The sequence below is a fragment of the Zalophus californianus genome, chromosome 2 (assembly GCF_009762305.2).
Source record: "Zalophus californianus isolate mZalCal1 chromosome 2, mZalCal1.pri.v2, whole genome shotgun sequence".
NCBI lineage: Eukaryota > Metazoa > Chordata > Mammalia > Carnivora > Otariidae > Zalophus > Zalophus californianus.
In genome coordinates, this window is record NC_045596.1 from 123,080,711 (window position 1) to 123,324,503 (window position 243,793).

Genomic DNA, 243,793 nt, shown 5'->3' on the forward strand with positions numbered 1-243,793 from the left:
ATATAGGGACCTACCAGAAGTGGAATCCCGTCTGCCTCACTGCCACACCCATCACCCCCAGATGTCAGCCACTAGGAAGTGAAGCAGGAAAGAGCCGAGCCCTTTGATTTGGAAGGGGAGCCCTTGGAAAGCTGTAGACCATAGCTAATTAAAAGAGCCAAACAGATGATGGACTCTGAAAAACAAACTGAGGGTTCTAGAGGGGAGGAGAGTGGGGGGATGGGTTAGCCTGGTGATGGGTATTCAAGGGGGCACGTTCTGCATGGAGCACTGGGTGTTATGAACAAACAATGAATCATGGAACACTACATCAAAAACAAATGATGTAATATATGGTGATTAACATAACAATAAAAAATTTAAAAAGAAGATTTCAGAGGGGAGGGAGGGTGGGGGGATGGGTTAGTCTGGTGATGGGTATTAAGGAGGGCACGTACTGCATGGAGCACTGGGTGTTATATGCAAACAACGAATCATGGAACACCACAACAAAAACTAATGAGGTAATGTATGGTGATTAACATAACATAATAAAATAAAATTAAGTTAAAAAATAAAAAAAATTTAAAAAAAAGGAGCCAAACAGAAAAACCACCACATCCTTTCTGATAAAGAGGAAGAAATTAAAGACTTAGTTACAGGGTTGCTGTATAGAGTGTGTGTGCAGGTGTGTGTATTTTAATGCAAAGTCAAATCAAGTTCTAAATTACTGTCAGACAGGTAGACCCTAAAAGCAAATTTTGGACTTTGAAAAAAATGAAAATGAATTGTATTTTATCCAAAGCAACAAATCCATTATGGTGTTATTATTATTATATCTTGCCTATTTGAAAGAGAGACAAAGAAGGAATTTGATGTAGCTTTTTGTTAAAGTTGGGCATAAATACGGTTGGAATAGAAATTAAAACCAGAAAAGAAGAAAGAAACAAATGCTTAACCACAAAGGATAATACAGTTACTGTGACTGAGCTCCATGCTTGGCCCCAAGCTTCTTGGCAGTCAAGACCAAAAGGAAAACACAGTGAGTTATATAATGCCCATGAAAGAAAACATACAGATGCTTCAAGGGAGAAAACCTTTGTTTCTGGTAATAAATTTTCCAAAAAGCATTCATCACTAGATTAAACAATAATTGGTAACAGTTGAGCTCTCATGGAAGGAGGTTGCCTTTGTATTTCTCAAAGGTTGCTATTTTTTATCTTGTCAAATACCTATCCTTCAATTTTTACCTATGAGAGGTTAATATGCATACTGGTGATGCTACATTTGTACTCTTGTAGAAAAATGTATAAGAACATGGACAATATGCTAAAGTCTTAACCTTCTGTCATTCGTAAGTGAACTTTACCATTTTAATCAAAGCCAGAGGCAAGTCCATGGTGGCATCCAGTAGAATTGGTTTTCATCCTCAAATTTACTAAGGGATATAGAGAACTACACCTTCATAAATAAGTGAGCATTTTCCAAAGAATGGGGGAATGGAAGAATAGTGCCCATGGGGGGCACCTGGGGGGCTCAGCCGGTTGAGTGTCCAACTCTTGGTTTTAGCTCAGGTTATGATCTCATGGGTCGTGAGTTTGAGCTCCGTGTGGGACTCTGCGCTCAACAGGGAGTCTGCTTGAAGATTCTCTCCTTCTGCCCCTCTCCCCGCTCTCCTTCTCTCTAAAATGAATAAATAAAAAATCTTTAAAAAAAATGCCAGTGGGATTTTAAGATAGCTTGGATATTTTCCTGTAGTCAAAGATTTTTGGAGTGCAGTGGGTCTATTTCTATTTTAATGTCAAAAGTAGGGGAATGGATTTATTCCTCTTCCTTGGAATGATGGAGAGAAGAGTCTCTCTAAAAGCATTACACAGGCACATGAAAAAGGGCTATAGAAAAGATTAAGAAGTGAAAGATACAGGATTATACGAAGACAGAAAATAAGGGAATGCAGATATCAAGGGAAAGGGTGCCAAAAGGCATTCACGAAGGTCAAGAGAAAGAGATCCAGGTGGATTTTCTAGGAAAAGGTGAATTTTATAAAGAAATTATTGAAAATTGCTGAAAATCCTGCTTTAAAAGCAGAACGCAAGAACAAATAGGAAAAACAAGTTTTAGAGACAATAGAAATTCTGGAGATCCAAGGAGTTACTTAAGAGTTTAAGGTGTATGATTCTGGAATATTTAACTTATCAAGTTTATGTTATAAAAGAACAGGAATTACATTCGCATAAGGATTTCAAGCCTTGTGACTATTGCTGCCATAACCAAACAAAGTGGAAAGAAAAGAAATAGATACTATAGGTGATACTATAGGTACAGAAATAAGAAAGACAAGAAAGAGACAAGATGAGAAGCACAGACAGATAGAGCTTGGATTTGGAGATGGGCTCACGTAGATGTGAATCCCTTTTCACTACTCACCGATTCTGTGATATGACAAGTTACAAAACTTCTCCAAGCCTCAGTTTCCTCGTTTGTAAAATAAGAGTAAAAACAGAATTATGAGGAAGAGTAAATGGAATAGTATGAAAAACACTTAGCACAGTGCCTTCCACAAAAATTATCGATGTACTTATAGGGATTGGGTGGGTGGTTGGGAGAGGAACAGAGAGTGAGTGAGAGAAGGAAAGAAGGAAGGAAGGAAGGAAGGAGGAAGGGAAGGGGGAAAGAAGGAAAAAAGAAATCCCTACTTAGAGACACTTCAAAGAAATATAAACAGGCAAATAAATTAGGGGACGAAGTCCATGCTGTTACATACTATTGGATGTATTAGAGTAGAAATGCCCCTTAGAGATTATGGAATTCAGCTCCAATTTATAGGTAACTAAATTGAGGTCCAAAGTTATATTAACTCAAGGGCACACTGCAAGTATGCAACAGATCTCTTCTCTGGAAAAAATGTAAAGAGAAGATCTCTTCTCTGGGAAAAAAAAATGTAAAAAATAATGGTTATTTTAGAAAAGAAAATTACCGTCAGACAAGGTTGGCTGATTTATTTATGGCCATAAGTAAGGGATAAGCATTAGCCTTGGCTGGCTTAAATTTCCAAAATATACAACCTGAATGTTTTACTTGCTTTTGGCCTCATCACTTTGAACACTTTTTCTCCTAAATTTAATGAACACTGTTTCATATTCTACTTAAATATAAACCTAAAGAATCTATTGAACATTTTATTCATTATAAGACTGCCAAGACTGAGCATGTAGTTCTTTGGAGTAAATAATTATTACCTCTTTGTTACTTTAACCACTGTCTCTGAAGACAATTTAGCCCAGACATGTCAATTAATTCCAGAATCATTAGTTCTTGGCTGCCAGTGCTTCTTGATACTGTTTCTCTTGTTCTAGCCAAATTCTAGAAGCTATAATCACAAAGGTCCTTTTCAGTGCCCTATAACCTTGTTGTTATTTTAAAACTGTAGCCAGAAAGAGTATTTCCCAAAGGAAAAAAAAGTTTTGTTTCTGAGGAGAAAAATTATGTGTTCCAGCCAAAGAAGCCTATTGTTGAATATTTATAGAGAGTATAAGAATATGTTTTAGTTTTTTTCACTGTTTAAAATCCAAATAACTAAAAGATACTTGGAATGGGATTTTGGTTTATGTTTATTTTGACATCAGTATATGGCACAACATCTACTGAAGTGACTTCATCTTAGGAAAATGGCGGAGGTCCTTGATTCTATTGTTTAACTAGATTTCTTGACTTTTCACTTGGTTACTACTGTCACTCTAATTTCAATCTGCAAACACTAGCTATAAGATGTGTTCCGACTCTTTAAAATCCTTACAGAGAGAAATGTCAGACAGATTTACCTATTCTGAGGAAGTTTAGCACTTAAAAGAGGAGATGACACTTAAACGGTTTAAAAAGATAATTATCAACACAAGAAAAGACATCATTCCGCCAGTTACAAAATGAGTAACTTAGTGAGTAAACGCTGAGTCCAGAGGAGGGATGTAAGATGGTCAGGGAAGACCTACATCTACATCATCATCATTATCATCATCGCCAGCACCACCACTACCACCATTATATGTAACATATGTGAAGTGCTTATCACGTGCCACAGGATAGTTTAAGTATGTATATCCATTAGCTCATTTAATTTTTACAACAACCTGTGAATAGGTAATAGTATCCTCATTTACAGACGAGGACACTGAAACTCAAAAAGGTTAAATGATTTATCCACATCACACAATTAGTAAGTAGCAGAGCTGAGATTTGAATCCATACATTCTGGCTTCAGAGAATGAACCCAAAGGATAACCAAAGAAGTGAGATTTAATCTGGGTCTTGAAGGATAATATTTCACTAAATGCAGAGGAGATTAATGGGAAAAAGTAAGAGCAAAAGCAAAAAGGTGAAAAAAGTCAGTTTGCCTGGAGTAGAGAAATACAAGATTGGAAAGATTGGCTATTGGTAACAATGACAACAAAACCACTGAGATTTTTAAGCAAGAAATAGACATAGCAAAATGACATTTTAGGAAAATGAATATGACAATAATGTGCATGATGGATTCAAATGGTTAGAGGACTAGTTATAGACCTTCATGACAAGTGAGACGTGCAGATACAAAGACTCTAACAAGTAGTAAGAGAGATGGAAGAGATGACTGAGAAGCATTACAAAAAGGAGTGTCATCTCAGTCACTGAATTTGCCGGAGGGGTCAGAAAAAATGAAGAATCAAAGATGGCTCTGAACCTGGACAAACAGCAGTATGATATCACTATTAACAGAAATTGGAGAGTTGATTTTATAGAAAACAGTGAATTAAATTGATCGTTTTTCCCAAGTCATTGGTTTTCCTATACAAATGATTCTTCACTGCATTACTTCTTTCTCTGACAATCCATTTTTGTATTTCCCAAGGCTTAGTCCTTGATGCTATTTTCTTCTTCCCCATCCTTTCCCCTATGGGCACTGCATCCAATCTTATAGTTTCAATATTAATTTGTATGTTCACAATCCTTAATTCCATATCAATATCTAGCCTATCTCCTGAGTTCAATATCTACTCTAATGTACTAAGGCTTCCACTTGGAGATACTTCCAGCATCTCATATTAATATGTTCTCAAATAAGTGGGGTAATGGCAGAGCGGATAACAAAGCTAAAAAGGCAACCTTTACTACCAACACATATGGTCAATATATCTTGATCCTTGCTATACAGTAGAATCAATTATGGAGCATTTAAAATCTATACATGGCCACTTCATACCTCAGAACCTCTAGCGGAGGGTCATGAACACGTATGTCTGAAAAATCCACAGGTCTTCTTATTGTGAAATAAGGTTTGGAAATTACTAACCGATAATATGATTGATCAGTAGAAGTACAGCTCAATGTCTGGAAAAAAAGGAAATGGAGCAATTAGAAGTTAGAATCAAGTTATAGAAGAGAGCTCAGTTTCTTGCATGAAACAACCCCAGCAAACTTGTAGAGGTGTTAGGATAGCAAAGATCAGAATTGGGTCTTAAGTCAAAACCAGGGGCATCAGACAACCAAAGTCCTGAGAAATAGAGGAGGCATTACGGTATCCGCCAGCAGTTCTGTGGAGCGTGATTCCCCAGACCAACCACTTCAGCATCACCTGGAAACTCAAAAATGCAAAATCCCTCAAGCACACTTGACCTACTGAATCTAGAACCCTAGTAGTGGGATCCAGCAACATGTGTTCTAACAGTCCTCCAGGCAGTGGTGATACGCTGTAACGTTTGAGAACCACTGGTCAAGAATCTTAGAGAATGGACAGAAGGAGAGGACATAAGTAGAGAGGATGTCTGGAGGCCTTAAAATGTTTCCAGCCATCCTATGGAAATCTCATTAATTAACCATGCCCTATGCTACAAGGGAAGTTTCATGTACTACCAAAGGATTAATATTATACAGATAGCATTCTCTGACAGCAATGCAACAAAAGTAGATTAACAAAAGTCTGTAAAAAAATATAGTTAGAAACTAAACGCCATACTTCTAAATAATTCACTGAAGAAATAAATATATACTGGTACTTATAAAATCCTCAGACGTGAATGAGGATTGAGAAGTGAATGAGAACAAAAATACTGCGTATAAAACTCGCATGATGCCAATATAGTGAGACTGAAGGGGGCAATTATCGTCTTAAATATGTACATTAGAAAAGATCAGGGTCAAAAATTAATGAATTAAGGTTCTAAGGTTCATATTTCATAGATGAAATATGCTATCTTTTAAATTTATCAAAATTAACTTAAGAAGAAATACTGAACATGAATAGACTTGCCATCATAATATCAAAGGTTCTCAAATTGAGAACCCCGGACCAGAAATAACATCATGTGGGTACTTGTTAGAAATGTAAATTCCCAAGCCCCCCTCATACCAACTGAACCAGAAATTCTGGGGCTGGGGCGTAGCAATGTGTATTTTCGCAAATTCTCTCTGTGATTCTGGTGCAACTAAAACAATAAAGCCTACTCTACAAAGGAAGCTACTGAAATCATTTCGGTGATTTTTATCTCTGATTAACACCAGAGAATTTGCTTATAATCATTGTGAAGATTTGAATGGGCTTTCATAGGTGAAATCAGTGAGAGTCACAGCAATGTGGATTGCCTAAAACATTTTGCTCTCGTTTTGCTTGAAGATGGTATAAAAGCCTGCTATGTCCTGCAGCCGGTACACTCCCAGATGGCATCCTAGCCAAGGTCTCTAGTCAGTACCATGTCCAGCTTTAAATGCAAGCCATTCCATTTGCGTGAATGATGCCTCTAGGATATTGTAATGTTTGATATGACCTTTCCAAACAAGCTGGGATCAGAACACCTAAAAAGACGAAGATTTGAGACTTTTACATACTTTTTGTTCCTACCTTCTAATGCATGTTATACACAGATGAGAGTTTGCTCTGGGACTAGCTTTCATGATAAACTGGTAGTGAGATGATAGAAGAATAGCAAACCCCTGCTTGTCTGTCGTGGTGCACACTGGTAGGTACTGAAAAGAATCTCATGGGCATACAGAGTCAATTAGTATGGGCTAGTTCACGTTAAGTGGACTTAAATGAGAATGGTAAAGAGAAGTTGGAGACAATGAGTATAGACAATTCCTTCAAGTAATTTTATAAACGGGAACAGAAATGCTGGGGCATGACTGGTGTGGGGGGAGTGAAGTCAAAAAAGATTATTGCTTTTGCTCTGAACAGTCAGTAAAGTAGTTATCCTATCTTTTTTCCTTTTTTAAAAAAGTACTCCCCCAATACATTGAAAGTATCACAAAGAAGAAAACTGAGAGCTGGTGATGCTCAAAAAAACCTTAAAGTGTTTTAAGTTAATTCACACTTTTAATCTGTTACAGTCTACGTTTGAATGTGCACATATGTAATCTATTTATTATCCCAAAGAGTTTGGCAAATTAGGAAACATATTTAGACCAACAGAATCAGTTTTTAAGTTTTTAATGTTTTAGCCACCAAAACACAGAACAGTCGTGAACCTTCCATTCAGCACCTCTTATTCTGTTCCTCTCCTGTGGCCTGCCATTCCCCCACCACCATCACAAACAAACTTTCAATAGTATTTGTTCTTTGGAGTATTCTGTTTCCATAACTTCAGTTCACAGGAGGTTGGATAAGAGAGAAGGACTTTTTGTTAATGAAACCTTCTCTTTTTCCAAAGGCTTAATCCTGCTCATTAGAATGCTTGATTTTCTTCTGCAGTAAATATACCCCAGGTTATTTTCCCTGGTGAAGTATCTGGACACAAATGAATTCTGAGCTTTCGTGGCCTGACTTCAAAATTTTTTCTTTTACAATTCCCTGCCTGGCAGAATTCTTAAGCTGAACACTGACTCACACAGACTGCTGGATTGGGCATTCTACACAAAAGAATGAGTCTCTTCAGCTTACAGTACTTACTGTAGGAACTAACCAAGGAAAGGTGAGTCCTAAGTATCTAGTCTAGAGAAAAGGCTTAGCCAGCCAAAGTGAATTAAATACTTAGACTAGGACATTCTAAACATTTCTAACCCACTATCCAGATGTTTCTATGAAAACATCTCCAAATTAGTTCCTTTTGGGAAGCATAATTTTGAAACATTGATGAAAACAAACCTCTGTTTTTCATCAGATCTAATGAATTGTTCTACATTACTAAACAAAGAACTTATTATTCTGCACCTGTCTTTTCCTCATACAAAAGTACTCATTTTAATAATAAAAACTAATAAACATTTGAATTCAAGTTGTCATCTCTCTAAAGAAGTCAAGAATTCTATTCATTCTTTAAATTTAATCTTTGGGGATGCCTGGGTGGCTCAGTTAATTGTGTCTGCCTTTGGCTCAGGTCATGATCTCTGGGTCCTGGGATGGAGCCCCGCTTCTCCCTCTGCCCCTCCCCCCGCTCATATGCACTCTCATGCTCTCTCTCTCTCTCCAATAAGTAAGTAAAACTTTTTAAAAAAATAAATAATTAATTAAATCTGATCTTTGAAGATAGTCATTGGGAAAGTATGCGAATATTTAGTGCTAACTTATACTTACCTAAGTTTGGTTTCTTAAAGGACCTTCACATTTATTCTCTCAACATCTGTGAGACAGGGATCGGAAGGTGTTATCACTGCCATTTGGCACATGAGATTCAGAAATTTAAGGGACTTCCTCAAGGTCCAACAGCTAGTAAGTGCTAAAGGCAAAACAAACTCCAAACCCAACGGCCCTCTCATGACATGACTTAGGTCCCATTTGAGTATCTAAGCAGAAGACAATGGATCTGCCAGTACTGTCCATTTCCAAGAGGTTATATATCAATCCTTTCTCAGCTGACTTAGTGATTGAATTCTAAACTGGCCTTACTGAATCGACTATCAAAAGCACCACAGAATTTTTACTTAAAAAAAAAAACTTTCAATGTTCAAATAAACTCACGGTTCAAACATAATAAGGAATCTAAATATTTAGAAATGTTGGGGCCCCTGGGTGGCTCAGTCAGTTAAGTGTCTGTCTTTGGCTCAGGTCATGATCCCAGGGTCCTGGGATTGAGTCGCGCATCGGGCTCCTGGCTCAGTGGAGAGTCTGCTTCTCCTTCTCTCTCTCTCTCTTTCTCACTGTCTTGCTCTCTCTCTCCCTCAAATAAATAAAATCTTTAAAAAAGGATTTAGAAATGTTTAAAAAATATTTCTCACCAATACTGCATTAATCCTCTAATGTTATTTAAAAAAAAAGAAAACCTCTATCTAATATTAACTCATCAACAGAGAGAGGAAAAGTATGTTTGTTAGAAAAGAGACTGAACAAGACTCTAACAAAGTATTAACCATTGCTATACAGAACCCATAAAGTTTTCAGCTCAAGGTCAGACTAAACATATATGTTTACTTTTCATTCCTTCCCAAACCCCATTTGAAATAAATAAATATATCTTTATATGTAAATAAATATATATATTTAAGGAATAAATCCCTAACAGCACTGGAAACAAGAAAAAGTATAATCAGTAGACCAGAAATTTTGAGGAAATAAAAAGCAGATGAAATCAGATGGATGGAAGGTGTAAACCAGAGAAAACCGGAACACACGATAGGTGTGGGAGAGACAGCTGTGAGAGACATCCATCTCTAAGGACTCCATCAGAGAGAAACTGTAAGCTCTGAGTCTACAAATGTGGAAGGCAGAGTGGAAGATAATAAATTAAGGAAATATTCATAAAACAGCTGAGCCAACTGTGTCCCTTCTTTCTGTCTATGGAAATCTTTTGGCTGGGGTATTCGCTTCCAGAGGATCTGACTAGGCAGGGTAAATGGAAGCACAGCAGAGTCTGAGGTAACTCCAGACATCCACAATGGACACACACACACACACACACACACACACACACACACACACACACGGAATCAACTTTCACACCCAAACATTCCTTGTACTGGCAATCCTGGGGGTCTCTCAGCTTGCACAATTGCTCCTAGCTAACATACTCTAAAAGAAAGCATGTCTTCTTACACAGAAAATTTTAAATTCTAGACAAAATGTTATGTCCCTAGAAAACGTAAATATTCACAGTTCCAGAAAAAGCTGGAAACCAAAACTGGGTAATAAACATAGGATAAATTAAATGCATGGGGGAGGGGGAATAAATGTATGCCCCAAAAGGCAAAGGACCCAGACTGTTTCATGTTTAAATTTGTCTCAATAAAACCAATAATCTCTATTTATTTACATTGTCCCTAGATACTTAAAAAAGACAAAAAAATCTCCCTGCTCCTTCTGTGAGGCTAGCACAAACACATACACACATACCAAATGCTACTAGCTGGGTTCCATGGGCCACATCTACCTTGCCAATGATTATATGTACATAGCATTTTTTTAATGTTGAATATAAGTATTATGAGACCCAACATCCATTCTCTATCATAACAGTCTCTCTTCTTTATGAGCCTCATCTACTCTACTTGATTTTTTTAACAAATTTGGCTCCTCTAGGCATGTGAATTTATAGCTCTTACTGTAGACAAGTTTCACTTGCAAATGTGAATTTTAAAATTCTTACCAAAATATTAGCAAATCAAATCTAGCATAGAGTAAAAGAACAAAGCATTATAACGAAATAGAGCTTATGCAGGGACTGGTTTATCATTAGAAAATTAATTCACAGAATTCACTATATTAATATATTAAAGAACCATTTGATAGATGGACACACACACACAAAATTTTATATCCATTTCTGATTCTTTTGTAACTCTTAGTAAGCTAAGAATAGAATACTTCCTTAATTTGACAAAGAGAATGTATCTAAAACATAGAGTAAATGACATTTTTTTTTAGGATTTTATTTATTTGACAGAGAGCACAAGCGAGCACAAACGGGGAGTGGCAGGCAGAGGGAGAGGGAGAAGCAGGCTCCCTGTGGAGCAGGGAGACCCGATGTGGGGCTTGATCCCAGGACCCTGGGATCACAACCTGAGCTGAAGGCAGATGCTTAACTGGCTGAGCCACCCAGGTGCCCCAGCAAATGACATTCTTAAGGGTAAAAGATAAGAAAGAATTAAGAAAAAGACAAATCACTACTATTAAAATTATTTTTAGTTCCTAAATAATGTAATAAGACAAGAAACCAAAGGAAGCATAAATATTAGAATGATAATAGACAATGTTTCGAATAGTTATAGCTCAAGATAATTCATGGAAAATTTTTAGAACTAATGAGTTTTCTGGAACATCAAGATACAAGGTAAGTATACCAAAATAATGACATTACTAAAATAAACAACAATAACCCATTAAATGCAATAAAAAACCATATTTATAATAATTTAAAATTTATATATACATATATTTTAAAATAATCAAACCAGAAAAGTGTAAGAAAATTATTAATAGAAAAACCTTTATAAAAACCTGAGTATCAAAATATGTTCTTCTTTTTTATATAGGAAGATTCCATTGGTAAAGGTATCAGTTTTTGCCAAGTTGAATATGATTCTGACAAAAACCCAAACTATTTTCAATGGAATTTGAAAAGTTGATTCTAAAGTTTACTGGTAATAATAAATGTGCCCAGAAAAGGGGCTTAAAATTGAAAAATAATGATTTTTCCCCTGGCAAATATCAAAACAAACTATAAAGCCATGTTAATTAAAACGGAATTCACGTTAAAAATATAAATTCACAGACATACACATACACATAGATACATATAGACACACACACACACACACACACACACACACACACACACACACACCTCCAGGGTACATCCAGAATCAACAAGAGTGAAGGAAATATATGAAAGAAGGAAATAAATGAGTCTTCCTGAGTTTTGTATCCTTAGTGTACCACCATCAGTCAGAGTAACCATTAAAAGCTAAACGTCAAGGGCGCCTGGGTGGCTCAGTTGGTTAAGCAACTGCCTTCGGCTCAGGTCATGATCCTGAAGTCCCGGGATCGAGTCCCACATTGGGCTCCCTTCTCGGCAGGGAGTCTGCTTCTCTCTCTGACCCTCCCCCCTCTCGTGTGCTCTCTCTCTCAAATAAATAAATAAAATCTTTAAAAAAAAAAAAGCTAAACGTCAATGAATTTATGCAGTTCACAAACACTTTAAGTGCACTGTAGAGTATTTATAAAGACCAAATGCCTGTAACCTGTAAGTAATTTTCCATATAAACTTAATAGTAATAATCTGGTTAAGGGTGAGGATTTTATTTTTAATCCTGGGTCACAGTTGGCTTTATTCTACAGAAACACAAGAATTATGACCCAGTATCAAGGGTCAAAGAAAATGCTTACACTATGAACCTGGGGGCCAGAATTTCTCATCTGAATTTTTGGAATTTGGGGGTCTCTAATCCTCAATTGTGGAGCATTTCCCCATGCATTGTAAGATGTTTAGCAGTGTCCCTGACTTCTAGCTAGGCCAGAATGACATTTTTATAAAGAAATTGGATTGTCTCTTTCCCTTATTCAAAATTTTCTGATGACTTCCCACCAACTTACAATGAAATCCAAATTCTCTTCTGTTCTGTGACTGCCAGAATGCACCACACAGACCTCCAACCTTAGATGCCAGTAGAACTCTTCCCGCATACATACCTTCTCAACTGTGATGACCAAAAATGTCCCCAGACACTGCCAAATGTCCCCTTGGGGGCAAAACTGCCTGGGGCTGAGACCCACTACTATGAACAACTCCAATCAAACCTCTGCTTCCTCTGGGCCTGAAGAGCACTCAATAGTGTGCAACCCCATTTTGATATTGCTAACCCAAAGCTCTGGTGGGCCTTCTGTGTTACCTGGCATTCCTGCATTATACCCTAGGCCATCACTCCCCTAGAGTCTAGGAGAAGAGACCATAATTTCATCCCCCCCGCCGCCGTTTTTCTCAAACCACAAATTCATCCTCAATCCTCACTTTTGTCAACTACCAAAAGACAAAACTGCAAGCTCCAAAATAAAATATGTGCCTTTATTTAGGGTCTTAGAGATTGCAATCGGGAGACACAGACCCCACCAAAATTGAAAGCATGTTCCAGAGAGACAAAGGCGATTAGAGCTTTTAAAGAGGAAAGAGGGAATTTACATAAATTGTTTCAAACAAAATGTGATTGGTGCTGGTATAGTTACACTAATCTATACATGATTGGTTGCTAGGGCTGTTAGGCAGAAAGTTCATTTGTGTCCATCTTAACATATAACAGATGACTTGGCTTTCAGCTGAGTTCAGCAAAAATTCTGAGAAGTTGAGACAAAGATGTGCATAACCTCCACATCTTCAATGTCCGCGCAGCTCCATTTTAAATAACCCTGTTAGCAAAGCTTACTCCATTTTTTTCTCCCTGTTGTCACTTTTAACTAATGGCTTTTCTTCCTATTTCACTGAGAAAATAGAAGCAAACTGAAAATAGCTTTCTCACCTTTTTACCACAAATTTCACCAGCATTCATGTGGCTGCACATTAGTCCCCCCCTTATCCGCACAGATGCGTTGCAAGTCCCCCAGCAACTACCTGAAACCATGGATAGTACCAAACCCTGTATATACCGTTTTTTCCTATACATACAAACCTATGATAAAGTTTAACTTATCAATGAGGCACTGTAAGAGAGTAACAATAACTAAGAATAAAATAGAACAATTATAACAATATCCTGTAATAAAAGGTATATGAATGTGGTTTCTGTGTCTTTCTCAAAATATCTTACTGTACCACACTCACCCTTCTTCCTGTGATGATGGGAGATGACAAAATGCCTAAGTGATGAGATGCCCTGGGGTGAAAGGCGCAGGCATTGTGACTTAGCGTTCGGCTACCAATGACCTTCCTGATGACTCATCAGGAGAATCAGCTGCTTCTGGTTGACCACAGTAACTGGAAATGCTGGGAAAGCAAAACCATAGGAAAGGGGGGACGACTCTATCTCTATACTCAACCTTTTTTCCTGTTACAATGAGTGATCCCTCCTTGCTCATAGCTATATTCATGTAATCATAATTAATACACACATTAATTTTATAGCCTTTAGTAATTCATCGTTGCCACCATCCAAAGGATATGTACTTAAATTAAGACCCTATCTTATTCCAGTTGTAGCACTACTGTGATAATGCTCCATTTTTAAAATTCTGAGCTTATAGCCCAGTAACAATATTTATAGATATCAATGAAGTGTGAGGAACCCTGATATCTAATATCTGTCAACAAAATGTTTGGAAGTCCAACATCTTTGAAGGATGGAAGCTTTCAAATACCTGGTATCAAGCAACCACATTCATAACTTTGGGCAAATTGAGGATGTTGAAGAGAGTAAAGGTGAAACTTGGGTTTTATTTTTTTAAGAACATTGCCAATGAGAACAAAATGTGAAAGCATTTTGTCAAGTGTTTTACTGAACAGCTACTACACTTTTTAAAATAGCTCAAGATAAGTGGGAGTCTTTAATAAGGTGTGAAACTTCCAAATTTAAATTTTTCCTTTGGGGAAAATAGGATCTCCTTACAACGATTTACCTTATGATGCAATTTCCAGAGAAACTGATAAGAAAATGAGATTTGCCTGTACCTGCCCTACTTTTCTCATGGGAATACTCTGAAGCTTTTAAAAATATTTTGGCTATAAACGCAATTTGAAAAAGTTGAGTGAATTAAACGCAAACTATTATCCAAAAAAAAAAAAAGTCCAGTTCTTATCATGGAAATATTCTATCCTAGGGTGGGCAGCATGATTACTATGCATGGTCATCCTTTTAGCTTTTAAAATTTGTGGGACCAGGGACTACATCTATTATATTCTCTTCCGTTGTAAAGCCTAAATAAGGACAATTTTTAAAATGAATAAAATTAAACAAGCATTTAAGTAATTTAAAAGAGAAAATGGATGCATTCTAACCCCGGAGTGATAAGCATAAGTGGACTCAGCTGGCCAAGTCTGGAAAGCGCTCACCAGCTAGGTGCATCAATGGCTAGCACTCGCTTGAGAGTGGTCAAATGTATTTGTCTGACTAACCCCCAAGAGCACCTAGACTCAAAAGTAGGGCCTTGCCTTAACAGATGATAAATACCGACTAGTAGGATTCCATTTGCAATGCCAATGGAGAGACAAGACACGCAGGAGTTTCAGTTTCCTGTAGTTTGGGGTAGAAGACAGTGAAGATCCTCACAGGGTCCAGGGATGGGAGTGTAGATGCAAGCAAACACAGTGGTTCTCAGCATTCTAGAACTGGCTCTGAATAAAGATAGAAGGAGCAGATGAGGTGAAGTCTTGTATATGAACTCAAGTTAGTTCCTAGCAGCCATTAAGTAAAAGGAAAACAAATGTTCTAGAGAAATATTGCCACAGACCAGAAATGAAAAAAAGAACATTAAAGAACATTTCCAAGGAATAAACTAGGTAAGGGCTCGAAGTAAAAGAGCTTAAAATGTTATCAAAAACAATCTCTAAGACTTAATATACTCAAGGCATGATTTTTTTCTAAGTCTCACATAGATAGAAATTACAAAACAATAGCATGAATAAACTTTACCTGTAGTGACTAATATCTACATAGTATTACTAAAATGAGGAAAAATCACACATAACCACATCCTTGAGAAACCTACATCAGCATTTCCTAATGTTATGTAACCACAGGATGCTTTATGAATTATAAAATGTTGATGGAACACCAACATTTTTTTAAATTTTTATTTAGTTTTTAAAGATTTTTATTTATTTATTTATTTGTTTGTTTGTTTATTTGTCAGAGAGAGAACACAAGCAGGGGGACAGGAGGCAGAGGGAGAAGTATGCTCCCCACCAAGCAAGGAGCTTGATGCAGGATCCATCCCAGGACCCTGAGATCATGACCTGAACTGAAGGCAGACGCTTAACCGACTGAGCTGCCCAGGCATCCCACCAACATTTTTTTAAAAGATTTTATTTATTTATTTATTTATTTATTTATGTATTTATTTATTTATTATTTGAGAGAGAGAGAAAGAGAGCCAGAAAGAGAGCACAAGTGGAGGGGAGGGGCAGAGGCAGAAGCAGCCTCCCCGCTGAGCAAGGAGACCGATGTGGGACTCGATCCCAGGACCCTGGGATCATGACCTGAGCCAAAGAGGGATGCTTAACCCACTGAGCCACCCACATGGCCCAGAACACCAACATTTTGACAGAAGATATTATGCACACTTGATTAAAAGAGGACAGCAAAAAATAAGTGCCTTGGAAAAACATCAAAATTGAATTCATATGCTTGAGAAGAAATAAATACTTAATGAAATCACAAATAAATTCAATAAAAAATAAACATTTAATAAAATCATAAATAAATTCAATAGGAAAATGTTCTTCTATTTTAGAAGTGAATGCTATGACGTCCATAGCCTACTTTAAAACATTCCCACAGAAATATGTACATTTAAAAGCACATAAAGCAACCTGAACACTTTCTTTAAGTCATGCAAACCCAAAGGTCAGTACATGAAGTGGCAAGTTGGAGCGAGCTCTGGAGCCTGGAGTATAGTGGGGTGTGCTAAATATGTCCACAAAGTTGAGACATTTCAAGCCATGGGTGCAAATATTAAATGTTGTGGGCTGCATTATGTTCCCCCCTAAAATTCATATGCTGAAGTTCTAACTGCCAGTACCTCAGAATCTAACTGTATTTGGAAATATGGCCTTTAAAAAAATAATTAAGGCAAAACAAGATCATATGGTGGGCCCTAATCCAATATGACCTTATAAGAAGATTAGGACACACACGTACTCAACACACTCATGCAGAGGAGAGACCATGTGAAGACACTGGCAAGAAGGCTGCCATCTGGAAGGCAAGGAGAGAGTCCTCAGAAGAAACCAGCTCTGATGACACCTTGATCTCAGACTTCTGGCTTCCAAAACTGTGAAAAATAAGTTTCTATCATTTGAGCCACCCAGTTGGTGGGATTTTGTTATGATAGTCCTAGCAAAAAAATACAGATGTCCTCCCAGATATATTCAAATCAGAAAGCTGTAAACAAAGGTCCTTGAGATGCAGCCCAATCTGTCCATCATCCTTCAGGCAAAGCCACCTCTATGTCTCCCAGGTGAGGGATAAGAGTACCTGATATCCACCAGAGATGACTACTGTTGGCTGTGCACGCTGAGAATGGAATTGTGAAATCTCCGTTCTAAATTCTTCACAGCACAAAACCCATCAACCAGTTTTGGATATCGATCTCTGAATAGCAGCCTTAAAACTCTGGTTGACTAAGATGAAAAAATTTGAAACACTTTGCTACAGAACACACTGCATTAAACACTACCTAAATTTAATCAATAAGAATACATGAAAAGCTGGAAGTCTCAGTCATTTTTTTCCTTAACTCAGGATTCAGGTGAGGTCATGAAAAACATCTCAGCAGCATTTCAAAAATATAAATTAAAGAAATTAGGAAGAGGCTTTGCTTCAAACTTTACCTTAGATGCAAGCTTCTTTGTCTCTTGTTCGCCTTGGCTTGAAAAATATAAGTAGAATTGTTTTCCCCAATAAAATTCCTTTTCCAAACTTACCAAGAAGTCTTGAAAAAAAGCCCAATGTAGTACATGCTAATTGTAGATGGCGTTGACTTTTCTTCCCCATATTACAAAAATAAATTTAGCAGAAAGATTTATACTCATTCCTTAGCAATGTCCCTGCATGTCTTTTTGCACTGTTTCTAATTACTAAGTTATTTTGAATGTGTGTAAAGCAGAGGAGTTTGCCTAAAGGCCCAGCGTGACATCCTTAGAACAATATCGCCCTTATTGCCCATCTCCCCACCCCATTCTCACTCTTCATTCTCTTTGACCTCTCTTGACCACCCACTTGCTCCTGTAACTCTCTTCTTTCTTCCCAGCACAGACATGGCCCTTCCCTGGCTCTTTCTCTGATGTTTCTCTCTCTTTGAACAAGCTTCTGGTTGTTGCTTACCCTAACTGAATGCTTTCTACAAGGCTCATCCTGGCTTCTTGGCCCTTTTCTTTTTCACATTTAGTCTCCAAATGAAATGCTTCCAACTCAAGGCTTCAGTTACTGTTCACTACCCTCATTCAAGCCTGAAGGCCTCACCTAGACCCAGGCCTACAGTTCCATATGCCCTTAGATATCAATCACATCCACTTGAATGTTTTCAAACTGTTTAAAAACTGAATTCATCTGCTTCCCACTTACATAAACCTCTCTTGCCCCTCAAACCTGGCTTCCCTTTCCTGGTACCCTGATAGATTCACTGTCAATCTTCCTCACCTGGCCTTTTTGCTCACATTCTGTGTATGGTTCCTTTTTTCAATAAAAGCGAAGTCCAGTAACTTTGACAGAGACTGTAGGGTCCACAAAGCCAAAGTATTTACTAGATAGCCCTTTACAGAAAATGTTCCCCGAGCCCCTGTATAGCAGATAGCTCTATCCTAACACTTGGTGGGCTGTTTTTAAGCTGTTTATATATCTTTTCCCCCATTAGACTCTAGACTTCTTTTTTTTTTAAGATTTTATTTATTTATTTGACAGAGACAGGGAGAGCACAAGCAGGGGGAGCAGAGAGGGAGAGGGAGAAGCAGACTCCCCGCTGAGCAGGGATCCCGACGTGGAGCTCAATCCCAGGACCTTGGGATCATGACCCGAGCCAAAGGCAGCCGCTTAACCAACTGAGCCACCCAGGCACCCCTAGACTCTAGACTTCTTTAGAATACAGTTATGTCTTATTCATTACTGGTTTTTTTTTAAATCTCTATTCCTAGCACAGAACCTGGCATACACAGTATTTACTCAATAAATATTGGCATAGAGTCATTTTTTTATTCCTCCTGCTTCACCCTCTAGATCTACGCTGCACCCTTTCCCCCAAAACAATTCTTGGTTTCATGAGATTGTTTGCAAAAATGACTGCAATAGTTCTCTCACTATTTCCATGCCCTTGGTTAGTCTCCGCTGATACTGGCTCTGGCCTTGACCATGTTACTTGCTTTGGTCAATGGGATGAAAGCAAACATGGTGCAAGATGACACCTGAAGACTCTTTGGTTACTGGGTCTTGCCCTTGCTTACTGCACTTGGAACCCTGATACCACGAGATGAATGAGCCAGGCTAGCCTGCTTGATGATGGAAGACATATGGCCCTGCCAATCCCTTGCTCCAGCCAAGAGCCAGATATGTGAGTGAGGCCATCAAATGCTAGCTGACTGCACATACATGAGAAAACTCTACAACATGAATGAGCCTAGCCAAGACCAGCCAAAGAACCACCCAGATGAATCTAACCAAAACTGCTGACCTACAATATCATGAGCTAATATGCTATTGTTGTTTTAATCCAATATGTTCCTTTGCAGGTGGGAGTTGTTTTTGTTTTTTGCTTTTTTAAGATTTTATTTATTCATTTGCAAGAGAGACAGAGAAAGAACAAGCAGGGGGAGAGGCAGAGGGAGAGGGAGAAGCAGACTCCCCGCTGAGCAAGGAGCCCGATGTGTGTGGGACTCGATCCCAGGACCCTGGGATCATGACCTGAGGCGAAGGCAGACGCTTAACCATCTGAGCCACCCAGGCGCCCTGGGGGTGGGGGTTGTTACATAGCATAAGCTGGCTGCTATTTTGTTTTTCTTCATTTAAAATATCTCTAGGATTTCTGCCTTAAACTTGACCACCAAACCACCAAAGCTCTGTCCACCACCACTTTATTCTCTACCCTTATGCTTTATACTAAGATAACACACGGTAGGAGAGGAAGGAAAAAACTTTCCATCTACCTTTCTTCTAAGTTCTCTGACTGATTTAATAATCTAACAAATAGGGGTGCCTGCGTGGCTCAGTCATTAAGCGTCTGCCTTCGGCTCAGGTCATGATCCCAGGGTCCTGGGGTCAAGCTCTGCATCAGGCTCCCTGCTCAGTGGGGAACCTGCTTCTCCTTCTCCCTCTGCCATTTCCCCTGCTTGTGCTCTCTCTGTCAAATAAATAAATAAAATCTTAAAAAAAAAAGATATGTAAATTGTGAGCTCCACAAGAAATAAATCATAGACTCCTAAAGCATAAAAAGCCTATAGATGATGTGATCTTACAACTTCCTCTTATTATGAGCAAACTGTCTACTTTCTGCATGTCCCACCATTATATTTTGGAAGCACGGTTTTTACAGGTTCACAGCTGGGAAGGAATTTTGCCTTAGGGAAAAATCATGTCTCTAGTCTCACCCATACCTGATTTAGATGATATTTAGATGAGACTTTGGACCTAAGACTTAGAGTTATTGTTGGAATGAATTAAGACTTTGGGGGGCTGTTAGGCTAGAATGAATGTATTTTGCATGCAAGAAGGACATAAATTTAAGGAGTCTAGGGGCAAAGTGTTATAAACTGAATGTTTGTTTCCCCCTTGAATTCACATATTGAAGCCTTGTGATATTGTGGATTTATAAGAAATATTTATTTGGTCATTCAGATGACCAAAGTATATGTCTCACATGTATTTCGTCTTCATCAACAATTCCTGGCTCACAGCTCCCAACACCTTGGAATTTCCTGAGCAATAAGAGAAGCTTTTGTTATGGTATTTGGTCTCTTGACCTCAATGCCAAAAAAACACTTCAGATCCATAAAGGTGAAATGAGTGTCATGTGATTCATGACAAGCCCCTTTCCAACACAACTAGGCTATGTAAATGAGGTGACTTTTGGAAAGAAACTAAGGATGGGGGCTAATTGTCAGGGGAACCAACCATGAATAGAGGATTGGAACTTTTAGTTCATGCCCTGATTTCTTGAGACTGAATCAACGATCAATGGCCAATGATTTAACCAATGATGCCTACATAATGAAGTCTCCATAAAAAACAAAAAACAGAGGGTTTAGAGAGCCTCCAGGTTGCAGAATCAGATGGCTCCCACATAACACCATGCTGGGCCCCAAACTCCATAAAGACAAAAGCTAATTTGTTTAGGACCTCACCCTATGTATCTTTTTTATTGGGCTATTGATTAGTATCCTTTGCTATCCTTTGTCATAAATCAGTAACAACTTTCCTGGGTTCTGTGAGCCACTCTAGCAAATTAATCAAACCGAGGGAGGAGGGTGTGTGAACCTCTGATTTACAGCCGGTCAGTCAGAAGCACAGACAACAACCTGGGTTTGTGATTGGCATCTTAAGTGGAGTGCCATTTCTTGGGACTGAGCCCTTCACTTGGAGAGTCTGATGCTATTTCTGGGAAGATAGTGTCAGCATTGAGTTGAATTGTCAAACATCTAGCTGATATTGGAGAACTGCTTGGTGGTGTGGAAAACTGCCCCTTCAAATATACCCCTCCACACATTAAAAGTGTTGATCAGAGCCCATGAAGCCTTAACCACCAATGTGATGGTATTTGGAGACAGGACCTTGGGAGGTAATTAGGATTAAATGAGGTCATGAAGGTGGTGCCTTCATGATGGGAATAGTACCCTTATAAAAAGAGATACCGGAGTACATACCCTTTCTCTCTCTCTTTCTCTCCCTCTCTTTCCCTTTGCCATTTGAGGACCCGGCAAGAAGCCAGAACCTGAGCATGCTGGCGCCCAGATCTTGGACTTCCAGCCTCCAAAACTGTGAGAAAATAAATTTCTGTTGTTTAAACTGCCCAGTCTGTAGTATTTACTAGGGCAGCATGAGCTGACTAGGACAACTGGTCAACATCCAAAAGGCAAGAATCGCTTGCATCTCTACCAATCAAAATTAATTGTAATTTCAATGTTCAAGAATCTCTTGTATGGCTATCAGTTTTCTACAATTTACAGAGTTGTAAAAGAGCTCAAAGGTGATGGAAGGCACAGATAACACAGAAAAATGCACTAGACAGGACACCTAGTGATCTTTTCTGCCAATTTCAAAATCTACCGTAAGTTGCCCTGACATATCTAAAGAACAAACTGTAAGCTAATTGTCCTTAACTCTCCTGCTCTGAGGTTATTATTCCACAGGACACCTGCTATCACCTTTTTTGATTAAGTCTCTTTATTCAAGCTTACACATAACCTGTTTGTTGTCTTTTATTACAAGTGCAGCCCACAGTTCCCAAGCCCATACCAACCTAAAGGAGCATTCAAGAGTCAGAGTCACAATGATGTCCTCATAGTACCCATCTTGATCTCTAGTCCTCACTAGCAAAATCTTGAACCCTCAGGACAATGCAGCTGGTTGCCATGCTCCTTTAAGTCTCTTTTAATCTAGAAAAATACCCCTTTTTCATTGACTGACTTGTTGAGGAGATGGGGCTAGCTGTCCTGTAAAATGTCACACTTTCTGGATTTGTCTATTTGTTTCCTCACGGCATTTGTCTAACTTGTAGGTCTATCTCCCATCTTTCCTGGAAACTAGATTAGCTAAAGTCTTTTTTTCTTTTTTCTTTTTTTTTTTTAAAGATTTTATTTATTTATTTGAGAGAGAGAATGAGAGAGAGAGAGCACATGAGAGGAGGGAGGGTCAGAGGGAGAAGCAGACTCCCCACTGAGCAAGGAGCCCAATGCGGGACTTGATCCTGGAACTCCAGGATCATGACCTGAGCCGAAGGCAGTCGCTTAACCAACTGAGCCACCCAGGCGCCCAGATTGGCTAAAGTCTTAAGTTAAACATTTGTGGCCAGGCAGAATATGTCATTAGAGGACAACTAATATCTGCTTGCCTAATCATTAGTAACGCTAAGATAGAATGATTTTTTCAGCCCTCCAATGAGGCCACCAGTGGTTTACAAAACATCTGGCTGCCTTAGGCCTTAGGTATCTTTGGATGAGGTCACCTGCAGTCTTGGCCACCATGTGCAACATTATTGCAGTGAGAAAACACTTTAGAATCCTCAGCGACCTATCACAAGCTAACATTTGGGAATACTTCCTTTTAAAAAAACAAACTGTAACATAACATGATAAAATAAAATAAAAAATAAATAAATAAACAAACTGCCTGCAGTGAATTTCAATTAAAAATGGAACTTACACTCACCGGGCTTGCTTTTTCTTCTCCAGGTACATTGGCAACAGTGAGCCTTGACCCTGACACTGCCCAGTGTGAAGGCTACGGTGATGGGTCTGGGTCTCTGACGTGCATGTCCCCAGCTTCTCCCCTTCTCCTCTCACAACCAGCTTTCCAGCCTTTCTTTATCTTTGTGGTTCTTCCCTAACCCCTTCATGTTTTCTTCCCCCAGGGGGCCCTGAAAGCGAACACAACATTTTTAGCAAATACTGTGAAACGCAAATCTTTTATTGCACTTCAAGTTTGAAGATCTTAAGAATTAGCAATTGTGAAATGGATTTGCAAGTTTGAATCAAGAAACTTAAATTGATAAGAACTTTTATCCCAAGGGCACATGAGAACTTGGCTTTTAAGTGCTATCTTGAGTACTTCTTAATCTTCAGCAATTATTATTCAGGAAATCAATAATGATAATATGATGCTGAGAAAAGTCAGTGTAACTACCATTACAGTAATGCTCCACTTATGAGCTGCTTGAACCAGAAGTCAAGTGTGATTAAGAAAGTCTCCTGGAACTTCCAAAGACCTGCAAATCTGCATTCAACCTACCCTTCCAGGGGAAAGAAATAATCCTTGGAAGTCAAGTTGAGAAACTTAGTCAAATATATTAATTATATGTTCATTAAAAGAACAAAGCAGGGGTGCACCCGGGTGGCTCAGTCGGTTGAGCGTCTGACTCTTGGTTTCCACTCAGATCGTGATCTCAGGGTCATGAAATTGTCCAGCTTCAGGATCTGTGCTCAGCAGGGAGTCCGCTTGAGATTCTCTTTCCCCATTCATCTGCCCTTCCCCGCTGCGTGTGCGTGCTCTCACACACTCTCTCTCTCAAATAAATAAATAATTTTTTTAAAAAAATACAAAGCAGGGAATATAAAAGTGGGGTGAGTATAGAAAGTCCTGTACATGGGGAGAGGGGTTAGTGGAAGTAGTTAACTTAAATGAAAACAGATTTAAATCTACGGAAGTCATTTTCCCCAAGGTAAAGCAGAAAAGACAAGAATATAAACCTCCAAAAACTAAGGAAAGTTTGTGTTGTTCTCACCTAGAATGAGGCAATCCCAATCCCTTACAAAGGCAGATCTATGCTGGCGATCCACACAAAAACGTATTTATTTACGTTTGAAGATCTTTCTTAGAAGAAGCAGTAAATTTATTTTAGGAGGGTTTACGGCAGATCAACAGGTAAGATAGAGAGGTAGATTTCATTTTAATGTCAGGGAGAATTTTTTTGTGTGGCAAAATATACGTAATATAAATTTATCATCTTAACCATTTTTAAGTGTACCGTTGTGGCATTAAGTACATTCACATTGTGCAATCATCACCACCATCCATCTCCAGAACATACTCTGAAGCACATTAAATAGCACATCCTCATTCTTCCCCCATTCCCGGCCCCTGGCAACCACCATACCACTTTCTGTCTCTGATTTTGACTACTACTCTAAGCACTTCACATAAGGGGAATCATACAAAAGCCGTCCTTTTGCATCTGGCGTATTTCACTTAGCGTAATGTCTTCAAGTTTCAACTACATTGGAGTATGTATCAGAATTTTACTCCTTTTTAAGGCTACATAATATTTCAGAGTCTGTGTGTGTGTGTGTGCTACATTTTATTTATCCATTCATCCATAGATGGACATTCTGGTTATTCCTATATTTTGGCTATTGTGAATAATGCTGCTATGAACATGGGTGTACATATATCTGTTTGCGTCCCTGGTTTCAGTTATGTTGGGTATATACCCAGAAATAGAATTATTAGATCATACAGTAATTTTATGTTTAATTGTTTGAGGAACTGCCACACTGTTTTCCACAGCTACTGGACCATTTTACATTCCTACCTGTAATGCACAAGGGTTCCAATTTCTAGACATTCTTGTCAACACTTGTTGTTCTCTGCTTCTTTGATAATGGACATCCTAATGCATGCGGAGGAGGAATTTTTTTAAGATTTTATTTATTTATTTGAGAGAGAGAGTGCATGCACATCAACGGAGGGCGGGGGTGGGGGGCAGAGGGAGAGGGAGAAGCAGGCTCCCTCCCGAGCAGGGAGCCCAACGCAGGGCTCGATCCCAGGACCCTGAGATCATGACCTGAGCTGAAGGCAGACCTTAACCGACTGAGCCACCCAGGCACATCTGGAAGAGGAATTTTTAATAACTAGATTTGTGCCACAGTGGGATGAGATGTTCCCAGATTATAGGGCCGATGGATGTGCTCTACCAAAGACTGGATAGACTAATATGCTCAGTTATGCAAGTTGTGCACTGTCCAAGTGTGTTTGGTCACAGCGTGAGTAGGGCCTAAAACCCAGCACATGTTTCACATTCTGAGGTGTGAACCCTGGTGTAGAACTACCTCTTCTGGAGGAAACAATAACTTTTTCTTCTCTGGAAATATTCCCAGCTTGCCAAACCATGTGCTTGAAGGGGTACCTTTTTTTTTTTTTCAATGCAAAGTAAGGTACTTATTTATGAAAGCTATTTGTTATCCCGGCTGACTGACAGAGATGTCATGGGAAAGCTATAGATAGATTAATACACAGGATAATACCTAGTCCAGTCAGACTAGATGACTATTAAGGCCCCACTCAATGGGGATATTCTGTGCATCTCTTTGATTCTTTTACAAGATGCCCCCTAAAAATTCTTCGCACTCTTTGCATTGACAGGTGGAGGCAATATCCCCTCACCTTGAATCTGGGATCAGCGACTGCTTTGTAATAGAATTCTGCAGAAGTGACACTGTACCAGTTTCTAGGCCCAGACCTTAAAAAACTGGCAGCTTCCACTTTCCGACTCTTTGGACACTCCTTCTTGGAACGAAGCCACCATGCTGTGAGGAAGCCTACAAATCACTTTGTAGAGAGACACACAGGGAGAAAACCAACACTCATCACCAAGTGAGTGAACCGTCTTGGAAGCAGAGCCTCCAGCCCTAGCAAAGATGAGCTGTCGCAGGCCAAGCCCTGCTCAGATGGCAGAATCATGAGTAAAGTAAATGACTGCTGTTGTCTCAAGCCACTACCGTTTTAGGGTGAATTTCTTTAGCTGCAGTAGATAGCCAGACCAGCCTGTAATATAATGTTACCAGTGCTCCAAACTCACCTTTCCACAATAGGTCTCACACCAGTAGTGCCTTAAAGGACTCCAAGGGAGAACTTCCTCTAAAGAGCCCTCAATTTTTTCTTGTATGTCAGAAGCAGTGGCCTTTGTCCCTCACCTCCTCTCCCACCCCCCAATTTAGGATAAAACTCTATCATAGAAAGATGCTGAGACCCACCTTCTGCAGTGTCTGCACCCTCAGTGTTTGAATTTCTTGAGGAATCGCGAGTTTCTCTGAGCCACACACTGGACCCTTCCACAGACACCCCTGCCTTACCCTGGAGCGGTATGGAGCCTTGGGGTGCAGGCTTCTAGAGACGAGATAGAAGCAAAATTTGATCCAGTCAACTGCTGTCTAAGGTGGCTCTTGAACATGCGATAAGCTTAAGAGGGGGCATATAAGCCAAGCCAAGAGGCAGGGAATGCAGAGGAGACCGCCCTACCCTGGGACCCTGGTTCTAGCTGTAGTCCTTCCCTCGCGGATCAAATCTGCCTACACTTACTGTGAAGGGGATGGGTTTTTCAGCAAGGCCCTCCTCAGTTCCGAGTCTTGTCGGTAAAACGCTCCTCCTTCGATTGCCAAACCCCCCCCTTTATTTCGGGAAGGAAAGAGTTAAAAGACTCTTGCCCTTCAGGGCCTGGGAGGGGGCGGCCGCTTTGCGCTTTATAGTGGCAGCCTTGGGAGGGTTGGAAGGTTAGGACGGTCTTGCTGTCCCAGAGTGGAGTAGACGGTCTGGGAGTGTTTCGAGGAGAAGGGGAGGACAGACGGGAGGCGTGTTCCCCTGGAGTTTTCTTTTTCTGCGAGCTTTCGCGCGCGCGCGTACAGTCATCCCTTTGGTCTGGCGATTGCGTGCAGGAGGTGGAGAGGCTCCGTCCCACCCGGTGGCCAGAGGCTGGAGGCTCGGGAAGACCTCCCGGGAGAAGCCGTGCCCAGGAAGCTTTCTGAAGCGGAGGCAGCTGCGCCTCCCGGGCCGCCGCGGCGCGGGAGCCGGGGGACGTCCACCACCCACCCTCGCCGGCTCCGCTTCCTCCCGCCCGGGTGCGCGCAGCTGTCTGAGCCCGCCAAGCTCCACGGTCGGTGCAACTCTTTCCTCTCAGGGAGCCGGGAAGGGGGTGGGGGTGGGGGATGCGCCGCCTGGGCACCTCGGCTGGGAGGAGAGGCGAGCCCGGCGCCTTTACGCCCGGCGCCCTGCCGCTTGGCGACCCTCCGCACAGGGACTGGCACCCACCTGCCCAAGGGCGCGTGGCGGGGCGGGCACTTCCCCGGGAAGGGCGCGCTCCGGAAATGTTTGGGGACTGAGGGGACTGATCGAAAGCCCCCCCAGCCTCCCCGGGCGGGATTCGGATTTTTAGTCAGAGGAAAACCAGCGGTTCTCCCTGGGTCTCCCTTTTTCCCCAAGCATGCGAGAACTTTGTGGAACATCACGCCCTTGTCGGTGGCTCCAAAGCCTACTTGTGAAGTTTGCCTCGCAGCCTTTTCGGACTCGCCTGCTTCTCCTCCCCGCACACCCGGGGTACGCCAAGGGTAGCCAAGGGCACTCGGTGTGAGGGACTGCTGTGTTTTGGAAAACCCCCAGGGCGGCTAGTTTGGAAACCTGCCTGCAGAGGTCTGGGCGTTTTGTTCTGTGCTCTCCTTTAAAGGGCACTTGTTGCGTTTCACGTGCAGAAAACAAGGGCTGTTTCTAGATAATCAGCCTCTGTTTACACCGTCCTAATAGAGTTCCCGGATAGAGTTGGCGGCGGAGGGGGTGGGGTGAGAGGCATATTATAGTCAGGCGTCGTCAGTAAGAGCAGTTGCTATTTATTACCCAGAGAGCAGAACCCACGGAAAACTAGTAAAAAGTTTCTGGTTTATTTGTTTGGGTTTTTTTTTTTTTTCCTCTCCTCCTGTAGATGTTCCCCCCCCCTCTCCGACCTAGTACCCCCTCTGTGCTAAGTGTTAATTAATTGAGAAATACCTTGGCAGTCATTTCAGTAAATTACCTGCTTTAAATTTATGCCATTTCAGTAAGGTTGGAATTTCCAAATTACTAATTATGTAGGCCAACTTTAATCCTGAGAATCCAAGATGTTAAATGCTTACAGTGTAAGCCTAAGGATTCAGTCCTCTTCCTTAATAATAGCTTTTGAACTCCACCAAATTCCAAGAATGCTGAATCTATAAACCTTGGGCTGAATCTGAGATGCTTCAGTAGAGAACTAGGTCTGATTATGACTGAGGGTTCCAAGCACAGCTTGGCTTAGATCCATGGAAAACGGCTACAGATTCATCCTTGGAGGAACATGCTTTTGAGAGGCTTTTTTTGTTGTTGTTTGGTTTTGTATTTTTCACCCAATGATAATATGATACCCACATACCTTTGCCAAGTATCCCTTAGCTCTGCAGCTTAATACATGCAGAGAGCTGATGGAGATGTCATCAGAAAAGATGTGGTGGTGTCATTGTTGGAGGAGGAAGGAAAGTGGTTTTGGTGGTAGCTACCTCACACCTTGGTAAGAACCCACAGCCTTGGCCCCTTTACCTCCTGCATAATCAGCTGATGAAGCAAACCATCATGCTCATGTTCAGACACTATAGTAGTACCTTTCCTGAGGGTCATAATCACCCATGATAGCGAGGTCAGTTCACTAAATATTCTCCTAGTGGACTCTACTGGGCAAAGAGCCACTCCATTTCCAGGAAAGGCCTTCTCTCTCTTATTTTTAAGGAAACATTACTGAAGGGTCCATTCCAACTGGGGAAGTGGGAGGCTTTAGCCATCAAATAGCACAAGGTATTGAAGGATTTCTTTTCTCCCATAACTATGATCTAAAGAGGAGAATGATAATGTGCTTTGTTCTTTGAGTCCTGGTCTCCACTGTGCAATGCAAGTAGTGGCATTTTTGTGGGTCTATCAACATTCGGTCAAATATTCACTCCAAACTGCAAAAAGCAGGAAACAATGGCAAACTACTTATAATTAAGCAAAGCAGAGTGAGGCAATATACCTGTCCTGCCCCTTCTTGGCCATGAAGCCTTAACTTCTTTAAGACTCAATTTCCCAATTAAAATGGGAATATTGCCCCTGCCTACCTAGAGTTGTAAAGCTCAAGTCAGATGCATATATAATAAATTATTAATATACATACAATGTCATTATTGTTTCAGGTTCCTGGGAAAAATCTCAGGCAAAGGCAAAAGTATATGGTATTTGCACCTTGTACCTACTTCAGACCTTCTATACAAACTGAATAAATCTTATTTCATCTATATGTTGTCTAAACATAAGCTCTATTGATTTCCCAAGACAACTGTCAAAATTCCTAAAAGTGGTTAATACCAACCATAAATAGACCAAGAAAAAGGACACAATTTTTAAAAAAATTAAATTATGACTTGGACATATACACCATAGACACACGCCACTGCATTAATGAGCTTATGGGTCTTCATTTAAAGAATCATTAAAAACTCATGGGGAAGAAAATGTACAAAATATTTAAATGGGAGGAGCCATTTTTTATTTACCTTTGATTACTGTGTTAACCACCAACCCCCTCATTTTCCGCAACATCTTTCCTTTAAGGATTAAAGTAGAAACCTAGACTTTCTGAGCAAGAAAGACCACTTGCTCTCTGCAAGTCAATTAAGCAGAAACCACAAATGATCTTTCGAAAATATGTAATCGCCCTCCCGAGCCTATTGCTTCATCAAAACTCTGGAGACTCCGTTGAAACATTTTAGCGCTAAGAATGCAAGAGAATGAGAGATAGTGTGGTCTAGTGGCTAAGAGCGCAGGCTCAGAGTCACACTAACCTGCCTTACAATCAACATTTCCACTACCCCCTGTGGACCTGACAAGCTGCTTGCCCTTACTGAGCCTCTGGTTCGCTGTGTTTATAACGGAACTGTGTATCGGCTTCACAGGAGCATGGTATGCATTAGATAGCACGAGGCATGTCAAGTGCTCGGTGCAGTGGGCCTTATAAATGTAGCTACATAGGATGTTTAAAAGAGAGCATGGGACAGATGTCCCTTGGAGAGCCAAATACTGTGGCTGGCCTGAGAAAGCCACTACTCCCAGTTTCACTCATTGGCAAATATTGTAATAATAATTTCTGAGGAATGGAAAAGAAAAAAAGTTCCTGTCAGAAGGGTGGATTGTACCCATTATTCATCAAGATTTTCAATAAAATAAATATTTTGCCTTTATCAATTATATAATTTTTAATTGAAACCAAGATTGTTAAATGTATCGATGGTGTTCACCAGAGTTCTGATTTCAAAAGAGCATTTTATAACACTTTAAATGGCTGCCTGTGCCGTATTTTATTCCCACATCCATATTTACCATGTGCAAAACAGAACCCATTTTGGAATATTGAATTACAGAATTGGGTGATTTTTAGAATTAATACCATGTGAGTTCTACTTGGCAAATAATGCCTTTTCTCTTCCATTAACAAATAAAATTTTGTATCTCAACTCTTGAAGATTTTTGTAATTCCGGTTCTTATCAGTCTAGGTGTAACGGAGAGAAAAAACTAACTTTTTATCTACTAAAGGAAAAAGCGGCATATCCTCATCCGTATTATAATCTAGATATAAGGATAGCTATGGATGGAGATGAGAGAGGGAAAGGGGAGGCAGAGACGCAGAGAGAGACAGAGACAGAGACAGAGACAGAGATAGAGAATTTGCCATAATGGAGCTTTGGTCTTCTCTTTGTTTTTCCCGCCGTGGGATAGCCTGACACAGATGATCTTACCCAATTACCAAATATACACTACTTTTTACTTGAAGTAATAAAGAATCATTGACTACAATTTAATTGGCAGCTGGATTTTGTAACCAAAATTATTTTTCCTCCTTTCTTTTCCAGGTGAAAAAAAAAAGTGAGGGTATAAAGGCAACACAATAAGAGACACTTCCTCAAATCTGCATCGGGATGGAAACCTTTTGCCTCAAGGTGGCCTTTTGGGTAGTGCTGGTTGGATGTGTAATCAGTGATCATCCTGAGAGCTACAGCACAAACGTAAGCACTCCAGTGGATGACTTCACCATTTTTCATGGGACAGAACTCAACTTCCTGGTTACCACTCATCGACCCACTAATTTGGCCCTACCTAGCAATGGTTCAATGCACAAGTATTGCCCGCAGCAGACTAAGATTACTTCAGCTTTCAAATACATTAACACTGTGATATCTTGTACTATTTTCATCGTGGGAATGGTGGGGAATGCAACTCTGCTCAGGATCATTTACCAGAACAAGTGTATGAGGAATGGCCCCAACGCGCTGATAGCCAGCCTTGCCCTTGGAGACCTTATCTATGTGGTCATTGATCTCCCTATCAATGTGTTTAAGGTAGGAAGTAACCACAAATATATTTGCAGGTTTGAACATATGCTCTGATTGCACAGTAAGAGAGTTGCTGCCGACCTTTGGAATTTTAGTCCGCGTTTTTACTGAGAGTGATTTCTGCAGCCTTAGAACTCGGTGGCATTTAAAAATTTTATTATTTGTTAAATGTTGCACATATTTGCTAACTTAATTGTTAACAAAATCGTATTTCTGGGATGACTGTTCAAAGTCATGGTCTTTAGCGAAGCAGATTCTCATGCCAGCCCTGAGCTTGCTGAGTGGATGGGCAATGGTGGGAAGCAACTGGATTTTTCTGAGATTCAGTTTGCAGGGTGAGATCTATTGAGCCCAAAGAGTACTTAAAATAAGTATCTCTTCAGTTTCTATTACCTTTTTAAGGTGCTGCCATTCAGCAGCCAGATATCCACAGTACGTCTTGAAATGAAAAGTACCCATTTTATTCTGACTGTCTGGATTGATGATGGAAGGGCATGCTGGCTTCCCTCACTGATCTGGGTGGCGTACAGTCAGTGGGGTCCATGGGATGGCGGGCCAGTGCTAACCTTGTTGAACAGTGTCACTAAAGCTATTTAAATTAGGCATCAGTTTACTGTCACCTCCTTCGTTTCTTTGGTTTATGGAGTTTTCGGACGCACTGTGTCCCCACCCCTGAGCAAGGCAATCAGGATCCCAGGACAAATAAGACAAAGTCGGTGCCTCAGCCCCGAGGAAGATAATTAACCCACTGTCACTGTGATCACCTCGCTTCAGGGACCAGTTAGTACCGAAACAAACTAAAGCCAAAAAGAATTAGATATGTCGTACTTGGTCTAGCAGTTGTGGAGGGGAAATTGCTGCAAGAATCCAAATGACCTAAAACTCAAGTGAAATCACGTGGTCTATGCCAGATGTTATGGAATGTCTTTATTCTAACTAAGCCCAGGAGAAGTGCTTTCCCCAGCCTTTATTTTTTTCTTCTATGAATTATCCATAAAAAACAAAGCTATTCTGAGCAATAATATTCTGCAATGTGACTTTAAATGGCAAATTTTTGTTTGAAGACATGATAAATTTTAAATGAGGCTCTCGGTTTCCAATAGATACACTTAAACGGTGGCAAAATTATACTCGCCTCCCAGGAAAAGCGGCAGTACAATGAAGTGCTAACAATAATGCTGAAAACATTGATCACAATCTTGAATGTTACAAATAAGAACCATTTCAGAATTACTCCAATATACTCTTTGCAACATTGGGGAAATTAGACAACAAATGATTTTTTAAAAATATACCATCTCTTTTCACAGAATAGCATGAAAACATATGTTTTCTATTTGAACTTAAAATGGGATTTCAGAACTGAACTATGATGCAAAACTTAAAATGTGCAATTAACTTAAAATGTTTAGCACATGCTACAGAACTTTAATTTTTTTAAAAGGTTATTAATTTTCTCTTTATGAAATATTATGTGTAAACACTTGACTTTCTCATGACATCTTTCTTTAATAATAGATGTAAAATGTTTATATGACTCTTATTCAAAATTTTACTCCAGTAGTCACGTCGTAGAGTATTAAACATTGATTATTCATACTTACACACTAGCTAACCAACCCATCAGGGCTCAGGAGAATAATTATCTCCAAATTAATTATTCCCATTTGACCATTTGCAAAAAAGCTTTTTGGAAAATCAATATCTGAAACTTGCTTATGTCTTTGAGGTGCTACCTGCCAGTCACCAGACTAAACGTCATTTCCATTCCATAGCAACATTTGAAGTCAGATCATCTGGAATATCTCCAGTTGGTGAAAATTCAAATAAAACTTTGTTTTACATTCATATAACAATGGGTAATAATTTACACGTCCTCATTTGACCATACGATTCTTCCCTCTTGGGAATCCAAGACTTTATATACCTTTTTATAGTTCTAAATAATGTGGACAGTTTAACATGTTTTCACATCACAGGAGTACATTTGTGTAATTTCTGTTTTTTCTAAAACTCGTGTAGTCATTTAACCAACATTCATTTTAGAAAGTAAACCTTTTGGGTTACATAATATATATACAGTTTAGTTATTTTGATCTTCTCCCAGAGGAAAAGAAGAAAACATTTGAGTAAGCTAAAAAGCCTCACAATACTTAGGGGTTATTTCTTCTTCATTCTGTCAGCCCTGTCCTCTAGGTTAGGAGACCATAAGATGTTGCAGTTTCCCCAATTTCGGCCCAGGAGAGTCAAGAGAAATCCCTCCAAATGATGTGAGCTCGTAGCCCTCCTGCCTTTTGTCCACAGCTGCCTCCTGCCTGTAAGAGTCTGATGCTTTGGAGTCTCATCTATCAGACCTGTGGACTCCTCTGACCATGGCAAGCTGCCCTGCGTTATGGGGCAAAGTAGCAGTTGTCCAACTCGCTTTACCATTTTGTTTAGTACTGAGTGGCTCCTGATGGTCTGTGAGCATTCTGATTTCCAGAAGTTTCCTAATTGATCTCTCTATCTTCAGAGGTTCTTTCCTCCAGCCTCTACTGGTCTTCACTTCTACTTACTGAGCATTGCTTTAATAAAATATACCCAGGAGCTCCCACGTTTAGTAGTCAAGATCCTCCTTCCTCTGACCACAGTTCGCCTACTTCTTACCAGCTCCCAGCATGCGTACACAGCTCTGGTCAAAATGCCATCACTACCCCTAAATCAATGACATTCTCAGAGAGGCTAGACCTCGTCACTGAATGGCTGCTTCTGAAGGATTTACAGATCCTACATTGAAAAAAATGAGTCCGGAGTTACATATGCCTCAGAGAAGAAATACGCCAAAAAAGTGGAGCGAGACTCCTCTGGCCTGGCTTATACTCGCACACACAGACAAGCTACCTGGTGATAAAATCAGACGGTCTGAGACAATAAAAGACCAGACCTTTGGTGTGGAACCAAAGAAAGCAAATAAATGCCAATTTCCTTCTTGGTTTTTGAGCATACAAGGGCTTTGCAAATGGCAATGTCGAAGAAAAGTTATTACTAAGCTTAACAAAGGATTACTCTAAATTATGCAAAAAGCAGAATATCAATAATTACAAGAGAAGACTGACAAAAACAGGAGAGAGGAAAGGAAGGGAGTTACAGACCCTTTCAAATATCCACCCTTGTAACCTAAACTGATGATGGATTTGAATTGTCAAGAAATTACAGTATCTGGGGCACCCGGGTGGCTCAGTTGGTTAAGCGACTGCCTTCAGCTCAGGTCACGATCCCAGGCTCCTGGGATCGAGCCCCGCATCGGGCTCCAGCCCCGCATCGGGCTCTCTGCTCCTCGGGGAGCCTGCTTCTCTCTCTCCCTGTCACACCCCCTGCTTGTGCTCTCTCTCTCTCTCTCTGTGTCAAATAAATAAGTAAAATCTTTTTAAAAAATTACATTATTTGATACATGAATTTTCAAGAAATGCACAAATTTAGCCAGTAAATTAATCTGTATATAAATTGTTTACATTCATTACAATGGCAAAACAAGTAAAACATTGTATCTGTGTTTAGGGTCACGAATAACCTCCCAACTACTAAATGCCAATATAGGTTGGAAGTACAGAATCTAATGATTGTACTCTTTACTGATCCCATGAGATTATGTTAACACCCTGGAGTGTTGTCTATAGGGAGGTGGGTTTTAATTTTGAGTAGAGTGGAAACCCTACAAGTGATGTGTGTGCACGGGTAAGCCAAAGTTGGGCATCACGTGCTTTCAGGATAGCAGCTCACCCATACATGCGCATAGATGTGCCCGTAAACCACTGTACATCAGCCCATTCAGTAGAAACAGGAATGTGGGGTAATACGTGTATGACAGGAGTAGATCTGAGGGGATTAGAATGGTGGCCAAGGGAAGAGGAAAGAAGTTGAGTCCAACAGCGTAGCGTAGAAAGCGCTAGCATGCATCGCACGGAGTAGAAACCAATGCTATCGTAGATCATACTGTAGGTGAATAATGTCCCCATTCAGCATGGGAGGTAAAAGTGGATTTGTGAGAACAAGCTAACCAGCCAGTGACAGAATCCCATAAGTGATTGTCAGTTACTAATTTGGTCCACTCTAAACACCTACCTCTTACTGAGGACAACAACGAAAAATAAACAAATACAATTTCTGTTTGAAATTATCAGGAATATTTTGCAATGGAAAATCGAGACTCAATATGTTGCTCTGGCAGAGGATCTGAGCAATGTGGAAACCAGAGACAGTCGCTTGGAGCCAGTTATCTCCGTATTCACACAGCCTTTGACATCTTGTGCAACTGGAATCCATCCTGTTGTTGGGGCAGCCATACAAAACTTGTTTTCTAACACATCAAATCATCAAGGCAACTTCTGCCTCAAAGTTAAATTGCCACAACTTATAGATTGTGTGTCTCAAACGTGATAGTTGTTCCGTAAGTGCTTTTCGGTATGATTTGATTTGATTAGGGTCTTTACTGTTAAAATTCACTTCTAAACAGATTTCTCCAAGATCTTCATGGTAAAATATTGATGGTGATGATGATGACGATGATAATTTGTCAGAGGGACTCTCCATTTATGTACATAGGATATTACCTGTGGCCTCTACATCCTAGTCCCAAGTTGATCGAATTGCCCACCAAATTATTGCAGATGTGATAATGGTGGTGTTTCCCTTTTACTCATCTTCAAGCAAATAAAAACAGATCTTTCTCATGTACTCCAGTAATAGTGCTATATAATCATAAAATTAGGAATAAAAACTGTATTCCTTGAATTTTTCGAAAGAAAAGTGTGTCCCTTGACCAGGATCTCTGCGCCCTGTTGGTGCATTGCATCCCGGCTAAATGTTTCCTGTGGGGTAGCTCGGACCCTGCCTTCCCTCCTGGCGACTCCTGGGCACACGTTCTTCTACCTCCATTTACTCCAGCTAACCTGGCCTGTCTGGGAATACCCGGATGGTCTTTCTACCTGGCATATTTTTCCCTCATGCCTCCTCCGACTTATTCCACTTGATTCTTCAGATCTCAGCTTAAACATTTATCTCTTTGTCTGCCAAGTATCCATGACCCAAACTGGGTTATTGCCTTTTTCATGGGCTCCCATGACACCCTCTATTAGCTCTGAAAGAGCGTTTAACATATACTCAATTATTGTATTTACCAGTTGACCTGCCAGTCTGCCCCACTAGACTGCAAGTTCCTTGAGGCAAGCTGCCATCATTCTCCATTTATACAGTGTATCTCCTGCATCCAGCATGGTCCCCAACTTAAAAAATATTTGATGAATGAGTAAAATAAGAAAATGTACTGTATTTGCTTCTGTAAGAATGTTTTTCCTCCCACATAATTCCAGATCTAAAAGCTGACGTGTTTTTTGAATTTGTTGAATTTCTACTTTTTTCCTGCAAACCAGGAATGTCTCAGGGTCCATAAATCTGCGAGATATGTGTGCCAAGCAGAGTAGGACATAACAACAGGATCATTTTCCCCCTTTGCCTTTGTCTGGGCATTGTGTCATGTACCTTCCTCTGCGACCTACAGACAATTGAAGAGTCTTTTTTCAAGTTTCTGTGCAATATGCATTCTTGGAGCACACCTGATGGGACTGGGATTGAAATATTAAACCTACAAGTGATGTGGGCTATCAAAAGGAACATTCATGTTATTAAAGATTGTATTTGCTCTTTAGAGAACAGGAAATAGGTTGAGTTTCTGGCATTGCTAAGACACATGTGCATTGCAAAATTCATTATGCTAACTAGCTGATTTCAGAATATCTGTACACATAAAATGACAGAGTGATAAATTTATTACCCAATTTGCTGTTCGTTACAAGGAAGTTGCTGTCTGGAAAGGCTTCAGAAACCTCTCCAACTCTACCTCCTGTTCTGACTTTTCGTTTCCTGTGTCTGGGAACCTCATTGCTTTCTCTCATGGTCATGTTAAGTAATTATTCTCATGTGAGGTTACTCTGCTAACCCTTGGCATTTGGCTCAGAGCAGTTATTCCTACTTCAGGGGGATGGGGGATGGAAACCGTCCATAACTGCAAGATTGTTCCCATGGCTGAGGAGGGAGGGATGGTTTCAGTCCTGTTCTCATTAGGAAGGTGTTGAGATGTAAAAGGCATCATGGCTGATGATATTCCTCCATCGAACACTTAAGCAACTAGAAGAGGCTGCTGTGCTCTAAATTTAACGTAAAATAGGAACGCATAAAAGCTTTACTTTTGAGAAAACAATTTTCACAAGATACACTGTGTGTGTGTGTGTTTGTGTGTGTGTGTAAATGTGGTGCTGCTTCGAGTACTTGGATCAATAAAAGCAGATGTTCGGGCTATTTCATTCCGAAATATTTCTATGGTGTCTTCATCTCATGAGTTGCTAGGATATGAGTGTTATTTCTTTATTATCATACAGGTCTAGGCAGTCGGTGGAAAGAGCATGCGCACTAAAATGAAAGCGGGTAGGGAATCAACTTTACTGTCTCTGAAGTTGATTCTAAGACTGGAGTGATTAAATAAGGACTGTTCTAAGAAATTCTGTCAAAATAAATTTGGTATACTGCCAGCAGTTCTACAGCTGCTTTCCGGAGCTACCGCACCCTCCTGGGCACTAGAATAACTGCTTTCTATAGCGACAACCTTATTTTTAATTAGGTCTAGTTTGTCTTGGAAAAACTTCCCTACATTACAAAAGTTAATGGTTGAAAGTGAATTCGATAAGAGGACTAAATGTAAGTATCATTCAGTATTAACTTTTGGTACCCTTATTTTTAAGCTTGAACATCAAAAATTTTACAAAACCACGTGCTCTGAAATGTTTACTAAGATTTGGAGTCCCCAGTGTTCCTGGACTCAGGACACAAAGATCAAGTGTGCCCTCAGGAAGATTTAATACTCAATAGAGGTTACTTTTAGAGTTTAAGCATCTCTGAGAGTTTCATTGACAGTTTGCCATCTCAACTTTTAAAACAAGTGACTTAGAAAAGAGCATCAGTACTGGAAACTGGTCAAATCATGCTTCTCGTAACACTAATCCTAAACATAGGATCCCTATTCTTTTAGATCAAGTTTTATACTAAAAGATAATGGGAATGGCAATGGATTGGCCATTTGGTTACTCAGTGACATCAGATCTTTCTTCTCTAAATGTTCTTCCTTTATTCATTCAATAGATATTTATTGAGCTCCAACTATATACCAGTCATTGGGGAAATAGCAATGAAGAAAAACACTCATCCTTGCTCTCAGGGAGCTTACATTCTAGTAAAAGAACAAGACAATAAGCATGTGAAATAAGTAAATATATAGCATATGAGATAACTGCTAAAGAGAAAAGTAAAATGGGAAGGAGGAATAGAAAGAAGGGAGAAGATATTAATTTTAGAGTGGGTGGCTAAAGAATGCCTCAATACAAGGTGACAGTTGAATAAAAACCTAAAATATAAAAGAAGCAAACCATGCCACTGTCTAAGGTAAAAGCATTCCAGCCAGAGGAAAGAGCGAATGCAAACTCCCGGAGGCAGGAATGTGCCTGGAGGAGTAAAGGACCAGCGAGGAGGCCATAGTGGTGAGTGGAAGGGAGAGTGTAGTAACATGAGGTCTCAGGGATAGACACAGAAGGTATGTGATGGGGGAAGCAGATAACATAGGGCCTAATAATAGAGTAACCGTATATTTTAGCATCCAAACCAGGATAGTTTGAGAGTGAAAGCAGATACTGTCAATAATTGCATCTGGGCAATAGGCATAAATTCAGATTGTCCTAAAAATACCAGGAAACATGGTCACCCTACCCGTACATCTTTATAAAGCCCTTAGCCTTTTCCTCTGAGTGAGATGGAAAGCTTTTTCTTTTAAAGATTTTATTTATTCATTTGAGAGAGAGAGAGCACAAGTAGGCAGAGTGACAGGCAGAGGGAGAGGGAGAAGCAGGCTCCCCGCTGAGCAGGGAGCCCGATGCGGGGTTTGATCCCAGGACCCTGGGATCATGACCTGAGCCGAAGGCAGACACTTCACCGACTGAGCCACCCAGGTGCCCCGAGATGGAAAGCTTTAGAAGCCTAAGAGCAGATGGTGACATGATTTCGTTTATATCTTAAGAGGATTCTCGCTCCTAGGTTGAGAAGCACTTCCTGAATCAATGAAGGAAAAATATACGATCTTAAAATACGTTTTGTATACCAATGCATAACATGAGAGTAGCATTACCTGCAGCTTAACTAGTGTGTGCTTTGTGCCAGGCTAACTCATTTGATCCTCACAACAAGCCTGTGATTCACTACTGTGGCCTGAAAATGAAGAAACCGAGATGCAGCGTTTAACGAATTTTCTCAGGGTTACACAGCTAGCAGGTGGTAGAGCCAGGATTAGGATCCAGTCTCATCCCAGGGACCATGCTGTCTCTGAGCAGCCATCCTGCTTCTTTCCCACATACCTCATAAGGCAAACTTTATAGTTATCCAAATGCCATCCCTTGTACAGAAATAAAATTGCAAAGACTGTCTTCAAAAATAAAGTCAGACCCTTTTCTCTCCTCCATTGAACCCAACAGCTTCTTTAGTTGCTTATTTAAGACAGAAGTGACATATAAAGGAAAATGTGTGCAATTCAGAGATTGCTCTCCAGAATAGCATCTATGTTGTAAATCTTGCAGATTGCATTGGCACATCTGGTAAACAGATTTTTGTATTCCATACTCACTGTCATGTTGGCAAGGTCAACCGACAGAAAGGAACCGGAAAGTAAAATAATAAACTGAAAAGAAAGGTTGAGTTCTTGATGAACTGCTTGTCTAGAAACATGCATCTGCTTATCTGCTCAGAGAGACACATTTTGCCAAATAGGTGTCTCACCCAGTTCTTGCTGGGAAGGCTGGGCAATTTTTCTGTGAACATGAGACAGAAAATGAGTGTCTATGGCTAGTCCATAGTTTTATTTGGGGTGGAAACATCAGATTTTATTGATGAAACTAAATGCTGCATTCCTAGACTTTCCTTTCTAGGTTTCGCAGATGCACAGGAATTAAAAGGGGAGTGTGAAACACAATGAATGACATTTGGGAATAAGTCTCAACTGATATTTAAAAAAAAGTCAGAAATCTTCAATTTAAAAAAATTTTTTCATAAGAACTCTATGTTTTGTGCAGTGATTCTATTGACTAAAACTATTTAGGGGCACCTGGATGGCTCAGTCAGTTAAGCATCCAACTCTTGATTTCAGCTCAGGTCATGATCTCAGGGTCGTGAGATGGAGCCCCGCATTGGGCTCCGCGCTGGACATGGAACCTGCTTCAGATTCTTTCTCTCCCTCTCCCTCTGTCCCTTGCCACTGCTCTCTCACTCTCTCTCTTTCTAAGAAGGAGAGGAAAGGAAAGGAAAGGAAAGGAAAGGAAAGGAAAGGAAAGGAAAAAAAGAAAGAAAGAAAGAAAGAAAGAAAGAAAGAAAGAAAGAAAGAAAGAAAGAGAAAGAAAGAAAGAGAAAGAAAGAAAGAGAAAGAAAAGGAAGGAAGGAATGAAGGAAGGAAAAAGGAAGGAAGGAAAGAAAAAAAGAAAGAAAGAAAGAAGAAAGAGAAAAGAAAAAGAAAGAGAAAAAGAAAGAAGAAAGAGGAAAGAAAGAAAGAAAGAAAGAAAGAAAGAAAGAAAGAAAGAAAGAGAAAGAAAAGGAAGGAAGGAATGAAGGAAGGAAAAAGGAAGAAAGAAAGGAGGGAGGGAGGGAGGGAGGGAGGGAGGAAGGAAGGAAGGAAGGAAGGAAGGAAGAAAGAAAGAAGAAAGAAAGAAAAACTAAGCATGGAACTTGAATAGCCCTAATTATAAAAGCAACAAGTAAAGCAAATAATTATTGAACATGTTAAAAGTGTCCACAGCCATAGCCTGTCAAAGTGTGAAAGGTAATGAGCACACATCTCTGCCAAATACTGAACACTGTACTATGCCCCGTCCCACATGAGTTTTCTATCTGATGAAGAAATTATGCAGAATGTCTGTACCAAGAGAGAAAGAAAAAAAAATCTCTGCTGTGAACTTTTAACTTAGTTCCATAAAATAAAAATGTCTAGGACACTCCAAAATTTCTCCTTTAAAATAATGTCATTTATGTCATAAACACCATTTCTTGGCATATTCCCACCGTTTCCTCGAATTTGATTTTCTTATAGAAGCTAAAACCTATGAAAATTAGGGAAATGTTACATAATCTAAGAGCCATAATACTGTGTAAACTTTTTAAAATTTTTATTGAATATAATATACATCCAGAAAAATGTACATGTCAGCTCCATGAATTTTCACAAAATGAACACTCTGTGTAACCAGGATCAAGAAACAGAACATTACCTGCACCCAGAAGTCCCTCAGTCATTAACCACCCTAACTCCCAAGGCAACCACTTTCCTGACTTCTAATGTCATGAATTTGCCTGTTTTTGTATTTTATGTAAATGGAATCATATGATATATATTCTTCTTTGTATGGCTTCTTTTGCTCAACATTATATTTGTGAGAGTAACCCACATTGTTGTGTTGTAACTTATTCGTTCTCATTACTCCATAGTACTTCCTTGTCTGGATATGCCACAATTTATTTATCCACTCCACTATATGGAGGCATTTAAGTAGTTCTTAATTTTGAGCTAATAAGAATAGTGCATTTATGCATATTCTCAAAAGCATCTTTGTATGCATACATATGCTGAAATATATATACATATGTATAACCTACATATGTATATATAAAAATATATATGTAATCCTTACATATGAACATACGCCTCTATATTAAATATATATTCTAATTTAAATCTTGATTATAAATCTTTAATATAAATTTTGATCAGTAATTTTGGAGAACTTACCAGGACATGGTACAGTATTAGGAATTGGGCAGTATTTCCTAAACAGGAATTTTTTTCTAATTCTAGATGCTCTAAAGACCTGTGTGGTGGTATATGTGTGAATTTTGTTCATTGTAATTCTTCTTTGCCTTTCAAGCAAATCTGTTACCTGCCTCCATAATGGATAATCCCCAAATCAACTCACACATTAGCTAAGTACCTATAGAAAACACAAATCTAGGATAGCCATGACTTTAGTGGCATACATTCTGTTTGAAAATACAAACACATACAATCAAGTTAACCCAAATGCCACTGCAATTTTATACTTTGGTGTTTTGTTGAAAGTTTTTGAGACCACCAAACACACACACATGAAAAACATTTTGAATGTGAAACACCAATTAACATTTTATTTAAAAACAGAAACACTGTCATTTCTCATTCTCCCAAAGTAATATATGCATCTAAAACAAAACTAATCAAATTAATTTCTAGAGTTACAGAAATAAAATTAGGTTTCAGCATTTTCCATTATGGCTATAATAAATGGTTATTTATTTTATAATGTTAAAACACACCATGAAACGCAGATTCAAAAAACGCTTTTTTAAACCATGATTGCAGACAGTAAATGTTGTGGGAGTTTAAGTTGAACTGATGAAATTTTCCACACAATCTTTCTGAGGTTAATTTTGTTAAGTGACGTATCTTGGATGTGCCACTTGCTAGGTAATACTTGGAGGTTTAGTTATAATCTGGTTACTACACTGGTAAGGGAGGGTTGCTATAGAAATTTACCAGTAGTAAAATATAGTTTATGAAGACAAAATAAAATCCCCCTTAATGTCATCTGCAAAATTTGCATTGCAGCATCCCGATAAAGAAATTGTATTCATCAAAACCACCGACTCATGGAACATTACATCAAAAACTAATGATGTAATATATGGTGATTAACATACATAATAAAATTTAAAAAAATTAAAAACAAAAAACCTCCGACTTGATTTCAAATGGAACTTAACAATGGTCTTACAATGCAGGTTATACATACTCCCAGAAGGTATTCAGAAGTGTGTGAAATCTTATGAAAATGCATTTGAACTCAGGTGATGTGTTGAAACTTTTCCTGCTTTTGTTCCAAAGAAATAATTAGCTTCACAGTAATATTTTCATTGGTGTTAATGGACGGACCTTAAAGTTGCCTCCAGTCCTGGGCCACGAAGTGAATCTGGAAGGTAGTAGACACTAAAAGGGAGACTCCAGTACCTCATCTGCAAGCGCTGAGTACTTACCACTTCTGCTTTTTCCTGATTCTCTGACCCAGGGGTGGACAAACTACAACCAGTGGGCCAAACCCCACCCATCGCCTATTTTTGTAAATGAATTTTTATTGGAACACAGCCATACCCAATTATTCACATAAATAGTTTTGACAGATATCATATGGTCTGCAAAGGCTAAAATATTTGCTATCTGGCCATTTACAAAAAAAAAAGCGTGGCATCTCACCAACTACCCTGCTCCTGTTTTTCATCCTTGCCTCTCATTCTTCATTTTGATCCCTAGCATGTCAAAGCTCAAGACCTGAACTTCAAAAATATTACTACATCTTACTAACCTTTGATTTTTTTTAAGTGGCTTGGCCTTCAATGCCCCCAAAAGTAAATGGGCATAATCCCAAGAAATCAAAATATGTTTTTTTAAATGGTTTGTGACTGATCTTAAATAAATCACTAGATCTCTCAAGTCGTTATTTTTATATGGAAAGAATAATGAAGAGCCCCCCATCTCATGGAGTCACGTTAGGCATAATGACGCATAGTAGGCTTGTTCCTGAGGTGACTACTAACATCAAATAGAAGATCATCTCTTGGTCTTCCCCATTTAGTTATTGCACATCAGAACTTTGGCCTCATTGAGTGTCTCAGTGACCAGGTATCCATGAAGCCTATTGGACAAATCATGGATCTGTGGTCAAAACTGAAGAAGTTCTAAATTCTTTGTCATGAACTTAGAGATAATGATTATATTGTCTTTCAAACAATTAAGAGCAGCACTAAACCAGGTGACCAGATTTTGGACAGGCACTCATGTTTCAGTTAAGAAAAAGAAGTAAAGAAGACTTTTCCATCTATTTTAGGGAATTTTCATACCAAAAAAAATGTACTCTCTAAAGATCTTAAAGACAAAACCTTTACATATTTGAAATTATTTTATCAGAAAATCACTACACTTTACATTTCTTTGATAGGCCAATTAAATTACATGGCCAAAATTTAAAATAAATGACTTTTTTTTTATCTCTGTGCTATAAAATTCAAGGAATTTTTCTTTGATAATGGACCAAAGGGCCATGTCACAAAGGGGAAAATAGGGAAAGGATCAGAAATGCTCTGTGTTCCTTTTTTATACACTGTGTGTGTGTGTGTGTGTGTGTGTGTGTACATGTAATTTTGTGGCATCAGATATTCTCTGTATATATCAGCCCTTTCTCAGTTGTTGGGTGAAAGAAGGAGGAGCTACAGGGGTTGGAGGGAAAAGACAAAAGTTGGGTGATAGATCCATCCCTGGGACTCAACTCTTCCACGGGGTGTAATTCATCAGGTACACAGAAGGCAGTTCGTATATACTTAGGAAAAGAAGAACAGGTGGAAGGAGGGAGGGAGAGAGGCAGGGAACATAGATTCTCAGAATGTGAGGAGTCAACATTTTTAGTTCCAATTGTATGAACCAGAACACTGAGCTGTTTATAATCTTTTTTTTAAGATTTTATTTATTGATTCATGAGAGACAGAGAGAGAGAGAGGCAGAGGGAGAAGCAGGCCCCCAAGGAGCAGGGAGCCCGATGTGGGACTCGATCCCAGGACCCTGGGATCATGACCTGAGCCGAAGGCAGACGCTTAACCATCTCAGCCACCTAGGCGCCCTGAGCTGTTTATAATCTTACAGAGATCCTAATTCAAATTGGTTCTGCTTTCAGGTTGATGTAATAAAAGCAGTCTCTCAGCTGATAGACCAGAGTCCACCTCTACTATGTTTTTTTTTGCAAACAAGTTCTTTACTTGTTTGCAATAACTCTTAATTAACTCTCATGAAATGATAAACATTTCATAGTTTGTGGAAATGGTCCAGAAGACAAAGCTGGTACAGAATTGATTACATCTAATAAAATGTTACTGCCTAGCCAGAAATTTTGGATAAATGAATGAAAGGAGAAAAGTAAGTGCCTTAGGGCTTAATATTTATCATTCAATCCCTTTTTAGGTTCCTTGATCCTCAGTGCATCCCCTCATTCTGTTCAAACTACCTCTTCTCTGCTAAAGATATCCCTGACCCATGACAAATGGCTACTTGGTAATTTTCATGTTATGTATATTTTGCCACAATTAAGAATAATTTTTTAAACTATGGACTTAAATGAAAATGTAAAAGTATAAAACTTTAGAGACAAAAAGGAAGAAAATCTTTGGGATCTAGGACTAGGTAAAGAGTTCTTAGACTTGATAATCTATAAAAGGATTGAAGGATAATCTATAAAAGAAAAAAATGATAAATGATAAATAGAACTTTATCAAAACTTAAAACTTCTACTCTGCAAAGAACCCTCTCAAGAAGATGAAAGAAGGCTACAGACTAGGAGGAAATATTTGCAATCGACAAATCCAATAAAGGCTAATACCTAGAATATATAGGAAACTCTCAAAACTCAACAACAACAACAACAACAAATCCAAATAGAAAATGGGGAAAAATAGAAACAGAAATTTTACTGAAAAGGATATACAGATGACCCAACAAACACATGAAAAGATGCTCAACATCATCAGCCATTAGGGAAATATTAAATGGAAACCACAGTGAGATACCACTACACACCTATCAGAATGGATAAAATAAACATACATGGCTGGTGAGAATGAAAAATTATAGAACCACTCTTGCAAGGAGTTCGGATGTTTAGTATAAAACTACAATGCTTCAATCTATGGGAGTCCCACAGATTTTGACATCCTTAATCCTTTTGGGTAGAAAAAAAAGGGCCAAGAGGACTAAAAGAGTCACAGATGGGAAAGATAAAAGAGAAATTGGGAAAAAAAATCGTCCAAAATCAAGGGAAGGATTGAGGTAAGGATTAGGGATAAATGGAGTTGATCATAGTTTCAGAGAAACCAGTTACAGACTGGAGTTCTGATGCGAAAAAGAAATCACACAATTTATGAGCTGGCAAAGAATTTAGAGATAAAAAATGTTGGGCCAGAACTAGATTATTTGGCAGAGGAGGGAAGCAAGGCCCGTAGATTTCCGACAGAACTGGAGCTGGAAGTCAGGATTTCCAGCTTCCCCCTCAAGATGTTCCACTCTTCTCTCTTCCCATTTAATATAACTTTTGTGGTTTTAATACTCTCTATACCACACATCGCACTTCCCCAGAAGATAGCCAGGCTTCCGAAACTTTAATGGTGAATTGTTAAAATGCATGTCATTCTTCTGTGAAGTTTCATTACATGACTGGTAATTCGGACATCTTGGGTATTTTTTTTTTCACTTTATGTCTCAGCTATTGGAAATCTTGAAGTTTTATTGTCGAATGACTTTCTGTTATTACATATTCAAAATCACCTCAACCTTAGCTACTATAACACATCAGCTTCAGCATCAATTGTGTTCTCCCTACCCTCCCCCAAGACACATACGATACCCTTTCTTCATGCTTCATACCATTTCTTGGTTAGATCATTGTTTCTAACTACACATAGGATAATTAATTTCCTATGACCACGTGACATACTTTACAATGAAGGACTAACTCCAGTTCTTAAGATTTTACACATTAAATCATTAAATAGGCCGCGTGCCTTCAACTAGGCCATTGACTTTCCCTTTTTCCTACTTAACCCCAATTCTTGATAAGTCTTTTGTAGCTACTCTGTAAATCTATATGTGGGGATCTCTTTTGTTCTGTTTTGCTTTGTTCTGTATTGGTTTTGCCTGCAGGTTTCTTTTAAATAAGTACCAGCATGTACTACTATAGAGACTGCTGAATAAAAGAAACAATAAAATTTTTCATAGGTTTTGGGCCTTACTCTGTGTCTAGGTCAGAGCACTTATTTTCTATAATTAACTATGCTTGCACTTTGTTACAAGAAAAGGTAAGCCTCCAGTCATGACACATATGTAAAATCTTTTCTCCATTCAGGAAAAAACAGGCTCATTTTTTCCAACATAAATCTTCTCTCTGTTATGAATGAAATCTTAAAGTATTGACACATATCTTTGACACTGACCTGTGTAATTTTGACATTGAGTCCTTCTGATGTTACTGCTTTAAAGAAGTTTAATTCTTTTCCACCTAATGATCCTTTGGTTTTCTGCATGCAAAATAAGCACACGTCCAGGTCCCCTGCTTCTAGATTGGCATCCTTACAGGAAATAGTTATTTGAAAGAAATATTTCTTTTCATTCCCAGCCTTCAGGTAACTGAGACTGTTGAGGATAATAAGCCCATTATCTTGGGTAAACCGTCTTTCTTCTAAGGAAGAAACCTTCATGGCTTTGGAACTCTGGTTTCAAAAAGTATTTTTCTCTTTTTCTTTCCTCTCCTCCACTTGGTTGTTTTTTTTCTTTCAAGATTTTATTAATTTTCAGAGAGAAAAAGCACAAGTGGGGGGAGCAGCAGGCAGAGGGAGAAGCAGGCTCCCTGCGGAACAAGGAGCCCCATATGGGACTTGATCCCAGGACCCTAGGATCATAACCTGAGCTAGAGGCAGAACTTCACCGAATGAGCCACCCAGGCGTCCCCACCTGGTTGTTCTCAACAGCTATGTATTTCAGATTCTAAAAAGTTAAGACCTCAGCAAACAGAAACACTGACAATTCAGTAGTGTAAGATGCAGACAGCAGGGAGTAGCAACTCCATGTTTTCCAGGGGAGTGCAGAGTAGCGGGAGCAGGGCCTCACGGGAACTAACACTAAGGATCTGTGATGGGCTAGGCCATGTTCTGAGTGCTTTGCATGGATTAATTCATTTCATACCCACATCCACCGGAGGGCATAGATTCTTTTTTATCTCCAGTTTTCTCTGAGGCACAGTTACCTTGTCCAAGTGATGCCAGGGGACATCACAGACTCCAGATCCTATTCCCTCTGCCATTGTGCCAGACCACCTTCTCCTTCTGTTGAGCTGCCACGGGATGTTGCTTACAGCTTCTTTAGGAACTGTTCCATCTGTTCATCTTCCAGGTAGTGATTTCCTTGAGAATGAGGTCTCTTATGCTTCGGTCATCTTCTACCACCCTGCCTCCCTGGTAACCTGGATGATCCTCCTTCACGTTCTCATGGAAGAACAGGACAAAAAGTAGAGACTGATAACAATCATCTGTACACATAGCTCACTCTTCCAGATGCTTACTTCTGCTGATCCCTCTGTTTGGATTGTCTTCACCTGTTGCCTACAGTAATCCTCCGAGGTAGTTGCCACCCCGTCTTCATCTTGTAGAGGAACTGAAAAGCAGTGAGGTTAATCAACAAGCCAAGGGCACACGGGAACATAGCAGAGCCTTAAGTCCAGTCCGAGGAGAGCTTCAGGGCTCACGCTCTTAACTGCTATGCCAAGTCATTTGCTTTAATGAAAAAGAAGTGCTTTCCCATCCCCCTAGGTCACTGACGGCACCGAGCACCAGAACTGAGAATGTTCACGGAGTGCTGCTCTGCTCAGCATTTGTCATACACTCCAAATGTGGGGCTGGTCAGGAGGCAAAAGGGGCCTGTGGGAGGAAAATATGTGTGGATAGAGTAGAAGCCACGGTTTTTACTTTGTTTATCTCTATGAAAACTCTGCCTTGGGGCACCTGGGTGGCTCAATCTGTTAATTATCTGCCTTCAGCTCAGGTCATGATCCCGGGGTCCTGGGATCAGGCCCTGCATCGGGCTGCTCAGCGGGGAGCCTGCTTCTCCCTCTCCCACTCCCCCTGCTCATGCTTTTCTCTCTCTCTCTCAAATAAATGAATAAAATCTTAAAAAAAAAAAATCTCTGCCTCAATCCTGAAGCAATTAAAACATAAAGGAAAAGCAAAATCCTTTCTCAGTCATGCACAGTGATTTATTTTATTGTATCTGATTTGAGATTTGCAACAGCCAGAGAGCATGTTCACATTAAAGGCCTGTCCTGGGCAGCAACAGGCCTTATAATTAACTCAGTCTGTGTTATTGGAAGATGTTCTTGTTTACTACTGATTTGACTATTCAACTTCTACATCCCAGCCCCTCCCCCAGCAAGGAAGAAAACCTTAGAATCCCACTTTTTGAACCTTGGTACCTGGCCCATCATCTTCAATTCCAAGTGACACTACCATAATTCATGGTGAGGAGAAGAGAACATTTAATTTGAGATTTTCAGCTACTATCAACTGTGTTCATAAATCCCTCATTCCTGTCTAGGATGGGTGGAGTGGATGAAGGGAGGAAGAGAATCCCTCAGCCACACCGGATGGGATGGAAGGAAAATGAGCACACACAAAAAATGTGCCACTGGTTTTATTTATCCCATTATTAAGATGCCATGACAATAACAAAAGTAATACCCAAATAATAGCATTAAATGGCAGGAGATGACATCTGGAATAGATAAAGAGGGGCAAATTCATTTCTATTATCCTTGTTTTCATTAAGTTGTGCATAAATGGTACATTTCCATTTATTATTACAAATTATAGCAATTCAAAATAACTAATGTGTGGTACAGATTCAGTTTGCAGAATTCTTTCATATGCATTGTTCTTTTTTTAATTTAATTTATTTTTATTATATTATGTTAGTCACCATACAATACATCATTACTTTTTGATATGGTGATCCACGATTCATTGTTTTCGTATAACACCCAGTGCTCCATGCACTACGTGCCCTCCTTAATGCATTGTTCTGATTGAGCCCCAGGTGGTCATCATTCCATTGTTGGAGGCATGAGAACCACCCCTCTTAACAAATACAGAAATGAGAATTACAGGGGTTTACCCAAGGTCACACAGTAACAGGTAGATCTTGATTTTTTTATTATTATATGTTCAGTTAGTCACCATACAGTACATCATTAGTTTTTGATGTAGCGTTCAATGATTCATTAGTTGCGTTGTAACAGGTAGATCTTGGACTTGAACCTAAGTCTTACGAGTTCACAACCTAAGCTGAATTGAGGGGAAAAACAGCCTTATTCTGTAGTGCCAGTCTGATGAGGCCTGAAGCATTAGGCTATATAATATTAGGGACTTGCATAACAGTGAAGTCACCCGGTATTGAACTGTACTTTTATGTACTGATGCCTTTTGGGACTGCTGGGGTGAGGAGGTACTGGGATGCAGGCCCTAAACTATTGTGAGTTTGATTTCATATGTCTGTATTTTATACCATTTCTGCTCCTGCACTATCTGGCTGTCAGCTATCATTTTTTGTTGACCATGGTGCTTCTAGAGTGTGGGTGATGGACCAACACTATCAGCATCACCTGGGAACTCTTTAGAAATGCAAATGCTGCATATCAACTATACTACAATAAATAAATAAAATTAAAAAATGCAAATCCTCAGGCCCCACCTCAGATCTACTAAATCAGAAACTCTGGGAATGGAGCCCAGCAATCTGGTTTAATGAGCCTTCCACGTGATTCTGATGCTGTGAAAGCTTGAGACCCACTACAGTGGAGCAATGATTCTCAACCTTGGCTGTACACTGGAATCACCTGGGAGCTTTAAGAAACTACTGAGGCTTGTATCCCAGCCCCGAGGATTCTGGCTTATTGGTCTACAGTAGGGTTTTCAACCTTAGCACTATAGACATTTTAGGCTGGATAATTATTCACTGGGGAGGCCTATTCTCTACCAGCTGGATGTTAGTAGCTTCTGTTCCCCAACCCAATTGTGATAACCAAAAATGTCTCTAGACATTGCCAAATGTCCTTCAGGGGGCAAATTGCCCCAAGATGAGAAGTACTAGTCTAGGGGCATGGCCCAGGTACTGGGATTCTTAAAACCTCCCTAAATCATTCTCATGTACAGGCAAGACTGAGAACTATTACTCTGAAGCATTCCTAGTAATGAGCAGCTTTAGATGTGCACTGGACTAAAGAACAATGAAAGCTCAAATTTAAAGCACTGGGGGTAAAGTAGAAATCATCCTGCGGTGAAGACTCAGGCAGTTTGCCCATAAGGAAAGTACATGAGTTTTAGGGCATAAATTTCACATCAACCAACTGGCTCATTACATTTTTGCTTTCTTTCCGGTTGTTATGTTCCAGAAAACTGACATAAACAGGTACATTGCACATATCTGAGAGGTTCCAACCAAGTAGACATTGCTTTGTACTAAACATAGTGGTGGACAGAGATCCTGCTTTTGGATCTAGTCATTCTAAAAACAGGTTGCTTATGAGTGTACCATGCAGTATAAGTCCTTAGGTAAATCTATTTTTGACAGGTTAAAAAAATGCAGCCTGTCAATTTTATAATGGTTTAGACATAATCCAAATCAGCCACACATAGACATAGTTTCAACATTAATTTCTGCCATTTAGAAGTACTTTAGTTTTCAAGTGATGATCAGGGATTTCAACTGTAGAAAAATCCCCTAGGCTAGAACCAAGGAAAGTATCCTTCAATAAAATCCATACTCAGCAGACTGCCCTCTACTGTCCCAGAGATTGGTCTGTGGTGTTCCTCTGTATCCACTTGAGAATGCAATTAGACCACAGGATGTGCATCATGTCCAAGTGTCTGCTCTGTGGTTCTTATCAGGCTGGACAGTCTCATCACAGCCCAGACTGCAAGGTCTCCAAAGAGTTTGTGGCAGCTCCTCTTTAACCTGCAGTCTTAAATAGAACAGTATTCTCCCACTTCCTCAAACAACTCATTAGCTGGTGCATGGTTTCTTTCAACGTAAGGAATGGAAATACTACTCTGGAATACTGATAAACAACTTCTAAAAATAAAAAGTAAATTACAAGATGAATGTGTTTTCGGGGCAAAATTGGTACTATCTAATTTCAAAATATGAAAATATTTTCCTGAATTAATGAGTTGGGATTATTAATTCATTCAACACCTACTATGTGCTAGGGACTATGTGATGTCCTTGGAAGTTATAAATATGAGGGTTCATAATAGTATAGGCCCTTGTATGGCAAAAATAAGCTGTGGCTACCTGGTGCTTGATTAACCCTTTGAACCAATCCAACTTGTCAGTTTGTCAGAGTAGTTTGGTTTTTCTTTCATTGAATTGATAGTAGCTTGTTAACATTAATGAAATCAACCAATTCCTTTGCTGTGGTCTAGATTTATCCTATACAGTTACTTATTTTTTCCTATCCTAGTCTGAATTCTTTCACTGATGTGCTTTTAAAAATCAAAACCTTTTAATTAAGCAATAGAACTGCTTACCAGAAAAGTACTCTAGGCAAAAAAGATCATAAAAGACTGTTAAAAGATATTATTTCCATATGTTCCTACTTTTTTAAGAGCATATGCTCTTATGTACAAAGGAAGTTTTCTGGGAGAAAACATTAAACAATTAACAATGGTTGCCTTTGGGCAGAGAGTTTAGGGGCTTTGACTGGAAGGAAGGTTTGCTTTTCATTATGTTTCTATACAGCTTAATTTTTACCATTTTAAATATTGTTTTCAATTTCAAATGCTAGTAAATAACAGAAAGGATGCATTCCCAGTAAGTGGTCTTTCAGAAGTTCTAAAATACCTCTTCTAAATAAGAGAAAAATAGGTCATCTACACTCTATGCCTCTTTGATTCCCTCTTTCTTTTGTATATGCTTTATTGCTAAACCAGAGTAATCTGAGACTTGGAATGTAAAATTACTCCCACACTGGTTCCATGAGGAAAAGATTAATAAGCAGAACCTACTGAGATTGGGTAGCAAATGGGGGCCTCTTTGAGGAAGTCACCTTTAACGAGAAAAGGAAGAAGTTACCCCCGGCAGTGGCCTAACTTCCCCCCAGCTGCTTTAGGACTGTTACCGTCCATCCATCCTTTCAGAATGAAGTGGATATAGGTTAGAAAATTCTGCACTGTGATTGTCTGGAAATTTCCTCCAATGATTTCTTTTTTTTTTTTTAAGATTTATTTATTTATTTGAGAGAGAGAGAGTGCAAGTGGTGGGAGGGGTTCAGAGAGAGAGAGAGTCTCAAGCAGCCTGCCTGCCGAGTACAGAGCCCGACTCGACTCAGGGCTCAATCTCACGACCCTGAGATCATGACCTGAGCCGAAATCAAGAGTCAGACACTTAACTGACTGGGCCACCCCGGCGCCCCTCTCCAATGATATCTTTCATTTCCCCTTGTCTTTAATTCCCAAGAAGAATCAATGCTCACTCCTGGGGAAAGGAAAAATAACAACAAAAATAACAAAACTCTACTTATGTCAAAGAAAGACAATTCTGTGATCTTTTTGGTGCCCACCAATTCTGTGATATCTTTCCCTTCAGTCCTTCCTCTACATCTCACCCTAATTGAAAGCTTTGGCAAGCATGAAAAAGGAAAAAATTCAATTGAGATTGGAAGGGTCTGAAACAATACATGCTCAGGTGTGTTTTTTTCTGGATCATTTTTCTTAGCCCTTGTCATTTAGACCCTCACAGGACTTCAGAGTCTCCCTTGTTAAGCAAGAAACATCCTTTTCTCTCATTATTGGATGTGTGAATTGGGAAATCCATCCACATGGATTTTGGGATACTCTGTTTCTGATATGAACCAACCGTAACAACTCAATTGTTCCAAAGCATATCCTGTAAAAATCCCTACACATTTTAATTACATCCTGTAGTCTTCAGTGGAGAATTACACTTGTGGGACAAAATATTAAACTTTCATTCTATAAAAAGTAGTTTTCATGTTTTCTTCTCTTTATGGGGGGAGATTCATCTCAGAAACAGTGTTTTATATCTTTACTTGCATGAAGCCTTAACAACCAGCAATCAGCAATGGTATAATTATTCATTAGTTTCATTAAACTGTCATGAGTTTAGGGCATTGTTCCTGTGAAGAGCCCACCAATTGTCCTTGGACAAATGTTTATGCAGAAATTCTGGGAAGATACTAACCAAGACTCATCAGAGTGCAAGGAAAAAAAAAAGAGATGAGAGACGGAATTGGATTCTTCAATTCAGAGGTCCTTTCAGAAAACTGTTCAAAAGAAAGGGAAATATACAGGAAACAAACTGAAAGTTGCTGATGGGGAGGTCAGGTGGGGGAATGGGTAATTGCCTGATGGGCATTAAAGATGGCACTTGATGGAATGAGTGCTGGGTGTTGTTGTCTGCAGCTGATGAATCACTAAATTCTACCCCTGAAACTAATAATACAGTATATGTTAATTAAATTGAATTTAAATTTAAAAATTTTTTAAATGAAAGGGAAATATGTTTGAAGACTAAAAAGAGGATTTCTGAAATAAGTCACACAAGGTTTTAGCCATAAAAATAGAATTTTAGAGAGCCCTACATTACTAAATTTTCAAAATGAGTATTATATTAATGACCACATTGACCATGAAATTAAACCTCACATAATCTTTTAGATATGGGCGCCTGGGTGGCTCAGTTGGTTAAGTGACTGCCTTCGGCTCGGGTCATGATCCTGGAGTCCCGGGATCGAGTCCCGCATTGGGCTCCCTGCTCAGCGAGGAGCCTGCTTCTCCCTCTAACCCTCCCCCCTCTCCTGTACTCTCTCTCTCTCATTCTCACTCTCTCAAAATAAATAAATAAATCTTAAAAAATATATATATGTCAAAACAGAAATTCAAAGCTCAACTCAGAGCCACTAAGGCAAAAGGTACTTTGCAAAAAAAGAAGAAAAAGACAGGTTTGTCAAGTTAGTAGGATAGTGTTTCCTATTGAGTGGAGTCAGTTTCAATTCTGAGTCACTAAGCAAAAATTAGAAAGGAAATCAATACCATTTTTACTCTTGAAAAGGCATCATGTATTCAGCAAGGACTTCCCTTTTAGGTAGCTGAGCTAGTATTCAAGCCCATGCTCCTGCTCTAATACCTAATTAGATAAGTATCAGCAACTCACAGGGGACTTTATGTTCTTGCTACTTACCATAGCCACTAGAGGGTATCCATCCTTTCCTTCCAACAAAGGTTTTAAATTGTCAACATGGAAGAATAGACTTTCCGCAAATGCTACAAACAGATCAGAGTAACCACATTTGTCTGTATGATAAAGGGAGGTTTAAGCCTAAATAAAGAAAGGCCACTTACGACACACCTGGTGAAGCAGAGTCAGCCCCATCAGCACAGAGAAAAAGCTAAGTCCAAAATGGCGTTAAGGGTGTTAAGCCGATGACAAGTCGGTAATCCTAAACCACTTCCTTTTTCCAGGATTCTCTATCACCTTGAATTCAGAGACCGTGCTGCTTGTCAAGAGATAATATAATCCTCCAGCACTGCTACTTGAAAACTAGCTTTACTCATGGTTTAGTAAAACTAGTTAAGAGATGACTGCCTGCTTCTCAGTCAAGCTGTCACCCAAACCCTAACCTTTTGCTGCTCTTTGAAAAGTAGGTGGTCATTTGCCTCGACAGGGATGGAATTGGAGGGGATTATGCTAAGTGAAATAAGTCAAGCAGAGAAAGACGATTATCATAGGGTTTCACTCATATGTGAAACATAAGGAATAGTGTGGAGGACCACAGGGGAAGGGAGGGAAAACTGAATGGGAAGAAATCAGAGAGGGAGACAAACCACAAGAGACTCTGGACTCCGGGAAACAAACTGAAGGTTTCAGAAGGAAGGCCGGTGGGGGGATGGGGAAACCGGGTGATGGGTATTAAGGAGGGCACGTGTGGTGTTGAGCACTGGGTGTTATACGCAACTAATGAATCGTTGAACACTACATCAAAAACTAATGATGTACTCTATACAGTGACTAACTGAACATAATAAAAAAAAATTTAAAGAAGGAAAAAAAATGAAAAGTAGGTGGTATGACTACTTCGCGTAAGATCAAAGGTTCATCTCTTCTGTTATTATATTTATCATTCTCTACATTTTTCCAAATTAAAAAAAAATGACTAAGGCTTTAAAATATTTTTTAAATGATAAAAATGCTGTATTGCTGCCCTGCTAACTGGAAAGCATAATGAACAATACAATTTAGAAGTTCAGAGAATAATTAGAAATGTAAGTGTCCACGGATTCCATGCCAGCTCTGTTGTTTCTTACCACGGTGTCTCCTTCTTTCAGCTTCTGGCCGGGCGCTGGCCTTTTGATCACAATGACTTTGGCGTATTTCTTTGCAAGCTGTTCCCCTTTTTGCAAAAGTCCTCGGTGGGGATCACCGTCCTCAATCTCTGCGCTCTCAGTGTTGACAGGTAATGTGGTTCTCTCCCACCACTCTTGTTAAGGTTTCGAAAAGCATTTTTCTCAAAAAGAATAGAAGTCAAGGAGCCTTGAGAGTTGGTGCCCAGGACAGTTGTTAGTTTCAAGTGAATTAAAATATCAACAATCTAACCCTACTGTTTAGAATCGCTTTACACATTTGTTGATCATTAGCCATCTTTAGCTCAGGCAATTTGTATCTAGAGCAGCCATTTGGCACCCTGTGGCAACAAAGGAGAAATGCACATATTGGATGGAAAGAACCTTGGAAAAGGAGATTTTAGGACATGCAAATGCTATATTTTCAGTGGTAGAGTTCTCATTAGAAAAAAGAAGATACCATTCAATTATATGTATAATACTTGATCACTTGAGCTGGGTGGTGAATATATAATATTGTTATTTTTTTTTCTATGTGTCTTTCAATACCTGAAATGTTTCACAGTGTTTGAAAAGAGGGCAACAACAGAAGCACTCCTTGATCTGATTCTGAAAAACCCATCAAGTATCTCTAAGTCTTTCTGGAATTCTCCTCAAACAGAGGACTCTTGATGTCAAACTCATGATGTCAAACAGAGATGTCAAAACTTCTCTCAAGAAGTCCTTCTAGATGGTATTTTCTGCACCTCCTAACTTTCATAGCAGTAACTATAAAGAATGAAGTTAGGAACTTTATAACACAGTCTATAATGTTCCTTTATATTGAATATTCTCCTATGCAAATGCTCTTTAATGTCCTATTTAATTGATCTACCACAATTTAGAAGAGGTTTCCATTTTTTTCTCTCTCACACTCTGGCAATCATTCTGTCAGAGCAACTGAGTCCCATCATCATAGAAATAAAAGACTCCCTTTCTTAAAGAACATTTAAGCCTTTACAGACATTCTGTTATCTATCATCTGCAATTACTTTGGGGGACCAAATCGTTATTGTTAAAACATAAAAATACTCATTCCATCAGTAGATGAAAATTATCGTGGCATCCTTGTTATAAAGGTATGCCTGTAATAACTGTCAAACACAAAACAAAATGTTTAGCAGTGTTATTAAAAATAAATGTATTGCAAAAAAATGTATTGCTGAAATTACAACACACAAAAAATTCCTTTAAGTAGTTTAGTCACCAGCTGCTGATGAAAATGTTGCCGATGCAGTGGTAAACACAAGCTCAGAGAGCATTTCTCCCTTATTAGTCGGATTCTCCATAGTTCGCAGGAAAACCTGAGGTCTGGGTGCTTTTCTTCTCCGTCACAGCAGACATCAAGGGCTGCTGTATGAACACATTTCAGAGGCTAGTTGGCCACTGTGTCCCTTACACTTGAAGAAATAACAGACTATGTTACCTTTGGCCATGTCCTAAGAAATTGAGTAAGCATTTATAATCTGGATTTTACTCACTAATGAATTCTCACTCTGCTGTTCCTACTCCTAGCATCATCCCAATAACACAATTTCGTCTTGTATTCAAAGTGTTGTAGTATCTAAAAATTAAAGCATTTAAATTATATCTGTGACATTACTAATACGTGTAAAATGTTTCTGGTATTTATCAAGTCGTATATTTAGAGATGTAGCTATGTATTCTTATTACAATATCCAATTAAATTTTCAATTACAATATAACTCTAAAATCCCTGTGGGGAAAAGAAATAAGAAAATAATCATGATAGTTTAAAAAAGAATTATGTTTCCTGCATGCATACTCTTCCTATATAATAGTGTTAAATATTGTAAAGCTACAGTATTTAAAACGGTCTGGCACATGGGTGCCTGGGTGGCTCAGTCAGTTAAGCATCTGACTCTTGATTTTGGCTCAGGTCATGATCTCAGGGTCGCTGGACGGAGCCCTGCGCTGGGTTCCACATTGGGTGTGGAGCCTGCTTGGGATTCTCTCCATCCCTCTCCCTCCGCCCCTCCCTCTGTTCCCTCCTCCCCAAACTAAAAACAACAACAACAAAAAACAGTGTGGCACATACATATAAATATACTGAGAAATAAATGGGAAAGCCAGAAACAGGTGTTATACTGTATGAGAATGTAATATAGACAAATCACTTTGAGTATAATGGGAAAAGGAAAAATAGTGCTATTTAGCCATCTGGGGAAAAAAAGCATGTTAAAGTCTTATCTTTTACTATATATCAATAATAATATTGATAATAATTACCACTTATTGAGTATTAGTATGTGCTAAGCCCTGTTAAAAATACTTTACAGAAGTTCTTGTCCTTGGTCCTTACGACACCACCTTGTGATGGTCCTATAATCACCCTCACTTTACAGATGAGGGGACTAAGGTTGGAAGAGGTTAACCAAGGCCATTTGGTGACCAAATGTCGGAGCCAGTAATCAACTCTAAGTAGTCTGCCTTGTTAACCACTATGCTCCAGCATGTAAAAACTCAAGCCATGTAGAAGAAAGTAGGCTAACATCTTTTTGATCACTAGAAAAGGAGGACTTTTTGAACTTAAAAAGGATGGCAGAAATTCTGAATATAATTATCAAAGGATTTCAGGACATAAAACTTTAAAACATGAAGATCAAGCATTCATAAATTTCAAAAACAAAGAAGCTGGGGGAAATATTTGCCAGCAAATACCTGTTACAAAACTACAACATATTAATATACTTGGTAATTAAGGAGGCCATACAGATAGTAATGAAAATCATAAGACTTCCATATAAAAAGAGCATGAATATAAAAATACCAAAGAAGAAACTTAAGTGACTAATTAACATATGAATAATGTTCATGTAATCAAAGAAATTCCAATTAAGAAAACATGTTTCTCAATATCTGGTGGGAGTAGAGATTTAAACAGCCCTTCAGGAAGGTAAAATCCTACAAATGCTTTCACCTTCTGACCCAGTAATTATAATTTTTAGGATGGATTCTAAGAAAACAGTCCAAAAAATTTGAACAGAGAATTCATGCACAAAAATGTTCTTTATAAAATTATTTACAGGAAAATATAGCAATCTCATTGCCCCATGTTAGGCCAATGGATAAGGAGGTTAAATATAACTGACATGTATAGGTATATGAATATAAAATTCCTTGAAGGAGACATGACAAATATTAGTAGTAGTTATATCTAGGGATGGGGTGATGGGTGTTTGTAACGTTCTAGGAGTAGAACCTTATTTACCGAAAGTGTATTTACCTTTATTGCCTGTTACCCATTTTCCTTATTTACTCTATGCCACTTTATACATTTTATTTATCTCATTTATGTAACTCATTCCTGTGACCTCTGTTCTATATCAAGGCTAATTTTCTATGGGCAGGCAGCTCTAAAGCACAAGCACATAGGCAATAAACATGAACACAGAAGCTTCTGTACATGGAGAAATACATGTACATACCCAGCCCAGAGCTGCTCCTATCCCTATTGTTGCCTTTACAAAAACACCATCATATTTGGGAAAATATCATTTTATTTAAAAAATTAAACTTTGTCCCAAAGGCTTTAAAAACCAGGATGATAACAAGCGCTGGGAAAGAGAAACCCAGCATCCCAAAAGAAAACTGCACCTCTGAGGAAACATCCAACCAAAAGCCAAAGCCAGATAGGATCAGCATATGACAAAAAAGAATGAGAAACAGAATGAAGACAAGGATAATTCTTGTTTCCTATAAATAATAACATCTTTTTTAAGACACGTAAGTAAAATCCCCTGAGAGGCATGGATAAAAAGAGAAGCCAAAAGAGAGGAAGAACTCATGATCAGGGAAATGCAAATCAAAACCATGATGAAATATCACCTCCCACCTGTCAGAATGGCTGATATCAAAAAGACAAGAAACAACAGGTATTGGCGACAATGCAGAGAAAAAGGAACCCTGTGCCCTGTTGGTGGGAATGTAAATTGGTGCGGCTGCTGTGGAAAACAGTATGGAGGTTCCTCAAAAAATTAAAAATAGAATTACCATATGACCTAGCAATTCCATTTCTGGGTATTTATCCAAAGAAAATGAAAACACTAATTTTGAAAAGATATATGCAGCCCTATGTTTACTGCCACATTATTCATAATAACCAAGATGTGGAAACAACTCGTGTCTATCCATGGATGAATGGATAAAGAAGATGTGGTAGATATAAACAATGGAATATTATTCAGCCATAAAAAAGAATGGATCTTGCCATTTGTGACAACATGGATGGTCTTTGAGGGCATTATGTTAAGTGAAATAAGTGAGACAGAGAAAGACAAATACTTATGATCTCACTTATATGTAGAATCTAAAAAACAAAACAAGCAACATTAAGCAAAAAACAAGCTCATAGATACAGAGCACAGATTAGTGGTTGCCAAAGGGCAGGGTGGTGGGGGTGAAATGGCTACAGGGGGTCAAAAGGTACAAACTTCCAGTTATAAAATAAATAAATCATGTAATGTAATGTACAGCATGATGGCTATAGTTAATACTGTATTGCATATTTCAAAATTCCTAAGGGAGTAAATCTCAAAAGTCCTTACCACACACACACAAAATTCTATAACTATGTGTGGTGAGGGATGTAATTAGACTTATTGTGGTGCTCATTTCATAATGTATACAAATACTGAATCATTATGTTGTACACCTGAAACTAATATAATGTCTTACGTCAATTATACCTCAATACCAGTAAATAAATAAATATTTTTAAAAGAGAGCAGAAAGAATTTGCTTGGTTTGGTAAGCAATGTAGGCAAATTGTCATCCTTGTGATATATTTTCTTGTGAGAAAATGTAGAGTATATTTTGTGAATTGTGTTATGTGGCATAGTTATAGTGGTCCCTTTTATATTTTATGTAAGTGTAGGTACTCAATTTTTTGTTGCAAAAATATTTTAAGGCACTTATTCCTTAGTGACGTATTGTATAAGAAATTATCCCTAGATTGAGAAGCATAATTCATAATTTAGTTCCACGGGGGCTCAGGCAGAAAGGGGATGATGCACAGACATGAAGAATAAAGCCCAGCCACTGGCCCTTAGAAGTCTTCACACTTGTGAAGACAGCAACCTGAGGACAAGGGAAAAGGAAATACATGAAGGTATTTAGGCTACAGGATGCCTAAATCACCTAAATCATCAAAACCCTGCATTGTTCTTCCCTCTCTTTCTTCCTTGGGGGAATCTCAAGCAACCATTTTGCACAGTTTCATTCTCCCCAGTAGAAACTCTACTGTCATGGGGTGAAGGGTGTGGGGCATGGAGGGCATGGAGGGAATCAATCTTAGGTTCTCACGTCAGGTGTAGGCTCACCTCACCTTACCACATCCTCCCCGCTCCCATCCCATGCATGGAGAAAAATGAACTAAATGTTCCATCACAAATTATCAGTTGTGTATCCAATGACATGTTCTTGGCTAAAAGAAGGAAAGAGGAAATGGCATCAAGTGTCTATTTCATTAAGACTTGGGCTCAGTTTTAGATCAAGACGATAAACCATTTTAAAATTCCACTGCCACAAAAATCTGCCTTACTCTAGGAGGTTTTCCTTGGTAATAAACTCAACATTCTTTGTCCCCTGGTTCCTTTTTTATTGCTTTTACATTTCATTTGGTACTGATTCTAAGCTTTGGGACCTGAATGTAGGGAATCTATTTTGACATTTCTATTTCAAAAGCTTGGTGTGCCGGGGCCTCGGCTCACGCAGTGCGGGCCTGCGGGAGACGAGGCGCATCCCCGTTGGGTGGCAGCCATGAGCACCCCAGCCGTGCCCCAGGACCTGCAGCTGCCCCCGAGCCAGAGGGCTCAGCCCGCATTCAGAGAACAAAGAAGACAAAAACTCAAGGAACATATGTTAAAAAGAAAAACTTTTTTTGCATACAAACAGGAAAATCACATACCCAGTAGAGACCAGAAAGTGATGAACTCTGAGGGCCAAGTCCACGAAGAGACAAAAGTTCTGAAATTTAAAACAAAAATGGCTGGTAAAGAAAATGTCAGTAGACCTCCTGGGAACAAAAATCATATAACAATCGGAAAAAATTGTATTCCTTTAAGACCTTCTAATGAGTTAACCAGTTCAACAATAGCAGTTGACACATAATTTTGAGGATAATCAAATGGGACAGTCTGTACCAATTAAAGATGACCCTCAAAGTCAACACATGATATTAAGCCAAGTGTTTCATCTTAAAAACAACAATAAAGAGAAACAAATATCCATAGAAAAACCAAACCACGATGCTAACATGTCCAAGAAGCTTGTGCTTGGGTCTTACCATGGCCAAATTGTTCAGTCTAAGATTAATTCATTTAGAAAGCCCCTACTAGTCAGAGATGAGAGTTCTGCAACAACGAAGAAGCCTTCAGCTGCTGTCCTTAAAGACCCAGAGCCTCCACCCACAGACACTCGAAGTGCAACAGTGAGAAGTGATAGAGCCCCAAACATGGTGACCACCACTAAACTTGGGAGCACTGCATCTCAGAACAGACAGCTGGTGCAGCCTCCTATCAGAAGTCACTGCGACAGTGCTCAGGACACTGTGAAACGGGGCATCAGGCGAGCCACTGCCAATGTTACAATCCGGAAAGGGCCTCGGGAGAAAGAATTACTGCAATCAAACACGGTTTCATCTAGTGCCAAAACCAGTTCTCAGGATGTAGACAGAAAGAAGACACTGTCAAGAAGCCTGACTTCTGAAACTGTAGCCAGGCCTGCTTCGTCTTCTAACACCAAACTGATACAGAAATCAAAAAGCATTGACCCTCGCAGATACACTATAGCAAAAGCAACTCTTGATAGATCGGCTCAGCCCAAAGAAACAGCAGAAGACAGAAAAGCTCGTCTGAGTGAGTGGAAAGCTGGTAAGAGAAAAGTGCTGAAAAGGCCTCCTAGCTCAGTGGTTACCCAGCCTGAGCCTGAAGGGCAAAACGAAAACTCAGTTGGGTCCTTTTGGACAACCATGGTGGAAGAAGATGAACAAAGATTATTTACTGAAAAAGTAAACAAGACATTTTCGGAATGCCTAAACCTGATTAATGAGGGGTGCCCAAAAGAAGAAATATTGGTCATACTGAATGACCTGATTAAAAATATTCCAGATGCCAAAAAACTTGTTAAATATTGGATATGCCTTGCACATATTGAACCGCTCACAAGTCCTATTGAAAATATTGTCACAATCTATGAGAAAGCTATTTTGGCAGGGGCTCAGCCTATTGAAGAGATGCAACATGCAATTGCAGATATTCTAACAATGAAGAGTCAAGAAAAAGTGAAATATGGAGAAAATATTGAGGCTTGTGCAACTAAGGAATACATCCAAGAAGTCGACAGTGAAGATATAGGTGTTAATCTAGAGTCAGGAAGACCAGAAATGGAAAAGAAACCTAGAAATGTGGTATTTCAAGATGGTGAAAAAGAGGAAGATGACAAAACAAAAGATCCAACCAATGATGTTAAAAACCCCCAGTACAGAAACCAGGGGCAGTTGCTTAATTAAATATAATGTGTCTACTACACCATACCTACAAAGTGTAAAAAAGAAGATCCAGTTTGACAACACAGATACTACATTTAAAGAGCTAAAGTTTCTAACACCAGTTAGACATTCTTGACATATTCAAGAGAAGACTTCTAAATTGCTAGATATGTTAAAAGACCATTATCCATGCGTGTCATCACTGGAGCAGTTAACAGAGTTAGGAGGTGAAACTGATGCTTTTGTATGCCGTCTGAATGCAGCACTATGCCCCATGTACTCAGAGGCTGGAACAGCACAGGACAAATAAAGTGATGATAAGGAATGGGGCTTTTGTTGTTCCTGGGGGCTTTTGTTTGCTTGTTGTAGCTTGGTATGTCTCTTAGGAGTTGGCCAAGTACTTAAGTATTCATGGCAGTGAGCTCTTCTACTGATGTTCACGTTATAGCAGGAATGCCTTCTGTGCAGCAGAATGCTAATCCTACCTTGTCAATCTCAGCAGAGGGAGTTCCTAAGAAAGGTGAATTTTGTCAAGTAGTTTACTATGTTCCTTGAGTATAAACAGGTTTGATCATCATGTTGGCTTGTTCACTTTTAATAGTCTTAAATTGTTAGTCATTAAATATAAGTAATGCGGCAGACAGAATACTGACTTTTTTTGCCTTTTCTTAATTTTGGATCAGTAGGAAAGTCAATAATTGTAATGTGACTTTTTTGAAAGGTGAAGACATGGAAGATTTAGCTCGCTTTTCCACCCAATTCTTGTTACCCGGGCTGCTGTGGTCTCTTGTGCTTTGGCTCTTCACTATCATTTTCCATCAATGCTAGTGAGTCTGTGGTCTCTGTTGGCTTCTTTTTTATTGTAGCTGAGGTCACCACAAACAATAATTAACTAAATGCCCCATTTCTAAGAGGAAATACTTTGTAGTAAAAAAGAAAAGGTGCCAAATGCAGTGGGTATTTGAAACTTTAAATCTGAGTTTCTTTCTTTAGTTCCTTTCGTAACTTGGCTATCTAAAATGTTAAAACTTTAACTTTCCTCATTTCATTTGATATAGTTGTAGACTATTAGAATGGAATTAGAGAAGGAATATATAATGTCATTCTAATTTAGGTAGTATTTCTAGAATAACTAATATAAAATATAACAAATATAAAATATAATAAAAACTTTACTGTTAAGTCATGTCCCTTGAAACATGATAGTTATATACAGTAAACAGTTTCTTCTCCCCACACATTAAATATCACCCCTAAAATTGTTTTATAAGTCTCTGAACTAATACCTAAATACATCCTCTATCAATTCTACAGTTTCAAAGATTCGATAGTTTTAAAATTGTGTGTAATATAAGTGTGCTTGAAAATCACAGTCTTATGTTCACTCATTCCATTTGTATAATAGCACCTACCTTTGTTCTGTTGTCTTATGCTCTAGAGAGGAGTTTTATTCTTTTATAAACTGTGTTCCTAATATTTATAAATAATCTGTATAATGACAAAAAAAAAAAAAAGCTTTCACACTAGAGAATGAATCATAGACACTTAATTCCAGAAGATAAGATACCATTTGCTTTGGGTCTTGATTTGGTTGCATTATATTCTACTAAAAATAAGAAAATCCCTCTTTACTTTTTTTTTTTTAGAAAATCCCTCTTTAAAAAAATAAAAACAAAACAAGAAGTAAAAAGAGAGAAACTGGAACATATTACAAAACAATTTGCAGTCTGGGAATCCCTGCCTTCCTCTTAAGAGCTGAATGAATCAAATTACAGCTCAGGAAGAGTTCCTATGATTTTTTTAAATATATTTTAAATATATCTCTCATTTCAGAGTTGTTGTTTTTGAGAGAAAATAATGAGAGAAACTATATATCCAAGTTCTATACAATTTCTTTATTACTTTATTGATTATTCAATGAATATGGAATACAGAAAGATGAAAGAAAAAATCTAGCTGTCTCACTATCAGCTTTGAATCTGAATAAGGTAAACAAGAGAGTAAGAGGAAACCCATGAATTGCCCCAGAAAAGATGAGCTTTCATTGTTAATATCGACTATGGACCTGCCTCAGCTCTACCTGTTCACCAATTCCTCCTCAAATCTAACTTTTATTGATTTTTACTTTGCATCCTTAGTCACTTAAGAAAAAGATAAAACAGGAATTTCAGGAAAGACTGAGGAAATTTAGAAACAATTTTGACCTCTACTCAGCTTTATCAGTGACTTTTTTTTTTAATGCTACGGCAATATACTTCTAACATGAATGAATTTTTCCCCAAAAAAATAGGACTAATCAGCCATTACCAACAATTAAAATAGGTATTTTTGCATGCCATAAGTGACAAATTTCAGATGTTACTTTGAGTTTGTTTGGGGGGAAAAAAAGACGAGGCAGAATGGAAGGGGAATTCAATGCTGTTCTTTGTAAAGTTAACTGTCATGTTTAAAGTGGAAAATGATGGGGTCAGACCAGTAAAAAGGTCTGGGTACAGCTCTAACTTGTAGTTAAAAATTGCCTGGGAAGGAGGCTGTAAAAAGATAAAACTCTCTTAACAACTGCTCCAGGAAGAATGTATAATTAGGTACCTGGAAAAGTTGCAGAGACCTATGAATAAGGCAGTTTTGTTTGGTAAGCCTCAAATTCAAAAGCCAATATAGGCTCTTCATACCAGCATTTCAAGTAATTGCTAAGTGGTCTCTATGATGTTCTCAAAGGTTTATCCTAAGTCAAGAAACGTGAAAGTGGTTTTCTGGAAAACTGCATTTTTAGAGTCAGACTTGATTTGTCCTTATTCTCCTGGCGGTATGATTTCCCTTTGCTGCATGACGGTAGGGGAAACATGAAAGGGGAGTCAAAGCCAGAAGAGAGAACCCAGGGCTGGGACAGAGACAAAGCCAACGCTGACTGTAGGGCAACTTGGGATCTCATTTTGGGGTCTGTGCCCTGTTGCACATAGTTATGTATTCTTTTATCTTAATTCTATTGACAAGATCGAGCGACTGGTTAATTTTGCTATCTTTTTTTTCTTTGATAACAATCTACCCCAAAACTTAGCAGCTTTAGACAACCACCATTTTATTATTATCTCACCATGTGATGGGGTAGGAATTTGGGCAATTCTTCCACAACTTGTCACTTCGCCTGGGTCTTTTGGTGGATTTAAGCTGGTGGCTAAGCCTGTCTCTTGGGTCCAAGACACATGACTAGCCCATTGGCAAGAACAGCTGGAAGTCTGAGCTCGTCAGAGCCTCACTCCCTCTCCTGTAGTCTAGCACCTCTCAGCACGTCCTCTGAGACAGGCCTAAGGCTCTGGGAGGCAGTTGCAGCTCTGCTCAGAGGCCAGGCTTGCCACCCACAAAGCATCCTTCCAGCTCTACTTAGCCGGTCCAAGCAGTCACAGGCCAGCCCAATTGAAAGACTCAGTGGAAGGGGCGCCTGGGTGGCTCAGTCGTTAAGCGTCTGCCTTCGGCTCAGGTCATGATCCCAGGGTCCTGGGACGGAGCCCTGCATTGGGCTCCCCGCTCCACGGGAAGCCTGCTTCTCCCTCTCCCACTCCCCCTGCTTCTGTTCCCTCTCTTGCTGTCTCTCTTTCTGTCAAAAAATAAATAAAATCTTAAAAAAAAAAAAAAGGAAGGAAGGAAGAAAGAAAGACTCAGTTGTAGAAGTGTGAAAGTACTCACCGCTATCTTTTAATCCACCATGCCTGGTTTCTCTTTCAAATTCTTCCTGCTGGTATTTTGCCTCCAAACCTCTGTATGGCAGTTGGTTTGTCTATCACATAAGAGGTATAAATCATGAACAAACATTACAAATGATTGTATTTGCTGTTAGTTAAAAATGTGCATAGGTAAGGATAGAAGCAAAGACTTAATGGAAGTGACAGAACTGAAGGAAAAATAATAAATTCTAATGTAGGCAGGTATTGATAGGCAACTGATAGAAACTTTTTTAAAGTACTTCAGCTACCGTGTCCTTCTCTGATTCGATAATCCCACTCAAGATAATTAATGCAAGAAAATCATTCAAAAAGAGAAAAAAAACTATATGTACAAACATATTCATAGATGGGTTATTCACAATCTTGAGACACTAAAATCGATGTGAACTTAGGAGAAATATTTAAGTAAACTGTATCAATATCCAGTTACACTGTGTAGCTATTAAATTAATAAATGCCATGCTTCTGTAGAAGCATAAGGGCATTTTTTTAAAGATTATTTATTTGAGAGAAGACAGGGAGCAAGCTGGGGTGGGGGGGAGGGGCAGAGGGACAGGGAGAGAATCCCAAGCAGACTCCCCACTGAGAACTCAGGGATCCATCCCAGGACCCTGAGACCATGACCATGAGCTGAAATCAAGAGTCGGATGCTCAACTGACTGAGCCACCCAGGCACACCAGGGACATTTTTTATAATGAAAAGTGGATAAAACTAAAAATAAAATTGTAATTGATATGACTGTAATATATACTTAGATTATGCTTATGCAAATAGAAATAGACAAAGAATAAGAGGAAATAAAAATAGATTTTGTTGAAGCAGTATCTTTTGAATTTGTTTTATTTTATATTGTTTTAAAGCACATTCAATAATAAATATTTTAAAATTTAGTGACCATCCCAGATGGTACCTCAAAAATTCAAAAACATGCATTAAATGCCTTTGGCCTTGAAAACATGTAAAAATATATTTATAGACATATACAGTAACAAACATCTTTACATAAGTAAAACATGTAATTTATACTTTTATCTCGGTACATCACATAACAGGGCACAAGGTGATGTCATGGGAAAAGACTCCCCTGGGAGTTGGCAGACCAGAGCCCTGGTCCAGGCTCCCCACATTCACAGGAGACCAGGCAGAGGATGTAGTAACACTCTAATCCTCAGGTTCCCAACTAGTAGAACATGAAGGGGAGAAAGAGCAGCCCAAGGGTCCCTCGTGGTTTTTTTTTTAAATTATTTGATTCTAGGATTCTAAAAGTAATAGCTTTTTATCTGTTGCCTAGTCAGGGACAGCTTGAAAAATAAGAAAATGCTCAGAATGTAGTGTGTTTTATTGGCTTTAGCCAATAAAGATAAATGCACGGCCAGGAAACAAACAAAGACACTTAATTCAACAGATATTGATTTGGTACCTATTATTCTAGGTATTATGACCAACATATAAAATGTCTGCCCTCATGGAGCTTGTATTTTAAAGACAAGGGTGGACATAAGCAATAAACAAAATACATAAAATACTTGATTGGTTACATGGTAATAAATGCTATGGAGAAACAAAAATCGGAGTGAGCAGGTCAGGGTAAGTCTGGAGGGGATTCTGGCAATTTCAAATAGCATATTCAGGGAAGAACCCTGTGAAAAGATGAGCAAAGAAGGAGATGAGGAAGCAGCTCTGAGGACACCAGTAGGCATTCCCACTGGGGTGGGAAACCACTGGGGGATTTCACAGAGGGATGACATGATGGACTTCCGAGCTAACAGGCTCACTCTGGGCAGAGTGCAGGAGGACAAAGTGGATGCAGGGAGAATGGTTCGGAAGCTACAGGATAGGTAGTGAGAAGTGGTTGCATTTGGATGTATCGTGAAGGAAGAGGTTGCAGGGTTTGCTAAAGAACTGGATGTGTGGTAATGAAGAGAAAAAGAGGAGTGAAAGCTAACTTCAAATTTTGGGCCTGAGATGGTAAAGACTGGAGAGAGGTCAGGGTGGCTGTCATGGAAGAGGACCAGGAGTCTGGCTTGGGTGAGTTCCAATGCCTACTAGATATCGAGTGACCATCTCAGTCAAGCAGTTGGATAGACAAGTCTGGAGCTAGAGGCGAGATTCTAAGCTAGAGTTATAAATGTGGGAATTATTTATCAGTATTTAGAAAATTTAAATGATACTAAAAGCCATGAGACTGGCTGGATCACTAAAAGAAAGTGTGTCAACAGAGTAGAAAAGAGGTCCAAGGACTAAGGAGGAATCCAATGCTACGAGTGTGAGAAGTGAGCAGGTTCCAGCCAAGGAGATGAGATGGATCAGTTGGAGAAAAAACAGAAGAATGTAGTAGAAGCCAAGTGCAGAATGCATTTCCAAAAGGAGACATCATTTCTGGACAATCAGTTGTTAGTGGTTGAATCTACACTTGCAGATTTTCTATGGCAAGTGAGGATGTCATATGTATACACCAACTCCACTGAAGGATGTTTATGATCACACCTAGTGAGGAGAACATATTTGCGTATATGTGTGTTGTATCATTATGTTCCAAATAGACATCACTTTTGAAACATCGAGTATTTCTGATTTTCCACACCTTTCCCTGCCTGCATCATCACAAATGATTGTTTCTAATTGTTCTTACGATTGTTTTCTCATCTCATGGAAATGTTATCAAAATCAACATGATTACAAATGAAAATAATCTAATTCTCAGTCATGTGGGTTTGCTACACTACACACTAAACATTACTTCTATTTATTTAAAATGTTGAATTTACATTAAATTATAAATATGTAATATTCTGGGAGCTTATGGCACATTATAAAATGAAGCTGCACTCTGAATGTATTCATCATAAGAGCATGTTGACCATATTTTCTTACTCAAACCACCTTCTATCGCCAATCCTGCCTAAGAAATCTGGCTTTCTTACTCCCTTAGGAGATAAAGCATTTTATTTAAATCACCTTTCCTGATAGTTGCTCTAAGGGAAAGGAGAAGAGAAATAGATATAACTCACTGACAGCTTCAGGATATAGACATCCTGTCTCCATTCCTTTTAGCTTTTACTGGACATCAGGCTGCCAGTCTAATAAGGCAACAAAGAAAAGTAAACAGAAATAAAAAGCAAAATAAATAGCAGTCTTTATCCCACTGGAAATAACCATAAATTTAAAAATGCAACCTTGGCTATATCGTGAAAGGATTTTCTTGGTCTGTTTGCATAGCTGTATTTTATTCTCTTCTGAACTAATCCAGACTTCTTTAAAGATTTGTATTGGACACCAATCTTATTTGCCCTAAAAATCTTTTGCAAAAGACATTTCTCCAGTAAATCGTGCTATATCTATGCCATGTGGCATCATCATGCATACCCAAAGTATAGGTTCTAATCTACAGTGAAGAACTAGGTAGCATAATTCCTATGACTTGTGTTTTCATAGATGTACTGAGACAGAACACTAAATATAAGGGATATGGGTAGCTTGCCTTGGCTTCACTGACAAATCTTTGACGTTAAGTCACGTATCCTACAAACCCATGTGCACCTGTCCCCAATGCCTTGGTCTGTTTTACAGTCTTCTTCTGGCATTATCTAATGAAAGCTATAAAAAGAGAATGTTTCCTTTCCATTACAACAGCAAAAAACATTTCAAGAATGAAGCCACAAAAATACCATACCACGTCACAGGTCCCATCTTAATAGTAGGTCTAAAAGTCGTTAGCATCAGACCATCACATCAGGTCAAAGCAGAGTTTCTGAGACCAAACTTTCTCTAGACTTAACATCGAAATGTGATTATTATTACAAAAATATTGAAGTAAAAAATAAGGTAAACTATTTCTTAATGCCAGTTTTTTGATTGACATCATTGTTCTGTTACATTTATGTTCTATATTTTGGTATGAACCATTCTTTTCTATTAGACTATAAAGTCTAAAGATTAGGGACAAAGGTATCTTTAACTCTATTTTATCTATTCTAGCATGGGACCATAATGGGAGAGATACAGTCATTCTTTGACATTTACCAAAAATGTTTACTTTTTAATGCTGTCACATGGCACAAGGCCACAGTACCAGATGTACAGTGAGAGTAGAGGAAAGGAGAAGATGATGGACTATTTATGCCTACTATCCACTTAAGGGTATCTAGATCTACCTCATAGATAATGTTTCAGGTTTCTTTTTTTTTTTTAATTTAAATTCTAGTTAGTTAACCTAGTGTAATGTTGGTTTCTGGAGTAGAATTCAGGGGTTCATCACTTACATACAACACCCAGTGCTCATCATAACAAGTGCTATTCTTAATACCCATCACCCAGCTAGCCCATCCCCCACCCACCTCCCTCAAGTTTCTTTTCTAATATATAAAGAGAAATAAGATATGACCTGAATGAGTACCAGCAGCTTTCACTACTCCTTCCATCATCCAATTCTTCCCCCCCACGTAAAAAAACACAGGCAAATCTATCTGATGCTGCCACATTATAATCTGTCACAAGCTTTTACCGAACCCCAAATGAAGATCTCAGACTTAGGCCTGCTGGCAACTGATTCCCAGAGGGGTGGAACTCATCATGGTTCCACTTATTTTTCACATCAGGGCTCACGGAAAGTTCCTAAAAAGCCAATGATTCATCATTGGCCAAGGGGAAGATCTTTCCAGCATTTCTAATTTCTTTAATTGAAATACATTTTAAATTTCCTAACGACTGCATTCCTTCACCACCACCACCCCCCTTTTTTTTTTTTTTTCAGGTACAGAGCAGTTGCCTCCTGGAGTCGAGTCCAGGGAATTGGGATTCCCTTGATCACTGCCATTGAGATAGTCTCCATCTGGATCCTTTCTTTTATCCTGGCCATCCCTGAAGCTATCGGCTTCGTCATGGTGCCCTTTGAATACAAGGGTGAACAGCACAAAACCTGTATGCTCAATGCCACGTCAAAATTCATGGAGGTATGGCGAGTATAAAGGAAATTAATTGGGGGGCGGGGGAGGTCTTCATTTATACTTTACCATCGCCAAGACTTCATGGTAGTCTCTCTACAATGCCCAGCATGGTTTACTCCTTCAGTTCACTCATGTACTTTTCAGCTGCGTGAAAAGTACATGTTATAGGAGGGTTTCACTTCTTGAACAGAATAACTATTTTGTTTTCACTCTTATAGCACAATTGTAGACACGACTGTTGTTCTGCACCAAACAACTCAGAATCTGAAACAAACTTACTCAGTGTTCAATTCAGTAACACATATACTGAAGCAAACTAAGAAAGACAGATGTGCTATTTGTTTTTATAATAAGTAATACAGCACAACAATTTCCATCTGACAGGCATGCTGATAGGTATTTTAGGTTACTTGGGCAAATGCACATTGCTCACATTTTTTAAAAGATAGAGTTATTAACTTAAAGTAGGAAGCCATACTTGCATGTACTTATATTCGTACAAATTCTGCATGTAATATACAAATAATATAAATTTGCAGAACTTCTTAAAAAGTGTTTTAGTTTGGGGCACCTGGGTGGCTCCCGTTGGTTAAGCGACTGCCTTTGACTCAGGTCGGCTCAGGTCATGATCCTGGAGTCCCGGGATCGAGTCCCATATTGGGCTCCCTGCTCAGCAGGGAGTCAGCTTCTCCCTCTGACCCTCCCCCCTCTCATGTGCTCTCTCTCTCTCTCTCTCTCTCATTCTCTCTCTCTCTCAAATAAATAAAAGCTTTAAAAAAAAAGTTTTAGTTTAACAAATTTCCTTGTCGTTTAATACACCTGACCACATTAATGTCTCTCTGAAAAGTTTAATTATGTAACTGAATGTATTGGAAAACATGTTTAAAATGCACATTTCCTTTGCCAAACTAGTCAAATGTAGACTGAGGAGAAAAACCAAAAGGATAACTATTTCTCTTAAATCAGCATAATTTAGTGCTTTGATGTAGGTTTCATGCAGCTCAGATTCCACATTTAATCATTTACAGACATCTCCAGGTATGTTTTCCTAACATGGAAAATTCACAAAATTAGTGGTTTTACAGTTGACAAGTTCTCCTCTTTGGAAATTCGTATTTTAAATTTAAAAGTGTTCTTGAACTAGAGGGTAGTATGCTAAGCGAAATAAGTCATTCAGAGAAAGACATGTATCATATGATCTCACTGATACGAGGAATACTTAATCTTAGGAAACAAACTGAGGGTTGCTGGAGTGGTGGGGGGTGGGAGGGATGGGGTGGCTGGGTGATAGACATTGGGGAGGGTATGTGCTATGGTGAGCGCTGTGAATTGTGTAAGACTGATGAATCACAGACCTGTACCTCTGAAACAAATAATACATTATATGTTAAAAAAAAAATAGAAGAAGAAGATAGTAGGAAGGGAAAAATGAAGGGGGGGAAATTGGAGGGGGAGACGAACCATGAATGACTATGGACTCTGAGAAACAAACAAACATCCCCCCCTGGGGTGGGGGGATGGGTTAGCCTGGTGATGGGTATTAAAGAGGGCATGTATTGAATGGAGCACTGGGTGTTATGCGCAAACAATGAATCATGGAACACTACATCAAAAACCAATGATGTAATGTATGGTGATTAACATAACATAATAAAATAAAAATTTTTTTTAAAAAGTGCTCTTGAAAACTGCCAAACTGGCAATGGTAAAATGAAGGTATTCTGTTTATCTACTGACCATTTTATTAAGTCAGTCTCCATAGTGAAAGAACAAAGTAGATGGCAGGAGGTTATCAGAATTTGGGCACTGGGAATAAGCAATCTAGATATTCCCGACTAAAGTGTTAGAAAGAAGAGGCTCATTATAAGAAGGGGCTTACTAGCCTTCAGGAGTTCAATGTCAAGAAGGGGCTTACTAATCATGTGAACTAGACAAAATGAAATGGGCTGTTTTGCAAAGACTGAGTCTCCATATAGAGTGGGCAAGCAAAGGCTAGCCACCTTAGGGGGTTTCAGTAACGGGTAGGAGTTTAAACTGATCATTTTTTAGATTCCGTTCCAAGCCTGAAGTTTTCAGATTCTTTTTCTCCTCCTGTTCTTTTTTTCTCATTTGATTCCCCAGTTTGTGTTCTATTCTTTCCTCCTCAACTTTGCTCTAACCTAGGCTGGAGGGAGGTCTCCCCACACCCTGGCTGATGACATCAGTTCAAAAGAAATGTGTGACCCCTTTCTCTACAGGCCTCTGCCTTGGAGGCGGCAGGGGACTCCGCCCAGACCCCTCAGGGGTCAGCATCTAGACGCTCTGCAGCTACTTCTGCAGCATTCACACCCGGTCATCAATGCGTCTGGAAAACCCGGTTACAAGTGAAGGGGTTGCTCAAAGGAGTGTTTGTGTGCACTTAAAGAGTTCTGTTTTTTTTTTTGTTTTTTTTTTTTGGTTTTTCGACTTCAGTACTGAAATCTTTCTACCATGTGATGTGGAGAGGGAGATATTTATATGAACACACCTGAATAAACCTACGCCTTTGGTAGTTTGCACTAACCTTAGGATAGAATTCAGGGGTCTGTGAACTTAAATGGAAAAGAAATTACATATTTATTTTCACTAACTTCTAACTGAAATTTATCATTTCCTTCTATTATGAATGTAGACAACAAACCATGATCATATTTAACAGAACCATTATATTTCCACTAATGGAAATAACATTTTCATGTCACAATAACAGTTGGATAATCTTGAAATATCATTTATGCTCATCATTGTTTCAACTTCTGATAGTTATTAGGACCACCATTAGATTTTTCCCTCAATTTGTTAAGAAACACCTTTATTACTATATCAGAATTTTCTTTTCAATAGTTCAATAGCTGTGTTTAAATGTAATTGGTTACCACTGTAATCTTATTTTATTTTATGCATATAGAAGTGTTATTCTCAGAAAGGATTATAGCCTTCACCAGACATCCAAAGGAGTCCATGGCATAAGAACAGTTAAGAACCTCTGCCCAGAACTTTTTTTTCCTCAGGAACCATTTATAGATTATTTTAATAGACATGTTACAAATGTAGCCTACTGGGCCTCTTTCTATATTCAGCAACTGTCCAGTTTTTCACAGAGCAGCATGATTATTTTTTACTGTGGGAACTGAGATGATACAGGAGGCCGCATTATCCTTCGTAAATAAACAATCTGGAGAAAGAGCATAGGGGAAAGCATTTCTAAGTTGGTGATTAATTTAGTGGGAGGAAGAATGTAGCTATAATTTTCTAATTTCCATTTTTATTGGGTACTAAATTTTCTCCTTTAAAAAGACATAAAACTGAATAATCCTCGCATTTACAAATCCTGCCCACAAGGAGATAATGCTAACTATGCCTTTAGATAAGATACTCAGCCTCAATAGTTTCCAGGTGATAAGTATTACAAGAGTGAGAAAGGGCATGGTTTTTGATGACTCAAACTGGCCGGCTGCGAGGTCACATAGCAAGCATACCAGGCAAAGGGTTAACTCCCAGGAACCAAAGCTACACAGACAAGCCATTCATAACCTTCGCTGTTACCAAACAAGATTCACATTAAGTACACTTTAACCACAAGGGGCAAAAGGAAACCAGGCAGTAGCAAAATTTTGAGGCTTATCAATAAGTAAAGATAAATACATATTCTGTATATCTCAAAATCATGCTTTATGAGCTTTGGAAGAGAATTCTTTTTCTTGATTAGGGCTCTCCCATTGTGTAATTAAAACCAACTTCAGTTCATAAAACGTATCTTCGTCAGGATAATTTATTTTGAAGTGCCATTCCTTCATGTGCTTTTATAAATCCAGGATGATTTTTGGAGTTTCCAATTTAATTGAGTTCTGAACTTCAGCCCCAAGCCCTTTGCCACAACCAGAGGGCGTGCACATAGAAACATTCCTGCAGGCGTGAAGATTTTGAAGCTACCAGAGGCACTGCCCAATAAATTTAGATTATAATGCCCCTCCTTTTCTCTCCCTTTTCTTCACCTTACAGTTTTACCAAGATGTAAAGGACTGGTGGCTCTTCGGGTTCTATTTCTGCATGCCCTTGGTGTGCACTGCGATCTTCTACACCCTTATGACCTGTGAGATGTTAAACAGAAGGAACGGCAGCTTGAGAATTGCCCTCAGTGAGCACCTTAAACAGGTAAACCTCATAAGCTCATGAAAATTTGGCCAAGACTGATTTGTCCCGGACAACAGAGAGCCTACATACTGTATTTAGCCGATGTAGCCTGGTTTCCTAAAAATATAGTCTCTTATAACTGTTTTCTTTATAGTTATAATATTAGGAATATCTCTTCTTTTTTTCTTTTTAGTTTTTGTATTTATTTATTTATTTATTTATTTATTTATTTATTTATTTATTTGACAGAGAGAGACACAGCAAGAGAGGGAACAGAAGCAGGGGGAGTGGGAGAGGGAGAAGCAGGCTTCTCACTGAGCAGGGAGCCCGATGCGGGGCTCGATCCCAGGACCCTGGGATCATGACCTGAGCCGAAGGCAGACGCTTAATGACTGAGCCACCCAGGCACCCCAGGAATTTCTTTTGTGAATATGGAGAGCCTGCCGATAAAACAGGTGACCCTGGGGGCAGAGCCAAATAGAGAGGAACTATTATTTAGTTTGCCAAGAGTATATTCAACATGTGTGTTTGTGTGTCTGTGAATTGAACTGGGCTTGGCACTGTGCCAGGACACAAAGACGCAGGCTTTGCAGTCTTGGTGCAGAAATAAAATACAAACAATTGGAAAACAGAATCACAAGGTATGTATGGTAGAAGTAGACTGTTTTGTGGGAAGCCAAGGAGGATGTAAGACCAAGTCACAGAGACACTTGTCATGAATGAGGGAGATTGAACTGTTCATAAAGGATTAATGGGTTTGATGGGGAAGGAGAAGACAGAGGGCATTTCAGGTGCGAGGACAAGAGCCCAGTGAGAACATGGTGTGGGCAACATGCATTTGGGGTGTGGGAAAAAGAGATGAACCTCATTAGAGAAATATCTAAGGTAAGACTCATGATAGGATATGGGATTGGGTACAGAAAAAGAGGTCAAATTTTTGAGAGCCCCAAAATTGTACATATCAACAGGAGAATGCTGTTGGACCTCCAACCCCCATCCCCAGGCAGCAAATAGAACAGATAGGGCCATGTGTTTAGAGGGCAAACCTTTACACTTACACTAGCTGGCTCTGTGATGTTGGGCAAATTGCTTACTCTCTCGGAACCTCTAGTTCTTCATAAAATACGTATAATAATACCTGCATCTTTCTGTACAAATATCAATTCAGTTTTAAGTCTTAAAAAAATTAAAGAAAATGTATATAATAATACATCAAGGGGATTACCTAATGCATATACAGTGTCTAACAGAGCTCAACTCATAGTAAGTACCCAGAAAATGTTTGATATATAGTAATTGAAAGAGTAAAAGCAGGACTACAGGTAAGTTCTCAGTCTTAGCAGAGAAGTATGTAAGAACACCCAACCACACAAAAAGCTAATGAGTTGTTGATGAAGCCAGTAAATCTGCCCTCTACAATTGCCATACACAAACACCATTCTTCATCAGCGACTCCTTTCCACTACTGTACTGATTTTTTCTGAGCTTCAGCTTCTTATCTGTAAATTGGGCATAATAGTATATGAATTGATATCACTACAGAAATCAAAGGAATTAAGTGCATACATGTACTTTGTAAAATCTAACATGCATACAAATGGTAGCTATTATCTTTTAGTAAAATTTAACAGAAAAAGTATATTGAGTATGACTTTGTTCAGGCATGAATGTTTCAAGGGCTCCAGATGGGAAATATATCAAACAATTCTTGCCTCTCACTCCTGCAGTGGAGGTAATTAATTAGAATAGATTTGTAAAAAGCAAAAAACAAAAACACAGTGTTTTTCAGTATTGAGTTTTTCATTAGTACCATGATTGAGCCTGTTTAAGCTATGAATGGTAGCTGCTCTGAAAATAATTGAATAGGGATTGGTCACGAGGATAATAGGATGCTGCTTCACATTTCCATAGCATTCTTGAAGTTTACAAAGAGCAAGTTATTTGCTTATTTGATTTCTCCAAGCACCCTGTGATATAGGGAGGACAGATGTCCTTATACACTTGTTTTATGAGATTGGCTCATCCAAATGGAGATTAAAACTGAAGTCTTGGCCCTATGAGGCATTGCGTAGTGTCACACCCAAAGCTGTAGCAGGTTCTAACAGCAAGAGAGCAGGCCTGGCTGGAAGGCCTTCCACTGGGACTGTGGGGAGCTAAGCTCACAGTGAAAAGCCCTGCCACCCTTTGACCAGTATCCAGTATATGGCTCTTGGTCATGCTTCCTGCGTGGTTTTCTCGAATTTCTCTTCATTATTCTGACTGCAACTTTTATCAGTTAGGGATTGTGTTTGGATGCTGGTAGCAGAAAACCCAAAATAACATTGAGTAAAACAAGTGAAGGTTTCTTCTTTCTCCCACAGCAAAAAAATCAGATGTCACTGGTTCAGTGCTCAAGGGACTCAGAAGCCAGGGCTCAGCTCTTTTGCTGACTTTTCCTTTAGAAGACAGGAGATACAGCTCTACCCTTATATCAGATTTCCAGGCAGCAAAAAGGGAAAGAATATAGGTCACCTTCGTGTGTGCGCATCAGAGGACTAGCCTCCACTTTTTAGTAGCTTTTCCAGAAACCTCACACAACAATTTCTACTTGATCTCCATGGTCAGACTGTGTCAGGTGGCTTGCGGATGATTAGCCTGAGCTCTCTTGCTGCAGCAACAAAATCAAGGATCTGACTGATAGTAAGGAAAACCGGAGAATAGATACTGGTTAAGCAAATACCAGACTGCCATGGCAACATATTAATATTAGGTTTTGAAGGATTGTCCTCCTTGAGGATGTGCTCAAGGGAGATAACCTCTCCCCCAGTACCCTCCTTTTCTCTTTTTCCAGTCACACTGTCTTTCTGTGTACACAAAAGGACCCTTTAAAATGAGCCCCTATTCCTACAGATTGGAACTCTATTTTCTCAGTTGTTGCTCAGCTTGTATGTTCTCTGAAGCCATAGCCCAGCCTCCCACCCAATAACTCTGAAAGATTAAAGAACTCCAGTCCTTTGGGCTAGAGCAGCAATTGGTGACAACTGCCTTGAAATCTTTCTAAATGGCTCTATTAATCATGTGGGTTTATTGTAGGCTTCCCATACTTAATGCTATATGCTTTGGGTTGAACCAGCATTACCCTGCCAAATTCTGTTTTCAATCAATTTTATTTTGACATTAACTGATCCCAGTTACAGACAAGTTGCATTTTATGTTCCTAGTTAGGCTTTCAAATGCATGCTTTGTAATACTCAAGCATGATGCACACAAATGTCTGGTTGCAGATAATTCCTAACCTATGATTTTTTTGAACTCTACTGCTACCAGCATCCAAACACAATCTCTTGAACTCTAAAGTATGTAAACCTTCAAACTGAAGTCGCCCGGGGTCATCATGTCCCAGTCATTCTAATCATCATTGCTGATAATCCTTTACCCTCATCCCTCTGTTTGCAAACAAGAGGTCTTTGGAAGCTACATGTCATTAATAAAAGAATTTTAAAAGCAAAAAACTCCCAATGCTAGCTTTCTTCAACATCAAGAAATGGAGAAAACACATAGCTATTGGCTTTTTCTCTTCTATTCCCTACTTCTGTTTTCCAAATATCTTCATAGATTTGTTCGTTTTTTATCATGCTAGCTTCTGTCACCTTGACTGCCATGCTGCCATTAATGCTAGTTAGGCTTTTAGTTAACCCTCCCCCCCATATAGTCACTCACATACGCGCGCGCGCGCACACACACACGCACTCAGCTCCAGCCAGTTCCCAGTTCCCTGACATGAACTTCTGTCCTGACCCTAATAACCAGCTTGAGGCCACCATCCTCCCTGGCAGCTGCCCAAAAGAATCATTAGCAACTCCTTGATTAGAAAGTTGGACTTCAGCACACTCCAGAGCGCCCCCAACAAAGCGGTTCTCGGGGAGGTTGGGGCTGTTATCCGCGGCGGGGGCGCCCGCTATTGCACAGGCGCCGCAGAAAGATCTCTGCCTCGCGCGTGTCCTTTCGGGTCTGCCTCGCCCTCAGGGCCCACGAGAGCGGGGTTCCGCCAGTGCTGAGTTCTGCGCGCCGGCGGCAGCGGGAACCCTGATTGCTCTCCTTCAACACATTCATTATGAAGTTATTAGTAATACTTTTATTTTCTGGACTTATAACTGGTTGTAGAGGTAACTCTTCCCATAACCTGCCACCCAAGTTACTACTGGTATCCTTTGATGGTTTCAGAGCTGACTATCTACAGAACTATGAATTTCCTCATCTCCAGAATTTTATCAAAGAAGGAGTCCTGGTAGAGCATGTTGAAAATGTCTTTATCACAAAAACATTTCCAAACCACTACAGTATTGTGACAGGCTTGTATGAAGAAAGCCATGGCATCGTGGCTAATTCCATGTATGATGTAATCACAAAGAAACATTTTTCTGACTTTGATGACAAGGATCCTTTTTGGTGGAATGAGGCAGTACCTATTTGGGTGACCAATCAGCTTCAGGAAAACAGATCAAGTGCCGCTGCTATGTGGCCTGGAACAGACGTACCCATTCACAATACCACACCTTCCTATTTTATGAATTATAGCTCTTCAGTGTCATTTGAGGAGAGACTAAATAATATTACCATGTGGCTGATGAATTCGAACCCACCAGTTACCTTTGCAACACTTTGTTGGGAAGAACCAGATGCAAGTGGCCATAAATATGGACCCAAAGATAAAGAAAACATGTACAGAGTGTTGAAAGAAGTAGATGACTTTATTGGTGAGCTAGTCCACAAACTCAAGGTGCTAGGATTGTGGGAAGATCTCAATGTGATCATTACAAGTGATCATGGGATGACCCAGTGCTCTAAGGACAAACTGATAAACTTGGATCTCTGCATTGATGATTCAAGCTACACTCTTGAAGACTGGACTCCAGTTGCTGCTATACTTCCCAAAATAAATACAACAGAGGTTTATAACAAACTGAAAATCTGTAACCCTCACATGAATGTTTATCTCAAAGAAGACATTCCTGCCAGATTTCATTACCAACATAATGATCGAATTCAGCCTGTTATTTTGGTTGCTGATGAAGGCTGGACAATTGTGTTAAATAAGTCATTACCAAAATTAGGTGACCATGGTTATGATAATTCTTTGTCTAGTATGCATCCATTTCTAGCTGCCCACAGTCCAGCATTCCACAAAGGCTACAAACACAGCACAATTAACAGTGTGGATATTTATCCAATGATGTGCCACATCCTGGGATTAAAACCACATCCCAATAATGGAACCTTTGGTCATAGTAAGTGTTTGTTAGTTGACCAGTGGTGCATTAATCTCCCAGAAGCCATTGGAATTGTTATCAGTGCCCTCTTGGTCTTAACCACGCTAACGTGCCTCATTATAATCATGCAGAATAGACTGTCCGTACCCCATCCATTTTCCCAACTTCAGATGCAAGAAGACGACGATGATCCTTTAATTGAGTAACATGTGCTGGAGTTTATAAAGTATCTTTGATTAGTCACAATACCAAGGATATACTCAAGAAATGGTGTTCTAACGATGAAAAATATACCTTGAAAGACAAAGAACTTAGACCAAGTATGCTAGAATTATTTTGTTTTTCCTTGTGCTTTGTTTTTGTGCATCAGCTAATACAAAAAACCCTGACCATAGTAAAAATTGCTAGTAAATCATTAGTTAACACCAACTATTTCTCTAACTGGAAACTTTTTTTTATGAAAAATATTGCCTCTGTCTTTTTTTTTTTGCAATGAAGATTTGACACATTTTTAAATAAAAATATATCAAAATTTAAAAAAAAAAAGAAAGTTGGACTTCAAATCTTGACGAGATGGAGGCACTGGGAGGAGCGCTGTTCTGGCCCTTTTTAAAGTAATTCTTTCTCTGCTGTCTACTACTTCCTTTGTGTGGTTCTTTCCTCTAGCAGAAAAACACTAAACTTATTGTACTTTTTCCCCCCTCACTTCCCTTTAGCGTCGAGAAGTGGCAAAAACAGTTTTCTGCTTGGTTGTCATTTTTGCTCTTTGCTGGTTCCCTCTTCACTTGAGCCGCATTTTGAAGAAAACCGTGTACGATGAGATGGACAAGAACCGATGTGAATTACTTAGGTACGGGCCCATGTACTCGTTAGGAAATCGAGAGTTTCTCCGATTGTCGTGCTTATAATACTTTTACAAAACCATCTAGTCCACAATCTTGTTAGCCCTGAAAATTAAAACCACAAAGTTGATTATTTTTCTTTCGTTGACATAGCCTGTGACTGATCCCAGAGTTTGTGCGAGCCATATCTGTAATTTTGAGGCACCCCTCCTGGGGCTGTGTGTCATGGTTTGAGCTAACCAAGTGGCAGGTATATCCGTAAATGTTCTGCAGAACTGAAACTGCCACTTAAACAAGGACTTTAAAAAAATTCTGACTGCCACCTATAAGGAATGGCTCCTGGGCAAGAAAAATGCTTATTCTAGGGATAAATGCTAGTTAGCAGATTGAAAAACATTATCGTCTAATTATTCCATTTTCTTCTGTTCTAGTTTCTTGCTACTCATGGATTACATTGGCATTAACTTGGCAACCATGAATTCTTGTATAAACCCCATAGCTCTATACTTTGTGAGCAAGAAATTTAAGAATTGTTTCCAGGTAAGACTGTTTTACACATATCTTTTTAAGGACAACCAAAGGAGTACATTAAGTAGCCAACAATCATGGCTAATTTCCAGTAGAGAAGTGAAAATCCTATTTTGCCCAGACAGAGGGTCAGATTGTCAGCATAAAGCAATATTGTCAGAAAAATTATCCGAAAAGCAATACCAATTCAGACAACAAAATATTCAGGGGTTCAAATAAAAAGAACTAACTTAATAACATGTTAATTTTGTATGCTGCTTTATAAAGAAATGCTCAACTGTGAGCTCTAGGCTCCAGAAAATACACACAACCTAGTCATGCCTCACATTATCTAAGATGTTAACCACACCCTCAACAAAACATGAAATCTGCTGCTAAAAAAGCTCTTGCTAAATAATAGGATATTTAATAATAGCCTCTTCAAGAAAAGGAAATGCTTATTGCCCTAGCAATCTGAACTAATGTAATTTCATTTGAAATCAGTTTCCTTCTGTTCTTCAAAATTCCTTGCAGGTAAGCCAATCCATGTCTTCCCGAAGCTCCATGTACTTCTTCCTGAAGTATCTCTCCAGTTCCTGGGACAATTAGCACGGCATTAATCCTAACTGGATTTTGTTATCTTTGGCCAGGATGTGTCACTTCAGTTTATGGCACATATTAGGAAGAGTAGTGTAGAGGTCGAGGGTGCAGGATCTAGAAGCAAGCAATCTTGATTTACATCACAGCTCTGTACTTACTGTCTAATCCGGGTCCAGGTGGTACCCCTCCTGCCTCCTCAGTTTGATCATCTGTAAAATCAGATGATCACTGTATCTATCTCATAGGTAGGATTCAGTGGGTTAATATATGTTAAGCACTTGGGACAATAATAAGCTCTCAGTAGGAGTTTTTTATTATTAGGGATAGAGAAGAGAGGAAAAACCCCATGACTTCCCTCATGGAATGGACCATCTAGAAGGAGATAGACATACCAAAGAATCTTACAAACAGGTGAATCTTGGTATAGAAGTTCTAGCTGCTACCTTTTTGAAGTCTACTTGATAATGTTTACAAGTCATGCAGTGCTCTAAGAAAGATTCTGCCCAAGGAAGGATTGACTAAAATGCTGGTCATAATTAATCCATCATATAATCTGGAATTAATATCATTTTAATTAATTTACATATTAATTAGACAGGAAAGAAAATCAAGGTACAAACTCAGAAATTAAACCTACCTGTTGACTGATCTTCATACAGAGGTAGCATATGCAGGAGAAAGAGCTTAATCTAGAGAGTCCTGGGTTCTAATTCCAGTTCTGCCTATTTCCCCTCTAAGCCTCCGTGTCCTCATTAATAAAATGGGGAAAATAGCACCTACCACCTAAGGCTGTGAGGAGCATCACATGAGGTGCCCAAAGCAGAGAGCCATGCAGGTGATGCACTCTGTAGAAATGCCAGGCACCTCCGGACCCTTCTCCAACCGTGCCCACCCCAAGTCATAGGACATGCTCCCTTGGGCTAACACTGCCTTCCCTTCCACTTTGATTTGGTGAATCACTAAAACAAGAAACAAGGGATCTATTTTCTCTTCACTAGAATGGACAATTGAACTTCTACCTAGAGATTACAGGCTCCATGCTCTAGATTACTGTTCAGGCTCACATTCTGTCCTCACATTTTTTGGTAGGAGCCCAAGGCTTCTGTGTTCTGCTGGGAATGGGTTGGTAGGCTCGTTTATTAAGAATCTCTTCCTTCCCCCAGTCTTGCCTCTGCTGTTGCTGTTACCAGTCCAAAAGTCTGATGACTTCAGTCCCCATGAATGGAACAAGCATACAATGGAAGAACCATGAACAAAACAACCACAACACAGAGAGGAGCAGCCATAAGGACAGTATTAACTAAACATCTTAAGAGATATTAATCAATAATCCTTCAAATTCTATTGGAGAAAAAAAAAAAAAACACACAGCAACTGTGTTTCCAGAAATCTTTTCTCCAATCCTTCTCCCGTGACTCAGCCCCAAACCCAGAAAAATGCTTTCCAAAACATCGGAGGGTAGACTGGTTATGGTCACAAATTCAATGAATCTTACTTCTTTAATTTATCTAATTTACATATTCTACATGTTATATTCCGCACTAAAAAAATGGTGGGAGTTGGCAGGGGGAAAGGAGACTGTTCGACTAAATCAGAGGGATATTTACTACTTTTGCATGAAAATAGAGTCTTCCAGTACATAACAGCTTCCCTGGCAGTTCTGTGGAATGTCCAGTGAGAACTGGTTACAGTGAAAATTTAGCGATTACGACAAGATTTTCTATTTTTTTGAATTGGCCAGACACAGTAAGGTGAGCAATCAGGTTAATGCTTTTCATGTCACTTTTTTATTTTTAAAACATTAGTTCTCAAGCTGCAGCAGATATAGGCACTTAAAAAGCCCAGACTGATATCCACATGTGGCAGTGTAATAGCTGCTATTCAAAGAATTTTTAAGAACCTGTATTTTCTTTTGTAATGGTGTTTCATTACAGGAGATCTGGAGCATATTTTTATGTTAAATTTTAAAATAATGCTTGAATCAAATAGTTCTATTTTTCACAAGCCCAATCTTTTTTACTGTAGATATTTTATGTAAAATCAGTATCAGGTACCAAAATTTAAATGTGTGTATCATTCAACCATACCTAAGACTTTCAGTGGAATGTATTGATGTCTAAAGCACAACTAGTAGAAAAAGACTGAATGTTTTTAGAAGACTTGGAAATTTTCATTGAGGGGATTTTTTTTTGTAATAGTAACATGTATATGTGTGTATTTGGTAATAGCAACATGTATGTGTACATGTATACATATATGTACACATACATATATGTTTTACATATCACCTCATAGTCTCTTGATTTCTCTAAAAATGTTAACTGTCGGTAAGACTTTTTTGGTCATTCCCTTTTCCATATAAGAAACCATTTCAAAGTGGCCAGCTGAGTTTATCATGTCAGTGAAATATAATTACCCCCAAATGCCACCATGAACTTACAGTTCTTCACTTCTCTGGGTTTCTAGTACGAATCTAAACACCTCCCCCACCCCCACTTCTCACATGGTCACCATTTCAAAGGGCCCACAGTGACTTTTGCTGGGCATGTTCCAAGATGTTTACAGACTGTGAGTACAGCAGAAAATCTTTTACTGTGTGTATATAAATATATATAAACAATTGTACATTTCCTTCAGCCAATTTTTCTGTGATTGTCTTTATGGAATGTACTTGTGTGTGTGTGATATATGCATGTGTGTGATGGTATGTATGAATTTAATGTAATCTAATAATACTGCCCTGTAGTCGTACCACAGGACACACTCTGAGTGGAATCTAAGTGGTTGCTCATCATGACCACTGGCCTTAGTCAGTTTTAATCTATCTGTGTTCATAATTCTTGTGAACATGTCACCATTACAAATGGAATATGGGAGGCAACATGAGTGGGGATGAATCATGGGTTAACAATAGTGTTTGTTTAGCTGGTTGGTGGGTTGGTTTGATAAAACAGCATTTGAGATTGTACTTTTTCCTGTGCTAGAGCAAAAGTCATTAAATATTGAAGTATTATATTGTCCTGGTTCTTCAACTCAGTATGCTGATGAAACTGACAAGAGGTCTGATGTTTCCCATCAGACTTCACCAGACAGACTGCTGATGATAAATTAACTAAGCTGACTTGTTGGGCTATATTTTAGCATAGTCATGTATAAAATGATATCAGGTTCCAGTTGATCTAATCACAGGGCTCCTTTATGTGTTAGCAGTCAAATTCCATAACTTACTGGTACATCACATGCAGTGATATATACCTATAATATAAGCCATAGTTCACAGCATTTTGTTTAGACAATTGCCTTCCTTTTTAAGATGTTTTCTCTCTTGCATATGAAAAAATACATTTCATAAGTTCAGAAAGTCATAGATTTCTGAATAACACACAGGCTTCAGTGTGCATTTTGTTTATGGACCAGTAAGTAGCCATGGTTTACTAGAAGGAATATTTCCAATTTCTACCTTTATCACACCTTTCCAAGTAAATCTGTAGAAATGAGCCAAGGTCCCTGCATTGGCAGTGGCCCATAAGTATAAAATAAAAGTTTACAGAAGCCTTGCAAGCGTCTCTTCATTTCTATATAGTTCTACACAGAAAATGTTGATTACATGATATCTATTGCTAACATCTCCCTAGTAATAGCCCAGCAAGCAATTTTACTTTCAAACAGATATTTCCTAACTATATCCTATTTGCAACCTACTTTGTCATACAGAACACTTAACTCTTTCATCCAGTCCTTCATTCACCTTTCCAGTATATTTTACTAAGGATCTACTTTACCCCGGTCATTCTTCTAGGTATTGGGGACATAGTGGTGAACAAAACAGGCAGAGTTCCTGCTCTCATGGAGCTGGCATTCTAGAGGAGGGAGTTGGACAATAAACAGTGCATCAGGTGGATACCTGGATGAGGAGATCACATATATCCAAGTACTTATTTGACATTTTCACTTGAATGGCTAACAGACATACTATATGTAAAACTAAGCTACTCATAGCTCTCTAATCTGTGCTGCCCTAATATTCCTCTGCTCATGTATTAGTCAGGGTTCTCCAGAGAAACAGAAGCAATAGGACATATAGATAGATAGATAGATAGATAGATAGATAGATAGATAGATAGATAGATAGATAGATAGATAGATAAATAGATAGATAGATAGATAGATAGATAGAAGAGGAAATTCATTATGGGAATTGGCTCACATAATTTTACGGAGGCTGAAATATGCCATGATCTGCCATCTACAAGCTGGAGAACCAAGAAAGCCAGTGATATAATTCAGTCCAAGTCCAAAGGCCTGAAGAAGACAGGGGAGCCGATGGTATAACTCCCAGTCTGAGGCCTAGTCCTGGGAACCATGGAGCAGCCTGCTGGTAGAGGTCCCAGAGTCCAAAGGCCCAGAAACCAGGAGCACCGAAGTCCAAGGGCAGGAGAAGATGGATGTTCCATGTCAAGAAAAGACAGAGAATTCACCCTTCCTCTGCCCTTTTTGTTCTTTGCAGGCCCTCTACAGATGGATGATGCCTGCCCACACTGGTGAGAGCAGATTTGCTTTACTCAGCCTCCTGATTCAAATGTTAATCTCTTCTGGAAATACCCTCACAGGCATACCCAGAAGTAATTATCTTACTAGCTTTCTGGGTGTCTCTTGGCCCAGTCAAGTTGACATATAACGTTAACCGTCACAGCTTTGTTAAAGACAGCTCCATCCTTTGAGCTGTCAGGATAAAAACCTTGAAGTCATTGCCCATTCTTTCTCTGATATCTTACACTCAATGCCTCAATACATGCTGACAGCCCTATCTTCAAAATATATTTTTGGGGCACCTGGGTGGCTCAGTCGGTTAAGTGGCTGCCTTCAGCTCAGGTCATGATCTCGGGGGCCTGCTCAACGGGGAGTCTGCTTCTCCCTCTCCCTCTGCCTCTCCCCCCCGCCAGCCCAGCTTGTGCTTTCTCTCACTCTCTCTCTCAAATAAATAAATAAAACCTTAAATATATATATATAATATACATATATATTCATTCCTAATTTGACCACTTCTCTCTCTCTGCCTCTACCTCCCTTTTCTGAGCCACCAACGCCTCTTGCCAGAAAAACTACAATAGGCTCCTATCATGCCTACTTGTTTCCAGCCTTGTAAACATTATATCCTAATTGGAGCCTGTCTCTTGACCCCCATAAATGGTCTAAAGGTATTCACATTTCCAAGCTAACTTGACCAGCATCCCCTGGGGAATTTTCCAGTAACAACTAAAGTAGGAAAGAGCCCTTTCCCACTGTGGCACACCTAGTAGGTCATGAGCCTGGGAGCTGCTGGCCACCATGCCTTGGGCATTATGAGGAAAGTCAGCCTAGAGTGTTACAAAGATGGAAGAGGGCATAGAAGTTCCTGGTGCCAGTTTTCCCTGATGCATTCCCATGGCTTGAGTAAGCAAACCAACATATTTACCTTTGTGACTATGCTAATTACATTTGGGTTTTTGTTGCTTACGACACATACATTCTAAGAACATCTCATCTAAATTATCTTGATTTGGGGCGCCTGGGTGGCTCAGTTGGTTGGGCGACTGCCTTCGGCTCAGGTCATGATCCTGGAGTCCCGGGATCAAGTCCCACATCGGGCTCCCTGCTCAGCGGGGAGTCTGCTTCTCCCTCTGACCCTCTTCCCTCTCGTGCTCTCTATCTCTCATTCTCTCTCTCTCAAATAAATAAAAGCTTTAAAAAAATATGTAAATTATCTTGATTTGTTTTTTCTTATTGCTTAAATTCAGAGGCTTTATGTTTTTTAGAGTTTTAGAGCGGATTGGAAAGTACAGAAAATTCCCACTTGCCCTCTTTTCCCCTTTCCCTCCAGAGAGTTTTCCAAGGGCTCCCGGGTGGGTCAGTCGGTTAAGCATCTGCCTTCAGCTCAGGTCATTATCTCAGGGTCCTGGGATCGAGCCCTGCATCACATCGGGTTCCCTGCTTAGCGAGAGCCTGCTGCTCCCCCAGCTTGTGCTCGCTCACGCGTGGTATCTCTCTCTTTCTCTCTCAAATAAATAAAATCTTAAAAAACAAAGCGTTCTCCCTATTATTTCATTTTGTGTTAGCGTGGTATACTTGATGAGCCAATATTGATACAATATTATTAAATAGTTTACAATGGGGTCCACTATATTGTACATTGCATGGATTTTGATAAATGTGTAGTGACAGTTATCCACCATGATAGGATCATTCAGAATAGTTTCACTGCCCTAAAAATCCCCTATGCTCTAACTTTTCTTCCCTCCTTCATTCTCCCCCTTGATTTATCTTTTCACCCAATACAAATGTAGTGAACACCCTCCATTATTACGCTGTGCGAGTTGCCGGGAATATGAAACCAGATGTATAAATAAATAAATGCACTAAAGTCCTTAGTGATAACTCAGTAGATGTCAGCATCAGGGCCAGTAAAGGCACGAAGACAAAGTAGTCAAAATTCTTTAAACTTCAGCTGGTGACAGTGAACAAACAAATTAGTGAACAAAAGTGTGAGGGTTCTTGCTTCTATGATTCTTATTTTAATGTAAAAATGTATCACTGCCAGGAGAATGGCATAATAAAAAGCAATAGACTATTGTCTGTACATTATGAGCTTTTTTAAGCCTGTAAATACATGTTATTCTCCATTCAAAAATAAACCTAATATCGGTGCATTTAAAATTATTAAGGTAATAAAACAAACTGGAGATTAAGTCCAGGAAGGAGCCAAGACAAATATGAATCTTTTGCTAGTCTATTATCTCTATCATTATTTTTAATAGTATTACTAGTCCATAATATAGTGTTAAACAATATATAGGTGTGGAATGAAGAAAATGCACTACCATTATTCCCAAACCTCTCCAGGCCTGAAATTCTGAGACTACGATTCCTTCATTTATAACAGAATCTAGTAGAGCACTCTATTGATTGATTTTTCTCCATACCTCAAATAAGCAAAGTTAAATCAAAACACAAGTCCACCATATGCAGTTGTCTCTGAAATTCCAGTGGGGTCTTCATATTGAAAACCGCCCCATGTTTCTGTTTGTTTTTTTAATAAATCTTACATTTGGAGAAGCTTCTGTCACACTTTCCTCTAAGTACTTTTTCCTTATTGCTTAAATTCAGAGGCTTTATGTCTTTTAGAGACTGGTTTGTCTCTTTATGTCTATATGTTTGTCTCTTTATATTTTTTAGAGACTGGCTTTACAGACACTGGTTTGTCTATATTTGGTCAGCACCGACACTCTGACTTTTTTGTTTCTAAAACTGAAAGGAGAAGACACAGTTCTTAGAACTAGGGAATAATCAAGAACCAAGAATAACATTATAACTGCAAAGCTAGGCTTTCCCCCTGAAGCAAACTAGCATGGATCACTTTTGATTTGATGAAGCCAGAAGTCCTAATATCTCACGGTTTCCCAAGCTTTTGGCATCAGTATTATTCAGTAGATTTCCTTGTTTCTTCCTGGGAGGTAATAAATTAGGAACGGCATTGCCAAACCTAGCTATAATAAGAAGAGTCATGGAATCTCCTGAGGGAATAGAGTAATCCACAAATTTTTCCTTTCTGGCCTTAAACCACAGTCCTCTTTCCTAATTTATCTACATGGAACTGACCATCTTTTATTTGAACTGGATTCTTTGATGATAGGTACAACTGTTTATTTGGTGTTATCCCAGATGGGAGACAGTAATGCGCACTGCCCAGACTGCAAAGTATCATATGACCAGCCAAATCAAAGGCCCCGGCACCTACAGGACACAGCCCTGACTCACTCCACTTACGCAAGTTTTTACAAAATAAAGCCATTTCTCTTAGCTCTTTTTTTCTCTCAAAGTGTGACCATTGAGAGTCACTGCAGTTAAATGCTTAGGTTTTTTAAATATCTTGAAATGAGAAAATCTACTAAATGTGATCAGGTGAAGGGAACACATGGGCCCTTTTAGGCTTTTCACGTGTACATTTGTGCCTAATGCAAAACTGATCTCTTTGATCCGGTCTTTTCTCTATTTTATGAAGCCTAATGGGGTTAGGCCTGGATCACTGCTCTTCACTTGCCATGAAGACCTTGTTGGGAGGGATGGATTTCTGCTGATCAGTTTAGGCCAAACAGGGCCAACTGGGGGTGGGATGGGGGAAGGGTGACTTCCTGAAGAAAACCCCACATGGCTTTAGAAAGGGGAAGGGAGAACAGCGGTACCATTTCCTTTCTTCATCTTTGAGGATATCGTCCATATATCCTGCTGCTCCTGATTTCTGCTGCCTTTTCACATTTTTAGCTTAGCTAATTCTTCAATTTTTAATACTTTCTTTCAAAAGAATTTTTGCTCTTCAAATTCTAAAAATCGTATACAAAATAGATCTGTAATGTATTTAAAGCCCTTCTAGAATAAAACAATAATTAATGAATGATCCATGTAGTCAAGGGGGGGGAATCTTTATACATGAGACTTTAAATAGAATGTATGATATATTTAAATATATTATATTTACATATATATCTTACATTTATTGTATCTAGTCCTTTGCTACCACAAACAAGGCTCCACTGTACATCTCCATACAAGTCTTCATGGAGACTTGTGTCATTTCCCCCGGACAATTATAGAGGAGTAGGATTGCTGCTGGGTCACAGGGGTTTTGCACAGTTACTGTCCTTATGTACTGCCAGACTGTCCCCACCAGGTCTGGGTGGAGCCATTATTATTTCAGGGCTCTGGGTGCCTTGCAGCTATACCACTGTACACTGGCGCTGTCACATTGGGGGTGTGTACACCTTTAGGCATACGTACAGATGCTGTTGGAGACCTGTCCAGATCCTTCTGGATCCCTTGTACCGACTCTGTTCACCCATCCCTAGCTTCATGGTTTTTGCTACTGTTTGCACCTGCCCTTGGACATGGGAGCCCCCTAGCTTATAAGGAGAAGACTAAGTGACTGGAAATTTTATGTCCACCTACGACCCCCACAATGACCTGCGGACAATGACTTACTGGTGTGAGAGGACAAAAGTCCAGCTCTCATGCCTCAGGTGGGGCTAACATCCAGCACCCCAGGAGATGGGGCTGAGTCTGCAACTTCACCTGAAAGCTCACCTCTCTTAGGTTCTTCCGTCTCCCCAGTCTGCTTCTTCTACTCCCTTACTGGTTTCTTCTTCTGGGGCTGGGCATTAACAAACCACTTATGCCCAAATCCTTAGCTCAAGGACTGCTTCTGGAGGAACCTGACCAAAGAGAGCATATTTTTATTTCACTGCGAATGTGACTGGCAAATTCCGACAATGAACATATTAGACTCTTCAGCATACTGAACTGGGGCTCATATGTGAAACTACTCTTTTGATTTCTCTATCTGGGGCATCTTAGATGTATGAGATCTCTTTACTAATTGGAAATCCAAACTTCCTCACCCTCAACGTTGTTCCCATCTGTTATAAAGGAGCATGTTTTCTGTTGGATGCTCACACAGACCACTCTAGGAGCTCCACTGCAAGCTCTAAGGTTTTCTGTGCATGCAACATTACTTCTAATGGAATGTGACAATACTTACCCTTAGGAGAACATGCCTCTCCCAAGGGTCTGCCAAATGAAAGGGTCAGTCATTTATGAAGCTCAATGAGAGAGGTAACGCAATTAGTCAGCCAGGGGTTGGAAAGTGCAGGTAGCAAGCACAGACCACTCTTTCAAAGGGTTGGGCAATGAGAGCCCCAGAGAACTAGGATGGCAGCTTGACAAAACAGCAGGGTCAAAGGAAAGCCTTTTGTTTCTTTAAGAGAAAAACCACCTCAGCATTTTTAAGATGGAAGAATTGAGGCCAGGGGAAGGAAGAGATCGTGGGTGGGTGAAAAAAAGAAGGTAATTGATGGATCAAACTCCCAGAGAAGATGAGAGGAATCAGATATGGCAGCCTTTAATAGAAGGAAAGATTTGAAACTAAAACACTTTGTATGTCAACTATATGCAAATCAAAGACAAAGGAAGGAAGAGGGAAGGAAGGGAGGGAGGAAAGAAGAAATGCAAGGAAGGGATGGAGGGAGGAAGATTCTTCCTTACTGATCAATCAATAGCATCTATTTCTTCAGGCATGTGATTTCCTATTATCTTACATTTATTCAGTCCTTTGCTACTGCAAACAAGGCTACACTATATATCTTCCAACCTATGACTGTCATTTGTCTATGTTTTAGGCTTATGGACAAGAGCAGAGCCTGTTTGTACTATAGGTAGAAGAGTGTCATTTTTAAATCATACCTTACAAGAACAACCTGGAAAGATACCAAGTGCACCTGTATGACGAACTCCTCACTTTGGTCAGCTCCTAGCTAGAGGAACTCAGAGAAGACTTTGTTCATTCAAATACTAGTCTCCTCAGAGACATTCTCATCCACACACCCAGAAAAAATGTTTTATCAGCTGAGCATCTCTTAGCCCAGAAAAGTGAAAATAAAATCGACACATAAAATTAATCATCACAGTTATACAATAAATACACAAGAAAAACCAAAATCATTTCATTACATGTTCACGTTTTCTTATGGAACCTATCAGGGAAAATAAATTTCCAATAAGCTGGACATGCATACTATCTACATAACTATGCTTTAAAGCCTTTATTTTATAAACATCTCCCAATCTCATAGCTGTTCCACATTAAAGAGTCTTTCACACTGTTCCAAATCTATCAGTCAGGGTAGCTGGTGGAGAGTAAGCCCTGAAGCCGTCCAACATGCTTCCCTTCCTCTGTGTGTCCATAGAGAATCTATAAAATGGTAGACTGTTTTCCAACTCTTCCCCTTCCACTGAGTGCTCCATTCCCAAATATACCTAGGCCTAAAGTTCATTGGGCAGAAGGGAGCCTGAGTTCCTTACTTCTTCCATGTTGACCCTCTGTTTCTCAGATGCTACATCATCTGCAGATACTCAGCAATTGCGTTAAAAATTGCACAACTCCTTGGGCTTGGTTAATCGGTACAGTCATCCACTTTTGTCATCAGCCCAGCATCCAGAATCTCCTTCAATCAAAAAGTAGAAGGGTCATGGGAACTTAATGTACTACTGAACTGTGAATTGATTCAGGAAAAATAACGGTAGAATTTCTGACCATGCTTGGGATCACACAGCATTCCACCAGGTTGCCCCAGTACTCCAGGGAATGTTGTGTGGTTACGCTCGAGTACTCTCATCTAGGAATTATGCTGCATGACGTACAATCTTACAAGCTCTTGCCTCTGTTGATTACACAGTATGCAACAAATAAAAGGTTGTTATTCTGATTTCAGCTTAAATGTCACCTCCTCGGAGAGGACTTTCCTGATCATACAATGTAAATTAGTCACCCAGTCATTCTACCATATCATTCTGTTTTAATTCTCCGCACAGCACACGTCACTAAGTGATATTTTTTTACTCACTTAAGTTTATTTGTCTACTGTCTGCCCCCCTCCTACTAGATAGGACCTGGTCTATCTCATTTTTTGTAATATCTCCAGTGCCTGGGATAATTCTGGATGGCATATAGTTAGCCCTAAATATGTATATGTTAAATTAATTACATCAGGTGATATGAAAGAAAAAATGGCTAGGAAGTTACCTTGAGGCTACTTTTAATACAGGATGGTCAAAGAAAGTTTTTTCTGGGAGATGAGTTTTGAGCCAAAACCTATATGACAATTAGATAAGCATATGAGGCTTTGATTATTATACTGGCCTGCACATTTTTATTGTTGATATGAGACTGTTCTTGTGAAGAAACGGCTTTATAACTATTGAAGAGTGACCCAAAAAAGTATGAGATTGGCCCAAAATTTCAACAGAACCAGTAGAGCACTGGACCTATAGAGTGGTTTTAAAAGAAGTAATGAGAAAAATCATTTTCAAAGAGGTAATGAGAGAAATCACTGCTTCCCAGAACATTTTCCTTTTCAGTAATCCAGAATTATTTTTCCTTAAAGTTCCTTCCACCACTAAGGCTTAATCACCCAAGGGAAGGGAATGGCAGATACCACCTAAAACAAAAGTCCCCAGTGAAAAAATGATGAGAGAAGATTCCACCAGATTAGGAAAAATACATGTTCTTCTACTGAGCAGTGGGAAAGCTTAAGAAGGAACAATATGCATATCCCACCTAGGTTCCCTTGGGTTTCAGAGCTCACACCCCATACCCTTAAGATTTAGCCAGTTAAAGGGTTGATTGTGGAAACAGAAATCAGGTAAGCCTCAGACTGGTAAATTATGCCCTGTGTAGAAAAAGGCTTGTATGTTGCAGTTTCTGATTGGAACACATTAGCAGACCATCTCACAGAGCGTCTGCTGACCTAAATCAACATGCGGGTCTGCAGCTACTGAGAAATAAGCATGAGTTGTTAGACAGGGAGAATTGTATTAGCTATCCTCACGCCTCCCATACTTTCCCATGCAATGTGGAAAAGATATAGGTGTTCCTATACTTGCTCCGGGAGCCAAGAGTCAAGAGCCAGAGAGCTTGCCTTTGAGTTACTATAGAGAAAAGTGAGATGACACCAAAGGCCATAGGCTAGACAGGGTAGGACAGAGAGCCAATGGAGGACAAGACTGGACATTTCAGCAGTGGATGCAGTAAGGACAAAAGTCACTCACTGTAGAGGTGAGTATGTATCCCAACTGGTGATCAACAGAAAAGCAGAGAATGATATTACTTGGTCAAGGAACCCTTTTCCAAAACTATGAGGATAAATAAGCTCCTCCTTGCACCTAGATGCCATCTTGGGCATAAGGAAAAAGAAGGAAGACTCTTCAGAAGAGAAACAACTCTGGTGGGGCTTATCTTATGAATTTCAAATTGCTTAAACACAGACAACCATAAAAATGAAACTATAAACTAGAATAGATGACATTACCTTCTAATAATAAGCTTTAAATAATGATTTTCTGCAATCACCAGGATTTTAAGTAGCTCCAAAGGAACATGTTACAGAAATACACACTTCAGATTATTTCAATTTTGACCCTACTGTTGTGTATAGCTTAAGTGTCCACTTCTCTTGTTCTAGTTTCAGATGCTCAAGCATGCTCAGTTCAACTCACAAACTTCCGCACTAGGTATCCGAGGATTCCTTCGGTCTTATAGTTGTCCTGGAGGCAAAGGTAGGGTACAAGTAAGAGAGTAGCTTTCTCTATTTGCTGTAGAGCCAAGGAAAGGAAACTTAGGTGGGTATTGCTTCCATACCCACAGTGACTATATGATTTATTAGCAGGACACTTGAAGACAGTAATACAAAATTCCCCGTAAATACCCGGACCATCAGTGGTGTGACTTTGAACTTCTCTGGAAGTGACCCTTCTCTCCTTGCCCTTGTGTTCATCTCTGCATTCCCATACACACTACTGCTCCCATCCTCAACCTCTCCCAATTAAACCTATGTCCCTCTTCTCCTGTTGCCACTACCAAAAAAAGTTATCTTTTCTCTTTTTCTAATACTGTGGCTGTTAAGAGCTAATAGGTGGAGCCAAGATTATCCATTAAACCAGGGTCCCATAGCATTGGTTCCTTTTCCTCAAAAGCAGGAAGACCTTTCTCCAGAAATAGATTACCAGATCGCCCACCCATAGAAGGGAAGAGAGAGCTTTGTTTTCCATGCTTGAGAACGTTGCCCAAACATTCACTGCTACTTTTCTCCTATTCCCAAATAAGACAAATGACTTCTACAAATGCCAAAAAGAAAAGACAAACCCAAGATGAGTTTTGGGGACAAAAGAGATTGACTCAAGTAAAATAAGGTAGTTAACCAAAAAAGAAAAAAAGGTAGGATCCAGTAAAACAGAAGGCTCTAACACAGGAGAGAGGCAAAGAAATTTCCCAGAATAATAAAGAACAGCAGCAGGCCTAGAGCAACCAGTGCAAATAGAAATAGGAGGACAGAAAGCTTGAGAAAGAAGAGCTTATCTGCAGGGGAATAATGAGAATTAGTGAATTATCTAAAACTGTTCAAATTGTGACATTGCTCTAGTGCGGTAATCAGAGAAGGGAAAGTGTGTGTGTGTGTGTGTGTGTGTGTGTGTGTGAGAGAGAGAGAGAGAGAGAGAGAGAGAGAGAAGGAGAGAGAGAGATTGGGGTAAGACTTCATTTACCCTGAAAAGAAGCCAAAAAATAACGTGTAAAATGGTTAAATCCAGGGAAATGACAGTGTAAGCACATTGTTCAAAGAGATGGAGTTAAATACCAGTAAAAACAAGCTAAAAGTTGAAAGTGGTAGCCTCTGGGGAACAGGTATCAGGTGAGGTAAAGGCAAGGGGCTTCCTCTTTTCATTATTAGCTATGGTGGATCAAAGATGGCCACAAATTCTTCGACACTCTTCCCACAGAAGGGTCTATTTCTCCTCCCCATGAATGAATTTGGGTTGACCTATAACTGCTTACCAATAATGTCCCAGTGGGCAGGACACTCTGCCATTTCCAGTCCTAGCTTTTTAGAGGATTAGAAGCTTCCACTGTGGTCTCATGAATCCCTGAACCAACATGTAAGAAGACCAACCACCTCCCTTGAGAGACCACATGGAGAGGCCTTTAGGAGAGAGATAACCAGCTGAGCCCAACCTTATAGCCATCTCTCCAAGATAGCAGACGTATGAACGAAGCTGTCTTTGAGTCACCAGACCAGATCAGACACCAGTTGAATACATCCAGTTAATGGTACATGGAACAGAAAAATCACCCAGCCAAGCCCTGCTTGAATTCCTGATCTACAAAATCTTGAGACTTAATAAAATTATTGTTGGTTTAACCAATCACATATTGGAGTCGTTTGTTATATAGCAGTAGATAATTGGAGCCTAAGTCTTCTAGTCCTCAAAAGTAATAAGTCTTTAGTACTAAATTTTTAACATGTATATGTATAGTTTTCATAAAAATAAAAATTAATTTAAAATAGTCTGATCTGGGGTGCCTGGGTGGCTCAGTTGGTTAAGTGTCTGCCTTTGGCTCAGGTCATGATCCCAGGGTCCTGAGATCAAGCCCCACTTTGGGCTCCCTGCTCAGTGGGGAGCCTGCATCTCCCTTTCCCTCTACCTGCCACTCCCCTGCTTGTGCTCGCTCGCTCTCTCTGTCAAATAAATAAATAAAGTCTTTAAAAAAAATAGTTTGATCTGAATAAGGTCAATGAATTATATTGAGGTCAAGTTCATGGTTGCAATATTGTACTATAATTATACAAAATGTTACCCTTGGGAAAAACTGGGTGAAGGGGCATATGGGGGTCTCTCTCTCTCTCTCTCTCTCTCTTATTTCTTACAACTGCATGAGACTCCATAGTTACTTAAAAATGAAAAGAAAAAAATAATTCAGGGGTGCCTAGTGGCTCAGTTGGTTAAGCATCTGCCATCGGCTCAGGTCATGATCCTGGAATCGAGCCCCACATGGGAGTCCCTGCTCAACAGGGAGCCTGCTTCTTCCTCTCCCTCTGGCTCTACCCCTACCCCAGCCCCCATCACCACCACCCCTGCTTATGCTCTCTTTCTTTCACTCTGCATTCTCTCTCTCAAATAAATAAACAAAATCCTTTAAGAAAATAATTCAAACAGTTGAATGTTTCTAGCTTGTCATTCTTACTTATTTTTAACAAAAAATAGTGGCATACCTTACAAATTATCCTATATTTATTCATTTAATATATTTTGTACCTATTTCCATGTCAGCACTTATAGGTCTAGCTTATTAATTTTAATGGCTACATTCTAGTCCTCTGTATGGATTTTCTGTAATTTATTAGCTAGCACCTTACTGACAGATATTTAGGTTGTTTCCCTTTCTAGAGGCTGTGTACTCTATCAAATCAGAAGAATTCTAAATTCCCTTTGAGTAATAAAATTAAAAACTGGGCAATCTGGCAATATTCCTCTACTATAAACTGATAGAACTTATTTCTATCATTCTTATAATTCCCTTCCTGTCTTCACATCTTCCATAAGCAATTCTAGAATCAGTAAGCCTGCTTCTGAATCCAGGCAGTGTCCACATATCTATACATAGCTAACTCAATTTCTTGGTAGCAGATTGCAACACCAACTGCCAGATGTCAAGAGAAAAAATAAATAAATAACTAAAACTCAAAACTCCAGCCCTGAGTTACCCTGTCTGAAGGGGTTTCAGAAAAAAATGAAACCAGTAAAGAACACAGATATATGAGAAAGAATTGATCTTCAGAACTAAGTCTCAAATGACAATGCTTCCAAAACCCATCATCTCAAAATAATTATTTAATCTAACTACCATGTTTTACATTAATGATATCATTAAGACCAAAAGAAAAAGTAAAAAAGATGTTCCAGGCAGATACACTGAATTTCTGGCTAAGAATAAGTCATTCTACCATCTGAAGACTCTGGGTTTTTAAGAAGGTGGATCAGAAGTGTATTATTCGCTCATTTCACTCATTCAGTCCCCAAATATCTAAGTGCCTGATAGTGTGTCAGAAGCAGACAAAGGCAGCTCTCACTCCCTGGAAGAACTCATACTCTAGTGAAGAGATCAAGAACTAAATAGGTAAATATAAACAATATGGTAGATGACAATAAAAATAAGCACATGATAGCACAGGGTTGCACAGGAGGGCATGCAAGACTTCATGAAGGAAAATTTTAAAATCTTAAAGTGGGGATCTTTAAAATCTTAAAGCTCTCTCTGTGGGAGAGAGAGCTTATTCCGGCTGGAGGGCAGCATGGACGAAGTCCTAGAAGCCAGCACAGGGTTGAGTGTAGCTTGCAGGAGTGGGTGGCTCTAAATGCAGTTCCATGCTGCCCCAGTGTACAATGGAGCATGGGGTTCTGTGAGAGGCAGCTTGGGTCCAACTCATATAGGGCTGGGTGCCTTTCTGAAGAATTTGACATGCATCCCTCAAGCAAGGGGGATCTAATGAAGAAGAGCTTTGCTGGGGGTGAACATATTTCCCAGTTTGACCAAGACTGTTCCAGTTTATGCTTGTGGTCCCGGTGTAATTATTAATAGTGCTCACTTTCACATTCAAATGTGTCCTGGTTAAGATGATAACCTTAATTATCACTGTAGTTATGACAGATCTACTTCCAGTGGTACTCAAGATCATTGAAAACCTGCTTATGTGAGAAATAACTGACAATATAAAGGAGGAAGAAAACAATCTATTTCCCACCCTGCAGAGACTCTGATCAAGGCTAAACCAAGTAGTAGTGAAAGAGTAAATGCAAAATTTTCATCAAATACATGCAGCAGCAATTTTTATAGTCTTTTGCATTGTGAAACCCAAAAATATGCACCTTACAACCCTTACTTTTCTTTCTTATACTTCATTTTTAGGATTTTCTTTCCTCTGGATATGATACTTGTTGATTTATAAAAGGAATACATGAATATCATAATAATTATAAAAGTGTAAAAGGAAAAATTAAGGTCTATCTTCCCTCCTCAACTCAGGCCCACTACCCAAATGACACCATATGAATTCATCAATGTATTAAATAGGATAAATCTAACTGGGCAAAATAAGAGAATAGGTTTTTTTTATTCTTCTATTGCCTTCAAACATGTTTGGACTGCCCTTCTTAGGGTTAGCTAATTCCTGAAATAGCCGACAACTGGCCTGCAAACACACCTTTCATAAGCAAACCAACCAATCCATAGCACATACCCCAACCATCTCCTTTATCCAACTGTCACACTTAAAGCCACTGTCCCCCTGCCCTAATCACCCCAGGCAAACAACTAGGCACAGCTCCCATGCCCCAGAGATCCCCCAAATTATTCAAACTAGGAGTGATACCAGCAAAATGACCAAATAAGACATCCCCACTAGTACCTCCCCACCTCACAATTTGGCATCCATACAGTGTCTTTGGCTCCCAAAATTGCCTTTGTGGATGCTGTGGGACTCAGCACCATATGCCAAGGGATCCAGAAATACTCTTGCCACATCCCACACCCACCCCTATGCTATGAGTAACAGGTATACAGACCTTGGTTCCAACTGTGGACCCTGAAGTGGACCATGAAACTGCTCCAGTCTCTGCCTCTCTTGGATGTGGCCTGGGAGCAGCTGGAGAACACACTCTTAAACAATCACCCACAAATGAGAGATCTTTGTGGAAGTCCAAGTTTCTAGCAGACATGTTCTAGATTGGGCACTAGAGAAAAAAAATCCAAGTTTGGATACATTGGAGAGCATAAGAGGAATAGTTTGACTTTATCAGCACTATCCCTCCCCCAAGGCAAGACAGCTTAGGGCCAAGAGAGTGATTTTTTTGCAAGGGGTTGGGTAGTGAGGTGAACATGTGTGAGTAAACATCCGGCTTCCTCAGATAATGCAGGATGCTGCCAACGAGGCCCATTTCTCTCTCACACCAACTGAGTTGAATTATGAACTGCATGACTGGGGGGCAGAGAGTGACTGGGAAAGAGGTAGATAGGATTCTTGACAGCATTAAAGAGAAGCAGATCCTAATAACCATGTCACAGACTCTATCAAGAAGCCCACCTACAAGCTCCTGGAAACCCTGGCCCTCAGATCTTTCCAACCGGCACCCCCAGCACTCCATGTACCTCACACACACATGTGCATGTGCACACACACACGCACACACACACATGTGCGTGCACACACACACACACACACCCTACCTGTGGTCAGCTCCCTGTGTATGCTCACAACAGTAATGAGAGTAAGCTTTGGCAGTCTCAGATAAAATTAGAAATGGAAGAGGAAACATTACAACTGATACCACAGAGATATGGGGGATCATCATAGACTACTATAAACAATTACATACCAACACATTGGATAATCAACCAAAAATGGATAACTTCTTAGAAACCTACAACCTACCAAGACTGAATCATGAAGAGATGGAAAATCTGAACAGAACAATACCAAGTAAGGATGTTGTACAAATAATCAAAAATCTCCCAACAAAGAAAAACTCAAGACCAGATGATTTCACTGGTGAAATTCTACCAAACATTTAAAGAATTTACACCAGTCCTTCTCAAACTCGACCCCCAAAATCAAAGAGCAGTAAACATTCCCAAACTCATTTATGAGACCAGGAATACCCTGATACCAAAGCCAGATAAGGACAGTACAAGAAAAGAAAACTATAGGCCAATATGCCTGATGAATATAAGTGCAAAAATTCTCAACAAAATATTAGCAAACCAAATTCAACAGCATATTAAAAAGATCATACAGCATGATCAAGTGGGATTTATCCCTGGAATGCAAGAATGGTCCAAATATCAAATCAATAAATGTGATACATGACATTAATAGAATGAGAGAGAAAACTCATGATCATCTCAATAGATGCAGAAAAGGCATTTGCCAAAATTCAACAATGATTTATGATAAAAACTCTCAACAAATTGGGTATAGGGAAAAAGTACCTCAACATAATAAAGGCCATATATGACAAGCCCGCAACTACTGTTTTACCCAACAGTGAAAGGTTGAAAGCTTTTCCTGTAAGATCAGGAACAAGACAAGTGTGCCCACTCTCACCACTCCTAATCAACATAGTACTGGAAGTCCTAGCCAGAGCAATTAGGCAAGAAAAAGAAATAATAAGCATCCAAACCAGGAAGGAAGAAGCAAAATTGTCTCTCTATATGATATGATCTTATATATAGAATATCCTAAAGTCTCCGCCAAAAAAAAAAAAAAATTACAGCTAATAAACAAATTCAGTAAGGTTTCAAGATACAAAATCAACATATAGAAATCAGTTGTGTTTCTATATACTTACAATGAAATATCTGAAAAAGAAATAAAGAAAACAGTCCCATTCACAATAGCACCAAAAAACAAAACAAAACAAAACAAAAAAACTTGGGAATAAATTTAACCAAGGAAATGAAAGATCTGTACACTGAAAACTGTAAGACTTTGATGAGAGAAATTAATGAAGACACAAATAAATGGAAAAATATCTTATGTTAATGGATTAGCAGAATTAATACTGTTAAAATGTCCACACTCCCCAAAGCCATCTCTAGATTCAATATGATCTCTATCAAAATTTCAATGGTATTTTTCACAGAAATAGAACAAAAATTTTTAAATTTATATGGAACCACAAAAGACCCCAAATAGCCAAAACAATCCTAAAAAGAGAAACAAAGCTGGAGGCAGCACACTTTCTCATTTCAAAGTATATCACAAAGCTATAGTAATTAAAACAGATGGTACTGGTATAAAAATGAACATATACACCAATTGAACAGAAGAGAGAACCCAGAAATAAATCCTCACATATATGGTCAACTATTATTTGACAAGAGAGCCAAGTGTACTCAATGGCAAAACGATACTCCCTTCAACAAAGGGTGTTGGGAAAACTGGTTACTCACATGCAAAAAAGTGAAATTGAATCCCAGTCTTGCATCACTCACAAAAATTAACTTGAAATGTATTAAAGACTTAAACATAACACCTGAAACCATAAAACTCCTAGAAGAAAAAATTGGGAAAAATGTCCTTGACACTGGTCTTGGCAATAACTTTTTGTATATGACTCCAAAAGCACAAGCAACAAAAAGCAAAAACAAACAAGTGGGACTAGACCAAACTACAAAGCTTCTTACAACAAAAGAAATGATCAACAAAATGAAAAGGCTACCTATGGAATTGGAAAACTTATTTCCAAGCCATATATCTGTTAAGGGATTAATATCCAAAATATATAAGGAATTCCTACAACTCAATAGCCAAAAACTAAATAGTCCTATTAAAAATGGGGAGGACCTGAATAGACATTTTTCCAAAGACGGCATACAAATGGCCAACAGGTACATGAAAAGATGCTTAACATCACTAATCATCAGTGAAACAAGATATCCACAATGAGATACTACTTCATGGCTGTTAGAATGGCTATTATAAGAAAGGCAAGAGATTAAGCATGTGGAAAAAAGAGAACCCTTGTGCACTGTTGGTGGGAATGTAAATTGGTACAGTCACTATGAAAACTAGTATGCAGCTTCCTCAAAATAGTAAAAATAGAAATACCACATGATCCAGCAATCCCACTTCTGGGAATATACCCAAAAGAAATGAAATCAGGATCTTGCGGAGATATCTACACTCCCATATTCACAATAGCCAAAAAATGGAAACAACCTGTCTATCAAGAGATGAATGGATTAAGAAGATGCAGTGTATATACACAATGGCTTATTATTCAGCCCTGAGGAAGAAGAAAATCCTGCCATTTGTGACAATGATGAACCTTGAAGACATTTTGCGAACTGAAATATCTCAGACAGAGGAAGATAAGTACTATACGATCTAACTCACATGCACAATCTAAAAACATCAAACTTAAAGAAACAGAGAGCAGAATGATGGTTACCAAGGGCTGAAGGTTGGGGGGAAATGGAGTGATGTCAAAGGGTACAAACTTACAGTTATAAGATGAATAAGTTCTGGGGATCTAGTGTACAGCATGGTGACTACAGTTAACAATACTGTATTATATACTTGAAATTTGCTGAGAGAGTAGATCTTAAAGGCTCTTCCCACAAAAAAGAAATGTAATTACATAAGGTTTGGGAAGTATAATTTAACCCTATTGTGGTAATCATTTCAAAATATGTAAGTGTATCAAATCATCACATTTTACACCTTAAACTTACACAATGTTATATGTCAATTATATCTCGATAAAACTGAAAAAAATTAAAACTAGCCAAAACTAGCCAATTCTAAACCTACTTATCATTCTTCCCCCTTTCGTTCCCACAGACATCACAATAAAGGTTCTGCCCACATTTTCCCCCCTCCCTCTGCCTCACCAAACTGCTCCAATCCCATGGAGCTGATCTCATAGTTGAGAGCATCAGTCAAAGAGGTTCTAGTCTTGATTATGGGAGAAGAAATTCCCATGGGTCATCACAGACATCTGTACTCTCCCACGGAAGCCTTCTCTTATGTAGGCTGCTGGGGTAATGATTACGGTACCCAACTCGCTACCTCTAGGCAAATCCTCAGCAAATGACAATATCTCTAATACCCCTCTTTAGAATGTGGAGATTCTTAGCCATTTTTCCCTGCTTTGAGAATTTAAGCAAAATTCTGAGCCAATAAGAAAATTCTCATTCTACATCCTGTTATGACAGAAATGAGTTACCCACTTTGGAAGCCATTGTAAAAATTGTAATCCTCAAGGAGTGAAAACTGAAGCTGCCTTCCAGTCATAAAGATCCAGATGTGTGCTTGCGGTGAGTGTTTTTACTCCCAGAAACTAGATGAGATTGGGATGGGGAGGGGGGGGGGGAAAAAGGAAAGGGGCCAATCAGAAAGGTGAGGAAGAACAGGACAATACTCAAAAAGAGGGTCGGGGAGGCCCTTTCACCTCAATAAAAGAACAGAGCCGAATGTGATTCAACCCAAGCTATCACTCACGTTTTCATCCAAGAATTGCATTCACCACTAATCATCATGAGTATCCAGTTTGCAGTAATGCTCATCGATCTCTGGAGACTTTAATACTTTGTGGGATGACAGTAACACAATGGGAAAAATGTCCAACCCAGATGGGACCAAGAAGAACTATCTAGACGTGCCCTCTAAGCCAGAAGAAGAGAGGAACTTGCTTGTCTCTATCTGGATCGTGCATAAAGCTTCTTACCTTCTAATTGTCTTCCTTTTACTATTTTGACCACTGAAGAGAAATATGTTTTCATAATATTAAGATGTCCTGTGTTTTTAATCAAACAAGTTATGGATAGAAATAATTTTGTTGTTGTTGTTGTTAAAGATTTTTTTATTTATTTGCCAGAGAGAGAGAGAGAGGGAGAGCACAAGCAGGGGGGAGCGGCAGGCAGAGGGAGAAGCAGGCTCCCCACTGAGCAGGGAGCCAGATGAGGGACTCGATCCCAGGACCCTGGGATCATGACCTGAGCCAAAGGCAGATGCTTAACCATCTGAGCCACCCAGGTACCCCAGAAATAATTTTCTTTTAAAGATATTCTTTACAGAGCCTCTGTCTTCCTCTCCATTGGGAACTATTCTTTCTAAGCCTACATGCAACTGTCATCCTGTAATTGCTTTACATTGAACTCCTGACTTTCACTGTTTCTGTGTGTTCCTCTTGAGTTTTCTTTTTTTTTTTTCCCTAGTGAGTATCCTTGGGTAATTTTTTCAGATGGCAAAAGATGTCTTTCTTTTGCAAGCACTGGAAATATCTGTTTTTCCTTCATACCATAATGATAATTCTGCTTGTAATGAATGCTAGGTACAAATTCTTTTCCCTCAAAATGTGGCTGGTATTGCTTGTGTCATCAGTACCCATAGTTGTTGAAAAGATACCTAATAACATTCAAATATTTATTCATTTGAAGTAACCTGTTCTTTTATTCTCTCTGGTCATATTTGAGATTTTTCTCCTTTTCCTTAGAATCTTGAGGCTGCTGAGATATTTTCATCTGTTTATTCATTTAACAAATTTTTCCCAAACAAGTAATACAAAAGTGCAAGTGATACAGTTGTGAACAAAACAGATTAGAATGTTGTTTTCTCATTTGTTTTTGTTTTGTTTCTTTTCTTGTTTGGTATTCTTTTTTTTTAAGATTTTATATATTTATTTGACAGAGAGACACAGCGAGAGAGGGAACACAACCAAGGGGAGTGGGAGGAGAAGCAGACTTCCTGGAGCAGGGAGCCCCATGCGGGGCTCGATCCCAGGACCCTGGGATCATGACCCGAGCCGATGGCAGACACTTAACGACTGAGCCACCCAGGCGCCCCTCTTGCTTGGAATTCTGTGAGTCTTAAAATTAATAGAAATGGGTTAATTATTACTTTTTAAATTTTATTTAAGGAAGCAAGACACCATCTCTCTTTCTCTTTTTCTTTTCAGCTCTCAATTCTGATGAACACATTTTATCTTTTAGATTATCAACTCAATCTTTTTCCCCAATTTTCTAATTCATCTAGTCCATACACCTTTTTAAATTTTGCCATTCTGTTTTTAATTTCTGTGTATCCTTTCTAGAACTCTGCTTTCTCGTTTATGGCAGGCTGGTTTTGTCTGATGGATGCAATATTTTCTTAAATATCTCTGGGGATAGTATTTAGAATTTTTAAAATTCTCTTCTGTTCCTTGAATTATGTTTTCTCCAGAATCAATTATCATTTCAACTTTGATCTTCCATTTCACATGTTTTGCTTTCCTCCTGTGTCTGATGAGCTGTTATCTATTCATATCCATCAATGGTGGATGATATAAGTTAACAGAAGGAGCTGAGACAGGTTTTCTCTCTAACTGTGTAGGCCCCATTTCCCCAGTGGTCTCTCCCTTGAAAACTGTCAATAGATAAGTGGACAGAGGTGTGTTTCCAGGCAGCCAATATGGGTGATTAACCAAGAACTCTTCCAAATATCAAATTATGAAGGACTTTTTAGTGTATTTTACCCCTGAAAAACCTTCAGCTTCATCTTTCCTCCCTTTCCCTTCCTCTTCTTCTTCTTCATTTTGTTTTGTTTTAGAAGTCTAGAGTTACTTTAAATTCTGTGCTTTTTTCTCAGGCATGAGTAATCTCTCTAGGAGCCTCCTGCAAGCCTATTGTTGACTAAAAGCAGTTATTAACTTGGGCCTAAGGGTAAAGCAACTGCTCCCAAAGCCCCAATTTAGGGCGTGGAAAAATAGTACTAGCAATTAGGATCCAGCATATAATTTGCAGGCCTTGGTGCAAAATGAAGATGCAGGGTCCCTTGTTTAAAAATTATTAAGAATTTCAAGACAATGATAGCATTAAATCAAGTTGAGGCCACTTCTTTTTTTTTTTTTTTTTTTCTAGCTCTATGGGGATTAAAAGCCCCTTTATTTGCCTTGAACCTAAATTGAGGCCACTTCTAAGCAAGGGGCTCTATGCCACTGTACGGGTCCCATGCCTATGAAGACAGCTCTGACTCGCCATGGGGAATTTCTCCAGGTTCTACCAATAAATACCCTTAACCTCCTTGTTATTGCCTTTGTTCTGTGTTTCTACTGTTCTGCTTTTACCATCAATTCAACACCTTTTGCTTTCTACCAATCAGGAGTTCCCCAGATCTTCTGGTCTGCTCATGGTATTTACCTCACTTTCCAGTGACTTTTTTGGTTATATTCTCTTATAAAATATATTTTTCTATTATTTTGGAACTTTGAGAAGAAGAGGAAGCAGATGTCCACTTGAAACAAAACCTGATATCTTTTAATGATAAATAATCAGAAATATATGGGTGACAAACTGATTTTAAAACCATCTAGTCCCCTATAATTTATTAACCTTAGTAGCACCAGAACTTACATATTAACCAGTAAAACCAGAGCTATGTTTAGAAACACTAAAATACTACATTTCTGGGTGCACTTGTGCACTTCTCTTTTTAAAAATTTCACATTTCCTATATGAATTCATTCTAAAAATAACCACTCATATCAATTAAGTTGTCAGCCTGCAAAGTTGATGGGAGTTTCCCATCATACAAAGGAACATCACTTTACCAGAAAAGCCAACTATTTTTAAAGTCCAGTTTTTTTCAGCCAAAGATGTGATTTATATACAGAAAGATGAATGAACACTATAAATCTGAGGGAGGGGGGGAAGGAACTTTCTGATTTTAGCTTATTTTTTATTTTCTATATGTATATCTTCACAAGCTCCACTCCCATCAAAAAAGAGAAGATTTAATATATGTCATTACCTGGTAAAGCCCTTTAGTGAGAAGAGAATTTCATTTGCCTCTCTAGAACCTATTGCAATTTTATTGAAATGACTTATCAGAAAGTGTTCAGAGTCCTAAGACTTCCTTGTACATTAACAAAGTTTTTTCTGTAAATTTTCTTTTGTGTGTCTAGCATTTGGCTATTTCTAGCTATACTCTGTCAGTTGGGGAGAAGTGGACTTTACTAATGAAACATCATTTGAGAACCATTGTTTCAAGTCACTCATGACTACTACTTCATGACTTGAGACAAATTTTCTCGCTTTCACAAAAGTTTTCTTGCAACTTACAGAAATGAAAATAGGCAGGAAAATGAGACATAACAATGTCATATTTTTTCTAGAAATAATACAAGTAGATACACTGTTTTCAATGGACAAACAAGAGCCTTAAACACAACCCACACCTTTTGATCCAACAAATCCAATTCTGGAAATCTACCCAAAAAATAATCTAAAAGGCAAGTTGTATGCTAAGCATGTGAATTTCCAGGGGTTTTTTTTCATAACAGTAAAAAGTAGTACGTCCTAAGAAGTGTCTGAGTATGGCTTCACTCTAAAACAGAGCCTGGGACACAGACTCGGGTAGATAGCTTGTTTGAAAGATGACTCTAAAAAACAGAAAAGGAAATGGAAGATTAAGAGAGAGAAGAAAGAAAAAGCAACAGATGGTCTATTTTGAGCTGGTTACATCTGTAGGTAACATGGGTCTGGTCCTGCTGGGGACCCTCTGAAGAACCTGGCTTTGGGCATCTCAGAGTTGGGTGACAGAGCCCCAAGCCCACAGGATGTTGTCTCCACCTCTCATTGTATCTGAGCCTTTAATAGGCCATTCCAACATCTTACCAAGCTGTTGTTTCCAAGTGATATGGTATATTATAGTACTCATGGATCTTGTGGTCATGAGCCCATGGTCACACATCCTTTGCCCCCAAAATGGGTCCCTTGGTCCAAGGCAATGTTACGCAGAGGATCCATGTCAGGAAGTCAAGTATAGTAGGCAATAAGACACTCATAATAGCAGAGGCACTGTGGGCAGGGAATTTAAACCCATATTCTGCTGTACAAAAGCTTGGGCTAGACAAATGAATGATGAGCCTGAGTCTGAACTAAAATAGAGGCCACACAGAGAAGCAGTGAAGCACTGAAGCACTGAGGTGCCAAATATTTGAGTATAGGTTTCTTGGACCTACAAAACCGGACCAGCCCCTAGCTGAGTGCAGCTAAACAAGTGGCTAACCCCATGTAGAACAGAAGATCCCATCCCAGCCTGCCCCAAATTCCTGACCCAGAGAAGGATAAGAATAATAAATCATTTTTGTTTTGAATCACTAAGTTTTGGGATGACTTACTAGCAGCAAGAAGCCAGTAGCTTCTGTTTTCATACTCTTGGAATGCTACCTCTTAGAAACCAGCTACCATGTAAAGTGTCTGAATACTCTGAGACTGTCATGCTATAAGGAAACCCAAGCTAATAAGTAGAGGGCTTTATGGAGGAGCTCCAAGTCTCCCTAGCCAATAGCTCTACTCAATCATAATCAAGTAATGAAAAAAAAAAATCAAGTAATGCAGAACTACCTATGCAATCCACAGAACAATGAGAAATTTAAAAACAAAACAAAAGAATCATTGTTGTTTTAAGCCCTTAAGTTTTGGTATGGTTTGTTACATTGCAATAGATCATTGAAACATATGGCTACTCCATTCTTGGGCCCATTGCATAAGCACTGACCGAGGCTGGCTAACATCCACCAGATACGTTTGTCCATTCTATTGCCAAGTAACTCCTCTGCCGTGGATACTTCCTAGCAGATACTGTTATGAGCATAAAGATTTTTGTGCCCACACTCATGGTTCCCTCTGCCTCACTCCTTCCCCAGATCTTTACTGCCTAATTGCCTACCAGTTAAAAAATGTACACTTCAATCCTCCAATCTTGCTCTATTCAGGCCCCTGACCAACAAGCCAAGAGAGTTGCCAATGCTTAGACCATTTCTGTCATACAAAAATAACAGAAGTGTACTGCTGAAAGCTTTACCCACCGGGAGGATTTCATCTCATCACTGCCTTATAGGGTATACTCCAAGGAGGGACAATAGTGTGGCAGCAGTCCATTTTCAGATATCACCAGCATATTGAGCCAACCCATCCATGAACCAGGCTGATGGTTTTCTCCTATTTTGGTTGGTCACAGGGAACTCCTCAAGAAGCTATGGGGTGAGATGAAGGAAAGGTATGGGTACAAGAGAAGTAGGTAACATGGAGGGCAGGGCTACCTATCCCTATAAATTTATGCCCTCTGATTAGCTCCCAGATGTACTATATTATCATACAATATTGCAACTTTCTTTCCAACATTATGATTTGGGGGCTCCAACTCATGACAAAGTTCATGATAGGCAGTTTTAATAACATAGTTATTTGATACTCCCATTGTCAGCCATTCAATTTCTACTACAGTAACATTCTAGAAGCCTGTCCTTTCCTGTCAGTCATGAGACTCCTCTACGGGGCAATCTTTATCCTGGGCTTCACATTGGCCTAGCAAAGATTTTCTCAGAGACTCTTAATTATTGTAATGTTACTATCACCAGTGAAAAGGTTTCATTGTTATCTGGTTGTTAAGTGATTTAGTGCTAATAAATAATCACAGCCTGATTGTCTAGGTTCTAGAAACACCTTTGTACTCCCTGTCTTAGATACAAACTTGAGTGCAAGTTTCTTTGGGAAATGATCTCAGGAAGCAGAGTAAAGGAATGGGAGAGAGAAAGGAAATGGGTAAAAGTCAAGTAAGGGTAAATTTTTAACTGGTGGTCAATTAGGGCTCAATCTCATTATGGATTCTGAGAGGAATCATGTTAATAGGCTTAGAACTCTTCTCCCAAAGAAAGGAAGCCGGAATATCTGCCATCTCCCACTCCTTCATGACTTGAGGGTTGTTCCCAAGGGTGTTAGTTCTTCTTGCTCTTAATACTTCTATGGGACATAAATGTCTTAAAAGCACAAGATTTTTCAAACTCAATCCCCTGGCTCCTTATTCAGGGCTTTTCACTACCAGAACCAGCCTAATAAAGGAGTAGAGGTAGGCGTCCACTTCTGGCAGGCACGTTCAGAAAGGTACCAGAAAGCCTTCATGACTAAACAATGGACCTGTCCAACAGCTTGGGGATGCTGGAAATGACCTTCACTCAATGGAAATGAGACCTCAAATGCAAGACCCCTTGGAGAGGAAACTGGCAGAGTCAGCCCAAAGTTTGAACAACCTAGAAGAGATCCCTGTGGAGGGCAGGGGAGGGACTGCATGGAGGGAGTGGAGGGTATCATGGAGAGGACCAAGGGACTAGGAAGAAATTGTTAAAGGCTTTGTATTTGTTTCCTATGGCTGCTATAACAATACCACAAACTGGGTGGCTTAAAACTACAAACAATTATCTAGATGCTACAAGTCCATAATCAAGATGTTGGTAAGGTTGTTTCCTTCTGGAGCCTCTGAAGGAGGAACCATCCCATGCCTCTCTCCTAGCTTCTGCTGGTTGCAGACAGTACTTGGCATTCGTTTGGTTGTAGATACATCACTCCATTCTCTGCCTCTGTCTTCACATGGTGTCTTCCCTTTGTATGTCTATGTATCTATGTCCAAATTTCCCTCTGCTTGTAAGAACAACAGCTATTGGATTACAGCCTAATCTAATCCAGTATGGTTTCCTCTTATCTTGATTACGTCTACAAAAAGATTATTTCCAAATATGGTAACACTCTGAGATTCCTGGTGGACATGGATTTTTGGGGGGGACACTATTCAACCTAGTATAGTCTCCAAAGACAAATAACTAACCACCTAGCTCTGTCCTTTTGGACCCTTGGATTTGTGGCTTCAGGGGCCCACAGAAGTAGCTATTATTACACACTTCTCATGGCTTGAATCACTGGATAACTGGACAAAGTCTTCTCCTTGCATGTGCCAGAGCCAAAGTACAGTGGTAAACCATGCCAAGAACATTCTCTAGTTTAGTGCCTTCTAAACTCCTTTACCCATAAAACCCTTTGTTCAAATGAAATTTTACTAGGAGTGTTCAGAGAAATATAATAGATAACAGCTGCTCTGATGGAAGTGGAGCTGGCAGGACCAGGGTCTCCCCCTCCTGGATCAGATTATGAGAAAAGGAGCTTCACAGAACAGGACTGGAAATCCACTTATCCACTTCTCTGTTTACTTCAGAGAGCAATTGATAAGTGCCACTAACAGCAAAATAAGTACATAAGGGCTGAGAGAAGAGGTAAAGAGAAGAACAAGGTAAATTTAGAAAGGGCTAGAGAAGGGATAGTTATGGCCACCTTATGTATTTGGTTGGAAAAGCGAGAGGAAAAGTCACAAAATACCAGTCTGTGGCCCCCTGGTAATACCAGGGGAGAGGGTAAAAGGATGGGGGAGGGGGGCGCCTGGGTGGCTCAATCGGTTGAGCAGTTGAGCATCTGCCTTCAGCTCAGATCATGATCCCAGGGTCCTGGGATCAAGCCCCACATCAGGCTCTCTGATCAGCGGGGAGCCTGCTTCTCCCTCTCCCTCTGCTGCTCCCCCTGTTTGTTCTCTCTCTCTCTCTCAAATAAATAAATAAAATCTTAAAAAAAAAAAAGGATGAAGGGAAAGGAAGAAAGGACCTCCTTATACAAGGATTTAGGGTGGTAGCTAGTATTTTATGGCCCATGATGGACTCATGGAGGAAGCTCTAGAGTTTCTGGGTCAAGTTTGAGGCAATTAGCTACAAAGTGCAAGCAAGTTTACACTGAATGACTTTGACATCTTCTGTTTCCCAAATAAGTAGATAAACAGAAGACTTTAGGCTCCAGACTCATTAATCTAATACCTTCTGTGAGCACTCAGCATGCATACAAGGCCAAATAAAAGCATTCAATATAAATAAATCAATAATAATTTATATCTTTTGATCTCTCCAGAGAGAACTGTTTATATGTGCAGAAAAAATAAACAAAATGACATTTAAAGAAAGAGCCATCCCTACCCACAAACACACAGAACATTAAAAAAAGTGAGATTGGATGGGTGGGGTAACTGGGTGATGGGCATTAAGGAGGGCACGTGATGTGATAGGCACTGGGAGTTCTATGCAACTGATAAATTATTGAACACTACATCTGAAACTAATGATGTACTATCTGTTGACTAATTGAGTTTAAATTTAAAAAAAAAGTGAGACACTAAGCCATTTGATGCATCTTTAAAGTCTTTACCAAAGGGGGGAATTATCTGTCAGCAAGCCAAGGCGTGTGAGTCAATGAGTCAGTTAAGTTTTTCTAGAGTCATGCTCCCAAGAAAGCACTTTAATTTTTGTCTTAAATACTTTAGTAATTTAACCTATTAATTCTTTTTTTCAATTAAAGATTTTGTTTTTTTATTTGTCGAAGAGAGAGCACAAGCAGGAGGAGTGGCAGGCAGAGAGAGAAGCAGACTCCCCACTGAGCAGGGAGCCTGACACTGGACTTACCGATTACATTAAAATATAGTTATCACCCCACTCCTCCCCCCAAAAAATAGTTATCAGAATATTTTTTAAAAGCAAATTTGTAATAGGGCAATATATGTCTTTTGTATTAACACATTAAATAATAAGATCTAGTGGCAGGTCAAACAACTATCACAATTTCAAAGGAGGGATAAGTGTAGATGATATTTTGAGAGATCTTTCAATAATCATAATATGTGAAAATATCAATGATTTCTATTGGTGATAAGGTCAGAGGTACAGCTAACACCACTGTGATGTGTTTGCCCATATTCATAATTGAAGAAAAGGCCAACTATTAGTTCGAAGTGCATGAACATAAAAATGCAATTTTTTCCCATCCATATACTCAGCTCCCCAGATTCAAAACTCCTCTCTGATTTCAAAAGTTCTCCTTTTCTCAGTGCTCACAAGGGCCTGAATGAAAAAACACACCTGCAGAAACCCCTCCTCTTCTAGTTCCTGCTCCTGGCTCTCTGAATAAAGATTATTCCTTATCCCACCCCCAACACCTTGGCTAAGGCTCTGTGCCTCAGAGGCTGCCATTCCTGGGGCATGGCTGTAGTTATCATTTCCCAAACGATGTCCTGCACCCAGGATGCAGGTTGTAAAAAGACGGAGAGAAGAGAATGAGCATTTACGGAGAACCTACTATTTGCCTGGCACTCCACTGTAGGCACTTTATAGTCATTATCTCAAGACGCCCTAAGGAAAGAGAAAGAAAATGGGTTGGAGTGGATAAATGGGCTGTTGCCAGTTAGCACATGACTATCCTTGGTTTTGAATCCAAGTCTGTCTAATTCTAAAGTGCACAATCTTTTTTTAGTACATTTTGCATTGCTGACACTGGGCTGGCTTCTTGACCATTCAGAATCAGTTTCCTTATCTGGATATAAGATATTGTGGATCATTTGAGAATCTGTATACAAGTGTTCTGTAAACTATAAAACACTTAGCACACGTTACTGTTGTTATAATCATGTCACTGCTGTTATTATTAACATCAGAAATTTGGCATAACTTCTGCAATCATCGGAAATCCTGGGCACCTAGACAATTCTGTAATAAATGAGCCAAAGTAAGGAAGATTATGTCACAGTAATGCAGAGAATAATATTCTGATTTTTCCTGGTAATTACCTTATTATTTAAGGAAATTGGGTCTTTTCTAGTGAGGAAAATAATTTGCAAACTAAGTCCCACTTAATATAATATTCATTTTCTAAGAACTTATGTAAAGCAAAAAAAGTAATAAAATAATCTAAATATGATAAGAAAATATCTTATTCAACACTGAGGTAAGATAAGCTCTATCGAGGGGTCAAAATTTCTCATAATTCTTGGGCAGCGGCTCCACGAAAATGGATGTGCAATATCTTCTCAAATGCAACTTGTTCTTGATTTTTTTCCCCAAATGTTTCATTGTGATATGCGTTCAGTTAAAATAAAATGGTTTGTTTTGTAAATTTTTAATAGTTTTTTTTCCTGTTTACAAAAACAACATCTGCTTATTTTGGGGAAAAGAGAAACACAGATAAAAATTAAAATACCAAAAATAACCAATGTCAATTGGCTGTGCAAACTTTTCAGCCAATTTTTGAACTTTTCAATAAATTCAATACTTTGTTTTTGAACTCTGACTCCTTTAGTAAGTCAGCTCCCTTTTAGTGGATTTAGCAACAGTGACTTTCTATATAGGGAGCAAAAAAATCTCTTCCCTGATAAAACGAATACGTTCCAATGATCCAACTATGGAGCAACAGTTTAAAACTATAGAAGATTCACAGATCTTTAAAAAAGACACTTATTCTTTAAAAAAAAAAACACACACACACATGTAAGAAAAGTTGCCACTGAAAATCAAATAAAGGAATAGGATTGTGTCAAAACCTGTCTGAGGACCTTGGGGAGAGGCAGAGGAGGAAAAAGTTGGTTAAAAGAGGCAGGGAGGGCCACCTGGGTGGCTCAGTCGTTAAGCATCTGCCTTCAGCTCAGGTCATGATCCCAGGGTCCTGGGATCGAGTCCCGCATCAGGCTCCCTGCTCAGTGGGGAGTCTGCTTCTCCCTCTCCCACTGCCCCTCCCCCTGCTCACTCTCTCTCATTCAAATAAATAAATAAATAGATAGATAGATAGATAGATAGATAGATAGATAGATAAGGCAGAGAGAGGTCCTCATGCCCCAGTCCTGTGTCCCATTTCCTTTTCCTGGGGCCCCCTGGTGGTCTCTGGCACTCCCACACTAGCAGTCTGGCATGAGCGGGCTCCTCACCCCCATCTTCACTGTGGGGCGGGGAAAGTAGAGGGAAAGCGGTGCCCTAGTCCTTCTGACATTCTTCTTTCTCACCTTGCAAAGCAAAATTGGTATTCAAGTCTAATGACCCACTGAGTTAAATAAAATGTAATTTCTGGGGACTGCAGAGCCCCACATTTTCTCAGCAGTTTGCTAATGCTGGCATTTCTTTTAACCAGGGCTAAATCTTTCACTTCCGAAATAGAAATAACAAGATTCAGTTCCCAAAGTCTTGCTGGGGTAATATTGAGCATAAATAAGTTCTCATCAAAGTGTAATCAAGTGAGATGGGAAGTCATTTTGGAATACGTGTGGGGGCAGGGTACCCTGGGCAAGAAGAGACTTGGAATGAGGAAATTCACAAAGATCTGATGTTTCCTAGAATTAACTTTGCTGACTTTCAGCTGATGGAGAACAAATAAAGGCCAGGCCAAATTATTTTTGTCATTTCGTTGCAATCATAGATGACACTGCCTACAGAACTCCAAAGATGTATCCCTGTGTGTAACACTGCCAGCCAGCACACAGTGTTTCCCTTGTGGTTTATTCATCAAGAACCCAAGATCCTGGAGCTGGACATGGTTTTTTAAAAATCATCTAGTCCAGACGCCTGGGTGGCTCAGTTGGTTAAGCGACTGCCTTCAGCTCAGGTCATGATCCTGGAGTCCCGGGATCGAGTCCCACATCGGGCTCCCTGCTCAGTGGGGGTTCTGCTTCTCCCTCTGACCCTCTTCCCTCTCGTGCTCTCTGTCTCTCATTCTCTCTCTCAAATAAATAAATAAAAATCTTAAAAAAAAATCATCTAGTCCAACCCCCTCATTTTCAGAAGAGGAAAGCAAATCCCCAAAAGTTAAATAAATTATGAAAGGTGGGCTCTCTAGTTAATAGCTAGAATGCAGTTTCCCAGGAACTTTTTGCAATCTTACTTTTATTTTGTTCATGGTGTAATTTCAACATAAAAAGCCTCACACATACACTGAATGAGGTTTACCTAGACAAGGTTGCTGACCTACATCTGTTTTGTTTTTTTTTAAAGATTTTATTTATTTATTTGAGAGAGAGAGAGAGCACATGAGAGGGAAGAGGGTCAGAGGGAGAAGCAGACTCCCCGCCGAGCAGGGAGCCCGATGCGGGACTCGATCCCGGGACTCCAGGATCATGACCTGAGCCGAAAGCAGTCGCTTAACCAACTGAGCCACCCAGGCGCCCCCTACATCTGTTTTTACTCAAGCTGTTTCTTTATAACAGCTATACCATGACACTAAAGAATTAACAATGGACACAAAAGATAGAGTGACTACAGTTAAATTTATATGTCAACTTGACTGGGCCACAGGGTGCCTAGCTATTTGGTTAGACATTATTCTGGGTGTTTTAGTGAGAGTGTTTTCGGGGAGATTAACATTTAAATCAGACTGTAATGAAACAGATTGCCCTCCCTAGTAGTGGGCGGGCCTCATCTAATCAGTTGAAGGCCTGAATGGAACAAAAATGCTGACCCTTGCCCAAGTAAGAGAATTCCTGCCTGACAGTCTTCAAGCTGGGGTATCAATTTTTTTTTCCTACCATTGGACCCAAACTGAAATATCAGCTTTCCCATGTCTCCAACCTGCTAGCCTTCAGATTAGAACCACACCAGTGAATCTCCTGGTTCTCTGGCCTACAGACTCAAACTTTTCTGGGTCTCCAGCTTGTCAATTTACCCTACAGATCTTGGACTTGTCAGTCTCTATAATCACGTGAGTTAATTCCCTATAATAAATAAACTACTCAATGAATAAGTGAATATCCTATTAGTTCTGTTTTTCTGGAGAATCCTAATACAGTGACCTTTCCTAATGTTCTTATGTTGTGTCTCTCATATACCTCAAAACACACTTTCAAGGAAATTTTATGAGCTTTTGCCCAGCTGTCAATATAAACCATTTGGTACCACCACCATAGTTCATACACATTGAAGAACAAAGGAGTAGAATGAACATGAACTCCCAAAAGTCATTGCTAAAATGAATACTGTAATATTCTGGTTGTCTTATGTTGATCATCTGAGAAATATGGAGATTAAGTTCCCGGACTGGTAAAATTTTATTACTAGATCAGAAGTTCTCTGGGAAAGTAAGTCAGGCTGGTGGCGATTGGCCAGAAAATGGGAAGAGAAAGAAGAGTCTAATAAAAATAGCAATAACCAGCATTTATTTGGTGCCTACTATATTCCAGACAGTTTGCAATTATTTATTCATCCAACAGATATTAGCAAGCACTTCTAATGTGCCAGACATTGTTCAGGGTGCTAGGGATATACTCTGTAAAAACATACTTGATTTCCTGCTCTCACGGATCTTGCAGTTTAGAGAAGGGAGATAGGCAAGTAACAAAACTGGTGGAGAAAAATAAAGCAGGGAGGAGGGAGAGATAGTACGAGGTGGAAAGGGTTATCACTGTTGGTAGCGTTGTCAGAGAAGACATTACCAAAGCCAAGGTAACAGTTGAGAATAGAGCTGAATGAAGGAAGCGAGGGAACAAATGATATGGGGGACATTTTTCAGGTATGGGACTCAGTAAGTGCAAATGGCCTAAGGCAGATGGATGTCTGTATCCTTGAAGAAAAACAAGAAAACCAGTGGGGCTGGGGCTGAGTTTTTAGCCAGAAAAGAGTAGTGGAAGGTAAGGTCATAAAAATAACGATGAGCCAGATCCTACTCCAGAGTCTTGAGTGAGACAGACAGTAATGGTGGTATAAATGAGATAACTGGGGCTCAGAGTGGTTTGTAATTTTCCCACAATTTAGCTAGTAAATGATGGAGCCTAGCATAGACCTATGTATATCTATCTGGGTCTAAAACCTTTACTCTATCCTCTTCGTTATGGTCTTTCTCCAGGAAAAGCTTCAAGCCTCTCCAGTTGTTTTGCGTATCCCTAGTATAGTATTTTCAGTAAATATTTGTCTTTTTTTTTTACTACCCAACATATCAACATATCCTTCCTCCTCGGAGGGAAATCCCCAATGTGTGAGTCTTGGCTTGCCACATTCAAACCAAATGACCACACAGTCCTTCTCCCTAGCCCATAACAGTTGGAGTGAGAGCATGGGACCGGGGTCAACTCAATGACTCTGCCCTAGACTTTGAACCTTGAGGGTGTAGCCCAAGAGGACAGGGTCAGGTGGCTGTCTGAGGTGTCCAGCAATGCTGGTGGCAGGGCTCCAGCAGAGGTAGCTACAGGAGGAGCACTCTGACCAAAGGTGCCTACAGCAGGACCTTGATTGTATTCCCTGATTCCTCCCATTTTCTCAGCCTGATTTCAGCACTGCTAACAATGTTGCAAGACAAAAAAGGGGAGGGATCATCTCCTTCAGCTCCAATGAGGTACTCCATTTGGGAAAAATTGTGCGAGACTTTGGAAAGGAAAAAAAGACGACTGACTGTCCTCTTTAACATACTTTCCAGGCTATTTCTGCCTTTTGTCGTTTTTGAGCTATTTTACAACTCTGTACTTTGTAGTAAGCTGAAAACAATACAAATGTTCTTATCCATACAAATGCAAATGAGTTGTGTCAGATAGAATGCATTCCCACTTTCCTATATAATTGTGTGGTACTTTAAATTCACTTTTCAACCAGTTATAAGTTCTCATCACACTCCCCCAGTAATTAATGGGTTAAAATTGACACCATGTTATATTTACTTGTCAAATCATTTCCTCATTCTTTAGCTGTCTATATGTATAAATGTATGGTACGTTGGAGTTTTTCAACCAGTAACTTCTTACTGGTTTCCTTAACAATTAGTAAATTAAATAAAATCCATGGTGTACGTTCATTTTATATTTGTATCAGAGGCATGATTTTGCCACTTGGAAATATTATTCTTTAACAATAGTGAATAGGAAAATCACATCACTTTCCTGTCTTTAGCTCAGAGCTCTCTCCTCCTGACCTCCACCCACCATGCACAGCCATGTACTTCAAGAGAGAGGAGGCTCAAATGCTGGCCTTAGCTCTCACTTTTACCAACTTCTTAATTCACATGGCCTCCCTGGACTTCAGTTCCCTCATCTTTGAAATAACGAGGATGAATTCAGTATTCTTTAAGATCCAACTCAGCTCTGGGACGCCTGGGTAGCTCAGTCAGTTGGGCGTCTGCCTTCAGCTCAGGTCGTGATCCCTGGGGTCGAATCCCATGACAGGCTCCTTCCTTGGCAGGAAATCTGTTTCTCCCTCTGCCTGCCACTCCCCCTGCTTGTGGTGCTCTCTTTCTCTCTCTCTCTCCCCCTCTCTCTGACAAATAAAATCTTTAAAAAAAAAAAAAAGATCCAACTCAGCTCTGACTTCTCATGACTGTGTTTTCTCCCCACTATCTTTTGTGAGTTTCTCGTCCCTTTTCCCAGACACTGCTGTATTTACTTCCCCTTATTTCACTTTCTGCCACAGCATGCCCTATTTTCCTTCTCTTACTTTCTCAAGGTTCAGTTCCTCGATATTCAGCTTCCTGTCTCCCCACATCTCAATAAACACACACACACACACACACACACACACACACACACACACACACACGAATACAAACCTCTTGTGGGAACCAAAAGACAACAAATGTGTAGTTATTATAGGATTACATGGAAGAAACAAGTAATTTCCACTCTGCTTTGCCCTTAATCCCTCCAAAGGAACTACCTCAAAATAAAACAAACAAGTGCTTCACTAAAAACCAAACTAATTGAACAAACAAACCACTTTGATCTCAATATTCAGAGGTAGATAATAAGAGCACAAGTGATGGGCTTTCTTTTTTCTTCTCCATTCCCCTTGCTAGAACCACACTCAGGCTTCCCCAGCTGGGTCGGGAGAATGCACGTTCTGAGGATCACTCTGTAGCTTCCATAGAAAACTGCTCAGGCCTGCGTGCCAGAACTCAGGAGTTCCGGATTCTTTCCCAGCGTCCTTGAGGTCAGCCATCCTCAGGGAATCTGCTCTTACAAAACGCTTTCATGTGCGTTTTTCTACCAAGTTCCATTAAGAATTCAAATGGACCTAAAGAAAAGATCCAGGAAGAAAGCCAAATTAGATTCTCCAAAAAGTTGTTTCTAGCAGTGATTCCTGGCCAGTGTGATGTGCTTTCTGAGCTTTCTTATAGCTCGTAAAAATGTCATGGGGTGTTTGGAGGTTGGAGGGAGTGTAGCAAACTGAAAGGCAAGAAGAAATTCCAGGCCAAGGATACCCATGGGCAAAGTACAGACTCTTCAAAGGACCCCTGTAGTGCAATGTGGCTGCAGCAAGGAGGCTGTGTAGGAGCAGGGAGGGGCGGTGAGAGGATGAAGAGGAGGCAAGCCGGGGACGATAAGGCTGAAGCTGGACTCCAAGGGCCACACCGCTGCTTGTTCTGCCAGGTAGCTCCCAAAAGGAAACTTCTGTCAGATTTGCCACCTTGATAGTTTATAATTCAACAACACGTGGCGATGTGACTCCTGAAATGTCCCCTTCAAGGTACTCATTCAAACCAATAGCACTTCCCCAGAGACAAATACCAAGTAGTCATTTGACCCTAAATGTTTGCTGAAAATAGATGTGTAGTTGGGAGTTTTTGTTTTTCTCCAGGTAAACATATGTGAGTGATCATCCTCTCTCCACACCTCACCTTCCAGCAGTTGGAACACATGGAGCAATCAGCAGTAAAGTAAACAAGCACAGTTGCAATAACTCCAAATACTTTATGGTGCATTAACAACCCAGGAATTTGGATGGAAGAACATGATCATCTTCTGTCAAAGAATTTCAAACACATATTCACTTAATTGATTTTGGTCTCCTGGAGATAATATGAACAGGTGATGCTTCAGCCGCCTTGTTTAATGACTAGCACCGGGGAGGGCATGGCTCCCATGTCTGGCGAACTAATGATGAGGAGAGGCTTGGAAAGAGGGACTGCCACTTTGATAAACTCACACAGTTGCTTGAATCTAAAAATCTCCTGTTCCAAGGCAAAACCAGCCCTGAACAGACTCAAGAGAGCAGGTTTGCCATCAATGTTCTCCCACCTCATGCACACCTTCATTCTTGTTCTGTCCCTTTCCTACTGAGACACACCAGGCATCTTAGTCAGCTCAAGCTGCTATAACAAAATGTCATAGAGTGGGTGGTTTAGCAGGAATTTATTTGTCACAGTCTGGAGCCTGGGAAGCCAAAATCAAGTTGCTAGCAGGGTCAGTGAGTGATGAGAACTCTCTCTCCTTGAGTAGCAGACAGCCACCCATGGGGCTGCATCTTCATGTGGCCTTTCCTCTGTGCTCAGAGGGAGCAAGAGCTCTCCTTTCTCTAAGGGCACTAATCCCATCATAAGATCCCCATCCCCATGACTTCATCTAATCTACATACTTCCCACTGGCCACAACTCCAAATACCGTCACACTGGAGGTGAAGGCTTCAACATATGAATTGAGGGGGAGGGGGATACAAATATTTAGTCCATAACATTCCACCTCTGGCCCCTCAAAAGTCATGTCCTTTTTGCACGCAAAACACATTCATTCCATCCCAACGGCCCCATGAGTCTTAACTCATTCTAGCATCAATTTCTAAAGTTAAGGTCCAAAGTCTCATTTAAATATCATCTAAATCAGGGGCACCTGGGTGGCTCAGTCGTTAAGCGCCTGCCTTCAGCTCAGGTCATGATCCCAGGGTCCTGGGATCAAGCCCTGCATAGGGCTCCCTGCTCAGAGGGAAGCCTGCTTCTCCCTCTCCCACTCCCCCTGCTTGTGTTCCCTATCTCGCTGTGTCTCTCTCTGTCAAATAAATAAATAAAATATTTAAAAATAAATAAATATCATCTAAATCAGATATGGGTAAAACTTGAGAGATGATTCATCCTGAGGCAAAATTCCTTTCCAGCTCTGAACCTACGAAACCAGACAAGTGATGTGCGTCCAAAGCACAATGGTGGGACAGGCACAGGACTGATAGTCCCATTCCAAGAGGGAGAAATAGGAAAGAGTGAAACAGTGTGGTCCTAAGCAACTCTAAAGCCTAGCAAGGCAAATTCCATCAGATCTTAAGACTTGAGAAATCCTCTTTGGTTTGATGCCCTACCTTCAGAACTCACTGGGACAGCCGTCCCACTTCCAAGGCTTTATGAGAGAGGAGTTGCACCCCAACATTTAGGGTTGGGGGGGCTCCTAAGGTCCCAGAGGGCAGCTCTACTCCTGAGGCATGGATGGGATCTTCCTGGCACAAAGAAACAAGAGAGACAGCCCTACCCTTTGAAACTGAGGAAGAGACAACCTTGCCTCTGGACCTCTTCTGGGTGTGATAGTCCTCATGATCTCTGGATCTCCTTCCGGGTCATTCTTCCTTTTCCTTGAAGAATAGTACACATCCACAGCCAAATAGGTCTATGGTCTTGTCTTATAGAATCCAAGAAGGCTGGCAGGCTTTCTTCATTTTGTCTCATCTGTAACCCTTCAGTTCAAACTGGCAGTGTTTCTTCTATAATCCCATAATTTTTATCGAGTGATAGTACATTCATGCCCTCGGTGTTCTTTTCAGAACATGCTTTGTCATTTTTTTGCAATATGGACAGGTTAAGAATTTTCCAAATATTCAAATTCTGGTTCCTTTTTACATAATAATTCCTTTTGCAATTTATCCATCTCTTCTCTCATTTTACCCTTCTCTCACCTCTGTTCTCTCATTCCTCAGTCAGGGGAGTCAAGCCACTCCTTCAACACTTTGCTTAGAAATCTCCTCACCTAAATATCTAATTTCATCACTCACAAGTTCTACCTTCTGTAAAACACTAGAACACAAATTCTTTGCCACTTCATAACAAAGATCACCTTCCCTCCATTTTCTAATAAGATGTTCCTCATTTCCATCTGAGACTTCCCAGAATCTCCCTTTATGTCCATATTTCTAGCATGCACCTCAAAACTTTTCCAACCTCCCATTTCCCAGTTCCAAAGCATCTTCCACATTTTTAGGTATTTGTTACAATAGCACCCCCACTTCATATATTCATATATATATGAATGATATGGAGAGATTGATTGATTATAAGGAATTGGCTTACACAATTATGGAGACAGAGAAGTCTCAAGATCTGCAGTTGGCAAGTTGGGAGACCTAAGAGAACCAAACATATAAGTTTCATTCTGAGTCCAAGTCCAAAGGCTGGAGAAGACTGGTATATCAGCTAAAAGACAGGCAGAGAGATCGAATTCTTTCTTTCTCAGGCTTTTTATTCTACTCAGGCCTTTGACAGAGGGGATGAGGCCCACTCATACTGCGGGAGGACAGTCTGCTTTACTCAGTCTACTGATTCAAATGTTAGCCTCATTTGGAAACACCTTCACAGACATGCCTGGATAGAATGTTTAACCAAATATCTGGGCACCTCGGAGCCAGGTCAAGCTGACATATAAAATTAAGCATCATACCAAGTCAATCTACCTTGACCTGATTTCTCATCTTTTCCTCACATGTTTTACCCTGGCTTCACCTGTTTATCACAATTTTCTGATTTTGTCCAATAATCGGAGCCTTTCTAAGAGACTGCCTGATTGCCCTAAAAATTACTACAAAGATATTGATGAGTGCAAATGACTTAACAGTTGTTCTGCCTATTGCATTTAACTTGTACTTAAGAAAAAAAGGTCTGTTGTATTGTGGTAAAATACATATAGCATAAAATTTACCATTTTAACCATCTTAAAATGTACAACTTAGTGAGATTAAGTACCTTAACAATATTACACAGCCATCACCACTATCTATTTCCAGAACTTTTGCAACACCTCAAGAGGAAACCCCATACCCATTCCCTGCTCCCCAGCCCCCAGCCCCTGGCAACCACTAATCTGCTTTCTGTCTCTCTGTATTTGTCTATTCTGGGTATTTCATATAAATGGAATCATACGCTATTGACCTTCTGGGTCTGGCTTCCTTCACTTAGCTAAAGAGGAATGTTAGAAGATGAAAATGGAAAGTAGAATATATTTTGTGCTACAAAGATTTTGAGGAATCTTTAAAATTACACCAACTTTCAAGGCACCTGGGTGGCTCAGTCGTTAGCGTCTGCCTTCAGCTCAGGTCATGATCCCAGGGTCCTGGGATCGAACACAACATTGAGCTCCCTGCTCAGCCGTGACCCTACTTCTCTCTCTCCCTCTGTGATCTCTCTTGTTCTCACTCTCTCTTTCAAATAACTAAAAATCTTAAAAAAAAAAATTACACCAACTTTCTACTTAACTATTTTATTTTACCAAGATTTAGGGAACTCATCTGTGATCCATCTCCCCCAGACATTCCACTTTATGTTATTCTTTCTTTCCATAGAGGTTTGAGGCAGCCAAACACAAGCTAGCATCAGGCCAGGATGGAGAATGTGAAGACACTTTCAGAGGGCCCATTTCCCCCATCAGAGAGGCCTTCCGTCCCTGCAAGTGACCTGGCAAAACCATGGGAGTCATAAGGTCATACAGCCCTGAGGGACACAAGGATGTTTGTCCCCTGACACTTTAGGTCTTGATGAAAATAAAAGCAAGCACATCTCTGGCAGCAGAGTAAATTATTCATGGGCTTTATTTAAAAAGACAGTATTTATAGGAAAAAGAAATGGACACCATTTCAATTCCAAAAATCATTTCCAGAAAAAGAACATTCCTAATCAAGTGTGAGTCAACGATACTACCTTCACGGTTCACCCAGCACAGCGACCGAATTATCAAAGGATCCCAGGTTTGCTTGGATACTGGTTTCTACAATGTGGGTAATTTGAAAGGATACATAGCTTTACTGGGAATGTGTTGCACAGATGGCCAGCCCAGACTGCAAGTCTGCTAAGTTTTATGGGAAACGAGCAGTTTGGCAGCCCCCCAGTCTAAAAGGTCTGAGAATGGCATGCCGGCAGGGCTCAGGCTGCAGGAGTCGGTCTAAAACACTGAAGCCTGGAGGCCCCACTTGAGGGTTTCAGCCTGTGTGGCAGATTTTATGTGCTACAAGCTCCCACAGCTTTATTTGGTCTAACGAACAAACGAACGTACCTAAGCAGAAAGCTTTACTTTCTTAGCTCTTCCGTTTTACTCAGCTCCTATTGTTATTAATAACCAAATGCAAAGAGGGTGCAAATATTTGTAGTCTTTATTTCTATCCTGTTACTATTTATATTTTTGCCAAGATCAAAGTTTAGATTCATCCTCAAATGAGTTCATGTTGTTTCTGTTGCTTCTGTTTCAAAATATGGACTGTGTAGTCTTTATAATTTTATTCCATGATGACTAGCTTCGATTTAATCATATACACAAGCTTTGGTAACTCCATAAACAAATCCATATGGGATAAAAGGAAGACCATAGGTCCAGTCTGAGTACAAGAGCCTTTATATTTTTCTCCTTCTTTTCAAAAGTTTCTGAGGTCTGTAACTGAACACAGTGGACTCTAGTTAAAAATTCACGATTCTTTTTTAAATAACACCATTTCTCTTTTTATGGGGTCCATCAGTCCATAAGGATCCCTATTTAACAGCATAGATATTTACATTCAGAAGACATGACTACAAGGCAAGGTCACTGGATTTTAACAAATACACCTGAATTTATCCATACAAATAAATGATGTCTCCCTTAAATAGGTAGCAACATTCCAAGAATATTGCTATTGTTTAAAATGATTTTGGAACTCCAGTTAGGAACTGCCTTCCTTCACACACTGAGGGAATTGCTTCAAATATCCCCAACTTTACAAAAAAAAAATATATATATATATGTATATATATGTTTCTCATCGGTATAAGCATCATTTTCAGAAACAACCAAATCACTCAGTAAAGCAGATGGTAATTAACTGGATAGAACTGCTTTAGCTTAAATAAGAAGTGACTAAAATATAAGAAGACTAGCTTTTTCTTTAATATGATTCCCTAATTATTTTCAATGCTAATTCCAAAAAAATTTCCTAAAACATTTAGAACAATAGCAGTATGGTTGAAAGAAGTGTCTAGACCTCCAAAGCAACTCCTCTGAAAAGGAGGACTTTCGTGTGAATATATGGAGGGTTTGGGGTTTTTCTTTTTAAGTTTTTATTTATTTATTTGAGAGAGAGAGAGACAGAAAGAACACGAGTGGGGGAGGGACAGAGGAAGAGGGAGAGGGAGAAGCAGACTCCCTGCCGAGTGTGGAGCCAGTCCTGCAGGGTTGGATCCCAGGACCCCAAGATCATGACCTGAGCTGAAGTCAGACACTTAACTTTCTGAGCTACCCAGGCACCTCATGGAGGGTTTTGTTTTGTTTTGTTTTTTTAAGAAAAATAGGCTACCTTCTTTGATTTTCCAGAAACCCCATGTTATCGGTGACTAGATACAGGAGTTCGCTGTTTTTCAGCTTACGCCGGGATATAATTTAATTTAACAGTCCGATCTTTGGCGTGAACAGAAGGGCGAATTTCAGTGAACTGAAATAACTTCATAGAACTCTGCTTTCGTGATGTCTTCCAAAACAAAATGTTCATATGGCTATACAATCTGGAAGTCAATGTATATACTATGCACAACAGATAAAAGTATATTCAATGTACATATGAATATTAACAAAATATTTAAAAATTAACTCTGCTCTTTAGAATTTATTTTTGGTTTCAAAGTCTTGTTTCCAAAGCTAATTTCTTCACTTTTTTTAAAGATTTTATTTATTGGGGCACCTGGGTGGCTCAGTCGTTAAGCTTCTGCCTTTGGTTCAGGTCATGATCCCAGGGTCCTGGAATCCAGTCCCGATCGGGTTCCCTGCTCAGTGGGAAGCCTGCTTCTCCCTCTCCCACTCCCCCTGCTTCTGTTCCCTCTCTAGCTGTGTCTCTCTGTGTCAAATAAATAAATAAAATCTTTAAAAAAGATTTTATTTATTTACTTGTCAGAGAGAGAGAGCGCACAAGCAGGGGGAGGGGCAGGCAGAGGGAGAAACAGGCTCCCCACTGAGCAAGGGGCCCAATGTGGGACTGGATCCCAGGACCCTGAGATCATGACCTGAGCTGAAGGTAGATGCTTACCCAACTAGCCACCCAGGCATCCCGCCAAAGCTAATTTCATTAAGCATGTTTATGACTGGGTTGCAAGAATAGCATGTACTGGAATATTAGGCACTGTACAAATTAATTTAAACAAGTTTTGTATTTCACCCACATAGAGATAAATAATATAGGTAAACCTGTGTTTTATTTTTGTACTCCTGTTGATGAAAGGGAGAAAGAAGGAAATTCTTGCATGCTGGGCACCTATTTGTACACAAGGACTAAACACGTTACTAATTTAATCCTCTCCACATTTCTGAAGTAAATATTTTTAGCCCCATTTCTAGATGAAGAAACTGAGGCTTGGGGAATTTAAACAGCAGAATGCTGGCATACCACTGGCAAGTGGGAGAAAAGCACTCAGAATTAGCTGAGCAGGGGCAGAAAAAAAGTCAAAGGTCACACTCATGTGGTTTTTCTTCTCCCTCAAAAAACTGATGTTATCGTTCCCCCTAATTTTTTCCACTAATCTCAATAATTCCTTTGTCATACTTTTCTGCAAAATGAAATAGTGCAATTACCTCCTGATCTGGGAAAATAAAATATTCAATTAATTTTTATCATATTATTTATACAAGGAGCCTTTGGAAACTAGTTAAGTGCTTGAACCAGTTAAGTGTTTGGGTAGGACATATAAAAATAAAGCAAGTTAAATAAAGAATTGTTTAAGTGAATAAAGCAAAGGAAAAAAAATCATGATACTGAGTTAAAAAAAGAAAACACCCTCAGCTTTAATCATCTATGGAGGTAATAGGTTAAAGATTTAACTTAGGAAAAGGATAAAGAGAAGATCCTTCAAATAAATAAGAGGAAACAGAATCAACATCAGGGCATTTCATTTGACTTTACAGACATATTTAACTGTTGACTTTTTTGTTTTTAAGTGTGTTTCTGATTTGTTGTTGCTGTTGTTAATGGCCTCAATTTTCCAGTTACCTCCCAGTTTATTCTGCCTAGCGAAGCTTGTTCATTTTTACCTTTTATTTTCTTGTTCAGCCCCTACTGACTGACAATTTGAAAGGAAACAAAGTAAAATAAAGCACCTGGTTTGAGTAATGAATTTTTTTCATTATCCTGATGGATAACAATCCATTTTCAAAATAAATATAGGTTCCATAATTTACTAATATTTTGTGAGGTTCTTACATTATTTCTGCAGGGTTTCATTGTCATTGTCTTCTGTCTTTCCATTCATGACCCAAACTAACACCACCCAAATCCTAAAAGGGGTTAAACCTGAAGTGACTGATGTTTTGACAGTGATGTGGCCAAAAAATTATCTTATCCAGAAATTTAGATTTGTGAATATGTTATCTGAGGAGTTCTCAAAATCTCAAAATAAATTGCATAATTCTGGCTTTTTGGTTTGTTTTCTATAAGTTTGTGTCTGTTTCTACATTAAAAGGATATACAGAAACTTGTATGCATTGCTCATCTTAAATTGACGTCTTATGAAGCTGCGCTGAGTACAGAATTTTCTTTCACTTCAGAGAGCTGACCACAGGGTACAGAGAAAGAAGGGATTGGGTGCTTCCAGCCAAACACTGCCCTCTGGCACTCATACTCAACTCCCCTGGGATAGAAGAGGGCAAACTCTGGCCCCTTTTAGCCCTAGGTAACATTTCCCACAACCCCTGACTCATAAATATTGACATTTGGGAAAAACAAGAGCAGGAAAGAAAAAAAGAGCTTACCCCAGGAAAAAAAGTTGTTTTCAAATTGAAATGTTCATATATTTTCTAAAGCCTAATTTATATCAAAGGTACTGATATAATTTTAAATAAAATATACTTCATCTTAATACCTCAAAATATAGTCTTATCCATCAACAACTAGAGAATATAGGAAACAAAATTTTTGACAGAGTCTTAAAATGTATTTTTCCATGCAGAAAATAGTTTTAACTAACAGGACTGGGTTGATGCAATTTTTTCTAAAAGTAACTATAACAATGTTCTCAGAGAAACCCTTTTTTGCTGAATATCAATTTCTAAATCATAGCGAATTTAAAATTCTTTATTTTCAGCAGTCTTTTTTTTCCTTTTAAATATTTGTCTCCCCCCACCCCACAACCACCACCCCAGGCTTCAAAAAATAGAAATAATATGGCTAGCTAAGATCTAGGAGAATTCCTCACAGACCCTAGCCTGTTTTTTTCCATTGTGGAACTACAGCGCAACCTGGTGGTGATTACTGTTTCTACAATGGCTTATGCATGTGAATGGCCAAAATTACAAACCAAAATAAAATAATGCCCAGTGTTTAAGCTTTTAGAAAATAATCAGGAAAAAGAACTGTAGAGTGGCTCTCTTAAATCATAATTATGAATAGATCTCCTTATAGTTTCTAAAATAATATACCTTAAGAATGGTTTAGTAAGGTTACTGATGAGTCATTGACACACACTGACACAATTTTAACATTCATATATTTTCATAATCCCCCTTTTTATGTTTCAAAAGCAAAAGCATTTAAGGGGCAAAAATATCTTTAATAGGTGATAAAGTAAACTAAATATTTTATCAGCCCTGGGAGAATTCTTTTCTGCTTTGTGCCACAGGTACAATAAGCACCATCAAAAGACCAAAAAGAAAAGATGCACTTGTCATAGGATTTTTCCCTAGCTGTCAAATTTTAGCCAACAAGAACCTAGTCAGTCAGACTCATTTCCATTCTTTTTTTTTTTTTTAAGATTTTATTTATGTACTTGAGAGACAGAGAGAGCACAAGCAGGGGGAGTGGTAGGTAGAGGGAGAGGGAGAAGCAGGTTCCCCGCTGAGCAGGGAGCCCTACATGGGGCTCAATCCCAGGACCCTGGGATCACGACCTGAGCCAAAGGCAGACACTTAACCGACTGAGCCACCCAGGCCCCCCAGGCTCATTTCCATTCTTAAAAGGGAAATGTATTTTTTTGTAATTGTTTCCCCTAAAAGCAAAGACAGTTTTATATGCTTTTCTTTCACAGCTAACAATACCATTGATGCAAGATCTTGTGGACAAAATGGTGATTCATAGTAACTATAATCATTTATTACGTGTTTTTAGGACTTTACACCCATTCTCTTATCTAATCCTTTCAACAACCCTAACATCGGTATCTCCCTCTTACAGCGTATGACACTAAGGCTTAGAGATATGGAATAACTTGTTCAAGGTCACTCAGCTGATGAGTGACAGAAGGGACCAAACCCTTCTCCAAGCCCATGCTCAGGCTCTGGCACATAGTAGGCCCTCAAATGTTGGCTGACTCAGTGAACAAAGGCACCTGTAGCTGGATAGTAAAGGTAAGCCTGTATTAGACCCAGTCCTTTGACTCTCCATCTGGTAATTTTTCAAGTAAGGTTTACACATACTTTGACTTTTCTCTTGCATCTGCATGCAATTATACTCTTCTGAGCCTGCGAAATGCCTTCTATTTTCCAGAAAAGAACAAAGCAACAGTACCAGGCCAGAGACACCTGAGTCTCACACCAGAGCTATTTTATCCACGAGGTACTAACAGGATCTCTATAATTTTTATGCTATAGATCCCTTTGGAAGTCTAGTGAAGTTTCTGGAACCCTTCCCAAAATAATCTTATTAAATATATTACAAAGGAAACCAACTATTTAAAATATTTTCAAATACTTCTTAAAAACTAACTGGTAATATATGCACTAATTTATTAATCCATTAAATAATGAGATTAGCATTAGCAGCAGATTTAATAACCACTATATTGATATAAACGGTATCTTGAGATATCTATGACTACTATAATTAATGTATCTGTGACTTCACTGGTAAGAGATATTGTTATACTAATATAATATATGTGACATAGATTCATAATTAAAGAAAAAGCCAAAATTCAGTTTGAAGTTAATGAAAATAAAATTTTTTTTTCATTCAAGTTCATGTACCCCTCACTCCTCAAATCAAGAAATCAGGCTAATCATAAAAGAGCTATCTGTAGACAAATCTTTTCAAAAACTAAATTATAAAAAAATTCTTAAATTCAAAAAGTGCTTTCAGCAAATATACTTATTTACATTTATATATATTTCCTTCAGTTACTAGGTGAGATATTCACTTTTTTTTTTAAGATTTTATTTATTTATTTGACAGAGAGAGACACAGTGAGAAAGGGAACACAAGCAGGGGAAGTGGGAGAGGGAGAAGCAGGCTTCCTGCTGAGCAGGGAGCCCGATGTGAGGCTCAATCCTAGGACCCTGGGATCACGACCTGAGCTGAAGGCAGACGCTTAACGACTGAGCCACCCAGCCGCCCCGAGATATTCACTTTAATATGAATGGTCTGATGTGAAGTGAGTCTCCAAAAATAAGCCTGGCTAGATTCCGGGAAGGTATAAATAGCCTTACCTGAGTCTTATGATGTTAATCAGCAAATAAACATTTATTGATTGCCTATAATAATAACTCCATTTGATTTAGCAAATATGTGTTGAGCAGCTACTATGTACCAGACACTCTTCTGGGAGTGTTAGGAACTAAGTAAAAAATGAAAATTTTCTATTATTTGTTTATGTAGCACTTTATAATATTCAAAGCAGTTCTCTATACATCCTTCATTCAAGCCTAATTGTAACACTGAGAGGTAAGCAAAGTCTGGGGACTTATTCATTAATTCTATATTTCCACAATAAATGCCACTTCAAACACATGGTAGATATTCAATAAATGCAGCCACTGTGCTCTGTTCTTATCCCTTAAACAAGCCCCTTAATTAGGGTTGCCAGATAAAATGTAGAACACTCAACTAAATTTGAATTTCAAATAAACAACTATTATTTAGTGTAAGTATGTCCCATGCAATACTGTAACACACACTGTATTCATTCATTTAGTGGGGCTGCCATAACTAAGTACTACAGACTGGGGGACTTAAACAACAGAGATTTATTTTCTCACAGTTCCGAAGGCTCTAGAAGTCCAAGATCAAAGTGTCAGGGAAGTTGGTCTCTTCTGAATCCTCCCTTCTTGGCTTGTAGATGTCCACTTCTCACTGTGTCCTCACACGGTCTTCCCCGTACACCTGTCTGTGTCCTAATCTCCTCTTCTTACAAGACTCCAATCATATTAGATTAGGGGCCACCCTAATGACCTCATTCTCTCTTACTTGTCTATTTAAAATTAGGCTCTATCTCCAAACACTGTCACAATCTGAGGTACTGAGGGTGAGGGCTTCAACATATAAATTTGGTAGGGTACATAAGTCAGCCCATAATACCCACTAAAACATTCTTAGTTGTTTATCTGAAATTCAAATTTAACTGGGCATCCTGTATTTTTATTTGCTAAATCTGGTAACCCTACCCTGGAGTTCTCTGGATTTCTCTGCTTCAGAGCTCTCTCCACTGCAGGAACTCAACCACAGGTAGAAATAGGCCAGAAGTGTATGGAGATGAAGTGTGCTGCCAGCAGCCAGCAATTAGTGCTGGATGTAGTTTAAGGGATAAAGACACCAGCTTCCTCTCTCCATCTCTCTCTGGGAGATAATTCTGAGCATGTGCTACAAAGTCTCCCAGAGGTTCTCCGTGGGTTGGAGCCCCAGCTGCCCATTAATACCACTTACCTCAAACTGGCTTCCTTCCCTTCCCTACCTCTCCTTCCCATGCCCCTTCTGCACATCCTGGAGTCATCTCCCAAATAAACTTTCATATTTACATCTTTGTCTCAGCATCTGCTTCTGAGGGAACTCAACCTACAACAACATGCTTATTGAACTACATCGTCATTTTCAGATGAGAGCTTTGGGGAGCATAGCAGATGCAGAAGAGCATGGGGAATGAGAGTGTTGGGACTTCTTTCCTTTATTCAGCATGGCCTCAAGTACCAATCCTTACACTCCTATCCTGTACCAGGCCCTGGGAGAGTCCCTTTACAGTATCTTGGTTAATCCTTTCAACTACTCTGCATGGTAGCTATCTATTGTCAAATTGCAAGAGGGGAAATTGATGCTCAGAGAGATTTTCTTTCGACACATAGCTATGGCAAATGTCTTTTCCTTTGCTTAAAAGTGAGTTGAGAACACATAACATCTATATATGAAAAGATAACTACAAACACAAGACAGTAGGTGGAAGTGTATAACAGGTAGCTCAAAGTCCTACAGGAGTCCAAAGAGAAATAAGAGTGAACAACGGGGAGATCTTCACACGGGAGGTTATGAGTCTTACCAGACATGTTAGATTCCACTGTGAGAGGAAGGGCAGGGAGAGCGTTCTGGGGTGGGTGAGCACAATGCAGAAGCAGAGCTGGGCAGGTGTGCTGTGACTGTAGACAGACAGATGGCCTGAGGAGATATGGGTAGAGGGGACAAGGCCTTATTGCAGACCCTCCCTGAAGGGTCAGGGAGAAAAAAGGATAAAGAAAATTCCTTTACTGCTCCAGGGTAATGCGGGAAATGGCACCATGAACAAGATACTGGGAAGCTGGGTATAAGAAGATGAGCAAAATGACTCCCTCAGGGTATTATCATTTCTCTAAAAATTATACTCTTAAGATTTTTCTGAATGATCTGGAATTGTGACTATGTCCCCAGCTAGACAAAAGTACTCCAACCTGTGGGTGAGGCATTTATTTCTTCTTTACCCTCCGTATCACACACATGACCTTGACTCACACTTAAGACTACAATCAGTCAGCTACTAACCGTAGACGACATTGTTGCTTCTGCTTGCCCAGTATCGGCCAGCCTCCCCAATTCACCTGGTAACGGTATTTGTCTTTCCCGTAGAGGTCTCATTCTATGCAGTCCAGGAGGGCCTGAGCCGCCCCCCATCCCACTCCACCCCTCCCACCAACTCCCCCACCCCTAGCCAGCTACAAAAATAAACACATAGCCCAGACCTAGCCAATTAAACCACCCTGTACTCCCTTCACAGCACAGATTCAGGAATAGGCATGTGGCCAGAGCCAAGCCAATCATTAATTGTAACTGTTATTAAGAAGTAACAAGAAATACTTCTTTCTGCTACAATTAAGGTCCATAGTAGGAGTTAGGGGTTATAAATTCAGGGTTAAAGATCAAAGGATGAGAGGAGGGCTGGAAAAGAGCTAGTAGAGTTGAGAGAAGAAGAGTCTCAGCAAAATCATTTGAACCCCTGGATCCAGCCATATCTGATGTTAGCTGAACTTCTGAACTTTCCAACTACATCAACAAATTCTCTCTCTCTTTTTTCAAGATTTTATTTATTTATTTGACAGAGAGAAAGAGAGAGAGAGCACAAGCAGGAGGAGTGGCAGGCAGAGGGAGATACAGGCTCCCCACTGGGCAGGGAGCCCGATGCGGGACTTGATCCCAGGACCCTGGGATCTGAGCCCAAGGCAGATGCTTAACCAACTGAGCCATCCAGGTGCCCCAGCAAATTCTCTTTTTGTTTTGAGAAAAACAAATTAGACTTCAATTACTTGCTATCAAAAAAAAGTTTTTATATAGTTAATTTTACTAGCTTGTTATTAAAAAGTGTCCTGCCTATGCCAACAGCCCACATCATCTTAGAGATCATTTTATTGAAATTCCTTCATTGGCCCCCAGGTGTGTTACTCCTCCTCTCAACTCTCTGCCTCCCACACCTAATATTTGCATTTACTTTGAAGAACTTCTAAAAGTTCTAGCAGCGCACCCTCCCACATGTGGCCACTAACAAAGGAGGATCTCCAGAAAAGCTTCCAAAAAGAGAACAGCAAAAGTCCCAGGGCAGATAACAACTGCAGCGCTAACGGATACCTTGATTTCAGCCCAGTGAATACCTGGGCAGAGAATCCAGCCATCTGACCTATCAAAAGTGTGAGATAATCCATGTGGATTAGTGTAAGCCACTTTCTGGTAATTCGTTATGCCACAATAGAAAACCGACAGGGGCCACATGAACAACTTGTTTTTCACCTTGGACAGGATATCTTAACACACTGTAAAGGACTAGGACCTTAGAAAACTGAAATGGAGACATAGGGGCAGTTTCCAATGAAGCTGGATAGTTGAAACACCTATATTCTGTGGAGCCTTCTCTGCCAGAAGAAGCAGCTCCTCCAACTGTGCTTGAAGAGGTTAGTCTCCCTCTGCCTGAAGAACCTTCCTGGTATACTGTAGAAGAAGTATCTAAAGGCTTAACGAGATAGGAACTTTGAGCTCCCACCTCGGACACAAAGACAACAGCCTTACAAAAACTATTTAACCAGCTCCTACAATTGCGTAAGTCCAAATCTTTGTAACAAATGTGGTGTGTGTGTGTGTGTGTGTGTGTGTCCTAGTGTTTCTGCTTTTCTGGTTGAATCCATAGTGATGAAGGAGAAGTCATTGTCACTAATTCCATGTTCAGCGTATATTCTCTTTGCCCCAGGCCCTGGTATTAAGAGTTCGTTGGACAGTCAGGGCCAGGGTCCCCAACAAGAAGATATGGAGTCAGCACAGCTAAAATAAAACAGCACTAACATCCTGTTTTGCAGCCTTTGAAGAAATGACTTCTGCAAAACATCCTAAAATAAGACAATTAACCACAAGGCATTTGCCCCTAACACAAGCAAGAGGCAGTTAAGACCTAAGCCTCCAGATGTCAGCAAAAAAGATCATCCACACGTTGACATTAACCCAATAGGTATACAGATACGTGACCAAAGCCCTGATTGGCACACCTCAGCACACCCTGATTGCTTAAGATAGTTCTGCAAAAGAGCTCATAAAAACCCTGAAACTTAGAAACTCCAGGGGCAACCCTTTCGGGCCCCCCTCCTTCTCTGGGAGCTTGTACTATCGCTCAATAAACTTTCCCTTGCTGCCCACCACTCTGTCTGGTCTACCTCTTCATTCTTCAAAACGGAGTGACCGAGAACCATGGGCACTAAAGGCAGAAAATTCCTGCAACACTGGTGTCTTCCTAATGTACGTTCCTCAAAGTGTTATTACCTACACCTCTGGAAGAGGCAAAAGTCACACCGATTTTCCTCAGTTTCACTCAAGAGGTTCAGGACATATGAGGCAATTTTAATGAAATCACCATGAGTTATTAACAACCCATTGTTTATGTATAAAAAAGAATAATGTGAGAAAATTTATGAATGTTTTGCTCCAAAAACTCTATTTTTTTTTCAAAAGTGTTACCTTGATATTTCTCTTTATTCTGTGAGGTTATTTTTGTTTAAGGAATGTGAAAAATCTAAAAAAAATAAATATCCTTCTGGTTTGTATGCAAGTGAAAGAAAAACAAACTGGTTGTAGCAATCAGGCCTCAATCAGAGAAGCAGAGTCACTAGAGTATTATGGGAATAAGAGATTTATTATAGGAAATAGACCACACACAAACATGGGAGTAGCTGAGGAAGTGAAGGTCAAATGATTTGAGAAAGAGTCACTAACCAGTTCTCAAAAAGCACTGGCATGAGTGGGTAAGTTGGAGGTTGCAGGGAAATCTGAGAGGCAACTATACGCAGCTGCTTCAGTGGGATTGTGAAGGGGGAAGATGTTCCCTCTGTGGAGCTATGACCTCTGTGGGCCTGCAGCCAAGTTTCTGCATAAGGGCATAGGAAAGAACTATGCCTGCTTTGGATGAGCAGGGCCATCAGTTGGAAACTAGACAGTGCAGAGGAGAGCCAGAATAAGGTGGGACCCAGGGTGCCTCTGTGTCTGTCTATCTGACCAGGATGCTCTTCTGAGAATAATGGTCTTTGCTTCTCTTCAACCTTCCAAATCTCTTGGAACTTCCTCTTTGGTCAACTCTAACTCAGAACTGTGCACAGAAGAGGATTCTGGGAAGTGTAATTCCCAGCTTAACAAGAAGTCATAGCATCATCCAGCACACTAGCTTAGAAAAAGAGGAATTTATTGATCCTAGGATTCCTCAAGGAACTGAGGACAGGAATGAGATTAGGTGTCAGGAATACTCAAAAACAGGAACTCCAACACTGTCACCTCTCTGTTTCTTGCCTCTCTTGTTGGTCTCCACTTACCTGCTTCTTTATCTGCCTCTCCGCATACTGACTTGTTCCCCTGCAGGACACCTGTGCTAACTGCTGACAACTCTTGAGTTTTCTTTCTTTCTTTCTTTCTTTCTTTCTTTCTTTCTTTCTTTCTTTCTTTCTTTCTTTCTTTCTTCCTTCCTTCCTTCCTTCCTTCCTTCCTTCCTTTCTTCCTTCTTCAAAGATTTTATTGGAGAGAGAGAGAGAGAGCACAAGCAGGGCAGGGAGAGGTAGAGGGAGAGGGTGAGAGACAAGCAGATTCCCCACTGAGCAGGGAGCCCAACACGGGGCTTGATCCCAGGACCCTGAGATAATGACCTGAGCCAAAGGCAGATACTTAACTGACTGAGCCACCCAGGCACCCCTCCTGAGTTTTATTTCTTACAGCTTCTTCAAATGTGTTAACTGGACAGACTCTCCCAACTCTTATCTCTTGGTGCCTAGTCCAAGACATGCTGAGAAAGGACTCACTGGCCAGCAGACTGGGTCATGCTATCATATTGCTGCTCCCGCTGTACCATGTGGATGGGGAAGGAAGGAGCAGTTGTCAGAGGAAAGTAAAGTATTTTGAACAAAGCAGCTCAGAGGTGTCCACTGCATGGGGAAGTACTTAAAATATAACAGGCTCTATGCTAAGAGCTTTGCATGTATTATCTCATTTAATGCTTACGTCAACCCTCTGAGGTTGTTTTCCTTCTTGTTTCCATTTTACAGTTAAGGAGACTGAGGCTCAGAGAGATGATATCTTACTGAAGGTCCCAGCGTGCAGAAGTGGTAAGACTGGTCTGGCTCCAAAGAGTACTCTTTATACTACACCAGTGGCTTCTAGTGTTTCAAGGAGCCCCAGTAGCTTCATCTGAATGTCATTATGTGATGGGCTTTCCCAAGATTGCATTTCAACAAAACTTGCCATTCTTTTTAAGTTCTTAAAAACCACTATGCCATATTGTACTATCTCCTTTATCATTTCACAAGTAGCAGAGACACAACATGATGACCTAAAATACACATCTGCAGAAAAGCTCTGACTCCTGGTACAGAGCTCTTTTTTCTATTCCATACAGCCCCTGAACTCTTGATCATCCACTACAGTAAATATGATAAAAGCGACTTTTAATTTCTTAGTTGTAACAAGAGGAAAGCTGTGTTCACTCTCAAGTTCATTTAGTTTAGCATAATCAAAATAAAACCCACACTTGATATAATCACATAAATTGCTACTGATACTACTTCAGACTCAAAAACCTTCTACCACAAAGAAAGGTCAAAGCAAAATGGAACAATAGCTTGGAAGTTCATTGTTTCTTTTCCTTCTAGAATTTCATTATCAACAGCAACTAATATATATTGAGCATGCTATTTTAAAGCACTTACCAGGCAAAGTAGAAAAAAGTGAGCATGTAAAATACAGTCTTGGACTTTTCTTTAAATTCCAGTTAGTTAACATACAGTGTAATATTAATTTCAGGTGTACAATATAGTGATTCAACACTTCCATACATCACCCTGTGCTGATCACTCCTGAATCCCCATCACCTATTTCACCCATCCCTCTACCCACCTCCCCTCTGGTAACCATCAGTTTGTTCTCTACAGTTAACTCTATTTCTTGGTTTGCCTCTCTCTTTTTTTCTCCTATGACCATTTGTTTCTTAAATTCCACAGATGAGTGAAATCGTATGGTATTTGTCTTCCTTTGATTGACTTATTTCACTTAGCATAATACTCTTTAGCTCCACCATGTTGTTGTAAATGGCAAGATTTCATTCTTTTTTATGGCTCAGTAATATTCTATTGTATGTATATCACCACATCTTCTTATCCATTCATCTGTCACTGGACACTTGGGCTATTTCCATAATTTGGCTACTATAGATAATGTTACTATAAACATCAGGGTGTATGCATCCCTTTGAATTAGTATTTTTGTATTCTTTGGGTAAATACCTAGTAGTGTGATTCCTGGGTTGTAGGTTAGCTCTAACTTTTTGAGGAACCTCCATACTGTTTTCCAGAGTGGCTGCACCAGCTTGCATTCCCACCAACAGTTCAAGAGGGTTCCCCTTTCTCCGCCACCTGGCCAGCACCTGTTGTTTCTTGTGTTGTTGATTTTAGCCATTCTGATGGGTATGAGGTGATATCTCATTGTAGTTTTGATTTGTATTTCCCTGATGGTGAGTGATTTTGAACATCTTTTCATGTGTCTGTTGGCCATCTGTATTTCTTCTTTGGAAAAATATGTATTCATGTCTTCTGCCCATTTTTAATTGGATTATTCATTTTTGGGGTGTTGAGTTTTATAAGTTCTTTATATATTTTGGATACTAACCCTTTATCAGATAATGTCATTTGCAAATATCTTCTTCCAGCCTTTGTTGATTGTTTCCTTTGCTGTGCAGAAGCTTTTTATTTTGAAGTCCCAACAGTTTATTTTTGCTTTTGTTTCCCTTGCCTCAGGAGACATATCTAGAAAGAAGTTGCTATAGCCAATGTCAAAGAGGTTACTGCCTGTGTTCTCCTCAAGGATTTTTATGGTTTCAATCCCCATCAAAATACCAACAGCATTTTTCACAGAGCTAGAGCAAACAATCCTAAAATTTGTATGGAACCACCAAAGACCCAAAATAGCCAAAACAACCTTGAAAAAGAAAAGCAGAGCTGGAGGCATCACAATTCCAGACTTCAAATTATATTACAAAACTATAGTGCTCAAAATAGTATGGTACTGGCACAAAAACAGACACATAGTTCAATAGAACAGAAGAGACAACCCAGAAATAAACCCACAACTATATGGTCAATTAATCTTCAACAAAGCAGGAAAGAATATCAAATGGGAAAAAGACAGTTTCTTCAGTAAATGATGTTGAGAAAATTGGATAGTAACATGCAAGAGAATGAAACTGAACCACTTTATTACACCATACACAAAAGCAAATTCAAAATGGATTAAAAACCTAAAAGTCTCAGCCTTTTAAATTTGGTTGAGTGGATAGAATACAAACATGGAATATAACCAACCATTTATGGTAGCCTATTTTAGCCACTAATGAATGATACCGAATAGGGAATAACACTGAGGCCTGGAACAGTCAGAAAAGGTATCATGGAAAGGGGCACATGTGGCTCAGTCGGTTTAGCAGCCTACTCTTGATCTCATTTCAGGTCTTGATCTCAAGGTTGTGAGTTCAAGCCCCACCTTGAGCTCCACACTGGGCATGGAGCCTACAAAAGAAAAGAAAAGAAAAGAAAAGAAAGGAAGAGAGAGAGAAAGAAAGAAAGAGAGAGAGAGAGAAAGGAAGGAAGGAAGGAAGGAGGGAAGGAAGGAAGGAAGGAAGAAAAGGTATCAGGTATCAGGGGGGATATAGGAGTGGAAAGCCTGGACTTTAATACTTATTCCTATAATTCATTCATTCATTCACTCATTCATTCACTCATTCATTCAATACTTACTGAGTTGAGCATCATACTTAATGTATGTAAGAGTAATGAGCAATGGCATACAGGCTGGATAAGAGGTATGAGAGAATCATAAGAGGTATTATTCCACTATCAAAATAGTACAATTGAAATGTGTACTCTCCATTCTCCCACTCACCAGGCACTTGTTGAGTGAGTGTGTCTTGCCTGCGAGAGCTGCGCTAGATCCTTTTATATTTTATTTTTTTTAAGATTGCTTTATTTTAGAGAGAGGGAGAGAGCAAGCATGAGTGGGAGAGAGAGAGAATCTCAAGCAGACGCTGTGCTAAGCACGGAGCCAATGGGGCTCCATCTCACAAACCTGAGATCATGACCTGAGCCGAAACCAAGAGTCGGACGTTTAACGGACTGTGCCACCCAGGCACCCCTAGATCCCTTTTTAAATGAAGTAAAAGATAGCCTAGCCTGGTCACTGTCTACGAAGACACAGAAAACATTTGAACAATAAGATAAGTCTTTGTAAGAATAAATGCCGAAATAGCCCCTGTTGAGGACAACCAGGACTGTATCACATGGATGGATTAGGCTCAAAGAAACGGGCACAAGGAAAACAGGATGCATGCAGTACCCTCAAGTTCTTACCATCCAACTGCTTAGCCAGCCATAGCATGGTTATGCTCCAGGAAAAAGACATAGATCCTCTGCCGCCTTGCATATTTACGGGAGCAATGAAGGAGGCAGGAATTACTCAACTGATCTGGGAATTTCAGCCTAGCCGGTATAAGAAACACCCTTTGCTGGGATGTTAATGTACATATCAGCACTAGTTTTAGAGAGAGGTCTTGAAATTTATATCCCCCCTCTACTCAGCCAACTAATTGCTAGGCGCCTGAGGAAGGGTCGCTATCCTTATCCAGTAGAGAAATATTCCTCTTCTCAGAACTATAGGAAATCAGAGTGACGTGGGATAGGGAGATACGTCCGCAGACAGGACTTGAATAGGTGGGAACAAAGGGGGTTGGACATTCTAAACAAGGGGCCTGCACAGGTGAAGGTACAGAGACAGAGATCAGGATGCCACATTCCCCGTAGTAACTCAAGTGCTTATCAATGCCAAATAATAATACACAAATATTTGTTGGCTGACTGAAAGATATTTAGGAAAACTGCATGCCCAGAATCTCAAACTTGGTCCATAAAATAAGTGGCAATGTCTTGGGGTATATTCAAAACCACAAGAAATAAATGGCAACAATTTTACGAGATTTACTGATACATTAATTTAAATTAAATATATGCAGATATATTAGTTTTAATTTTCTACATTATATATGTGTGTATATATAACTAGATTGCAAAGTTTCATTAAATTCTTCAAATAAAATATGAAATGAGATTAAAAAATGAAATCTAGCCTTTGCAATGAGCTAGAGAGTATTATTCTAAACAAAGTAAGTCAATCAGAGAAAGACAAATACCATATGATGTCACTCATGTGGAATTTAAGAAAAAAATAAACAAGTAACGGGAGAAAAAAAAGAGAGAGGCAAACCAAGGAACAGACCCTTAACTATAGAGAACAAACTGATAGTTACCAGAGGAGATGTGGGTGGGGGATGGGTGAAATAGATGATGAGGATCAAGGAGGGCACTTGCCGTGATGAGCATCAGGGGTTGTATGGAGGTGTGGAACCACTGTATTGTACAGCTGAAACTAACATTACACTGCCTGTTAACTGGAATTTAAATAAAAACTTCTAAAAAACATAAAATGAGAGAAATTTCTTCTTTGCAGTACCTTCAGGTACTATTTCAGGCTCCTGGGAAGGACATGTTCACTCTTCTCCACTAGTACTGTGATGGAAAATCTTCAAAAGCATGAGTAATGGGTTCCTGTTAAGCAAAAGTAAAAGAAAAAAGTGATGAAAATAGCAGCAAAGAGAGTTGTAAGGTTCCTAACCTTTTCTTGAAGAAAGAGTTGTTAGTTAAGACTAAGGAAATCTTTTTCTTTAAATCAGCAGTAAACTGGATTATGTGGCCTCTGCAATAAGTATTTTTATAATATGTATGTATATACTATATATCATATAATATATATTATATAAATTTACATATAATACAACTAATTTAAATATAAAATATATTATATTATTATATTAATATTATATTACATATACAATATGTATAATATTTATAATAAATGTTATAAATGCAAATAGAAATATTAGTTCATATCAATATCTTCCACAATAAGAAAGGGTCCAGCTTTATAAACCATCTTTGGGGAAAAATAAAAATAAAACCCTGCTAGATCTAAGAATTTGTAACTGTATACACACACACACACACACATACACACACAATGTTCCAAATTTAAAATAATCTGATTAAGGTGGGCAGAGCAAAATGGCGGAGGAGTAGGAGACCTGGATTTCCTCTGGTCTCAGGAATTCAGCTGAATACGGATCAAAGCATTCTGAACACCTACGAACTCAACAGGAGATCGAAGAAAAGAATAGCAACAACTCTCTGAACAGAAAAGCGACCACTTACTGGAAGGTAGGACGTGCGGAGAAATGAATCCGAGGTGATATTCAGGAGGATAGATGGCGGGGGCGGAGGCCTCCGTTGGCAGCTTCTGACAAGTGATAGAGCCGCAGAGCACAAAACTGGAACTTTTAGAAGTCGGCTCGGCTGAGGGACGTCGCTCCAGTGGCTAAGCGGGGGGTGGAACCCTCGCGGGACAGTGTGGTCTCAGGACCCTCAGGGTCACAGAAAGACCGGGGGTGCCTGAGTGCAGCAGAGCTCCCAGGTATCAGAGCGGGGAAGCCGGCTGCAGAGACGGAGCCCAGGAGCGGGCTCTCAGCTCGGGGTGGCCATAAACTGTGATCCGCGGCCCAGTCGGGACACTGCTCCTCCAGCAGGGACCCAACAAGCGGCAGAGCCAGGGAGACTCCCCTTCCTTCCCCGGGAGGAGCGGCGCGGGAGCGCACCACAGGGATCTGCTGGGTTTGGAGACTCCACACGGGGTTGGGTGCCAGAGATAGAAACACTCATCACAGGCCAGGTGAGCACGAAGTGCGGCCGGAGACCGGGGACACAGGAGTGACTGCTTTTCTCTGGGGGCGCACTGAGGAGCGGGGACCCGAGTTCTCAGCTCCTCCGGGCAGAGATTGGGAGGCCACTATTTTCACTCTGGTCCTCCAAAGCTGTGCTGGGAGCTTGCAGGGAACAAATGCTCCTGAGAGCAAACCCAAGCAGATTGCTTAGCCCGGACCGGCAAGGGCGGGGCAATTCCACCTCCAGCAAAGACATTTGGGAACCACAGCAATAGGCCCCTCCCCCAGAAGATCAGCACGAACAGCCAGCAAGCCAAGACCAAGTTTACCGATCAAGGAGAACGGGAGAACTCCAGCGCTAGGGGAATACTGCACATAGAATTCATGGCTTTTTTACCATGATTCATTAGTTTTTCAAAGTTAATTTTTTAACTATTTTTTTTAATTTTTCCTTTTCCCTTTTTCAACCAACATCTTATCAATCCCTTTTCTAAAAAAACATTTTTTATTTTTCATTTTTAGAGTCATATTTTATCCCTTCATAGTAGTTACCCTTATTTTTGGCATATATACATAAGTTGTTCTCTCTTTAAAATTTTGAGATACGGTTTCTTCTAACAGATCAAAATATACCCTAAATCACTAGTGTATGGGCTTTGTTCTAGTGTCCTGCCTGATCACATTCTCTACCTTTTTTTTTCTTTTTTTTTAAACTCCTTCTTTCTTTTTTCAAATAACTTCTTATGTTATCAATTCCTTTTATAAAATCTTTTATAATTTTCATCATTAAAGTCATCTTCCATCCCTTCATTGTATCAACCCTTATTTTATACATATATAAGTCTTTCTTCCTTTAAAATTTTAGCAGGCACTTTCTTCTAACAGACCAAAATACACCCAAAATCTAGTGTGTGGCACTGATCTATGAACTAGCCTGATCATATTTGATCATACTCTGGTTTTTTTTGTTTGTTTGTTCTGTTTTTGTTTGTTTTTATCTTTTTCTTTTTCTTTTTTTTCTTTTTTTTTCTCTTTCTTTTCTCTTTCTTTCCCTTTTGTTTCCCCTGGTTTCAGGTCTTTTCTGATTTGTATAGAGTATATTTGCTGGGGACGTGGTTAACCTGTTAGCATTTTGTTCTCTCATTCATCTATTCTCCTCTGGACAAAATGACAAGATGAAAAAAATCACCTCAGCAAAAAGAACAAGAGGTAGTACCATCTGTCAGGGACCCTCTCAATAGGGACATTAGTACAATGTCAGACCTAGAGTTCAGAATCATGACTTTAAAGATACTGGCTGGGCTTGTAAAAAGCATGGCAGTTATTAGAGAAACATGAAAGAACTAAAATCTAACCAAGTCAAAATCAAAAAGGCTATTAATGAGGTGCAATCAAAAGTGGGGGCACTAACTGCTAGGATAAATGAGGCAGAAGAGAGAATCAGCGATATAGAAGACCAAATGATGGAAAATAAAGAGGCTGAGAAAAAGAGAAATAAACAACTACAGGATCACAAGAGCAGAATTCAAGAGATAAGCGATACGATAAGACGAAACAACATTAGAATAATTGGAATCCCAGAAGAAGAAGAAAGAGAGAGAGGGGCAGAAGGTATATTGGAGCAAATTATAGCAGAGAACTTCCCTAATGTGGGGAAGGAAACAGGCATCAAAATCCAGGAGGCACAGAGAACCCCTCTCAAAATCAATAAAAATAGGTCAACACCCCGACATCTAATAGTAAAACTTACGAGTCTCAGAGACAAAGAGAAAATCCTGAAGGCAGCTCGGGAGAACAGATATGTAACCTACAATGGTAAAAACATTAGATTGGCAGCCGACCTATCCACAGAGACCTGGCAGGACAGAAAGGACTGGCATGATATCTTCAGAGCACTAAATGAGAAAAATATGCAGCCAAGAATACTATAACCAGCTAGGCTATCACTGAAAATAGAAGGAGAGATAAAAAGCTTCCAGGACAAACAAAAACTAAAGGAATTTGCAAATACGAAACCAGCCTTACAAGAAATATTGAAAGGGGTCCTCTAAGCAAAGACAGAGCCTAAACGGAACATAGATAAGAAAGGAACACAGACAATGTACAGTCACAGTCACCTTACAGGCAATACAATGGCACTAAATTCATATCTTTCAACAGTTACCCTGAATGTAAATGGGCTAAATGCCCCAATCAAAAGACACAGGCTATCAGATTGGATTAAAAAACAAGACCCATCGATACGCTGTCTGCAAGAGACTCATTTTAGACCCAAAGACACCCCCAGATTGAAAGTGAGGGGGTGGAAAACCATTTACCATGCTAATGGACACCAAAAGAAAGCTGGGGTGGCAATCCTTATATCAGACAAATTAGATTTTAAAACAAAGACTGTAATAAGAGATGAAGAAGGACACTATATCCTACTTAAAGGGTCTATCCACCAAGAAGATCTAACAATTGTAAATATCTATGCCCCTAACATGGGAGCAGCCAATTATATAAGGCAATTAATAACAAAAGCAAAGAAACACATAGACAACAATACAGTAATAGTGGGGGATTTTAACACCCCCCCTGACTGAAATGGACAGATCATCTAAAAGATCAACAAGGAAATAAAGACTTTAAATGAAACACTGGACCAAATGGACTTCACAGACATATTCAGAACATTCCATCCCAAAGCAACGGAATACACATTCTTCTCTAGTGCCCATGGGGCATTCTCCAGAATTGATCACATCCTAGGTCACAAATCAGGTCTCAACCAGTACCAAAAGACTGGCATTATTCCCTGCATATTTTCAGACCACAGTGCTTTGAAACTAGAACTCAATCACAAGAGGAAAGTCGGAAAGAACTCAAATACATGGAGGCTAAAGAGCATCCTACTAAAGAATGAATGAGTCAACCAGGAAATTAAAGAAGAATTAAAAAAACTCATGGAAACCAATGAAAATGAAAACACAACTGTTCAAAATCTTTGGGATACAGCAAAGGCAGTATTTTCTCAAGAAACAAGAAAGGTCTCAAATACACAACGTAACCCGACACCTAAAGGAGCTAGAGAAAAAACAGCAAATAAAGCCTAAACCCAGCAGGAGAAGAGAAATAATAAAGATCAGAGCAGAAATCAATGAACTAGAAACCAAAAGAACAGTAGAACAGATCAATGAAACTAGGAGCTGGTTCTTTGAAAGAATCAACAAGATTGATAAACCCCTGGCCAGACTTATCAAAAAGAAAAGAGAAATGACCCAAATCAACAAAATCATGAATGAAAGAGGAGAGATCACAACCAACACCAAAGAAATACAAACAATTCTAAGAACATATTCTGAGCAACTCTATGCCAGCAAATTAGATAACCTGGAAGAAATGGATGCATTCCTAGAGATGTATCAACTACCAAAACTGAACCAGGAAGGAATAGAAAACCTGAACAGACCTATAACCACTAAGGAAATTGAAGCAGTCATCAAAAATCTCCCAACAAACAAAAGCCCAGAGCCAGATGGCTTCCCAGGGGAATTCTACCAAACATTTCAAGAAGAATTAATACCTAGTCTCCTGAAACTGTTCCAAAAAATAGAAATGGAAGGAAAACTTCCAAACTCATTTTATGAGGCCACCATTACCTTGATCCCAAAACCAGACAAAGACCCCCTCAAAAAGGAGAATTACAGACCAATATCCTTGATGAACATGGATGCAAAAATTCTCACCAAAATACTAGCCAATAGGATCCAACAGTACATTAAAAGGATTATTCACCACGACCAAGTGGGATTTAACCCCGGGCTGCAAGGTTGGTTCAACATCCGCAAATCAATCAACGTGATACAATACATTAACAAAAGAAAGAACAAGAATCATATGATCCTCTCAATAGATGCAGAAAAAGCATTTGACAAAGTACAGCATCCTTTCTTGATCAAAATTCTTCAGAATATAGGGATAGAGGGTACATACCTCAATATCATAAAAGCCATCTATGAAAAACCTACAGCGAATATCATGCCGCGGTCAGGAACGCGGCAGGGATGTCCACTCTCACCACTGCTATTCAACATAGTATTAGAAGTCCTAGCCACAGCAATCAGACAACAAAAAGAAATCAAAGGCATCCAAATCGCCAAAGAGGAAGTCAAACTCTCACTCTTTGCAGATGATATGATACCCTATGTGGAAAACCCAAAAGACTCCACCCCAAAACTGCTAGAACTCATATAGGAATTCAGTAAAGTAGCAGGATATAAAATCAATGCACAGAAATCAGTGCATTCCTATACACCAACAACAAGACAGAAGAGAGACAAATCAAGGAGTTGATCCCATTTACAATTGCACCCAAAACCATAAGATACCTAGGAATAAATTTAACCAAAAAGGCAAAAGATCTGTACTCAGAAAACTATAAAATACTCATGAAAGAAATTGAAGAAGACACAAAGAAATGGAAAAACGTTCCATGCTCATGGATTGGAAGAACAAACATTGTGAAGATGTCAATGCTACATAGAGCAATCTACACATTCAAAGCAATCCCCATCAAACTACCATCCACTTTTTTCAAAGAAATGGAACAAATAATCCTAAAATTTGTATGGAACCAGAAGAGACCCCAAATAGCCAGAGGAATATTGAAAAAGAAAAGCAAAGCTGGCGGCATCGCAATTCCGGACTTCCAGCTCTATTACAAAGCTGTCATCATCAAGACAGTATGGTACTGGCACAAAAACAGACACATAGATCAATGGAACAGAATAGAGGGCCCAGAAATGGACCCTCAACTCTAGGGTCAACTAATCTTTGACAAAGCAGGAAAGAATGTCTAATGGAAAAAAGACAGTCTCTTCAACAAATGGTGTTGGGAAAATTGGACAGCCACATGCAGAAGAATGAAACTGGACCATTTCCTTACACCACACACCAAAATAGACTCCAAATGGTTGAAAGACCTAAACGTGAGACAGGAATCCATCAAAATCCTAAAGGAGAACACAGGCAGCAACCTCTTCAACCTCAGCCACAGCAACTTCTTCCTAGAAACATCGCCAAAGGCAAGGGAAGCAAGGGCCAAAATGAACTGTTGGGATTTCATCAAGATAAAAAGCTTTTGCACAGCAAAAGAAACAGTCCACAAAACCAAAAGACAACCGACAGAATGGGAGAAAATATTTGCAAATGACATATCAGATAAAGAGCTAGTATCCAAAATCTATAAAGAACTTATCAAACTCAACACCCAAAGAACAAATAATCCAATCAAGAAATGGGCAGAAGAGGGGTGCCTGGGTGGCTCAGTCGGTTAGGCGGCTGCCTTCGGCTCGGGTCGTGATCCCGGGGTCCTGGGATCGATCCCCACATCGGGCTCCCCGCTTGGCGGGAAGCCTGCTTCTCCCTCTCCCACTCCCCCTGCTGTGTTCCCTCTCTCGCTGTGTCTCTGTCAAATAAATAAAATATTAAAAAAAAAAAAAAAGAAATGGGCAGAAGACATGAACAGACATTTTTCCAAAGAAGACATCCAAATGGCCAACAGACACATGAAAAAGTGCTTAACATCGCTCGGCATCAGGGAAATCCAAATCAAAACCTCAATGAGGTACCACCTCACACCAATCAGAATGGCTAAAATTAACAAGTCAGGAAACGACAGATGTTGGTGGAGATGCGGAGAAAGGGGAACCCTCCTACACTGTTGGTGGGAATGCAAGCTGGTGCAACCACTCTGGAAAACAGTATGGAAGTTACTCACACAGTTGAAAATAGAGCTACCCTACGATCCAGCAATTGCACTACTGGGTATTTACCACAAAGATACAAATGTAGAGATCTGAAGGGGGTATGTGCACCCCGATGTTTATAGCAGCAATGTCCACAATAGCCAAACTGTGGAAAGAGCCAGCATGTCCATCGACAGATGAATGGATAAAGAAAAGGTGGTATATATACACAATGGAATATTATGCAGCCATCAAAAGGAATGAGATCTTGCCATTTGCAACGACGTGGATGGAACTGGAGGGCGTTATGCTGAGTGAAATAAGTCAATCAGAGAAAGACATGTATCATATGACCTCACTGATATGAGGATTTCTTAATCTCAGGAAACAAACTGAGCGTTGCTGGAGTGGTGGGGGGTGGGAGGGATGGGGTGGCTGGGTGATAGACATTGGGGAGGGTATGTGCTATGGTGAGCACCGTGAATTGTGCAAGACTGTTGAATCACAGATCTGTACCTCTGAAACAAATAATGCAATATATGTTAAGAAAAAAAAAGAAGAAGAAGATAGCAGGAGGGGAAGAATGAAGGGGAGTAAGTCGGAGGGGGAGATGAACCATGAGAGATGATGGACTCTGAAGAACAAACTGAGGGTTCTAGAGGGGAGGGGGATGGGGGGATGGGTTAGCCTGGTGATGGTTATTAAAGAGGGAACATTCTGCGTGAAGCACTGGGTGTTATGCACAAACAATGAATCATGGAATACTACATCAAAAACTAATGATGTAATGTATGGTGATTAGCATAACAATAAAAAATTTAAAAAAAATAAAATAAAATAATCTGATTAAGAAACCACAGTCCCCTTTTAAAGCTGAAATTTTTTATGGCCATAAGTGAAGATGACAATATGGCAGGTAATGTGATATATGATAATAGTTCATTATTAGAAATTTTAAGGATTAAATATAATTAGAAAGAAAACTGGACCGCCAAGATTCACTTCTGTATATTTTTGCATAAAATTTTACTAGTGTTCAGTTTCAAACTTTGCTCTCACTGCCTTGCTTCACTTCTTTCAGAAAAATATACATTGTGCAATTGGGGGGGGGGGTCCCTGAGGTTAACTAGTATGGTCAGTTCTGTGTGGCTGTAAACTTCAGATCTGGATATTGTCCCCCATTCGCTCTTTCCAAAGATGCAGGGCACTTATTACAGGATACCTGTCCTACTGTATTAGCTTAAAAAATGCTGGTGACAGTATAGCTGAAAAGTCAAATGGAAAAAAATTTGAAAGTCTCAGCATCTTCACTTCTGCTGATTTTTTTAGACTGATTCTTGAGAAGAATGTTCCTGTGCAGAATGACCAGGCTGTGGCACCTCTAATCCTGTCACTGCAAGTCCCTTCATAATCAGTGGAGATGGCCACACGGTTGGTTCATTCACCCCATAGTGATGAGAATCAAACATGAAAATGGCTGAAACAACTGGGTCAAATATGCAGCTGGCCACATAAAAATGAGGGCATATTCAAAAATCATAACGGATCATACTTTCTGTGGGTAAAATAGGAGTGATGATGGGGAAGTATCAGCCAGTTTCAGAAGGACACTGGCAAGTAAAATGATGTAAATCATTCATATTTATATAGGTATGGAATAAAAATAAACAATACTGTTTATCATATAAATTTAGGCAGATTTATGTCCCAAACATCTAATTTCCAGCTCATTCCCTCTCATAATAAAAGTTAGCCAGCAATAGAAGCATTGGGGAGTCAGAATATTTTAAGCTTAAGTATTACTTTTAATACTGTTTCATTACGCTGGGGTGGATTTCTTCCATTAGCCATTCCAAATCCATCCTCTGCCCTTCTCTGCTGCGTCCTGTGCCCTGGGAGGCTGGTTTGGTTTGGGCTCTATCAACAGGCTTCCTTGTCCTCTGGCTTCCAGTTTGGTCAATAGAGGGCATGAAAGAAGACCAGAGAAAGGGAGGAGAGTGAGGGTGAGCATTGCTTCAACTCCCCTTGATGAGGTCATCCCTCCACATAAGGTAATGGCTCTTTCTAGATGGCCTATTCCACAGTCTGTCTTCAGATCCCTGCAAGTACTTTCTCCTCTTTGCCCTATTACTACACCACCCCTAGTGGTTTCCATACTCCTTGTCCAAACCTTTGTAAACAATCCCTCTAGTAAACTCTCCTCAAAACACCAACCTGTTTGACCATGTGTGACCTTGGTTGAATCACATGACCAGCTAGAACCTTGACTGAATCATATGACCAGTAATCATTGTTTATAATTATTTGGCAATTCATTTAAAATAATTGATGATAACAAAAGGTGGCTGTTTCCCTTCACCTTTTGCATGCTTTCCTTGCTAAACCTGAGACAAGATTCATGGAATGCACCTTCCGTATTATCTCAGAACTTCCTCAAGGGTATGTGGCCTTGACTTTATTAAAACAGCTCTAAGTCTAACAGCTGTCTTGGGGATGGAAAACAAGTAATTCTGTCAGGTTGACTCAAGTCAGGCCTCTATTCGCCAAATGTGTGATTTTTTGGTGATACAAGTCAAGTAGGTCTGGTTATCTAGTTTACTCTTTATTAGGGGATAATTCATTCCTTACATTTCCACTTGCTGCCTATCAGCTTTTGTTCTGAACTATCTTTTCAAGGATTTATATGGCAAACAGCCTTGGAATGTAGAGATAATATCTCCTTGGGCAAAGAGCACATTTGTTTCCTGACCAGGACAATAAGGACAAGTTCTCCCTCCAGGGCAAAAGTTGGGCAGGTTCGCCTGCAGATCCTTCTTAAAAGATTGGGTTTTCTAAATTTGGAGTTCCTCGGCTGTGACTCAAACCCGCTATGTTCACAGCATACACTGGGATCTTTTCACCTAACCCACGGAACTTGGAAGGCAAGGGAACCAATGCAGACATGAAGCTCACACTGCCTGCTGTGCTAGGAGTAGAAAAGTCCTTTGTCTCTGACCAAGATGTCCCCTATCTTCTATTGGCATTTATGAAACTATGGCAGGCTAATCTGTTTGTTTGTACACAGGGTAAAAATCTTATGCCCTTCACAGTTCTTAACAGTCCAAGGACTCCCACTGTAACCAAATTTACTTGAATTGAGTCACAGAGAGAAACTGCGGCAGGTGGAGTTATTGCATAACGTAAACATTATTTGTAGCAAATAAGGAGATCATGAGGAATAACTTCCAAAGCCATGACTCCTCAAGTAAGGGTAAATGGGTTCCTTTTATTTAGGGTTAGGATGAATATTTAGATAGGGGAGTCTTGTCATCATATATAGAGGGGGATGTAGGGTGGGGCATGTGCCTTAAGGAAACATGCCTATACATACAATGTATGTTATGTGAAGGTGTCTTGTGCTCTCCTTGGGCACAGATTTTAGTATTATAATAAGGTAAAGGTAACTGCTGGTCACTCCATGGGTCACTCCATGGTCCATCTGTGCAGGTGTGAATTGGGGTTAAGTTAGAACTTGTCTGATGCCAAGTGATGTGGAGCATTTTTTCATGTGTCTCTTATCAATTTGTATTTCTTCTTTGGAGAAATGTCTGTTCATGTCTTCTGCTCATTTCTTTTTTTTAAAAAAGATTTATTTATTTATTTATTTGACAGAGAAAGCAAGAGAGCACAATCAGGGGGAGCAGTAGAAGGAGAGGGAGAAGCAGGCTTCCCACAGAGCAAGGAGCCCGATGCAGGGCTCGATCTCGGGACCCTGGGATCATGACCCGAGCCAAAGGCAGACACTTAACCATCTGAGCACCCAGGCGCCCCTTCAGCCCATTTCTTGATTGGATTTTTGTTTTTTGGGGTGTTGAGTTTGCTAAGTTCTTTATAGATTTTGGATACTAGCCCTCTATCTGATAAGACATTTGCAAATATCTTCTCCCATTCTGTCAGTTGTCTTTTGGTTTTGTCGACTGTTTCCTCTGCTATGCAGAAGTTTTTTATCTTGAAGTCCTAACAGTTTATTTTTGCTTTTGTTTCTCTGGCCTTTGGAGACGCATCTAGCAAGAAGTTGTTGTGGCCAAGGTCAAAGAGGTTGCTGCCTGTGTTCTCCTCTAGGATTTTGATGGACTCCTGTCTCATTTAGGTCTTTCACCCACTTTGAGTTTATTTTTGTGTGTGGTATAAGGCAATGGTCCAATTTCATTCTTCTGCACATAGCTGTCCAATTTTCCCAACACCATTTGTTGAAGAGACTATCTTTTCTCCATTGGACATTTTCCTGCTTTGTCGAACATCAGTTGACCTTAGAGTTGAGGGTCCATTTCTGGACTCTCTATCCTGTTCCATTGATCTATGTGTCTGTTTTTGTACCAGTAGCATACTGTCTTGATGATGACAGCTTTGTAATACAGCTTGAAGTCCAGAATTGTAATACCTCCAGCTTTGGCTTCCTTTTTCAACATTCCTTTGGCTATTTGGGGTCTTTTCTGATTCCACACAAATTTTAGGATTGTTTGTTCCAGTTCTGTGAAAAATGTTGATGCTATTTTGATAGGGATTGCATTGAAAGTGTAGATTGCTTTTGGTAGCATAGGCATTTTAACAATTATTTGTTCTTCCAGTCCATGAGCATGGAATGTTTTTCCATTTCTTTGTGTCTTCCTCAATTTCTTTCATAAATATTCTATAGTTTTCAGACTACAGATCCCTACCTCTTTGGTTAGGTTTATTCCTTGGTATCTTATGGTTTTGGTGCAATTGTAAATGGGATCGATTCCTTGATTTCTCTTTCTTCTGCCTCATTTTTAATGTATAGAAATGCAACTGACTTCTGTGCATTGATTTTATTATTTTATTTTTTTAATTTTTTTTAAAGATTTTATTTATTTGAGAGAGTGTGAATGAGAAAGAGCATGAACGGTGGGGAGGGGCAGAGGGAGAGGGAGAAGCAGACTCCCTGCTGAGTGGGGAGCCCAATGTGGAGCTTGATCCCAGGACCCCGGGATCATAACCTGAGCTGAAGGCAGATGCTCAACCGACTGAGCCACCCAGGTGCCCCTGTGCATTGGTTTTATATCCTGCCACTTTGCTGAATTCCTGTATCAGTTCTAGCAATTTTTTTGCTAGAGTCTTTTGGGTTTTCCACATAGATTATTATGTTATCTGTGAAGAATGAAAGTTTGACTTCTTCTTTGCAGATTTGAATGCCTTTTATTTCTTTTTGTTGTCTGATTGCTGAGGCTAGGAATTCTGGTATTATGTTGAACAACAGTGGTGAGAGTGGACATTCCTGTTGTGTTCAGAATGGCTAAAAGTAACACTCACGAAATAACAGATGTTGGCAAGGATGCAGAGAAAGGGTAACCCTCTTGCACTGTTGGGTGAGAATGCAAACTGGTGCAGCCACTCTGGAAAACAGTATGGAGGTTCCTCAAAAAGTTAAAAATAGAACTGCCCCAAGACCCAGAAATTGTACAACTAGGTATTTATCCAAAGGATACAAAAACAGTGATTTGAAGGGGCACGTGCACCCCAATATTTATAGCAACAACGTCCACAATTGCCAAAATATGGAAAGAACCCAGAGAAGTCCATCAATAGATGAATGGATAAAGAAGATAAGGTATATGATGTAGTTTTTGAATGTTGGTGAAGTCTGGAGCCGAAGGCCAAGAAAGAATTCTTGAGATGTCTTTGGTGCAAAAAAAGGTGATTTTATTAAAGCACCGGGACAGGACCCATGGGCAGAAAGAGCTGCTGCCCCAGAATTGTGAGGGGCAACTGATGATATACTTTGGGGTTGGGGGAAGTAAAGACAAAGGGAAGTTCCAAAAAGATTTTCATATGCTAAAGGAGACTCTCAGGATACCAGAGGCCTTGCTATTGTCAAACTAAGGTCGTTTTTCCCTCTAGCAAGTCATTAAACATTAAGACAATTGGGGGCTTCCTGGAAGGTTATACTCTGCCTGCCTCAAGTACTTGTCAATGGGCTATAGGTTATAAGGACATTTAATTTAATCTACACGTCCTTCTGCCTTTGTTTTCCATATCAACACACACACACACACACACACACACACACACACACACACACACACACACACACACACACACACGGAATATTATTCGGCCATCAAAAAGAATGAAATTTTGCCACTTGCAACACTGTGGATGGAACTAGAGGGCATTGTGCTAAATGAAATAAGCCATATGATTTCACTCATATGTGGAATTTAAGAAACAAAACAGATGAACATAGTGAAAGGGAAGGAAAAATAAAATAAGAGGAAAGCAGAGAGGGAGGTAAACCATAAGAGACTCTTAACTATAGCAAACTGAGAGTGGCTAGAGGGGAGGTGGGGGGGATGGGGTAACTGGTGATGGGTATTAAGGAGGGCACTTGAAGTAATGAGCACCAGGTGTTGTATGCAACTGATGAATCACTGAATTCTACCTCTGAAACTAATAATACAGAATAGGTTAATTAAATTGAATTTAAATAAAATTTAAAAAAAAGAGAGAGAGAGAAAGAGAAACTGGTCTAGATGGCCTGGGCCCACCTGGGTGGAACTTTGTCCAGGCAATCCTCATTGCTTGAGGGGTAGTTTTGGTTTCTATCATCATGAGATGCTACACATCTCAGGTCTTTTGTCTGAGGTAAGAGATAAGCTGGAAAGAAATGCTTAAGGAAAAACATGGGATAAAGATCAGTGGGTACAAGCAGGTGAGCAGGAAAGGTCAGGTCTTGGGGTCTAGCTGCTGACACCATCTCAGTGATGAGGGAGCCAAAGGCAAGCTGAGGACAAAGCACAAGCTGACACCCTGCAACCTCACCTCCCCCCCCCCCCCCCCCCCCCCCCCCCCCCCCCCCCCCCCCCCCGCCACCCCATATGTGTGACATGCCTCCTGGAAACTCCCAACTGTCTTAATGCTTTGATAGAGGGAAAAGCAACCTTAGCTTGACAATAGCAAGGCCTCCAGTATCCTGAGGGTCTTCTTTAGCATATGAAAGTCCTTTTGGACACCTCCCTTTCTCCTGACCTCCCCCAACTCCCAAGTATATAATCAGCCATTTCTCACAACCCCAGTGCCAAGCTCTTTCTACCCTCGGGGTCCTGTCCCCTTGCCTTTTTTTTTTTTTTAAGATTTTATTTATTTATTTGAGAGAGAGCAGAGTAAGAAAGAGAGAGCACGAGTGTGTGGGGGGGGGTGCAGAGGGAGAGGGAGAAGCAGGATCCCCATGGAGCAGGGAGCCTGATGTGGGGCTCTGTCCCAGGACCCCAAGATCCTGACCTGAGCCAAAGGCAGCTGCTTAACCGACAGAGCCACCCAGGCGCCCCAAGAACTGCTTTTCAAAAGAAGAAAGTTATAGCATGAACTTCCTCCAAAACCTTGTCTAATCTAGGGCTTGCCAAAGTCTCCAAACAGCATCTCTGCTGCCAGGCACACTTTTAACGCCATTAGATCTGCTATGCCATAAGGCCCAACAGGCACTTCAGCCTGCTTATCAGCCTAGACCTGTTGCAGAGCTCGTTCTTATTCCAGAACCCACTTAAAACTGGCAGCTGATGGCTTGTCTCATGAATGGGGTGGTGCAGCATGCCCAAATGTGGTAGAGGTTGTCACCAAAATCCAGAAAGCTTCATCATACACTGTGCCTCTTTCTTTGCAGTGGTTGATGCAAGGTACTGCCACTTGTCTCTCTGTGGAAGGAATCTCCTAATATGCCCCAAATCACTGAACCCCTTGAAACTTCATCAAGGTGGCAGGGCCCTGAACTATCACAGTTTATCTCCCACCCTCTGGTATATATAGTTTCTAACTCCTGCTCACTAGATTCAATTAACATTGCAAATAATGAATGTAAAAAGAAAAAGGTGATGTTTCATAAAATACAATAAAAGGTATAGCTTTGTCTCTGCTATATAAATGCAAACTGCTCCTGATTGGGTTGGAAAAGAATGCATGTGCCAGGTCACATGTCAGGTGCCAGGGTGATGACTTGTTCCAGTCAATATACGTCTAAAACTGTAGCTGCAGCAAACATTACAATCTGAGTATGTCTGCAATAATCTATCATTTTCCAAAGCCCTTCAGGCTGTTGCTCTGGTCACACAGAAACATTTTATGCAGACATAATAGGAATCACTAACACTGCTTCTCTCGAGGTTTTTATGGCAGTGGTAATTTCTACCATCCCTTCCGAAGTATCTCTTCCCAATTACTACTGGTGTATTGTGCGGGAAGAGTTCCAGAGACTCTAGATGGTTTTTCCTTTCATAATAGCCCTCACTCCAAAGGACAGGAAACCAGAATGGTACTTTGTTAGTTATCAAGTCTATGTATGTGCATTCTCACCATATATCCTGTAACTGTAATAATAAACACAGTGTGGATCTGCAGTTCCACTAGACCCACTGTTAGCTGAATTTGGGTCAAGACTTCATGTAAAAGCCTGACGTCCATAAGCACCGACTTTGGTGGACTTTTGTAGAGTTTGGAGTCTCTGGGGATCAGGGTAAAATTAGAGTCAGTATGTCATATCTCCCAGGAGTTCTGGGTATTTCCCTTTCCCCAGGGCACGGTCCTGTGGGTAGATAGCTGCAGGTCACTCTGAGGAAAGCTCTTCTCCACCCTGTGGAGGAAATTCACTGTGTACACCTATAGCTCTCCTGCAGGGTTCTTTTTCAGAGGCATGTAGCCCCCACCTCTGTTGAGGGGCTCTGGGTCTGTACACTAGCTTAGTTCTGGGAACCTGGTAAGAAGTCATGAATCCAAACAGTGAGGTCTAGTTAGTTTCTTCCCAGCTGACCTCAAAGTATTCAAAGCAGAAGCTGTGTAGGCTGCCCATTTATTCCAGAACACCCCTATTACTCTTCTCTGTGGATTCATTGTACTAACCACACCAAACATGTCTTTGTTAGGATCTACCGCCTAGCTCCGTCCCCCTCTGAAGTTCCATTTTCCCACTGTCATCAGGAAATGCAATTTCCATGGCATTTCTCATGGTCTTTCTGGATGTCAAGAGAGCCTCAGAGAGATGCCCTCTTGCTCCCTTACCCAATGCTTGGTGAACAAAGTGGCCTCTAGGCTCTCCTAGAGGGCATAATTAGTTGGTGGCAGAGCTGGCGACCAATGACAGGATTTAGAGGATCAAATCAAGAGGCTGCCACTGCCTCCAGTTTCTTCCCTATGAACTCTAGAATGCTGCTAGATGACCAAGCTGTGCTGGACACCTCGTACTGCCTTCTACACATCAGAGAATGCATCACTGGAGGAAGCCTGCTTCTCCCTCTCCCACTCCCCCTGCTTGCGTTCCCTCTCGTGCTCTCTCTGTCAAATAAATAAAATCTTTAAAAAAAAGAAAAAGGAACTAATCACTATTCAGAACTTTAGCTCCAAAGGGTTTGAGAAATGTCCTTTCTAGCTAGGTGGCCTTGTGCCTATCCACAAGTCTTTTACTGTGGCAGAAGAGAAGAACAGACAGATGTGGAAGAATTACTCCCAGTCTGCCACACTTCCCTCTCCTTCTCTCCTGGTTCCCTCCCATCAGCATTTAAACATGCTCAAATCGCTGTTGTTTTCTGCCATTTCTGGAAGAGAAAACCATCCCTCATCTTCATCTCTTCTTTATTTCCATCTCCTTATTCTACATAGTTCTATATTATGAAAGAATTATCCTCAAATACTTATTTATTGGTGGATGCAAGAAAGTCTGAATTCAGCATAGCAAAGGAAGCTATAGATATCAATATGCAATATATGAAACTGACAGCTGTGGACTGACTGAAAGTTGAAGACTGTTCAGTGTCAGGTCATTTATTATCACCAGGTGTGGTACGCAGAATAATGGGCCCCAAAGATGTTCATACCCTACTTCCAGAACCTGTGAATATATTACCTTGCATGGCAAGAAGGATTTTGCAGATGAGATTAAGGATCTTGAGGTTATTTTAAATTATCTGAGCAGTACCAATCTAATCACATCTATCTTTAAAACTGTAAGATGGGGGTACCTGAGTGGCTCCGTTGGTTAGGCATCTGCCATAGGCTCAGGTCATGATCCTGGGGTCCTGGGATCAAGACCCACATCAGGCTCCCTGCTCAGTGGGCAGTCTGCTTCTCCCTCTCCCACTGTCCCTGTTGTGCACTCTCACTCTCTTTCTCTTAAATAAATAAATAAATAAACAAATAAATACCTTTAAAAAAATAAATAAAAGAATAAGATGAAGAAAAAAGAGGAGATGCTTGAAGGGAATTCAACTTATTGTTGCTGGCTTTGAAGGTAGAGGAAGAAGACCACAAACCAAGGATGTGGACATCCTCTAGAAGCTGTAGACAGCCCTCAGCTGACAGCCAGCAAGGACAGGAACTTATAGTCCTGTAACTTCAAGGAACTGAATTCTGCCAATGACTTGAATAAGCAAGGAAAAACATTCTCCCTAGAGCCTCCAGAATGCAATGTGACCTGGCCAACTCCTGGGCTTTAGCTCTTTGAGGTCCATGCCTCCAGAACTGTAAGATAATACATATTATTCAAGCCACTACATTTGTGTTTGTTATGGCAGCAATAGAAAATATATCAAACAAGGTACTTTTGCCATGTAAGTCTTCCTTCCTGGGGACACTGATTATAAAACCAGGGTCCCTGAGATTAGGGGAAGTTGAAAAAGATTAGTTCTGGGACAACCACCTGAGTCTTATATCCTGACTTACAAAGAGTTCTAGGCAGAGTATCAAGCAGGAAGGGAAAAAACAAAGACACTGCTCTTCTGTCTTGTTCTCCCTTCCCAAATGAGAAAACTGGAAAGCACGCATCATAGGATTTACAAAAGAGCAGCAAAAAATTCTAGTTCTACCTCTATATAGTAAAGATATGTAAATAAAAGCACTGATTACACTGGCCCAAGCCCAGTGGGATACCATTCAGAGCTATGCATGTACAGAATACTGGTTCTTCCCCATCCCTATATCCTACCTGTGTAAAAGCACAGAGGACATGTGCTTTACATGAGTTTACACAAGTGCAATTCACAGTGTGAAATTACCCCATAAAGAGCTCTCTTCATATTTGAAGAAAAAAAACCATTCCTCCACAGTAGTCCAAAATCCTCCCATGAATTCTCCTTACCTCACAGAAGTCAAAGCCTTCTTTCTATGGGGGATCACCATAGTATAGCATCTAATGTACAAATGAATGACATATTGATCTTTAAATCCTAAAATAATTTCTCAGTATAAAAACATTTTTCCTTTCTCACATTTTTATAATGCATAGAATCTTCTTCCTAACCAGAAATACCTTCTCTCCCAAATCTTCTGAATTATCTAGTTTTGAATCTAATTACTTAATAAAGTTAAGGTTTTTTCAAATTTCTTTTAACCTGTAACTTGGTATTTCTGAATTGTCACTTAAATCAGCCTGAGAATAAAACATCCATGGAGATAAAGAAAACAAAACTTCCCTACCAGACAGAGCTACTGGAAAGTTCATCTAGTGAGTAATAATTTATAGTAAAGGTAATTTATTATTTACCATGCAAGTTGTTTACGCCATTTACAGCATCTTCTTCACTTTAGTGACAAAGGCCAACATATACGACTAAGGATTATCAGGTGGCTTAAGATACTTTATCACCTTTCTTGTGAGGAAACTAAAGAACCCTATGGTCATTAATCCAGTAATTCTAGTAACGCACTTTTGAAGAGGAGGGTGAATGTTCTACTCATTTTTTATTTCAGTAGTTTAAAAACAGAGACTTTATAAAGAAAAACCAATATAAAAGCTAATGAAGGAAGAAACCTGAATCAAGGATGTAAAAATTAAATCTGTAAGCAGAGAGAGCCATCAGAAAATATTGTTAGGCAAACCCTGGAAATGTGGGAAATAGTAATTGGGGTAAAAGAAGAAGCAAGGGCAAGGACAAAATCAAATCCAAGTCAGAAACACAGGTAGACTGCAATTTCCAAATTGTGTGCTCAGGGGCATAGGACACTGGAGTGAACTCACAAGGCACCATGGGATATTTTAAATTTTTGAGAGAAACACGGAAACATCTGCGAGACATTGTAAGAATGTCTATGGTTAGGTTGTTTGGACCTAATAACTTAACAAATGGAACTATGCAGTATTTCTTAGGCTCAAGGACACCATGAAAAAATTAAAGATTTCAATGGTGTTGTCAAACAAGTTTGGGAATCTCTGTCTTAAGGACATACTAGGGTTCAAAAGACAGCTTGTCCAGAGTAGAATCAGAAAAGTAGAGCAAAAGGAAAAAGGACAGTGCCTCCAGCCCCTATTTCCCTAGTTATACCTAGTGGGGCCTTTCTTTCACTCTATCCTGGTTCTAAAGAAAGGAACCTTTCTGCCCTATTACTCTGAATTTACTGCAGGATTCCTTCAAAATCAATGAATCTTGCTTATAAATCAATGAATCTTACTCTTACTCAATAACAAAAACAAAACCATGATTTTTTCAATGTTGGTTTGGGGACCAAATAACTAGAGTTCCCCAAATATTTAGTATGAGAAAGTCTACTAAAATTTAAATACTTCTCTAGTGAAGGAATGAACTTTATGTTAAAATTCATTCAGCAATAATAGCCCATTATAGAAGTTTTAAAATTTACTCTAAATTAAGGGTTGACAAACTTTTTCTGTAAAAGGCCAGATAGTATTTTTAAATACTTTATCTTTTTTAACAACTCTAAAAATGTAAGAGCCAATTGAAAGCAGTGGGAGTATTCACATTGCAGTCAACCAATCTCCAAATCTCATTACATCTTAAAAAAGCTGAAACTCTACACCCACTGAACTAACAGTTCTCCCGTTCCCCTTGTATTCCTGTGTACACAGCAGCACTAGACACCATTAGGGGATAGAAAGAAGGGTCTGTGGTCAGGGTTAAAAGGTCAAAGTGCACACACCAATGTTCACAACAGCAATATTCACAATAGGCAAAAGATGGATACCCAAATACCCACTGACAGGTGAATGGATAAAGAACAGGTGGTATATACATACAATATCATACTAGTCAGCCTTAAAAAAGTTCTGATACCTGCTACAACATGAATGGACCTTAAAAACATTATGCTAAGTGAAATACGCTAGATGTAAAAGGACAACTACTGTATGACTCCCCTTACACGAAGTACCTATTCATAGAGACAAAGTAGGATGGTGATTCCCACGAACTGGGGGAAAAGGGAAATGGGGAGTTAGTGTCAAATAGATAAAGTTTCATTTTGGGACAATGAAAAAATTGCATATGGATTTGGTGGTGGCAGTTTCACAACAATATGAATGTACTTAACGCCACTTAACTGTACATTTAAAAATGGTTAAATGGCGCCTGGGTGGCTCAGTCGTTAAACGTCTGCCTTCGGCTCAGGTCATGATCCCGGCGTCCTGGGATTGAGTCCCACATTGGGCTCCCCACTCAGCGGAAAGCCTGCTTCTCCCTCTCCCACTCCCCCTGCTTGTGTTCCCTCTCTCGCTCTCTCTCTGTTGAAAAATAAATAAAATCCTGGGGCGCCTGGGTGGCTCAGTTGGTTAAGAGACTGCCTTCGGCTCAGGTCATGATCCTGGAGTCCCGGAATCAAGTCCCGCATCAGGCTCGCTGCTCAGTAGGGAGTCTGCTTCTCCCTCTGACCCTCTTCCCTCTCGTGCTATCTCTCATTCTCTCTCTCTCAAATAAATAAATAAAATCTTTAAAAAAAATAAAAAATAAAAATCTTTAAAAAAATGGTTAAATGGCAAATTTTATATTGCTATTTTACTACAATAAAAAGATGTAAAAATAGCTCTTAGCTCATGAGCCATACGGAAATAGACTGCAGACCACAACAGGGTGGCAGGCCATAGTTTGCTCTGAATCCTAAGACCCACTGAACAAAATGAACGAAATGACATGAAATATTTAAAAATTTTTTCCAAGTCATTATAATTGTCTTTTAACATGAACATGTTAAACAGATTTTCACATTTCACATATTTGTTACATCCACCAAAACTTTTAATGCAATCAAAAAATACTTGAGAGAAGTCTAAGATGAGGTCAAAATGTATATAAAGACATACAGACATATATGTAGAAATCTGGTATTACACAGACGTATGTACAGCTTTACCTATTACAGATGCAGAGGAGGCAAAAATGAATAAACTATATTGTCTTCAATGAAGCTTAAAATGTAACCTAAACAATGTGGTAGGTAAAGCTGACACTTAATGGGCAAAAATACTCAGTTTCAAAGTTCAGATTTTAAAGTTTGATATTACAGCTTGTTCCACTTTTATTTTCTTCCCCATTTATTGGGTACATAGTATGCTATTTTCCCTCCCATTTGGGGGGAGAAAAAAATGACACATTACAGAATCAAGCATAATGTAAAGACCTACTCACATCCCCTCCCTGCATTTGCAACCTTTAAATCTAACACTCACTTAACTCTTTCATTGGTTAGCACAATCTCAGACTCTGAAGGCAACATATTCCTAAAAAAGAAAACCCCAGACACTTTTTCTAGGCTTAAAGTCAGCTCTAGGCAAAAAATCACTCTATGCCAGAAGCCTTTTTCAAATAGAGTGTATGTAAATATAGAGACAAAGGACATGGTTCCAGTTATCTATTCTCTGGCACAGACACGTAACAACCAACCCTAAACAAAGAAGTAAAACAATCATTTTCATAATGCTTATGGATTCTTTTTAAGACTTTATTGTTTTCTCAGAGCAGTTTCGGATTTACAACAAAACTGAGCAAAAGGCACAGAGAATTCCTATATACCCACTGTCCCCCCACATGCACAGCCTCTCCCATTATCAGGATTGTCTACCAGAAGGGTAAATTTTTTACCAAGGATCAGTCTACATCGACATATCAAAATCACCCAAAGTCCACTATTTACCTTAGGGTTCATACTTGGTGATGTACATTCTATGGATTTGGACAAAAGCACAGTGACATACATTCATTATAATATACAGAGTATTTTCGTTGCCCTAAAAATCCTCTATATTCTGCCTATTCATCTCTCCCTTTTCCCCATCTGGCAACCACTAATCTTTTTTACTGTCTCCATAGTTTCGTCTTTTCCAGAATGGCATATAATTGGAATCATAGTGTATAGCCTTTTCAAATTGGCTTCTTTCACCTTGTAGTTGTCATTTAAGTTTCCTCCATGTCTTTTCATAGCTTGACAGCTCAATTCTTTTTAGTGCTAAATAATATTCCATTGCCTGAATGTACCACTGTTTATTAATCCATTTATCTACTGAAGGACATCTTGGTTGCTTCTAAGTTTTGGCAATTATGAGTAAAAGTGCTATAAACATCAAGGTGTAGGTTTCTGTATGGACAGAAGATTTCACCTACTTTAGGTAGAGTAACAAGTGCAATTGTTGGTTCACATGGGAAGAGTATGTTTCATTTTATAAGAAACTTACAAACTATCTTCCAAAGTGGCTGTACCGTTTTGCATTCCCACTAACAATGTATGAGAATCCTTTTGCTCCACATCTTCACCAGCGTTTGGTGTTGTCAGTGTTCTGGATTTTGGCCATTCTATTAGCCATGTAGTGGTAAGTCATTTTGTTTTACTTTGCATTTCCCTGATTGTATGATGTAGAGCATCTTTGCATATACTCACTTGACATCTGTATTATCTTCTTCGGTGAGGTCTGTTAAGGTGTTTGGCCAATTTTTTTAATGAGTTTTTATTTTCCTATTGTTGAGTTTTAAAAGTTCTTTATATATTTTGAGTAACAGTCCTTTATTAGATGCATTTTTTACAAATATTTCTCCCAACCTTGTCTTGTTTTCCAATTCTTTTAAGGCCATGGATTCTTCAGGTCAGGAATTAGGACAAGACAGAACAGGAATGGCTTGCTTCTGGTCCACAAGTCTATGGCCTCAGCTGGGAAGACTGAAAAGACTGAAGGGTGGCTCAAATGGCTGAGAGCTGGAATCTGCTTCATCACTCATGTAACTGGTTCCTGGGCTAACTGGAGGGTGGGCTCAGCTATGACTGTCAATGAGAGTACTTCAAGGGGTCTCCCTATTGTTCTGGGCTTTCCACAGCACACCGGACTCAGATAGTCAACTTCTTACATAATGGCTGAGAGTTCCAAAAGCAAGTGTTTCAACAGACAAGATGGAGTTGCATGGCCTTTTATGACCTAGCCTCTGACGTCACATATGGTGATTATGATCACTTTCACTATATTCTATTGTATAAATCAATCATAAGCCCATCCAGATTTAAGGGGAGGGGACACAAGGTATATCTTTTTATGGGAAGGACATCAAAGAAGTGGTACCATATTTTAAAACCACCATGGACATATTTAGAGAGAGATGGAAACCTATGCCAAAGGGTTAACAGTGCCACCTCCCAGGATCCCTCAAAGTGAATTTTATTAACTTATTATTTTGTCAGACTAACCCAAACATATCCTCCTTGGATGTCAAAGTTCCATCTACGTATTTTCATATAATACAGTAACAAAGAGAAACTTCATTTTATCTATATAAACTGCATTAAGGATGACTAATATCTTACTTTTGGCCCTAGTACCATCTGCCAGTTTCAGCCATTTCTTATTTTCTGAACAACATCAAGCTGAGATCCATCCTCTGGCTTAGGCTAAGGCATATCCAGAAAAAATACAGAGAATACCTATAGCAAGTATAGCAAGTAGATTAGGATCATGCCAGCATTTTAACTGCTGAAACTGGTGGCCATTCTCTATCTCAGTGATTGCTAGACTTTAGGATTTCATGAACCAAGAAAAATTTCAGAAATAAAATAAACCAAATGGGAGCAAATAAAATTAGCAACATTTTATTTTCCAAGGAAAAATATTTAGGAAACAACTACTGCTCTATAACTGTCATCACATAAAAGAAATAGAATGGACAATTTCAAAATAAAGCACAATCCTTAAGAGTAAGTTTGACTAAATGAAAACTCACTATATATATATTTTTCTCATTTCCCCACTGATCTGCAGAAACTTCACCATAGATGAAATTCACAAACTGGTGTGTGAAACCACTTGTGCTTAGGACATTCTGGTCTCTTCCATCTCTTGCTTTATTCTAATAGTTCTAGAACTTTAGCTTGCTCCTAGGGACTCAGTCTAGAAGACATATAAATACATAATTATAATACAACATGAATGCTGTAAGGATACAGAGAAAAAACTGTGAAAGGTTTCATACATTGGGTGAAAATGATTTGCCCATGAGCAGGAAGGAGGAAAACTATTAAAGGTGGCAATGACTATGGCTGAAAGCACAGAGACAATCTGTGTGTGCGGTATATCCAAGGAATATATATTGTGTTCTAAAAAGTAAGTAGTGGTTATACTTGGTTGTACAGCAAGGGCTACTTTTCTTTATTCTTCTATTTTCTGAAATTTAACAGTGGAATATGCATTAATTTAATGACCAGGAAATAACTATTTTAATTTTGTAGACTACCTTAGGAAGAACAAACAAAAGGCCTATTTCCCTTTAAGAAAGCAGTTTGTATTAAAAGAGGCCAGGTTGGAAAATGGAGATGCTAAGGATTTGATAGATGGGTGCAGAAATCCAGCTCCAGACTTTGGCTAGAACGGATGACACTGGGACTGGTAACATTCCCTCAGTGCCTCTGTGAGAATTCTAGGCTAGGTGCACTCAATACCGAGGTTTTCTTGTCCACATAGTCATTAGTCAGAAATTCTCAGGTGGCAGGTGCTGTCTGACAGGTCAAATGCTTAGCAGTGCCTTTGGAGTCAAGAGACCAAGGTTAGAATTCTGGCTCTACCACTAACTAGCTCAATGAGCAAAAGGAAATTAATCACTTGAACCTGTTTTCTCATCTGTAACATGGAAAACTGCCTACTTCTCTGGCTTTTTGTACAGATCAACTGATATAATAGAGGTATTTAGTACAATGTCTGCCCCTCAGAAAATGAGAATTAAAATATAGGACACTTTTATATATCTAATGGAGAAGTTAGGTATTTGTTTGCTTTACTGGTTTTGAAAGGCCTTAAGGTCCTATTTGCCATTTGTTCTATAGGTTTAGCTAAAAGCTGTAAGCACATAAAAAGTCTGTCAGTTGGAATGTCAAAACCTTTTGAAACTTAAGGGTATGAGAGTTTCTAACACAAATTCTAAATACGGAAAGGATATTCATTATTTGCGGTTGCTTCTAAAATTAAGCTACCTTTAGAATGTTCTGCAGGATCCAGAAAGAACTAAGTAGCCCTCCCCTAGATTCGAACAACTGATAAAAAACGAGGAGGACGTTTCCCATTCTTCACTGACTTACTCCGGCTGGCTCCCCCACCCACTCCCAGAGAGAACCGGAGATCTTTGTGCAGCTAAAAGGCTCAGTTCTAAGGTCTTACCCAGGCTTTCTTAATGCTGGAATACAGCGAGCAGAATAATGTAGTAGGTGTTCCTCAAGTCTTTTCAAACAATTCTTAACAGCTTCCACAATGCTGTTCACAGGCCATCGAGAAGCAAGTACCAATTCCAACAACTCCCATCTACTCTTCTCTTCCCAATCTTCTCACTTCGCTACGCCTCTCTACAGCCCCGCCCCCTGAAAATGACCAATCAGAGTGTAAAGTGAGCCGGATGGGGTGGGCCCAGTTTCGCGCTGTCGACGAATCAGCACCCTCAAACAGCGGGGGCGGAAGCGGAAGCCCTGGGGTGGCCTTGGGTTCCGCTGTGGGGGATGTCCCGTGGGAGTGAGTGAGGAAATCCTGGGGCCCGCTGGTTTCAGTCCTCACCTCTATCTGCCAGCAGAATCGGGCCAAGAGACGCCTGCCGGTGCGGGAGGGAGGAAGCTCCACCTCCCAAGAAAAGAGCAAGTGGGCAGGCAGCTGCGGGGCGGAACCGAACTGTGTGCAGGGTGTTTAGAAGTCGGTCCTGGTCGGCGCCGCTGTCCTCGAGGCCATGGTGCAGGCGGAGCTCTGGGCGATACCCAGGTGAGGGCAGCGGCTCCGCCCGGGAATTCCACCGCGGAAAAACTGGGTAGATGCGGGGCAGGGAAGAAAGGATGCTGTCCGCACTGTTCCCTGGTAGCACCCTGAGCGGCCGCAGTTGTGGTAACAGCAGCAGAAAGCACAACGCGGGCCGAGGAGGCGACTCGAGCTGCTGGTAAAGTCGCCCAACAGCTGTTTCTCTGTAGTATGCGAGTTGACAAAACAGCAAAAGAACAGGGCTCCCCATTACAATCTCCTTCGAGTTCTTTTTCCTTGCTACTTGGAGCTGATTTATGCGGAAACATGCCTTGCACTTGTACCTGGAGGAACTGGAGACAGTGGATTCGACCTTTAGCGGTGGTCATCTACCTGGTGTCCATAGTGGTTGCGGTTCCTCTATGCGTGTGGGAATTACAGAAGCTGGAGGTAAGAGTGTCCTTCACCATCGGCCTCTAGCCTTTAAAGTTGCCCATTTTTACGCCAGATGCCCCAGACTCTATATCCTGAAAATTGTCATGTAAATGAACCCAGTCTTAGTTGATAAACCTGTCTGGTTTCTTGTTCACGGTTTTTCAAAGCATGCTGCAGGTGGAAGGAGGACCAGGTCGAGAAAATAGTTAGAATATATTAAGATTGCTGCTTAGAAGAGCACTCTTTTGCAAGTATTCATCAATTCCCAGAAAGGTAATTTTATTCCTGAAATCTGATCTGGTCAGATACTGGACTTCACAAGATCAAATAAACTACCTTGAAACCATGTATTGAATTTTACTAGCATTTAACTAGCTTCCTGAATTAAAGGATTCTAGTTGGTTTAACTTTGTAGTTTGTTTTTACTTACACATTAGGTCTTAACCCACAAAGATTTTGCAAAAAGTCCCTTGTATATTTTTTGATGTCATATTCTTATTGTGACATCAGTAAAGTACTACAAGCGGGAAGACCCCAAGGTATACTCAACTTAGATGGGTACTTTATAAAAATTGTATAATGAATTTTAAATTCTAAGTTAATAAATACCAGAAAATACTTTTATTTAGCAACCCTATTTTACAAGAGCATTGGCAAGACCATGGCTATTTTAGGCTTTTTATTATGGAAATGATTTTTCCATAATTAAAATGCAGCTTAATATACATTTTCTTTCTGTATGTTCACTAAATTATGTTTTGTTGACTTTCCCATATTGGCATAGCTTATGTAGTTATTTTTAATGTTAATATAACATTCCACTACATTAAATATTCCCCATGTGTTAGATGTTTAGGTTATTCTCATAATTTGCCTACCAGAATTCAAGTATAGACATCTTAATACAAATAGGTATCTTTTACTTGGGAGTATTTTTTTGGAGTGTGGTATAGTAACTCCTTTTAAGGCTAATATGTATAATATCAACCTAGTTTAAGATTTCTCTTAGTTGTTAGTTAACTGTAGTTTTTAAGTGCCAGCTTTTAAGGAAAATTTTAATCTGCAACCTCTACTGCAAACACCCTGAACCAAATTCTCTTCATGTCTTGTCTGGACTATTCTCAATTCACCAGCCAAAGTAATTAAAATGTAAGTCACATTATGTGCCTCTTCTCTAGATTTTCCAATTAGAGTCCCAGATTAACAGGCGATATCCCTAACTATGGCCATTATAGCCCAACATAATCTGACACCACCCCTGCCTCATTCATCTCTGACTTTCCCCAATTCTGGGCTTCCATCACAATGACTTTGCTCACACATGTGGGGTAGGCTACCTCCTTAAGGCCTTTGCATTAAATGTTCCCCCTTCGTGGCATGCTCTTACTCCAGATGGTATTATTCCTTTACATCTTTCAGGTCTTTACTCACATGTCACCCAGTTGCCCTGTTTTAAAAATTTCAAGCTTTCCTTCATCACAGTGATAAAATCAGGCTTGTGTTCTATACGGTGAGAGCTAAAAACCTGGCACCCACCTGCATGGAACTTAGTGGTGGAGACCAATACAACAACAACAAAAAAAAAACCAAATCAATAAAATAAAACCGTACAAAATGGCTATGCTACCAGCTATGGAAAATTAAGTGGAAGTAAAGGGACGTTAGAAAGCTCTTTATGGTAGTTAAGAGGTCATTGGTGCCCAAGTTACAATGACTTACGGTCCAAATCAGGATAGCAGAAATAGAGATGGAAAACTGAATTTTAAGTATCGTTGGCAGTGAAAAAACAAGACTTGACAGTAGGTTGGGTTGGGGAGGAGAGGCAAGGAGAGAAAAACAAAAATGACTGTGAGGTTTTTATCTTGAACAACAGGGTAGATGGTGATGGCAGTTAGTGGGATGGAAAATTGATAGGGACAGGTTTGAGAGAAATTGAGTTCTGCTTTAGACATTTAGTTTGAGGTATATGAGAGACAATCAGATGGGCATGTCAGATACACAGTTGGGTATGCAAGTCTAGAGCTCAGAAAGGTTTGAGCTGCAGATATTAATATGAGAGTTGTCAGAACAGAGATAGTGTTTAAAGCTGTAAGGATGGGGTGCCTGGGTGGCTCAGTTGGTTAAGTGCCTGCCTTGGGCTCAGCTCATGATCCTGGAGTCCCGGGGTGGAGCCCAGTGTCTGGCTCCCTGCTCAGCGGGGAGACTGCTTCTTCCTTTCTCTCTCCGTTAAATAAATAAATAAAATCTTTGAAAAAAAAATAAAGCCATAAAGATGGATGAGATTATAAAGGCTGAGGACCTGGCACCAACATTTAGAAATCTGGTAGAGGAACAGGAACTTAACAAAAAAGCATCAGCCAGTGAGGAAACGGAATGCCAAAAGAGTGGTGTCATGGAAGCCAGAACAGGAGGGTGTTTCAGGAAGTAAATAGTGAACGATGTCCAGTGCTACTGAGACATCTGTTGGTTTTCATAAGATAGGAGGGTCACTGGTGATCCTAGTAATGGTTTCAGTGGAGTTGTAAGGGCCGAAAGTAGAGGGGGTTGTTGGAAGAATGAACGTGAAGCAAAGAAGTGGTATCAGGATATGAAGACAAGTACTTTGTTCATTTTTGTATTTGAGTATTTTGACTCTGAAATGGACCAGAAAAATGAATGGCATTGTAGATAGGAGTGTGGGTTAGGGAAGCTTTTTTTCCTTGTTAGGTTTTGTTTTTAAGGTTACATACAATAACTAGAGCATGTCCCCAAGAATTAGGTATAATTTTATTTAATCTTCTTAAAACCCTTGAAGCATAGGAATTGTCCTCGTTCTGTAGATGTGAAAACTGAAACAGAGATAGTGGCTAACATGACATTGTGCTAAGTGCCTTATATACAATATATCATTCTCTTCATCGTTATTCACTAAATGAGCTTATGTATCTAAAATGCTTAACATGGGGCCTGCCACGTAGTAGGTGTACAAGAAGCCCTAATTATCACTGTTTTTAAAATTTCAGTATTGCTTTGGAGCAGCAGTTCTTTTTCTTGTGGAATAACATCTTAGTTGGGATTAGGTTCTCAGTTGAACACCTAAGGCAGAGTCACGTACATCTGCTTGAGCATTAAATGTTTAGGGACAGTTTTGCATGAAAAACATTTGTCTTTTAAACACTAGAATCCCTGTGCTTACACTGTGAGAAGTCAGTGGGAACTGAAATTGTAGAAAACAAGAAGTTCATAGAGACCATCCCATGCCCATGGTGGGGCATATACTTATTTATTGGAATGGCAAGATGACCATCTGCACTACTTAAAGTATTTCTGTCTCTTACTTGGCTGAGCATGTATAATGAAAGTCCAGTAAGTTAAATGCACACATATTGTCACACTACTCTGCAGTCATTTTACCCTTCCCTATGTGTACTTATGCCTCAAGTAGCTACCCTTTATGTTTAAAGTGCTCCTCTCTTCCCGGGAGGATTGGACCCAGAGAGCACTCTCTTATGCACTTTCCTCTCTGCTCTGAAAGCATTTGGCTCAGGTTCACTTAACTCACTCCTGGATGTTTGTCCTTAATGGTTTTTTCTTTTCTCTCTACTTTCTTCGAGTTACCATAGGGGGGAAAAAGTCAGTGCTACTTATCTCCTCCTTGTTTTGTGAACCGAAACAACCCCGCTTATGGCTGATAAGTCTAAATAATCTTAATGATACCCTCATATCAGTGTGTTTCAAGTGTGAATAATTTAGAAATAAATGTAAAGGTAATAATTATATTAATAATTTCTGCAGATACCTAACATTTACTTATTGTGTATCTTTATGTGCACACACAAAAGAGATTAGACTTCTTATGCATATAGCTTTTTTAGGTAACTCAAAAGTCAAACAACTATAAAACCATGATTCAAATTAATGGCATTAATGTGAACAGATGATGTGTTTCTGAAACTACCACCTGCAATGTAAAAATGGTACTAACTCTGTGATGCAAGTTTTTTTTTTTAATTTGGCATCACTCTACTGAAATGACTCAGTTCTCTAGTCACTTGTTTTATGATCATTTGAAAAGAACTTTCTTTTTTATAGCACACTGAGGATGCTTGGCCTTCATTAGTCACAAGCACATCATTTTTCTCTTAAAGAGTCTACCACCAAGTTCGCACTAAGGCAATTATAAAAACAAATATGGGCCCATTAAAATTACTATCACCTTATAACAGAGAAGATCTAGAATATGCTGCTATTATTAAAATGAATACAGGTCTTCCTTGACCTATAATGGGATTATGTCCTGATAAGCCCATCATAAGTGGAAAATATTGTCTGTAAAAATGCATTTAATGCATTTAACCAGCCAAACATCATAGCTTAGCCTAGCCACATTTAAATATGCTCAGAACATTTACAGTAGCTTACATTTGGGCAAAATCATCTAACAGCCTATTTTATAATAAAGTATTGAGTATCTCATGTAATTTATTGGATACTATACTGTACTGAAAGTGAAAAACAGAATGGCTGTGTGGGTATAGAAGGTCCTCAACTGTGATGGTTTGACTTAGGATTTTTTGACTTTATAATGGTGTGAAAGCAGAATACATTCAGTAGAGACCGTACTTCAAATTCTGAATATTGATCTTTTCCTGGATTAGTGCTGTGTAGTATAATGTTCTTCTCATGATGCTGGGCCCATGCAGCAAGCTGTAGCTTTCAGTCAGCCACGCAGTCATGAGGGTAAACAACCAGTACATATAAAGCCATTCTGTGCCCATATAGCCATTCTGTTTTTCACTTTCGGTATAGTATTCATTAAATTACATGAGATATGAGATCTTGAACACTTTATTATAAAGTAGGCTGTGTGTTAGATGATTTTGCCCAACTGTAGGCTAATAGAAGTGTTCTAAGCATGTTTAAGGTAGGCGAGATAATATTTGGCAGGCTAAGTGCATTAAATGCAGTTTCAACTTAGGATATTTCAACCACGATGGGTTTATGGGTTTATTGGGATGTAACCCCGTCGCACGTGGAGGAAGTTGTAAGCGTGTAGATTGTTTACCCTTGCGATCCCATGGCTGACTGGGAGCTACAGCTCCCTGTCCCAGCCCAGCATCAGGAGAAGAATGTCATACCACATAGCAAAAAACTCAGGAAAAGATCAAAATTTGAAGTATAGTTTCTACTGTATGCATATCACTTTTGCACCACTGTAAAGTCAAGAAATTGAAAGTTGAACCAGGTAAGTCTGGGACCACCTGTACTCAATTTTAAATGAAATTGAGCCAAGCAAAAATCCCTGGAAAATGACTGCTCAGACATTCCTTTTAGAATCTTCACCTTCACATACTTGCTTTTGCACTTACTATTTTGATTAATCTCCAGCATTCAGCAAGACTTTTTGTGTAGTTGACCCTTGAACAGCATGGGTGTGAACTACTGCAGGTCCACTTGTACACGATATTTGTCAATAAATACAGTGTTGTACTGTAAATGTATTTTCTCTTACGATTTTTAATAGCATTTTCTTTAGCTTGCTTTATTGTAAAAAAAAAACAGTATATAATATATGTAACATAGAAAATATGTGTTAAATGTGTTAAAGGACTATTTATGATAGTGGTAAGGCTTCTGGTCAAACAGTAGGCTCTTAGTAGTTTTGGGGGAGTCAAAAATTACATACAGATTTTTGACTGTGTAGGATTTGGGGGTGCTAACACCCAAATTGTTGAAGGGCTAACTGTATTTGCTTTTCAAGTTTTCCATACTGTTTAGTATAGAAGTTCATTGTTATAAAAATACATTTGTTCTCTATACTTTTGTTTTTTATACCCCTGTTGAAAAAAAGTATCTTGTTCAAAACAGTAAAACTAGAAGTTGTGGACTTCAACTCTTTTAATTAACTGTTCAAACCCCAAAAGTACCAAAATTAAATGCCTACTTTTTTCCTTTAAAAAGTTAGCATTGGGGTGCCTGGGTGGGCTCAGTCGTAGGTCATGGTCTCAGGGTCCTGGGATCAAGCCCGCATCTGGGCCTTCCTGCTCTGCGGGAAGCCTGCTTCTCCCTCCCACTTCTTGTGTTCCCTGTCTCGCTGTCTCTCTCTGTCAAATAAATAAAATGTTCAAAAAAAAAAAAGTTAGCATTAACTTATACTCCTGCCTTGAAGAGTGAATTCACAAATTAATATAAAATTCATTCCCTAGGGCCCCACAGATAGAACAGAGTTGTTGGGGTTTTTTGCCAGGAAGTGAGTGAATCACTTGAACTCTGCCTTAAGATGAGATAGTTCAGGGGTGCATGGGTGGCTCAGTCAGCTGTCTGCCTTCAGCTCAGGTCATGATTCCAGGGTCCTTGGGATCCAGCCCTGCATCTGGCTCCCTGCTCAGCATGTCTGCTGCTCTCTCTTCCCACTGCTCCTCCCCCCGACTCGTGCTCTCTGTGTCTCTCTGTCTCAAATAAATAAATAAATCTTTAAAAAAATATATGAGATTGTTCAAAGTGTATTTTTAGAAATTGAGCTTTTAAAGGATAAAATATTGATCAGATACTGACTTAAAAAATTAGAGGTTTTTAAAATATAATATCCTGAGTTGATACTGTCATATATAAGAGGGGTAGCCATATTAACACAGTTTGTCTGGACAGTAGTTGTAGCAGTACTTATCATCAAGTGGGAGGGTTAAAAGACATGTAAAAAACTTAGCAAAGTGTTAGGCAATACTCAGTACACATTTAACATGTTGGGTAACAATAAAATTCAAAGAAAATGTAGGTAGGATTTTTTTTTTTAAATAATGTTATGTTAATCACCATACATTACATCATTAGATTTTGATGTAGTGTTCCATGATTCATTATTTGCATATAATACCCAGTGCTCCATGCAGAACGTGCCCTCTTCAATACCCATCACCAGGCTAACCCATCCTCCCACGCCCCTCCCCTGTAGGTAGGATTTTAACTCTCCAAACATAAAAGCAAAGGTGTAGACGATAAAAGATTTTTTGGGGCGCTTGGGTGGCTCAGTCAGTTAAGTGTCTGATTCTTAGTTTCAGCTCAGATCATAATCGCAGGGTCATGAGATCAAGCCCTGTGTTGGGCTCTGCCCTGAGAATGGAGCCTGCTTGTGATTCACAATCTCTCCCTGCCCTTCTGCCCCTCCCCACCGCGTGCGCATGGTCTCTCTCTCAAAAAAAAAAATAATTTTTAAAAGATTTTTAGACTTGTGGAAAATTTAAAAACTTCTGTACATCCCCAAACACAATAATCAAATATAAAAGACAACAAGCTGAGGAGAAATGATACAATGTTAATATTCTTACGGTACACAGTGCTGTTACAAAAGGCCTCACAAGGAAAAATGCTCAACCCCATGAGGAAAAATCCTACCCCTCCCTCTGCAAAACCACAAATAGGCTGTTTTTCAAAAAAGAAAAAAAAAAGCCACTAGTCATTTGGAAAATGTTGGGCCTCCTTAATAATCAAACATAAATGTAAGAAATAAAAATACTTTATTTAGCTTTTTAGTTTTAATATCAGGATTTATTTTAATACTTTTTTTTTTAAGGTTGGAATACACACCAAGGCTTGGTTTATTGCTGGAATCTTTTTGCTATTGACTATACCTATATCACTTTGGGTGATATTGCAACATTTAGTACATTATACACAACCGGAACTACAGAAACCAATAATAAGGTAAATATTAATATAGTTTAATTCTTCTAGTGTTATGTTCACTTATTTCATAAATATGATGTAAAATGTTTTTAACTTATGCTTTGCTTTCCAACTAGGATTCTTTGGATGGTACCCATATACAGTTTAGATAGTGTAAGTATGTTTCATTTTATCTCATTAGCTAAGAACTTGCTTGATGATACAACTATATTTACAGAATGCTTAAGGTAATGAAAGTTTATTATTTGGCAATAAGAAGTCAGATTAATAAGAAAAGTAAAAAGATTCACTTGTTTTTAACGTTAATAAGAAAGATGAAGTATGACAATAGAAAAGATGAGTGTTTTAAATTTTAAAAAGTCTATAGCTATTTTCTTTGCTTAATCTTTTAAAATTTCCAAGTACTAGTTCTTAGTCCTTTAAAGATTTTAATATTTAAAATTACATTATCATCCTTTTTATTTATAAATCTTTTGAGGGGAAAAAAAACCTTCCTTGATGGAGTCTAACATGCATTTGTCACAGATGACTGCTTTAATTTGATTACATATAAAGGAAATGTCTTTAATTGCATTTTCTATGACCATCTCAAGGAAAATTTCAGATTATATTTAAGAACCCAATAACAAAATAATTTAGCTTCTTTCTTTATATTCACTATTTATCCCCCAGCACGAATGTTTTTACCAATATCCAATATGTTTATTCCTTTAAAAGTTCATTTCACAGATTGTCTGGGAGCTCTCATAAATTTTAGAAAGTTTGATGTAAATATGTGATAAGACATCTCAAGCTTAAAAATTAGCATTGTGATTACCATGAATTGGAATGGCACTTCGTTTTATCTTAGCTGCAACTGTTTTTAACATCTGTGCTTTTTCATAGTGGATAGCTTTGAAATATCCCAGCATTGCAATATATGTGGATACCTGCAGAGAATGTTATGAAGCTTATGTCATTTACAACTTTATGGGATTCCTTACCAATTATCTAACTAACCGGTATCCAAATCTGGTATTAATTCTTGAAGCCAAAGATCAGCAGAAACATTTCCCTCCTTTATGTTGCTGTCCACCATGGACTATGGGAGAGTAAGTATGTTTTGTTTTAATCTTTTTATGTATTTAAGCAGAATTTTTAAGCATCAGTCAGGTCTCTGCAAAGCAGCATGTTAAGTACTATGAGCAGGACAGAAAGTTTAAGAAGAGTTCCTACCCTCAGGTAGTTCATAGTCAAGTTTAGAGAGTAAGAAAACACATTTTTATAATCCACACATACAAAGTACTCTCTTGTACTTTATTTATCCTAAATAGAAAACTTAAAACATTGCAGGGAAAAAAACATCATAAATTGTTTAATCAACATCCTTTTACTATTGAGACCCAGGATCTACAGAGATTAACTTACTCAAAATTACATAGCTGGTTAATGACAAAATCAGGTGTAAGACCCAGGGAAAGATAGTCTAGATGGGGAAACAGCATATGATATGAAATAGGAGCAACAAATAGTGTTTATTCTAGTACTAAATAATGGGCTGTTAGCCTTATATATCCATAGAAGACAGTAAAGGAAAATAAAGCCTGAAAATGTCAGTTGAAGCTAAGATTGCATTTTTTATATGAATGAGCCATTGGATATTTTTCAGCAAGGAAACGTTTGAAGATACCATTTCAGAAGGATTAATTTTGCAATACTATACAGAATGCATTAGAGGGAGGAAGATTCCAGAGATGTGGAAATTAGGAGGTTATTATTACTAGTCCCTTTGTGAGGTAAGCTGAAAAGGAGGCATGAAATTGGAATAGAAAGGAAAGAGACTGGTAGGACTTGATCACTGATAATGGGGAATAAGGTGAAAGTTGCAAGTCAAGATGACTGGAATGATTTGGAGTTACACTAATCAGTGTAGATACAAAACCTGGGGATACCTATATTACCTACCATGCAATACAGAACCATTTGTACACCATTAGGACTAAATATGTCTCTAGTTTACACACTTGGCAATGACAGGGAGCTACCTAGCTATTCTAAATCATAAGCTCTTAATGTGTTCATTAACACACTTGATATGTATTTAGCACTTAGTGTGTGCCAGTATACGGATATATCCTAGTGCATATAACAGATGTAGAACTCATGGAACCTACATTTTGGTTCGGACGTTTGGAATTAAATGAAGACACAAATACAGAGTTACTTATATCAGGAAATGCTATGAAGGAAAAGGAACAGGAGACTGAAAGAGGAATAGTAAGGGAAAACTACTGTAAGTTGGGGATGGGGGAGAGATATTGTGCTCAGCAACAAATACAGTATGGATAGGGAGATTTGTAGCTAATGAGCAGATTGAAGCGATTACTAAGAGAAGACATCAAGGGAATGGGGATTCTCTCTGAAATGGCATAATAGAATTCTTGCTAAGGGCAGACCAAGCACTTACACATCAAGACTGGAGGATGAGGAGCTTATGAAATATCAAATATCAAGGGTAATCAGGTGTCAAGGGTAGGCAGATGACTTAGCAGTATTCTTGCTCAGTCTGACTTAGGCCAAGGACAAGGCCTAAGAATGATGCCTAGTTGGAAAAGACAACTCAGAGGAGACCTATCTAAAGTTTGATCAGGAGAGAGAGTCATTGTCAGATGAGAAGCCATTATAGGATGTTGAATAGAGGATTAGTGCCCAAATTTCATTTTCAGAGATTATTGTGTTCTTTGTAGACTGAATTTCAAGTGGAGAATGATGGAAGAGATTGCAGTAGTCCAGTAAATATAATGATGATGGCTTGACTTTGATTAGGACTCTCCTCCTAATACTACAGAACCTAAAATGAGGCTCTAGCTGTATCTTCATCACAATTAGCTAGTGGTCCACTAAAACCCCAGACCTTTTTCAAGTGATGCTACTGGTCAAAATCCTCCTATTCTATGCTTGTGCAATTGATTTGTTCCTAACTACACAATTACATTTATTCTTGTTAAATCTCTTTGTGTTGGTTTCATTTTTTCCTAAGACTCTTGAATTCTGCCTGAATAATGTCAGCAATGCATCCATAGTTATAACTCAGTACTCTTTCCTTTGAAAAAACATTAAGTGTTTACCAAAGTTAATGCAGTTTTAGCAATAATAAAACATCTCTTGTGTATAAATACATTGTAGGCTACCAGTCTCCCTCTAGTAGGTAACTGGCGTTACAAATCTGATAATTAATCAGGCTGTTGCTATTTAGGATAATTCAGTATAGTGCTTTGGTTATGATGTAAATACCATGGCAAGTGTGCAGTTGTTAACTGATTAAACAACTAAGTCTGCTTTTTATCCTCTTGTTGTAACTTAAACAGTGAACACAATGAGTTTTCTTTCAATGAACCTTAAATTTTGTGTATGTTCACGAGAGGAGGGGAAACTCTTTACCTGTTGATTTAGTATACTGGTGAAACAAATGTTTTCATGAAATGGTACTAATCCTTATTATATATTCCCTTCCTCTTGTTTTTAAAATTCAGGTCATGGCCTACCAAGTTAAATTTGACAGTTTGAAAAAAAATGCTCCAGGGTATATACCTTGTAGTGGCAGGCTAGGTCTTTAGGTTTTGTTCAGCTTTGTTACTGGTAAATTGTTTTCTGAAGTGGCAGTACCATATTCCTCTCCCACTGACAGTATAAAACACTTCTAAATGAACCACATCCTCACCTACATTTGGAATCTTTATATTTGCCTGTCAAGAGGATATAAAGTGGTATATTGCTGTGGTCTTAATTTGGATTTCCCTGATTAGTAATGAGGTTGAGCAACTTCTTATATGTTTATTAACCATTTTTGTTTCCTTTCTGAGGAATGCTTTTTTCTGTTTTTTTTTTTAATTTTTTTAAAGATTTTATTTATGTATTTGACAGAGACACAGCGAGAGAGGGAACACAAGCAGGGGGAGTGGGAGAGGGAGAAGCAGTCTTCCCGCGCATCAGGGGCTTGATCCCAGGACCCTGGGATCATGACCCGAGCCAAAGGCAGATGCTTAGTGACTGAGCCACCCAGGTGCCCCGCTTCTCATTTTTTAATGGGTTGTCTGTCTCATGGCTCTATAGGGGATCTTTATATATTTAGATACTAATTCTTTGTTTAGTGTGTATTGAAAATATCTTTTCCAGTTTTTGGCATGCTTTGCCACCTTCATTAAATCTTTTGGTAAATGGAAGTTTTGAATTTAATTTTAATATAGTTGAATTTATTTTATAGTCAATACTTTTTGTGTCTTGTTCAAAAAATTATTCCAATTATAGGATTACAAAACATTGTCCTGTGCTTTTCTTCTAAAGATTTCAAAATTTTCTCATTAAGATTTATAAACATTTGATGTTTTATGTGTATGTTGTGTGAGATAGGAATGCAATTTCATTTTATTCCATTAGCTAATTGTCCTAGCACCATTCTCTCCCTTCTACCTCACTGATCTTGCCGTCTCTGTCATATGTCAAATTTCAACACGAATGGGTGGGTCTGTTTGTGGCTTTTTGTTTTGGGTTTTTTTTTCTGTTTTGTTGGTTAACTTTTCTATTCCTGGACCAATTCCATACATTAACTACTACAGGTTATTAATAAGTGTTAAGTGAGGGGCAAGTACCCTGACCCTATTATCTTGGCTATTTTGGGGTCTTTGCTCTTACGTATAAACTTTAGAAACAGTTTGTCAGGTTCTTGAAAAGTCTGTTGGGATTGTTTTTTATTGTAATTGAATTCAGTCTTTAGTTTATTGATATCTTTATGATTTTTTTGGTCTTAAACTATTAATATGGCCTAGCCTTCTACTTATTTAGCTGTTCATTTACCTTTCAGTAGACATTTTTCTCAAAGTATATCTTTGTTGATTTTATAAATGTATTTTATTGCTATTATAAATGGCATCTATTTTAAAAATTATTTTAATTGCTTCCAGTGTGTAGAAAGGCAATTGGTTTTGGCATATTGGTCTTATATCCAAAAATCCTGTTGAGTTCTCTGTGCAGGTAGTCCTCTTCAAGTGAGGGGTCTCTTTGTTTTCCGGCCTGTACTATACATTGCTCTTTCTTCTCACTGTGCTGGTGTGCATCTCTAGATATTCTTCTTGCATTATTCCTGATTTTAAAGGGAATTCTTATAAAATGTAATTGAGTTTTATGTTTCTAAAGGTGTTTTGTAGGCATCCTTTATCAAGTTAAATGAGCTCTCTTTTACTCCTAGCTTGTTTGAATTTTTAATCATGAGTAAATGATTAAATTTGATCAAATGCTTTTTCTGTATTTATTGAGATGGTTGGTTTTTGCCTTTAACCTCTTTAGTGAATTAGATTCATAGCTTTTCTAATGTTAAAACACCCTGCATTTCTAGGGTAAATTCGGTGATTAAGATGTATCGTCTGCTTTTCTGCACACAAGATTTGGTTTGCTAATATTTTGTTTAGAATTTTTACATCTATGTTCATGAGTAAGATTATAATTTTCCTTTTTTACATTGTTCCTGTCTGATATTCATATCCACATTATACTGCCTGAATAGGCATTATCACCTTTTATTTGTGTATCACAGGAAGAGATTGTAACTATAGCATGAAAGATTAGACCTGGACTTGTGGGAGGACAGGTATAGAACTGTTTCGGCTTCCTGTTGTTTCTGAAATCATTTTTTAAAAAATAAAATTTTTAGGAATTAAGCAGAATAAACAAAGTTTTAAAATATATAGGCAGGGGCACCTGGGTGGCTCAGTCTTAAGTAAGCGTCCTACTCGATTTCAGCTTAGGTCATGATCTCGGGGTCCTGAAACGGAGCCCCGAGTTGGGCTCCAAGCTCAGCAGGGAGTCCGCTTGGGATTCTCTCTTCCTCCCTGCTCCCCCTCCCACCCCACTCATGCAAGCACACACAGTCTCTCAAATAAATAAATCTTTATGGGCATACATCTCTTCTGGATCTGTTGTTATGATCCCTTTTCCATTTCTAATGCTATTAGTATCTTTATTTTTTTTCTTTGAACAATGTGGTCAGAAGTTTGCCTATCTTTCCTAGTCTTTTCAAGAACTGATTTTTGGGGGCACCTGGGTGGCTCAGTCAGTTAAGTGTCTGCCTTCTGTTCAGGTCATGATCTTAGGGTCTTGGGATTGAGCCCCATATTGGTTTTCTCTATCATTAATTTCTGCCCTATTTTTACTTCCTTTTTCCCATTTCTTTTGGTTTGCTATCTTTTCCGAACATGTTAGAGTCTTAGGTTACTAATTTACATAGCCTTTCTTCCTTTCTTTTAAAGATTTCTTAAAATTTTTAAGGTTTTTTTTTTTTTTAAGATTTTATTTGACAGAGAGAGACACAGTGAGAGAGGGAACACAAGCAGGGGGAGTGGGGGATGGAGAAGCAGGCTTCCTGCTGAGCAAGGAGCCCGACGTGGGGCTCAATCCCAGGACCCTGAGATCATGATCTGAGCGGAAGGCAGATGCTTAACGACTGAGCCACCCAGATGCCCCGAATTTATTAAGTAATCTTTACACCTAATATGGGGCTCGAACTTAACTCCAAGATCAAGTCACATGGTCTTCTGACTGAGCCGGCCAGCCACCCCCTTCTTTAATACTGCATTGAAAACTGTACATTTTCCTTCCAAGTTCTACATTCACTTAATCCCAGGTTTTTTATTGAAAAATGTAATTGACATACATTAAATTAATAAATTATACTAATTATGCTAATTTCAGTTGTTCAAAAAATTGTTCGATTTTTTTTTAAAGGGCAGGGACATTTATGATTATTCATGGAGAAAAGATGGAGCACGTACATTCAGGAAACATGTACCATATATTCCCATGTTTACTTTGGGGTGAAGACTTGACATGAGAATGAGGCAAAATTAAGTCCCTGATGTCAGGAGGTTATCTTAGGACAAGGAGAAGAAGCTGTGGGCATGCTCTGAGAGCTGGTACAACCTGGATGGGGTCCTAGGGCTCCTTCTCTCAGGAAAGGAATCAGGAGCTTGCTTGTTCATAGGCTGCAGCCATATCAGTTGACCTTGAGTCCAGACTTCTGCAGAGACAGCTAGTATTTGGTAGCAGGGCCTGGTAAGGCTGAGGGGAAGCAAGGTTATCAGGCCAGCATTTCCAAGGGGCTTTATTGGCTCCATAAAGTCGATCTGACTTTCTTAAAGCCGTCTCATCATATCTGAGTCTACGCATGTGTCGCTTAAAGATGACATTCCATACTATTTATATGTATTGCAAAATGAACACCACAGTAAGCCTAGTTAATATCCCATCACCACATAAATCTCAGATTTTATATTTTTATTATCATCCATGTAATATTTTTAAATTCCTATTGGGATTTTTTTCTTTACTGGAGTTATTCTGGAATACTTTAAATTTCCAAACAGGATTTGGGGTGGGGGGTAGATTTTCATTTTATTTCTTTTCATTGCAGTCAGAGAATATACTCTCTCTGAGACAGTCTTTGGAATTGGTTAAGATTTGTTTCATGTCCTTTAGTACATGATCAGTTTTTATAAAGGTTCCCTGTATGCTTGACGAAATTGTATTTTCTATATTAATGAATGAACGTATTATATTTATGTCCATGGGGTCAGTCTTATGTGTTATTCAATTTTTCTGTATTTCTGTTGATTTTGGCTACTTACACTGTCAGTTACTGAAAAAGATACTTAAATTCTGCCACTGATTGTCACTTTCTGTACTTTTGTCAGTTTTTGTTTTATATATTTTGATGCTGTTTCTATTCCAAAAATCTTTTTTGTCTTGGATGCCTGAGTGGCTCAGTCAGTTAAGCAACCAGCTGTTGATTTTGGCTCGGTTCATGATCTCAGGGGGGTCATGAGGATCAAGCCCTGCATTGGGCTCCATGCTGAGTATGGAGTCAGTCTCTCTCCCTCCTCCTCTCCCCCTCCCCTCAAACGCATGCTTTCTAATAAAAAAAAAAAAAAAAAACCTTTTTTGTCTTAAAGTTATTTTCCTGTTCTTTCTTTTGTTTAGTATTTGCCTGGCATATCTTTCTCTACCTTTGACTTTCATCCTTTCCATTTCCTTATGTTTTAGATATATTTAAGTTTAGAATTTTTTGAATTCTAATCTGACAATTCATCACTTAAATTAGGCCATTTACATTTTTGTGATTATTGATATATTCATTTAAAATCTTGACATCTGTTTTCTTTTTGTCTCACTTTCTTCTATCCTTTTATCACTGATTCCATTTTAAAGTCAGCCTTTATTTTAGAATAATTTTAAATTTACAGAAAAGTTGCAAAGACAAGACAGATTTCTAACACACCCTTCACCCAGCTTCCCCTAATGTTTAACATCTTAATAATCGTGGTACATTTGTCAAAACTAAGAAATAACACTGGTGGGGTGCCCGAGTGGCTCAATTAAGCATCAGACTCTTGATTTCAGCTTAGGTCATGATCTCAGGGTCGTGAGATCAAGCCCAGTGTGGGGTTCTGTGCTCTCGGTCTGCTTGAGATTCTCTTTCTCTCCCTCTGCTCCTCCCCCCACTCACATGTTCTCTTTTTCTAAAATAAATCTTAAAAAAAAAAATTGGTATAATACTTTTAACTGCAAACTCTTCAGATTTCCCAAGTTTTTCCACTAATGTCCTTTTTCTAGGATCCAGTTCAGGAATCTACATTTTTTTTTTAATTTTTTTTAAAGATTTTATTTATTTATTGGACAGAGAGAGAGGGAACAGAAGCAGCGGGAGAAGGAGAGGGAGAAGCAGACTTCCCGCTGAGCAGGGAGCCCGATGTGGGGCTCGATCCCAGGACCCTGAGATCATGACCTGAGCCGAAGGCAGACGCTTAACGACTGAGCCACCCAGGCGCCCCAGGAATCTACATTTTAATAAAGATTTTAATAAATAATTTTAAAGTTTTCCAAACATTAGAGGAATACAAACAAATGTAAACAGAAAAATCTGTTTTAAAACACCCATATTTAACAAATACTAATATATTAATAGGTTTGTGACTATATTTTTTAAGAAACGTTGAAAACCAAAAGCAAAAGCTTTTTCACAGCTCATATAGTGGCAAAACGGGGTATAATCTTTGACTATTTGTAATTTTAACATGACTATTTTACCTATTATGAAAATATGTATTTTATTGCAATTGTATCAACCTGTTTGCCGGTGCTACTCCAGATTCCATTGGTAGGTAGGTAGTTTATTTTGTTGTTGCTGTTTTCATTTTCTTACTCCGTTTTTTTATTTCATTTTCTTTTCTTACAGGTTTAAAAGTTACAGTTTCTAATGTTATGACTAGTTAAGAGTCCAAAATTTAGGGGCGCCTGGGTGGCTCAGTTGGTTAAGCCGCTGCCTTCAGCTCAGGTCATGATGCCGGGGTCCTGGGGTTGAGCCCCACATTGGGTTCCCTGCTCAGCGGGGAGCCTGCTTCTCTCCCTCTCTCTCTCTGCCTGCCTCTCTGCCTACTTGTGCTCTCTAACTCTCTGTCAAATAAACAAATAAAATCTTTAAAAAAAAAACAAGTCTAAAATTTACTGACTACTTAAAATCTAACTTTAATCTTAAAAATTAGACATATTTTTGGATAGTTTTTTTTTTAAAGTCTTTTGTAGATTTGACTACAAATATTAACAATTTACATGGGGCGCCTGGGTGGCTCAGTCATTAAATGTCTGCCTTTGGCTCAGGTCATGATCCCAGGGTCCTAGGATCAAGCCCCACATCGGGCTCCCTGCTCGGCGGGAAGCCTGCTTCTCCCTCTCCCACTTCCCGTGCTTGTGTCCCCTTTCTCACTGTCTCTCTGTCAAATAAATAAACAAACAATTTACTTGCTCCACACTCCTTGCTTCTTGCATCTCAGCACTCTGTGGGATCATTTCCTTCTTTCTAAAGTCTGGCCCTTAAAAGTTCCCTTCAGTGTCAGTGTATCAGTGGCAAATTTTCTCAGATACCCTTATCCAAAAGTATCTTTATTTTGCCCTCATTCTTGAAAGACTGTTTTGCTGGGTGTAATTCTGTGTTGACAGGAATTTTCTTCAAGCGTTTTGAAGATTTTATTCTAATTCTGGCTTCGATTATTACTGTTAGGCTTCTCCTATCAATTTGTTATTCCATTATAGATGATCTGTCTCCACCTGCATTTAAGACCCCATCTTTGATGTTTTGCAGATTCACTATGAAGTATTTAGGTTGTTTTGTTTCTGTTTTAGTCCTGCTTAATTTACAGGGTGCCTCAACCTGTAGATTCGTATCTTTCATCATTTCTGCAAAGTTCTTAGCCATAACCTCTTCTGATTTTGCCTTTCCTCTCCTGTCTTCTGTAACAATGAATATATGTGAGATCTTCTGATTCTACTCAGTTCTCTGTAACTCTCAAATTTTTCTCTTTGTCTCAGCCTTTGCTACATTCTGGGCAATTTCTTCAAGTACATCTTCAGTTCATTAATTCTCTACAGCTTTCAAAGGTAGCTAATTGACTTTAATCCATTTATAAAGAGTATGGGGCAGGAAGCACAGCATGTACAGCCAAGGCATTCTCTCAAGAGGTCTCCCAACAAGCCCAAGTGCCCCCTTTAGGCCCCCACAGAGGGCACACTTAGCTGTAAGTGGAGTGCACCACCTCAGCAGGGAGAAGCAGCTCTCAGCACACAGAACCCCAGCAGTTTCTTTATTCAATCCTATTAACATAACACCTCAAGGCTTGTATGCCAAATTCTCAGTCTTCTCAGTTTAGATGTAATTTTTTTTTTAAGATTTATTTATTCATTTGAGAAAGATAGTGCACAAGAGGGGAGAGGCAGGGGCAGCTGGGTGGCTCAGTCGTTAAGCGTCTGCCTTCGGCTCAGGTCATGATCCCAGGGTCCTGGGATCGAGCCCCGCATCAGGCTCCCTGCTCCGCGGGAGGCCTGTTTCTCCCTCTCCCACTCCCCCTGCTTGCTGTGTTCCTGTTCTCGCTGTCTCTCTGTCAAATAAATAAAAAATACTTAAAAAAAAAAAAGGGGGGAGAGGCATAGAGGCAGAGGGAGAGAGACTCCTCAAGTAGACTCCCCACTGACTGCAAAGGCTAATAACATGGGGCTCAATCCCAGGACTCTGAGATCATGACCTGAGGCGAAATCAAGAAGTCAGCCGCTTAACTGACTGAGTCACCCAGGTGCCCCTAGATGTAATTCTTAATATTAGGGGATTCATAATACGTAACATTGATAATCAGTTCTCCTGATAGTAGTGCTAAATAAAGCATTTGCCCTCAGAGCAACTTGGTCTTTAAAGGCTTGTACAAGGCTGTCAGGTAGAGAGCCTTTTTGTTTTGGGACTTCCTGTTTTGTCTTTGTTACTCTTCGTGAATTTTCCCCTATGTTGAGTGAGCCCAGCAAAAGGATAAAAATTGTTTATTCAGGATCTTTGTGTGTCCTTTCATAATATCTAATCAGTGACACTCTCTGGAATAATATTTAAATTCCAAACTTGAAACAACCTTAAATGTAAATAATACCTTCTGAATACACTTTCACATATACATGGACACAGTTCATTTGTTACTCATTCTTTCTTCCAGAAACATACAGGGACAAACTTTTGTTCTTTCTGTGCTGCAGTAATCAGGAATTTGAGACTGAACACAGAAAGGGTAATCTTTCAGAAGATGTAGTCGTCAAATAATTTAAAAAACAGCATTTAAACAATGTTTGCTATGATCCACATTCTTCCCCAGTTGTCATTTAGAATAACTAAATTAAAAAGATTAATATAAATATGGCATCATTTGTCAAAGTGATTTTAATCTGGGGGGCTTTGGAGAAAATTTGATACTATTTAAATGAGTAGTTGAAATGCTAAGGTTTTTTTTTCCCCCCCCATTTGGCAGAGTATTGCTATTTAGGTGCAAACTGGGTGTTTTGCAGTATACAGTGGTCAGACCATTCACCACTATTGTCGCTTTGTAAGTACAAAGAATTTATATTATCATTTTAAAATCCTCATGCTCCGACTTAAGTGAGAACAGCTGATACAAAGAGCATTATTTACTTGTTTATGATATATAGTCTGTTATAAAAAACACAGTATACAGAAACCCTACGATATTAAAATAAATAAGGTGACTATAAGCAAAGAATCGCCACAGAATTCTTCTAAATAGCATTCTCTACAGCTTTCTGGAAAACATTTTAAAAATGCTTTTCCTTTTCAAATATTAATGTTCGCACAGCTTTACAAAAGTACCTGTTACATGAATTAAAGTATGCTACCTTCGGTCCACTATATGGTTTTATTTTCTATATGGATTATTTTCTATATGGTTAACTTAGAATATGAGTACTATATTCCAAGGATGAACCGTATTTTTCTTTTGTAAGAATTCTGTCAAGGCTTAGGAGGTGAGATAAAATGGTATTGTCATTAAGCTATCTGGTAAAATAAAAATTTAAGAATATCAGATAAAGTGAGTAGATTACATGTTTTACCTGCTATTCATAATTAAATTGTGCGTGTTCAGAGAAGGAGAAGTTGGTGAAAGAAGCATTCATTTCTTTTTTCTGCCTTTGAGCTAGCAATCCTTTAGTAACATTTACCTTAGAATTAAATCTAATTTATTTATGAAAGCATGCTTTATTTGTCTGCAGTTTAGAAACTGGGGAATCATGTAAGTTAATTCTTAGATCTGGGTGTTCATAAAATTTACCTCCCAGGATAGTTTGGGGAAAAAATTATAGTTGTATATATTGACTTGCATTACATGTTTTTCAAAATTAGGCAACATAATTTTTTTTAATCTAGTAATTACCCCTTCTAATTCAATGTGTGTGTCTTATTTTAGATTTAAGATGGGGGAATAATCATATGGTAACATTACTAGAAAAATTTTTTAATTTTAAACCACCTCAGTGACCAAAAATCAAATGATTATCTGTAGGGTCTTTTAAATAAACTGCCTTCTAAATTTAAATATTACTGTCAGTGCTATGTTTTAAAATATATTTTGATTTAATCATAAATCTCATTTTTACCATTTCTAAGAATCTGTGAGCTGCTTGGTATATATGATGAAGGGAACTTTAGCTTTTCAAATGCTTGGACTTACTTGGTTATAATAAACAACATGTCACAATTGGTAAGTAAATATTTTAATTGTATTAAATTAGTATCTATGACTAAATTTTCTTAGAAGTTTCTTTGGGAATAAAGTTTGTTATTTTTTAATTTTGAAATTCAATTTATAGGAAAGAACCTTGAAGAAACTTTAATATGTCTTTATACGGATATAAAGACATAGTATCTTTGTAAATTACCTGGTGACTTTTACCTTGACCTGTTTGTTCAATGTTTGTTCATTTGGTCCTGGTAGTCATTACATAGTTGTGTGGATGTCATAAATAAAAGCACAATGCTGTCCTTAAAAAACACATAACCTAGGCATACTCAGTAAGAGAAAATGTCTTGTCTAAAAAAAAAAAATGTCTAGTTGGTATATGATAGTACCAGGTTTGGTTTTTTTTAAACGTTTTTTTCTAAGATTTTATTTATTTGAGAGAGAGAGAGAAAACGCACAAGCGCACACAAGCAGGGGGAGCAGCAGCTGGAGAGGGAGAAGCAGGCTCCCCGCTGAGTGAGGAGCCTGATGCGGGACTGGACCCCAGGACCCTGAGATCATGACCTGAGCTGAAGGCAGATGCTTAACCAACTGAGCCACCCAGGTACTCCAGTACCAGGTTTGAATAAAAATGAGAGAATAAAATTCTCTCGTATATTTGGAATAAAGGAAAATTGCAAATGCCAAGTTTAAAGAAAAATGATGTTCTAGAAACTGAAATGCTCTAAAAAATAACTGTCTGGGGTGCCTGGGTGACTCAGTTAAGCATCTGCCTTCAGCTCAGGTCATGATCCTGGGGTCCTGGGATCAAGCCCTGCCTTGAGTTCTCTGCTCAGTAGGGGGCTTGCTTCTTCCTCTCCCTCTGCCCTCCCCCCATAAATAAATAATAAATGTCTGATCCTTTCAGCTTAAGAACATGTACTTTATTTAAAATCTTTAATGTTTTCAACAAAATAATAGGTGCAGGGGCATGCATGTGTGATATTAGATGTTTATTATAATAATATGCGTGTGCATTCAAAGCTTTCGCATATAGGTTCATATTCTTTGGAACCAGTAATTCCGTTTCTGGGAATGTATCCTCAAGAAATGGTTTATTTTTGGTTTTAATATCTTTGGGTATACAGCCTATCTTTTTTTAAGATTTTATTTATTTGAGAGAGATAAAATCTTTAAAAAAATAATAATATTCCTCATGAAACATATGAAAAAGTAATACACTTTAAGTGGGGGAAAAGTTAGGCAACAAAATTTTATATTTAGTCGATGATACCTTTTAAAAAGCACCTTATGGGGGCACCTGGGTGGCTCATTCGTTAAGCGTCTGCCTTTGGCTCAGGTCATGGTCTCAGGGTCCTGGGATCGAGTCCCACATTGGGCTCCCTGCTCAGCGGGAAGCCTGCTTCTCCCTTCCCCACTCCCCCTGCTTGTGTTCCCTCTCTCGCTGTGTCTCTGTCAAATAAATAAATAAAAAATCTTAAAAAAAAAAAAAACACACCTTATGTGTGAAGGAAATGGTTGGATATGGGACTATGGACAACTTTGTATTTTTCTTTATTGCTTTCATATTCTAAAATATTTTACATGAACATTTTATATACTGTAATGGGAAAAACTAAACTTTCAGGGAAATGTTTATTTCTATGTATACTACATAGGTTGTTACAACTGATTTCTAAAAATAGTTAATAATTAAGTCTTAAAAACTATTTTAAAAAAGTAAATTGAGCTGGATTAACATACTGCCCTCAAGAAAAATTGTTTCCCTGATTCCTTACTTTCATATTTCATGGTCATTATTCTATTCAGATAGTACTTACTCTGTTGTCTAATAAGCAGATATATTAAAAAAAATAAGCAGATATATTTTTATTTGGGCTGAATGAGGGCCTTTTCCTCCACTCATGACAGTCATTTGTTCATTGTTTTCTTTATGGGCCCCCATAAGTGAATGCTGAAAACCATTTTCAGGGAAGACATTATGTATCTCTTCTGAGAAATTTCATATCCTATATTTTCATCCACAGTAAACTCTAAAAGCTCATTATTAATCTAAAAAATAACAGAACAGAAAGCCTAGAAAAATTTGCCTAAAACATTACTCTGTACCAGGTCTCTGTTTTCTCTGTTATAACTGTATTATTTCTGTTACCATCTTTAGTTATTCTTACTGAATAAGTTTAACTGTTGTTAATTTTGTTTCTAGTTTGCCATGTATTGTCTGCTCCTATTTTATAAAGTACTGAAGGAAGAACTGAGTCCAATCCAACCTGTTGGCAAATTTCTTTGTGTAAAACTGGTGGTTTTTGTTTCTTTTTGGTAAGTGTTGCTTTCTCTTAAATGTTCTCATTTTCTACAGGGCAATAACACTGTTGATTAGGGAGGATTTTCAAAATAATCTTAATATAGAAAATGAATTAAAATGTCTCTACTTACCTTTTTAAAAAGTTCATCTGTTTAGCCCTTCTTGGTTTTTCATAAAGAAATAATCAGATGGTCACCATAACATTTATAAGAAGAAAATAATTTGAGACAACCTAACTGTCTCAACACTAGAGGAATCATTAAATAATACATGATGGTCCTTTCATATAATAGAATAGTCTGCAGTTTGGAAGATAAACATAAGAATATTTAATAATGTGAGATAATGCTCATTTGCTTAGTAAAATATATTTTTTAAAGCAGAAGGCAAAACTGTACATGGTCCCAATTTAGTAAAAGGGTGGGTGATAGGGGACCTAGAACAAATACACCAAATTTAACAGTATACAAATACAAAAAGGGGAAAAAGAATAATCCTTGCAATCCTACCACTCAAAGAATGAATAACATCGTGGTGCAGATAATGTCACATATAAAATGCCACAGAAAGAGTTTCATACCATAAAAACTTGCAGAACTCAATGATACATTCAGTATGTTGTGGATATAGTTCTTTGTCAATCACATTTGGGATTGTTTATGGTTTTACTAAGTATTCTGTTCTGTGGATCTAACCTTTTAACTACTCTCCTGTTGACATTTAGATTGTTCCTAATCCTTTCACCATTACAAGCAATATTGAAGTAAAAATCTTATATTACAGAACTATATAAACTTGTCTCATTATTAGCTGTTTAAATTTAACCTAGGGTCATAGCCACAGACGTGCTTGAAATGTTCAATATGACTCCCATTTTGGGAGTCCAATGCCTTCTGAGTTGGTCTGTAGTTCCAGCACTTCCAACAAGACTGGTTTCAAAATATTTTTTAAAAAATAATCTGAATAATTAACTAATACACATGTAAATAACACTTCAGTGTCTGTCCTTTATTTTAAATGCCTATTGTTCAAGGTTGTGGGCATTGTCTGTATATAGGAAGAACTTAAAATCTAATTACTTGTATACACTTTCAAAACGAAAGACATATAAACCAAGTTTTGAAGTTCCATGTGTATAATAATGCATAATCATAATTCACGTGATGAAACTGTACTAGAAGAATAAATTTGTAAAGCAAATAAATGTATTTAGTGTAGATATACGGTGTCTTCAGGTGTATGCTGTGAAAGCAGGGCGGTGGTGGTGGTGGTGGTGCTGGTGGTGGTGGTGCTGGTGGTGGTGGTCCACAAGTTGTGCTGGGGTTTAACTTTTTTTAAAAATGGCATATTTTTAAAACAACTGCTCATTTTATGCTTGATATAGATATGGCGTTTACCTTTTCCTAACATATAGGCAAGCAGTAGTTATTGCTTTGTTGGTAAAAGTTGGCGTTATTTCTGAAAAGCATACATGGGAATGGCAAACTGTAGAAGCTGTGGCTACAGGACTCCAGGTTAGTGCTCTCTGTAAATAAAACTTTACTGTTTACTCATTTTACATATTATCTCCTAAACCTGACAACATGCAGGCTGTGAGGCTACTATTATCCTCACTTTACAGAGGAGAAAATGGAGGAACCCTAGAGAGACTAGCCATCATCACTAATTTGTGGTAGAGCCAGGAACAGAACCTAGATTTTTGTTTTTCCTAGTCAGTTTCTCTTTGTGCATTTCTCTTCTTAGTCTTTGGGCAGTGGATTGAGACTGCATTGTACTTTGCAAAAACATACTTGACTGAGTTAGTGTAAAATTTTGTCCTTTTTTTAAGAGGTGAGAAATGAGTTATTTTGGGAAAATGAAAAAATGAATATAATCTTATGGGGGAAATAAAACAGCTGATGATACTGAAATACTTTTTGAAGAGAGTAAGATAGTGCTTTTCCTTTATCTCCATAACTAGAGTTAAGCTGAAAGATGGCGATTTTTGTTTTTGTTATTATAGGACTTTATCATCTGTATTGAGATGTTCCTTGCTGCTATTGCTCATCACTACACTTTCTCATACAAACCATATGTCCAAGAAGCAGAAGAGGGCTCATGCTTTGATTCCTTTCTTGCCATGTGGGATGTTTCAGATATTAGGGATGATATTTCTGAACAAGTAAGGCATGTTGGTAAGTACCAGCCATTTCATTCATCCAAATAGATTATTGTAGTTCTCCTGCTAGGGCAATTTAGAAGCTGTTTAAGAGATGAAAAGACTTTGTTTGAAGCAGTACCAGTAAAGCTCTTCAAAGTGAGAGATGGGAGGGGGAACTTATTCCTAGCACGGTAAGCTTATAGTGGTAAAAATAACTTTTGACTAACTTGGGAACCTTTCTATTACTTTAAAGGAAGGACAGTCATGGGACATCCTAGGAAAAAGTTTTTTCCTGAGGATCAAGATCAAAATGAACATACAAGCTTGTTATCCTCATCCTCACAAGATGCAATTTCTGTTGCCTCTTCTGTACCACCTTCACCCATGGGTCACTACCAAGGGTTTGGACACACTGTGACTCCCCAGACTACACCTACTACAGCTAATATATCTGACGAAATATGTAATGATACTATCGAAGAAAAAAAAGAACTTATAGATAAATCTGTGGCCTCCTGAACAGTGTGCAAAAGCAAACTACTCCTGCTACCATGATTTCATTACCTGGTATCCCACTGCTCAGGATTTTGTGCTTGGGACAAGCCATAAATGATGGAAAATTTCAACATAAAGAAGGTGAAAGCCAGGTACAACCACTGGATTTATATAACTGACGTGAGTTTTGTATATCACAAATAATCAGTCTAAATATCCTAGACTTAGACTTGATTTCTTAACATTAGAGTATCACATACTCAGATGGTAGAAAATGACTCTATTAAATGTTCCTAATGTTACATTGCTTTATTCAAGAGGATGGACATTAAAAAAAAAATCAATGCTTCCTACCACTGCTGCATGAATATAATGCTCTGGATTTAGCAGAAAGTGTAATTTGGAAATATGAATTAGTGGAACTTAATCATAATCATGTGCCATTTATGCCTACCTAACAATTATTTCTCTATTTCTCAACTGGATGTCTTTCAATAAATAAGAATTTATCATTTATTTTCTGCAATTTTTTGTTTCTCATTCTTTAAACATAAACCCTTAACATTTTTACAAAAAGTTCTTAATTAGAGGCACAGCAAAAAAGAAATAAGTCCAAAAAGATTAAAGGTTAAAAATTATACCTACAATGAAAGATACCTGTATCTTCTATTCCTTTAGGAGAAATAGCTAGGACCCGATATTAATCTTTAAAACAACTACTATCTAAAAATCCTGTTTGCAACACTAGTAATAGATATCCATTACTTTCAGATGAAAAGAATAACCTAGAAGACTAGGAGAATAAATAAGAAACTTGTGATAGAAATGGAGTCTACTTTTCCTCAGTGCTATTAAGGGTGTCAGCAAACATAAAGCTAGGCTGAGTAGTCTTAATTATTCATTAAACCACAGTCAGTAGACATGTAGGTGCTATTTCGGAGACATTTATTACTTAGGATGGAGTTTCTCTAATTGCTAATCACAGCCCACTGGGTCATGTTTAACATTATATACTGAAAATCTAGAAAGTACCAGAGTAGGATGTTACAAATAGCAAGAATAAATATTTTCTCAAATTCTTTGCTTCATATATTTATGCACACATTCACATTTATGTACTGGTTCACAGTAATCAGATGCAAAGTCTTTATTCTGTCCACTCTTAGAAACATTTCTATTGAAGGTAAAGCAGGGTAGTATAATACTAGAGGCAATGAGAATAGGCAATGTAGAGAGAAGGTGCATCTTATTTTCTTTGTGTATTACTTAAAAAGAGTGCACAGTATCTACAAGGCACAAGAATCTTCCTTATTAATCTCTCTGTTGCAAGTCTTTAAAAATTGGGCCAATTATTATATATTTCTTACTGTGCATCCAGATCAAAACTTTAAAAAATACTGGTTTAGGTTTAGCACTTTCTTGAATTTACCAGTTTAATTTTCTTTGCCAAAGCAGACCAAGAAAAATGCTGCCTTAGAGATTTTACTTCATCCCTAACTTTTACTCTCTTAACAAATTCAGCTGATAGCTTAAATTCAAGTTTGCATTCTCAAAACACAAAAACCCAAGGAGTTTCAGAAGTACAGTATTTAAAAGAAGCAAGCTTGGAATTTACAGGTAACCATAAACCCTCTGTCTTTAGTAGAAGCCCCAACTTTCTGATGTATCCCAATTAAGAAGTTTAGACTTAAAAAAAAGCCAAAATGCCTTAAAAATTAAAAGTTCTGCTTTACTTACTGGCACAGGACAATGAAGATGGGACTCAAATCCCTTATCTTTATAGCTTTAGAGTGTAGACTAAAGTATCAAGCAAAATTGAAACCATTTTATGTATAACCAAGCAATAAAAACAAACTTTGCTAACTTGAAAAATTAATGACAGCCTTTTTTGGAAAGGAAGTCTGCAGCAATATCTTTGTAATAATGCTCCCCTTTAGAATCTTTTAAATATACTTTATTAATTTAAAAAAATATTTGACCATTACAAGGAATTAAATCTTCACACATATCCCCATTTTATGATTACAACCCCACTACTAATTCAGACCAGAACTGTATACTTGCTGCTCTACCTGGACAGTTTTTCATTAGAAAACTGCTCTTCACTGCTTTACTGTGATGCTGACATTGCTTTTGTGGTGCTGCACATTTAGTACTAATTCTTCTCCCATTTCCACCTGGATGGGATTATCTAAAACAACTGCAGCTTGTTTCCAGTGGGAGGCTTCACTTGAAGTATCCAACCTAATCTCGTCATCAAGGTACATATGATACCAAAAGGGAATGGCAGTCACTTGTCCAGATTTACAAATGTGTACCTATGAAAATTAAGAAATCATGAAAATTTCATCAGAGTAAATAGAGTGGACTTGGATAAGTCTGTCTTTTTAGTCAATTTTAGCTCCAAATTTTATAAACTTTAATCACCCAATTCAAATTAATACCAATCTATTGTATTCACTAGTATTTACCCAAGCTCACTTTTGGATATTGTTTAGAAAAAAAATAACATTTAAATTGTAAAAAAAAAAAAGTGGCTACTACTCTTTTGTGTACATGAAGTATTGCCCAGCTTAAGATAATTCTGAATATGACAAGAATAATCATTTTGTATTACCTTTACTTCTCTGTTAGAGGTGTTCAAATATGGAGTCATTAAATCTAGTCTTAAGAGTTCCACTGGCTTGCTTAAAGGTATACACGGCAATGAGGATAGATCCAAAAATACTCGTATAGGTACCTAGAGAAAGTACAAATTTTTCACTTTTACTCAATTCTTTTTGTGGCCAAGTGCCCTCAAGTATTTACTTCATACTTGCATCAGTATGATATAATGCTTTTTATATCTAATATCTCATTTAATTCCCTTATCAACCTTAAGGCATAAGCAGTTTCATGATTCCAGTTTTATAAGAAGGATGAACAAACCAAGGTTTAGGCAGGTTAAATAATTTGATATGGTTTCAATTATCTACAGATCCTTTGCTTGGATGAACGCAAATTAAATTTTTACTTAAGCCAAACAGCTCCAAAAATTTTAAACCCAGGTTGTGCTTATGTGTGAAAGACGAACTAATAAGCAAATAGTACAACATTAAATTATGGTATTGTTTGAGAAAATATGCCAAATTCAAGCAAATAATAGTGGATTTTATTTGGAAAATAACGTTTATTTCTAGAAAGCAATGGTTCTCAACTTTAACTGCAAGTTAAAATCAGCTAAAGAGCTTTTTAAAAGCCCCAACTGCTCAGGCCACACCTCAGATAGATACGGTAGTTTTGAAAGTTCAGTCAAGGTTGAGAGCCACTGCTATAATGTGTTCCATCAATTTTAATATCAATGAAAGGTTCCTACTAGTAACTTTTAGCCTCTTCATTTGAAATAAAAAGGAAACTTGTTTTCAAAGCACCCTCTTGCCTTTGAGTAAAATATTAAGAGAGCAACTGTGCATGGTGAAACAGTGGACACAGATCTACCAACCTCTCCTTGGGCATCCTTGAAGGCATCCAACCTTCTCTGCCATGACAACACAGCAGTTCCATGCCATTTCCAGGACTCATTGCCCTTTATCCTCGTTTATATCAGTCACCAGAAGAAGCTCTAGATTCCTGCTACCTCTTATCACATGCCTTCTAATCCCTCATAGTCTGTCCTCACTCCTGTTTCTCAACCTAGCCTCCCGATCACTCCTGGCATCTGTGCTAATTCTTAACATTTCCCATCTAGAACTCATCATTTCATGAATTCTCTAGAGTTCAGTTCTTTCTATATACCCCCAAGGTGATTTCACTCAGGCTTTAAATATCATCTACCAAATTTAAGCACCAAATTTTATCTCTAGCCTCAATCTTCCTCTGAATTCTTATCCTACTGTTCAATGATCCCGCAAACACATAAACAAAACCTGATCTTCCTGCTATTTTCCCCATTTCAGTAGATGGTAACTATCCTTCCAGGTGCTCTCGTACCCCACATCCAATATACCACAACCTACCTTCAAATATCTCTACAATTGGAACACCTGGCACCACCTCCACACTGCTACCACTCTAAGTCACTACCACCTCTCACCTGAATTACTGCAGTAATGCCTTTGCCTGCCTCTCACAAGTGGTTTACTTCTTTCAAAACAACAAGATATACCGTGTCGTTCCTCTGTTCAACACCCTCCAGGTGTCTTCCACCTCTTTCAGAGTCGAAGTCTTTATAGAACCAAAAGGCTCTACAAGATCTAGCTCCTAATACTTGTCTGACTGCATCTTTCATCTGACCTGCTGTTACTGAACAACTCCAGTCATGCTCCTCCCTCAGGCCATTGCACTTTTTGCTCCTTTGACTTGTTTATGGCTTGCTTCCTTATTTCTTCAGTTCCCTACCTAAATATCACTTATCCATGAGTCCTTTCCCTAGTTATCATTTATATAAAATAGTGTATCACTTACCCCCATTCCCTCTCTTAACTGCTTTATGTCCATAGCACTTGTAACCATCATCATTCTAATCTTTTTGTTTATTATCTCTCTCTTGTTTGTCAATTTGAATCCTAGCTCCAGGAGTGCAGGAACTTATCTCAGATTCGCAGCTATATTCCCAAAACCTAAAGTAAAGTAGCATATATATGGCAGACATTTGTTGAAAGAATACATTTCTGTTGTTTTCTGTACAGTAGTCCGTTTATCTGTGATTTCACTTTCCATGGTTTGTTACCAGCAGTCAACCAAGGTCCGGAAGCAGAGGATCCTCCTCCTGACAAACTGTCAAGTCAACAGTAACCTAACACCTGTATCATTCCTGTCACATAATCTCACTAGGTAGGCATTTTATCATCTCATCTCATCACAAGAAGGGTGAATATGGTACAATAAGCTATTATGAAAGAGAGACCACATCCACATAAGTTTTATTACAGTAAATTATTCTATCTTTAGTTATTATTATCTCTTACTCTACCTTATAAACTAAACTTCATCATAGGTGTATGTTTAGGGAAAAACAGTATAGATCGGTTCAGTACTATCGGTGGTTTTCATTGTGGGTCTTGAAAAGTATCCCCCATAGATAAGGGAGGACTACTGTATAGTTTATTTTACCACCTCTCATTTTGATTCATTGGTTCACTCAGCTGTCTGTGTAACAGATAATATTAGAAAAGAAGAGACAATATCATCTAAGAAAATGGGTAGGTGGACCAGAAAATGTAAAACTACCAGGCCAATTGCCTCTTGGGATGAGTAGTCACAGGCTGAAGTGAGACCAAAGTCTGCATATTCAGCTGTAGGAGTACCGGCACAGAGAGGGCAGAAAGCTGGACTTAACCAAGGTAGGATCTTCCCAGGCCAGTAGAAAAACTGAAGAGAAGGGATATATGAAAAGTACATGGACCATGGAATACAAACTATTAAGGAAGGAGGATATAAAACAGGAAATACAGTGAAAAGATGGAGGGATCAAAATACCATAGATTCTGATGGAATCAAACAATTGTTGACACCAACATCAAGAGGGAATAAGCTAGAAAGGAGATGGTGGTATTTTTGAACCACACAAACAACGAAAACTTCTGTCTTTTTTTTTTAGTTGATTTATTTTTTAGTAACCTCTATACCCAACATGTAGACTCTGAAATTAAGAGTCACGCACTCCTCCAACTGAAACAGCCAGGTGCCCCTAAACTTCTGTCTTCTGATAAGTGTATTCTCCTTATTAAACTCTCCAAAAATCTGAGATCAAACAAACTCTAAGATCTCATTTAGCCAGCCCTGGAAAAAAAGCATTTTCTCAACAAACTTATATTTGTTGATCAAGTACTGTTCATGGATCTCACTGCATATTCAAAGGCTTACTATGCATAGCCATTAGATAAAAGTTTGAGATATCACTTCTTTAAATCTGCACACAAATCCTACTTCCCAAAATTCTGCTTTCGCTTACACATCAGTATTCCACCTACTTCCTACCTGTCTTCAACCCCAAACCTCTTCCCCTAGACACTTCATCCACTCACACAATTTTAACTTACAAATTTGTATTCTCCTGCTAATGCCTTTGCCAGTACTAAATCTTGAGTCCTTGTTTAACCCCTTTTGCCTTGAGCTCCAGTTTCCTAGGCTCCTGCATTCCTACTCAGAGCAGTCTGACTATCTAGACATCAGCTGCTTACAATAACCTATCGCCTGCTAGCCTGAGGTTTAAATGTAATTAAGGGTTCAAGTTTAGAATGCAGGTCTTCTTCTGGCTGCTTCTGTTTTAGACAAGAAGCACCCTTTTTCCTAAGACTAAACCTAGGACCCTATTTTTCACTTGTAACAATTGGCTCAGAGGAATATCTATAGACTTTTGTCAGTAGGAACAACAGAATTCCTTGGCTATTCTAATCTCTGGATTCATTTGCACTCATAAATTCCTTTGCTCTAAGAAACTGATTACCATCCTAATCCAGCTAAACACAGTGACTCGATAAAACTACAGAGAAAGATAAGGTAGATGGTGGGTAAGAGCCACCCGGCTGAACTTCTAAACACTTACCTGAAATTGATTAATAAAAGGTGCTATATTTAATCCAAGAGTGCGTTCTGTTCCTTGAACAGCACTCTCTTCTACCAGTGTCTGTGATTCCACAAGCAACCCAAACATCAGCACATACTGAGGAAAGATCTTGCCTCCAGATTGTAGCAAACACCTAGAGAAGGAAAAATGTTTTAAAAAGCATCTTGATTCCCTACGTTTTATAAATACCAGTAACTAAATCATAATTAATCGGTGAGCTACAGATTGTACATAATCTAATAGACTATGTTATTGGCTGGTAGTTCAGAGTGGTAAACCACTGGAAATAATTTCCCAACAAGTCAAGGTGGCCCCTGATCCACGAAAGAGAAAAATAACCAGTTGGCTGGGTGGATATGTCTTTAGATTTAGGAAGAGTCATCAATGGCTATTAAAACTAGTGAGTGAAAGTTTTGTTAGGAAAAGATTACAAAGTCTCAAAGTATTGCCCCCCTCCCAATGACATACTCATTACAAAGGGAAACAGAGCAATTTATTGTGGAAAAACCTTGTGGATACAACTTAAACCAACTGATCTAAATTAACACAATAATGGGATAAAGCAATACTATGCGCCTCCTAATGTGACGCTTACTTCTGTAATGTTCATCTCTAAAATGGATAATCCAAATCTGATTAAAAACAAAACAAAACATGAGGAACATTCTACAAAATAAATGGCCTACACTCTTCAAAACTTAATGTATGAAAAACTCAGGAACTGCTCCAGAATTAAGGAGACTAAAGAGAAAGGACAACTAAATGCAATGTGCGATCCTCAACTGGATTCTGAACCAGAAACAAAAAAAGTTATAATGGATATTATGGCAACAAAGAGTGAAATCTGAATAAGACAGTACACTAGATAAAGGTATTGTGGCCATTCTTCCTGATTTTGACAACTGTATGATGGTTATGTAAATGAATATCCTTGTTCTTAGAAATATACACCAAAATATTTAGGGATTAAAAGAACATGATATCTGGAACTTACTCTAAATAGTCCAGAGAGAATAATAAAGCAAATGTGGCAAAATATAACAATTTGTGCATCTGGGTATAAGGTATATGTTAAAAGATCTTTTTTGTTGTTGTTGTTAAAAGTTCTTTGTACTATTTTTTAACTTCTCTGTAAGCCTGATATTATTTCAAAATAAAAAGTTAAACACTGAAAGAAAATCTAATTAAAAATCCAAATGTTCTAGTAAAGAATGTGAGGAAGAGTGTGAGTAAAGAGTTAACAAAACCCATTCTCCTCCTCCAACTGGTCTTGGGTTCACCTTTTGTTTCCCTGGAAATCCCATTAAGGTGGAATGTCAGCTGTCTTAGTGTGATCAGCAACACTGCTTGGGATAAAGATTTTTTTAAATTGCCTCTCAATATAAGGTAGAGCACATTTAGACTGAAAGAACTATGAAAAAAGCACCCGATGGGAAGCTGTATCATCTTTGGGCTTCCCTGAGGGTGGTGTATCTTGTAACCAAGTGTTCCTATTGCTACACCCATGGAAGGTATTAGTTCCTATGTGAAATTTAAGGCTCTTAAGCCAAGACAGCACCCATGTTCACCTATACAGTCTTATTTCCTCACACCTCAGCTGTGAGAAGCATGAGGGGGTGAGTGGGTCACTTACTACCATCAAATGAAGCAGATTTGGAGGTTACTTTAAAGGACTTTAAACCAAGTCATTATTTTCATTTGCCACATTTACAATCACACATTAAATCCCTCATTTTTACTGAATATTCTAAGCTGGTTTCCACCTGAACTTCTAGGACAGGCTATTTATAGACATTTATAGATATAGATATATATAGACATATATTTATAAATATATAGCTATTTATAGAAGTGGACTTCATATTATCATATGTATCTTAACAGTAAATTTTTCCTCTTAAATACATAGAGGTAGTAAGGATCTATTTATAATAACACAAAGCTAAGGTTTGGTTTGCCAAGACATTTGTGTAATCTAAAAAAAAATACTTCCTACAAGTTACTTAAATTTTATGCTATGTAGTTTCCCTGAATAGGTCATTAAAATCTTGACAAATTATAAAACACCCATTCCTCAAAACCACTTTGGCACTTCTCTTAAATTAGTTTCAAATCATTAATTCTTCTGGCTTTTACTAAACTGATTCTCTTAACCATTTAAAAATACTGTATCTAAAACCAGAATGACAAACTATAATAAGACATGACAACTAAATGCAATGCAGGACCCTTGATTAGAACCTAGATTGGGGAGAAAAAAGGAATATAGGATATTACTGGGACAGCAGGGGAAATTTTAATATAGACTATATATTAAATAATAGTATTTTATCAATGCTGTTTCCTGATTGTGATTTTACTGTGATACGCAGGGGGGGAAAAGCCTTTGTTCTAAGGAGACACACTAAATGTTAAAGTAAAAGTGAAGGTTATAAAGACAAAACAACAGTCTTGTATTCACTGTTACTATTCTTGCAATTTTTAAGTTTGAAATTTTGAAATATTTCAAAATAAAAAGTTGATGGAAAAGTTTACAATAAGACTGTTCTTTTTTAAGATCTTTTTTTTTCTTATTTATTTGAGAGAGAGCGCGTACAAGCAGGGGAGAGGGGCAGAGGGAGAGAGAGAAGCAGGCTCCCCACTGAGCAGGGAGCCGGATGCAGGGCTCGATCCCAGGACCCCTGGATCATGATCTGAGCTGAAGGCAGATGCCCAACTGAATGAGCCCCTAAACAAACTATTCTTCTAACAGCTCTCCCTAAAGATTAACTAGCTAATCAGAAGCCATGTCATAATCAGGTTATCTGAAGAACATAAAATCATCAAGGAAAGCTGGAGATGATTCCTAAATATAATGGCATTAGACTGATTGAGACGTCATGATCCTAAACCAGGATAGTCTCTTTTCAGTAAATATAAGTGCATGATTATTTATGTTGTAATAAGTCCTATATATTACAGATCAGCCTTAAAAAGGGCTCCATCCTGACCCCAATGCTTTGCTTATTTTCATTACTGCTTTCCTATCAACTTCTGGTATTTTAGGTAAATTCTAGTAGAAATTAATCTCTACAATTAGTAATATTACACAGCTCTTAACAAAATTCTCATCTATATCTTTAGCAAACCAGATAAAAATTTATCTTCCAAAAAACTGGAGAAACCTGTTTTCCTCAAATGGATCAGGTTTAATTCTGAAAATTCCTGTTACTAAATTTTTCTGAAGTTACCTGCTAATTGTGATCCGCTTAAATGGAACCAGATCTAATTTTTCTTTCAAGAGCACAAGATCTCAAATGACATAGTAGCCGCAGAGCTTTATGCTGCTTGACTAATTCCCTCCACCCCCAGATAACCACAAGAGGGTACTGTACTATGAAATTTGCAAGCTGAAAAAGCACACAGGTTAAAAGTCAACCTTCTAACCATAAAAATCTATAGGAAAGGGGAAGGGAGGACAATACATCAAATCATTTCAGAAAATTAGACTAAACAAAGTATCAATATTTTATCTGCTGAACCTTAAAAAGTCAGAAAAGGCTGAATCAAGTACTATGACCATACCAGAGATAAATACTACACAAAGGCAGTATATGAAAATTATTTTAAAAGGCCATGGTCCTACTATTTTAATCTAAAATCTTGTACAAATCCTTAACTCAATATTACTGTCACTAACAGGAATGCTTCTTAGTTATGTTTAGATAAAACAGTAATGCCTTGCAACTCTGCTTAGCTTTACTGACATTGTTTTGTCACTTATACCACTGGAGCTGCCAGACTCCTCAATGGAATCCTCTGCACAGCCAAATAATACTTCTGAACCATCTGTGCTTTTAGGAGTGAAAAAATACGTCCCAACTCAAAAGTCTAACCATAAATGGCAAAAATTCTGAAGAGAAGAAATTCTTCAGTTTCCTTGTGACCCAACACAAGATGTTTTTAAATGGGTTTAAATTAAAAAAAAAAAAAAAGTACCAAGCATTTAAACTTTCTCCTGTATTTTTAGTATGACTAAACATTTTAAAACAACAACTACAAAAGTAATTAGAAAGTACTTAAGTCTGTGAAATGACTCATTTTCCCTTGCTTTTGGAGAGGGGGGTGCTGGGAGGAGTTCCAGTGAGAGAGATGCCCTTATCCCAGATATAATCTATTCTCCCAATCACTAATTTCACCCTTTCACCAGTCATGAGACCTCCCCTCTGTTAGAGGCAAAGAGGAGGCCTGTGTGAGAGCATCTGCATACCTCTATCCCCAGAATTGAGATAAGCCTATCCATCCAGGTAAGGAGGCTGTACAACAGCTTGGGCTAAAGGAAAGAACCACTGGTTCCCCACTGTTACTCAGGAGGGATTTGGAGGGGAGGAAAGAATACTGGGTTAAAACAATGATTACGGGAGCTACTAGCATTTAGTGCCCAGAGATGCCAAACATCCTGCAATCCATAGGACAATCCTATATAAGAACTGTAAAAAACAAACAAACAAAAACAAAAAACAAAACAAAGAAAACTGTCCCAAACTGCCAATAGGATTCCTCCCCCTACCAATAAACACAGGGAAGAGGAGTTGGTAGCTTTACATAAGTTGTTTCCCACTATAATAACTAATCCTTCACACAGAACACATTGTCTGCTAAATTGTTTTTATAACCAAAAATGCTTTTTAAAAATCCTTTAAAAGTTCCATGTAAATAAAATGTGACTGACTGAAAGCTTTTCCACTAAGATCAGGAACAAAACAAGGACACCCACTTTCACTACCTCCATTCAACATAGTCACTGGAAGTTCTAAATGAAGCAATCAAGCAAGAAAAATAAAGGGCATCAAAACTAGAAATGAAGAAGTAAAATTATCTCTGTTCACAGACAACATCATCATATATTTAGAAGCCCTAAAGATTCCACACAAAAATGTTACAACTAATAAATTCAGCAAAGTTTCAGGATATAAAGTCAACACACAGATTAGTTGTATTTTTATAATTAACATGAACAACCCAAAAAGGAAATTAAGAAAACAATCCCACTTACAAAAGCATCAAAAATAATAAAATACTTAGGAATAAAGTTAACCAAACAGGTTAAAGATTTGTAAACTGAAAACTACAAACACTGCTGGAAAGACACAAATAGGGGCAACTGCATGACTCAGGGTCCTGGGATCTGCTTGTCCCTCTCCCTCTGCACCCCCTATTCCCCCTCCCCGCTCCTGCGCATGCATGCACTCTCTCTCTCACATAGATAAGTAAAATCTTTTTTAAAAAAAGATACAAATAAACCAAAAGACATCCCACATTCATGGACTGGAAGGAAATATTGTTAAAATGTAAATACTACCCAAAGTGAGCTATACAGATTTAATGCAATCCCTATGAAATCCCAAGAGCATTTTTTTTAAAAGATTTTATTTATTTATTTGACAGAGAGACAAGCAGAGGGAGTGGGAGGGAGAAGCAGGCTTCCCACTGAGCAGAGAGCCTGATGCGGGGCTCAATGGGGCTCAATCCCAGGACCCGGGGATCATGACCATGACCTGAGCCGAAGGCAGACACTTAACGACTGAGCCACCCAGGCACCTCCAACAGCATTTTTTTTTTACCAAAATAGAAAACCCCCCATCCTAAAATTCATACGGAATTTTAAGGGATCCAGAATAGCCAAAACAATCTTGAAAAAAAAAAAAAAAGTTGGAGGTTTTACACTTCCCAATTTCAAAACGTATTACAAAGTACAGGGAAAATAACCATATAAGCAAAATGGTGAATAGGAAGCCTCCGACTCACCTCTCCCCAGAGACACTTACTTAATAAAAACACACAGACTCAACTATTTCTGGGAGATACCCAGAAACCAGTTAAGAGGTTCCTGTACCCCAGGCCAGTGCACAGCCAGAAAGAACTGCATGGAAGACGGTAGGAAAATGTATCGCATTTACTTGCCATAATCTCTTCCCCAGCCACCCACAGCACAGTACAATCAAGAGAGAACTCCCAATTCCCAATTTATTTGTTGGGGAGAAAAAGAGAAGAATGGAATGTACATCATAACATTCTGACTTTTGGGGGGGGTGGGCTGCCCAAGGGACTGGTTTCTCTCTTGCATGAACCTAAGCAGTGACAAAAAAACGGGAGCCAGGTTGGGGACCTTTGATAGATAAAGGAGATCACTTGGCTTGGTTAAGGAGCGCAGAATGTGCAGTACCACAGACAGACATCAGGGTGAGCTCTAGTACCATGACTTGCCATAGCACCAAGGAAGCTGTAGTACTTCAGTCAGAATTACCATATGACTCAATTGCACCCCTAGATATACATCAAAAGAACTGAAAGCAGAATCTCAGAGAGATGTATACACACTCATTTTCACTGCAGCATTATTCACAGTAGCTAAAAGGTAGAATAACTCAAATGTCCAACAACAGATGAATGGCTAATGAAACTGGCATATTTATACAGTGAAATATTATGCAGTTTAAAAAAGAAGGAAATCCTGTTACATGTTACAACATGGATGAACCTCAAGGACATTATGATAAATGAAATATATCAGTCACATAAGACAAATACCATATGATTCTACATATGAAGTATCTAAAGTACTCAAAAAAATAGAAACAGAAATTGGAAAGGTGGTTGCCAAGGACCTGGGGGCAAGGGGAATTAGTGTTTTGTGGTTATAGAGTTTTAGTTTTGCAAGATGAAAAAGTTCTAGTGATCTGCTGTACAACAATGTGAATACACCTTAGTACTACTAAACTGTATGTTTAAAACGGTTAAGATGAAGAATGCCCGGGTGGCTCAGTCAGTTAAGCATCTGCCTTTGGCTCAGGTCATGATCCTGGGGTCCTAGGATTGAGCCCCCTGTGTCTGGTTCCCTGCTCAGTGGGGAGTCTGCTTCCCCCTCTCCCTCTGCAACCCCCCCCACCCTGCTCTCTCTGTTGAAGAAATAAAATCTTTAAAAAAATGGTTAAGATGATAAATTTAATGTTTTTTACCACAACAAAAAAAGAATTAGTTGCTTAAAAACACATTTATTATAAAGCTACAGTAATCAAAATAGGATGGTAATGGCATAAAGACTAGACATGAACATCAGTGATAATAGAACTAAAGACCTCAGAAATAAACCTTAACATATATGGTAAAATGGTTTTTCCCAAGGGTGTCAAGACTGTTCAATGTGGAATGGATGTCTTTTCTACTAACAGTTGTTGGGAAAACTGGGTATCGATAGTCAAAAGACTGAAGCTGGGCTCTAACTGAATGCCATATACAAAAATTAAATCAAAATGGTTCAAAGACCTAAATTTAAGACCTAAAACTATAAACATTCTTAAAAGAGAACATATGAGAATAGCTTTAGGCCATAGCATCTGACAATGATTTCTTGGAGATGACACCAAAAACAGGCAATAAAAGTAAAACAAACAAACAAAAAAATTGGACTGTATAAAAAAATTTAAATTTCTGCATATGAAAAGATATTATCAATAAAGTAAAAAGGCAACCAACACACAGAATGGGAGGAAATATCTGTCAGTGATGTGACAAGGGATTAATATCCAGATACATACAGAATTCCTAAAAACTCAATAAAAAAAAACTGACTCAAAAACTGTCAAAGAACTTGAAGAGACATTTTTCCAAAGAAGAAATACAAATGGCCAGTAGGCACTCAGATCTGAACAGCACAACTAAAGGACCTTGAAACTTAGTCAAATTTGCTTTCAATATTAAATATTAGGGTCAAGTTTGCCTCCAGCAATCAACACTGAAGGGAAAATACCTTGGGGAGAGAACTGTATTATAAAATAAAGATTTTAAGACCTAAGAGGACTGGGGCTTGTTTATAAGAAGCACTTTGCTCTCCCAATATACCATCAAATGTGTACCACATGTTTCTTAAAGGTATTTTTTTTAAGATTTTATTTATTTGAGAGACAGAGTGACAGAGATAGTGAGAGAAAGCATGAGCAGGGAGAAGAGGAAGAAACAGGCTCCCCGCTGAGCAGGGAGCGTGATGTAGGGCTCAATCCTAGGACCCCAAGATCATGATCCAAGCCAAAGGCAGATGCTTAACTGACTGAGCCACCCAGGTGCCCATTAAAGGCATTTCTTTTATCATAAAGATGAGATTTTATTTTTCCTTATTTACAGAATATCTTATCGTTCTTATAAATCTTTACTTAATTCTCTATATTATATAGAGGCAGTCCAATCCCAAAGCAGGCTCTCTTCTTCACAATACAGAGAAGGCGTTCCTTTATATGAAAAAAATGAGTAATGACATGCAAAGAGAAAGGGATAAAGTCACATATTGTGAAAAGGAACACACGTAATCATGATTCATTTGTACAGCTATGCCATTAAAGAACTAAAAGAATTGACATGAATTTAAGCTCAAAAACCAAAAGTTGTATTTTGTGTTTTACCTGGATATTGCTGCTTTTTCCATTATTTCCTGCTGAATGAGCCCAGACGGCTCAATGACATCCAATATAATTATACTCCACAACTTGTCTGATTTTGGCCTTTGCAACACAGCAGATTCATCTTCCACATGTCTCAACCAAAACTCCAGTGTTTCTTTAGGAAAGTGATTGGCTTCAGATATGAGGTCCAGAGTGATACGATGCTGGTCTTTCTCCACAGAACTGTAAGGTTTAACCTGCCCAAGTGTGCCAGCAATTATGGGCAGAATAGAGAAGCCTTCAGACACATCTAACACATAGAAAGGTTCAGGGATGCTCTCTTCAGAATTACTCTCTTCACTTCCGCAGCTCATCTCATTCTGACACTGAGTGTCCATGGCCTGACACAGTTTCTCTGGAGTCAACGAAGACAACACTTTTCTCATTGCCATTTTAAAGCCTTCATGATAGAGGCTGTTATTAAGCAAAGCAATTTCTGTGGATTCCAATATACATGTCTGCTCCACAGCATCTGGTTTACTGGTCTGAAGGTTAGCCAGGGCACTACAGAGTTCAGCCTCACTTCCTAAAGACAGCAAGTCTTTATCCTGGGTAAAATTTTTTCCAGCACCCACTTCACGTTCCGAACCAAAAACACTGATATTCTGGATTCTTAAGTAACAATCTTGACAAGACACTTCCATCATCACATGGTCCCCAGGTTTTATCCAATAGTCTCCATAAAATAGTAAGAAAGAAAAAAAATTGTAATTGATGAATATATTTGTAAGTCTGAGGATCATACAAACACCTCCACCCTCCCCCATTTTGAAATCACTACAGGAAAGATTGTATCTATTGATTTAAGAGAAATAAGTGGATTAATTTATTCATTTCCTACAAAACACCAGGAAAAATCCCTCCAGCTTTCTTGGCCAAAAACTTAAGTTTGAAGACAATTAACTCATGGCATGATAGAGATTCAAGAGCTCCATTACTGGACCCCAACTATTAGTACTATAGTGCTTTTAGTGCAATCAGTAGGTATCATCATCCCCATATTAAGGGGTGGGGGAAGAGCTGCAGGGGCTCTTAATCTTCTTCAGTAATGAAGCCAACAATAACAAAGATAAATCAAAGTCAGGGGTCAATACCAAACCCTCACCCTAGCTTAAAGGGACATTCTTTTCTCAAATTTCCAAAAGAACAAGGCAGCATTTAATAGAATCTTATCAGTAATATTTCTAACCGTAAGTATTTAGACATTTGCATGTTCAGGAATTTGACAATATATGGAAGGACTAAGTCCTACAATAAAGACCTATAAAGCTCTTATCCATGAACTTTCAAACTCTGTAAAACTTTAAAATATAAATGTAGGGGCATCTGGGCGCCTGGGTGGCTCAGTTGTTAAGCGTCTCTTTGGCTCGGGTCGTGATCCCAGGGTCCTGGGATCGAGCCCTGCATCGGGCTCCCTGCTCAGTAGGAAGCCTGCTTCTCCCTCTCCCACTCCCCCTGCTTGTGTTCCCTCTCTCGCTGTGTCTCTGTCAAATAAATAAATAAAATCTTTAAAAAAAAAATGTAAATGTAAAATCACAATTCCTTCTTATCAGCTTTAGAACCAGTTGAAAATACAGGTTATTCCTGTGATTACACATTTAAAATGTCCTTCCCCTAAGAAGGATTAAAAAAAAAAGGCCCATATGTCTAAGTAACTATAAGAAAGTTTGAATAAACAAAAATAACACAAAAGATGTTCAACATCACTCATCATCAGGGAAATGCAAATCAAAACCACAATGAGCTATCACCTCACACCTGTCAGAATGGCTAAAAAAAACACAAGAAACAACAAGTGTTGGGAAAATGTGGAGAAAAAGGAACCCCTGTGCACTGTTGGGAAAACTGTGGAAAATAGTATGGAAGTTTCTGAATAATTAAAAACACAATTACCATATGACCCAGTAATTCCACTACTGGGTATTTACTCAAAGAATATGAAAACACTAATTCAAAGGGATACATGTACCCCTACATTCACAGCAGCATTATTTACAATAGCCAAGGTATAGAAGCAGCCCAAGTGTCCAATCATAGATGAACGGATAAAAAAGATTTGGTATAGAAGGGAGAGGGTAGGGGGATGAGTTAAACAGGTGATGAGGATTAAGGAGTGCACTTGTTGTGATGAGCACCAGGTGATATACGGAAGTGTTGAATCACTATATTGTACACCTGAAACTAATATTACACTGTATGTTAACTGGAACTTAAAAAAAATTTTTAAAAAGATGTGGTATATAGATATAATAGAATATTAGCCATAAAAAAGAATGAAATCTTGCCACTTGCAACAATATGGATGGATCTAGAGAGTATAATGCTAAGTGAAATAAGTCAATTAGAGACAAATACCATATTACATTCATATATGGAATTTAAGAAGCAAAATAAATGAAGAAAGAAAGAGACAAATAAAAAAACAGACTCTTAACTATAGAGAACAAACTGGTGGTTACCAAAGGGGAGGTGGTGGACAGATGGGTGAAATAGGGGAAGGGGATTAAGAGTACATTTATGATGAACACTGAGTAATATAGAGAATTAATGAATTACTACAATGATTATCTGAAACTAATATAATACCATATGGTAACTATACTGGAATTAAATTTTTTTAAATAAGATAAATAAACTCTATTAAAAAATGCCACTCACTGAGTGCCAGCTGCCATGTTGCTGATAGGCATTTTATATCCATTCTGGTTTTTTTTTTAAGATTTTATTTATTTATTTGTCAGAAAGAGCGAGAGAGAGATCACAAGCAGGGGGGAGTGGCAGGCAGAGGGAGAAGCAGACTCCCCACTGAGCATGGAGCCTGACGCGGCACCCGATCCCAGGACTCTGGGATCAGGACGTGAGCCAAAGGCAGACGCTTAACTGACTGAGCCACCCAGGTGTCCCTTATCCATTATTTCTTAAAATCCCTAGAACAATCCTGCAAGGTAGATAGCATCATCCTATTTTTGTGTATCACATAATAAAAGCTCTGAGACATAGTCAGCAAGGCCAGCCAGGGACTCAATAAGTGGCAGTGCCAGGACCTGAATCCAAGTCTACCTGACTGACTCCAAAAACACCATACTAGCCACATCACTATACTCATTCCAAGACTTAACAATCTTGCCAAATTAGATCCTTGACTAGGAAACTGCACAGAAACAGAAACTTATTACCTCCCCCCATTTAAAAAAGGTAGAATTTTTCTATGAAATATAACTTACGTGAATATATTGAAATCCATCAAATTACTGGTAAAAAATTTCTATACAAAAAATATCTTTACCATAGAACTTCCCTAGGGAAGTCCATGAATTTATAAACCCTTTATAAACTTCAAAAAACTTCAAAATTTTGTTTTATATGTGTGTGTGCACCTTTATGACCTGGGACTCCACAGATTCTGTAAGCAGCAAGAACTCCTACACTAGTACTTTTCCACTGTTCTATAAAAAATGGACTAGCATTTCTCTTATCTATAGATAACTAGAGTAATCAGAGCTGAAGAAATGATATTTTTTAAATATTTATTTATTTATTTGAGAGAGCTTGCATGTGAGAAAGGGGAGGGGCAGAGGGAGGGAATCCCAAGCAGACTCCCCACTGAGCACAAACCCCCTATAGAGGGCTCAATCTCAGGACCCAAGACCATGACCCCACCTGAAATCAAGAGTCAGACACTCAGCCAACTGAGCCACCCAGATGCCCCAATGATAGATATTTTTGAGTAGTATGCAGCAATTATGTTTTACTTTCTTTTCTTAACTACATATATTAATTATTTAAAACTACTTTTTTAAAAAGTAAGTTCTGGGGCGCCTGGGTGTCTCAGCCCATTAAGCGTCTGCCTTCCGCTCGGGTCATGATCCCAATGTCCTGGGATCGAGCCCTGCATGGGCTCCCTGCTCAGCGGGGAGCCTGCTTCTCCCTCTGCCCCTGCCCCTGCTCATGCTCAAGCGCGCTCTCTCTCTCTCAAATAAAATCTTTTTCAAAACATAAAGAGTTCTGAAAAATTTAACCAATCTCCCTTGACTGGAAACTTCATACTCAACGTAAATTTTTTTTACACAACTTCAAATGCTTAGAGGATTAAAGCAACAAGATTAAAAAACAAACAAACAAACAATTAGATAAGATATACCTGCAAGGTCATGTACAGGGTAGATAGCCTGTTCCCAACATGTTTCCACACTAGGACTTGTGGATAAACTGTGTTCATCATCGAGCTGGAGTACAAACCAAACCACAACAGCATCTAGTATGCCTTCTTTGATAACAGGAATACCAATTTTACCAGGTTTTTTAGTTGCAAGACTTTTTAATTCCTGACAAAAATGTAAAAGGAATGAAAACATTTTATATACTTAATATATACATGCCCCGATATTACATCACTTTCCATTTCTCTAAATTCTCAGATCTGCCCAGCATCCATAGGAAAATCAGTATCTTGACACACCTATAGCCATTTAAGGCATACTGGATGAGAAGCTCCCATCTATCATAGTGGAATACCGTGGAACTATTAAAAACAATGAGGCAAATACATAATACTGATGTAGAAAGAAGCCTATGACATATTGTTGAATGAAGGCAGCGAGTGGCAAACAAACAGGGATTTTGTTTTTTAAAAAGCGTGTGTGTGTGTGTATAGAAGAACAGAAAAGCAAGTCTGAAAAGATGTACTTCAAATTGGTGATTTGGGGAAAGTAGGACCTAGATTTTAAAAAGGAAGACATACACTTTTTCTTTTCTGTTCTTCATTACTTGAAAGTGTTAAACAAGCAAATATTACTTCCAAATTAAAGGCTTCCTAAAGTGGGTTTTTTTTTTAAACTGTGGCAAAAAAAAATTAATGTAAGAAGAGCTCAAAATAAGAAAAGGACAGCTTTGGGGTATTTGACATCGATAACTGTGTTGTTCCCTACTCTACCATTGTATCAGAAATGGAATGCTCTTGAAGCTCAGCCTCAGTAAGTAATGTCAAAGCGTTAATGCAGCTCCAAACCACCTCAAGAAGAACCCAGTAGCAATTAATAGGGGATTAAATTTTATTAAATTTATTAAATTGTAAAGATCATAGGCTAAAATGATCATTACAAAGTCTTCTGTCCCCAGGCTTGTCTCATCTAACCTTAAAGATCTTCAGAGAAGGACTCTATGTAACCTTTCTCCATTTCCTTGGGCACTTTCTTTATGCAGCACATCCGCCCACCACCCACCAATACACACACAGATAGATACATAGGGTGACCAACTTCTCCTGGTTTGCCCAAGACTGTCCTAGTCTAAAACTGAAAGTCCCATGTCTTGGGAGCCTCTCATTTCTGGGAAAACTGATTTGGGTGATCACCCTAATACAGATACAATCTAGAGATTTGGATTACTGTTCGTTTTCAAGGAATACTGTTAACTTGAAATGGCAGCAGGAAATTGAGAAAGTCAGAAAGCTCTAGGTTGTAACTCTTGCATTCGCACCTGCATAATTTGGGGAAAATTAATGTAAGCAATAGTTCCCTCATCTGTATAGCACAAGGATAATTATAACTCTAATTATAATTGCAACACTGTTGTAAAAGAAATCTAAGAACACATGTGAAAGCACCTGGCACATTATACATTTCCAACAAACCTTAGGGATTTTTTTTTCCTATATATTTAAAGTAAGTACATAATTTTAAGAGAAAATACTGGTTACCATTTAATCATTTTCCTTATAAGTAGTAAGTAGAATCCCATGCAAATTCATAAAATAAGACTGTCCTATGTATTACTTTAACAATGCTTGAAATTTAATGCTCAGAAATTATAACTGATTTTTTTTTTTTTTACCTGAAGATTGTTGAAATCTACTGTCATAATTTCAAAGCACTCTGTCAAGGCCAAATATCCTCCAGGAACTCGATTCATTTTCTCAGTTGTATATGGTTCAACTGTCTCTTCAGCATCTATAGAAGAACAAGCTGGACTCTGAAATTTCACATTTGTTGGTAAACAGATCCCAGCAACATTCTTAGTACCCACCCTGGTAGGAGGGAAAATGAGAAAGGGAAGGGAGAAAGATGGTTTCTGTGTGGGTTTTTTTTTTTTTTTTTAGAATCAAGTAACACCATCTAATATTGAGTCCAGAAAAAATAAACATAAAAATGAAATAAAACTTCACTGACAGAGATTTAAACACAATTACATACACAATCACTAACTATAAAAGAAAACAAATGACAAATAGGTCTATTTAAAATTAAAAACTCTTGGGTGCCTGGGTGGCTCAGTTGGTTAAGCGACTGCCTTCGGCTCAGGTCATGGTCCCGGAGTCCTGGGATCGAGTCCCACATCGGGCTCCCTGCTCAACAAAGGAGCCTGCTTCTTCCTCTGACCCTCCCCCCTCTCATGTACTCTCTCTCTCTCTCTCATTCTCTCTCTCTCAAATAAATAAATCTTTAAAAAAAATAAAATAAAAAAATAAAATTAAAAACTCTTTTCATCAAAAGATACTCAGCTTTAAGAAAGTACAAAGGCACACTGAATAGAAGCAATTTATAATACATCTATTCAAAAAAGGGCTCATTCCAAAATATATTTTTAAATTTCTACAAATAAAAAAAGGGCAAAAGACACTTCCCTGTGTAATTAACATTTTTCCTTTTGTAATAAATAATTTGTGGGAAGTTACTTTTAAACTTATAAATATCCTGACCGTCATTAAATTTCCCCCCCTTTGATTTGATCCATTCATAATTTTTGCTCCCATCTTTACATGGGGATTGCAAACAATAATTCTGCAACATTTGTTATTAGTCAACATTCTACTGCTGGAAAGAACTGTCCTTTTGTCTCCATTTATGAATTTATTAATCTATTTATTATAAGTAGGAACTCATGGATTCTTATTTTACTCAGTGGGTTTTAATTGATAAATGCCCTTATGTATGTATGTATGTATTTGGTGCTTAATTTGTCTCAGATTTGGCCAGTGGGAGACCCTTCCGCATGCTTCTCTGTCCTTTTAATGGCCTATAATATTTTTTGAGTACTTCCTTAATTTCTGACACAAAATGTTTCAGAGTCATCTTGAATCTGTCCTACCCTAGTCCTGGAAGCAGCCATTTCTCCAAGGAGCTATATATAGTTCCTTTTGGCAAGAAATGGAATTTAGAAACCAAAACCTAAGTGCCAGGTATGCTCATTGCTCCTAGGATAATACCTTGTCTTTTTCACTTAATAGTATATTATGAACTTCTTTCCATGTCAGTACATGTACCTGAAATAATTCTTTTTGACACAGAGTACTGCACTGCGTAAATGTTTTATCAAAAATTATTGAAATATTTTCTTACTAATAAGCCTTCAGATAGGTTTTTTTTTTCCCAATTACAGCATTACAATAAACATCCCTGTACACGTATCGCTGCACACACCGGAAGGAGAAATACTAGGTCAAGGACTATACAGATCTTTAGTTTTGTTAGATAATGCTAAATTGAGCTACTAAAATGTTGTACTAATAGTATGTAAGTTTTCCCCACACCTGTGAGAAAATAGGATATTATCATTTTTAATGCTTACTAATATAAATATACAAAAAAAGTTATATTGACAACTTCCATTTCTCTGATTAATAGACAATTTTAAGTACATTAATGCTTTGTTGCAAAACTTGCAAATTTTAATCTCAGTCTGTCAACTGTCTTTTAACTTTATTTATACTATCTTTCACCAGATATATTAAAATCTTTTTAATGTGGTCAAATTTGTCAATCTTTTATAGCTTCTAGACTCTATCCTGTGTTTTCCTTTGGAAAGCCTTCATCTCTCAATGGATTTTCTACACTTATTTAATTCATCTTGAATTAAAGAATCTAATGTTTTTCCCCAAATGAAAAATATCATCTCTATCTCCATTCATCCTTTCTCTGCTGATCTGAAATACCACATCTGTATCAGTACTAAATCCCTATAAATTCCAAGGTCTGTATCTGTATTTATTGTGTTCCACTGATCTATTTTTCTATTTCTGCATCAGTGTTTTCTATTTCTAGAGGTTTATATCTAACAAGGCAAATGTCTCATTTTTCCTGGCTATTCTTAAAACATTTGCTTGTTCAGATAAGCATAAGATTCAACTTATTAGGTTCCAAACTAATTTGGTTCCAAACATTGTTTCTATCAGGGCACCTGGGTGGCTCAGTTGGTTAAGCGTCTGCCTTCAGCTCAGGTCCTAATCCTGGGGTCCTGGGATCAAGCCCCGAGTCGGGCTCCCAGTTCCGTGGGGAGTCTGCTTCTCCCTCTCCCACTGCTCCTGCTCTCTCTCTCAAATAAATGAATAAAATCTTAAAAAAAAAAAAAAAAAGTTTCTACCAGGGGAGCCTGGGCGGCTCAGTTGGCTGAACATCCAACTCTTGGTTTCAACTCAGGTCATGATCTCAGGGCTGTGGGATCCAGCCCCACGTTGGGCTCTGCCCTCAGTGTGGCGTCTGCTTGGGATTCTCTTTCCCTCTCCCTCTGCCCCTCCCCCGGCTCATGCTTGCTCTCGTGCTCTCTCTCTCAGATGAATAAATAAATAAAATCTTAAAAAAAATTGTTTCTACTAGATAAAATAGTAGCACTAATCTTTATATTTTCAACACCTTTCCTCATGGTCCTCAACCCACACTGCTGAGCTTCATGAAAAATAAATACCAGGCCTCACTCACCCAGACCTACTCAAACAAAATGTATGGCATTTTTATTTTTACAAAAGCTGCTCTGGTGCTTCTGTTGTATAGTCAGGCCCTTATTTGCTATATAAATGAATCAATGATGAGGGGATCCTTTTTCAAAATGGTTGATACCAGTCAATTTCTATTTTGCTCAGGCAAACAAATTTAGTGACTTACCTATAAAATATAAAGAGAAACTAATAATAGCAAAGAATCTAGAATCATGTGATAGCAAGAAATCTCAGCTAGATACAACCTAGCTTTTCTGGTGGGCAATTCAGCAATGTGTCTCCATAAACTGAAAAATGTACATACCTTTTAACGCAATTCTTTTTTTAAAAAGACTTTAACTCAATTCTTTATTAAGAAATTTATCCCAAGAAAATAATAAAGACAAGTCCACACAGACCTAAGTATGAATTATTTATCCTTGTTCTTAAATGCCGAACAGCAGAAGCAACCTAAAAACTCTAAATTCTGAGAACTATAAGAAATTGGTTTTAAAAAATCATGAAGCATATCTATTAACATGAAGAGGCTCACAAAGAAAAAGCAAATATATTTACTGATACTTTTGAAACAAAATTAAGTTTATACACACACACATTTACTTACACAGAGCTGACACTCAACCAACACACTAATTCAGCCAATCTATTAATTAAGGCCACTGTCTGTTTGGTTGGTGCCCTATGCCCTACCAATAACTAAATATTTTTACTTATCACCCTGTAACATGCATAGAAAAGTAAGGAAGAGTATACAACAAAGATAAACAGTAGCTACCTAATGGCGAGGAGTTTAGGATAATTTTTATTTTCTTTTACTCATCACTATGTCTTAAAATATTTATATGTTAACTTTACTACCATTAAGTTATTGAAGGGAGCCTCTTTAAACGATCACAAATGAAAAAAAATACAAAGTTGTATCAAAATCAATTTTCCACTAAAAAACTGAAAGCTGGTTTTAATTCTGGAGTTCCACTTTATTTTTTTTTTTTAAGATTTTATTTATTTATTTGAGAGAGAGAGCACATGCACAAGCAGAGGGAGAAGCAGGCTCCCTGCTGAGCAGGGAGCCCAATGCGGGGCTTGATCCCAGTACCCTGGGATCATGACCTGAGCCGAAGGCTGACGTTTAACCCACTGAGACACCCAGTATCCCTAGAGTTGCACTTTAAAAGTAAGAAAAAGGCAAAAAGGGAATTAAGACTGGAATAAACATCACTGAATTTAAAGGTCACAAAACTACAAATTCTCATCCAAATAAATATTCACTAAATAAACTTTCAAGTACAGTTTAGTCTTTAAAATTAATGTTTTCTAGTATTTGCTATTTAAATAATCACTTACCTATGATGTCTTCTTATCTCTGCACATTCTACTGCCATCCCAAATATCACAGCACTTGCTGGTATAACTTTCCCATACTTTTCACAATTACCATTTTCACCTCTGGTCTAAAATATAACAATAAACATTATATTCAATTACATGTATGTAAAAATATGTGTGCATGATTATGAGAAAGAAAATTAGTAAGAAAAAAACTTTAAAAGCAAGAGGTAAGTATAAACAAGTTAAGGTATTTTTTTCTTTAAAAAGTTGTTTTGGGGGTGGTATCTGGGTGGCTCAGTGGGTTAAGCATCTGACTCTCTTGGTTTTAGCTCAGGTCATGATCTCAGGGTCATGAGATCTATCCCCGTGTCGGACTCCACGAGATTCTCTCCTTCTCCCTCTGCCCCTCCCCCTACTCGCACATGCTCTCCCTGTCTCTCAAATGAATAAATGGATAAATAAAATCTTTACAAAGTTTCTTTTGGGACACCTGGGTGGCTCAGTCAGTTAAGTGTCCAACTCTTGGTTTCAGCTCAGGTCATGATCTCAGGGTCATGAACTAGAGCCCCACACTGGGCTCCACAATGAGCTCAGAGTCTGTGAAATTCTCTCTCCTTCTTCCCCTGTCACTCCCCCCATTTGCTCCACCTCCTCTCTAAAATAAAATAAATAAAACCTTGTAAAAAAATTAAAAAGTTTCTTTTGGGGGGTGCCTGGCTGGCTCAGTCGGTAAAGCATACAACTCTTGATCTCAGGATTGTGAGTTCAAGCCCCACATTAGGGTTAGAGATTGCTTAAAAATGAAATCTTAAGGGCGCCTGGGTGGCTCAGTTGGTTAAGCGACTGCCTTCAGCTCAGGTCATGATCCTGGAGTCCCGGGATCGAGTCCCGCATCGCGCTCCCTGCTCAGCGGGGAGTCTGCTTCTCCCTCTGACCCTCTTCCCTCTCGTGCTCTCTATCTCTCATTCTCTCCCTCTCAAATAAATAAATAAAATCTTAAAAAAAAAAAATGAAATCTTAAAAAAAAATGCAATTGAAAAGCTTAACTAGACTTATTGTGGTGACCATTTCACAATATATACAAATTTTGAATCACTACATTCTACACCTGAAACTAATATAATATTATATGTTAATTGTACCCCAATAAAAAAAGCTTGAATATTACTCAGCCATAAAAGAGAAAGAAATTTTGCCATTAGCAACAACGCAGATGGATTGTTGAGTATAATGAGTGTAATGCTAAGTGAAATAAGTCCAAGAAAGGGGCGCCTGGGTGGCTCAGTCATTAGGCGTCTGCCTTCAGCCCAGGTCATGATCCCAGGATCCTGGGATGGAGCCCCGCATCGGGCTCCCTGCTTAGGCCAGAAGCCTGCTTCTCCCTCTCCCACTCCCCCTGCTTGTGTTCCTGCTCTCTCTCTCGCTCTGTCAAATAAATAAATAAAATCTTAAAAAAAAATAAGTCCAAGAAAGATAAATACCGTATGATTTCACTCATATATGGAATTTAAGAAACAAATGAACAGCAACAAAAAAGAGATAAACAAAAAAACACTTAAATACAGAGACAAACTGGTGATTGCCAGAGGGGAGGGGGGTGGGGGGATGGGTGAAACAGGCGATGGGGATTAAGAGTGCACTTATCATAATGAACACTGAGTAATGTACAGAATTGCTGAATCAGTATGTTGTACACCTGAAACTAATATAACACTGTATGTTCATTATATTTAAAATAAAAACATAGTAATTAAAAAAATAAACAATGAATGTGATGCCAAGTTAATACTAATTTTATTTTTTTTAAAGTTTATTTCACTTTCATTGCTGTGTGTGTGTGTGTGTGTGTGTGTGTGTATACATATTTTTTTCAACAGTACAAATAGGAAGAGGAGGGCAACCATAAATCTGTATACAACAAAAAAACTGTTGGGTATGACTCTAACTGAGAAGCCAAAATCACTATTACCTACTTGAAAAACAAACTACTCTTCTTTTCAGCCTTTAATTAGGTACTTTTAATTCAAATCATTTCCTGTAAACATAAGTTCTTATGATATGTTAAAAGACTCATTCACATTACATATTATAAAAACCAGATCTACAATTCGTGGGCCACATTAGAGGATTTCATTGGAAAACACAATTTGGCAATTTAAAGAGTTATTCCTGTCCAATTGGTACCTTAAAACCATACCAAGCCAGTTATCACTACACTCCCCTTTAATAGTTTGCCAAAAATCCAAGCACTGAGGGCTACTGAGACTGAAAGTACTTCCCCCTTCCTCAACCCTACTCAAGAATTCCACAATATCTGTCCCACAATGTAACCTCAAATACTGAATTCCTTCCTGGAGTTTTCTTTGCCTATATACCCCATGGGGGTACACAAATACATTACATTACATGATTAAATGGCTTTTTGCACAGATTTCTTTCCAACTACACAGTTATGTACCTTGAGAGAAGGATGTATTTCATACTGCTTTGCAAGTACAGGAGGGACTCAATAAATACCTGCTGAAATAATGAATTCTTAATCAAATTTAAGTGTTATCATGCTGCTTACCTTTGGCTGCAAAAGTAAATGCTCCCATGCATGAATTAAACTCTCCACAATTCCTTCTCCAAATAAACCTGCATCGACAGTTTCTGTTACAACTAGGGACACTCTATAGAACGATTTTTTAAAGATACATGTAAGTAAAATATCATGCTATTTAAGTAAAGATGTCAAAGCTGAGAGAACAAAGGAAAAGTATATTATAAACAGTCCACATATTAACATTTTCTCATACATTTCACTTTTTTAATATCTACCCTCAAATCTTACGGAACTTGACTCTACTGTTCCACAGGCTCCTCTGTTCTCCACTGGCACCCTCCAGCCAGTGCATGTGTCTGGGAGACACACAACCTTCTCAGGCTATTCTTTCACTGCCTAAATCCTTAAGAGTGCTTCATACCCACTACCTTTACCAGTCCCCTCCTTAACGCTGAGTAAATGGATTTCTATCCCCAGCGCTCTATAAAAATATTCTCTATCATAAATAACTCTACTTGTCAAGATGAACAATCATTCTCAGTTCTCATTTTCCTTAATCTACAAATAACATGTAATATACCTGAGAAGACCTCCCTCTCAAAATCCTCTCTCTCCCTTCATTACCCATGTTTACCTCTTACACATTCATTGTAGCTCTTGTTGCTTCTCTTGCTTTACCTACTACCTTTGAGTTTTCACAAAAGCTTAAGTCCACAGAGCTGTGATCTTCTGACCATTCTTTCTAGAAAATTTCACCCAAAGATATACCAAAATAATTTCTCCCTTCTCTGAACTTCTTTAGCACTTATTGCCAGTATCATTTATTTAGGTAATTAAAAGATAAAGAAAAGTTTCATGAATATTCCTTTTCTTCCTCTCTAGATTATAGGTGCCTTGAGGACAGAAAAAACTTTGGTATCCCCCATAATGCCTAAACCCAATACTATATAAATACACAAAATTTTCAATTTTTATGGTTGCATACATTTAGAATGTGGAAGTTATCTCAATCATCTAGTCCAATATCTTAAAATCTCTAGATTTGCTCAAGGTCAAAATAAATTAAAAACATAGTATTGGAATCCCTATCTCCTAATTCAAAACCCATAGGTCCTTCTATAACACTACCTGTGAGAGAAATGAAGGTTAAATCAAGGTAACTGATTCATGACATGGACTGAATTGTGTACCACCAAAATTCATAAGTTAAAGCCCTAACCCCTGAAGTGACTACATTTGGAGCTAGGGTCCTTAGGAGGTAATTAAAGTTAAATGAGGTCATATCGGTGGGGCCCTAATGTGACAGGGCTGGTATCCTTATAAAAGTGGAAAAGACACAGCCAATCTCTCTTTCTCCTCTCATGCACAGAGGAAAGGGCAGAAATGTAGCTGTCTGTAAGCTAGGAAGAGAGTTCTCACCAGAAACCAAATCTGCGAGCACCCTTGATCATGAACTTCTAGCCTCCAGAACTGTGAGAAAATAAACGTCTGTTGTTTAAGCCACCTAGTCTGTGGTATTTTGTAATGGCAGCCCGAGCGGACTACGATAATTCAGTACACTGTTTTATTTCTATAAAATGTGTCTCTCTGCCTCAACAATCTAATAAGACTTCTTTCAGGAAAATCAATGTAGAGCCCATTGAAAAGCATGAGTATTATGTAAACAAATATTACTATACATATGGAAGAAGACTTTTAAAAAATCACAGTCCAAATGACAACAGAGTATAAAAGTCCTCTTTCAATATAAATTGAATTTAAGTAAGATGAGAAGACAGACCACCCAGGAGAGGTAGTAAAGAAAGTGCTACATTAAGCAAACTGTCACTAAAATGATAGTGTTGGACCAGATAATTTGTAAATCCATTCTAGCTCTAAAATTCCATCACCCTTGTGATATAGATTAAAGCAAGAGTATATACTAAAAAGCCAAGACTTATAATATTCAAAGCATTTGAAGAACCCAGGCCAATATACTTCGAGAGCTTCCATTTTAGCCAAGGATAACACAAAATATGACAAGTCCATCAAGCCTGATCTCCTCATGTATTATTTTTAACTACAATTTTTAAATAGTGACCACACAGTAGGTAGTATCCATTTTTACAGCCAGAATACTGAAATTAACAAAAGTAAAGTAACTTCCTAAAGGTCAAGTTTATTTAGTAAATCTCTTAGCATGAGTTTCTTTCAAGATCTCTAAATATTTATCAGGAATATGACCTTATTATGAAAATCCATCTTATGCTAAGTGAGCCTATGTTCCTATCTTTACAATATCAGGGTTTTAGCATTTTTATTTGGGCTAGAAGCTCTAAACAGGAATATCTTAATTTAAAAAAAATTACAAAAACTAAAATTATATTATATAAATATTATATAGTACCTTTCAGGAATGTGCTTTGGAATTTCTATGTCAAGTGACTTCATATGTAAGAGTCTGATTCCTGCTTCCATCTTGTTTGCTGCCACTACATCACAGGCAAGTTCATACATGGTCTTGGATAACTCGCAAGCATATACCGAGTGTGCTCCAGCTTTTTTAGCAAACATGCTGCAAGAGAAAAAAGTGCTCCATCAAGAAAAAATAATTCACTGTAGTATTTCAAATTTTAGTGGAATTATGATGCTTAGACATGGGGTTTTCCTTTTATTCTTTAACACAACCATTATTCGTTCCACATTAAAAAAATGAACCAATATTTGTATCAAGAAACAAATCATACAATAAATCATGACATTCGTGTTTTTAAGAAGACACAATGGGCATGGAAAATGTTGATAGGCTTTAACTTAGACAACTAGATTCAACCAGAATGTTAATGCAAAAAGTACTCTTAAAAGGCATCATTCAAAATTTCAATAGTCACCCCAAATTCTGAGTAGTTATGTCTAGTTCTTGCTAAATTAAAGTTACAGTGAAAAATACAATAATGGTAGTTGCATGAATAATCACAAGATTATGAGAAATAAGCTCTATTTTTAAATTCCACTGTTAAATTTTCCATATTTGGTAAAAAGCTTTAATTTACCTTAGTGTATATGTGCATATAATTAAAACACAATTACAACAAACCTTAGAATTCCAGTTCCTGCTCCAATGTCCAAAACACTCTTGGACCCCAAACAAACTGCATTTTGGATTGCTGCGTTATAAATCGTATTCCTTTTGGTGTCATTAAGCATGATAAAGTGCCAGCGTTCCACTAACCAGTTTGCAACACGATAAAAATTCTCCTTTGCATCACTGAAATCGGGGTTTAGCTTCACTGCTTTATGAAAATACCCAGCTGCTTCATCTCTAAAGCCCATTCTATAGTAAAAAATGACAGACAAAATATTCAATTATTATGATATCAATTACTGTGCCTTTGTTCATGCCACTCATCAGGCCTGAGAATCTCTCCAGCACCCTAAATCCTGCTCAACCCAAGCACCAACACCTTTGAGAAGCCTTTTGTGAGGATTACAATCCTTGATCATTTTTTTCCTTTTTGAACCCTTATTGTATTTATGTATTCTAGGAGGCTAACTATAAATTACTATTTTACTAAAGAATAGTAAGAGCTCTGAGTCACCCTGCATTTAACCAACTCACTAGAAAGCCAGTGCTTTCTAAAAATCATTCCCTGTGTAAAACATACTAATGCCTATAGCTAGTAGGCTTCTCTGTGGTGTGCCTCTGTACCTTTTCTCTCAGTAATTGAGTGAATTATCAGTTGTGTTTGCTGCCAGACCAGTTTATACCTGTTGTACTTGTTATTATAATTACATATTTTAATTAAACATTATAGAAACTAAATAAATATAACTGCAAAGAGAGAGCCGTTGTTTCTGAGGACATTAAGCTGAACGCTTTGGAAAAAATCAAAGGTGAGTCACCCAAAAATTGCTACTGAATGAGATGTGAGCAAATCAACAATAAAAGGGGGGAAAACAATCAACTATCTAGAACAGTGCTTCTTGAACTTTCCGTGGTAAAGAACTCATCTCCCCTTTTTTGAAATATCTAAATATTTGTAGACCAATACAATTCTACTGCACGTGATTAGCATGCAACCCACACATCAGATTTCAGCAGCAACCAAACTGGTCCACATTCTCTTCCACAAGTGAGTTCCCTGAGCACATGCTTGGATTTAAAGTATCAAATTTCTATATACATTTCTAAACACTTACTCTCAATTTCTACACTTATCTGTTACTAACTGATAATTTGTGGACCTGCCCCAGTGTGTGGTCCACAAATTGAAGAGATGTGAGCTAGTAAAACCCTTTTACACTCATACTTCTTCACAAGAACCTTTAAGAATTTTTTAAGATTTTATTTATTTATTTGACAGACAGAAACACAGCGAGAGAGGGAACACAAGCAGGGGGAGTGGGAGAGGGAGAAGCAGGCTTCCCGCTGAGCAGGACCCTGGGATCATGACCTGAGCCAAAGGCAGACGCTTAACAACTGAGCTACCCAGGTGCCCTGAACCTTTAAGCATTTGAAATCAAATCAGATTATTCATTCTAGGTATGGTTTACATAAAAAAAAAAAAAAAAGACATTATGGAACTCCAAACAGGGAACTACACTCTAACAAAAGGTAATGGCCCTATGTCAAATGATAGGCACTCATGTTTTAGGTTAAAAAAAATGTTTAAGGTTAGTTATCTATTATTTTTAAGTATCTTAAAGACAGGGTTATCTTATTCTTATTCTGCAACTGACATTGCACACAATACAATACAAAACACATTTTAAGGGCGCCTGGGTGGCTCAGTCATTAAGTGTCTGCCTTCGGCTCAGGTCATGATCCCAGGGTCCTGGGATCCAGCCCCACATTGGACTCCTTGCTCAGCAGGAAGCCTGCTTCTCCCTCTCCCACTCCCCGCTTGTGTTCCTTCTCTCACTGTATCTCTCTCTGTCAAATAAATAAAATGTTAAAAAAAAAACTACATTTTACATAATCATTAGTTGGTGAGACAAACCTAGCAATGCATATTTGAAAATGTTTAAATATCAACAATCTGCTAAATCAATGCCAAACCTGCCCCTATTAGTTTTCTGGGGTTTGTGCTTCCCTTAAGTTTGATTCTTAATATATCATTCAGTTTTCTTAAACCGTAATGATAATGTGAAGGATATATGGTCCACTCAATTAAAGTTTATCTCATACTGATAGACTCAACAAGTGTGTCAGTATCAACAAACTATAAAATCACCTTTCTTCTTTTAACTAGAAAAAAAAATTACTTTACCAATTAGCAACTTAAATATGTTTTGTATCTGCTTTTGATGAGAAAAGTAGAGAGAACAAAAGCCAAGAACCACTGTTGTAAAGAACAAAGACAAACTGTATAGCAAAAGCCACATTCACACTATCACAAGTTCTGAATTCTCAATGTCTAAATTAGAAATTTTGCAAAATTACACCTCCTGAAGCAAACAAGCATTTTTTTGTCTCAGTATCTGGTAACTGCTCAGACTAATATAACAATAGGTCACCAAGTTACAACCTGTCAAAAGTATGTAGAGCTCCAATTTTCTGTTGAATTGAGTTTATACTTAAACATACGTTTTAGAATGTTATGATCATTACATCATATTATCTGGAAATATAATTGAATCCTATAGACTACTCCCCTTATTATGGACTGAAGAACTAAAGAAAATTTTGAAATTAAAATGTAGATTTGTAACTAATGTGACAAGTTATTTAAAAGTCTTTTTAAACTAAATTTCATTTAAAGGGCAAGTACTTGCTAATTAGTAGAGATGGAATCTGTGTAGTACCAGGATCAGGTTAGCTGTTAGTGTGAGCAAACAAGCCTCAGTTGACAATTTGCCTCATTTTCCTGGTTATTATCATACTCCACAATTAGAAACTATCAAATATTTGTCTCTTAAATGAGTACTTATTTCATTCCCCCAGGCCATGTTGATTAAGACTATTAAACTGTATACAGCTACATCACTGAGCCTAATTCATTTTGATAAAGGTACTTCTTATATAGAACTTTTCATTGAATAAAACTTAACATGATTAGATGAACAAAGCAATAATACCAGAGGACAACAGCTGGAACATGTAAAATGATCTCACTATAGAGAATAGGGCATTTTCATGGTGTTTCTTAAACAAGAAGTCTCCTTCTTTGCACAAAGAAGTGAAACCAAATTTATTAAAACAAATCTACAACAAAAATTTGGGGTTTTCATGTTTTCCTATTATACAGTTTCTATGGAGAATGGACAGATCCAGAGAACGGATTCACAAGTTCCCTGGCAAGGTACCACAGTGACTTACTTCACTGCCATCCTGCAATCCATACCTATGTCCTGTCCAACAAGGTCTCAATTTTAGCCCAGTGAGGGGAACTCTTCCTTAGATACTCCGTCTCAGTCCTTGGGGCAGTGGCTATTTTGTGGTATACAATATAATACTAAAATTAATCTGTTATCACATATTGTATTTGCTATTCTTATATTCTTCTGATCCCTGGTCACAGTTAATAATTCTTTATATTAAACTTTCCTTTTCAGACTACTGTGTGATTTTTCCCTGATCAAGACTCATACAGAATAATTCTTGGGCGCCTGGGTGGCTCAGTTGGTTAAGTGACTGCCTTCGGCTCAGGTCATGATCCTGGAGTCCCGGGATCGAGTCCCACATCGGGCTCCCTGCTCGGCAGGGAGTCTGCTTCTCCCTCTGACCCTCTTCCCTCTTGTGCTATCTCTCATTCTCTCTCTCTCAAATAAATAAATAAAATCTTTAAAAAAAAAAAAAGACTCATACAGAATAATTTTTAACAATACTGAAAATCACTACAAACCTGAAGAGATGCTCCCCCATACTATTGCAAATCACTTCATCATCAGGAAACAGTTCCAAAGCTTGCTCATAACAACCAAGTAAGTCTTGTGTTCGATTGAGAGCATCAAGCTCTTCAGCCCATCTGAACAGTGTATACTGAAAAGTTTCCTATGTGAAAGAGAAAACAGTAATTTAGTCAATAACATAAAGAACATACAACGTTTGATGATTCCACAGAGAATAGAACTATTATTAACTGATTACCTTAAATTTTATTTAGCTTTAGTAGATAGTTTGCTTAATAAATGCATAAATGAATTTTACCACCTGTGTGGCAATAACATGCACAAGTAAACTCTCTCCATTCTTAGCTACCACATCACATTCTCTACCTAACCTCTCTTTTGTGGGCTCCTATGCTTTAGGAGTTGTTTCTGGCCACCTTCTCCTTTCTCATCCATCTCTGGTGCATTAACTATCACCCATGCATTGATGGATGATGCTACGTCTACATCTCCAATCAATACCCTCTCCTCTTCTGAACCTGACTCACAGACACAACTTGCTATCAGTCATCTCAACAAGGAACTGTACCTTCATCCATCTCAAATTCAGCTCAATTCAAGTATTTCTTGAACAATCAGTGTGCAAAGAACTGGAGCTAAAACACAGCAACGAACGACATAAATCCTGTTCCTATGCTCACAGAAGACTTGTTGGGAGAAATTTAACATAAAATTTTGAAAAAATTCAAAATGCTCTAAAGTGAACCTACTACAATCCTCTCACACAGGATATAAGGTTAAGGTACCACCCAACCTCAAACCACTAAGTCATTTTATAACGCTACCTTAACTCCAATGCAATTAGTTTCACATCCAGCCAATTCTATCTCAACATCTTTAAATCTGTCACCGTCTCTTCATCCCCACTGTTACAACGTAGTCTGGCCCTCGTAATACTTGCTGGACGACAGAAACAGCATTCCCTAGCTCCAATCTCACCTCCCTCCAGCCATTCTCCATACCACAACACCGTAGAAAGAAGAAAGGCTTTAGTCATTCCAGTTTTATGGTGAACATATTTTACATCATCTTCACAGATTTATACAGAAAAGTATAAAAATTGTACTTCAGATTGTACCTGAATTTTGATGGAGTTTACCAGATAGAAAAGGATAGGGAAGAAGATTCTACAGTTATCGGGGGAAAAAAGCACAGATGACATGAACTGGGTCAGGGAATCTATAGGTAACTATCTTGATGTGGCTGAAGTGCGGGCATGGGGAATAGAGTGAATAGTAGGAAATAAGACTAAAGAGATCTTTTGCTAAGGCCAACAAGAAGAAATACGGACTCTGGTCTGCAGGAAACAGAAGTAGTTCCTGAACCCTACTGAACACAAGGTATTCAAACACAAGCTTTAAATATACTTTTGATGTACACTAAACATGTATAAAAAAAGTATTGTCACTGTTTTACAAAGGACGAACTAAGGAACTATGAACTAAAGAAACCACACTTGGGTTGATCCATTATTCTGCTGCCTACCTATAAGAGCAAACTGTATCTCAACATAGCACCTTCTCCTCCTTGGGGCCAGTTGCTCCTGAAATTTACACTAAATTTATGTTAACCACAAACATCTAGATGTTACTGACATCTAGCAGGTAGAGGAGATCAACAATGCTGCTAAACATTCTACAATGCACAGGACAACTCTCCAAAACAAAGAATCATCCCATCCAAAAAGTCAGTAACGCTAACGTTGAGAAACGCTGGGTGAAATAAAGCAAGTAGCTTGAGGCTGAACGCTGAATGCAAAATTAAGTGAAATCATTTTATTAAATTTAGATTCTGAAATAACTTGAAGAAATTTATAGCATTTAAAGAGAATAACCATCACAATCCAGTAGTTGAAGCTTAAAAAATGCATCATCAAATGATTAGGCTACTTCCAAACTTTATTCAACTGCAGCTACCCACAACGGTCCTTCTGCCTACAGTTGGGACAGGGCAAAGGTCCTGAGGCAAGGACATGCTAGAATTAGGTATGAGAGGAGGGAGAGGATCACCGGCGGCCTCGTTTGCAATACAGCGTTTATAGTAAAATGGAAGTTTTGAAAAAGAGAAGTCACATCGTTTGACTTGTTATGAAATGCTCACGCAGGCTGGGTTGAGACAGGCTACAGGGGAAAGCCTAGTTATGAGCCTACTGCAACAGCCAACAGATGATTGAGGCTTTAATCAGGGCAGTAAAGGAGAAGGTGGTGAGAAGTGGTAAGATTCTGGATATATCTCAAAGATGGAGCCGACAGGATTTTCTGATGGGCTGATTGTGGGTGTGAACAAAAGAGAAGTCAAGAATGAGCAGTAAATATTAATAGCAACCAACTTGCCACCCATCTCAGCCACCCACCTCCCCCAATTTATTTTACGTGAAGAACAGAGGATCTGCTAGCAAGTGAAAGAAGGGACCTCCTCCTCACCTTCGCGTCGTCTTTCAGCTCCGGTGCCAGGCTGAGTACTAGGAGGTAGTGGGCATAGGCGGTGCCGAAGTCCTGGGCGCCCAGGCAGTGCTCTGCGCTCTGCAAGGACCGGGACACCAGCTCGTCCCGCCCGGCTGCCCCGGCGCCACTCCGGGCACCCCGACGGGGCCTGGGCCGCGAGTTCGGCATGACAGAGCCACCGCCCTGGAACTGGCCCTTGTATAACCAAAGGGAAGACGCTTTCTAAACGGAACGACAAAACTGTCCCGATGGCCACACTTCCAAGTGACTTAAAGAGAGCACGAGAGCCGGTACAGGAAAGTTATCCCTATGCGGCGTGTGTGCGCGTCCACCTCCGCCAAACGGAAGCCCCGCCTCCTCCCCGCCAGACGGGCTCCACAGACCTCCGAACCTGGCAACTACCGGCACCGGCCCGCACCGCACGCCAAGCAAACGTCAGTGCGCCCGACGTGGGCACGTCGCGGTCCGCCCCCTCCCGTAGGGAGGGAGGTGCGAAGCGGCCAATGCGCGTGCGCGAAGGGTACGGTCTCTGATGGTCTCCTTTACTGTCGCTTTCCTCTCCCAGTCTCCTCCTTCTCTGCCCGCTCCCCCGCGCTGAAACTGAACTTTTCTTTCTCTTTCCTGGTGGTCAGGACCGTGTGACTTCGACTGCTAGACCTCACAATGCAGACCCAGTCGGCGCGAAGCTGCACCCGACCTTGAGGAACCTGGGTGGCTATGAGGACAGAAGGCAGGCGTTTGTGGTGATGCTTAAGACCTCTGGATCCTGATTCATCAGATCTCAAAAATGGCGAGACTGGAAAGAACCCCGAGATAACAAACGTACCTTAGATGTGGTAGAGCAAGTGCTTTCACAGGCATTACTTGAAATCACCCTCACAAAACCCCGTGAGGTGGGCCTTTTTAAATCACAATCTTAAAGATGGAAAAGAGGACACCCTGAGAACTTACTTGCCCAACATCACACAACCGGTTAGTGGCAGAGGCGTGGCTCAAACCCAAGTTCCCTGACTTATTTTAATACGAGTTTAGGGTTTATTTCATTGTTACATGTATCACCGCTATATAGTGATTATATTAATACATAGAAAACGTTTTTCTACCTTCAAGTGTGGCCCCCTAAGAGATGGATTCAAAACTTTTAAGGGGGGGAAGGTAGGAATTACGCTTTGAAAGCAGTCATTTTTGTCCCCATTTTAAAACATGTCAGTGGTGAGTAATTTACTTAACAAAAAACAACAAATAGAGCATTTGCATATCAAACTAACAAACGTTGGGGTCTCCTCCAAGTCTCTGCCTTCTCTATTGATCTGATTATCTGAACCACCCTTCCTTTGAGCACCTACCAAAGTAAATACTAATCAATTCTTCGGAGTCCAGGTCACTAGATTGTAACCTGCTCTCCTAGTCCGAAAGTTCCTCAAAGGCAGTAACTATTCTTAACCATTTTTGTAACCTTTGCCCCTAGCAGAGTCTAGCTCAAAGTAAGGACTCAAAAATTTTTTTTAAATTTTAATGGAAAGTACATTCCCCATTACCCGGTTTTGTAGATTTTCCCAATCATTGAGGTCCTTATTTCTCTCCCTATCTGAATTTGCTTTTTGTACTAAACAATTTAAGATATAACTATATATTTCCCTAAAATGCTAGTCCCTGTAGGATGTAGTAGAACACGAAAAGGCCCCTGAACTTTAATTAAAAAAAATAAAGTGCGTTCTAGTCCAACTAGTCTAATCCTTTTTTAAAAGAGTACTATATTCCATTACAAAGAACCCAAAAGCATGTTGCAAAACAAATGTAGAATGTGGATTTTATATTTAGTTTAGTTCAAGAAAATCAAAGTTTTCTTTAAAAAAAAATATCGAAGGTATTGCTCCTTTGTTCACAATTGCCTTCTTCCCAACTTCCACCTCACAATCAAAACTATAATCTTTAATTACCTTTGAGAGTCTATTTGATTCCTTCACTTACGGGTTCGAGTTCACCATCTTTTAGGGTTCCAAGAAAAACCCCACTAATTAGAAAACCACTGCTGACTCAGAGGCAGGTTTAATTGAGGTTGTCTTTTACCACATTCTGGGCGGCTTGTCAACAAACCACACATGCCGAGCTAGGAAGCAAAACCGACTCTCAACAAAGGCTCTCAATCAACTTTCCAATGTGCAAAAGTTGAAGGTTAACAGTGAAAAAAAAAAAAAGGCTCACAGGAAGTTCATTAACAAGTGATAAATAGCTTGCTGGGCACAAGTATCTTGTGTTTATACTTTCTGTGGAGAGTCATACCTTTTTGGGTGATTTAGTTTGTTTTCTTTTGTGGTTTGGAGCCTTGTTTTGAACTCTGCATTTTAGGATCATCTGGGGAGCTCTTAAACAGTATCAATGTCTAGTCCTTGGACCTGGAGATACTGATTTAATTGGCTTGGGGGGGGCAGGGGGAGGGTCTGGATATGAGCACTTTTTTTTAAAGATTTTATTTATTTACTTGAGAGAGAGCACCACAAGCAGGGGGAGTGTCAGGCAGAGGGAGAGAGAGAAGTAGGCTCCCCGCAGAGCAGGAAGCCTGATGTGGGGCTCGATCTTAGGACCCCTGGATCATTACCTGAGCTGAAGGCAGATGCTCAACCAACTGAGCCACCCGGGCACCCCTGGACATGAGTACTTTTAAAAAGCTCTCTGAGTTGAGTCCAAAGTGCGTGATAGGGGTGGGGTGTATGGTACAGGCTTCTATTATATCTGATATATTTGAAGTATTTAAGGTATTGTAGTATAAAGTGTAAGGGCAATGTAGGGAGTAGAAATATAATTTGTTTATGGCTTAACAAGAATTGTGAAGATTCTCTCAATTCTTTTGAAGTGATTGCTATGTGATGAAGAATAGAATGTTCATCATATTGAATTACTTGTTGGAGAAAAAAAATTATAACTTGATCAACAAAACACTACCACCAGGACCAACTGCTTGGGCACTGAAATTTGCATTGATACATTCCCCATGCTTAATTTTCCCAGTGCCTTCAATCTTTTTTATTTTACTACAGTTAGGATTATTTAGTTGTTGTTGTTGTTTTATAATAGCCCCTTTCTATTGTCCTGTGTACATTTCAAAATCTAGAATTCAAAGTTAAATATAAAACTCTAATAATAGCTAGATCAGTGCTAAATTCAGGATCTGTGTGCACAAGGGCCTGTAATAATGTGATAAGAGTTTCAGAGACAAGATAAGAAAGATTCACTTATTGAGTGCTACTGTGCACCAAGCACCATGCTTGGTTCTGGAGAACCTGCCTGAAGCCTCTGCTAGAGATGCCTACCAAGGTGCTGGTGCTGGGACAGACTCCAAGTAGTCTGAACAGAGCATGTCCTCACAGAGCCCTAAAATCCATTAGGGAGCAAAGAATCTAATCACCTCAATTCTCTGCACTTTTCTCCTTATTCCCCATCAATCATGACTAGTCAGGTCTCTGCAGGAAAAAGATTCAAAGGGCTTAATTCTAGAGAGCTTAACCAAAGGACATTTTATTGAGGTGGAAGAAGTTCAGGGACTAAATGCAGCTTGTGAGGTACCCACAGAACAGCAATAGCTGGAAGCTATTACCACCCCCTGTCCCGAGGAAGCAAAATAAGAGGATTGTGTTACTGGAACCCAGAAAAAGCTGTAGCTCTGGAAGAGGGGCCGTGAAATGGAGGTGTACTGCAAGTAGAGGAGAATTCCCTGACCTTTATCTCCTGCTGTCCTTGTCTCCCACTGCCCTCCAGCCCTCAATAAGATGCCAGCCAGTAAGGGAACTTGGATGATAGAGCCTGTAGAGTCACACCCTCCAAAGCACAGAATAGAGCAAAGAAAGGTAGAAAATGGTTCAGTAGGACAAAGGGAAAGCAACCATCAGTATTTACCAAGTTTTACCTCGTTTTACTCACTAATTTTTTTTTAATATGCCTTCTCTTCTCAATGCTTATTACCATTGTCTGTGTTCATGTTCTTTTAATCTTTCACCTTGTCTATTTTAATGACCTTTTCATCATCCAGCCTTCAATTACACACTCCTTATACTCATCTTTTATGCTGTAGCTAGAATGATCTAAAATGCAAATTTCCCATGCAGTGGTTCCCCAAAACCTGTAGCTGTATTTTACAAACTTTTTTTCTTAGTTGTTTGTGTCAAAAATTTCCTAAATCCAGGGGCACCTGGGTGGCTCAGTCGTTAAGCGGCTGCCTTCGGCTCAGGTCATGATCCCAGGGTCCTGGGATCGAGCCTGGCATCGGGCTCCCTGCTCCGCAGGAGGCCTGCTTCTCCCTCTCCCACTCCCCCTGCTTGTGTTCCCTCTCTTGCTGTGTCTCTCTCTCTGTCAAACAAATAAATAAAATCTTAAAAAAAAAAAGAAAGAAACAAAAGAAAGAAACAATAAAGCTTTTAAAAAAATGTCCTAAATCCTAATTAAAAATATAGTCGTCTTTCCTCAGGAAAGGGTCATGTTGAATGTGTAGGTTTACACACAGAAGTGGTTTGGTTTAGAATGTATTATTTGAGTAAATGAACTGAAGATCATCTGGTGTCCTTAGAGACAAAAAGCCATAGGAATGTTTACTTCAATTGTCCACCTTGGGCAAAATAAAATAGTTGAGCCACTTAAGATTGACCCTTAGAGGTAAATGAACTGATAAGGACACTGCCCCAATTTCTTTTGTAGCAACCTTGGAGGAACTGGACCATCAAGGTACAGGCTTTCCTTTCAAAGGTAGAGGTGAGACAAATTGACTTTAAAAAAATCCAAGCCCTGGGGCGCCTGGGTGGCTCAGTCGTTAAGCGTCTCCTTCAGCTCAGTTCATGATCCCATGATCGAGCCCGGGATTGAGCCCCGCTTGGAGCTCCACATTGAGCCCCGCATCCAGCCCCGCATCGGGCTCCCTACTCGGTAGGAAGCCAGCTTCTCCCACTCCTCCTCCCCCTGCTGTGTTTCCTCTCTCGCTGTGTCTCTCTGTCAAATAAATAAATAAATAAATCTAAAAAAAAAAATCTAAGCTCTGGTCATAGGCTAGCCTTTTTGGGATTGGCCTTTTACATACTCTGCCTTAAAGGACTCGCCTTTTTTTTAAAGATTTTATTTATTTATTTGAGAGAGAGAGAATGAGAGACAGAGAGCACGAGAGCACGAGAGGGAAGAGGGTCAGAGGGAGAAGCAGACTCCCTGCTGAGCAGGGAGCCCGATGCAGGACTCGATCCCCGGACTCCAGGATCATGACCTGAGCCGAAGGCAGTCGCTTAACCAACTGAGCCACCCAGGCGCCCAAGGACTCGCCTTAAGACCCACTTAAAAACACACTATAGCTCAGTGATTGTGAGATCAAATACTGGAGCCAGACAGTTTGAATTTAAACTCTAGCCCTGCCACTTACCATCTAGGTATCTTGAATGTTTTAAATTCCTTAAATTCTGTACCTGAATTTCCTCATTCATAAAATGAGGATCACACAGTACCTGTATCTTAGCTTTGTTGTAAGGATTAAATGAGTTAACGCACTTAAAGTGCCTGAAACATATGAAGCCCTCAATTAAATATTAATTGTTGCTGTTACTACTCCACCTTTCCCTGGAGGACAACTCTAACTCTTCTCAGAGGAGCCAGCCTTCCACCCAAGAGGAGCCAGTGACTATCTTTGACAAGTCATGTAAGTCTTAACAGTGCTTGGATCTAGAGTACTTTAATGGGGGTAAGAAGACAAGTCATTCCTCCTCCGCCTACTGCCTCCCAAATAAACTGACATCTGTCTCAGAGCCAAACAATAAGTGCTTAATTTGGTTTTCTCCCACAGTTGAGGTAAGGAAAGGGAGCAAAAACAGTGTTTTTCATGGTAAAAGAGACCTTAAAGGATAAATCTTAAACTGTCATAACAAGCCCTCTGAAGGTTCTTTGAGCTTGATGGAAAGCAAGTGTTCACAGTAGAGTCCTATGACCTATTTTTTGTGCAGAGTACTGATTGGAAGTGAACCATGAAAAAGCCATAAAACCATGCAGAAATAATAATATTGTCTCATCCTGTGCTTTGTCTTCAGAGCAGAGTTCTTAAACTGTTCAGTCCTCATGCTTTCCAAGCCAAAGGTATCTTCTCTAAGCTCTTTATTTGTATGGTTTTGATAAGCACCCAACCCCTTTAGTTAAGGGAAATATTTGCAAGCGATGGTGTGAAAGTTAGCTGAGCTGCTCTGATTGAAGTAGGTATCAGAACCAAAGCCATAAAGCACAGTTGGCCTTCTGTCCCCTTTCCCCCACCATTCGCCAAATGAGGAGGGGCTTTGTTTATCCCAATTTGAAACTGCAATCTTACAAGATTAAGTCCAGATTCCTTAATTAAGTCCAGATTCCTTAATTAAGTCCAGCTACATGATTTGGTTTCCACTTAACCTTTCTAGCCTCAATCTTTAACATTTCCTACTTCACTACCACCATTCACACCTTTGCTAAGGCAGTTCTTTCTTTTTTTTTCTTTTTTTTTTTAAAGGTTTATTTATTTGAGAGAGAGAATGAGAGATAGAGAGCACGAGAGGGAAGAGGGTCGGAGGGAAGAGGGTCAGAGGGAGAAGCAGACCCCCTGCTGAGCAGGGAGCCTGACGTGGGATTTGATCCCAGGACTCCAGGATCATGACCTGAGCTGAAGGCAGTCGCTTAACCAACTGAGCCACCCAGACACCCAAGGCAGTCTTTCTTCATATAATGTTTTCCATCTTAGTTTGCTCTGTTACTCCGTATCACCCTTACTCAGTTCAAGATTCTTCCTTCCAGAAATTGCTAGTTTAGGAGGAGCATTCTCTTTTTGATTTCTCATAGTCCCCTGTCTATAGCTCTATCTTAACATTTACCCAATTATGTAAGTGAAATGATATGTTTGTCTTCCTGACTAAAAAGTGAGTTCTAGGCCTTAGGAAGTACTTTATTTATTCCTTATCTCCAGCATTCGGAATAGTGACTGGAACTTAAAAAGTAATGAAATGTGTGGTGAACTGAACTAAAAGCAGTAGCAGGAAGATCAGAGAAAGGAAGACTTGGAAAATGTGTAGAGAACAGAATCTATAGGACTTGAAACAATTACAGTATAGAAATACCAAGGACATAAGGAAAGGGGAGAAAGTTAAGGGGACGCCAAAACTATTAGCATGAACAACTAGGGACATGGTGGTGCTGCTAAACAGGATAGACAATTCAGACAACAGCAACAACAACAAGGATTTGAAGAGAAAGATGAGTTAAATGGCCGTGTTTGAGATATCAATGGGATATCAAGTGAAGATGTCCAGTAAGAAGGTAAGAAAGTGTGTCTAGAGCTCACAAGCAAGATTTGGTCTAGAAATATATTTGGAGGTTTTAATTATATGGTAGGTTGAAGTTGTATAAGTGGTTATTATCCTCAAGGGAAAGTGTGCAGAGGGTAGAAATGCTCAAACCAAAATGTAGAAGGAAGAGAGAACAGCAAAGCCTCTGGGAGAATCCTCTGAAATTAGTAGTGGAGGAAAGTAAAATCCTGGGTAAGATGGATCATTTTGTAAAAATGCGCTATTCTAAGGAATGGTTTATAAATGAGTTGCCAGTAGGACCACGGTCTCTCCCAAATCCAATCAGGGTAAGAGCATATAGAATAGATAAATATAAGGAATATAAATGTTATATTTTTCTCAATATACAGGTATAAAGTCATCTTCAGATTTCTTTTGGTTAGTGAAAACAAGTATTAATATAGGGGTTTTGGTGAAAGTAAAGTGATGGAATTCAAACTTTTGGAAAGTGGGGGATACTCTTCAGTTTATGCCACTTCGGCTTACAGGGATTTCATAGGAACATTCTACCTTCAGATAGTAGGGAGAAGCTGTATTATAACTCATCTTTATGAGGATTTTTTTGTGACTTATTAAAAGTGAGAGTTGGAAAGTTAGAATTTATTGGCATTTCTCCAGGGAAGTCTATAGTGAATGCATTAAGTAACTTAATGTTTAAATAATTTAATATTTCACAGGCCAACATCTTCCTCTCTTTTTCTGGGAACTGCTTATACTTGTCAACTTTCACTGGGTTATGCTACATAACAAACAACTCTGAGAGTTCACTGGCTTACAAAACAAAATACTTTCTTGCTTATATTACATACAGACTACAAGTTGCCTACAATGGTGCTTCAGGCTTTGGGAAGTTGTCTACAGTGCACCATGTCTTATCTCATCCTGGATTCCAGGTTGAAGAAGCAGGTCCTAATGTGAGATCTGCCATTCTCATGGTGGGGATGGGGGAAACCTGTTAGAAAAATCATGATGCTTTTTTAAAAAAACTTTATTTATTTATTTATTTATTTAAGTAATCTCTACAACCAAGGTAGGTCTCAGACGCACAACCCCAAGATCAAGCGTCGTATGCCTTTCCAAATAAGCCAGCCAGGCATGATGCCTCTTAAAGCTTCTACACAAGGGTGTTGTATGTCATGGCCTTTCACTCCATTGGCTAAAGCATGCCATATGACTAAGCTCAGCCTTGATGGGCGGGGTGTATATATATATATAGTCTTCACAAGGAAAAGGACACTTCAAGTCACATGTACATGGAAAGGGAAGAACAAATAAGTCAATAATACAATTTGCCACACTGTTCCTCTGTCAGCTTAACCTCCATGGCTCTTGTGGGAAAATTCCCATGTTCTTATATGTTCCCAGTTTTTTGGCCATAATTGATTCCTTCAGGGTTGAGCACATAACGGAGCCCTTCTATTTTCTAACAGGAATTGAGAGAGACGGGGAAAAAAAAAAAAGACTCTACAGTAGCCAAATTATATATGTGCTGCTGAAGCGAGCGCTCTGGTAACCAAATTGTAAAACGTAGTGCGTGGGAGTTATCAGTGACCACGTTCCTTAACATATGGAGAAAACCAGGCTGCAGTGGTAGGGAACAGAGCTGACACACAGAGAAAAGTCAAACGAGGACAAAAAGGAAATTATGGTATTTCTGCTCTTCCAATGGTTTGGTTGTTCAGCCATTCCTTGGATTCTGTGAATCGTGAAGCTTTTCTTTTTGTCTAAGCTGAAATTGTATTGGTTTTTGTCTTTTGTAATGATATCAAGGTAATGGACGTTTAATTTCATTTAATCCTAACACAAATACTTTTAGGCAGGCACTGTAATTGACATTTCACAAATGAGGATTAGAATTAGGGATGGAAGTTCTCTCTGATACCTGGCTAGAAGAAATATTTTACAAGAACACCCAACTACATTGTTCTGCACTATGCTCACCAGCAGTTCTTTGTATTGGTCTCTTCCAAGGGCACTAACAAACTGGGAAACAGCGACCCCAAAAAATGGGCTGATGTTGGTTATCTTGCCAGAAATAGCTTGCATTGTGAAATAACTAGTTGGTATTATGATTTATAAACTAGTTTTTTAGTGAGCTGGATTAGTGTGAATCATTTCTGAGAATTTGAATTAACTATTTAGAATTTAAGAATCTGAAAAGTTGAGGATTATATTAGAGGTAAAACTTATCCGGGTCTGACCTTGCCTAGAGCAGGTGCACAACCTAATTTTGGGCATCTACTTAGCTGTGCAACCATCATAAACTTGGATTTTTCAAGATGTCAAAAGATAGAATTTTTATAAAGAACTGACTTCTGGACACAAAATTCAGAACTTCCTGATCATTTCTATTTCAACACAGGTCTAAAAGATGTACTAGTTACCTACAGTGTTTTTAGTCCTAGACTATCTAGTATCAGTGTTAAGAACGACCTGAGGTGATATCAGTGAAAATAGCAGAGTAACATACTCCAAATTTCACCCCCCCATAAAAGCAAATGAAAAATGGGAAAATGAAAAAAATGAAAAATTATCAGAATCAACTTTCTTGTGACTTTGAAAATTAGCCAAAGGCCTATAGCAAACTGTCACATACTTATTCGGGGAAAAAGGGCTGATTTTTAATACGAACAGTAAAAATGCATGGTGTTTT

General features: G+C 38.9%; 4 protein-coding genes, 2 long non-coding RNA genes and 1 pseudogene across 11 annotated transcripts; 4 read left to right on the forward strand and 3 right to left on the reverse strand.

The window, feature by feature from the left end:
• Nucleotides 1-5,217: 5,217 nt before the first annotated feature.
• LOC113924367 lies at nucleotides 5,218-26,381 on the reverse strand. Its single transcript, XR_003520649.1, has 3 exons — nucleotides 26,253-26,381; nucleotides 22,933-23,140; nucleotides 5,218-5,343 (listed from the first exon to the last, which is right to left on the reverse strand). It is a non-coding gene; the product is annotated as an uncharacterized LOC113924367 (long non-coding RNA).
• Nucleotides 26,382-26,797: 416 nt separating this feature from the next.
• Nucleotides 26,798-87,646, forward strand: EDNRA (endothelin receptor type A). Of its 2 annotated transcripts, none has more exons than XM_027598086.2 (8): nucleotides 26,798-27,148; nucleotides 30,937-31,422; nucleotides 56,491-56,618; nucleotides 72,531-72,729; nucleotides 76,744-76,896; nucleotides 82,841-82,974; nucleotides 83,398-83,506; nucleotides 85,237-87,645. In XM_027598086.2, exons 2-8 carry the CDS (start codon nucleotides 31,003-31,005, stop codon nucleotides 85,375-85,377), a joined length of 1,284 nt encoding a protein of 427 aa, XP_027453887.1. In that variant the 5' UTR covers nucleotides 26,798-27,148; nucleotides 30,937-31,002; the 3' UTR covers nucleotides 85,378-87,645. The 2 variants fall into 2 exon arrangements, with proteins under 2 accessions (XP_027453887.1, XP_027453888.1); XM_027598087.2 differs by having other exon boundaries at nucleotides 27,015-27,148; nucleotides 30,937-31,089; nucleotides 85,237-87,646.
• LOC113924356 lies at nucleotides 62,315-64,372 on the forward strand (annotated as a pseudogene).
• Nucleotides 76,738-170,363, reverse strand: LOC113924365. 2 transcript variants are annotated; one of them, XR_003520647.1, is made up of 4 exons: nucleotides 170,211-170,363; nucleotides 144,830-144,924; nucleotides 93,188-93,315; nucleotides 76,738-76,832 (listed from the first exon to the last, which is right to left on the reverse strand). It is a non-coding gene; the product is annotated as an uncharacterized LOC113924365 (long non-coding RNA). The 2 variants fall into 2 exon arrangements; XR_003520646.1 differs by lacking the exon at nucleotides 76,738-76,832 and adding an exon at nucleotides 82,936-83,071.
• LOC113924359 (bis(5'-adenosyl)-triphosphatase ENPP4-like) lies at nucleotides 80,932-82,829 on the forward strand. Its single transcript, XM_035726046.1, has one exon. It carries the CDS (start codon nucleotides 80,969-80,971, stop codon nucleotides 82,328-82,330), a length of 1,362 nt encoding a protein of 453 aa, XP_035581939.1. The 5' UTR covers nucleotides 80,932-80,968; the 3' UTR covers nucleotides 82,331-82,829.
• A 138-nt stretch (nucleotides 170,364-170,501) lies between the features above and the next one.
• TMEM184C (transmembrane protein 184C) lies at nucleotides 170,502-197,409 on the forward strand. Of its 2 annotated transcripts, XM_027598084.2 has the most exons (10): nucleotides 170,502-171,218; nucleotides 178,753-178,883; nucleotides 178,982-179,018; nucleotides 179,751-179,956; nucleotides 190,730-190,804; nucleotides 191,881-191,974; nucleotides 194,160-194,272; nucleotides 195,673-195,772; nucleotides 196,261-196,432; nucleotides 196,652-197,409. In XM_027598084.2, the coding sequence occupies exons 1-10, from the start codon at nucleotides 171,000-171,002 to the stop codon at nucleotides 196,915-196,917; spliced, it is 1,413 nt and encodes a 470-aa protein (XP_027453885.1). In that variant the 5' UTR covers nucleotides 170,502-170,999; the 3' UTR covers nucleotides 196,918-197,409. The 2 variants fall into 2 exon arrangements, with proteins under 2 accessions (XP_027453885.1, XP_027453886.1); XM_027598085.2 differs by lacking the exon at nucleotides 190,730-190,804.
• Nucleotides 197,410-197,572: 163 nt separating this feature from the next.
• Nucleotides 197,573-234,215, reverse strand: PRMT9 (protein arginine methyltransferase 9). 3 transcript variants are annotated; one of them, XM_027598081.2, is made up of 12 exons: nucleotides 233,792-234,215; nucleotides 231,323-231,471; nucleotides 227,575-227,811; nucleotides 226,885-227,052; nucleotides 224,523-224,625; nucleotides 221,969-222,075; nucleotides 217,747-217,939; nucleotides 216,056-216,239; nucleotides 211,876-212,590; nucleotides 203,420-203,573; nucleotides 199,511-199,633; nucleotides 197,573-199,211 (listed from the first exon to the last, which is right to left on the reverse strand). In XM_027598081.2, the coding sequence occupies exons 1-12, from the start codon at nucleotides 233,978-233,980 to the stop codon at nucleotides 198,996-198,998; spliced, it is 2,538 nt and encodes an 845-aa protein (XP_027453882.1). In that variant the 5' UTR covers nucleotides 233,981-234,215; the 3' UTR covers nucleotides 197,573-198,995. The 3 variants fall into 3 exon arrangements, with proteins under 3 accessions (XP_027453882.1, XP_027453883.1, XP_027453884.1); XM_027598082.2 differs by lacking the exons at nucleotides 224,523-224,625; nucleotides 226,885-227,052; nucleotides 227,575-227,811; nucleotides 231,323-231,471; nucleotides 233,792-234,215 and adding an exon at nucleotides 224,412-224,428; XM_027598083.2 differs by lacking the exons at nucleotides 224,523-224,625; nucleotides 226,885-227,052; nucleotides 227,575-227,811; nucleotides 231,323-231,471; nucleotides 233,792-234,215 and having other exon boundaries at nucleotides 217,747-217,862; nucleotides 221,969-222,071.
• Nucleotides 234,216-243,793: the final 9,578 nt, after the last annotated feature.

What these genes read in the sequence shown, in the direction of transcription:
- PRMT9 (XM_027598081.2), bottom strand. Translation starts at nt 233,980, where the DNA reads ATGCCGAACTCGCGGCCCAGGCCCCGTCGGGGTGCCCGGAGTGGCGCC. An exon ending in CCAAAGCACATTCCTGAAAG is followed by an intron (nt 224,626 to 226,884) that starts GTACTATATAAT and finishes ATCGTTCTATAG; the next exon opens with AGTGTCCCTAGTTGTAACAG. An exon ending in TAGATTTCAACAATCTTCAG is followed by an intron (nt 216,240 to 217,746) that starts GTAAAAAAAAAA and finishes CATTTTTGTCAG; the next exon opens with GAATTAAAAAGTCTTGCAAC.
- TMEM184C (XM_027598084.2), top strand. Translation starts at nt 171,000, where the DNA reads ATGCGAGTTGACAAAACAGCAAAAGAACAGGGCTCCCCATTACAATCT. An exon ending in CTACAGAAACCAATAATAAG is followed by an intron (nt 178,884 to 178,981) that starts GTAAATATTAAT and finishes CTTTCCAACTAG; the next exon opens with GATTCTTTGGATGGTACCCA. An exon ending in TGAACAAGTAAGGCATGTTG is followed by an intron (nt 196,433 to 196,651) that starts GTAAGTACCAGC and finishes ATTACTTTAAAG; the next exon opens with GAAGGACAGTCATGGGACAT.
- LOC113924359 (XM_035726046.1), top strand. Translation starts at nt 80,969, where the DNA reads ATGAAGTTATTAGTAATACTTTTATTTTCTGGACTTATAACTGGTTGT.
- EDNRA (XM_027598086.2), top strand. Translation starts at nt 31,003, where the DNA reads ATGGAAACCTTTTGCCTCAAGGTGGCCTTTTGGGTAGTGCTGGTTGGA. An exon ending in CCACGTCAAAATTCATGGAG is followed by an intron (nt 72,730 to 76,743) that starts GTATGGCGAGTA and finishes TTCACCTTACAG; the next exon opens with TTTTACCAAGATGTAAAGGA. An exon ending in TCAGTGAGCACCTTAAACAG is followed by an intron (nt 76,897 to 82,840) that starts GTAAACCTCATA and finishes ACTTCCCTTTAG; the next exon opens with CGTCGAGAAGTGGCAAAAAC.